General features: G+C 46.7%; 4 protein-coding genes across 6 annotated transcripts; 3 read left to right on the top strand and 1 right to left on the bottom strand.

Moving 5' to 3' along the window:
• The first annotated feature begins 55704 nt into the window (after positions 1-55704).
• STUM (stum, mechanosensory transduction mediator homolog) lies at positions 55705-103795 on the top strand. 3 transcript variants are annotated; one of them, XM_030945404.1, is made up of 5 exons: positions 55705-55926; positions 88797-88976; positions 98553-99327; positions 100931-101001; positions 101729-103795. In XM_030945404.1, the coding sequence occupies exons 1-3, from the start codon at positions 55737-55739 to the stop codon at positions 98591-98593; spliced, it is 411 nt and encodes a 136-aa protein (XP_030801264.1). In that variant the 5' UTR covers positions 55705-55736; the 3' UTR covers positions 98594-99327; positions 100931-101001; positions 101729-103795. The 3 variants fall into 3 exon arrangements, with proteins under 3 accessions (XP_030801264.1, XP_030801263.1, XP_030801265.1); XM_030945403.1 differs by lacking the exon at positions 100931-101001; XM_030945405.1 differs by lacking the exon at positions 100931-101001 and having other exon boundaries at positions 98381-99327.
• An 8388-nt stretch (positions 103796-112183) lies between these two features.
• On the bottom strand, positions 112184-178370 carry ITPKB (inositol-trisphosphate 3-kinase B). The gene is made up of 8 exons (XM_030945119.1): positions 178188-178370; positions 175740-176808; positions 127468-127567; positions 126688-126901; positions 123575-123779; positions 118638-118739; positions 117175-117246; positions 112184-114567 (listed from the first exon to the last, which is right to left on the bottom strand). The coding sequence occupies exons 2-8, from the start codon at positions 176649-176651 to the stop codon at positions 114352-114354; spliced, it is 1821 nt and encodes a 606-aa protein (XP_030800979.1). The 5' UTR covers positions 176652-176808; positions 178188-178370; the 3' UTR covers positions 112184-114351.
• A 23310-nt stretch (positions 178371-201680) lies between these two features.
• Positions 201681-203086, top strand: LOC115902814 (acetyl-coenzyme A synthetase 2-like, mitochondrial). Its single transcript, XM_030946632.1, has 2 exons — positions 201681-201906; positions 202840-203086. Exons 1-2 carry the CDS (start codon positions 201681-201683, stop codon positions 203064-203066), a joined length of 453 nt encoding a protein of 150 aa, XP_030802492.1. The 3' UTR covers positions 203067-203086.
• Positions 203087-210333: 7247 nt separating this feature from the next.
• On the top strand, positions 210334-228163 carry PSEN2 (presenilin 2). Its single transcript, XM_030946090.1, has 11 exons — positions 210334-210378; positions 214685-214879; positions 215940-216169; positions 216984-217125; positions 217966-218033; positions 218570-218790; positions 219588-219686; positions 221442-221519; positions 223121-223237; positions 223752-223870; positions 225717-228163. The coding sequence occupies exons 2-11, from the start codon at positions 214736-214738 to the stop codon at positions 225870-225872; spliced, it is 1374 nt and encodes a 457-aa protein (XP_030801950.1). The 5' UTR covers positions 210334-210378; positions 214685-214735; the 3' UTR covers positions 225873-228163.
• Positions 228164-235026: the final 6863 nt, after the last annotated feature.

The raw sequence follows: 235026 nt of genomic DNA, 5'->3' as shown, positions 1-235026 counted from the left end.
ACCCCGACATGAGGAAGAGCTGCTTCACATGAGGGTGGCAGAGCGCTGGGACAGCTGCGCAGGGAGGTCGTGGGGTCCCTCTCTGGGGACAGCCTCTCCTGTGTCACCTGCGCCAGGTGACCCCGCCTGGGCAGGGGTTGGACTGGCGATCTCCAAAGGTCCCTTCCAACCTCGACAATTCTGTCATTGTGCGTCCTCCAGCCCCTGGGGCTGCTGACAAAATCAAAGAAGAGGGATTAGATAAATTAAATCTGGATATTATCTTTCCTACTCACAGTAGATAATTATCCTCTGCTATCAGCAGAGGGCATTGGCTCTGCAGCTTCCCTGGGAAAAGGAAGAGGAGAGCACTGAAGTTACTCCAAGTATTTGTCATTAATTTTATAGAGATTCTGCAATTAGGGGTCAGCTAAGGCAGGATGTGCAGCCCCGGGTGGGCTGGAGGCAGCTCGCGGTGTCACTCGGAGATGCACAGCAGCATCTCACCAAACCCGAGATGCTGACATCTCACCAAACCCGAGATGCTGCCACATCTTTTATCCTGTGCTGCCCTTCTCCAGGCTGTCACACGTGCGCTGGGCAGGCTTTGCCTTCACAGCCAGCCCCACGCCAGCTTGGGACTACAGGCGTGCCCGGGAGGACAGGAGGGGTCCCCATCCCTGAGGATTTGGGGAAGGAGGAGGAAAAGAAATCTCTGCGAGGCACTAGATGGTGCTGCGAGCACACAGACACACAGCGGAATCCTTGCTCCTGGCTGATCGCCCCTTGCAGGAGCTCCTGGCCCAGCGGTTCAGAGGCAGAGCAGCGCGTTTGGTCCCACCCTGGGGAAAAATTGGGGAGAAAACCCCATTCTGCGGCATTCACATTCTCTGAACAGAGACATAATTCTCCCTCTCCCAGGATTTTTCCTGGAGAAGCACAGAGCGAAGAAGAGAAAACAGTTCTTATCTCTGTTCGCTGTTCCTGTTGTTTGGCACCTGTGGAATGGGTTATGGAGATTGTTTACCCAAAGTGGTTTGTTAACTGGACACGGGTGAAAGTTGTTTTGAGTGATTAGCCAGTCACTCGAAGCTGTGTCCTGGCTGTCCCAAACAATCACGGGTTTTTCTTTAGTATAGTTATCTCTTTAGTATGTAATTTAGTATAGTATTAGTGTAATATAACAGCTTAATAAAGCAATTTTTCAGCCTTCTGAAATCATGGAGTCAGAGCCCATTATTCCCAGTGCCTGCTTCTACTACACCATTCATCTGGAGAGCTCATCTGCATGACCTGGTGGGTGACCCCTCACTCTGCCTGGCACCTTTGCCAAGGGGTTTGCCCCGTTTGCAGGTCACCAGCAGGGAGGTGTGGGGTGGTATCCACCCCGTTCTGCAGAACTGCAAGGGCATCCAGGAGGAAAGCAAATAAACAATTAAAGGTTATGAATAATAAGGGTAAAATAATAAATAAATAATAAAAAATAATAATAAGTATTAAGGACAATAAAAAATTAAGGGTTGACGGGGAAGTGTTATCCTAAGTGAAGTCAAGGGACTGTTTAACCCTGATCCTGCCTCTGTGAGGAGCTGACATAAGAAAGGCCAAACAACCACTGCTTGATCTTCCAGATATTTCCCAGCCTCCTGAGATTTGTGGCTCAGGGATTTCCTGCGTGCCATTACCCTGGGGGGAATTTTTCTTCCAAGGACTTGTCCAGTTTCTCTGGAAAAACTCTTTTGTTTATATGTTATTTATTTATAGTGTTTGAGCAAAAGAGCAATGACTGCTTGTTGGTGTTTCCTCTGGCTGGGGCCCACTTTCCCTCCTAAGAAAGGCAGCCCAAACACCAAAATGCTGCTCTGCATCTTGCAGCCTAGACACTTTCCAGAGGGTCTGTAAGATGTCATGGAGAGCTGTGCACAGACATTCACAGGCTTGGAAGCATGGAAACAAGCAAAGAAAGGGACTGCAACAAATGGCTGTTCTAAGCTTAACCTTTTTTTCCCCCAGTGTGATTTCCTCTGTAGGCTAAGTGTCATCCTGATTTGTGGTGTCAAGGGTTGCCAAATCATGTTAGTTCCTTCCATAAATGTATTGATCTCAACAGAGCTGCTTTGCTCTCTGTCTTCCCAAGTGTGACACCACGTGGATCACAGCACATCCCTTCCTCTGTCCCAGTGCTAACACAAACAGAAACCAAGTTTTGCTACAGAGCAGGGAATGCTTTGGCAGCAGCTGAGAGAAGGGGCATCTGCAAGGCCACTTTTCTGGGGAATCATCATCCCTTTCAGTAAATCCAGTTCTTCCAGAGCCCTCACATTTAGCTGCTGGGTTTTACCAGAGCCTGCATGCAGCAAGAGCAAGGGCAGTTAAAGAGAGAAAGATCTTTGTGATCCCTCACTTCCCTTTCTAACAATATTCCCATCTCTGGGAATGGCCTGATGACTGCTGGGATCCTGCTGGATGACGAGTGCTGCACCAAGGTGTGAGACCGATGGTTTGTTTGTCCTCTCTGTTACCCAAGCAGAACTCGTGGTTATCTATGGTATTTGCAGGGAATGCCCCAACAAAGCAGGAATGATGAATCTGACTCCATGCTCTCAGAAGGCTAATTTATTACTTTATAATACTATATTATATTAAATAATACTGTACTAAACTATACTAAAGAATACAGAAAATATACTTATTCGATGTTTAAAAGACAATAATAAAAACTTGTGACTCTTTCCAGAGTCCCAACACAGCTTGGCCCCAATTGGCCAAAGAGTGAAAACAACTCACACCAGATCCAATGAAACAATCACCTGTGGGTAAACAATCTCCAAACACATTCCAAATGTGAGCAGAACACAGGAGAAGCAAATGAGATAAGAATTGTTTTCCTTTTCTCTGAGGCTTCTCAGCTTCCCAGGAGAAAAATCCTGGGCAAAGGGATTTTTTTCAGAGAATGTGAATGCCACAGCTATCCTCAGAGGTGTTTTGACTACCTCCATAAACTGACACTGAGATGCCAGACTGGCTGCTGGTGCTTACAGAGCAGCACTTCCCAGGAACACCAACCCACATCTCACACATGGGCTCCCACAGCTCACTGTGCTATGGACAGGAGGGTAGGTGAGGAAGGGGGTGTAACCACAAGGTCTGCTTTGCAGGCTTCATCATAAATGTCAGGATATTTGGAATTTTCTTACAGCCTCTGTTTCTGCAATCTCACCTCTAGGATGCCCCCAGCAATTTCTGTTCGCCAGAGGCAAACTGCACAGAAATGGTAAAGCAGAAAAGAATGGCCCAAGAAACCCCATCTCTGGCAGTTCTGAGTGTCTCAGACTGTGAAATTCAGTGCCAAGCATTCAGGTGCCTGGCTTGTGACTTCAGGGCACCACAAAGAATTACATTTTATTTTCTGGGCCATTTTCCATTAGATTCCTCTGAAAGGCAGAGGGAAGTAGGTCAAACTCCTGGTACCAGGAAGACATAAGTTATCTCTTCAGTGTCACAGGACCAAATGCTCCCCCTCAGATTGTGCTGACAGAGCCCTGAGCACTAAATCTTCCAGACTGTCTTGCTTTGGGCTCCATTTCTGACACACGCTTGAGATGTCTCCCTGCAAGATTTCCACCCTGCTAAGTGTCTCAGAAAGGATGAGAAATGTTGGACACACACAGGGAACACGATTGCTTACAGCCTGTGGGGGAGTCAGAGCTGTTCTTGCTCAAGCCTGGATTTGCTGCTGCAGGAGACTTTATATTATCTGGTCTTTGATATCTGATAGCTCGAGAGTTTTGTAACAAAACCCCCTTCAGGGCTAGGTTATCCTGTCTGTATTGATGGCCCACTTTTCAATGCCACTGCACATCACCAGTGTGGCTGGGATGACCCTGTTTGCATCCAGGCAGGAGGCTGCAGGCAGCCTCTGCTGTGCTCAGCTGTGCCTCCTTGCTTGTGCAAGTGATCATCCCATTGGCATCCCTGACACTACCCCAGTGGGAAAGGGATGTGGGATCCTGTACCCCCCATCTAACTGAGCATTCTGCTGCCTTTTCTCTCCATGGAATAGATCAGAGGGTTCTCTGTCCTGTCTGGGGAGTTCTAAAATATCTTTTGAATAGCTTAATAGCTCCCCCTGGTTCCTCTCTCCTGGATGATCATTAACATGTGCAATCTCTTCGGCTGAATTTGGAGTGTTCCTCCTGCAGGGCAGAGGTGCCCAGAGCTGGCCTCCTTCTCAGTCCCCCTAAATAATTTTGCATTGCAGACCAGCACAAAGGTCTGTGTGAAGCAGCTCTGATGGTTCCTCTCTCTTTAGGAAGGTCCCTTAAATAAACCTGCTTTTTCAGCTTTCCAGATGCCCAGGAAAGTAGCTGTAGGAAGAGGAGGGGTTGAGAGAGGAGAAACAGCATTTCAGATTGCCTGGGAACATGACTGAGTAGCTCTCTCTCAGAAAAATCAGTGGTGTGACTACATATCCTGAGTCTGGGGAAGATAATATTCCAAACCATTGGCAGAGCCAAGTGCAGCCACAGCACTTGCCACAGTTAATACCTGGGTGCTTGCCAGGCTTTGAGGTTATTCACCCTGACATTATCCCTGTTTTACTGTCCCCATGTGGCAACTGAGACACAAATCACTATGCAATGCAATTAGAGAGTAGGAAATTAAAAAAGGGTAAAAGGAGATTTGTTCTCGTGGCAAGTTAATTAAACTAGAGCCTACAGCCAAAGGCAGATGTTGTGGCAAAGTAATGCTGAAAGGAATTGCTTAGAGTTCTCCTAATTGCAAATGTTAAAAGGGACATAAAACAGTGAGCTTTGGAGATAAAGTCCCTACCTAATTTATGATGACAGTGAGGAGTCATAACTTGGGGAAGAGATGATCTTCAGCCTCACCGTGGCTCCTTCCCTTGAAATGCTCACCCCAGTGAGCTGGAGACAGAGGAGCACTTGCTGCATGGGCAGCTGTAGTCCATTCTTGATTTCTGCTACCTGCCAACAAGAATAAGAAATCACACCCAAGGAAAAAAGCAGAGTCTCCAAAACCCTGAGCCAATCCCCCAGCCATTCAGTCAGCCTCGGGCAGAGCTTGTGAGAAATGATGGCAAACTCCCTCTTGGGCTACCTGGCTACCTTTTTGTGTGGATGCTGCCCCTTAGCTTGCTCTCCCACCTGTGTTCCCAAGCACCATCTTTCCCTTTTGTGGTGCAGTGGGGCTGTTTATCCTCCTGCCTATGTGCCTGCCACTTGCAAAAGGCTCTGCTGCCAAAGGAGGGAGGCACCAGCTGCAGCACTGAAAGTGTTCAAGAGCAGAAACAAGGAGAGAGATTTGGAAAGTTCATGCTCAGAGATCTGTGTGTGCCAATCCCAAGCTGCAGCCTTATGGAGGAGTTTAATTAAGGATGGCAGCTTCCCCTGCTGAAGCTGTAATCCCAAACACATGTTGTCTCCACATAGGCTCAAAGCCAGGCTGTGACTCCTGCCTAGAGCACCCCAGGGCAGATGGCCACATCCCTGGGGTGGCAGATCCCTGCCCTACCTGTGCCATCAGTCTGGGTGTCCTCTGGCCCAGAAGAGCTGCCAAAATACATCTTGGGCAGCACAAGATACCACCTGGAGGGTCTGTGTGTGGTTCCCAGTTTGGGTCCTTGAAAATGAATAAAGAAAAGCAAAACAGAAAAGCCAGAGGGCTAAAAGGGACAGAGTAGCCAATGAAAGACTCAGTAGCATTGTGCTATTGGGGTAAAGAAGAAAATGAGATTTCTGCAGTCCTATGGGTGCTCTGTGGTAGATTGAGGCTGCACAGGCTCTTTGCAGAGATACCACAGCCTCTGAAACAAATCCACCTTTGCAATGGGGATTTCTTACAGCATTCTGTTAAAGAGCAGTGAAACTGCTCAGGGAATTAAAACATGTCCAATTAGTGACCCACCAGTCCCCATAATTTATCCAAAATCTAAATCCCATCTGTTTTTGATGGAGACAGACAGCTGAGACTTGGCTTTCCCAGTGCAGCTGAAAACAGACTTGACTTTGCTTGTACCCACACTGGCTCCTTTTGTCAGGCAAAAGCCCTGAGGCATTTGTTTGGGTCCTCTGCAGCTCTGCCCAGGTGAGCAGCAGGATGTTTTTTCTGGTCTTTGAGCATCCATTATGTGACTGATTCCAGTCATTCATTAAGTGCAACAAATGAGTGGTGACAGTGGAGGTTACACTACCCCATAATTCATCTCCCTTGCCTCTTGCTGGGAAGGTTTCCTGTTACACCAGGCAGAGCTGTCATCATCACTCTCCTTACAGGCTCTCTCTCATTCTCAGCTGCCTTCAGACAGAAATGTGTGCAGTCCCAGAAGCTGTGAATGCCCTCTTTCCTCAATTGCCAAAAATCTGCATGGTACTACCTGCCTGTAGACCCCTGGGTTTAGCTAAGAGCTCAGCAGTGGTTACAATATTTGGAAGTGCTAAATATTTCTACTTGAGCCATAACTTGCAAGAAAGTCAATCTAGCTCCTCTCCAACCCACTGCTTTCAGAAAACTCTGAACTGCTTGTAAATGACACAATAAGGAGCACTGACCACTCACCTAATAAAATTTGCTTTCTGAAGTATTTCTCAGCTCTATTACAATAACACAGCTTCATGTCAAGAAGTATCTCTGAGTGTGGATTTAATATTGGCAGTCTTCTTTTGAATTGTATATTCATGATGGGGAATCTTAGTTCTCCTTTGTGACTAATTACTGCTAGGGGATATCCTGATTAAATGATAGTTGGTTTCTTTGTCCTAATAAAAATACACTTTCTAAGTGCATCTGATGCATTCACAAATATGCAAAATACTCAGTCCCCAATCCAGGTAGCTCTCATTTATTCAGGTTTCTAATTCTGAAGAGAAATGGATGGCACAGAGAGGGATGGCACAGAGAGGGAAGGCTGGCAGCAGAGCCCAGGAGCCCTGAGTCTGCTCTCCTCACCCTGGAGAACAATTTCAACACTGAGGAACCAGTGTTGCTCTAATTAGAGCAAACAAGCTACAATCAGATGAATTTTATTTGCACTATGCAAATAAAACTATGCCTAAAACACACCGCAGAGCAAAAGCACACAGGGCACTGGTAATAGATGGCATCAAATAAAGCAAGCAATGATAAAAGCTGTTTGATAAACACATCAGCCTGGCCAAAGGCAATACATTTCAGAGGAAGATGTTTGTTTTCAGCAAAGCTGCAGCAATCTCTCCAGCCACCGAGTGAACTTTACAGAGGATTAGCAGTGCTGGAAAACTGAGGCCTCTTTTCACCCAGAGAAAAGCTGCACAAGGGCAGTACAAGGCCAGTATTCCACTGATACATCTTATTTCTGGGCACACAGACTTTTTGCTGGGGGTTAGGAGGGGATGCACCTCTTTGCTGAGGTCCCAGGCAGGCAGAGCTGGGGGTGCTGAGAGGGGGAATGTCCCTGCCTGTGGGAGAGCTGAGCCCGGGCACCCACCTGGGGAGGGCCTGGCACACATTCAGCTGCTGGCAGCTCATTTTAGGTACAATCAACTTTCAATCACCTACAGGGAGCTTAGATGTCCCTGACTTCCCCCAGCACTGCTGGCCATGGTCCAGTGCTGTGGAGGGCGATGCAGGGGACGAGCAGCTCTTGCCCTCCTTGATGTGCTGGCTGCTGCAGAGAAATCACCTTTGGCGTTTCCCAAAGTTTGCTCAGCAGGTCTTGCCTACAGGTACAGTCTCATCCCTGCTTTAGCTCTGCCTGCATATGGGAGTGATTCTCACCTGCCCCAGGGTCAGCTTTGGCAGAGGCCTCGTTGCTATTCTCAGCCTCCTCTGCTGATGCCACGCTCTACAGTTACACTTCACAAACTGCCTTTGGAAAGAGCTGCCCTCCTTCACAGTGCCAGCTAACTGCAGGGACCAGCAATCATCAATTTCACTGAAGAACCAGCAAATCAATGGCCTCTGGGAGAGATCCTGGGGTCCTGTGCTCTTCCTTCTATCGAGGCTGCAAGCGTGGCTGCTAATTTGTTGTTCTGTGCATGCCTATCCCAGCGGCTGCTCATTAAGTAAGACCCACCATCTTTACTGCTGATGGCAGGAAATGCTCAGACCCCCCACTGAACTGAGAGTCTCTAGGAATAAATGGAATATGATAATTTTCATTATCTCCTTTTCAAACAACAAGAATTCAGTGACCAAAACCAGCAGGGAATGTGGATCAAGGAACTTGCATTTCCTAGCCAAGGGAAAGCATCAAAATCAATTAACTAGGGCATGAAATAATTGTGGCTCTCCCAAAGGAAAATACTGTTTAGCTTAATTGTTCTGCAACTAGTGTTAATGAGTTATCATGAATCATATTTCTATTTACATCCCTAGGAATCAAAATAGGCCAGAGTGTGCCACTGTATGCTTCTCAGGACAAAGCAGGAAAAAGGAAAATAAACGTACAGGAGCACTTTGGTTTCTACCAGCTTTCATGTGGCACAGCTTTCATACTGCTTCTCCATTTTTGGCCTCCTGACACCTCAGAGGTCAGAGCTTCTGAGGTGTCAGGAAAGCTCTGACTGAACTTTCAGCTGCTGAAACAGGCCCTGATGCAGCAATGGTTCTGAGCTTGCTCAAGTGCACGAGTCTGACTCTGTCTGGAGTCAAACATCCACTTAAAGTCTGTTGGCTCCTTAAACCTGGCACCCAGCACATATTTCCTTCCCAGCTGTTCATCACACACTATTTATCCAGGTAACTCCAGCACCCAAAAGTGTGAGAGCACCAGCAGGAGAACAGACTGGCTGCAGCTCTCAGATATTGGAGAGTACAATTCCCAAGAGACCCCTTACTCACAGCTCCTTAAGGATTCCTCTTTCATGGACATCACTCTCATGACCCCACATTGCTGCCACTGCCATCAGGTGACCAAAGCAGGCAGCCAAATCCAGAGCTGCCCTTGAGGGCTGGGCACAGTGACAGGATTGCAGCCTTTATTCTGGATCTGGCTTTGATTTATCACACATGCCAGTCCTAAAGGGGATCTGCATGCCTCAGGGGATCAGCACTTAACATCAGATATCAAATCCACCGGGAAGGACAAAGGGACACCTCAGTCATGATCACCACAAAGTGTTGGGGCACTCACAGGGTTTTTCAAAAGGAATTTGGACAATTGGTTTGGAAACCTGTCTGGAGAGGTTTCCCTTTGGCTCCTCCCAGTGACAAACCTGGTCTGAATTCATTGATCTGTGCAAAGCTGTGAGCCATGTTTGACTCTCAGATCAAACAGGATTTTTGTACATTTTTGATCCTCAGTGAACCAATGATTTGAGCCAGTAGCTCAGACTTACTCAGCTGGAGTCACAATATCTGAAGTCTCAGTCTGGATATGCATCCTGCAACCCTGCCCATCTTTTTTTCTTCATGTGACACAAACTCTGTTAATTGTGAATGTTTAGAGAAGATGGAGCCAGACCCTTTGGAGAAGTGTACAGCAGAAGAATGAATGGTGATAGATTTGAAACAAAAAAGAGGTTGTGGTTTTGATAGGAGGAAAAAAGGATTATCATGAGTGTGACGAAGTAATTGAACAGAGAGGCTGTGGGAACTCCATCCTTGGAGATAACTGAAAATTCAGCTGAATGAGGCCCTAAGCATCCTGCTGTTGCTGGACTAGATTTGAGCAGAGTCCAGCAGTGGTCCCTTTCCATTCACCCCAGCCTGTGACTCTGTTATGAAGACTCTTAGCAGCGCATGGGAAAAAATGTAACAATTTCCACTTTTTTTTTTTTTTAATGGAGCAGCAGCAATTCTTGTGTTCCTGGTGAAGAACTGAGGGGCTAATATGGCATTTGATATGCCACCAAGGAGAAAGAGACATAAACCACATATAAGCCTAGAGGATCAAATCCTATCAGTAGCTGAGCACATGCATTGAGCTTAATGGAATTTGAGGCTGTCCATCACTTTGTAATACCAGTTTTCAAGAAAGAGAACCAACAAGAGGTCCTCTTCACACTAATGTGCATGGCAAAATGTCCAGCAGGCTCAGTGAATGCAAGCAGGGGTGGATGCTCAATTTTCAAGCTCAGCACATGCATTGTGGTGGAACCTGACAAAGATGTGTACAAAGTGCTTCACCCCATCTCTTTTTGTAGCTAAAACCAGAAAGCCCAAAGGTGCACAAAGGTGGCATTTCCTGAAGGGAAGCTGAAATTGCATCCATTTCCCTTCACTTCCCTCCCTGGCGGCCTCAGCTGTTCTGGGTGGCTTTCTGACTTCCAGTGACTTTTGCAGCAAAACCTATTCTCACTCTGGGCTTCAAAACCTGCTCAAACCTTTCTTCTTCATGGGGAAAGACACAAACACCAGCTTGTCTCTCTTCTGTCAAGGAACATGCAGTGCCAGACATGAAGCATCAGATTCTTTATTCTCAACTGCAGCTAATTAGAAAAGAAAATCCACTGAGTATTTGAAACAGAAATTGCATGAACTCAGAACCAGAGCAGCATTCCATGAAGAAACTGGACTGCCTGATACAACCCCAGAAGTTCCCAAATGCTTCTTTGGACATTTCATTTTTGGGTGAGGAGGAGAGCCCATTGAAAGCAGCTTCTTCAGCTTGCTTTACAAACAGCAGAACTTTAAACTTTTAAAGAACTTACAAAAAAAACACAAAAACCACACTTGCAGAAAGCATGGTTCTGCTCTTCTGAGCCTGACACCTGCCCTGATGCTCTTGTGAAAAACGCCAATCACTTGTTTTAAAATTTTAAAAAGTTTAACAGTAATAAAATGGTTATAAAAATAGTAATATAATTAGAGCAATAAGAATTTGGACCATCAGAGTTAGGACAATAAAAAAGGAAAGAGTTACAAACGTTTGGATGCTTTCCTCTTGAAAGCATGGCTCACTAACAAAGAATTAACTCTTAAAGCAAAGGCCTGTTGCATATTCAAGTATCTCATACATGATTCAAAAATTCTTTTCAAACAAAGGGTGTTTTCTGCTTATTGTCAGATTTCCCCCCTCCATCTTGTAAATCATGGTCAGACTCCATGGAGTCTGCAAGGAGACTGGGTCTTCCCAATAAGGAGGCAATAATTCTTCTCTTTGGGATCTCAGTGTCTTGTTGCTGTTATCTCTGTGTAAAGAATTTCTTGACTATCTCATCTCCTTCTTGGGCTAGTTAAAAAGTATCTTACATAGCACAGTTTCTATTTTAACATTATGTTATAACCTAAAACTGTATTTAGCACACTGCTGGAGAAAATTAATACAGCATAACTTTCTAACATAACACATATAATATTAATTTTAATATTTGCAAAAAGCCAATCATATAATACACATTTTTTTCGCACTCTACCTATGGATGCTGTGCTCTGTGGGTAATCAAAGCACCACTGGTTGCACCAAAACAAGAGCTCCTACTTCTCCAGCTGGTGAATCTTCTCCACAAAACTGAGTTCCAGTACAGCATTCCTCCTATGGCAGATGCAATGCTTTTGGGAGTAAGAAATTATCGCCTCTGGCTTTTAGAAGCAGAGGTCTTGGTGTTGGTCATATGAAGAGCAAGATGCTGCAGAGAAACATAGCAGCAGATAAGGAAGAGGATAAATAGGAGGAGGGTGAAAAGGAACAGAAGAGAAACACAGAAAAAAGAGAACTAGGAAGGACAATGTAAGATCCAGAGCTGGGCTGCAGAGCAGCACTTCCCCACATCCTAGACATAAATTTGAGTCTGGAGCTCAGGCTCTAGTACTTCCATGAGTTCTGAGAGATCCTCAGGATCTGAGACCTACATTTATGGCTGGTGCCTGGTTTTACAGCAGGCCAAAAGAAGCTCCACATCTCACTGCAGCTTGACTGTGGAGAAAGATGCCTTTAAGACCAGTGTCCTGGGTTGCCAAGCAAATTGTATTCTGTTTGCCATCTTATTGAGTGTCACTGCCTGACTGATAAGAACTACAGCATCCCACTGGGAGATGCTCTGCCCAGAGGGAGGAGCCAAGCATTCCTACCTGGATATAATCTGGAGATTCTGGAACACCAGCACGGCTTTTCCACTGGATTTCCCAGAGGAACAGCTGCCTCTTCCACTGGATCTTCAGAGGAGGAATATACCTTTTCTACAGGATCCCTGTTCCAGCAGAACCACCCCTGACACTGCAGGAGGGCTGCAGCCACAATTCCAATGGGACTGCTACCAACAACCTGACCCACAGGGTGTCAGGTCATATTCTGACTCTGTCAGCGTTGGTTTACTTTACTGCATTGTTTATTTTATCTTTTTATTTTCTTCCCTAATAAAGAGCTGTGATTCCTTCTCCCATATTTTTGCCTGAGAGCCCCTTAATTTCAAATTTATAACAATTCAGAGGGAGGGGGTTTACATTTTCCATTTTAGGGGAGGTTCCTGCCTTCCTTAGCAGACACCTGTCTTTCCAAACCAAGACACCCAGACAGAAAGCTTTTGGCCAGGACACAATTCTTCTCTTCTACTCTCAGATATTCTTTTTTTTTTTTTTTTTTGTGACGTGAAGCTAAATTCCCTTGCTTAATGGTAAAGATCAAATGGATTTGTACTGAACAGAAGGGAGAGGTATTGCATAAGGACTTGTTCCTGTGTTCTTTGATTAGCCTGCCTATTAGCCTTTATCTCAGACTCTTGGAAACACCAGCTTTCTATCAAAAGGAAATGTCACTACTTTAACTAATATACATTTTTATTTCCTTTGCAAGAAGCTCTAATTAACTTTTCTTTTTTCTCAGTTCAGCACAGCTTTAAAAAGAATATTTAATGTCAGGCATTAAAGTTTCCATATTGGCTTGCAAAAGGAAATCTTGACTCACAGAGATTCTCATCAGGAGAAATAAAATGCAGACTATGCTTCCCTTTCCTGCTCTGCAGAAGAAAGGATTTGAACCTATTCCATAGGTGATTTTATAACTGAAAGGAGCTTTTTCCATCCAGTCCTTCCTGAAAAACTCCAAGCGATGGGAGAGCTGTCTCCAGCACCCACAACTTCCAGCATCCTCATGCTCCACTCAAAGAAATGCTGAATCTGTCAGGCCTGTGGCTCTCCCCTGTCCAAAGTCAGGGAAAGCTGCCAAATTCATGCAATCAATGTTTTACATCTTTCCCCAGCTAAATAATTCTCCAGATTTACAGATCAAGCAAGAGGCATTAAAATTGCATTGCAGTACTGAATGCCAGGCCCTCTGAAACACAGGGCTTAAAATTGTAACAAATCTGTTGAACACTTGTTTAATTTTGTGTCTCTGCTTAAACTCCTCGACTGCAGACTTCAAGTGTAAGCATATGCTTTGAGAAAAAGCAACTCCAGTACTTGCAGAATCAGGGCCATCTGAGGCACTGCTCCTGTTCCATAACAGTCCATGTAATCTCCAGATCTGAGCCATCTCCTGCCACCCCATGGCAGCCTGATGGCTGATGCAAGACCTGTTTGAGAAGCATTCTTCTTAACCACTATTAGGGTTATTATTAACATCACAGTACAGTTTATAGGAAGGCACAGACTGCCACATGCCAGGAAACTCAAAAGGATTTTTTTGAGGACCACATTCAACAGCAAGAGTTTGCCAGATGGGAATAGATCCCACTCACCTACTGATTATCCTGTCCACCTCCACCTTATTGAGGGAAAGGTCTGAGGTTGAGAGCTGAAAGAAGCTGTAGTAATGCAGAGCACTACCAGAAGTCAGGCAGCATAGCTGAATAGTCACTTTTTTCTCAGAATGGGGGCACACAAAAGTTAACAGGAATCCCCAAGGTCATATCCCTTTCCCAACCCTGCCTCAGTGTGAACTGGTACTCTGAAGTGTGAAGATTTCCATCTGAGTTAACATTTTTTTTTAACACAGCAAACACTGCTTCTATCTAGGGGAATATCTGGTAATCTACTAAACCATTTTACTGCCTGTGCAGATCGTGGAAGGAACATTTGAATACAGCTAATTGCTAAAAATAGCCCCATTTTCAGCAGCAGAGGAGCTGGCAGTTCTTTCAAGCCACTTTTAAAAATACTGCCTGAGTGTGACTTCAGCAGACATGCTACTGCTGCCTGTGCTGCTGCCAGAGTGAGTGGGACTGCCTTGTCCCTGCTTGGGATTTCCTCCAACACATGACACAGCTCCTGGGTCCCAGGGTGAGCTACGAGGTCTAAAAACGTGACTGCAGTGGCAGCCGTGTACCTCATCCTGCCTGTGGCTTCCTCTGTGCAGATCTGCATGTTTCCCACTTTCAGGATGTGGGAAAACGCCTATTTTATGATTGGCTTTTTGCAAATATTAAAATGAATATTATATGTGTTGTGTTAGAATCAGTGCCAGGCTGTGCTGGGACTCTAGAAGGGGTCACGAGTTTTCATTAGTATCTTGTTAAGCCTTCTGTCTGTATCCTTTCTCTATTCTTTAGTATAGTATAATACAATGTAATATAATTAATATAACAATAAATTAGCCTTCTAAGAACATGGAGTCAGATTCATCATTCCTTCCTGTCACAGAGAACCCTGGAAATACCACACCAGGGACCAAAGCCTCCCCTCTGACCCTGCACAAAGGCTGAGCTCCAGCGTTGCAGGCACATCACACCAGGAAGATAAGCCTGGCCTAGCAGCACTATCTGCTTATTTAAATAGTCTTGAAATATTCCTATTCCTTGCATTGTTCCCAGAAAATCCAATAGAGTTTGCCTGGTAAATTTTCTCACATTAGTTGAAATGACATATTGATCACTAATTAAACCTAATGATGGTTGTTGCTGCTAGCTGAATGCAGCAGCTGCCCAGCCTGGGTGCTGCAGGAACACAGACAGCCCCTGCTCCTGCCTCAAGGACTGCTCCTGATTTAATACACAAAAATACCAGGATTGAAATATTAAAGCTCAGCAGACTAATTCAGTGGTGTTACACAGAGACTGTAGAGCAGGCAAAAATCACCTCTGCCTGCCCATTGTGGCACAGTGACTGCTCACACTCTCTCCCTCCACACTCTGGCAGGGCAGCAGCCTTTCCTTTTCTGGTCATATCCCAGACACATGGCAGTGGTGCCAGGAATGTGACATTCCCATTGCTGCCACATGGATGCAAAATGTTTTGTAAGTGGGTTTGGGCTGACCAACTCCCTTAGCCCCCTTGAGCCAAGAGTACAGGCACATCTGGGACTGAATAAAACTCTCCCAACTCAGCTCGGGGCTGGCAGAGCTCAGGAGCACGGCCAAGTGCTTTAGGGGACAGGCAGATGAGCTTTTCTCCCAAAATAACACACGTGCATCACGCATGCACACGTTGAGCAGCTCTCAGTGTTTCCCCTCAGCTGAGATTTGTTTTGTCCGTGTTGCCAAAATTCCTTCTCCCTAAAAATGCCCACCCTTTCCAAGCCCATCCCACGTGCTGCAGGCTCCTGGGTGCCAGGGCAGCCTGGCAGGGCGCAGCACCCTGCAGGACCCCAGCATTGCCTCTCTGCACACATCTGGGGAGGCTGCCTGAGGGTCCAGGGTTCTGCTTGCTGAACTCCACGCTGCGCCCTCACAAAGCATTTTCCTTAGTTAACGCAAAGAAATGTGATGATTAGAGAAGATTCCATTAATAAATTAGCACATTCCATCAAAGGATCTCAAAGCATTTCTGTCAACACACGCTTCATCCCCCGTCAGCTGAGCGAGGCAGAAACCAGCAGGATCTCCTTTGCAAAGAGGGAAACTGGAGCCAAGAGCCCACTGCATGCCAGGGACAGAAGTCAGGACCCCCCAAGCCTCTGTCCCTTGCTCCAGCTCCTGGCTGAGCTTCCTCCTGGTGACAAATCAGCTGCACCCGTGCTACGGGAGATGACAAAGTTATGTAAGTAGGAAGGAGCAGGATTCTGGGTGTGGGGGAGAAAGATCTCCTGGGGAGAGGGGACATTTTGCATCAATCACTCCCTCCCCCACAGCCACCCACCAGCTGCAGGGATTTTTCAAAGCACTAAAGATGATACTGTTTGGTACATTTTAATCAGTTTCTTGCCCCGTGGAATTATGGTAGAAACGTTGGTTAAAAAAAAATAAATAAAATGTAGACACACAGCAATCTGGGGCTTTGTAACCTGCAAAGGAGCAACACTTGTGTGCAGCCTGGCCACTTCAGACACCTGGTGCTACCTGATACCTTGCTGGTATCTCACTCTGCTGGACAACAGCTGAGTCAAGCACTGGGGCTGCACTTAAAGAGTGCAAAGTAAAGCAGAAAAGCCTGGGAAAGAGCCCTGGCCAGGGGAGATGGGGTGCTGAGATACACACTTTGGTAAAAGAAGGAAGGAAAACCAAGCTCTGCCCAAGGAGGAAGAGAGCCTGCTGGAAATGGGCAATAGGAACGGTGCTCTGGTCCCAGTTTGCCACTCTAGAAAAACCCTTGGTGCTAGAAGTCAATTTGTCTCCTTTAAAAGAACACTGGAGATCTTTGTCCCTGCCCTAATTTCCCCCTCAAACCTTCAAATATTTGTTCTGAGCCACAACTATGGAGAGAAGGAAGGGAAGGTGCTGAGGCAGCTCTCTGGGCCAGAAGGGAGCAGCAGCCAGGGCCTGCTGTTGTCACAGTGGCCATGGTCAATTCTGCCCAAAACAGCAGCCTTTGGGCTACTGCTTCTCTTTGTCTGTGTTGGATTTGTGCTTGAAAAGCCCTGTCCCCAGAGGGGACAACACCAAGGGAGTAGAAGAGGACTAGAGAAGCTGAAATCAGAGAGGGAAGTCTGGCCTGCTGCAGCAATCCCTTCTGGGCCATACATCTATCATCTCTAATTTTAACAAAATGTCTGAATCTGACAGGCATGAAACACAACGTCATCCAGGCTAGCTGTGGAACCACAAAAATATACTTAATTTCTCACGTTCCTTGGACAACCATAAGAATAAAAGAAATACCCAAACAGGCATCCAGCCCCTCCACCCTGCCTCAGATCACCTGAGCCTGGACATTTTGCTGCAGCCTCCTCAACTCCCTGCTCAGTCCATCAGGGTGCAGAGTTGTTTTTTAGGGAGGCTAAACATCTAAAAAAATCTGCAGAAGTTGTAAATCTGCAGAAGCTCACTCCTCACTGTCTGGAGAAGAGGTGCACATTATTCTCTAAGAAATTCATCCCCTAGCAGGTGCCTTGTGAAGGGCACCTTAGCTCAGTACTGTGTCACAGACATCTTTTATGAAAAATCCTTTCCTTAGGATTTTTCCTCCTGAGAAGCTGAGAGGCCTCAGGAACAAAATGTAAACATTGATTATCTGCTGCTGTGGAATGCAGCAGGTGGATCTGTGATTGGCCCATGTTGGATGTTTCTAATTAATGGCCAATCACAGTGAGCTGGCTCGGACACAGAACCCAAGCCACAAACCTTTGTTATCATTCTTTGCTATTCTATTCTTAGCTGGCCTTCTGATGAAACCTTTTCTTCTATTCTTTTAGTATAGTTTTAATGTAATATATATCATAAAATAATAAATCAAGCCTTCTGAAACATGGAGTCAGATCCTCACCTCTTCCCTCATCCTGGGACCCCTTTGAACACCATCACAACGTGGGACCACCTCAGGGTACCTCAAAGTTCTGCTTGCGCACCTGAGCTGCTGTAGCACGGCTGGTTGATGCCCATAACCCCTGTGGGCAGTGGTGTGAGCAAGAGAGGAGGGATCTCCCCCCGACAAACACCTCCCTGGCAGCCAGAACCAGATCTGTGTAGCTCTGCAGGCTCTCATGCTGTGCCTCAGTGGGGCCCATGGGGCTGAGCCCACCCTGCACACTCAGCTGCGGAGCTGCAGCAAGCACCAACCTGATGCCAGGCTCTGGCCCCAGCACAAGCCCAAGCTTCCAGCATCTCCTCCCCTTTGCCAAATATGCTGAGAGGGAAGGAAGCAGACTCAGCAACTGGCTCAGCCCATCTGCTCCTTGTGCTTTGGTGCTGCAAAACTAGGAAAACATCCTCCCAGCCCCTGCCAGCAGCACAGAGCAAAGGGGAGGCAGTGAGGGATGGGACACGTGGGTGCCAGCCCTGCTAATGCAGAGGGGAGGCTTCCTGACCCATGGAAGAGAGAAGGAGTCAGCCTGGAGCAACACCAGAAAGTCTTCTCGGATTCCTCTGACAACACAAACACCAGGGCAAGAGCCAGGCACAGGCCTCATGACTCTGTGACAGAATCTGTGGCTTGAGAGCAGCAGCTGACTGAAGGGAGTGGGAGCTGCAAGGCAGGGGCTGGTCCCTGCCTGTTGTGCCAGGACACAGGGATACAGAGGAGCTTCTCTTCCTGCCATTCCCAGACAGAAATGTGCCATCAATAGGTCAGGAAACCTCTCCCAAGGAGCCCTCAGCTTCAACATGTACCTCTCCTCCTGGCACAGGCACCGATTGATCCCCCAGGCAGGTGGGGGGAGAGAAGCAAAGGTCCAAGTGCCCTGTTTCTCAGAGAGGCAGCAAAGAGAACATAAAAACTGTGCAGGGAAATGTCCCAGCCCATGCCAAGGCAGAGTGAGAAGCCAGGGCAGCAAGGAGGCAGCAGCTCTGTGCAGGAGAGGGGCTCATGGGGCAGCTCCCTGCTGGCATTCCTGGGGCTGGACACGTCCCAGGGCTGATTTCATCCTCCTCCAGTGGCTGCTGAGGTTTGCCAGTGTGGAAGCTTGGACTGCTCTGCCCTCTCAGCCATCACAGAGCAGCACAGCACTCCTCCCAGCAGCTCAGCTCTTCTGCCTTTACCCCCACATCTGCTCTGCTCCCCCACCCTGCCAGGGACTGAGCTGTTATTAGTGGACTTGAAAATCCGCCAAGAAAATCTCCCAGCCCAGATTTTGCCTGCCCTTTGCCCTTTTTGCTGATTAACTCCAAAAAGCCTTCTGAGAAACCTGCAGCTGCTGAAATGCACATCTTGCACAGCAAGATGAAATCTGTCCTTCCTTTTTTTCTTCTTTTTTTTTTAGCAGCAATTGCTTGCTTTTAGTAAATGGAAGACTAATCTAGAAAATGCTTGACTATTAGGCCCACTCTTCTTTAGCAGATCAGTTTACACTACACAGAAAGCTGTTATTAACTGCTAATAATTCAGTTAATATCAAGCGCTTGAGATCTTGCAGTACAGTTGCCAGCAAATGGGCAAAAGCAAGTCTAATTTATCCATCTGGTGTAGGGAGCATAAAAGGGAAAGTTGCCTTTGCTACAAGACAGAAGAGGCTGCAAGCCAGACAGAAGAAAGAAAGAAAAACTATCCTGACACTTTTGTCCAGCTGGAGAGACTTTTGTGCTTGGGCTGGCAAGAAAATGGCTGAAAAGAACACATAACTTGGGAATGGATACTTAAAGATCAAATAAAACTTTGCCTAAAAAAAAAAATCTTGAACCTTAAATCAGATTCTGATTAGCACTGGCTGAAGGCTGACATGAAGTTCTGACACGTGAGGATTCTCAAATGCCCATGGCTCACCACCACTCCTGCACCAATCAATCTCTCCTTGATATGAAGCCAAGGCCAGGCCACTGGATATTTGATATTCTGTTCCAAAGCATCCCCTGGATCAGAAGGAAGCCCTGGAGGCCCTTCAATTGCCCTGCAAGTGCTGTGTGTTCTGTTTTATGGGCAGGCCTCACCTCCCTGCTCTGCCTGCACTTGGATTTTATTTCCTTTCCCCTTCCAGGCTTGTGGGACCACAGAGTCTATAACACAGAGCTGTTCTGCTCCTGGCCAAAGCCAGCAGCACAGAAAGCAGCTGTAGGCTGCTCTGTGTTTAGGCTGTATTGATTAAGCTACAATCTGTGTAGGAAGGGGAAAATTCCATTTGGTGAAAGCACCTGAAGGGCTCCTGGAAGGCTCTGATGGGGTCAGGGCTCGAGCACTGCAGGGAAAAGCTGGAGCAGTGCCACCCTTCACTCTCTACAGGGTAAGTTGAGCCTTTCAAGTGACAAGAGGAGGAACCTGGTGATGTCAGTCTTCACCTGAAATACCTCAGTTGGATGTCTTGGATGGGATGAATCCCCATGGAGACCCTTACAGCAAGCATGTGTTTTCCAGAGCACCTTTCCCTGGCAGTGCTTTCCATGGTGAGCACCCTGCAAGTGCTTGGTTTGCCCTCCCCACAGCATCCTTGCTCACAAGGTTTGTCAGACCCCACAGTGTTCACTCTGCTGCTTAAGGAGTGTGTCCTCCAGCAGTGACATGTCAGCCTGGTGCCCAGATGATGAGCCCCCCACATCAGGAGGCTGCTGGGGTAAAACAGGGGGGTACAGGGTGAGGCAGTGGGGAAGACAGACAGACAGCAGCACCAGCTCTCCTCATCCTAGTCCTCATGTGTCCTGGATGCAAGGCAATGTGTATTCTATTTGCCATCTCTTAGAGGTGGGGCTGTTATCTTCCGTTAATTGGGCAGTTTTCCTTATCTCTTCCATAAACCAATCCTCTCTCCAGGGAGATATCTGCTGTTGAAGGGCCTGAGTGTCCCTGCACGGCTGATAAAATTCCATCATCCCACTGTGAGAATCTCCACCCAGGGGGAGGAGCCAAGCGTTCCTACCCGGATATAATCTGGAGATTCTGGAATATCAGCACAGCTTCTCCACTGGATTTCCCAGAGGAACAGCAGCTGCCTCTTCCACTGGATCTTCAGAGGAATACTACACCCTTTTCTACAGGATCCCTGCTCCAGCAGAACCACACTTGACACTTCAGGAGGGCTGCAGCCACAATTCCAATTGGACTGCTACCAACACCCTGACCCACAGGGTGTCAGGTTGGGTTCTGACTCTGTCAGTGTTGCTTTGATTTACTGCATTGTTTATTTTTCTTTTTAATTTTCTTCCCTAATGAAGAACTGTGATTCCTGCTCCCATATTTTTGCCTGAGAGCCCCTTAATTTCAAATTTATAGCAATTTAGAGGGAGAAGGTTTACATTTCCCATTTCAGGGGAGGTTCCTGCCTTCCTTAGCAGACACCTGTCTTTCCAAACCAAGACATCATGCTGTGAAGGTGCTCTTACACAACAAATGTTTTGCATTCACTGCCTCTCTATGCCTCACTCACTTTTTCTTTCAATTTCCAGCAACCCTGACTGATGTTCTACCACAGAATGACTCCCTTTACCCCCACTAGAGAACAAATTTAGTGCATATTTCTTAAAACAGGAGACCTCCACTGAGGGCTGTCTGCTCAGCCCTGGCTGTGCTGGCCCCATCCCCACCCCTCAGGCACCTCCAGTGCTTGCTCCCCAGTGGTGGCTTTGAGGGTACCTCATCAAAGCCACCACTGCCACTTACCACGGCCCAAGTGCCACTCCATTGCCTCAGATCCGCCCAGATATCCATCTAAATTCTCTGGGAAGGAGTCCATGTGAGATTCATCAGAGATTTTGCCATTAAAAATCAACAATAGACGAACACAAACAAAACAAACAAAACCTTCAGTCTCCCATTTGTCCTTTTTTAGGGTCCCTGGCAGTGCAGCATGGGGCTGGAGCTTTGTCAGCCTGTTTCCTTTCACCAGCTGACAAAATGCCCCAAACCTCCCTGTACCTGAAAAGACCTGCCCTTGTAAGTTATTTCCCACCACTTGTCAATAGATAGTGACAAATCTTCCTTCCCCCGGGGCTTCTCTCACAGCTGCCATCTGCTCTTTTTCCTGGCTGAACACTGAATTTACCCACTTAGGTGCTGCTGTTCACAGGTGTGACAGGAATTCATCAAGTCCCACCAGGGCTGAAGGAGCCTCTGGGAATTCAGCTCCTGTTTCTCACCTCTTCCCTCTCTCTCATCCCTATTAAGGAAAGCTTTCTTTGGCAGTGGCATGGAGAACATAACGTTAAATCTGAGCCCAAGGGGGATGAGGTAGGCAAGAGGAAAATGGGGTCCAGAACTGACTTTGCTGGGGCCTGAGGCTCAAAGGTGGCACCACAGGAGAACTGCTAATAGAAGGGTCTGGACACAGGGATTTTAGGCTAATGCTGCAATCGAGGTTAGCATTCAATAATTTACCACAAGGGAAAGGAAAAGCCCTTTGAGGCTTCAGTTTCTGTCCCCTCCACCTCTGTGTTTCCCAGGAGAATCAGTATTTGTGGGTTTTTGTTGCTCATTGCACCGGCCCTGTCTCCTTTTGCAGTGAGCTGGGAAGGTTTTCCTAGCTCCTTGCAGGTGGGGATGGTCATTTGTGGAGGGTGAAAAGATGTTTATAGTCTTTGATAAGGGATAAACCCCCTCCCCTAGGCAGCAGTAACAGCACTCTCCTAATTGTTAAAGCAGCCATCTGATACCAGCTGGCTTTCCCAGGCACAAAGCAGCCACCCCCTGCAAATGAGTGAGCAAATAAAACAGTTTCATATGGTTGGTCCCCAGAGAGTGACAAATGTGCCCCTTTGTGCCATCACACAGCAGGAGGAGCTGCCAGCTCCAAACATGTGGGTGGTTTCCACCCATGCCAGGAGAGAAGGGGAAATGCCAGTCTGCCCCTGGAGTGATTAATCCTGCCAATGAACCAGCATTTGCTTCAAACAGGGATGAGGGGATGAGTTTTCTTTAATTAACAATGCTTTCCATTAAAGCTGATGGCTCAGATTAAATCTGAGAGCTCATTCACCAGCTCCCCTGTCTCCGTGGAAGGGACCAGGTGGAATGTTTGTGCCACTCTGAAGGGGCTTCAAAGGTCTGCAAAGGGATGGCATACGGAATAAGGGCTGCATAAATAGTTTCTGCACAGAATTTTAGGTGCTTACCTGACTAAAATCTTCCTGTGAACCTCACAGCATCATCCCAGGCAGCTGAGCTTTGAGAATCACAAAGCTGTCGAGCTTTTTTCAGTCTGGATCCAGCTCAGTGTTCTTGTAGTGCCCTCTCACATCACTGATGCAGGTGTGACAAAACACATCTGGCTCAAGGGAAGTGCTGTCATCATTCTTTGGTCCCAAATCCTGTAACTGCTCTTGGATCCCAGGGGCCACACCAAGAGCAGCCATAAAACACAGAAATTAATCAGAAGTGATTGGAATTGTAGAGGAATTGAGGGGATGGAAGGAGGTGTGTATGCATGGGGGGAAAAAAGCAGTAGGAATTGCAATAGGTAAAGAAAGACCCACCTTTGATCAGCAGGCACACTCCCAGGGAAGTGACTGGGAATGAATCTGGGCCACATCTTCAGCCTTGAGCTTGCAAAAGAGAAGGAGAATGAAGTTTGAATTGAAAGGAAAAAAAAAGCCCCTACAAAAAACCCTACAGCAGCATTTGATCACACTTTGGATGCTTGGTGAAAATGTTTCCTTCTGAATTATCAAAACAAGAGCACAGAGCAGCAAGAAATGATCCCAAAATGAAATGAGACTGAAGATTAGAGTGGTGTCTCTGGGAGACAACATTATCTTGTTGTCATGATAATGCCAAACCATTATCAGTGGCTTGGCATGATATCATGATAATGTCATGATATCATGCCAAGCCACTGAAGTCCAGCTCACAGTGACAGAGTTTAACCAAGAGAAAGCCTGGTCAGGGTAGAACATCTTGTTTTGTTAGAAAATGTGATCTTTACAAAGTATGAGGAAAAGAAAGCACGAGATTTGAGGTGGAGTTTCAGGTGTCTCAGCTTACAGAACACTGGGCACAGTGACAGGCTCCATCTCTGCTCTAGCATGTGCTCATGGGGACAGATATCTTTGGGGCAGTAAATTGCTCTGACATCTTCCTGGACGTCTGTTTGTCACAGACATCTTTTATGAAAAATCCTTTCCTTAGGGTTTTTCCTCCTGAGAAGCTGAGAGGCCTCAGGAACAAAATGCAAACATTGATTATCTGCTGCTGTGGAATGCAACAGGTGCATCTGTGATTGGTCTCATGTGGTTGTTTTAATTAATGGCCAATCACAGTCCAGCTGTCTCGGACAGAGAGCCAAGCCACAAACCTTTGTTATCATTCCTTCTTATTCTATTCTTAGCTAGCCTTCTGATGAAATCTTTTCTTCTATTCTTTTAGTATAGTTTTAATGTAATATATATCATAAAATAATAAATCAGCCTTCTGAAACATGGAGTGAGATCTCTTCCCTCATCCTCAGACCCCAGCCAACACGGTCACATCTGTTTACTGCAGCATGTCTAGCAAACCAATATCTGAATGAAAAAGCATTGGATTCAACATGGAAGGAAATCAGCAGGAATTAATGGGAGAAAGTATTTCTCTCCAAATAACACACACACACAAAAAAAAAAGGATCAAACTTTAACTTCAGCAGCCTGTTGCTGTGGTAGCTTTTCTGTCCCTTTCTACTGACAAATTATATTCCAGTGTAACACACAGAAGAGTAAAGTTCTTTCAAATGCTTCGTGTAATTCCCTTACCATCACAACTTCTCAGTGAGGGCAGACTGTGCTGCTCTCCCTTCCATGGGCCCTCAAGGAGCAAGGGGCTCTTGGCATTTCCCATTCTGATTCTCACCAGGTTAAAGTCATGACAAAGTAGTAGTCAAAACTCTAAAAAAAACCAAAAAAAACCCCAAAACCCCAAAAAACCCAAACCAACAAGCAAGAATCTCTTCATCTCTGTAAGGCAACAGGGTCCACTCTGCATTCTACTGTAATAGCTCAGTGCTGAGCTCCCCTGCTCTCCAAGTCAGTGACTTTATGCTGGCTTGCTTAACCAAGCCAGGTCCAAGGTCAGGGTCATGTGTGAATCCAAATACAGAATTTCAGGCCTGCTTTGGTTCCTTTGAACTGGCTGATCTATTTCAGTGTTTCAGAAAAGAGCTGGCCCTCTCAGTTCTGGCAGGAAAGGAAATAGTTTCCAAAAGTTCCTTCCCTTTATGTAAATAAGCTGCAGCTGCAGCAGCTGATGGAAGCAGCATGATTGAAACTCTATTTAATTTCAGCACATGTAATACATGTCCCTGTTGGTTATTCAGAGTATACATAGTGCTCTATGCACCTGGCAGAGTAAAAGCAGAATCTGTGATTATTAGTCCCCAGATATGTGCTTGGTTCAGTCATTTGCCCAATTCTATTACCTGGGTATTTGCTTGAATGAGGAGGTGAATAGCTTTGGCTTTGTTCATTCATTCTTCATTCACTTCTTGGTGTTCAAGCAAATTAAATACTTGGTATATGCTTGCACAGGCACAGTAGGTTTTAAATTAACTCATCCAAGTGAATCAGACCCAGGCCAAATACATGAATTTCATAATCAACAAAAATGGAGCAGAACTACCCCAGTGTTCAGAGCTGGTGAGGCCACACCAGAATACCGGGCTCAGTTTTGGACCCTTCACTACAAGAAAGCCATTGAGACACTGGAGCACGTCCAGAGAAGAGCAACAAAGCTGATGAGAGAGAACAAGTCTCAAGAGGAGTGTCTGAGGGAGCTGAGGGTGTTCAGCCTGGAGAAAAGGAGGCTCAGGGGAGACCCTGTCACTCTCCACAGCCGCCTGGAAGGAGCTGTAGCCAGGTGGGGTCAGTCTCTTCTCTCAGGAAACAAGTGACAGGATGACTGGACATGGCCTCAAATTGTGCCAGGGGAGGTTTAGATTGGATATTAAGGAAAAATTGTTCACAGGAGGCATTGAAAGAGGCTACCCAGAGAAGCAGTGGAGGTCACCATGTTCACCACCAAACCATTTTCCCAAGTGCCAAAGAAGTGTTCAAAAAACATGTGGCTATGGCACTTGAGAAAATGGTTTGGTGGTGAACATGATGGTGGTGCTGGGTTAACAGCTGGGACTTGATGATCCTAGAGGTCTTTTCCAACCTTTACAATTCTATGTTTCTGCCCTTGGACCACCATGTTCTGTTAATTCTGGCCCTCTGAAATTCAGAGCTGACAAATCACCTGGTGATCATGAATCATACTGGGAGAATATTCACACATATAATATATACAAATAATAAAGAAACTAATAAAATCAATCAACCATAGGCAGGAAGAAAAAGCTAGTCTTATGCAGAAGGTGAGATTTGCCTGAAGAAACCAATTGTATAATGACACCAAACCACATAAAGAAATCTTTCCTGGTTTGTACAGCTTTTACCTAAACTTCCCAGAAGTTAATAACTCTTTCCAGAAATATGTGTTTGCTTGCATCCAAGTGCAGTTTGCATTATTTATTTTAATTATATATCCATATAAAAAAAATAAATTAATGCCTCATTTCACTTGCCCACAGAGCACCTATGAAGAGGGTGAACATTTCCATATTTATGTCTCCATTTTCTCCAGTCAGCAAGAGAACTCAAGCCCCATTCCCAGTCACACATAACAGTTGCTTTAATTAGTTTCTCCCCTATTGGAATAATACCCCTTTCCCTAAGAATTGTCCAGCTCATCCAGAAAAGGCCATTTTTGTTTGTGATAACCTCATGCAAACAATCTCAGCTTCCACAGCTGACATCATTTCTCCCTCACTCCTGGGAAAAGGTCAGGGTAGGAAATATAACAGGAAAACTGTTCCCAGCACATTCCCACTGAGTTTCATAGTCCATGCTCACTGACTTCTCCTGTGCTGAGTAATTGTTTGGAGATGTCACTGCAACCATGATCCACACTTAAGGCATGGCTTGCTGCAGACATGATTTATTCTTTCAGAATCACCTTGTTATTATTGCAATTAAATTGTTCCTTCCCCACAAACACAGTGGTAGTTGAAGATTTTCTTTGAGCGTTTCTGCAGGCAATCATAGCACGACAAAAGGACATTCATTCTAGAGCTGCGTGTTTCCATCAGACTTTAATCTCCTGAAAACAAATATTCCAAGCATATTTCCAGCAGAGCTCTCTTTAACCAGGGAGTTGCTAGGGGAAATAAAAGGCCTTCACAGGTAAGTCAGGAGTTACTCACAGGACCTGACATTCACTTCTGTTACAGCAAAGAGTTTGACTCTCTGACTCACATAAAATATTTTTGATTAGAAAAAGAAATTAAAGGGGAAAAAAACACCTCAAAACAACAACAAACTCCAAAAGCAAAATAAAGTAAAATCCAAAGAGAATCCCATGGGGATACTGAAATCACAGTCTCTCTCACAACTGGTCTCAGCTCAGAGCTAGCCTTGCTCCATTCCTTTTCCCAGCCTGTTGCCACTGCAAATCAGTGAAAAATCTCTCCCTCCTCTTCCATGGTGCTGGTCTCTGCCAGCTCTGCTACCTGAACTCCATTTCTCTGTGGCCAAATAAATGCCAGAGCCAGTAAAGGAAAGCCACAGAACCATGCAGGGGTTGAGGGGAGAACATTCCCTTCCCTACCTGGCAGCTGGTAGATCATTGATGGGAAACTGCTCTCCAAAGTGCCCTCCACTTGTTCCCAACCTTCTCTCTCTCTCTCCAGGGCCCTACTCAATTCCCTTAGCCAGGAACTGGGCTCAGCTGACTCCAAGCAGCTCCCCAGCTGAAAAAACCAGTTACCTGCAGAGGTCTTTAATGGTGCTCTTCCAACTCCATCTCCCTGTGCTCCTCACATGCTCAGCCCTAATTGTGAATTTATGCCCTTGTACCTCATGACCTTTTCTTTTTGCTAATATTAAAAGGCCACTTGATCATGGGTATTTCCTCACACGATGATGGCCACATTCCAGTGCCTGAAAGAAACAATGCAGTGTTTCCACAGCAAGTTCTTCTGCAGGAGCAGCCAACACCCTGAGCTACCTGCCAGGCTCCTCACCCAGAGGCCAGGCACCCATCCCTCGTTTCAGGGACACCTTCACAGGCAGGGAACAGCCACAGCCTGCCAGGGACTGCGCTGCCTGGCTCCTCTGTGGAAACCCAGGGCACTGGGAATATTTCTCTGTCTGCTCTGGGGTGCCCTGACCCCCAGGGCAGCACTGACTGTGACCCTCGCTCATGGAGAAAGTTTCCCAGACTTCAAGATAGACTGCAATCCACAAAAGTGTGAAATAGATTATAGAGAGTAGTGTAGGTGTATGACATGGGTGAGAAATTTAGGTTTTGGGGTTTTTAGCATGTTGTGGATGGAAGCAAGATGGAGGGCACAGGGCGTCATCCTGCGTTTCTTCTTCATGCTGCTTCTTCATGGGTTTGGGTGATGTTTTGTAATTGGACAGAAAAGTCCACACTGTGGGCCTCCAGGGATCAGTTATTGGGTTAAAAGGGAACATAATATGGGTGTCCTTTCTTAATTGGATAGTTTAGTCTTAAAAGACCTTGTAACCAGAGATTGTTGGCCATTCTGTGCCTTGCTACTGAAAAGCTGCTGAACTCATGGTTGTGAGACTGTTTTACTGATAATAAATAATAAACACCTGAGTCAGAACATGAAATACCATCTCAAGTGCCTTCAATGCAGACCCAGAGGAACCCACAACTGGTACCCCCACAGTGCTCCTTTTCTTGGGAAAAAGGAATTTCCCAGCAATGCCTCTTGGTTCTCTGTGATGGTTATGGGATGTAGCTGGATTAAGAACCACTCTGGTTGCAGAGTTGCTCTGACAGGGACCTTTCTATGTGATCTCCCTGCTTGAGTAAATGGAGTAACAAAGGAGTCCTAACCTTTTCCAGCAGGACAAAGGGTCACCAAGGCTCCGGGGTCACAGCCAGCTCTTTGCTGCTTTCTGAATGTATGAGCTCTTCCTTGGAAGTCTGACACAGCCCTACAAAACAGAGGAATTGGTGCTATACTGTGGTATTTTCTGGGAGGAAAGATGATTCTGACTCCACGTCCTTAGAAGGCTAATTTATTATTTTATGTTACTATATTATATTAAAGAATACTATACTGAACTATACTAAAGAACACAGAAAGGATACAGACAGAAGGCTAAAGAGATAATAATGAAAACTCGTGACTCTTTCCAGAGTCCTGACACAGCCTGACCATGATTGGTCATTCATTTAAGACAATTCTCATGTTGGATAAACAATTTCCAACCACACTCCAAAGCAGCAAAACACGGGAGAAGCAAATGAGATAAGAATTGTTTTCCTTTTTCTCTGAGGCTTCTCAGCTTCCCAGGAGAAGAATTCTGGGCAAAGAGGATTTTTCAGAAAATATGACAGTGACACTATACTTCCATAGCACAAGAGGATAACTAATGTTTACAAGGTGCTTTGAGACTCAACATGATATATATGTAAATTTTGTTATTTTAATAGACCTTCCCATAGTACTTCACATTGCTATTTACTGGCATTATTTTTCCTCGGCTATTTTCAGCAGCATTTCCCATATGTAACTTGAATTTATTCTCCCTTTGCCTATTTAAATTATTCCTACAGAAAAGGCTGAGAGCTTAATAAGAAATTTGAATGGTACCTGTGTGTATTTTATCTCAGGTGGCAGATCTGACACCTCTGAATTAGTGCAGTGCTTTGTATGACATTCTGCTAGTGAGGGCTGTGAGGTCTTGTCAGAGCTCATAAACCAAACAAGGTGGATCCTTGAATGGAAACCTCAGAAGAACACCCACATGCCACGTGAAGTCAGATTTCACCTTCTGAATCATCAGTTTTGCCCCTGAGTCATTTCTACAGCAGGAGTTCAGCTAGGTGGCTGAGGTTCTTTGCTGAGAAGAGTTATTATAGTTATTATATATATATTTTTTAGAGTTTTATGTTTTATATCTTTTTTAGAGTTTTGTTTTTCTATATATTTTTAAAGAGTTATTATAGTTACTACCATTCAAAATGCATTCAGAGGGAGTCCTTACCATCTGTGGTTATTAAAGAGCTCAGAATTATTACCCACAAAACTATGTACATAGGTATTTTTCACAGGTAGCAGGCAGCACTTCATCTTAGAACATCCTGCCAGCAATTTCACTTGGATTCAGTAATTTTGTCCTTTTGTCTGCCTGCAGCAATGCCAAATCCACTAGGTTTTATTTTTTCCCAGGCACTTGGGAATAACCACTATTACAGGAGAACCAAATGCTGCCCCATCCAGCATCCTCCTGGAATTTCTGGAGAATGTGGAAGGGAGCTGCAGGTGCTAGGCCCCACAGGAGTGTGAGCTCTGGAAGCAGCTGAGCACTGCAGCACACTCTGAGCTCCTTCTGCCCCTCTGAGAGCAATTAAAACCAGGAGAATGAGCCTCCAGAAAGAAACCCACACTTGCACACCCAAAGGGGTGCTGATGCATCCAGTGCTCAGTCTGTGCACACACTCCTGCCATCTCCAGGGTTCGAAGAGGTGATGCATTCTGAAAATGGGCTGACTCCCTGCTCTCAGCACAGAGGTGTGCTTGAGCTGCCAAATTCCAGCATGCACAACTTCATGTCTCGGGTCTCAAAAACGCCCACGTGACACCCTTTAGCACCTGGAATCTGGGTTTAAGCATCATCTCTATTTTTTCACAGTATTAGCTCAAATCCTAGTTGCCTAGCCCTAGTTGCCTTTGTTGCTCTGCAAAATCAATGCAAAATTCAGCCATAAATATTGATTTTTACTGCTTTAGAACAAAAAATGGCTGCCTTCTCCAAGTGTTTCTATAGGCCCTAAGAGACACGTTCTCCCTGGTCCATTCAATGGGAAGAATTATATTTTCCTGTACAGAGCCATTCATAATTTATTTTTAATTTGCAAGTATGGCACAGTTTTGTCTAGAGATCTTGCTACTGCAGCTCATGTGATTTAATATTTCAGGAAGATCAGGATAAAAAATGGCTTGTAGAAACTCTATGACAGCTTCATTACTTAGCTCTCTTCCTAACCATGAAAGTTAACCCAGGCTTCTTGTTTCCCTCCCATAGGCACAATGGCTTTTCTGTTTTGGTCTGGTTTTGATTCCATTAGGGATCTTCCCTTATTGACTTGTGACTTCCCTCAGTGACAGCTACGTGACCTTTTTGACATATGAGAATGCATCAGCCTGGATGTAAAACATAAAATATTTCTTCAGATAAAACTGGTGATCAAAACCAAGCTGGGAACAGTGACTGCTTATTTATCACATTTCCCCTGAAGAGCCTCAAAAGTGTTATCAGTGAAAAGCCTGAGAAAGCTGTGTTGTCAAAAAACTTGTGAGACTGAGAAAACATAATTGCTTTGTTATGTAAGAGAGCTTTGTTGTAGCTCCTGTTGCCTTGCTGTCTAACAGAGACAATGCTCGTGGTTTCAGCTTCTCAGCTCAGCTTTGGCACTAAGGATTGTTCACCAAAATATTTTTATTTACTTTTGTACCCATCTGACTTGAATGGTGTTGTCAGATGAATGCTTGGTGTCACACTAAAGGGTTTAAAAGTAACCCAGCCTGATGAAGTGCTGCTGCAAACAGAGACCAGCTGCAGGCACACACAAGCATGACAGAAAATGGGAACAACCAAGACACTTCCAGCAGGTCAGGAGTACAAAAATCAGGAGTCTGTCATGAGCAGTTATTGCCAGAAGAAGCTGGGAGCAGGGATAGCAGCCTTTCATCCACATGATCACACCCAAACAACACCCCTTACAGCAAAACATGGGATTGGCATAAAGGAAATTCAGGTATAACTTGCAGGTTTATGCCAAAATTAGATCCATACTGGCCTGAACTGTTTGGGAACTGTTACTAACCTGCATCAAATCTATGTACTGAGAATGAGGCACCCAAATCTCAATGGCTCCCTAGAGATTAATAGGATAATAATAATGTTTTGACTTCTAAAGATCTGTTGGTCCCAAGCTGAGAAAAAGAAATTGCCAGCTCACATCTCTCCATGAGTCTGGAACAGAAAAACAGCAAGGATGATGGCTCACCATCTGTTCAGCAAGTGATATGGAGAGGTTGGAGGATCTGAGCCCAGCTCTTAGCAGCTGTCCATGGGCAGCATCCCTGCCCACTGAGGGGGTGCTCACCCCTGTGCACACAGCTGTGAGGAGAAGCAGCACAACACCAGCCCTGCCTACACATTCACATCCAAGATCCTCTTTGGAGGGGCAAATTCCATTTCAGACTGCCTGAACCCCCCTGTGCTGCTGCCACAAGGAAGAGCATTGCAGTGGTTTGGATCAAACTGCACCCAGCAGATTGCTCCAGGCTCCCACTGATGTGTGTCCCACCCCTTCAACTATCCCCATGACAAGACACTAACAGGGAAAGCTCTCTAATACATTATTCCCACTCTAACAAACTATTAACACCACAGCTGAGAGTTTTCCTGCTGGATGCATTCTCTCCCTCCAGTTCCACATTCCTTTGCTGCATCTGTAAGCTGTATCAACTTTTGAAACGTTTCAATTTCACTTTAGAAAGTGCACCTGCAAACCTTACTTCACACAGGGGTCTGCATTCAGAGCTTCACCAGTCTGCTGTCTACAGCAAATTGGAAAAAAGGCTGTTAATTTAAAACTGCACCGCCGGATACGCCTTCCAGATGAGTTACTTCATATTTGAATGAGCACTTGCTTGCCTCACCTACAAGGTTTTGATTGCCACCAGTCTTGCTGGATGTAGAGTCCTGGATCAAACTTCAGCACAGACTTTGTGCAGTCAGAAAGGCTTTACAGGAAAGCTGTGTGCTCACAAACACAGATACTTTGCCCTGGACTAATTAAATGGGCAGATGAAGCTCCCAGCTTCAGTCTTCCAAACTTGCAGAGAAGTTTCGCTGGGGAATCTACTCCTGTTCTGGCTGGAAATACTGGGATGGGAGCTGGCTTTGCCCTCCCTTGTCACATATTACAGCCAGCCCAGAGGTGTGTGCAGTGGGGAAATGGCTCATCTTTGCATGATGAGCCAACAGGGGAGAACCAAGGGATGGGGAGGGAAAAATAGAAAAATACTACATTAATCTATACTATATTACGCTGGATCTAAACTGAAACTGAGCAAGAACTCAACAAAATCTCTTGACTGTCCCCTGACCCACCACCAGGACACAGCTGGCAGAGACTGGTCAAGAAAACAAAACACACACACCAGAATCCAATCACCAAACCCCTTCAGGTAAACAATCTCCAGAACACATTCCACTTGTGCACAAACACAGGAGCAGCAAATGAGATGAGAATTGTTTGGATCATTCTCTTCCCTGCTTCTCTCAGGTTCAGAGAATGGGAATCCCACAAGCCATCCCCTTGCCAAGCAGGGAATTCTGAGTCTGTTCTGAACTTGGGTATTGGCCTTGTGAGGTACCTGTCATTCATTACTGATTTCCTTTCAAAGCAATAATGGAGATGTAACTTTGGATGTTTTTCCTCAAAAAAAAGTAACTTAAAAAATACACAAAAATCTTGCAAAAGTTGTCATCAAGATTGAAACTACCAGTGTTCAAGTGGCAGCTTTTTAATTGTACAGCACTATTCTAGGAAAAAAAGGATCTACCAATATTGTTCAACCATTGCAGACACATTCCTCTGGGGTTTGATACCCTCATGCAGTTCTCAGAGGAAGACAAACTCTCCATGTTCCTGTTTCTGAACAGAGAGACAGTTCCTATATGCCCAGGAAACTGTGGCAAGAGATAAGATGGAGAATGAATGGGCACCACTGCTGAGTTACCCTGACTGGCTGGGGAACACAGGCAGCTCCTCTTCTTTGAGCACCCCATGGGCATCACTAACAGCAGACACATCTCAGGATCTACAAAAATCTACCTTTTCTTTCCCTCAGGTACAACATTGGATTCTGTTAGTCTTGGAAAATGCACTGAGAAAAGCTGGAAGTTCACTGGCAGCTCATGGTTGGAGACACATCCTGAAGAATCACTATTGATTCTCTGTGCTCTCATGCTCACCCCCAGGCATCATTTCTTGGCCACTCCCCAGGGACAGGATGCTGAGCCAGATGGACATTTACTCTGAGCAAATGTGGCCTTTCTGATGTTCCCATGTAAAGTATGACAAACTGGTACTTACAAAAAGCAGTAAAATTTTTAATTTACTGCTGACAAAACCAGCAGTTTTATATCCATTATTTCCACCCTTAAAAATCCTGGTACATGCTTCTTGTTTTGTAATGAAAACCATACTCAATAAAAGCAAAAATACTCAGGCTATTCACTAGCTCCTTCATCAGATGTTGCTTCTACATTTTCTGATTCTCTCAAGTTTTGACATTAAAACCACAAGGAAAGGTAGACTGATATTGCAATGAAGAGCCACCAGAAGAACAATTCCTGCAAATCTCTGAAAAGTTTGGAGAACAGCCTGGTCTGTTGGGAAGGATGAAAGTTTGACAAGAAAGTCTCACAGATGTGTGTGCTTAGCAGAAAGATTTTTAAATGTAGAGTCTGATGAAGGAATAGAGATGGAAGCAAATTTTGATATAGAAGAAAAGAATTGCTGAGCCAGTCTTACTGGATAACCAAGGAGGCAAAGGGTGTGTTAGTTAGAAGGGGTTTTTATGACTTAGAGCAAAGGATAAACCCACCTCAAATGACGATTTTACCAAGCAGAAAGATAGCACAGGCAAACAAGTCAGCAAATGTTGCAAGTAGAAAAAAGGTCTCAGAATTTTCTACTGCAAGAAAACTGAAAAACAACTTCTAGCTTAAACTGTAATGTACTAACTTTGAGTGATTGGAGAACAGTAACATGAATATGGTAATTACAGTAGTTATGACAGGCTATAGATAAAAGTTAAGGTATAGATTGGTTCCACTGTATTAAGGTGCTCAGCAAAGGAAAGTCTATAATGCATTGTAACCTAAACTCAGGGTCTCCAGGCCTGCCTGCAGCTGGAGCTGACAGCTGTAGGCACAGCTCTGTCACCCACCTCCCTGGGCTGCTGTAACCTCTTGGATGGAATAAACTGCATTTTGGAGAGCCCCTGGAGTCCCACATCCCTCATTCAGGCTCTTACACTGGTCAGTTGCTTTACTTGCACATTTTACAATCTTATTGGGAACATGGAGAGTTTGTCTTCCTCTGAGAACTGCATGAGGGTATCAAACCCCAGAGGAATGTGTCTGCAATGGTTGAACAATATTGGTAGATCCTTTTTTTCCTAGAATAGTCCTGTACAATTAAAAAGCTGCCACTTGAACGCTGGTAGTTTCAATCTTGATGACAACTTTTGCAAGATTTTTGTGGATTTTTTAAGTTACTTTTTTTTGAGGAGAAAACATCCAAAGTTACATCTCCATTATTGCTTTGAAAGGAAATCAGTAATGAATGACAGGTACCTCACAAGGCCAATACCCAAGTTCAGAACAGACTCAGAACTCCCTGCTTGGCAAGGGGATGGCTTGTGGGATTCCCATTCTCTGAACCTGAGAGAAGCAGGGAAGAGAATGATCCAAACAATTCTCATCTCATTTGCTGCTCCTGTGTTTGTGCACAAGTGGAATGTGTTCTGGAGATTGTTTACCTGAAGGGGTTTGGTGGTTGGATTCTGGTGTGTGTGTTTTGTTTTCTTGACCAGTCTCTGCCAGCTGTGTCCTGTTGGTGGGTCAGGGGACAGTCAGGAGATTTTGTTGAGTTCTTGCTCAGTTTCAGTTTAGATCCAGTGTAAAACAGTATAGGATAATATAGTACAATAAAGTAATTAATTAGCCTTCTGAATCAATGGAGTCAGATGCATCATTCTTCCCAGACATTGGGGTTGCCTGCTTTTCCAAGAATGGCTCACAGCACAGGATGATACAGGGCAGACAGCAGCCTGTCCACTTTTAGGAACACTAAAATTCTGTCCTCCCTCTCATCTCTGGGTTCATTGATTTCATGAGCAGGTGGGACAACGTTAAATTACAGCTCCAGCACTGACACTTGCTAGAAGTGAGCACAAAGGCTGTGGGGCACTGAGCTCCCACTGGTGGCTGTGACCAAATGGATCTTCTGTGGTGACACTGAGAACAAGCCCAGAAGGAAGTTTGCTGTGCAAGTCACAGCAGTGATTATTGGGTGTCAGCAGTGATTATTGGGTGTCAAAGCCTTGGGGCTGGCACCCAGCTCCATGCAATGCACCATGCTCTGCCCTTTCAGCTGAAAATGCATCACTGAAATCACATTTCTTGCAGTGAATGATTCAATAGCTGCTGGTCCCTTGGCCTCAGATCAGCTGGTGAGAAATCCAGGCTGGAGCTCCCTGAGTGAGCTGCTGGAGCTGTGTGCTGGGAGTGCTCAGAGAACACCTCATCTGAGGGATAAATGACTAATTTGTTGGTGTTTATGGATATAGCTCCTTCAAGGAGAACTGGTTGCATGACCTTTGATTGAAATATCTCCTTACATTTGATATTTTGCAACTTGGGCATTATCAGTGACATGGACCCATCCTTCCTGTGTTGGCCAAGTTTGGATTAGTTTTGAAGGCTCATCCAAAATGGAAGGCTATTAAAAATATACATATTTAGCCCAAATTACTGGACCTTTCTTTTGCCTCTGAAAAGTTCTTGCACATGCCTGGGACCTCTTAAAAAGAATACTGGATTTACTGCAGTAGGAGCAAACCCATCATTAGCTCCAAAGAGAATAACATTTCATTGTCCAAATAACAGGTGCTGTTTTGTAATATTGCAGTTTTGTTTTCCTTAACAAAGATGCAGGTACTAAGTTATTGAATTCAGTTCTGCTTTTTTCATCTAAACACAGATACCCCTCAAGTATTTCCTCGGGACTGTGCAGTAGAGTTAATTAATGAAAAACAAAATGTAAAGCTTTTTACAGGGTTGCAACTTGGAGGAAGCTTTTGTAAAGATACTTTTAGAAAAGCATTTGATTTTCTAACTCCAAAATATAAGCTAATAATGATCATTTTTAAAATTAAAACCCAGATGATAATGTTAAAAATTAACCATTCCCACAATTTTCCAAAACAAGTCTTGATAACATGAAAATGCCACAAGGCAGTTTTCATTTTGAAGCTGCTCCATTTCTTCTTTGCTTTAAAGACACTGACTCATTTTTAAGTTTTATTCTGCTTCTGTGTAAGGTCCTCCCCACAGAAAGCCACAGCATTTCCCAAGTTTACCCAGATGAAGTTTTAAAAAGCAGAGCTTTTTTTTCCCCTTCCATTAGGAGAGCAAACCTGATCCTGCAAAAGCAAGCATAATCCTCTCTGCATTACTACAAACTGCACTTTAGAGTACTTGTAAAAACACATTCTCCTAGCCAGGCAGTCACATTAGAAATAGCTATGGGTCATGCCAAGTACTGCCAGAGAGATAAATTAATCTTCTCTTGTAAAATTTCTCAGAAGACAATCACAACCCCCAACTGAAAAAAAAAAATAGCACTTTTGGTTTTGGGGTCTGAGCCAATTAATATTTAAAAAGCAGATGGGTCTCAGCTTGGTCCTTTTACTGTAACTTGGATGTACTCTGTTGAGCAAATGCCTAATTACTTTGGGGGTGTTTGCTTAGAAATGGCATTTAGTTTAAGCACTGCTTCAGTATCTGTACTTCTAAGGGTCAAGTGGAGCTGCTGAATTTGAAAGAGAAGCCAATTCAAGTTCTTCAGTTGGTCATTTAGAAAAGGAGCTTTGAGTAAGGCTAGAGCAGTAAATAAAACTCAGGGATGTGTGCACCGCTGCAAACAAAGAGGCACCTGATGTGCAAAGGATTGCTCACATTCCTGAGTCACGGTTAGAATGGGTCCTGCTGGCTCCTGAGATGTCTGTAAGGACAAGGTGAAGAGCATTTCACAGAATCAGTAGGGTTGGAAAAATCCCTGAGGCTGAGTCCAGCCTATGACCAAACACCTCCTGGTCAGCTAGACCGTGGCCCCGAGTCCCTTTGTTAAAGGCTCCAGGGACAGTGGCTGCACCCCCTGTGCTGCTGGGGAGATCCTCTCCTGAACTGTCACCCTGTGAAGTTCACTTTGTGCCATTAATTACTGAATGAATTCATTAAATAATGAATCTGCCCTAGAGGAGGCTCCTGGATGGAGAGGTCACTCTCAGCTTCAGCCTTTAGGTGCACATAGCCATGATCCAGAGTTCCAGCTCAATCTCAAATCTAGTTTAGATCACAGTGGGCAAAACCCTTCAATTGTTTCAGAGCATCCAAGTGAGAAACCCCTGAGAGTGAAGCAGCTCTGCTCACTCAGAAGTGGTCAATACACAGAGGCCTCACACACAGCCCCTGGTGTTCCTTACAGTGAGCCTCCTTTTCACTGTCCAGGCATTTCTGCCTGAGTCCAGGTTTCACAACACCACTTTATGTGAAAAGAAATGGCAGGATCATTTCCATCCTGGTACAAACACCAGCTGCAAGTCAGTTTTCACCCTCCCTTAGACCAACATCACTGAGGGATTCAGTGATGATGCTGCAGCTCCCCTTTGCTCATGGCAAAGCTGTGGAAATCTCTGGCCTCACCTTCTCCACACTGAGCAATACAACAAACACAAAATGTTTTGACAGCATCTCCTCTGGACTCAGGAAACAGAGTTTGCTGGAAACACCTTAAAAAGCAAATGGGAATTCTGAGTTTACAGAAGGGATTCTTACTCAGTTTATCTGTTCCAGGTGCTTTTGTAAATCTTATCTTTACTAATGAAGCAGCAAGCACAGGGGAACGAGCTGGGTTTTGTCCTGTCTCTGGCACTAGCAGCAGAACTGTCAGCTCAGCACTATCTGTAGCTTTTCTCCTGCTTGGCTGAAGTGAGAGACAGAACACATTTCTCAGGCAGAGGATGAGTCTGTGGGTCAGAGTCTCTGCTGCAATGCAGACTCAGGGATTTCAAAGCCAATGTCATGGCACAGCCATGCTTCAAAAGTAATGCTGAGCTTCTATAGTCTTCCTACTCAATGTTTTTCAGAGTAAGTCCTCAATTTTTCAATCTTAAAAGACAAATGCCAGGGCTATGGAGCCAAATTTCTCTAATTTTTCAACTACTAATGTAGTTTGAAGCAGCATCAGTTTATGTATACTACAGCAGATCAATCTCTTTTTAAAGAGTTCTGCTGATTTTTAGCTATTATTTTCTTTTAGGCTTCTTACAGAATTATTTTTAGTTAGCATTTAAACAGAATTTCCTGCTCTCTGGAGGAAACCCCAGCCTGACAAAAGGCTGTCAGGATCCTACCTAGCACCTTTCAGTCTGGGAATCAAGCTGGCTGCATTTTGGAAGCAGTTACTGATTTTATTAAAGAAGCTTATGGAGCCCTAGCAGGTCTGCCAGTTGACTGCATGCTTTCAGACATTTTTGACAAATACAGTTTGATTTTTAGTTCCTTTACCAGCTATTTCCATTATCTCCCTTGACACAACAGCTTCTCACCACTCACAGATCACTACTGATCACAGATGAGGAGCTTTTCTTTTGCAGGTTCATACCCATACATCCCTTCTCTCCTCTCCAGTACATTCATTTTTGTTAATTTCTCCTTGTAGCCCTGATGGGCAAATGGCACCAGCTCTGTTTTTGCTCTCTCTCACTGCCTGATTCACAGCACACTCAGACACGGCAGCAGTGCAACACAGGACAATTTACATCCAATATTGGAACAGGCGCTGCAGCGACTTACAGCACAAGGAGAGCTGTGAAAGACCTCTCACCTGTAGCTATTACACAGATCCATTTACACAGGAACACAGCCTGAAGCCAAGCACAGGACAGCCTAAATTAGAGATGCCAAGGGTCAGGTGCCAGTTCAGTGCACCCTCAGTTCCATCTAGAATCAGTGGTTGTCGCAGACATCTCTTATGGAAAACCCTTTCCTTAGTATTTTTTCTCCTGAGAAGCTGAGAGGCCTCAGGAACAAAATGCAAACATTGATTATCTGCTGCTGTGGAATGCAACAGGTGCATCTGTGACTGGCCCATGTTGGATGTTTCTGGTTAATGGCCAATCACAGTCCAGCTGGCTCGGACAGAGAGTCCAAGACAGCTGCCTTTGTTATCATTCCTTCTTATTCTATTCTTAGCTGGCCTTCTGAGGAAATCTTTTCTTCTATTCTTTTAGTATAGTTTTAATGTAATATATATCATAAAATAATAAATCAGCCTTCTGAAACATGGAGTCAGACCCTCGTCTCTTCCCTCATCCTGGGACCCCTGTGAACACGGTCACAAGTGGTAGCTGCAGATATGCTGTCTCCAGTCTCCCTCAAGAGAAATCAGATGTGGAAGACAGTCTCAGGCTGCCAGCAATGAAGAATTTCCCCTTACAAAACAATATCAGTCACCTTAAAAACTTACATTTTGGGGATATTTTGGAAGGAGAGTGAAGGCAGATGCACCTACCTTCTGCAGTCATATGTAAATGTCAACATGTTGAACAGGAGAGCTGAGGTTTGTCCCAGTGCTCAGAGCTGATTCTGGATCAGTTTTGAAGAGAATTCAGGGTCTGTATTTGCAGAGAAGCTGAGGCTGAGCTATAACAGCCAGTGCCAGGATAAACAGCTGAGACTACAACTCTGACTTCCAGTTCTGATTTTGCCTTATGGAATACTTTGCATGTCATCGTTCCCACTGCCATTAACAGCCACAAAGAGAGCGTTTACAGCAAAAGAGAGAATCCTTTTTCCTTTTCTGTTTTAGGTGTTAATGTGGCATTAAAAAAGCAAAGAAAAAAAAACAACAAGGAAAGATATAAAGGTAAGAATGGCATTATTGTTTCTTTCTGATGACACTTTAACTCAGCACCAAACCTGTCAGCTATGAAAAAGAGGGTCTCTGGAAGCTGCCATTATGCTGCCACCACCACCTATAGTGTTTCATAATGGATTTTACACAATGCCTCTCCAGGTATAAAGAGGCAAACTGCACCATTCCTGACAAAAAAAAAAAAAAAAGCATTGATATTTTTTTCAGACGGCTAAGCAGAACATTGGTATTCATGTCCCATTCTCCTTTCCTCATCTCTCCCTTCCCATGATGACTTAGGGTATTTTATATACAAAAAGCCCACTGTTTACATTAAGGAGAAAAAAACACAGCCTACCTGCTAAGATAGCAAACATACCCCATGTTTCAGAAGAGCAATAATGTGGGAAATGACTGATCATGTGTGATTCAGTCTTGTGCTCCAATATGCATATTGGCATCACCACAGTCATCACTGCAGTGAGCACAGCACAGAGGATCACAGATTTAGCTGCAAAACATAGTGCTGCACACTGAACTCCCCAGGCCCAAGAAATACCCTGGGACAGACCCTCAGAACCCAGCTCTGCAAGAGTTTATAATGGAAATGGAAAATCTGAGTGGCAGATGCACCAAAGCTCAGCCCTGGCCTGGGCTCCTGCAATCTCCCAAGCTCTGGTGCAGCAGCAGGATGGGCTGGGGAGGAGCTGCTGGGGTCACCCTGCTGAGCTGCAGGCACATTCTGGGGGCAGGCAAAGGCAGCACAGGTGTGAAAAGTGCATATTGTATGGCTCTACGCAGATATTTATTCAATTTATTTTGTTGTATTGATTAGTAGTGCTGTATTAACATTTTAATAGTATGGTAAATGTAGGCTTGTAGTTAAAAAGTAACGTTTGCAGTTAAAATAGGAACTATGTCTGTGAGATACTTTTAAGGAAAGGAATGAGGTACTTGCACCAGATAGCAGCCACAGGACACCTAATCTTTCAGAGAAAAAGAATTTATTGTTCGCTTATCAGGAGAAACTGACTTCTTCCTGCCTAAGGACTGAAGGCACCTTAGGATTCAGAGGAAGAAGCTGACACTGACCAGACAGAATCCTTTGTTTGAATGGAATTTATGCATCATTTATGAGGTGTATGAATATGCAACAGGCTGTTGCTTTTAAGGGTTAACCCTCTGTTAACGTGGGTCCTTTTTCGGGCTTATTTTGCCCAGAAAGAGGCACACGGACTGTCTGTAACTCTTTGTTTTTATTGTCCCGTATTGTCCTAAATCCAAATTGTCCAAATTTTTATTACTCTAATTATATTTTTATTCTTATAACCATTTTATTACTATTAAACTTTAAAAATTATAAAAACAAGCGATTGGTGTTTTTCCCAACAGGGAAGCCAGGCATGCTCTGGGGACAGGCAAAGGCAGCAGGAGAGCTGCCCAGCTCAGCTGTCACTGCCACATTTTCTGAAAAATCCTCTTTGCCCAGGATTCTTCTCCCAGGAAGCTGAGAAGCCTCAGAGAAAAATGAAAACAATAATTATCTCATTTGCTTCTCCTGTGTTGTGCTGCTTTGGAATGTGGTTTGGAGATTGTTTATCCAACATGTGAATTGTTTTTACTTAATGACCAAGCACAGCCAGCTGTGTTGGGACTCTGGAAGAGAGAGTCACAGGTTTTTAAGTAGTATCTTGTTAAGCCTTCTGTAAGTATCCTTTCTCTATTCTTTAGTGCAGTTTTAGTACAGCATTCTATCATATCATATCATAATAAAATAAAATAATAAAATAAAATTGATTTTATTATATTTTATCTTATTGTCATATAATAAAATAAAATGTAATAAACAATTAAAAATTAAAAAATAAAATCAAAAAATAAAATAAAATAAAATAAAATTTAAAAAAGAAAATAGAAATAATAAAAAATAAAATTAAAAAATAACTTACAAAAATAAAATAAAAATAATAAGAATGAAAAAATAAAAAAATAAACTAAAATAAAATTTAAAAAATAAAATTAATTTGTAAAAAAGAATAAAAATAATTAAAAATTTAAAAAAAATTTTAAAAATTTAAAAATTAAAATAGTAAAAATAAAATAAAACACAACACAGCACAATATAATATAATAATAAATTAGCCTTCTAAGAACATGGAGTCAGATTCCCAATTCCTCCTTCATCCCGGGGACCCAGCAAATACCACACTCAGCCTTTCAGTAATGACACCTGCCCATGCCAAAAGCCCCTGTGGGGAGCATTAAGGGGAAGGGATAGAAATGAAGCCCAAGGCTGCACACACCATGCTTTGGGAGAGCCTGGGACACCTTTTCCCCACTGCCATCCCATGGGTGCTATAAGGACAAACTGCTCACTGATAGCTGGGTACCAGGTAAGCTGCCTTTCATCGTTTCTCCCCCAGGGTGATACAGTTCACGCTCTTACTTCCTCCCCTCCTTTCCCCGTCCCCTGAAGTGCTGAAGTTCTGCTCCTCTCCTCTGCCAGAGGGGACTGCACACCCCCAGCAAGCAGTGCCATACCCTGCTGGGCCTGCTGTTGCTAAAAGACAGAGATCCTACCCGCTCAAATTCCACTACAAATCCCAATATTCCTCCTGTTGAGTCTCTCCAGCCCTACTGAGATACCATTGGTGCAACCTTGCTATCCAACAGACCTGTATGGGTTTTATGGGATGCTCCCTGCCACTGACTGAGAAAGTCCCAAAATATGATATTACAGTAGATAACATGGAATTAGCACAGATGCAGATGAAATCTACTCTTGTGGAAAATCACTGAGGTCAGAGATCTTGCCTGGATCTGAAAGATCTTGTCTAGATCTTGTAGATCAAGACAGGTTCACAAAAATATCCTTGGAAAGCTGAGCTAAAAGTGGGCCATTAGAGGTCACAGCACAGCACTGGGCTGCTCTGCTGCATAAAGTCCCTCCAAATGCTACTAATTATGATTTTATTTCAGCGTTCATATTGATTTTCCCCCTGCCCCCGAGAATGCAAGGGAGTTTACTCTGACAACACTTCTGGCAGGAGTCTCCCTCAGGCTCACAGAAAGGCTGGCAAACACCAAATAACAACAAATCTTATTGACAAGGGAGAAACATGGAGTAAGTTTTTAAAACTCTCCTGAAGTATTGTTGTGTTGCTAGGCTGACAGAATTATCAAATCACTGACAGCAGTGACAGACTTCTGCAGACTCACAGCAGTTCACAATTTCAAGGGCTGTTTGCTGCCTGTGTCTGTCAGGCACACCACCTGCAACCTGCTGGGTTCTTAATTCTCCTTTAAATGGGAGACACTGCTGGGTATGCATGGGGAGAGTTCAACCATCACACCAAAACCATGGAAATGTGCCAGTGGGTGATGCCATGATACCTTTGTACATAAATCACTTAGGCTGGAAAGCTTCCCCAGCTGAACAGGAGGCATAAGGACAACAGATTATGGAGACAGAGAGAAGACTATCTCAACACCTCAAAAAAAAAAAAAATTCACGGTTATGAACTGGCCAAAGAGCTCCAGATTAATTTTACAGAGTAGAGCTTGGGGTACAGCAGCAAATAACTTCAGAACTACCCATAGGAATGATGTTAATTAATAAAAGGGGAGCAAAGAGATTTGGGACAGACAGACATCAAACAGGTCCCCCCAAAAAATATGTTTAGATGGCAAACTAGCCATCTGCTTGAGTCTTTATAATCAGGCCTTACCTACTCTCAGATCACCTCCCTTCATACAGGTATTTATGCAAAATGATCAAATATTCTGTTGATCTTCCCATGGAGGAATATTTTCCACACTGAGATAATTTGAAAGCAGCTTTAAGGATTTCTGGTATTAAATACATTTGTTTTGGAAATGAAAATAACGCCTCAAAGTTTACATGAGGGTCTTAGTTGTCGGTTTCCCTGGGTCTGGACTGAAGGCACAGGAGAGAGTAATTTGTGTTCAGACTCAAGTGTTTATTATTTCTTATCAGTAAAACAGTCTCACTGCTGTGAGTTTGGCAGCTTTTAATTAGAAGACACAAAATGGCTAACTATCTCTTGTTACAAGGTCTTTTAAGACTAAACTGTCCAATTAAGAGTTGACACCTGGATTATTTTCCCTTTTAACCCAATAACTGATCCCTGGAGGCCCACAATGAGGACTTTTCTGCCCAATTACAAAACATCACCAAAACCCATGAAGAAGAAAGAACAAGAATCAGGAAGAAGAATCATGAAGAAGAAACTCAGGACAGCACCCTGTGTCCTCCATCTTGCTTCCATCCACAACATACCAAAAATCCCAAAACCTAAATTTCTCACCAACTGATACCCCTACACTACTCTCTATAATCTATTTCACACTTTTGTGGATTGCAGTCTATCTTGAAGTCTAGGAAACTTTCTCCATGAGTGAGGGTCAAAGTCAGTGCTGCCCTGGGGGTCAGGGCACCCCAGAGCAGACAGAGAAATATTCCCAGTGCCCCGGGTTTCCACAGTTTACAATAACAAGTATTCCTTTCCTGTTTTTCCATTCCTTGCTGCAAGGCAGTTTGGGATCAAAATCCCATGCAGAAAGCTTCAAAGAGAGACAAAAATCAGAAGTGTACAGGAAGCTGATGGGCAAAGTGGAGGCTGACAGAACTGCTGCTCCCTCTGACAAGGAAGAATTACAGATAGCTGAGAATGTGGCATGTTTGAGGGGACAGCTCTTCTGCAGAGTGGAAAGGTAAATTACACACAGAAGAAGCAGACATGGATAAAACAAGTTTTCTGTGCAATGTTTATAAGGAATGGGGAACGTGGAGAAGATGCCAAGAACAGCCATACATTTTTGGGAAGAAAGCAGAAATAGTCAGAAAATGAGATAATGCCAGAAATAGTTATAAAATTTTTTAGAATGTCACAAGGCTGACAAAACATCAGGGCCAGATGGGATCTGTCTCAGAAAAAAATCAAGCCATTAACCAAAAAAAAAAAAAAAAAAGGGGGAAAAGTAAACCAAAAATACAAAAAATCACAGCAGCATAGGAATCAAAGGAGTGAGGTCCATCACACTTCACCCCTGCCACTTTCACATGGACAGCTGAGTGAAGCAAGCCTTGCCTGAGCTCAGTAAAAGCTGTGCTGAATGTGCCACAGGAAGGCTGGAATCCAGAAGATACAGCATCTCACAGGGAAAAATTCCAGAGTTGCAGCCCTTGGCAGGGTGTCCATCTCAGAAGGCAGCAAACACCTTTGGGGAAAGCTGCTGTCCACAGCACTTGGTGTTGCTGCTGAGTACCAGGGATGTGAGAACTCTTTTTGGGGGTGAGAGTGTTAAAAAAATCAACCAGAGAGACCAGAAGTGACCAGGACCTGGTGGGCTGGGGAGGTGCTGGTGCACATTGAGGTCTGTGAGGGATCCAAAAACCAGGAAAAACCCCACAGCTTCACCTGGGGGTGGACACAGAGGTGTTCATTAAGGACACACAGGAACGACTCAGGAAATTCTGACTTCACCAACAATAAAGACTAAATGGAGAGCCATACTTTAACCTGTGGAGCATGGATTTTCCAGTTTTGTTGGACATTTGAAATGCTCTTTTTGAAATCTAACAGAGAAGTCTGTTCAATGCAGAAGCACACTGGGGCAAAGGTTCCCAAGAAACCAGAGTGAGGGTTTCACAGGAGGAATGTGCACTGACCTTGCAGAGAAGGCACCAGACTGCCTCGGGTGGGATCCTGTAATTGAATCTCTCAGTCTCTGACATGGCTGGACACTTCCCTACAGCCATATCAATAATAAGTATTCCAGCTGCCTCAGCCAGCATTCCTATAGAGCCCAGGAGAACCAGACAGGGAAGTTTTTTGCCAGCTATTTGTGACACAGAGCCCAGTGCAGATTTCCTCAGCCAAGAGCCCTAGGCCTCCTCTAGCACAGAAAATCACTTTGGGGTGGAAAGCACCACTGAAAACCGCAATCTCCCTGAAATAAGGTGGTTCAGATTTGAATTAGGCACTTTCATTCAAAGGTAGAAAACTGCATTCTGTCCTCAAGCCTTTGAAAACCAAAAGCAGTCATGGTAGTCCTCCCCTGAGCTCACCACAGTCCTCTATCCAGCATCTGTCTAGCTGCTACCCCTTTTTGCCTAAGAAATCCAGAAACAGAATAATTTCCACCATAACCACCCCTTTCAGGGTTTTGGCAATGCTTCCTGCCCAGTCCCCATTGCACTTGACTCATCTCTTTAAATCAATGTACCAGGTACAGGCTTCCTGTGGGAGAGAATAACTCAAGATCTGCAAATGCAACATTAATCCCATTCTAGCGCTGGCAGGAGAAATAAAAAAAAGTAGATGGACCACAGGAAGAAAATAAATATAGCTTAGCAGGCAGTGGTTTAGACTGATAGCGCCAGAAGTCTTTTGCAGGTGGATGAATTGCTAAAACAAATAATCCAGCCTTCCTTCCCATGTGTCCTTGCTTGAGTCCATTTAAAACAGGACTTTCAGCCCCCATGCACACTGCTAGTGTCAGCTCCCAGTGCCTGGCAGCAGCTTCTGTCATCACTGCCTTCCTGGTTATGACAACCTTCACTTCTGCACTCGCAGCTCTTGCCAACATCAGTCGGGTGCATTAAGCTTTGAGTGAAGATTTGCAATTTCTCCTTTTGCTGAACAAGCTTAAAAATACCATTTTTCTCCTATTTTAATTCCTAATAGCTGCAGAACACTGCTACAATCTGTTGTATGTCAGTGCAGCATTTGCAAAACAAGCGAGCACAGTCTCAGAAAATTAAGTCCCCTACTTGCTCATAAGGGAAGAGAAAGAATTGGCAGCAGAGAGAGCTCATGTTGCAGTGAATGCTTGACAGTGCATAACTAAAACTTCTCCCACTTGAACATAACAAGAGGCCTCCCCTTTGGATCACAGGATGCCCTCTCACTGAGTCCCATCCCCACTGCAAAGCTTGGAGTCCAGTGGGTGATACCATAAACCCCCCTGAAATTCTTACATATCACTGACCATCAGTGATCTCAAGAAAGCACTCCTCAGGTGTGGAAACCCAGGGCACTGGGAATATTTCTCTGTCTGCTCTGGGGTGCCCTGACCCCCAGGGCAGCACTGACTTTGACCCTCACTCATGGAGAAAGTTTCCTAGACTTCAAGATAGACTGCAATCCACCAAAGTGTGAAATAGATTATAGAGAGTAGTGTAGGTGTATCACTTGGTGAGAAATTGAGGTTTTGGGATTTTTGGTATGTTGTGGATGGAAGCAAGATGGAGGGCACAGGGTGTTGTCCTGAGTTTCTTCTTCATGCTTCTTCTTCCTTCTTCTTCATGGGTTTGGGTGATGTTTTGTAATTGGGCAGAAAAGTCCTCGTTGCGGGCTTCCAGGGATCAGTTATTGGGTTAAAAGGGAAAATAATCTAGGTGTCAGTTCTTAATTGGATAGTTTAGTCTTAAAAAACCTTGTAACCAGAGATTGTTGGCCATTTTGTGCCTTGCTACTGAAAAGCTGCTGAACTCATGGTTGTGAGACTGTTTTACTGATGAGAAATAATAAACACCTGAGTCAGAACATGAACTACCATCTCCAGTGCCCTCAATGCAGACCCAGAGAAACCAATACTCAGGCAAAACCCTTTATGTGTTCTCAGCAAGTCTGCTTGAAACCATTAAACTCCTGCTGAGGGTATCTACACCTTGGAACAGGCCAGAGATCTGCTGCTGTCCCACCAAGGGCTGGACAACACCTCCATGGAGCAGAGCCCAGGCAGCCATGCTCAAGAGAACACAAAACATCTCCTATTCCATGTCTAACATTCCCCATCCTGCTGGAAACCCCTGGGCTATCCAGCAGTGCTTATGGCTCTCACCTCATCTGATGTGACCTGTGGCACAAGAGCTGCTGATTTCCAGCCAGCTGAGGCTGTAAAGTTGTGGGCAACTGCAGCAGAAAGACAAAGGCTGAATGAGTCACTCTTTGGACCTGTAACTAATTTTTATTATTGGTCCCTCCAGATAAGAGGTAGAACACTACAAGAGAACTCTTTTTCTGCTGTTCCTGTGTTGGTAAATTTGATTCCTCACAGCTGTCAAATGGATGGGTACCTTTCTCCAGGACCAAAATTTATGTGTGCTGGTAAACCAGCCTCTGTCACCACCACAATCCAAGCAGATCCCAAAAAAGGGGAGCAGCATATGCTTTTCTGTTTCTCAGCTTTCTGAAAGGGCTGCCTTCACAATACATAACATTTATGAACCTGCCTGAACCAGCTTTTATTGAGAAGTAAAAAGTACTATGTAAGAGGCAAAAAATTTGATCTAAGGAGCAATTTCATTTAAGGCAGAGCATGACAGCTTTGCAGTAGCTCACCTGATAGACTGCTGTGCTTCCCAAGCCACAGAACATCATTTGCCTCCCTCAGACTTGAGAGAGAAACAGACTGTGTGCAATAAGCTCCCATCTCATCTCGTACTCCTACTAAAAACGTGCCAAGAATGACCTTAAAGGGGGCCAATCCAAGTGTAAAATGAAGGGAATCTCATCCGTCCAAACACTGCCTTAAGTTGTAACTCAGACATCCCAGAGCCACTAAATCCACTCAGACATCCATTCCCACTTTACCTTTCAGCATTGTTTAATCTTTCGGGCGCCTGAATTTAAAGGTGCTTCATTGCACAGACAAATTATTTCCCTGTCACATAATTTCAGTTGCCTCCTGCTGCTCATTAGGGCTCCTCTATGAATAGTGGTATTTATCACCTGCAGCTCTGCTGTGATTTACTTCAGGCTTTTGGATCCCTCCTATGTCCTTCAGAGTATCCCTGACCAGAGCATGATGGTAACAGCACTCAGCTTATAAATTATAGTCCCTGGCAAAATATACTCACTCAGAAACCAAACACACAGATGCTTGGTTCTGCTTTGCACAAAGTGTTCTAAACCATTAGATGCTTGTCCTCCAAAGAGGGAAAAGCAGGAAGGATGCCAAAGGGATGGAAATACCTAATTTTCCCTACAGATTTCACCTAAATTTAACCATAGAAACAAATGCTCAACTTAAGCAGACTTGATCATTCCTGGAAGATTGAAGAATCTGCCTCTCCACCAGCTGCAAGACAGAACTTCCACAGTTGTGTAAGGAAACCGGATTATTTTGGGTGAGGCCAAAAGTTCTTGAAGGAACAGGGCCTCCTCTTGGCCTTCAGCAGCAATTTAGAATGTTGGAATAAGGCTGGTACCAGAAGGACAAGGCTGAAAGGGGAAAATGGATCAGCATGTGGAGACACTGAGTTTGGGAAGGAGATTCCCCTCAGTAGAAAAGGAGTGGGGGAACAAGGAGACTGTATTTTGTGAGGTGTAGGAATAAATGTGGGGAACACAAACCTCTTAAGCCAGAAAGCCTTGGGCATTTCCAAGCACTTGATCTACTGAGCCATGGTATGAAAGGACTGAGTAATCCAAAGTACTAAATGTCACAAGAGCTGACACCTAGAAACTTTGTACTGCCCACACTTACAAAGAGCGAGTGCCCAGGAGCATCCCATAATCTCAGATCAATAATTAGCTCATGCTGGGGAGGATTGCCGTAATCAAAGAGCAGGATGGAAGTGCACAGAATGCTAAATCAGTACCAAAGTGTTATGCTATGTTGCAAGGTAGAAAGATTCACAGAGAAAGGTGCTGTACAAGGGGGTAATGAGGTTACATCGAGAAACAGAAGGGAACTTGTAAATAGCATAAGAGCGTGTCCATAAGCTCAAAAGGGGATAGAGACATTATTAAAAAATAATCTGCAGAACAACAAATAGCCAGTGCCACAAGATCAGCCCCTGTGACACTGGCAGCTGGTGTTTATAGTGTTCCTGATGTGGTTATAGCCTTACTGATGTTCCCCATAATTGTATTTGCTGGGACCCTCATGGCACAGAGGAATCTGACTCCATGCTCTCAGAAGGCTAATTTATTACTTTATGATATTATATTATATTAAAGAATACTAAACTAAAGTATACTAAAGAATACAGAAAGGATACTTACAGAAGGCTAAAAAGATAATAATGAAAACTTGTGACTCTTTCTGCAGTGTCCTGACACAGCTTGGCCCCAATTGGCCAATGAGTGAAAACAACCCACAGCAGAATCCAATGAAACAATCATCTGTGGGTAAACAATCTCCAAACACATTCCACATGTGAGCACAACACAGGAGAAGCAAATCAGATAATTATTGTTTTCCTTTGAGGTTTCTCAGTTTCCCAGGAGAAAAGTCCTGGGCAAAGGGATTTTTTCAGAGAATGTGAATGCCAGACTCCATAAGTATGTTTGTTCCAATGACAGAAGGGAAACGAGGGGACAAAATAGGAGTAGCATAGAATTAATAGAGCAAGGGCCTCCTTTTCTTTCTTATAGATTTTTGTGAGTGTTTGAAAATAAAGATCTGCCTCTAAGTGTTGCAATTTTTGTCCATCCCCACCCAAAAGACTTAATGACAGGGAAGAACAAACAAAAGATTAAGACAAAGAACATTGTTTCAGTGGCAGAAAATTATCAACAGGGTACAATTCAGAGCAAAGGACTCCCATCGGACAAGCAGTTGGTGCCAGTGGACAAGCAGGGTAGAAACTAATTCTAGATTCTTTATTTTACATGATGCAGCTGCCCGACACTATTGATGGTTTCAGTAAAGGTTAACATCTGTGTTAACCTGTAACAGTCACAGGTAAATCCCAGAATAAATCTCTGAACCTCTAGAGATCATTCTAGAGGTGCTGCCAAATCATCTGCACCAATGAAGACTGACATTAAACTTAAGTCATAAGAGTTTAAAACAGCAACCCACAGATGAACTGCAGGCAGACCCAAATCCAAAGCTGTGGTGCAATAATCAATAGATTGAGCTCCAGATTTTTGTTCACCTCTCACGTTTCCTGGAAAACTCTGAATGCAGGAAGACAAACCAGGGACTGGGGTGTCTGCTCTATTATCAGGGTGAGCATGAAGGGCTCACAAGGAGGCAAGGGAATGTTTGTGCTTGCAGAATTTCTTTCAGCCTGTCCACAATGTTTCTCTAGTGCCTCTAGTTCCTCTCTCCTCACCTACCTTGTCATTGGTGTGATAAGTACACATTTTCCAGACTATTTTCCCAGTTTCTCTGTTGGGGGAAATTTACTTACTGGGGATTTTCTCTCTCTCTGACCACCACAGCTCACACTGGGTGAATTTAGGGGACGTTACAGAGCCTGGCACAGACACAGGGGGCAACATGGAACAGTCCAAAGCTGCTTGGAGGAAGAACAACTGCATGAGCACTGAGCTGAGAAGAAAGAAAAGCAGCTACAGGCATAAAAACATGAAGAATTTTGTAACAAGATTCTCATGTCTCCCAGATATTACTGCAATTCATTTTGCACAGGCTGTAAGGATGAAGGGATGCTTTAACTGAAGCCTGGAAAGGAAGGCAGGAGCCAGGGGATTTGTCCAGATTTGTCCTGGAATCCTAAGCATTTCTTGGTGATATTGGTACCATCACATGTTTTCAACACATAGCAGGACACATTTACAAAATGCCAATATTAAAAGTCTTAAGCGAATAGAAATTTATGGAAATTAAAATTTCCTGGTTTTTTGATGGCCATGGAACAGAAGAACAATTAATAAATATGAATCTACTATTGTTCCCAGTGGAATCAATGCAGGATTTCCACCAGATTGGACACAAAGAATCCTTTTTTTTTTTTTAACTAGTGGCAAGTCTTGTGTGTGCAGGATATACCCATGTACTATGCCAGCAACAAGTGTAGCTCTCATTTGCACCAGGAAAAGCTCACTGAGTCACAAACCCAGCCTCATGTGACTGTGACATTTGTCAGATGGAAGCAATTTATGAGGTCTCAGGTTCATGACAGTCTCAAGACTCTGCTCTGACACGGGCCACAAGTGGCACTTGGATAAGTCACTCTTCAGCTCAGAGCTGCATTTGTCTCTGTGAGGACACAGGGCTGTGCCAGCCCCAATTTCAGCTGCTACAATGGATTTTCTAGTGGCAGACAACTCAAACCTCCCGCACTCGAATGAAATTAATTGATCTTTTCTGCTAGGAGGGTGCTGTGCTCCTTGAGCCAAGCTCTGCTTTAAGTCACAGCGTGTGGAGCCGTGCTGGATTTACTCTGGTGCTCTGGAGCGCAGACTGCAGGGCTCCTCCTGTCCCCCAGGGACTGTGAGTGAGCAGCAGCTCTGCTTGGCTCCTTGTTGTCTTTGTTAATAACACTTCTAATGATTTGTGTTTGCATCTATTTTTGTATCTCTTAACATACTTGTAAGGTGCTCAAGGCTGCCTTGGAAAGCGCCCAAGCTCAGGGTTGGGGGGTGTATTTAAAACAGATGAACCCCTGGTTGCTTTAGGTATGTCATTGCTGTTCATTCAGCTTGCAGGAGGTTTTTTTTTCTCCCTTTCCAAAAAGTCAGAGGCAGCCTGTGGTGTGCCCAGCCCTCAGAGCACTGTGACAGAGCAGCACCATCCCCTCCTTTTGCAGGATCTCCAATTCTCCACTGAGCAACCTGTTCTCCCCAAGAGCATCACCAGTACCAGGGCAAGCAGGGAGAGAAGAACAGGTCATTCTACAGCTGCAGGGTAAACTAAAACAACTCTCTGATCTTAAGTTCCCTTTAGCCTGACAACACTTCCCTCATTGTTCAGTGTACAGCTCAAAATGTCCATACCTGCAAAATGTTTGAGATATAGCTTTTTTTTAACAATTTTTTTGCCTCAACTGCAGAAAAATAATGTTATATGTATAAATCCATAGCCGTTCTGCGAGCTGTTTTCATGCTGAGAAGCAAAATGAACATTTTAAAAGATCAGATCTGAGGAAATCTGAGTATTCTTAGCACGCACAAATATCACCGCTTTTTATAAACCGTAACCTTATTTTCATTTAAAAAATTTTTAAAAATCAGCCTTGGGCCACATTAGGTCCCAGCACACCTTTCCATGGATTCCTGCCTTCCCTGGTTGAAGCTCTGCAGCACAGCCCTGTCTCCTGGGCCAGAGGGAAGCCCTAAAATGTAACAGCACACAGCTCGAGGGTGCTCAGCACGGGATGCTCTGCCTGGCTGCCACCCTGCACTCGGGGAGCCTCAGCAGAGCAATGCTGCCACCAACTCCCTTGTTTAGAAAAGCTTGGGAATGTCACAACTTGTTACATCCTTAAAACCCTCGGGAGGCAGTCATAACTTCTGCCTGAGGCACCTGAGGGCTTCCAGGAGCACGGAATTAATGCTGCAGCTCAGTCTGAGAGCGGTGGCATTTGAACAGGGGGTAGAGGAAACCTCACATGCTGGCAGCTGATCTTGGAGAACTAAATGAACTAGCTCACATTTGTCACAGGCTCTGAGATATTCCAAGGCAATGTTCCATAAAAGCCAACTTCTGACAAAATATTGTTTTAATTAATCCCTGCCTTTGATTTTCTATTTGGGCTGCTCTCACAGTGGCCCTTTGCTGCCTTTCACTGTAGGTAATGTGGGCTCACACCCACACACAATTCCCAGGACCTATGGAGAATTATGTCACTGCAAGTTATTGATTGTGTTCCAGCTTGGATTCTGCTTTCTACAGGCTCTAATTAATCCATATTCATACCACGAGGATTTCTCATCCGACTGTGGTTTGATCAACCAGCAGAGAAACGCAGAGTCCATATCAGTTACATTGCATCTTCCCAAGAAAAAGTGCAGCTCTCCTACAGCTTTGTGTCTAGGCAATACAGAGTCTAGGCTGTCATAAACCACTCAGATGGAAATAAACATCACCATTAAAAAAAAAACAACCAAACAAAACAAAAATCCAAACCAAACAGCAACAACAAAAACCCAACAAACCCTAAAAAACCCTCCCCCAAAAAGCCAGATTAGCTAATATATTTCAGAAACATGTCTAAACTTTGTGCCTAATCAAAAAACAAGATTTTTTAATGAAATGCACTCAGAAGACAAACCAAAAAGATAAGCAAAGAAAATAAAGTGATAAGAAGATAAGCAAAGAAAATCTGTTGTTAAAGATGAGATAATTTACATGGCTTGTCTATGTTTTTGTGGTTTCAAGCCCAGTTAGAAAAATAAAATGATGTAACCTAGGAAGAAGAGTTTGCATTTCCCTCATTTAGTTTACCCCACCTTTTAGTTGTGCTAATTTGTACTTTAATCAATTAAACTGTCGAAAAAGGCATTTGTCAGGTGGTATTCAAGTGACATAAATAAAATAGTTCAAGGTTTCTCTTGGAATCTAAACTCCTAGCAGGAATTTTTTGGGCAAAACCACAGCTTTAAAATACCCACTAAAACACAGACTATCCTCTATCTCATGGAAAGACCCTGTGTATGTGTCACACTTACATTTCATATCAGGATTAATGCCTTTAATATTTTCCCCGTTTTCTCTGCTGAATCCCATCTACAGGGACAATTACTGTGGGTTTTTTTGGTTGTTATTAACCTAGAATCGCTCAAGTTTTGTTCCCATTTCACCCACTGAATTCTGTGCTGAACAACAATCACCAGCCCTACAAAGCCATGTTTCATCTCTTGGCTCCGAGGAACGAAGCCACATTTCCACGCCAAGCTGCCATTAGCTCCCCAAGGCCACAGTTTTTCTTTGCCCTCCAATTCTCGTGGCTCCTCTCCCTCTTCCTCCTCACCGCAGCGATTTTCAAACACTACAAGCGCGTGGGTTTAATTTACATCTTTCCTTACACCTTCTCTCTTTAAGGGCGCGCAGGGTACGCTCTTCCTGCGCTCCCGCATATGGAGTTCTTTCCCTTATCCCGGGGAAAGAACGGGACAGCGCCTCGCCCTCTCCGGCTGCCCAGGCGGGACGGGGCGAGGGGCGCACGGCTCCGGGCCGGGCTGGGGAAGCGCTCTGGGATCCGGGGAAGCGATCCGGGCAGCGACTGCCCAGGGGCCCGGGATGAACCGGGATGCGGGCGGGATGCAGGGAAGCGCTCCGGGCAGCGGCTCGGAATAAGGCGGGATCCAGGGAAGTGGCTTCCGAGGAGCTCGGGATAAACCGGGATCCACGGAAGCGCTCCGGGCAGCGGCGCGGCTGCCGAGGGGCTATAAAGAATAAACCGGGATCCACGGAAGCGCTCCGGGCAGCGGCTGCCCAGGGGCTCGGAATAAGGCGGGATGCAGGGAAGCGCTCCGGGCAGCGGCGCGGCTGCCGAGGGGCTGTAAGGAATAAACCGGGATAAGGCGGGATGCGGCGCCGCGAGGGGCGGGCGGAGGGCGGGGAGGGGTCGGCGCGGGGGGCGCGCCTGGCGGCGGGAGCGCGCTCGGCGGCGGCGGGAGCTGCGATCCCATCGGGGCACGGCCGCGCCGGCCATGGAGCCCTCGCCCAAAGACGGCGAGAGCGCGGCGGCCGCCGAGCCCGGCCGGGGCGGCACGGCCCCGTCCAGCGGCGTGGTGGTGCAGGTCCGGGAGAAGAAGGGCCCCCTGCGCGCCGCCATCCCCTACATGCCCTTCCCCGTGGCCGTCATCTGCCTCTTCCTCAACACCTTCGTGCCGGGGCTGGGTAAGGATGTGCGGGAGGCACCGAGGGAGGGCGGCCGGGCTCGGGGTCTCTCTCTGCCCACCTGCGGCTGCTTCGCCCCGGCGGGGCCACTCCGGCTGCCGGAGGTGCCCGCGGCCACAACTTTCCCTTTTCCCGACGGCACCGCGGGCAGGGATGGAGGGATGGAGGAACGCAGGGAGGCAGGAGCCCCTGCGCCAAGTTTCCTGTCGGGGGCCGGGGCAGCGCCCTGCGGGATCCCCAGGGATGCCAGCGGGCAAATCGCGTTTCCCTCGGCGGGCAGCGGGGCTGGGACAGCTGAGCCGGCCCCGGGACGGATCGGACACATTCGCCGAGCCTGCCGCTCTTGCCGGGCGGCGGGGAAGGGATTCAGCTGATCGGGCTCTCGTGAACTGGGATTGCGGTCAGACAACCAAAGCTCAAAGTGAGCACATCGCTCGCCAGCTGGAGAAGAGCTTTCAGAGCCCACCGTGCCGGGTTTCCTAAGGAGAGCCCTGGAAAAACGTTAGAACCACTGTCCAGAGAAACTGGGGGTTCACGGTTTCTCAGCGTAAAGTCTCTAGTGTGGTCAGGTCCCTGAGATGTGGCTGCATCCTTTCTGTATTTCCTTTTCCTATACTCGAATTAGGAATTGCTTACTGCAACAGGAGCTTAGAGCTTGAACACTACAAAAGCCCCTGGAACACAAGGCTAAACACAAACATTCGAGCTGAAAGCACAATAACCACAATAATAAAAAAAAACAAAACCAAACCAAATAATCCACAACTCATTAACCCATACCTCGAGTCTCTCATGGTCCATTTCTGACTGCTGATTCTGCTACTGTGGCCACCACAGAAGCCTTCCTTGTGATATGGGAGTATCCTCCGCCTAGCCCTGCTTTTAAAGAGCTACTGCCTGCCTTTAATTGCTTCATGGGCTTCAGGTGGCTTCATTCTTTAGCAAATCTGAAACTCTTAAAGTTCTGATTAAAAAGCTACTGCCTGCCTTTAATGGCTCCATGTGTTCAGGTGGCTTCATTCTTTAACAAATCTGAAACTCTTAAAGTTCTGATTAAAGTACTACCCATGTGTGGGTGGGATAGTGTGTGCCACACGTAGAAGCCATTGCTACTCTAGCGTGCTTGCTCTGAAACCTGTGGATGTATTCCAGAGGAAAGCTTGCATCTTTTGCAACACCTCTGAGTTTTCCTGTGGAAGGTGTGTGTGCTTCCAGATGCAATCCACTGCACTCAGGTGTGTTGTTTGCACAGCCCTTGTGTGCAGCCGCCTGAAGAACCTCGAGTGATGAATCAAAGACAATCTCTGGAGCTGAGCTCTCTCATGGGGCTTTTTTCCCGCTTTGGAGAGACAAGTTCAAAACCAGAGTTTTCAAAGCGAGTGTTGTTTTCTGTTGGCATTGAAGACACCACATCTTCACTGTGGACATACAGAAAAAAAAAGCCTGACTTAACCACCCCTGTTTCCTTATCCTAATTATCTGACACTTCACAAAGCACGCTAGAAAACCCTCTGCCCTTCATCCCAAAGGACAGATCCCCACGAGACATCCTTATGTTGAAATTGGCTTGAAGTGTGGCTGGAGTTCTCCTCTGGGTAGCTGGGGGGATAGCCAGTGTTGTGCCTTCCCTCATGCAGAAGGTGTTTAGGAAGGAAGGAAGGAAGGAAGGAAGGAAGGAGAGCAGATACCTTCAGGAAGGGAGGGCTGAGTGTTCAGGGCTCGCAGTCTGTGCTGGTTAAAAGCTTGGGAGTTGAATCTGGACTGTGCAGGTTTGTTGGTTGTGTAACCGCTAACAGGCTGGACCAGCACGAAATGGTTTTTAATTTTATTTTTATTTCTATTTTTTTTAAAACTCCTCCTTTTTGGTGGAGCTTTTTAAGATTTGTTTGCCCTTTGCTGCAGTGATTTCGGCGGTACGGTTTGCCGCTGTTTCTCCTGGTACCCTGTTGCAAAAGTAGCAAACCAAACAAGCTACAGATGAAAAGGAATCCTTCCCTGTGGCATCCCCACAGCCTGGTGAAATGCAGTGTTTTGGAGATGCATCCCAAGCTCAGTATGCAAAGCATGGCATTTCGTTTGTACATAAATGAACGGTTCTGTTAATGAAGCTGCTAATACCACGTGCATTTTGAGGGAAAACTCAGTCTGAGATGACACACCTGACTAGAATGCAGCTATTTGCAATCTCAGCCAAATTCTGTCATGTATCACATAGCCCACACAGGAGGGGAAACAGGAGGATCACGAATCTACTGGAAGGAATGTTCAAGGTAAAAAGAGATTTTCTGTCATTGTTGTGCTTCAGCCATCTCAATGAGCTGAGCAAGGCTTGTAAAACAGGTAAGATTTGCAGTGGTGTGAAGCGTTCACATCAAGGATATGAGCCTGTTCCCTGCAAAGTAAATGGCAAAATTCCCATCAGTTCTTGTGGTCCAGATTTATAAGATGTTAAAGTGATGTTTCACAGGCTCACCGTGTATTTCTGCCTGCTTAGCTGGAGAGTGTGACTGTGTTTAGGTGTCAATGGAAGTCCTCTATTTCTCAGTCCCTAAATTCATCTCTCATCTTACTGCATGTAGTTGTCATTTGAGTGTAGACTCTGCAGTGCAATTGCAGAGAAGGGTCAGAGACCATCAGAGTAGACAGAAAAATGGGTAACATTGAATAAATCAAGATTTCCACTGCTTGGAGACTGGTGCATCTGAGGGTTTCATTAGTGCCCTGTGCCTCAGAGCAGTGATATCTAAATAGAAATTGTACTCTGATGCAGGCTTCCAAATCTTTGGGCAGTCTCTCACCATCTGAAAGCCCCTTTTTTTTTAGTTAAATTACCTTCCCTCTGTTATGGAAGTCCCCTTTGAGGGTGACATCTGAAAATTTTTAATATCTGGTTTATTTTTCCTTTGTGCTATTTATGTTTTGCAGTACTACTCTATTTGGACAGTAGAAGTAACACTTTTTCTTTGTTTACAGTCAGTTTATTATCTTCACTTGGTTAATTTTCAGAGTTTTATGTAATAACCCAGAACTGCAGGTTTTAAGGTGCATTGTAAACTGGGTTTGAAATACTCATTCCACACATGCTACAAAAGATGTCGTTCACAGGAATTTTTTCTTACATAGGGGATATGTTGACTTTTCTCTTGCCAAAACTTAAAATTCAGACCAAATACAGTGTAAAAAAATCTTGATTAGCTCATCTTGTAATCCATCTTGCTGAATAGCCTTGAAATCACACATTCCTTCCAGTTGCTGTGATGGGCCACTTGGAAATGTTCTGGATCAGTTTCCTATTGTATTTGCAGGGAATGCCCTGACGAAGGCAGGAATGATGCTTCTGACTCCATGTTCTCAGAAGGCTAATTTATTACTTTATAATATTATATTAAAGAATACTATACTATACTAAAGAATACAGAAAAGACACTTACTGAATGCTAAAGAGATAATAATGAAAACTCACGACTCTTTCCAGAGCCCCAACACAGCCTGGCATTGATTGGCCAAAGAGTGAAAACAACTCACAGCAGAATCCAATGAAACAATCACCTGTGGGTAAACAATCTCCAAACACATTCCGCATGTGAGCACAACACAGGAGAAGCAAATGAGATAAGAATTGTTTTCCTTTTTCTCTGAGGCCTCTCAGCTTCCCAGGAGAAAAACCCTGGGCAAAGGGATTTTTTCAGAGAACGTGAATGCCACAGGAAATGTTCTGGATCAGTTTCCCATGGCCCAGTGCAGTCTTTCTCATCTGTGACTAACAGGGCTGTAGGGCTGAGCTGCAATGAAGGTGTCCCAAGTTCAGGCTCATAAAAAGAGTGGGTAGGGAGAAGAGGAGGAGTGAGCAGGTGGCAAAAGCCATCGTGCCTTGGCTGCAGCCCTGCCACAGGCATTGCAACCTCTGCTCTGGCTTTGGGTTTCTGGAGCAGGCTCTGGGGCATCAAAGCACGCAGTGATGAGCTCTGGAGGACGGGAGATGCAGCTCTCAGCAGAGCTGAGGGTGCCCAGTGGTGCCATTCCCGCAGGTTTGGGCGCTGTGTCCCTGCAGCCGTCCGTGCCATCCCACAGATGGCAAACGGGAGAAGGGCTGGCCGTGCCCTTTAGCTGGCAGACTGTGTTCTCCTGGAGCTGAGTGTGCCAGTCAGCGTGGGAGGAGATCTGGCTCCTTGTCATCATTCCCAGAGCTGATCCATGGGAATCTTGCCCTCCTTCCTCTCTGCTCTTCCTTCTCTCGACATCACGTGTGTGGGAGGGGGTAAACGAAGGGGGGGAACTTGAGGGAAATGTGAGAAGTCAGGGAAACGATCTGAAAGTCTGAGGTATTCTCCAAGATTAATCCCTCCTGTCAGGAAGGGGGTGGACTTTTGGATCCCAGCCTGTGTGATACGTGAATAACTATTTTTATGCAGGGAGTAATTGAAATACGCAGCATAAAATGATGTTGGTGCAGGATAGGAGAGCAGCCACCCATGTGCCATGAAGTAGCCCGTGGAGGAGTTCAGGAGTGCCAGCCTCTCACAGCAGCCACAGAAAGAAGGGGTGATTCCCAGCCCACTCAGCTTTTTGCTTCCAGGGCTCCACAGTGCAGCTCTCCTGTTCCTGGGTGTGTCAGCTCCATATCACGAGTCTTCTGCCATCTGTTTATTCACTCTTGACAGAGTTCAAGCACTGCACCTTCAGCTGTGGTTTTACTACTGGATTCATGGAAGTTAACCATCTCATCAGAAACCAAGGCTCTCCTGAGCAGAATGAGCTCTCCAAAGAGCTGAACAGAAGTACACAGCACAACACTCGAGAAAGGTGATGGGATAAGATCTGCATAAAATTACCAGTACTCATTTTATTTTTGTGGTTGGAATGGTAAATAGATGCCTCAAGCAAACATCCATTGCCTTCATTATTGAAAGAAAGAATTTCAAGGAAAATCCACATTTTCTTATCCACGGTAGAGCAAACAGTGCAATAAAGAAATTTGGGGCTTTCAGACATATAAAATCTCAAACTCCCTTTGGTATTTATGATCCTTTAATTTTTTTTTTCTTTTAAACATACAAACCAAAGTGTCTGTGTGATTTACAAGCTCATTTGTGGAAAACAAAGGTTTTCTCCAGTGTTTGTGTGAATTTGTGTTTGTGAACTTTACTGCTGCAGTTTTTTAGCTAACATTGCCTTTCAGCCTGAGATGCTGGTAGTGTGCAGAAACAAGCTGCTTGTTCATGGGAGCATAATTAAACAAAGCAAACCTATTGCCAGTAGAATTCACTCTGTCAGGTTTTGTATTTTGCACTGAAAAGGCCAAGAAGTTCTTTATGGTGATTTGTGCTTGTGCAAGGTGGGAAATGAGACCTGCAATAAAATGTGTGCACCCAGGTTTTACTGCTCCATTACTGGTACCAGTGGTATCAGCTGTAGATTATCCTTACAGTGAGGTAAAGTTGGGCACAAGAACAGCTGAATCTGAGGTTTCTGCACCTGCAGGTCTTTGTTCTTTTCAGTATCTAGAAGGCCATTAAATTCCTATTTTATTTTATTTTATTTTATTTTTTACTTCAGAGGTTTAAGTGAGAAATATAACTGTATCATATAACTTACCTGGCAGATGGTATTGAACAGTCATTCCACAATCTTACCACCACTGGATAGTCTGGAATATTTTTGTTCCATTAAGTGTCTGGACCACCTAGAATGACAATCAATCCTGGAAAACTCAGAGAGGTTCACAGGTAATTAGTGATATGAAGAAATGCCAAAGTGTTTCAACTTTGTAGCTGCTTGATTGAGACAGCTCCACCTAGTGTAACTGATCAGAAAAAAAGGGGAAAAAAAGGTATTTTATCTGCTGAAGGACCTGATGTGGCCACTCAGTTTAATCCAGTGTTGAACAGCACACCTTGCTGTAGTTTAAGCAGAAAGCTGCAGTGCCTTGTTCATAACCACAGCCTCAAGTCACACTCCAAATATTTAGAATTGTTTCTATCCTTTGGTTAGTTTTTGCTCTTCCCTTGCTGCAGTTGGTAGAAGCCAGCTCTTGAGCTGCACTTGCATTTAAAATGACTTTTTGGTTCATTTTGCTGTCAGGCTGTGCACTCACCCAGTGCTGCAGCCTTGGAATTGCTTGGTCCGTGGCAGACCAGCTAAAATGCCAACAAGTTTCTCTGCTTCCCTCATGCCTTCTGTTTCCACCAAAATAGAAGACAAAAGAAATGGCCAGGGACGTTTTTGTTCAGAGATTTTTGTCCAGTCCTGTTGTTGAAGCAGCTCTGTGGAGAAATTAATTTCCTAATGAACACATAAGGAGACAGGGTTTGCTCAGCATCTTGTAATCTTGTTTGTCATTTAATGCAGTTTGGACAGATGTACTTGAAGATTAAGAGTGAAGGTGGGAGCAGACAGCAGAGAAGAGCTGTTAAATGGCCAAGTTAAAGCAGCTGAATTTTAAGGGGGATTCAAGGCTGTTCCAAACAAAGGGTATGATGTGGAGAGAAACAGAGAATCCAGTCCAGAAGGAGAAAAGTACATGTGCAGAGGTTCAGTGAGAAGGCAAAAGAACTGAAACTTCTTGCAGCAAGGGAGAAAATGAGTGAAAGGATTTGAAGATAAAAGTAACTTGGATGAGGAGAGTGCTTTTGATAGGTGAATTTTTCCTAGTCTGGATAGCAGGAAGGAAGTGAATTTTCTCCTGCTCTGAAACAGTGGGTGTTGGAGAGATTTACAAAGCCTGATAAAGCACCATTGCCTGCAGCAGCTCACTGCCATTTAATCTCTCCACCCTGAAAAGAACTTTGAGAGCTTCTGAACTGTTCAGGATCACAAAGAGAGGAGCAGGAAGCAGAAACCAGGCTCTTCAGGCTCTTTCTTACCCATGAAACTGCGCGCAGGAGCCTGCACACAAATGTACCGGCAGCGTCTGGCACAAAAGTGAATTTTAGCACCTGTGCCCAGTTTTGAATTTTCTGGAGAAAGAAGTGATTGGATGGTAAAGGAATTAATTCTAAGATTGTGCTAAGGTTTGTAATGAGATAAAGTCAGTCTGACATATGACATCCTTTCTCCTGTCTTAGGACTTGTCTTCATTGCAGAGCTTTAAAGTGACACAGTGGCAGCCCCACAGTGGGTGAGCACAAACTTGGTTGTGGCACTGTGCAAAGATGCTGCAAAGACAAAACAGAATAGATTATTTCATTTGGAATGAAATAATTATGATTAATAATTGTTATTAATGTTATTAATAACAATTATCACCTTGTCCAGCTGCCTGCCCAGGTCAGGGCTGATTAACATTACATTAACCTCAATATTAATAGTGATATTAACATTAATATTATTAAGGCCATTGTTCAAATGGCTTTTAAACACTGATGGGCTTAGGGCCCAGCCTCACACCAAAAAGAAAAGTTCCCATCATTGACCTTGCTTTAGAAACTGCAGGAAGGTGAAACCTGAGTTTTCCTGGTTCTGCTGAAGATAAGGAGTTTTTTTTCATTAAGGGAAGAAGTTAATCCCTGTTCCCCTTCCCAGGGTTTTTGAGCATTTATGTTATCTAGTGAAGCCCAAAGTGAAAATACTGTAAGAACTTGAGAAAAAAAAATCACATGCCATTCAATCTAGTTATATTTCATTTGTTGATTTCTGATATTATAAACCTAGGTTTCATTCTGTGGAGAGTCATGGAAAAAATAAATGGAACTCAAATATTTGATTTAAAAAACTCATTTCTGCAGTTTGTTCTCTCTCCATCTCACCACTTAGAAGCTGCTCTCAACCCTCTTTCCTTCAGCAATGCAGACCTTGTAATAAAGGCAGTTCAAACTCAGTGTTTCCATTCCAAAGGAGTTACAGACCAAACAATTTCTCTCTAACTACTTGACAGCTCCTCAAAAGGCCCAGCAATGCAACCCCAACTCACACAATATTTGGTGTTTCCTTAGAACCTATTTTCCCCTGAGGCTCTTGATTAGATGAGAATCTTTGCTTTCAGAAAAAGAAAAAAATGTAACTCTTATGGCTGTGGAACGGGATTTGAAGATAATGATCCTGTCTCAAAAGAAAAAACAAAAGGAGATTGTGGGAAGAAAGAATGAATTGCCTTTTTTTTTTTTTCAATTCTCAGTTTTGGAGAATCTGAGTCATGATTTTTCAGCACTGGAAAATGGCAATATTACTGAGCTTTTAAATTTTAAAAAGAGGATACATTACTAACTAATTTACAGTTCTGCCATATTAGACAAAACCATGGACATCCATGTCTGAGCACAGCATCATGAAATATAAATCCTTCAATATAAATTAGGTAGCTGATGAAAACTCATGGGCAATACACCAACTCAAATTAAAAATCCCAGTATAAACATACCCAAAGGATATGCCTGGAGTGGATCATGGTCAAATCTTGTTAGAGGAAATGATGACTACAATCAATAGAGGAACTCTTGGAAGCATAATCACATTCTCTGCAGGGGTTCATCCTGTACTACATTTCCAACTTCAGAAATAATGTTTATAATACATGTGTAATGCTTGTACCAGGAATTGTGCAGGGGACCAAGGGCATCTTTGGGAATGTGAATGTAAACATGACAGATCATTAGATCATTATCCAGCCTCTCACCAGGTTGTTGTTTGTCTGGGCTGAACTCTCAGCTGGCCACAAGCATTGGTGAATATCCACACAGAACTTAAAAATGCTTTGAAATTGGGGGTAATAATTTCGTTTCAGTTAAAACACAAACAAGTTTGTAAAGAATGCAAAAGGGCTAAATGGTCAAATTAATCTCATGATTGTGTTGGGGGAAAAAATTCAATTGGACCAAATAAGAATGCTGCTTTAAAAAAGTGTTTGTACATTTTTACTAAGTGTTAGTGTTAATAAGCCTTTGAAGAACTGAGATTTATTGTAGACTAAGGAATAGATTATAATGAGCCACAAGTTCATTATGTTAAAAAGTTCAGTAATTTCACGAAGTATGAATCATGATTTTTTGGTGAAAATATTTTACCTGAAATAAGCTAAATGATCACATTAGTAGGACACTGCCCATCAAAAATAGCTTTGCTGGTTTAAGTTTAAAATATGTATTTATTTGCATGCATATCTATTACATATGCCACTATGGTGAAATGAGATCATGGCATTAAAGGAAAGTCTCCTGCAGGCAGAAAACCATTTGTTGCATCTCTTTAAGAGCATTCATGAAAGAATGGATTTTAGACTTCATAAATTGGTTTTGTTAATCTGCTATTTTTAAAATACTTGCAAGACCTCTTCTGTTGCCATGACAATTTGATTTCCATAAACATGATATTTTGGATGTGACTGTCCAAGAGTGTGTTTGCTGTGCTGTGTGGGGAAGGGAGATGGCAACTTGGCACCACAGAAATTACAATGCACAGAGGCCCACAGGGTCAGACCTGTCACTGAGAGTGGTCAGGACAAGTTCATTATAGTAAGAAAACATATCAAGTTATTAAAAAATATCAAGCATATATTTATCAAGTTAAAATATCAAGGATCAAGTTATATGCATTTATATTCCCTGTAAATTAGATTTTTTTTTTCGTATCTTCTTATGAACACTGTTTTGGAGTGAGGAAACTTCAAGTTTCCACTGAAAATTGGTTCTAAGAATGTGAAGACTAAATTCTGGCTAAAAGTATGGCTGGACCTTTTTGGGTCTACACAGACAAAGCAGCTGTAAGGACACACAGCTCTCATTGGCCTGCAACACACTCTGGAATTGCTGTCTAAGTGGAAGGGGTTCCCAAAGGATTTAGGATGGTGAGAAAGGAATGAATGGTCATCATTTCAGACATTTGTGAGGTGTAGCCAGAGGAAAATCCCTCCTGGCTGAGGGATCAGCATGGTTTCCCCATACTCTCCTTCTGTCTTTTTGAAATTATTGCAACAAATCAGACCCCTTTCAAAACTCATTTGCAGCAGATGAGTTACTCAGTAATCCACTGAAAGACCTGGAACGTTTTTTCCAGGGTAGTTAGCCAATTTGATGAGTGTGGATTCTCTGGATTGGGCCATTGAATTACCTCTCTTGATCTGTTTAATTGTCAAAAGCATTGCCAAATCTTCCTGTCTGTAGTGCAAATCTGATAATGCTTTTTCTGCTGCATGTCTTTCTGCTTTGGCTCTGCATCCAACAAACTGATCAATGCCAGGGAAGGTTTAGCGAGTTTTTTTACAGAACAAGAACTAAACTTTTTTTAAAAACAATATTTTAGAATCAGCATCACGGGATATTTCTTTTTCCCTCCTACTGAAATTTCATTGTGGCTGCAGAGAGCTGGTGGGAAATTTTATTGTGGCTGCAGGGAGCATGGTTTTACATGAAACAAGCTGGTTTCTTGTCTCGTGTAAAAGAACAAAAAGACCACAGGGACTACAATCATTGTCAGAGGAGAGTGTAAAAACCATCTCTTGTTTTCTCTTTTACAAGTCAGAATGTAATTTTATACATTGACTTGCATCTGAGTACTCATTTCACTCAGTCCCCCACACATCCCACGGAAACAATGTGGAAGGGGAGTGTCCTGACACCCCTTTGGAGCTGAGCTGACTCCCTGAGGTGATCTAGCTTGGTTCTTGTTTTTTTGGTCAGAAAGAAAATGTGGGGAGCAGATTTGAGTGCCTGGAGAGCTGACCCCTTCCACGGCGCATCCCGCGGAGCATCCGTGCGTCTTTCCACCCCTGCTGCAGAGCTGGGGACAGCTGCACACACCCAAGGCAGAGCTTGAACCAAGCCAAGGGTGGGGAGAGCAGCAGGGGGACACTCTGAGCTCAGCCAGTCCGTGGCAGCAGCCCATCCTGACCCAAATAAATGCCCAGCCCATCCCGACCCAAATAACACAACAACGAGCGAACGCTCATTGCCGCCAGAGCTAAGCCTCAGCATTTCCACTCTGGATGGGAAATTCAAGGCAGTGCAGTTAAAAGTAGGATCTGTCTCCTTGTGCAGTGTGCAGCTGACACTTAGAAGAAGCCTGTGGTGGAGCTGGGGATGGATTTTAGACTGAGCATATGTTCCTGGGAACCACTCTTGCTCAGCGATTACACAAGGAGCCCTTCTTCTCCCGAGGCTGTGGTGATTAAATGGTAATGGTCCACCCTTAGCTGTACTGACACAAAGAATAAAAGATTTCTGTTCTGTGTATTAACTAAAACATGGTATTTTTGCTACAATACGTGTGTGTCTGTGTTCTGGTCTCATATCAGTGCTTTTAATCCCCCAGATGTTCTTTCAGTGCTCATTTATTCATTTGGTGCCAAGGCAGAACTGCACAGAGAGGGTGTCCCCTCCCCAGGTGCTCTGTGGATTCCAGGTCACACTGCTTGGAACACCAGCCCACCACATGAACCAGTGCAGAACAGGTACAAAATGTTCCCACTGCAAGCTCAACTCCTTTGTCAGAGCTGAGAACCCACAACTTACAGAGCAACGTGGTGTGGAGCCTTAGAAATATTTTGTCTCGCCCCTGCTCGCCTCTTTGGCTCTAGTAACATTGAGCTAGAGACTGCTCATGAGGTTGCTCCTGTGAATAAGTATTATTTGCTATAAAGAAGCATTGCAGAGCTGAGCTCTTTGTCCTCTCAGCCAGGGAAGACTCTTCCCAAGTTGTAGTACCAAGCTGGACACTCACTAAGAATTGTATTTCCCAAATTAGGCAGCAGCCAAAGCCAAAAATCTGGTTTATGCTGCATCATAAAACCTAATCTGCTTTCTCCCTTACAAATGTGGGTTTGTTTTAAATATTTATGACAATCCATCACACACTAGTAAATGTTCTTCAGTACATTTTGTAAAAGGAATGATGCCTAAATGACATGATAGCTTACTCCAGTGACTGTGATTTAAGGCTTTCCTGAGAAGTTCACTATTTACTGGTGTGAGAAGTGCCAAGCAGCTAGTCAAGCAGTGTTTTCACAAAATCATAGCATCATTTAGGCTGAAAAAGACCTTTAAGATCATCAAGTCCAATCATCAACTCATCACAGCCAGCCCTAAACAACATCCCCAAGTGCCACATACACACAGCATCATTATTTCAGCAGCACTGTGAGGTGCAGACTACACTCAAGCCCTATAATGATCCAGAAGGGAATGTTATGATATGAAGGAAAAGTGTATTTCATGCACTTAATAATATCTGTAATCTGAGTGTTGAATTCAGGGGAAATATCCAGATTGTCCAGGAAATTGGTGGCAAAACTGCTGAGAGAATTTACACAAATTTCTTTCAATTCAGCACCTCAAACAGTGCAGCCACACTTTAGTTCCATTAATCTCTTTCAGGAAAACTGTTATTAATGAACTACTTCCATCCCTCTTGGACTTGGTGTTCATTGAGAAGAGGGGTGTCTGTGCTGAATGAAAACAGGGTGGACAAAGCAGTTTTTAGTTTGGATGGGCTGGTTACTCCCTCACATGTTTCTATGATCTGCTTTATGCCTGTGAGAGCCACAAACTCTTCTGCACACACATGAGGGGCTTCACCATGTTTTAGTCAGTATATGGCAAAAGAAAACCCACACCAAAATCCAAAGCCAGGCAAGCACACATGAGCACAAGTGCTCTTGCAAGAGCACTGATTTATACTCTGCTTTGTAGTTTAGTATTAACCAATATTTGCAGTAAGTAGGCTCTGTATTCCTTCCACAATTGTGCACAAATTGGGGCCTTACTGTGATACTTTAAGTGATACTATTTTAAAATATATTATTTATGCAGCTATGTAGGTGACCATGGCACTGTACAGACAATGGAAAAAGAAAAGGTCCTCTCCCAGAAGACTGTGTGATAGGAATGTAACCTCAAGAGTCAGATCCAAGTTAAAAGAAGTCCTAATAAAAACACACAACACAGTGTAATGAAAAGAAAAAACATTTTCTTGAGTTGTATGTTTAAAGACAGAGTTTTAAAGGCACAGTTGGGACTTGTTTCTTAGCAACAGGGCTCATCTGAGCCCTGCAAACACTGTCATGTTGGAAAAAGATACCCTCCAGAAGAAAAGCAATATGAAAAAAGCTAGAAACATCAAATTTAGATGTCTTCCTGCTGTTGCAAGAGCATTTAATCAGCATTGCAAAGCCTTCAGGCAACAACAAGGTCAATTTGATAAACTGTAATGATCAGAACAAAGAACTCCTCTTTACTTCTCTTCATCAACAGGGATGAGCAGTAAAAATATTATTTAAAAATAGGTGCATTGGTATTACCATAAAGCAGAGTTTAGGTTCTGCCATCCTCCTGTAGCCATAGTAACAGGGCTGTTTTCTGCACTGAGGGCACAGGAGTGCTGCAGAACAAACTCCTGGCCCTGTTGTGCCTCACTCTGTCAGCACCAGAAGTTTCAGAGGAAGATCTGTAGTGCACAGCGTAAAATCCTACTGGCCTGTAGGAAGAGCTCCTCCTAAAGGTGCTGATTAGCTGGCTGACACACCAGAGCAGGAGAATTTTTATTAGTAAAATTTAATCAAAACAGATTAATGGCAAAGGTATTTATTGGGCAGATGAGATGGGGTTCATGTAACCTGTGCACCTGAGTTGGTTGCCTTTATAAAGTGAGAGGAGGAATGAGGCACTATCAGCATGTGACTCATCTCTTTAAACTAGGTTAAGTCAATCACACCCTCTGGGGGCCTCCATCTCTTTTTATTTATTTAATTTTTTTGCCTCCAGAGGGTAAGTGGCTCAGATCAAGACACCTCCCTTGCAGATATCAGAAGTCAGGTCAGATAAAAGCTACCCATTATCTGGTTTGCAAAATCAGGCATTTGCTTCAATAGATTCAGACCGCTTCAGGCATTGCCCACACATCTTTCTGGATCTCATCTTGTCCTTACAAGAACTGAAGTAGTTCTGACCTCAGTGCTGTCTCCTAATGCATACACATCTGCTGTATCTCATGGTATCTGTGCATTTTTGAAACTCAGACCTCCTCTCTTTCTTATGGTACTCAACACAAACCCCTGTAATTTCTCTAATTTCCATCATGACAGAGTGCAGCTCTTAGGTAGCTCTTTCCCAAAGTGTGTGCTATTGAGAGGGAGGGGGACACATCTGTGAGAACATCCCAGAGGGATGTGCATGGAGAATCCATGCTGGAACAGGAACTCCTGGCAGGAGTGGAGCTTGTAGAGAGCTCCTGCTAGGCCAGATTTCCCCCAAAGTTTGTGCTAGGGCACAATTTCTCCCAATTGTGGAACAACTGGCTGAACCAGAACAGGGGAAAAGCATCAAAAGGAAAGAGTGGCAGAGGGGAACTTTATGAACTGACCACAAATCCTGTCTCTCCCCCATCCATCCTGCACTGTTCAGAGTGGGGCAGAGGAAGAGAAATCAGGAATGAAAGAGTGAAGTGAAAGGTGAAGAAGAACTCCACCTGGGAGTGGAGAGAAAATTAAGGGGCAAGGGTCATGTTTTGTTTCTCACTACCCAGACTTATTTTAATTGGCAATAAATTGGTTTTCCCTGAGTGCAGTCTGTTTCACCTTTGACAGTAATTGGTGAGTGATCCTGCTGTTCTTTATCTTGACCCACAAACGTTTTTAGTCTTATTTTCCCCCTCTGCCCTTTGGAAGGGAAGGGGAGTGAGTGGCTGGGTGAGTGTGTGGCAGCCAGCCACGGGCAGCTCACCACAGCACATCACCAGTTTCTGTCCTGCTCTGTCACCATCATATTTTCTAGAAAAATCCCTTCGCCAGGATTCTTCTCCTGGGAAGCTGAGAGGCCTCAGAGAAAAATGAAAACAGTAATTATCTGATTTGCTTCTCCTGGGTGTTGCTGCTTTGGAATGTGGTTTGGACATTGTTTACCAGCCAGTGATTGTTTCATTGGTTTCTGCTGTGAATTGTTTTGACTTATTGGCCAGTTGGGGCCAAGCTGTGTCGGACTCTGGAGAGAGTCACGAGTTTTCATTGTTATCTTTTAGCCTTCTGTAAGTATCCTTTCTGTATTCTTTAGTATAGTTTTAGTATAGCATTCTTTAATATCATAAAATAATAAATTCGCCTTCTAAGAACATGGAGTCAGATTCATCATTCTTTCTTTCCAATGATGGGGGTCTCAGAAAATCCCACACTGGTCTCCTTGGCATCCCTCCTTAGCCCAGCCTGCAAATCCTGAGGGCTTTGCTGACCCTGGAGCACCTTGAACATGTTTTCTCTCAGCTCAGCTCATGGTGATGTTTAGATCCCTTCCTTGGGGGATGCGCTGGGTGCTCACAATGTTTCTTTCTTTCTTGCATTATCTAAGGGATGGAAAACATGAGAGAGATCCTTGCATGCTCTATATCAGTAGCACTGAGAGCTGCTCTCTTTACCAGTGGGGCTGACAGGTGATCCCAGGGGACTCTTGAGAATTGGCTACTGCCTCTCCTCACTTCACCCCAGCCAGCCAGGATGGTGCCTGGCTCTAATCCCTGGGTGGGATGACTGATGTAGAAACATTCCCTTCTCACTCTTCTGACTCCTGGGACACTGACATATCCATCAGAGACTTGATTGTGGCAATTCTACCAACAGCGTTTGTCCCTTCATCTTGGCTGGAGATGACAGCACCTCACATCAAGAAAAAGAGAAAACCATCTACCAAAAACTCGGTGCAAAGCCAAGGTTAAAGCCAAGTTTAAGGACAGCTCTGGAAGGACTTTGCACTGAACCTGCTGTGACACAGAGAAGTGTTTCCTTCTGCTGACTCTGATACAGGTTTATTGCCTATCCTAAGAAGAGATTAATTGCCTGGCCACTGTTCCTCTTCAGCCTATGAAATTCTAATAGAGCTGCACAGCATAAACACTTGATAGGACACTACCAGATCAGTTCTGCTCTCCTCAAGTCATAAAAATCCTCATGAGATGTCACTAGCATTGCTAAAGCAGGAAGAAATATGACAGCATGGGAAAGACATCTCAGGTGAACATTGCTTAACATCCTGTAACACTTATTTTCTGCTCCATACTTGTAATCCTAATCTATATATTTCATTATAGCCAAAACCCAGGAGGAGGTTTTGGCTATAATGGGCAGCAAGGCTTAACTAGGAAAGCCAGAATTTGATTGAGCAAACTGATGGCTCTTTCACTATGGCCTGAGGCATGATTTAGCCTAGAATTCCTTGATTTCAGGAGGAATTTGGTGCCAAAGTGTTTTCAAAGGTCCATGCTCTGGACCTTTCTCTGCTTTCCTTCTATCATTCTTCAACAGAAGGAAGAGAACATTGTCATGTGTAATTACACAGACATACACTGGGGTATCATTGGTACTTATGAGATGCTAAAATAAAGGGAACTAGGTGAGGTGCTGCTCTTGGTCAGTATGGACGTTATGAGAGAAGAGACAGTATGTTTAAAACAGAATAAGTAGAAAAATAGATGCAGTTACTTGCATATGTTAAAAAACATTTTTGAAGGATTATAAATAGTTTAGGGCCAGACGTTTGAGAAGGGTAAGAATTATGTTTGTGTTCTCTCCCTGCTGAACAGTTTGGCTCAGCTGTTAATTTCCACTAACAGGAAAATAAAAAGCACTTTTCTGATAGACTTGTATTGCCATAATGCCAGATCCTGAAATGGGATGTTTCCCATGGATCCCAGTGATTGCGCACTCTGTGCCTGCCTTGTATGATTTGTCACTTGTCTGGAAATGATGAGGCTGAACTTCCACACAGATCCACACAGGTTCTGCCTTGTGCAGCCAACCAACATGTCAACAAGTGCACCTGCACCTTCTCCAGGTACTCCTTTCTTCCTCAGGGTAGTCTAAAATTCAGGGAATTATCGTAAATGCAGGGCCACCAACAAAGGAAGGAATGATGAGGAGGACTCCACCTTATCAGAAGGCTAATTTATCACTTTATAATACTATATTATATTAAAGAATACTATACTAAAACTATACTAAAGATTACAGAAAAAATACTTACACAATGCTAAAGAGATAACAATGAAAACTCGTGACTCTTTCCAGAGTCCCAACACAGCTTGGCCCCAGTTGGCCAAAGAGTCAAAACAACTCCCAGCAGAATCCAATGAAACAATCACCTGTGGGTAAACAATCTCCAAACACATTCTGCATGTGAGCACAGCACAGTGAAGCAAATGAGACAAGAATTGTTTTCCTTTTTCTCTGAGGCTTTTCAGCTTCCCAGGAGAAAAATCCCGGGCAAAGGGATTTTTTCAGAGAATGTGAAAGCCACAGGGAATTTCCTACCCCCACCAGTGGTACTTGCAGCTCTGTATTGTTCTTTTCTTTGATCTTTCTTCTGTGTTTTTATCAATATTAGTTCAAAGAGTACCAAGGGGAATTAATCACAATTTTCACTCCATCCAGTCCTCTTCCCACCCCAAAGCTGGTTGTGCTTTCTGTGAGATGCCATGGCTGAGAAGAGTACAGAGCTAATTGCAAAGGTGAATGCAAAGATTTCTAAAAAGTCCTTTAGTTCTAAAAAGAACTAAAAAGTTCTAGTTTCTTGCAGGGGAGCACAGGAGGAGCTTCCAGGGGAGCACTGCAGCCTTGAGCTCCCCGTGGTTTCATGAATGACACATTTAGGCTGATCTGCTCCACCTGCACCCCAGGCCCACCAATGACCACAATTTTGCCCAATAAAAGCACCCAGTGCTTTTACCATGCGCTGAAGTTCCTTTTCTACATGAGGAGCATTTTCTGGGTGAGAGCTAATGGTCTGCATAGCCCTTAGCAACTTCTCATTCAGGAGTCTGATCCGTGCATTTTGAACTTCAGCTTCCCTTCTCCCCTGCTGTCCTGTGAACCAGCTTGTCGCAGATTTCCCTACAAGGAGCTGCTGTAGGGCGGCGGTTCCATTTGTAGTGCACAGCGTAAGGATCACTAAGGATGTGAGATCCTACAGGAAACCCTTCTGCTCAGTGTGTTGCAGTGTGTTAATCCCTTCCCTGTGTCTGGGATGGAGAGGTGTGGTTTGCTGCGCATGACTGATGTCCCAGAGTGCTGCTGCTGCTGCTCCAATCCACCTCCAAGAAAGGGAGTAAGATGCAGCTGCTCTGTGATGTGGTCTTAGTGCAACAGTGTCTTTGGATTTTTTTCATGGGACAGACACTTTTCTCTGAAAAATACTAATCGTAAAATTTAAGATAATTTTTCACGAGCGCGTCTGGTTGAACAAATGCACCTTTGAATGGCAATAACAGGCCTCTGCTATCAGATTGTTCCGTGTTGAACAGCTAAAAATACATGCTTTTATTTTCAGTGCAGACAAGGCACAATAAAAGATGGCAGAATAGCTCTGATATGTCAGATTGCTGCTTTTCTACACTACTGTACTAGAAATCTCATTTTGTAAAATGTGAGAGAAGAAAAAGTGCTACACCCCTTTAATCACTAAAATTAAAAGAAAAATGAATTATTTTAGCTAGAAGCATGAGGTAATTTAATGCTTAAGTGTGGGAAGTCATAATGACTGTAGAAATACAGTTCAATCACCTGTAGGGATTAGCAGAGAAGAATAAGGAATCCCTAAGTAGGAGGAGAACATCAAGGTGTGTAGCAGCATATCAGTGTCCACGCTTTCAGAGCACACAGGAGCCCATGCTTTGAGGAATGGTGTGGGAAGGAGCACTATGACTGAATTTTGGGCAGGAGAAAGTTTTGCTGCCTCTCTTTTTGGTGATCAGAACTGCAGGTACCTACATGTGCAAGAAAAGCATATATATGTAAATAAAAATAAAATGACACAGCAATGGTTTAACTGATGCAGCCTTTCTAGATTCCTAATATGGACTGGGACATGGGTTAACTACAGAAATAAATTGTTACAGAAGTTACCTTGTGTCACACAGGACCTAGGACAAATCCCTAATTCAAGGTAGGGCATTTGTGTTGCAGGATGTCTGTAAATGAAAACAGTGACTGGTTTTCACCAGGTCTGAAAGCCAAGCCTTAGAGGGAAAAGCATTTGATGTGGCATGTGAAAGGGAACTCTGGCTGGAGAGTAGGTGAATATAAGGAAGGGGAAAAAAATGAATTTTATGAGAGAGGGGAAAATGAAATAGAAGTTGGAGCAACCTGACTGCATGGGGAAAGGAGAAAGAGGAATTAAAAACATAATTATCCTCCTTTTCTACTTCCTTGCAAGCCAGTCTGTTGGAAAGGTGGTTGGTGGTGTCATCAGTAAGAAACATTCACTGTGCAAAGAAATTGAGTTTGACTTTGCCATCTTCATTAAGAAGTGAGGATGTCCAATCAGAGACTGTGGTGTTTGTGAGGGTCCCTAGGACGAGGGGAGAGATGAGAATCTGACTCCAAGCTCTCAGAAGGCTGATTTATTATTATATTATAGAATGCTATACTAAAACTATACTATAGAAAGAGAAAGGATACAGACAGAAGGCTTAAAAAGAATGATAATGAAACCTCATGACTGACTCAGTCTGACGCAGCTGGCTGTGATTGGTCATTAATTAAAAACAATTCACAGGGAACCAAACATTCACCTGTTGGTAAACAATGTCCAAGCCACATTCCAAAGCAGCAAACACAGGAGCAGCAATCAGATAATTATTGTTTTCATTCCTCTCTGAGGCTTCTCAGCTCCCCAGGAGAAAATCCTGGGCAAAGAGGATTTTTCAGAAAATATCACGGTGACAAGAGACCACAAGGAGTGGGCAGGATATGGGAGAAGTGTTCTAAAGAAATGCAAGAGTTCACTGGCAAAGAAATGGAGATGGCACACAAAGGCTTGTGTGCAGGTGAAGTTTAAAGGGGGCAGGATATGGAGGGAGCAGAGAATGGGGAAGGGAATTGCAGAGGCTGAGTCAGTGCCCCTGTGAAACAGGAAGAGAAGGATGGCAGCAGAGAGTGAGAGATGCTGAGGACATGGCTGGAGACAGAAGGGAGGCAGAAGGCAAGATGCCAGAGAGCCCTGGTGCAGGCCAGAGGTAGGAACAGAAACGTGGAGCACAGGTTCTGACCCTCCTCCACACTCTCTGCAGACCTTGGTGAGAACTGTTCCAGCAGAGAGGACAGAAACCTCATTTGTGAGAGAAGGAAATTTAGGAAATGTTGCACAATGTCCAAGATAAAGCAAGGGAGGAAGGAAGTCAGTATGGGGAGCTGGAGTGACCAGTGAAGCTGCATGACTGACACAACTCTGCTGAGGTAGGAGACTTGTAAGAAACCTTTTTCTACAGTGGGGTAGAGTGCAGACCTCCCCTTAGCTTCAGCTGTGCAGTGCCATAAACTGAATTGATGTTGTAGTGTGAATGCTGATACAGTGAGTCCAGGTGGGATAATGAGCTGAAACCACAGTTGCCATTGCAGCTGGACAGTCCCAGGAGCTGGATAAGGAATCTCACAGCTGTACAGCTGCTGGGCACAAGGCAAGCCCAAAGAACCTGCCATGATCACCAGGAGCCAGCTGGGGAGCAAGGAGAGCAACACCATCTGCTGAGCAGAGCCTCCTCCTCACACAGCTCAACAGACTGGCTAAAAAGTTAGGAAAGAACACGTATGCACAAAGAATCCATTTTCTGCAATATCTAATTCTGCTTAAGGATGTATCCATGCTATCCATGTTAGCCATGCTTGAATTTATCAACCTCACACCGAGCAGCAGGTGGATGCTGTTTGCCATGGCCTGTGACTATTATTTAAAAGTTCTGTCTTTCTGCAGTTTGCACTTCAGAATTGCTGCCAAGATCAGGTTAGGCCCCGTGAGCCAAATTAATCCCTGGTGTAACTCTGGCAGTCAGTGGATTTGTGTCAGGGATGAATCTGGGTCCAATACAGAAGTATTTTTTGGCAGAAGGAAAAGTAAAACAACAGAGGAATGAATAAAGCTTAGATGGATGGTCCCTCAGCTGTGCCTGGCCTTCTTGAAAGTGTTTTCTTTCTATGCCCACTCCTTCTTTCCAAGGAAATGCCATCCTCTGGTTCAGAGGCCTGACCTGGGGGAGCCGTGCAAGGTGCAAAAGGCAGTCCTTGGTGACTGGGAGGTGATGAAGCTTTTTGAGCTGCTGCAGGGAGCCACAGGACCCAGTTCCCAAGAAAATATGGAAGGAGGAGCTTTGGGGATAGTCAGGAACTGCAGAAAGAGCTCTTTGGCCCAGGGAGAGTCCTGTGGGGTGCAAACACTGCTTACCACTTGAAGCCTGGCCCTGGCTGGCACTCAAGTGGCAAATGTGAATTCCCTTTCCTCAGCAGGACTGGTACCCCCCAAAAATCAGCCTTGCTCGGAAAACACAATGGAAAATTGACCCGAGTGAATTCCAGTTAGCCAAACTGGGGGATGTACAGAAGCAGAGAAACAACATCTTTGTTCAGATTGAGAAGTCTTGCATTGCAATGCCAGTGTCAGGTGTTGTGGTTGGAATGCTGCCCCCAGTGTGACTTCTGGAAAGGACATTTAAAAGTCTTTTGACAGTGAGAGAAGTGCTTCCAGCAGTCCTGCATAGGAGTGTTGAACCATGTTACCATTGTGCCCAACCTCATTGTAACCTGTTTCAGGTCAGAATTAAAATAAAAAAAAAAAAAAAAAAAAAGAAGAGGTGGGATGTAACCACATTAATTTCAAGTTTCTCTGTATAACCTTTTTTCCTGGTACATCTCACTCCATGTAAATCTCCTCTAGCCTCCAGCAAATGAGGTCCTTGAGTCATTGTACATAGAGGTATTACTTTTTGTGTTTTACTCAAAATCATTCTGTGCTCTCTTGTGATGTTGGGAGCTCAGTTCTTTGTGACATCTAAAAAAAAAAATACACATTCATTTTTACCTAGTGCTGACCAGCAGCTAGTTGGCAGATATTGGAAAGTATTTGGGAAAAGTCAGTCCTTGGACACAAATAGGTGTAAATCAAGTGCTATTTGCTGCAAACTGGGAACACAAGAACTCCAAGTGATGGGAGGAACAAGGAATTCAGGTGAAAAGACCACATATAAAAACCTCACAAGCACATTTGCAGGGCTGTGCCTCTGCAGGCCTTGCTGGACACATCCAGATGGCCAAGAAGCATTAAGTGTTTGTGGATAACCTGAACATTTGAACACAAGTACTCAGCTATGCTCGGGACCTGCTCAGCTCAGCTCTAGCATTTCCTTTAGCTTTGCTCTCACATAGAAGAGGACTAGTCCCTGCAGAAATGATGATTTTATCCAAGTACATATTTCTCCTCAAGAAGGACAGCACTTCTGCAGGAAGCAGTATTTGCATCTCCCCACAGAGGCTGCCTGAGCTGTGTGACAGGAGCATGCACATCTTGAGGTTCACCTGTTTTGGTGTGATCAGCAACTCACAAGCAAGCTTTCTGATTGCTCTGAGAGTAATTGCACTTGACATTTTAGAACCAGAGCAGCTTTTCAAAAATAAATTGAGAAATCAAGAGGAGGCCTGTGTTCAAGGGCTGTCAGACAAGTGGTGGCAGAAGGACACAGCTCTGGGGAAAGGAAACCAGAGAGATCAGCCAGGCTTTGTGTGGAGTAGTTAAAGTTACTGAAATACCATGGAATAGCTGCGACTGGAAGAGGCTTCTGGGGGTCACTTAGTCCTTCCTTAAAGTGGGTTAAAGCAGAGCAGGTTGCTCAGGTCCTCCTCCACAGCATCACAGGACACCTGCTGCTGCTGACACATGCACCAGCCTCCATAATATCCACATTTCCTCCATCCTAATCAGAAATCTTCCTTTTAGAAAACTGTTCTATCTGGGCTAGATTCATTTGTCTTGGCTGGTGCTCATATCCACAGAATCTGTGGAGTCAGGGGTCACTCCAGCTTGCACTATTTCTGGAGCCTGGGCTGGGGTGATGTCAGGCACAGGGTACCAACAGCTCATTTCCATGCTGCCAGAAGAGATTTGCTTTTGTTGGCCTGCATAGGGCCTTTCCAAGGGGAGCCAAAATGGCTGTGGAAGACTCCAGAGCTTGTCCACAGGGGAATTACAGCACCCTCACCATGGAGGCTGTGGGTTGCTGCAGCTCTGCTCTGAATGGATCTTTGTCCTCCTCACCCCACATTGCTCTTCTGCAGATCCCATCATGTTCAGTCAGGGGTGATCATTGCCATCATGCTGGTCAGGGATGGTAATGTGGGAAATTCCAGTTAAAAGGGATAGAAAAGCTGCAGGTATTGTTGAAAATGCTCCCTAATGGTTTTGCTGAAGAGGACAAAACATCTTGATATTCTCAGCCAAGTAAACGACCGTGAAATGAGATTTTTGTTTGTAAAGTGTCTGAATCACCTGAAGGTACCAAAGCCAAACTTAGAGTGTATAGCACCATCTCCTAAATATATTGGATGTTATGTACATCAGCAAAACAGCAATGGCTTTAGTAGGTGAATTGCTTTACCTTTCCTCTAAGAGTAGTGGTTTTACGAAAAGTGTCCTTTAAAAGCAAGACTTGGTCACTATTTGACTAATGGCAGCACTGAACAGAACAACAAGGATATATCCCCATCAGGCTAGACAGTAAATTTCCTGATAGACTCTCTAAATTAACACCTTAATAATGTTACTTTGGCATTATAAGAATCAAGTTACAGCATCAGAATTACTTAGCAAGCAGCTGTAAATCCAGGATGGAGTCCTGGTCTCACAAATCATATTCCAGACTCCTGGGTACAGCACCACACCACTTAGCTACAGAGTGCAATTCTCTTATGTCCTGTTTGCCCCTGCTTGAGACACTTTGGCTCATAAAAATGTGTGCACTGAGTTTTCTGGATTAAGAAAAAAAGATCAAAGGATGTTTTTGTTACCTCCTGCACACTTATCACTGCAAATCTCTGAACATTTATGTCAGTTTTGTTTTACATTCCTCTAGTCCTTAAAAGATAGCTTGTACTGTGAGGTGATTTTGGAGGCTGATGCAATTTATTACACTGCCATTTCAGCTGCCTTGCTCAGTAGAATAACCCCTAATTGCTCTGCATCCCCATCTAAGTTTCTAATAAGATTAATTCTGTCTTGTGCCTTGCTAGTCCCTAATTAACATGATTTGTCTTCACAGTTAAGGGCTCCAGGGTATCACAGCAAGCTCAGAGTCACTGCTCAGTGAATCTTGCAAGTAGTTAATCCATCCTTCCACGAGCAGAGCAGATCCTCCTAGGGAGCTTCAAAGGGCTAAATTCATCTCGAGGCATTGATGAGAGGGACAGAGGAGGCAGAGCAGCTGCAGAGCTCACCTGGAGCTGCAGGGCTGGATCAGCCAGCGGGGCTGGGGGCAGAGAGCCTGCACTGCCCCTGGCCTGCTGCTGTCCCTCTGCTCCATGAGAGCTCCCTGAGATGGTGCTGATGGCACTTGATGAACCTGAGGAGGGCAGGGGCAGGGAGAGGAGTGAGCCTTTGGTGTGGCTTCACCCAGCAGCCTTAAACTCATGTGGGAGCTGGAGCATCCTCTGCCTGCCCTCCTCCTGCTCTGTGCCTGACAAGAAAGAGCTTCCCATGGCACAGACAATTAAGAATAAATTTCAGTTCATCACTGTATAATTGGCAAGAGCCTGTGTGAAAGCTCATAAGAATCCAGAGGCTTTTCCTCATTATCCTTCTGCTGTTACACAGTGTGGTATTTGCTGGGTCCCCAGGATGAAGGAGGAGTTGAGAATCTGACTCCATGTTCTTAGAAGGCTAATTTATTATTTTATGGTATTATATTATATTAAATAATGCTATACTAAAGAATACTAAACTATACTAAAGAACAGAGAAAGGATACAGACAGAAGGTTACAAAGAATGATCATGAAAACTCGTGACTGCTTCCAGAGTCCCAACACAGCTGGACAGGTATTGGTCATTAAGTCAAAACAATTCACATGAAACCAACCAAACAACCACCTGCTGGATAAACAATCTCCAGACCACATTCCAAAGCAGCAAAACACAGGAGAAGCAATCAGATAATTATTGTCTTCATTTCTCTCTGAGGTTTCTCAGTTTCCCAGGAGAAGAAATCCTGGCAAAGGGATTTTTCAGAAAATCTGACAGTGACAACACAGCTTTTACTTCCAGCATACTTTAGAAACTGGAGGGATCAGAAAACTTTTCTTACAGGAGGTTTCAAGTTTGGGTGAAAAGCCAGATTCAAATTATTTCTGTATCAACAGCACAAAACAGAATGGCTTGAGGTTTGTTTCTGGATGTACACCAAGGAAACAGAAAATTAATTTCTGTGAACAGGAGCAGAGTCTTAAAGAGAGTCTTAAAAATAAGAGATGGTTTAGTGGATGATTATTTCTGGCTCCTTGGGTCCTCTCTCTTGTAAATCCCAGGCTCCTGCAGTGGGTGGGTGCAGAGCAGCCTGGGACTAGGAGAGCCATGGCAGAGCATCCACACTGCTGTTCCCAGCAGGAGAAGGGGACACAAGGTGGGATAAGTACCTGGTTTAATTGTAGAAAATATAAATACAGAAAGTTCTGCATGGCAGCAGACAGAGAGAAACCAGCAGCAGAGCTGATTCCGTAAAAAAAAAAAAAAAGAGCTTTTAAATTGCTGATAAAGTTATAGAGCAGCAGGAATGATTCCACTTGGGTCAGATGAGCTCTCAGCAAACCTCCCTGTGCTGTAAACAGCAGTCGAGCCTTTTGTTCTCCTTTATGTTTGTTATAATTGGAAGCCAGTTGCATTATTTCACTGAATGCTGGCATACTTAATAAGGATGTAAATTAATTAAAAATCTTCCCTCCATTCCATTAGTAAAGAAAAAAAGCAAGCACTGAGCAGGAGCGAGGCTGCAGTGCCTCAGCTGTTTTCACAACGTGAAACCAGTGGCAGCTCTTTCAGCCTCCCTGGCTCTTCATTCCCTGTCTGACACGCAGATGAGCTGTCATCCACTTCTGAGGGACTTTGATGAGCTTATCTCCAGCAATTCCTATTCCATGGCTGTAGGTGGTAGGTATTACTCTTTACAGCTTTCCCATTCCCTATGTTTCTTTCCTGTCCATGTAGCAACGCTTCCCCCCACTTCTGGGACGCCACATGTTCTCTACAGTGGCTCACACTGTTGTAAAACATGATGCAGAATGCCATTGGTGGTTCTGGGACCACATCATTTATCCAGAAGGAGAAAAAAAAATTAAAAATCTGGGAATCAAGCAGGTGCAACATGCAAAGATAATTCAGCAAGTCCTGGCAGAATTCTGAGGTTTGCTCCACCACCATGGATCATTTGGGGCCTTGCATTTGCTGCTGAGCAGAAATTCTCCAGTCTCAAATACTTCAAGCACGCCCTTAATTTTATGCATCAAGTCAACAGAATTAAACCATAGGACTGGACTGGAAAACTTCACCCAAGGATTGTGGAATGTCTGGCAGTGGAACAAGCTGCACTTCAATCTCACTATTTATGGGTGGCTGCTTTTAAGTGTTCAAAACATTGCAGTGCTGCAGAGTAAAAATAATTTGGATGGGTCCATGTATAATTAAAGCTTTAGTAAGTCACTTCACCTTTATGCAGCCCCCCTCCATGTAATTTAAGATTTTGCTGTGTATTTTTAGCCTTGGAAATCTGTGAAAGCTTGTTGCAGTCAAGTTTTGAAGTTTTAGTTTAAAAACTCCTGCATTTTGGAAGAGTTAACTTTTCCTAGAGCATTAAATACGAGAAAAATCTCATTTTTGATGCAAAGGCACTGCTGTCTTACTTGCACGTGGGCTGCCTTCTGTAGAAGCTACACAAACACTGTCAAGTGTGCTCTGACCACATGACACAAAGCTCCTGATAACAAACAGATGCAGAGCTCAGTGCTGGAGCTACAGCCTGGTGCTGGGAAAGCTGGGATCAGTCATGGACACACAGTGCTTTGAGATGTGCTGGTCATTTTCTACATGGGTAGGGAAAGCAGAGAGCTCGTGCCATACACAGCCTGCCTTCTGCAGGCTCAGAACTTGGAACAAACCCTGTGGAGACAAGGATTACCAGCTCTCCCTTGTCACTGTATATTTTTGTCCACAGCGAGGCCAAAGGGAATGGAGGGAGCCAAAAATTCCCTCTGGATGTCCTTCAGCTATGGAAGGGGAAAATAAAAACAATGTGCTGGCAGAAGCTAAACAAAACATTTTTAATAGCAGGCCATGGAAGAAAAATTCATGAGCTGCTCTCCATGGCAACATCTAGGTTCTGTCACGTTTGCTGCCTCCACTCTCTCCTCCTTCCCGTTCTCCTCTCCCTCTCCTACCCTTGAGATCCTGCTGTCCCTGCCCACACAGCTGTCCAGGGGACCTGGCATTTGCACCAAGGTATCATCCATGTCCCCTCCTGGCAGATTTCAATCTGTGGGATTCAGGTTGTTAATTCTGAGGGACCAAGTGTGGCATTCACATTCTCTGAAAAATCCCTTCGCCCAGGATTTTCTCCTGGGAAGCTGAGAAGCCTCAGAGAAAAGGAAAAATAATTCTTATCTCATTTGCTTCTCCTGTGTTGTGCTCATGTGGAATGTGTTTGGAGATTGTTTACCCACAGGTGATTGTTTCATTGGATTCTGCTGGGAGTTGTTTTGACTCTTTGGCCAACTGGGGCCAAGCTGTGTTGGGACTCTGGAAAGAGTCATGAGTTTTCATTATTATCTTTTTAGCGTTGTGTAAGTATTTTTTCTGTATTCTTTAGTATAGTATTCTTTAATATAATACAGTATTATAAAGTAATAAATTAGCCTTCTGAGAACATGGAGTCAGATGCATCATTCTCTCCCCTCGCTGGGGTTGCCTGCATTTACAATAAGCCTCCACTCCCAAAATTACTCTTTTCAGCTCTAACTAGAGTATAAAAACAAGTTCATGACACTGGGGGCCAAGAATGCCTTGGCCAATAGATACCATATTCACTGTTATACCAAGGCAAGGAGTGCAGTCCTTATAACCATTCCTGCACAGCTTCCTCTGACTCACACCAGCAAGAGCCGGCACATCTCATGAATTTTCAGCACATCCACAACATCTGCCTCACAAACCTGCCAGCACTGTTTAATGACAGCTAATAATCATTTTACTTAAGAAAACTGAAAGGCGCGCAGCAGACGTGTCCCCACACAGAGCGCTCCCCTGACACAATACAGGCACAGCTCATCCCCACAAAGCACACACTCATTAATTACATCTCCCTGTGATGATCCAACAGCCCTGCTCCCACAGACACCTCCAGTTTTGTTCCCAACTTTGCCTGTACTTACCTCCAGCTGTGTGCTTCCTGCAGCTTTGCTCCTGAGTCGTGACGTGGCCCTGGTTTTCCTCTCTGGGAGCAGGAAAGGAGGCACCAAAACACTGCCTTATTTACTCCCAGCACTACAGGGGAATGTCTTCAATAATCTTGAGGAAAAAATACTCCCACCCCCCTCCCTGGCTCCCAGGCTTTTGTAGGGTAGGGGGGGATCATCATCAAATCACCATCATCATCTCCACCTGCAGCCCCTGATTGCAGTAATTTGGGTTTCTGCTGTTCCTCCACCTGTACCAGCTCATCAGATGTGATTTCCTTGCATCAGAGATGTTTTGTTCTGGGAAGTCTCTTCCTGGCAGTCAGTGGGAAGCCCACTAAGCTGTCTGCATGCTCAAGTTACTTGCACTTCCACTGTGGTCATCAGTGTCCCATCTTCCTCTGGCTCCAACCAGGCTCCCACTTCTGATGTTCCTGAGAAGGTGCCATCACAGCTGGTGCTCCACATGAAATGTGCCAAACTCTGTCTGACTAAAGCCCTTGCAGGAGTGCCCAGGATAGGCTTTCTTGTAAAAACAGGAGAGGAAAAACTTCTCTCCTGCAGCTTAAGGCATTCCATAACACATTCCCTTCTGCACTCAGGGATAACACAGAGGAGACTGCTCAGGACAGGCCATGGTCTTGACCTCATGCCTTTCTCCACCCTGGATGAATGACTCAAACAGCAGGAAACCAGGGGATCCCTTTCCAGGGTGTGAGGTTTTGCTCTAAAAGAGAAAAGCCCAAACTATCCCTCTCATACTATTTTTCTGTAGGCTGTGAGGCCAGGAACCAGCAGGTGATGCTCTTGGGAAGGCTGTGGCTGCCAAGATACCAGCAGACTTCAGAGAGGGGACTTTATCCTGCATGACAATGGACCAGAGAGGAGAGAAAGGGCAAAACTCCCTCCTTTGCCCCTTCATTGAATTGTGTTGTTCTGCAGATAACACATCCCTTTCGTGTTCATTGGGTTAAACTGCTGGAAACAAGCAGCAGGCTGGTGTAGTCTAAAAATACCCCAATTGTGCTGACAGCCAAAGCAAGCAGAGGCTCCCAGGGGCTCTTCTTCTATCCCAGCACCATGTGGGTGCCCCAGCTGGCTGACACTGCCCCAAGTGAGATGAGTTTGAAGAGCAGGATCAGTGTCACAGCCTCTCACAGCCTTGCTGCACATGGTGCCTTCACCCTCTGCCTTCCAGCTGCTCCAGAAGAGCAATCCCCAGCTCCCCCCCAGCCCTCTGCCCCTGGTCCTTGCTGCCTTCAGGTGAACAGTTCAGCCAGGTGATTGCAAGGGGCTGAACAAACAAACTCATTAAAAACAGGCCAGGACATCTCCATCACCTCCCCTGTGTCCCCAAAGAGGCTGTATTAATTCATGATCTGAATAATCCCAGATTTCATTGCACCATCACCTCCCCTGCGTCCCCAAAGAGGCTGTATTAATTCATGATTTAGAATAATCCCAGATCTCATTGCAGTTTGGGTGTTTTTTCCATTGGGAAGATGGAAGAAATGCTTGCTATAATTTACTTATGTTATGCTGGCATAACTGCATGGGTGTTCAGTTTGCATCTGCTTGTGGAGTTACTGGTTTGTGATTGCTGGCTGCACTCACAAACCTCAGACCATTTTGGACTTCTGATTTATTTGGCCAATATCACCCCAGCAGCTGGCATTCCAGGTTTAGGATTTCCAGGCTGTAGGGATTCAAGTGTTTGAATGGTCAGGGAGGGAAATGGTTCAGTGCCCCAGCTCTGAGGCAGATAGAGCTTGCTTGCCTTCCTCCTCCTCCTCTCCACCTCTCCCTTTCCAGATGCAAATAATTCCATATCTGGCAGTGTATAACCACTAAGGGGAAAACATCTGCTTTGGCAAAAGCATTTAAGACTCTTACTCCTGCTTCACATTCTCAACCATGTGTGGAGTAGGGGGAAAATGCTTCCATCCTATGCCTGCTGGCACAGCCGAAAGTCTTGTGTTCAAAAATGCCAGCAAGCTCCCAAAGATTGGCTCATCATAAGTAATAAAGAAAATGCACTGACATTGGAAAAATGAATTGGCTCCTGTGAGTAGGAAAGTGGCCTGGAGAGGAATCAGAAGTCAAGGTTCAGGAGATTTTAATCCCAGTTTCTGTATCTATTCCCAGTCCAGAGGAGGACACTTAAATGCTTTGTTAGCTTTATTCCTTTCTGAGTGGGACTAGACTTTAGCTTAGTCACTGTGGTATTTAGGGCATTAATTGGCTAATTCAGCACCTTGCTCTAAATATCTTAAAAGCTTCACTGGAAGGATTTGAAGCTGGAGTTTAAGAATTATTGCTCATTTTTGACCTTTCTTTGTAACACATCTTGGAAGAGTTAAAGGTTAGGCAAGAGGGGAAGATTTTCATTTTAAAAGAGACAGGCATTTCCATTTGGCAAGATTTTGCATCCTGATGGGAAAACATAAACACCCAGCCTCTGATCTTGCCTCAATCCATATTTAATCTCAGAGAGTGCTGTGGTGTAATTTTGAAGACAACACTTGTAGGAAGCAGGAGGGAAATATTCCAGGCTTCCTTCTGCTTTGATAAACTATAAAGGAAAAAAAAAGGTGGGTGAAGCAGGGCAGAGATGTCACATAATCCCACACAGGGGACACAAGAGACATGGAAGACAATGCCACAGAGCATAAGACAGTTATTGGGAGACTCACACAACATCCTTTGGGATTATAATGACTTTCCTCTCTGCAGAGCCTTCTGTTTTTGTGGATTTGGGGATGAAACCCTGCTGGAGGAAGCCCGGGGTGGTTCTCATGCTGCCCTTGTCCCTGGCAGTGATGCTGTGCTGCAGGGCTGTGTTCCCCCTGCCCCAGCAGCATCCCTCACTCCCCTCCATGCCTGCTCCATGCCCAGCTCTGGCAGAGGCTACAAGGAGGAGGTGAAATAAGAAATCAGATCCAGCCAGCGGCATGAAGACAAGCAGGGTTTTAGGAACTGGTGGAGTGTTAGGAAAACACTGGAATTGAAGGTTGCAGAGGATGGCAGGATTAAAAATAGGCTGTAGCCAGCCTTCCCCAGCATTTTGGCATCTCAGCTGCCTGTTATCCTTGTGACCCACTAAGGAAGAGGCAGCAAAGAAAGAGATTCTCTCTTCCACCTCCCTGGCAGTGCAGGACAAAATGGTATTTTGCTTCTAACCAGATGGTTCTGCTCTCTTGGTCTGATAAGATTTACTACAAGGGCATAAACTGAGTGTTTTGTCCCTGTTTTCAGTCCAACCAAGGGACTCCCACCTTCCCTGAGTTCAACAAGGCACTCATGAGCACTGAAATGTGCTCATTCATTCACATCTTACAGGCTGTTTGCAGGCTTCTATCCTTTAAGTGGGGAAAAAGGCAGTTTTGTAGAAACCATCATTTTAATTCAAGATACTCATGAAAGAAGGCACTTCACAGAACTGTGTTATCCAGTACAATCAACATTGCACCTTGGTACTCACTTTAGCAATGCTGTATTTATTTTGGAAAAACGCAGAGACAATTCATAATGCTAAGAGGTGTTGAAATCCATAATTAGAAAAGGTGCCTGAACCTCCTGGCCAACAGCTCATATTTTAGAGGAGCCAGGAACTGCTTCTTCTACTCCTTACCCATAGTGTGTATTTCTTCATGTTTGCTGTTGGACAGACTAGGCTTCCCTGAGCTGTGAGTGTCAGCCAACCATGAGCAGCACAACATAGCAGCTAAAAGTAAAAAATCTGCCTTGTCCAAGAGTATAAATTTAGGAAGAATCTTTGTGAAAGGCTGCTGAGGTGTAGGTTTTTGGGTTTTTTCTTCAGCTTTAATTTTCATACATCAAGAAGATCCTTCATCTGAAACATTTTGGGAAATTTGGAGATTTGTAAGCTGGTCTCAAGCAGAGCCAAGGGCTGCCACACCAGGACCCCTGGCTCCAGCACTTTAAGAAGTTTAGCTACTTCTGCTTGGTTAAAACATGCCCTCAGGTACCAGCCTGTGACTGGGTGTGCAAAAATTGTTCAAAAATGCAATGCCACTCCTTTTGTGTGTGTGTGTGTGTGTGTGTGTGTGTGTCTGCTGGAGCCAGCCTGAGCAGGGCTGAAGGGGATGAAGGGTTCCTGCTGCCCACATCTGCTCTCTGGGTGGTTCTAGGGGTGAGAGGCTGGGGGAACACGTCTCTCCTCCCTGTGCCATTGCAGGGTTGGAGCTCCCCGGCAGCCCCAGCCCCTGGGGACAGCTTTCCCACTCTCATTTGAGTCTGCATTTTGTTCACTTCCCTGCCCTTTAAAAAAACAAATTTGTTCTTTGTTATTGTGAAGTGTAAAAATGAAACATTTAGAAACCCCTGGGAAATGGGAGAAGTGGGCAGGGCCCTGCTGGTAGCGTCCACTGGTTTGGTTTGTCTTTTGCTGTATTCATTTCAGTATTTGCGAAAAGCCAACCATAAAACACCCATTTTTCACACAAAGCCTTGCAGTCAGACATCAACAATTTCCCTTTGTCGGGGGAGATGATGATTTTTGCTGTGCCCAAGGAGTGCTTTTCCCACCCTGCTCTCCGAGAGCGGGAAGCGAGGCGCTCTGAGGGGAGGACGGAGATGTGAGGGCAGGAGGTGCACCTGGCTCTCTCTCAGGGGTTCTGCCTGGCTCTCAGGGGTGCTGCCTCTGCCTGGCTCTCTCTCAGGGCTGCTGTGCTGCTGTGTGTCCCCAGGCACGTTCGTGTCGGCCTTCACCGTGCTCTGCGGGGCCCGCACCGACCTCCCCGACCGGCACCGGTGCTGCGTCTTCTGGCTCAACATCGCCGCCGCCCTCATCCAGATCCTCACGGCCATCGTCATGGTGGGCTGGATCATGAGCATATTCTGGGGCATGGACATGGTCATCCTGGCAAGTAAGTGCAGTGGACTCGCCCTCCTGAGCGCTCCTCTCTGTGGCAATGGTGCTGTGTCCCAGATAATGGCCCTGCAAGCCACCAGGCTGCACTGCAGGGAGGAAGAGCCATGGGATGGGCTCTGCAAGTCCATGAGAAATGCAGTAGGCAGAGAAGTTGCTGGGAGGTAGTGGGAATGGGCCCTGTGACATAACTAGGAGAGTCTCCCATCCCACCACATGGGTCAGGAAGTTCCCTGTATGAAATTAAATGTGCAGGAAGGGGGAGCGCTGTGAACTCTGCTGTCTGGAGCCCCTTCTGCCCTGGTCACAGCCATTTGAACAAGAAATCTCTTTCTCTCTTGTGACTCTGGTTGCAAATCTGTGGTTAGTGAGCCCTTGCTAGGCCAGTTCTGTTCCCAGGGCCAGCTGTCACAGAAAAGCTCTGGTGACTCTCACCTTCCTCTTCCTCCCCAGGATACATTTACCCATTGTTTTGGAGTATTTTTTCATGTTTCAGACCAAGTTCTTAGGCTGAGCCAGAAGTGTTTTGCTGCTCCTAGAACGACATCCCATACGCCCTTTGAGTTGACTAAAACATTAGTTTAAGGAAAGAAGAATCCTTTTTCAAATGTTCATAATTGAAGCCACCAGTTAGTAGATACTACCAATCCAGAAGACAGGCTCTGTAACTCTCATCTGGTAGAGGTTTTCACTGGTGTGAAACTTGTGTCATTTCTCCTGTATCCTGGTGCAGAGGATGGAGGTGACAGCCTCATCTCACCTCCAAAGCCAGAAGCGGCACAGAGCTCAGGGTGCTGGTGGCATCTGCAAGACCCCACTCCCATTCCAGAGGCTGATGGGCAAGCCCTCAAACCAAACAGGTCTGAGACGTTTCAGGCTGACAGGACTGGCAGTTCCCAAAGCAAGCCCTTCTCCCAGAGACCATCTTATCAGCAGCTTTTGTGTTTTGCTTTGAAGAGGCTCCACTTTGTCATCTCTTCTGATGACATCTGTGGCTGCATGACAGAGGCAGAGAGAGGATCCTGGGAAGTTGCCAGAAACCTTCCCAAAGACAAAATGGATGAAATTGGAATTTAAAAAAAAAAGGCAGAAAACCAGTGCACATTTTCAGTTGCCAAACCCAGGGGTTAAAGCCTCTCACCAAACCACCTGCTAATTTCTGAGCCAGCTTCAGTTAAGGCAGTCCCCATGTAGAGCAAATTATGGATACTAAAAACCTGAACATGTGCAAAGCAAAAGCTTTCCTCAGGATGAAGGCAGTACTACTCTTTGTTTTACCCTGCAAACCACCTGCCACGTTTCCTCCCAGATGTACCTGCAGAGCAGGTAATTTCTGAGGCTAAATGGTGAATTGGTGTACGTGTGATGTGTCTTCAAGAATCTGCCAGATTTGTGTGTAGTGCCATAAGTTCATAACCATCAACTCGTGTGTTCTTCCTCTGTGGGGCAGCCCCTGTTCTGTCTGGCAGGACTCCACTCTGCAGGTGTGGAGAGAGCCAGGAAAACATCTGTCCTGACAAAGAACCACCACTGAAACTGTGCCTTGCTTTACTCCAAAGCCCTGCTCTCCAGCTAGAGGGGTTGGTGCTTAGGAGGGTCTTACTGGGAGAGTCTTCCCCAGTTTCACTGTTGGGGAAAACCAAACAGCTTGGAAGTATCTCCAAAGCACTCCTCCCCACACCTGGCTGGATTCCACCAGTTTGGGAGGCAGAGGATGGATGAGCAACTTGTGGTGGCTCAGGTCATTGCAACTTGTGGTGGCAATGCTCAGGACAAGAGGTGCCCAAGCACAGCAGCAGTATTTCATCCCTCTGGTGCCAGTAGAGAATGGCAAGAGGAGTCAACATGTCTTTTGTTTTACCAGCAGCAGCCCTTGGCAGTTTCTTGCCATCTCATTAAATAGCTGCTTTTAAGTTTACTTGCCATGCAGAGAAAGTAGTGGCTAAATGCAGCAGCTCTGGGTTGATGGAGAAGAGAAGAAAAGAAAAACCTTAATTGAAACAAAGAATGAAGTGACTGGTTGCTCTTACCTGTATCAAACAGTCCTGTCAGACCCAAAGTGGTTGGTTCTTGTTATCATATTTGAAAGAAAAAATAATAACTTAGGAAGGAAACCATGTTTCTAATGCAAGGAATAAGACATTTCATTTAAGAACACTGCCAGTTTGCTTTGGTTGGGTTTTGTTTGCATGCAAACCATTGGATGCACTGAACAGAAACTATACACCACTGCAACTTGAATCTGGGTGCAGATGGGAAATAGTTAAAAAGGTGTGAAACCACTGCCCACCTCAAGTCCCCTTGCCTTGAAATTATTGATCCCATGTGTCCCTGTGAGGGTGCCAGGATATTTGGGTGGGCTAGAGGCAGGACACAGCAGGTCCTGTCTAAGCTGGTGAGGGTTAGCAGCAGGGAGGAGGGTGGGAAGCAGCTGAGGGCCAGGAACTCTGCTCAGGCTTTCCCTAAGGGATAATCACCTTGCTCCCTGTCCCTGGGCCTGCCTCTCTGTTAGCTGGTAGAGACTTGGGAGGGAGTTAGAACCACAGAACCATGAAATCACTGAGGTTGGAAAAAACCTCCAAAATCATTGAGTCCAAGTCTTAAGCCATCACCATTGTGTCCACCACTGAGCCATGTTCCCCAAATGCCACATCCACCTGCCTTTTGAACAGCTCCTTCCAGCTTTTCATCTTCTAGTGCTATTTCCCAGGCATGGAAAGGGGGAGTCTGCTCTGAGGATAATGGCATACTGTCCTTAATGAGGGAAAAAGGAGAAGAATTGCAGTCCAATCAGGTATGCTTCAGTTCCTGGAAGAAGTAATCAAGTAAGTGACTCGCAGGCATTTAGAAAATAAAAATCACCCCCACAAAGTCACCGTGGGTCTGTCCAGAGCGAGCTGTGTCAGACTGGCTGGATTCCCTTGGATGGCAGAGGAATTAATTTTGTGTGAGGTGGCAGCAGTCAGCCATCCTTCCTAACCTTCAGCTGCTGACCCTGTCTCACACAGTGTTCCTACCAGCGAGCCAGGGGGACGTGGCTGGCGTGAAAATGCACTTGAGGACTTTCCTCTAAATGGATTTTCCTGACCTGGGAAGAGATACAGAGAGTTGTGTTGAAAGGTCCTTCCTGAATGCAGCTCTCCTCAGCATTTCCATTTGTGGCTTGAGGATGGGCTGGAGAAGAGGCTCCCCAGCCACACCTGGCAGGCACAGCGAGGGCAGTGCCCCAATCCAGGCCAACCAAAGAAATGGTCTGGAAACAGAGAGTGCAACTCAGTGGGGACAAGCCCAGGACTCTTCAGAAGGACTAATCAACTGCATAAATACACACTAGGGAACAACTTGTTTTTCAGGGAAGGACGTGGTGGCTGCAGTGAGTCACCAGCAGCACATTGCTGTAGAAGGAATGAACACCACACAGGCAGGGGGGAGCAGGGCTTGTAGGGCTTTCACTGATCCCATCACCTTTCTCTGCATGCATTAAGCTGTGGTGAGGCTTGTGGCCAGCTTTGGAGGCTGTACTTCAAGTGGAAAACCTGGAGAGTCCAGTAAGACAGGAGGCATGCTGATGATGGTGTTCAGTGGGCTAGTAAATGTGAGAGGGCAGCAGTTCAGCCCAAGACAGACTTGAATAACACCAGGAAGGATCTGTGTGGAAATTAGAGCACGTTTTTCCTCCAGTAAGGTCAAAATGCTGCAGAGGTGGCATGGCAGAGTCTGCTCTCTCTGTCCCTGTAAGACTCCAAGAGTGGGTAGACCCACGTCTGTCAGGGACAGGGTGGGACACAGCAAGAGACTGACTGACCTGGGGGTCCTGTCCAACCCTCATCTCCTCTAGGATGCCCTTTATCAGGATAATATCCCAGAATGAAGATAAACTGAATGCAGTTTTGCTGTCACACTTAATTACTTTTGGCAGCACCACAGCACAGGGCACTTTCTCTGCTAATTTAAATGAACTGCCAGCTGGCCCCGCTGGACACCAGAGATATCTTCTTTAGGCAGCCAGATGGCTTTGGGAGCTGTCCTCTGCTGTACCTGCTCTCTGAAGGCAAAGGTAGAACTAGGGAGCACTTAATTCTTCTGCCAGAAAAGGGCTGGGCAGCGCTGCTGCAGCGTGCTCTCCTGGAGCCCCTCGCCAGCTCTGCGGGGACGGTGCACAGAGCTGAGGCAAACCACAGCTAATGAGCTGGCCAAAGCCAACTGCAAAACAACCTCCTAAGGCTTTCCAGGCACAGCTCCCTTGGCTACAGGCACACCTTGTCCCCAGCCCACACCTTCATCAGCCCACTGTGCAGAATGAACTTTCCAGGAAGTCCCTGCCTGCTCAGAGCTGGTATAAAAGGCTGTGTGCCATTTCTTGACAGAAACGCCAGAGAAATAACATGGTAATGTCACACCGACATGGCACAGGGGACACAAGTCAGGGATTGTTTGTCCAGGCATTGTTTTGCCTCTGCTGGATGCAGCTAAGAAGTCAAGGCTGGTTTCTGAAGGAAGCCCTGGTTTCTGAAGGGAGCCCTGGTTTCTGAAGGGAGCCCTCCCTCAGCTCTCAGCTCTGAATGAATGATGTGCTTGGCCGCACCATCGCTCCAGGTTCACTGGATGGAGACTTCGGCTGACTCTCGGGGCTGATTGCCAGCCAGCACTGAGAACTCACCTGTAATCATGCTATCCTCATCACTCCTTTGCTAATGACTCTGTTCAGGCCCTGCCAGAAGCAGCAGCAGATGATTGCACAGTCGCTGTATACTCAGGCTCCAAGGGAAAGCATCACTGAGCCTCTCTGCTCTGCAGGGCCCCTGCTGGGGCAGGTAGCACTGCTCTCCTGGCAAGGAAACGGGAACAGGAGGCCCAAACCAAACAGTAACCCTTCATGAGATGAAGAAAATCCAAGGACATGTTGCCTGCTTGGACTTACTACGCTTAAAAAAAAAAATCTAAAAAGAGCTGTCCCCCAAACTAGGCCTGAGGGGAGTAGTTAAAATACCTTTTTTGCAGTTTCTTACCAAATGCAGTGGTGGGGGAAGTTCTTAAAACATTGTAGGAATGTTAAATAGCCCCAGTGTTTGCAGCACCCAGACAGGCTGAGGCATGCTGTGGTTGTGAGCTACCTGTGGGCACAAGAAAACTGAGCAGGGAAGCTGCCAAAAACTCTTCAGATGTAGTTTTCCCAACTCTGGGACTGTGAATGGTATGCCATGAACCTTTTGGTACACTGTGATGTCTTGTTTGATGCCTTCCTTCAGTGGCTCCCCTTCAGTCAAACCCATGAAATGCCAATGGCACAGAGGAGAGAGTTTCTGGGAGCATTGCTCAGAGGTGTTAGCCCATCCAGCCTGTTCTGCCTGGGGCTGGAAAAGCAGATGAGGATTCCTCTGTCTTCTTTAAACAAGAGTCCCAAATGAAATGATCCACTTCAAGTACAAGGATTAAAAGAAATGTTTAGCCCTGGTGTGAATGTCTGAGGGTAGAGCAGCTGTTCTCTGTTTACTCTGCAGCCTCAGTTTGTTCATTCTCTTCTGGTTCTCCATGTGTTTCAGATATCTCGTCTACAGTTACATTTCTCCCTCTCTCTTTCTTTCATGTTCCTTTGCCTCCTTTTGTTCACCATCAAAGTCTCACAAGGTAAGTTTGTTTCTGTTCTTCCTCCTCCTCCTCCTCACGCTCTGAGGCAGTTTCCCATGGAGAGCAGCGAGCATTGGTCGGGGCAGGACACCTGGAATTCACTTTGGCCAGTGCTGCCCACTCCCAGCCCAAGTGCAGCCATGTGCCTTTACATGTGTGTGTCCACTGTGTCTGTGTCTGTCCTGTGGCTGGGCAGCCCCAGGGATGCTGGAAATCCTCACACAGCATTGAACTGCCCCTGGGGATGCCCCAAGAGTGCCCTTGGAGCAGAGCAGGAACCAGTTTCAGTATGGAGAGCACCCTGAAGGCACCCTCTGCATGAACCCAGTCCCAGAAGGACAGCCTGTGCACAGACTGGGTTCCTTTTGCCTCAATCTTACATGCAGTGCTTTACAGGAGAAGTGCAATTTCAAGTAAACTTGATTAAATCAGTGACTTTGTGCACAGGCCCACTTAATCCTGAACCCAGAGCTGTCTGTTCTACAGAATTGCACCTCAGTTTTTGTGCAGGCACATTAATGTAAAGCTGCTTCATACAGAACAGCTAGTCCTATGCAAGAAATGCAATAACTATTTTCACATATAAACTATTTGATAAGTTAAGGCTGAAGTATTGTAATAAACAAGTTTAGCATAGGACAGGTCATTTTTTTTGGCTTATGGTCATGTAAAGAGACAGGCTTGGCCACTGTCACTTCCTTCCACCCAGTTTCAACAGTGACAGCCAGACTGAAAGGATTTCTCAATCTTAATTTCCTTATATCTCAATAAAAGGCATGGCTGTACAAGTAAGTTACTCTTACTTTAGCTAAAGATTTAAGGCAGGCCCCACCTTTCTGGCCATAGGGTTGGTTGTTTGGTTTTTTTAACTCTGCTCCCTAAACAAATTAAACCAATGCCACAGACAAGCCCAAATGACAAATTTCCAGCCAGCTCACCTTGCCTTCAGAGCTGACTCACACTTAAAACATGAATGCATGTGAAATCATCACTTTCACATGCCCCCTAGAAAAAGCTGTTTGAAAGAGATGAGAGTCTTTCTGTTCAGCTGCACACAATAGGCAGAAATCCAGTTAAGTGTCATTATTCTGTCCCTTGTGCTTGTTTAGCATCAGGAGGTCCAGGCTGTCAAACCTGGGCGAATGTGTGGGTTTTTTCCAAAGTACAGCAAAGTTCATTCCCTGGAGTCAATTCTTAGTTCAGCAAAAAGTCCTTTAAAGATAGGGGTTCTGGCACCTGCTGGTATTTTATGTTCAGTTTTTGTAAGGGACTTATAAAAGCCTAATGTAAGGGTTAGAAAGAATATTACAAAGCACAAATGGAAAAGTGTTTGAAAAGTTAAGCATTCTTCTGAGATATAAAATTTCAGACTACTTTGAAATTCAAAATATAAAAATGACAGGCTACTTACGTTCCTTAAGCTAAGGAAAAAAAACCCTCCAGATTTAAAAAAGTTTTTTAGTTGAAAGGTGCTCACTGTGGCAGGTACTGCAAGTAAGGGCAGTTGGCTTCTTTAATCAGATTTTTTGCATTGATAAAGTCAGAATAACAAGCTTCTCTTGAAAGGAAAGTGGGGAAAGCTTCTGGTGCAGTCATTGCAACTGTTTAGGAAAGCATTAAAAAATCCAGTGTTTTTCTCCTCATCCTGTACCAGCACAGGAGCTGCAGGTGCTCTCCTATTGCCCTTCCCTGCCCTAGCCCTGCCAGGGGATGAAGCTGTCTCCTGTGGGATTTGCAGCCTGCCTGCAACAACTGTGTGCAGGACAGTGAATAATCAGGGGCCCCAGGAGCCCAAGGAGCTGTGACAAGCAGCAGGACAGGCTGCTTGAGCCCTTGGAACATCCCTGTGGCTGTCACACAAGGTGTTTGCTGTCTTGGTTGGGAAGTGCATCAAACCTCATGGCCACAGGAAGAGGAAAGGGCATGAAGGAACAGGGATCCTGGCAGTTTCCTTGGTTTTGCTGCTGAAAAGATCAGTTTCCTCCAGGCACACTGGATGGCTGCTGTGCCCTAAGAAAAGCACCTGTAATTCTGCTGGGCTGGAGCAAAGCAAGTACAGAACCAGGCAGTGAGGAAATCATTAGAGGCATCCCAAGATCTGTGTTTGACACTTCAGCCTGTGAGTCAAGGCACTGCCCTCTTCCAAGAGGTGTTTGCTCCCCTGTGCAAACTGCAGCACACATTGGTTGCTGTTGGGAAGTGCTGTCAGCAAAAGCCAGCAGAGGAACACAAAGATGGATAGAGGAACGTTGGGAAGGATGAAAGTTTGACAAGAAAGTCTCACAGATATGTATGCTTGGCAGAAAGATTTTTGAATGTAGAATCTGAAGAAGGAATAGAGATGGAAGCAAGTTTTGATATAGAAGAAAAGAATTGCTGAGCCAGTCTTACTGGATAACCAAGGAGGCAAAGGGTGTGTTAGTTGGAAGGGGTTTTTATGGCTTACAGCAAAGGATAAACCCACCTCCAAAAAGAAGATGTTTTTACCAAGCAGAAAGAGAGCACAGGCAAACAAGTCAGCAAATGTTGCAAGTAGAAAAAAGGTCTCAGAATTTTCCACTGCAAGAAAACTGAAAAACAACTTCTAGCTTAAACTGTAATGTACTAACTTTGAGTGATTGGAGAACAGTAACATGAATATGGTAATTACAGTAGTTATGATAGGCTATAGATAAAAGTTAAGGTATAGATTGGTTCTACTGTATTAAGGTGCTCAGCAAAGGAAAGTCTATAATGCACTGTAACCTAAACTCAGGGTCTCCAGGCCTGCAGCTGGAGCTGACAGCTGTGGGCACAGCTCTGTCACCCACCTCCCTGGGCTGCTGTAACCTCTTGGATGGAATAAACTGCATTTTGGAGAGCCCCTGGAGCCCCACATCCCTCATTCAGGCTCTTACAGAGGAAACCAACCTCCTCCTACCCGCCAGTGCTCTGGGAGGATGAGGTTCAAACTCAAGTAGATCCCAAGGAGAGATGTGTGTAGGATGCATGACCTACCAGGGCAGTGCTTGGGAACAGCTGTGTCTCCGGAGCAGGATACAAGGACATCCATTTCCCCTGCACCGCAGGAAAACACACTCCATAAAAACTTCAGGTTGTTGGGCTGGAATTGGTGACCACTGTTACCTGCTGTGCTCTTACAATCCCTTCAAGCAGAGGTGCCTGTGCCAGGCTGGTGGCAGGCAGGTGCCAGAGCAGCAGGGCTGGCTGCCAGCACCCACATGGCTGTGCCCAGGGAGGAGCAGCACCAGGCAGCTCTTGGCTAAAGCAGGGCAGGGGGCTGCCCTGGGCAGCCTGGCCACGAGGGACAATGTGGCCCCCTGTTCTCCCACGTGGTTTTTGCTACTCCTGGTAAACCAGGCTCACCCAGGGTCCTCGTTTGGAAATAACTCCTGTTATTATCAAGCGCAACACGGCGCAAAGAACCAACACTCCATCAGAAAGGTGTAAAAGAGAGATTCATTATAGCAACATGTTGCTTTTATAGTTTTTCAAGATATTTACATTTACTTAACATTCACTGCCCACTGGTCATAAGAAACAAAGTTCTCAATAGGTGAACAAGGAACCACGTCATTCTGTGGGCCAGCTAAAGTCCGTATCTTTTAACTTTCTCTCCTTCATCACGTTGTCTTGGGGATAGCCTTGGTGTCTTCCTCGAGAGAGATACAGGGCTTTCCTTATCTTTAGGAAGCCTTTGCTGGCTCACAAGAACAGCACAAAATGCCTTTCCTACAAACTCTAATCATGTTCCCTTCCCCTCCCTCCTCACAGGCTACAAGGAGCAGGGGATCCCACAGCAGCTCTAGTGGCTGGGACAAGTGTGGTCAGAGAACGCGGCAAGAGATTTCCTTTGGCAGCCGTGGGCCATGGACCTTTTCATTACCCTTTGTCTCTCTTCTTGTCCCTTTGTTTTGTCTCCCTGTGTCTGCCCGTGCCCGTCCAGCGGAGCGGAGATGCAGAGCAGCCGGCGCAGACTTGCACTGACGCCCCCGAGCAGCCGAGATGAGGCGAGCACGGCTTGGCTTGGACTGGTCCCGGCCCACCAGGAGGACGAGGGTGCCAGGACAAGGACACGCCCTTGGCAAAGGTGGCACCTGGACGGGCAGCTGAACCAAGGGAGGGAGAGATCCTGCCTTCCTTCTGCTCCCAGGGGGAGGTTGCTGAAGATGTTTTGCCTCCTTTTTGTGCTTGCTGGTTGTGAACATCAAATGCCAAGGAGCTGTTCATAGATACACGTACAGAATGTAAAAACAAACCAGTGGTACCTTCCTTCCTGCCCCAAGAGTCCCTCCGTGACTGCTTTGCAGCAGTGGAGGGTCCAACCCAGCCCTCTCTGCTGCCTGTGTATGTAAGATGTTCACTGAAGCTCTGTCCCTGCAGATGTCTTGAGAAATGTGCTTGCTGTAAATCCTATTGTACCGCTGACATGACCGGGGCCATCCCCTGCTTCCACCTGCTGCCACCATGCAAGGACCAGAGCTCCCACCAGCCCAGGGGACACTTTTCCCAGCACAGGACTGGCGTCCTGCAGCACCTCGCCTCTAGGGCAGCAAGTACTGCCAAAAGCCTCTCGTATAAAACAATACTGGGGGAGCCAAAGAACCTTTCCTGCCCCTGGAAGGGACTCGCTGGCAGTGTCTCCATGCTTTGGAAATGGATCCCCTCAGAGCACAACAAGTGCTCCTGGCTGAAGCAGCATCCCAGCTCTGCTTGCCCAGGTAAGTATCCAAAACTCCAGGATCTCCACCTGGTACTAGACAGGTGCTTGGGAACTGTTGTGGTTGGAAGGCCTGTGGCCAAAGGGGGTGGGGCTCTGATTTCATGGTTTCATTTCTCAGCTGGAGAAAACCAACCAAGCAGGTCAGTGGTGAAAAGCCAAGAGCCATTTGGGACCTGCACTAAAGCCAGGGGATGAGCTTCTCAAGAGTAGCACTGCCACAGCGATGGCCAAAAGGATTTCTGCTCACAACATTCAACAATTTCAAGTGTCTTTGTCCATTTCTACCAAAGGGACTGGTTCAGGGAGTGGCCTGTGCTGTGCATCTGCAGCTCTGTGGCTTGCTGGGCTGTATAGGTGTTACAGAACTGAGCTTCAGCATCTCCTGTGAGACAGACCATCTCTGCTCCTCCATTTGCCACCTGGGAAAAAAAGGAGTAAATTGGATCCTAACCAGCAGCAAATGGGGAATCTGTAGCACATCTGGAAAACACCTTCACAAGCTCCTGCTGTCATCAGTGACAACTCTTTTTTTGAGGTCTATAACTGGCCCTGAAGCCACCCAAGCCACTTGCCTGCTCAGCTGCAGCATGTGCAATGACACAGAGCAATGGTTACCCCTCACCTTTGCCAAACCAGAATGGCTGGGTCAAGTGCAAACACCAAACACTGCCTAAGCATCAAGTTAGCCATGCTGTGGTGTCAGGATGGGTGTGCAGGAGCCCTGCAGACATGGATAACAGGCCATGGATAAAAGGAACCAGGCAAAGCCTTTGGAATAGGAGCAGCAAGTGTGGCTTAAGAACAACTTCTTCTGGTGCCTGTGAAGTTGGGTTCACTTTTAGAAGGTGGATTTAAATGTGTAGTGGACAGGCAGCACAAGAAGCCTCAGGCTGGGGAGGAATAAACAAGCTGGTATTTTCACTGGGCCTAAAGTGCCAAAAGTCACATCTCCTGTGGCATCAGATGTCAGTCAGATCAGCAGCAGATGCCCCATCCCAGAGAACCAGCACCTGCACAAAAGGTCCCCTGGGAACAAAAAGGGACAGAATAAGCTCCTCATCAGCATCACCAGGGTTTTGCTGACCTTCTGGGCCACACTTGGTGCTGTCTGTCTCTGCTCTAGTGAGGATGAGAGAATTGTATTGGCTGGGAAAGGACTGAATGGAAATGCTGCCCTCCCTGGGATGGCTGCAGGTCTCTGAGAGCATCACTTTGGTTAGGTCTGGGTGCTGCCTGCATTTATTGCATGAAGGAGTCTGAGCAATGCAGAGATGAGGTGTGGGATTTATAATTTACTTTCAGGTTTTGCTCTTTAAAATTTCTTATCTTTCACCTTCTTACTGAATTGTTGAAGCCAAGAAAACACTCAATGCACCACTTCAGAGGTGCTGAAATCTGTCAAATGTCACCCAGGACAAAAAGCCTTTTTTTTGCCTATTGTGGTGATTTGCTTAATTGATTTTAATTAGAAGCAGACAGTTTCCCACTCTCAGCTTTATAAATTGGCCTTGCTACCAGGCAGCAAGCATCAAATTGCATTTTCCCCAAGGCTGTCCTGTGGTAGTAATAAAAATGATAAATCCCTCTGCTTTTTCCAATAGCCCTGAATAAAACTGGCACTGCCAAGCTCCCCCCAGCCCGGGTGTGAGCAGCAGCCTGCTCTCAGGCAATGGTGAGTATTGTATTTGCAGGGAATGCCCTGATGAAGGAAGGAATGATGCATCTGACTCCATGCTCTCAGAAGGCAAATTTATCACTTTATGATACTACATTATATTAAAGAATACTATACTAAAAAATATAGAAAAGATACTTACTGAATGCTAAAGAGATAATAATGAAAACTCGTGACTCTTTCCAGAGTCCTGACACAGCTTGGCCCCAGTTGGCCAAAGAGTCAAAACAACTCCCAGCAGAATCCAATGAAACAATCACCTGTGGGTAAACAATCTCCAAACACATTCCACATGAGCACAACACAGGAGAAGCAAATGAGATAAGAATTATTTTCCTTTTTTCTGAGGCTTCTCAGCTTCCCAGGAGAAAAATCCAGGGCGAAGGGGTTTTTTTCAGAGAACGTGAATGCCCCAGGTGAGCCCCTCACCGTGGCTTCAGGTCTCCCCATGGCAAGCAGTGGGAGCTCAGAGACTGAGCCCAGGGCAGGGCTGTGCTCACCAGGCGGTTCTGTTCTCCCCATCTTTAGTACCACATCCTCCACTTGGTTTTCCTCCTCTCACAAGAGGTCAGTTCTGTGGACAGCTGGCAGCATCTGGAGGGGCCTGTCTGGTGCCCACAATCCAGGCACTGACAAGAAAAGCCACGCTGTGAAGACACAGCTACAAGTGAAAATCTGGAGCTTTCCCCTATCAACAATTACTTCTTTTTTTTTTTCTCTTTAGGGTAAAATTAACAACCCGGCGTTTTCACACCTCCTTCCGAAGCACTGCAGAGGGGACAACACCTCCACCTCCTGTGGGAGCTGTGACCAGCTGCAAACCAGCACAGCCAGAGGGCACAGCCCAAGCCCCTCCTCTGGTCCGATGTGCATGGCCCCCAGCTATCCCAGCACCATCAGCTGCTTTGTAAATGTAGATGTTTGACATGCGAGTTTTACAGCTAAAGAGTGATCGTGGGTAATGAAGAATAAATGCAGTTGCTCCACCCCCATCTGCCAGCAACACGGAATTTTTCTGCTGCTCCTTTCTGATTGTGAAAAAACAGGTTTTTCAAAAAAAAAAACCCCAAACAACAACCAAAACAAAAAAAGGGCTTTAATGAAATATCTTCTTGGTACTTGAACCCAGCTGGGCTGAACGACTGATTTACTACTCATTGGAAAGCAATTCCAGGGAGGAACCAACCCAGTGAGAAAACAGCTTCATCCTGGGTCAGCCCAGCCACTGCACTGCAAGGCACAGTACCATTTTCCCAAGGTCACTGGTGTTGCCAAATCCATATTTACCATGGAAAAGGCGCTTTGGGAGGTGACCCCCCACCCTCCCAGCCTTTTGCCTGGTTGGCCATCCTTGCTGCAGGGGCTTGGGGTTGCTCACAGCTGGGAAGGTCAGTGGGGCTTTGTGCTGGGAGCAGTTCTGGCACACACAGCCATGGGTCAGGAGAGTCAGATGTGAGAGGGGACTCCCTCTGTGCCACACCCTGTGCTGCCCAAGACACAAAGCTGCCTGTCCCTCCCTGTGTGCATTGACTGGCACACATTTTATTAAAGACCTTCCAGTGGTGCTGGAAATTGCCCTTTAACTCTTGCTGTGAGTGTTGTGCTGAGCTCTGTGGGTAGGAAGCTGAAGCTCACAGTCCCAGTATTCTCCAGAGGGCTGTTTTATTCCTTGCCTCCTGCTTCTTCTGGGCTGACCCTGCAGTTCACACACATGTATACACTCTAGCCAGGATGCCTTTTATTGCTACCCAGCCCAAACTGCATCCACTGCAAGACACCACCAAGAGTTCCTTGACATCCAAACCCCAGGTACAAGTCGATCCTGGCTAGATCTGACATTGCTCCCCAGGTAAAAGCAATGTCTTCTCCCACATGCTTGCCAACCATGGTGTGGCAACACAGCCCTGTACTTTCCAGCTGGCTTTGCTTCATGCTCACACATACAATGCACTTTGAAGCAGTGCTGCAATTTATTTCCCAAACTGGCACTCAGCATTCCCATCCCCCTGTGGGAGCAGCATGGTGTAAAACCCCAGGACACAGTGGCACCATCTGAAGCAGGGTTCATTACAGTGAATCCCACCAGAGCACATGCTAGCCACAACCCATCCTTCCTCGTCTTGTCATCTGTATAAATACCTAAGCCAGGCTAAAAGTCAAGTCCTACTTCTCTTGCACCCACCCAAGCGGCCAGAGGGAAGCAACAACATCCTGTTCCCACTGCTGGAATGGTGCAGTGGGAAGTGAAGGTTTTGTTCAGGCTGTAAGAATGGCAAAGGCCAGAGCAGCTCAATCCATCTTCCAGCTCTGAGAATGCTTTCAACAGGCAGGTGGGAGGGAATGGCACATTTTGGCTTGCGATCAAAAGAGGGGCTCCCCTGTGCCAGCACTGCTGGAGGTGATGCAGTGCACCCCCAGACACCCAGCAGGTGATCCCACCCTGGCCCACACCCCTCCTCCACCCACCACACCCCGGCACAGGCACTGCTCCCAAGGCTGGCAGGGGGATAGCTGGCTCAGGTCTGTGTGCTCTGTGGTTTTGGCCATGCATGTGTAGCTCAGATTTTCCACCTTAGGAAGGAGGGAGCAGGGGCCTGCCCATCTGTGCCGTTTGCACATCGCTGGTGAGCCCACCTTTCCTTTTGGTACTGGAGGCCAAACTGAGGGATTGCAGAGGACCATTTGTATGCCTGTTTATATCACTGAGTGTTGGATTGTGACTTCTTGTGTTTTGATACTGTGGATATTTTTTTTTTAAAGTTAAATATATTCTATTGCTGGACAGCTGGAATGAAATGCAGAGTCTTTTTGTGTCACCTGGAGAAACCCCATCACCCCTGATTCCAAATGGGTTCTCTTCTCCTCCCACCAGTGAGGTGATGGAGAGCATCCAGCAGACACCAGCCCGCACCCACATCCCCTGAGGAGAGGAGGCAGGGGGCAGGACATGGCTTCCTCAAGGAATTCACAACCAGAACCTTCCAGAGGAGTAGAAGGCTGGTGAGGAGCCTCACCTGAACCTCTGGAACAGAGACAAGGGAGGGGGAAAAGCCACCCTGTGTTGCCCTGTGCACATGCCTACCAGCAATTTTTCTTGACGGGGTTTTGTTCACAATTTGAACATTTTAATATGACTCCAGGTGCATTATCCCTGCTCCCCATGAGACAACAGCCCACGTGCTGCCAGGGGCTTGGCCACAGACACCTGAGCAGAGCTGAGCAGGTGGCAGAGCCTTCCCATGAGAGGCAGCTTGTCAGAACACCTGCACAGCCATCCATCCACACTCCATGCTCCTCCTGTGATATACAATGCCACAAAACACGACTGCTCTGCTCCCTCCCCAAAGCCACTGTGGGTAGGGAAACACATGGGACATCCCAGCTGGATCAGGGGGCCAAACTCAGAGTTGGTGCAAGACCAGCAAAAGGGGTCTTCTCACATCCCATGGCTCTGAGGGCTCTGGAGGTGAGGCAGGAGCTCCTTTCACTTTCTGTGTGCTTCTATCCAGCCCTCAGCAGGGGAAGCACTTTGGGATGAACACTGACATAAGAGTAGTGTGATACTATTAATACACCCATGCAGACACACCAGCACGTGGCAAACACACTGGAGAGAGCTGGGATAATTATCTCAGAGAGATTTCTTTAGCACCCTGCTAATGGAACCATTTCAGAAGGGGAGGAGGAAGATCAGCAATAAACCACATGAAAGCAAAGCCAAAAACTGGAGCTTGATGGAGACAGATGAGACGCAGGGAAAACCTCCACGCCACATTCCTGGGCACCCACCTCTTCCCAAGGGAGGCCCACAGCCAGCACACAGCTCACCCTGACTTCAGGGCTGAGCTGGCTCACACCCCAACACAAGAGCAGAGCCAGCCCAGGTGCCCTCAGAGCCCAGCCCTTGCTCTGTGCAGCACACAGTGGTGGCTCCAAGGAAAGTCCCTTTCCAGCAACCACCACACAACAGGGACCATTCCCTCCCTCTCCACTTGCAGCCTCCCCAGACCAGCTCACCTCCTTACAGCTGCCCTACATCTCTGGGATGCATCCAGTCCTGCAGCAGCTCTTGCTGGGAGCCCATAGGGCTGCAGCCACAGCACCAACACCACTCCCAGGGGGATGGGGAGCAGCTGTGACCTCCTGCAGGATCCAGAGCAATCAGTGTATGCAGGTGGGCTTTGCATGAGGCCATCTGGGAGAGTCTGGGCTATTGGAGCTGTTACACTGGTGGGGCAAAGGCAGCTTGTGCAGCAGGGCTGGGGTCAGTTCTGCCTTGCAGCTCACCCCAAAAGGGAGCCAGGGTTTGCCCACCAGCAGCTCTCACTGCAGAGACATAGAAATACATCACCTGGATATTGGATCATTTAGAGATACACATTTAGAAAAGCATAATTTCAACTGTATTCTTCTCAAACTAGCCTGAGCAACCATTAAAAAAAAAAAAAAATGTCTGTGCAGAGGAGGGTTATTGCAAGGTATGCATGTACTATCTCTAAACCTCAAAGTCATGCAGTACAAATACACATTCAGATCCACATGCAGCTATGAGAAGATAGCACCTGATCCTAGGAAGTAATATTATAATTACAGGCTATTTCAGAGCTTGTTTCCACAGGAAAACTGCAGCCCTGTGGAAGAGGATGTAAGCTGCAAGGCTGGCAGGAGTGTATGCTCATGTCTGGGGCACACCAAGGATTGCACTGCCAGAGATGTGAAGGGAAGTTGTGCGTTTTAAGAGACAGGCCTTGGCTTCAGGCCAGCCAGATGAATGCCAAATTCCAGCCTTAAATTCTGCTTATTCAAAGGCCCACATGCTGCTGGGTGGGCAGCACAGGGATTAGGAGCCACTGTCCCTTGCAGAGACTGCGTGGGAGTGCCCGGGCACTCTCAGAATGCTGCAACCTGCCCTGCTGGAACCTCTGCCCACCAGAGCAGCCACTGTCACTGCCTGTCCCACTCGTGCCAAAGGATACAATGGGTTCAAAGGATAGGATGGCACCAACCTGCCCTGGGGATGCTCCCCGGACAGCAGCACTGAGGCTCACAAGTGCTCAAGAGACATCCTCTGATCCTTAATGATTCCCCTGTGTGAAAAACGCTAATCACTTGTTTTTAATTTTTTTAAAGTTTAATAGTAATAAAATGGTTATAAAAATAGTAATATAATTACAGTAATAATAATTTGGACAATTTGGATTTAGGACAATACGAGACAATAAAAACAAAGAGTTATGGACAGTCCAGGTACCTCTTTCTGGGCAAAATAAGCCCAAAAAGGACCCACCTTAACAGAGGATTAACCCTTAAAAGCAACAGCTTGTTGCATATTCATACACCTCATCCATGATGCATAAATTCCATTCAAACAAAGGATTCTGTCTGGTCATCCTCAACTTCTTCCTCCTAATCCTAAGGTGCCTTCGATCCTTAGCCAGGCAGGAAGAAGTCAGTTTCTTCTGATAATGGAGCAATAAATTCTTTTTCTCTGAAAGATTTAGGTGTCCTGTGGCTGCTATCTGGTGCAAGTACCTCATTCCCTTCTTTAAAAAATATCCCACTTACATAGTTCCGATTTTAACTACAAAAGTTACCTTTTAACTACATTTATCATATTATTAAAATGTTAATGCAGCACTACTAACCAATACAACAAAATACATAGAGTAAATATCTGCGTAGAGCCATACAATATGCACTTTTCACACCCTGTAACCCAGAGGGCCTGTGAGCCTTCCTGCAGAGCCATTTCCCACAGGGAAAAGCAGCTGGGCACGTGCAGAGCGTGGCAGTTGCATCAGGGCATGTTTGCAGCGCCTGCCTGGGGCTGGTGAGTGGTGGGAGGCAGCACGTGGCACCCCTCAGAGCCCACCCACGGGTCCTGCCATCTCCCCTCGCTGTTCTGGAGGCATAAAAAAAGATGAAACATGAATTTAGCACCAGAAAAAGATACCACGCTGCCAGTGGGAAATGTTTTTTTTTTAGCCACAGATCTTTTGCAAAGGGGGAAATATATCTGTAGCACCTCATCTTGCTACTACAGACTCCTGCTGATTTTTCTTCTCGCATTCCCTTCTCTGAGCCAACCCCACTGCTACAAGAGAAGCAGATCTGTGTGTGTGTGTGTGTCCCTGCAGAAGTCCTGGGGTTCCTGCCATGGAAAGCAGCATGTACACCATCTTGGAGCAAAAGCCCCTTCTGGCACAGAGGTCAGTCACTAGAAATGAAAGTATTTGATTTTGTTTCCTGGCTCTGGTCAGGTGTTTGAGTAAATAATTTTGTGCCTCTATTTCTTTTCGTGCTCCTTCATCCTGGTGGTTTAAAATCTTAGCTTTCTACACTAGGGAAGGTGTGTTTGAACACCCTGGCACCAGGCAACGTGGATGGGGGGAGCTGGCCCCAGGTCTTGCAGGTCTGACATTGTTAACACACACCAAATGAATGGTAGGAGGCACAAAGTCCCAACAAACCAGCCCCAAGCAGGCAGTGCAACAATGCCAGAAGTGGGATGAGTTGCTGGGGTCCCAAAATGTCTGTTTCTTCCAGAGCAGCTCAGATTGGAATCACTCAGCAGCCTCCTCCATGGGCTTTCTCTTCTAAGTGGCACCAGCAGCAGCTCTCCTGTGCTCTCTGGCTGTTCCAGGGTGGAAGCACAGTTCCATCCTGCAGAGCAGCAGGAACTGCTGAGACAGCTGGACAGAGAATACCTGACTGTAAAAAAACAACAGTCCCCAGAGCAGTAAATCCCTGTGGCAATGTCCCACACACGGGGCACCAGTGTGGCGGTGTTCGCAGGGGTCCCAGGACGAGGGAAGAGATGATAATCTTGACTCCATGTTTCAGAAGGCTGATTTACTGGTTTATTATATATATTATGTTAAAACTATACTAAAAGAATAGAAGAAAGGATTTCCTCAGAAGGCTTGAAAGGAAAGGAATGGAATGATAATAAAATCTTGTGACTGACCAGAGAGTCCAAGACAGCTGGGCTGTGATTGGCCATTAATTAAAAACAACCACATAAGACCAATCAAAGATGCACCTGTTGCATTCCACAGCAGCAGATAATTATTGTTTACATTTCATTTCTGAGGCCTCTCAGCTTCTCAGGAGAAAAGAGCCTAAGGTAAGGATTTTTCATAAAATATGTCCGTGACAAATCCCCATATAAAGCCTTCCTTGCTGGAGGAATCACTCGTGGTGGTTCAGGCACTGGGGGTGCAGGATGTGGCAGAGCTGTGTCCACAGCCCCACTCTGGGGGTCAAGTGTGGGCCTGGGCATGGCAGGTCATCCCTGGGACCCCAGGACTGCAGGAGCACAGTGTGACTGCTTCCGTGGACTTCAAACTTTTGCGTGGCAAAAGACAAACCAAACCAGCGGACGCTATAGCAGGGCCCTGCCCACTTCTCCCATTCCCCAGGGGTTTCTAAATGTTTCATTTTTACACTTCACAATAACAAAGAGCAAATTTGTATTTTTTTTAAGGGCAGGGAAGCCAACAAAATGCAGACTCAAATGAGAGTGGGAGTGGGAAAGCTGTCCCCAGGGGCTGGGGCTGCTGGGGGGCTCCAACCCTGAGGAGAGACGTGTTCCCCCAGCCTCTCACCCCTAGAACCACCCAGAGAGGAGATGTGGGCAGCAGGAACCCTTCACCCCCTTCAGCCCTGCTCAGGCTGGCTCCGGGATGGAGCCTGTGAAGAATGCGTATTTTATGATTGGCTTTTCACAAATATTGAAATTAATATTATATGCATTATGTTAGAAAATTATGCTGTATTAATTTGCTTAAGTAGTGTGTTAAATATAGTTTTAGAGTTATAGCATAATGTTAAAATAGAAACTATGCTATGTAAGATACTCTCTTTAAAGGGAGGACTCGCACTGAGATAGCAGCCACAGGACACCTAAATCTTTCAGAGGAAAAGAATTACCAGAAGAATAATTCTCTCTTATCAGAAGAAACCAACTTCTTCCCATTAGGATTCAGAGGAAGAAGCTGACACTGATCAGACAGAATCCTTTGTTTGAATGGAATTTATGCATCATGGATGAGGTGTATGAATATGCAACAGGCTGTTGCTTTTAAGGGTTAATCCTCTGTTAACGTGGGTCCTTTTTTGGGCTTATTTTGCCCAGAAAGAGGTGCCTGGACTGTCCATAACTCTTTGTTTTTATTGTCCCGTATTGTCCTAATCTGAATTGTCCAAATTATTATTACTGTAATTATATTACTATTTTTATAACCATTTTATTACTATTAAACTTTAAAAATTTTAAAAACAAGTGATTGGCGTTTTCCACACTCACCCCTAGAACCACCCACAAAGGAGATGCGGGCAACGCGAACCCTTCACCCCTTGCCCTGCTCAGGCTGGCTCCGGAATGGAGCCGCTGCTAGAAAGGGCAGGGTTTATTAATTTTAACCACCTCCCCAGCTCGTAATGCGAAACCCAAACCCCAAAAGCGGCGGGGGGTGGAGAAAAAGCCTCAAAGCAGCGGCGCTTGGGGCGCATCCCACGGGGAACATCCCGTGAGGCGCGGGGCCCTGCCCGCCGCGAGGCGAGGCCTGCCCGCCGCCGGGGGCACAGCGCCGCCTCCCGGCCCGCGGGGGAAGCGCCATGAGGAGCGCGCCCGGCCCCTGGAGCCCGTGTCCGCCCCACACGGGACGGGGAGGTCGGGTCTGGTTTTTAAGGGACGGCAGAAAGGGGGGGCACAGCCCTAGTGCGGCTGAGATCGAACCCCACTGAAGGCTGGAGGGTACCCCGGCAGCATGGCCCCCAAAACATCTCCAAGGCAGCAGGACTCTGGAGGTGCCAGGCACAACCTCACGGCAAAGTGGGTGAGGGGAAAAGCATCCCCAGGCTGATCAGCATCCTCCACACCTCAGGTGCTGCTTAGCCACGCTGTCACCGCTGCCGTGGTGTCCCCATGCTGCCCCGGCCATGCATCCCCCGCAGCAGCACAGAGGCAGGAGATTTTCCACTCCGCACTCCTGCTTCCCCCCAGCCACACCGGGCAGGAGAACACGGCAGCCCTGGGGCTGTTGCCAGGCTTCAGGCTGGGGGATGAAGGATTTTACCCCATGGCAGGGGTAAAATCCCTCCTGAGACCCCCCAAAACCTCAGCAGCTTGTGTCGGGAACAAGGCTGAGAGCACTGTTTGATCCCTGTCTACCATCACACCAAGTCCTGCATTTTCAGAGGCTGGAGTGCCCAGCTGGCCCCCAGCACCCCCTGATTTACGGGAGGCTCATTCTGCCAAGTAGTGCCCCGTCAGACAAGGCTGAAGGAGCTGCCCCTCCCTACCTACAGCCTGAGCAGATGACCTTGCACCCACTGGCAGTGCTGGAGGTGCTGCCAGGCTCTGTTCTGGTAGGGTAGAGACCTCAGCAAGGTGTAAAGCTTTCTTTCTTGCACTAATGTAAGTCCTGGCCCCTCTTCTCTATATTAAGTTTATGAATCAATTAGTTTATTAATGCATAAGGTGGCAGGGAGCTGTGGGGTTGCTTTGGGGGTGCAGAAAAGCCAGGCAGGGAGGCCAAGCCAGGCTCTTGCTGTGCCATGTGCCATGCCCCATCCCAACCCTCTGATAAACCCTAGGGTCAGCAGCACTCAGCCACAAGGGGTTTCTTCTCCTGACTTACTCCCTTCTCCTTTGAAAGGAATAGGATGAATGTGTCTTTACAGACCATGTAAATCTGCTTGTAGATAGGGCCAGGGACTTCTAGATAGGGAAGGAATGGGAGAAACTAGAAAATGTTACCAATTGACACAGACTGCTGCTCAGCCAAGGCCGTGTTAAATTCCTGAACTTAGAGAAGAAGAACAAAGATTGAACAGAATTATGAATATTGCTTTGTTATAGATACAAAAAAGTAGGGATGGGCATATTAGAGGGGGACATGCTGTAGGCCTATTGGAAAGTCTGTACCTTCCAAGCACCTAAGCCAACTGGGAAAGGAAAAGGGTGTTGTGACCAGGAAATTAGGATAAGAAGGAGGCTGCATCCTCCAATAGTTTGATAGACCCTAGGGGAAATGCCCCATGGCCATTCCCTTTACTCAAATGAAGTTACAGGACTCCTTTGTCTCCTTTCTGGACATAAGCCTCTGGCACTGTGAATTTTTCTGCACACTCTCCACAACGTCATGGCGTTTCCTCAACTCTCAAGAGAGGTTTTCACAGAACAGGGCTCTTCACTCTCTGTTTTTGCATTTCAGGGTGCAGCTCGGTAAGTTTTGGAGTCTTTTGTTTTCCTCCAAAGCTAGGAAGAGGAGTCACAGACCAGAGAGACCCCAAAAACTGGACCTATAAGTCAATCAGGGGCTGTCAGTTCTGCTGGAGTGAGCTCAGCAGCCAGACAGGAAACGTGTTTGCTTTCCCACAGCCCAGGAGAGACCGCTGGTGCACAGGCAGCAGCTTCACATCCAGCGTCCTGCCAGCCCTGCCTCAGACCAAGAGGTTTCTAGTCTCCACATTCCACACTGCAGGGTTTCTCCTGCAGTTTCTTTTAGAGGATCCGTGGTGAGCCAGGTCTGGTTCCCAGGCTGGGCTGCTCCTGAGGGTCTGGGCACTAAATCTGGCTTTAGTTTCATCTGTGCCAGAACAGCTCCTGCTGTCCTGTGCTTGCACAACCAGCCAGGAGGGAACGAAGCCGCCTTCAGGCTCTACAGCCTGATTCCTCTTTCACTGCAGAAACAACCTGGGGGTTTTTTGTGGTCCAAACCCTCTGGCCCTGCCCACAGTGCAGCTGAGAAGGAGAGGAGCTGGGGGAGTGTTTGGCTGTGCCAAGCAGCTCTGATTCTCCTGGGTGCTTTGGTATTCTCCAGGGCAGGAATCACAGGGTGGCACTCAGAAACCACTCAGTGGGAGCCAAACACATTCCAAAAAAAATTGGAGCTGCCTTCAGTGGCCTTCCCTGCAGAAGGGGGAATGGAGAAATTCAAGCCTCTCTGGGAAGCAGCTCCCACTGAGCCTGGGCCTCCCACAGCCCCAGTTCTGCTCTCTCCCTGCCCTGCTCCCTGCAGAGCCAGTTCCTGTTTGTCAGGATCTGTTCCCAGCACAGGGTCCTTCCCTACTCTTGCTTTTATACAGCACTGCTGGAGCCCGATTCCCCCCCAGCCATGGACATGAAAGGCTGTTCCAAGGCTGCCACAAGCTGCACAGGGCAGACACTGACTGCACACCAGGGGAATGCTTCCCATATGCCTTTATTTGCAATGTTACAGGACTTTTTTACAGGCACTGTGCGTTGGTGTTCCAGACCGGTTTGGATTTTTTTTTCTGTATTACCCAATGACCAAGAGGTGTGGTGGGAGCAGGGAAAATCCCTCACAGCAACCATTCCAGCCTCCAGGAAAGCATAAGACATCTGAGAGCAACAATCTGCTCCTTCTGAAGCCGCAAAGCGAGGGATCTGGTTTATAAACAGGCTTAAAAAATAACGTACATATATAAGAGCAGCTCGAAGCTAAAGTACAGCAGTAAGTGGTACATAGCTACATAGCATATCTGTTCACACCCTTTCTCCAAAGCTGGAAAAGGCATGGCTTAAAAACTAAAAAAAAACACAGTTAAAAAAAATATTCCATGCATTAAATTTTAGTGTTTTGTGCAATTAAAATGGGATGAAAATAAATATAACTTAAAAAAAAAAACAACCCAACCTTTTCCATGACACTAATGGAACAGAGGCAAAGTCTATAAGGCACTTCTACATGGGCTAATCTAGAAAGCCTGGCAAGGAGCTAAAACAGTGCATCCATTTACAATGGCATCTGATAAGCACAAGACACCTGTCTGGTGAGCTATGAACTGAGAAAAACCTTAGGAAACTTCAGTCCTTGGGGAAGAGGCTTGGCTGCAGATGGCTTGGTGGCCAACTCCTCCTTATTGCTGCAAGGGAGGTCTCCTCCTTGGGTGCTGGACCCATCAAACCAGGGCAGAGGGGCTCTGGAGCCCTGCTCCTGGGGAATGAGACAGGACAGTGGGTTTGGGGATGGATGGATGGATGGATGGATGGATGGAGCAGGTGAGGGATCCATGGCTGCCAAGCTCCTGCACCACCCCGTGTGCTGCAGGTTCCTCGAGGCGGGGGCTGCTGCAGCTTCCCCTCCCCGCCAGCCTCTCCAGGGATGACCTTTGGCGCAGCAGCCCTGCCACTGCTCGCTTCAAATGTTCCAGGAAGTTAAAAAATAGCCTCCACCCTAAACAGGGAACTGGGTGTTTTCACAGGAGTAGGAGCATGGGGCCCTCACACGGCCCCAGCAGGCAGCTCTGTGGAAAAAGGGGGAGGCACAGGGATGTCTGACCCCAGCTTTGCTTTGCCAAAGGTGTCTGAGCTGGGTGCTGCCTTGTGCTGTGAGCCTTCACCTGATGCAGATGGAAATTATGGACAAGCTCCAGGCAGGAGGGTTGCCCTGGGCAAGGTGTGAGCATTGGTGGCGCTACACATGTGCTCAGCTGCTGACAAAAAAGACTGATCAACCTGGATGGCTACTTTAGGTCTCATAGTAGTCCTTTATGAGCTATTTTTCCCAGTTAGGGAGGATTGGAGACCCCAGCTAAGGTAGGCTGGAAGCAGCTCCTAGCAGGGGAGCTGAGGCTGTAGAGAGGAGCCCATTTTGCTCACCAGGGCACTCAGCATGGGGAATGTGGGGGGGAAGCACCTGGCCATGGCAAATATCTGTGCCTGACTACGTGGCTCTGCAGCAGGAGGGAAGCCCTGGCCCTCCAGTGCCACTCAAAAATAACAGCAACCTCTACAAGATGTCTTGAGCACAAATTAAACCCCAGATCTGCCCTTCTAGCAGCTCTCTGAAGGTCTTGGCACAGCCAGCTCCCTGGTCTGAAAGGTGCTGGCAGAGACAACCAAAGGGCTTCCACTACAGTGTCCTTCACCATCTCCACACCTTGCTCACACTCTCTGACTGCCAGAGGGTCCTGGGCACGGTCACCGAGTGTTTTCAGGATGATCCTGGTGCAGGAAGAGGCTCCTTCCTCCGCCAGCCCTCTAAACATCAGGCTGAGCAAGAGACAAAAGCACGACAGGCGAAGCATGCCCTTGCCCTGGGCCACCTGCTCCCACTGACTCTGCAAAGCCAAGGTTTCAAGTTCAGCTTTTGTTCTGGCAAGTTAGCTCTCTATTTACAAGGAGGGGTGGTGGGAGCGGGGGGCGGGGGGGAACAACCAAGACAACCTAAAAAAAGACCACAACAAAAACACATTAAATAGGGAGAGTATAGCTTTCAAATGGGGAGGGCGAGGGCTGGAAAGTGTCTTGTAGTGCAGTTCAGAAGAGTCAGTCAGGGGCAGGCTGGGGGTAGTGGCAGAGTCGGATGCGCGGCTTTAATTCAAGTCTTCGCTCTGGGACAACTCTGTCAGGATCTGAATGAGGTTGTCCAGCCCCCAGAGGTAGCCATCCTCTCTGTTCCCTTCCACCCAGGGCACGTTGTGCTGGAGAACTTGTCCCTCTGGCAGTGGGGTGGTTTTCCCAAAGTCAATCATCCAGACTTTGGCTTGTTCCTGCTTGTCGTGAATGAAGAGGAGAGAGCTCCCAATTACCTGTGGAGAGGTGAGACCAATTAGTGGTGCACCTGTTGCTCATTTTCAGCCTTCTTTGGGGCTTTCAGACACCTTGTCTCAGTCAGGCTGCATTTCCAAGAGATGATGCTGCAATTTTGCATGAGGAGAAGCAAGCTCTGTGTGCCACTGGTTGTGTTTGCACATGCAAATGGGGCATTTGGACAAGCTGATTTACTCATACAAATCCCAGGTCTTGGCAGAAGGAGAGGATCAGAAAAACATGGGCTTGAAAGATAAAGATGTCACTTTGGAAAATGAGCTAAGGTCCCTTGGAAAGGAATGAGATAAACTGTCTCAACCTTCAGATGGGGTTTTTTTTCAAGGCTGGTTCTTTGTGGTCAGCCCGTGCTCTTCACACTCACCAATCCTGCAGACACTGCTGCAGGGATGGGGACACTCTAAGTACAAGTAACTTGCAACCTGCTGTCTCCTGCTTCAAACATCATTGAATTACACCCAGACTGCCCCTAGAATATCCTCCTGGCACTCACAGCACTCTGGGGATGCAAAGTATAGAGCTGCATGGATTTCCTTTTGTCTGAGTTCACTTGGCTGCATCTGCTTTGAAGGGCTCCTTCATATCCATCCTGAACAGCTTTTGGGAAAATCCTGCAGCAAGCAGTGGCCTGGGCAAGACCAGGGAAGCCAAGAGGTGCATTTGGGCTCTGACAGCAAAAGTCTCAAGGCCTGTTGCAGTGGGATGAGACCCCACAAGCCCAATGGTCACCACACACAAAGCAGAGAGATGCTCAGCAGTTCAGCATCCTGACCCACCCTGGCTCACAGTCCTAGCTAGGCTGACAGCCAGCAGCAGCTCTGCTGTGGCTTCCTGGTGCTTAGGAAATGTGTATCAGTATCAAGCCAGTCACCATCATGCTCTTCTGCTTAATCTCTTCTTCCAGTCAGAAGATTTCAGCAGGGGCTTCTACAGAAAAGCACCAATGGGTGCATTTCAGAGCTGTTCCAAATGAAAACTGCTTTCCAAATTCTGATATAAGTGAATTGGTGAATTATAAACTCACTTTCCCCTATGTCACAAATAGGGACCTTGGTGGCCAGAGTGCAAGGGCTGTAGCAGAGGTGATGCAGAGCACTGAGAGCCAGGAGTGCCCCTTATGATGTGGAGGTACATGGAAGAGAATCCAGCTGGTGTCAGCCCTCCAGAACAGCAGCACTAAATGTTACTGGGGACTCCCACATCCCTGCTATCAGCAGGGCTTAGCCTGAGGTTTGCCTTTAGACAAGGGTTTTGAACAGGATGCATGTACTGTTTGCAAAAGCTGTTATGAATTTACATTTTTCAGGAGACTTTTTCCTCCAGTGTGTTGGGAAAACGTCCAAGGTCCAGAGATGCGTATTATTTCCAAGAAATGCTTATCTTTAGCTCTCCTCCTGCTAACCTCTGTCTTGGCCAGGACAGAGCATTCTAAATTTAAGGAGAAGCCTTTTGCTGACATTCCTCATTTGTGTGTCCTGGACTGCCCAATTCCCCCGCAGCTCCTTGGAGGAGCCCTGCTCAGCAAGGGCCCCATGGAGGGACACAGAGCTTGGCAGACCTTCTGCTGTGCTTCATCTCAAAGTGGGATGGAAAGTCAAAGCTGCTGCTTTTTAATTTTTAAGGAGTAGAAACTCCTTTCAAACCCTCTTTGAAAGGCTGCTTTGTTTCTGTGTTTTCAAATGAAACCCTGGCACTCTGTTTCAGGGAGAATTTTGTTTCCTGTGCTGAACTGCCCTGAAATCCTCAGTTTTGACATTTCCCTTCCAACTGCTTTCCAGGCACTGCCACCAGGAGGCATGGCCCCATCTGCCTTTGGCTCCTGCCAGGACTCTCAGCGTCTGGCTGGGGCTGAGGTGGCTCTGGATGAGGGACAGTGGGCTCTTGGAGCTGTGGCTCCTGAGCCCTGGGACTCGAAAGATTCCTATGAAGCTCTTTATTCCTACACCACACACGACAAGGACACGCACTCTCATGTTTTGTTAAGTAAATGTAACAGCAAAATTATTGCATTAAATTGTGGAGCATTTCAGTTCCTGAAATGGCCAGAAAAGATAGTGTTCCCTCCTTGTTTTGCCATCAGCACTGAGTCTTCACTATAGAAAATGTTGGCATCATTGGACACTCATTTCTGTATGAAATTCCTTTGAAAGGCAGAGTTCATACTGTGGTGCCCCAACCAGCTCAGGAAAGGCATGTTTGGGGTATCTGCAATTTATGGCTGTGTTGAAGCCTTGTCTGATCATGTGGAGCAACTGTCAGCCAAATGATACCTGACATGCATTCAAATAGACATTTCTCCCGAGAAAACCCCTGTGCTTTTACACTAGGGAATTTTCCCTGTCATAAACAGCCAGTTCCTCCTAGATCACTTTTAATCTGTTTGAACATTGGCTTTCAGTGGATTTGAGCCCATGTCAGATGCACAAACATTGCATGCTATCATCTATATTTGCACGTAAGTATTACATACACACATGAAAATACAGATATAGGAATAAACCAGTCCCTGACTTTGACTAGTCTCCTTGGACAAGCTGGGATTAAACAGTTTGCCTCTCCAGGCAGATCTATATAAACAGCAGAATTACCTCATGGCACTTGAAGAACGGGGATGTCTCCAGGGTAGCGCGGATACCCTTCAACCGGTTAAGGTAACTGTTCTGGAATTACAAAAAAACCCCAAATCCAAGGCATTAGTGTTGCAGGAAACCTACATAAAAACCACTGCATTGAGGCAGACAGGAAAGTCACCCCCATGCCCAGCATCCTCCCACAGACCTTTCCCTCTGGAGAGTTTTTTATGATCCACTTTTCCTTTTGGCTTCTACATCACCCTGAGCTCCTGTGGCTTTCACAACTTAGTGAAAGCATCTGCTTTTGCTGAACTGGTGCTTTCTGCAGAGTGCCCTTGCTGCCTCCATGGTGGGAACACCTAGTTCAGCAGCTGCTACTTCTTCCTCTCCCCTGCACTCCCTTCATAGATCAACTCTTCACTTCATCTGTCTTTTTAGCACTCAGTCAGTCACACATCATGAGACACTTCTGCAGCTCTGTTATCAGCACTTTTGCAAAGCTGGTCCTGTAGGCAGAAGGGCTTTCACCATGGCCAGCACACAGATCAAGAACCACAAGCCTTTTGAGCATCCCTGCAAATTGCTGGAAGGCACTAAACATTCTCAGGGGCCTCCACTGATTTTGGGGGTTTATATAGAAGAATTAAGCACAGGAACACACACACAGCAAGTATCTGGGCACTGTAAAACACTTGCAAGGCAAGAGGTGGGATTGCTGTATAAAAATGCACTGGCCATGGAGCCCCACCCAGAGGCATGGCATGATGTGTGCTCCAAGTTCTCTGGGGTTAAAATGCAGCCAGGCAACTTCATCTTCAGATCCAGGAAAATCCCTGGGTAACTCTTGTGAAAGCAAGCATGCCAGTTTGAAGGAGACAGAGCCAAGGGCCACTCCAGCTGGAGCCTTGCACTTGGAGACTTTATACAGCGCAGCTTAAAATGGGAGTGCTTTGTCAAATAGGTTATTTGACACAGTTGGTGTAAATTGTTTACAGCCAGATCTCTTATTCTCTTGGCAACTTAGGGAAGCTTGGAAAATGCTGCCTGTGGCTTGCCCATGTGAAGTGTGCCCGGCACAGGATCACCCTGCTGCGAGAAGGGCACAGGCAGCCCCCCATGCAGGATGGGAGCCCCCAGCACTCACACTGGGGTACAGAGAGGGCTGGGGGTGACCACCAGCCCAGGGGTGAGGGACAGAGCATGACTGTGACTCCTCAGTGGGTTTTGGGAGCCAATCCTGGAGATCCTCAGCAGACTCAGACTTGGGTCAAGCAGTGCTGCTACAGCCAAGTCCCCTCCTAGCTCTCCACTGCTTCCCCCTCAGCCTGTGCCAGGATAGTGTTTCTCTTCAACATTTCTCCTGCTTTTTAAGAGACATTTGTCAGGCTTCAGCCCTGCAGACCAGGGACCTGATGAGCTGAGGCCAGGCTCCGTGGAAATGCCGTCTCCAGGCAGTGCCCCCAACATCCCCCACTCACCAAAACATTCCTGTTTCCTCTGGTGAACTCGCTGAAGGCCTCCATGACTTGTTCCTTTGTCCGTGTCTTCTTGAAGTCCCGGTTCACAGTGCCGTCCTCTTTCTTCAAAAGAAGGGACAGGGGTGAGTTGGATGGGGAGGGAGTTGGGGCAGGAGCAGTGTTTCTGCAACCATGCATGTTGCCAAGCAGGATGTGACCGGCGTTTTTGGCAGCTGAAGGATCTGTCGGTGGAGCAGGGGTGAGCAGAGGCAGCAGGTCTCTGCTTGCACATCCCAAGTTACCCCACAGCCCCAGTGCATTGATCTCTAACGCAAACAGAACTCCTCATCAGCAAATACTTGCCAAGGTCACTGGCAATGTGGACAAACTCTCCTCACAGACCAGGTGCTTGCTGCTAACAGAGGCTGGGGACCACCTGTTTCTGGTGTTTCTGGTGCCCAAATGGCTTCCCATGGCTGCTGTGGCTGAGAATGGCACTGACACCAGCCCTGGACTGTCTCCCTGGCTTGGGGAGGACAGCAGAGCATGATCACAATGGGACAAAACTGAGCGTGGATGGGAAAAACATCTCAGGAGCAGGAACAAAACTGCTCTGTGAGAAATCCTCCAGGGAGCAAGCCCATGGCTACCTGGCCTCACTGGTCCTCTGACAGTCCATGGATCACAAACCCTTCAAGGCAGCAGCCTGGCACTGAGATGCAGTGAGCAGCCTTGTGCTCTCCTCTGCCTTTTCCCAAGGCACATCCATCCTTGACCTGCCAAGGCATGGCTTGTCCACTGCAGGGACAACACTCAGCCCTGGCCCAGAGGTTCCTTTCTGAATCTCTGGGCAGCTTTGTAGGTCTCTCCCCATTTCCCTGGTCCTTCTGGGGCTCTGATTTTTACATCAACTCATTTCATTGCCTAGAGGGGCCGTGGGACAGGCAGGCAGATCTCACTTCCTGGATACAGGGGCTATTTTAAACCACACTTGCTCGTGCTCACAGCTCCATTGCAGGGCTCCATCCCGCTGCTCCAGACAGCTCGTTTGCACACAATACAGCAAAGGCACAGGGGCCAAAAGACATCCTGTGGGCTGGGGAAGATGAAGAAGCAGAGCAGAGGCTGGGGGAGGAAGAAGGCACAATGAAATCACCTGCCCTGGAGGTCAGAGATCCATCCAGGGAAGTGCCCCAGCACAGGGCAATGTGCATCCCCCTGGAGAGGTGGCTTGCTGTAGGCATGGTGGCCAGTCCAACCTGGGGGAAGGTCAAGTGCCCAAGGTGAGCCTGCCACCAAATCAGCACCTGAAGTGCACTTTGGGATGAATCACACAGCACCCTTCAGCTTCCAGCTTGTGTAACCATTAACAAAGTTGGTAACAAAAGCAACACACAAAAGAGAAACTCCAGGAAAAACTTTGTTTGCACCAATTGCACCGACTGCACCCAGCTTGAAATCATCCTGGGCTCAGCCTGACCATTGTGCTGCTACAGGGTCCAAAAGCAATGCTCAGGGCTGGCAGAGTGTGTGTTGGCAGGGGTCAGGGACAACCTTTTCACTAAAGACTCTGTGCTGCAGAGCTGGGATCTCTGCTCTCAGCTGTGACCTTGCTGAGGATGCTCTGGTGTGTGATGCACAGGGGAAGGGCACTTTGCTGCTGTATGTCCCTCCTGTGAGCCCTGATGTGGCAGCTCAGAAATGAACCCACCCTCTCCCAGAGGGATGATCAATATCAACCTGGAGAAGGGCCACAGCACTAATTTCACGTGTAAAGAGCACAACTTTCCACAAAGCATCCAAGAAAGGAGATGGACTTCTAAGTGCTCCTAAAAATAAATGCAAGTCACAGATGGCCTTTCCGATAAGGCAATCTCAGCTCCAGGAAGGCCAAGCAGCCTATCCCTAGTGCTGCTCCCGCCTCCTGCAGCTTCCTTGCCCAGCCAGAGGTTGCTGCCACCAGGCTGACAGCTGCCATGACATTCACAGGTGTGTGAGCCCCGAGGGGGCTGCCTTCCACGCAGGAGAAATGTGAGGGGGGCTGATAAGGGCTATCACAACCTCCAGCCCAGCAGCAATTCCAGCTCGCGCTGGCGTCACTGGGGCAGGGCTCAGGTCAGCCAGATCTCTGCCTCTGGCCTTGCATGGGGCTTCTGAGCTGCCTGGCTTGGCACAGTGTTAGGTGGAGGCTTTCCTGGCTGGTTTAGGGACCCTGCAAACGTTCCAGCCCTGTGGAATGCCATCCCACCGTGGCCTTGCTGCAGGCAGTGGTGAGTGAGGCTCAGAGCAGGGCAGCAGCTCGGGAGTGTCACTTCTTTCAACTGGGCCACCAGGGATCACTTGTGTTACTTTCAGCATGGAAATTTTATTAATAGCTACTGTTTCCAACAGGTTCAAGCTATTCCAGAAAGTCAGATGAATGTCATTATCTCCTTTTGCAAAGGAAAATTTCTATTTTAAAGAGGAAGAACTGGATCTTCAAGGCCACCTGGGAAAGGGAGAGCTCAGTCAGAAAAGGGTTGCTATCCTCATGCCCAACCCCTGAGCTGCCTGTTTGCCTTACCTGACTGTGCTATCCAAAAAGCTTCCACTGCTCCTCTCCTTCCTTCCTATGACCCCTTCCCACATGTCTAGGGTCAACTCCTGTCCTTCCCTTGCACTTCTCAGAGCTCTCCTCTGGCAGCCCCCACCCATGAGCGAGGGACAGGGCAGATTCACCACTGCTCTCCCCAGGGAGGCATCCGCAGCAAGAAATAAAACAAGGGAAGACAGCCAGGGCACCTTCCCCAACACAGAAACTCAATCCCAGAAATAGGGAGAACAACACGGATACAGCACAGCATGACCAGCCCTGTTGGAAAAAAAGCCAGCTGTGAAACAGCATGAACTGCTAATGCTTTAGCTTAGGGGAAAATAACCCAGAAGCTGAGGGATTTAAGGAGAATTACAGTAATTAGAGCCTTGATCAAATTAGTCAGCCCCCTAGCAGCAGCAGGAATACTGCTGGAGGCCAGAACTTCTCAACATTTTTCAATTAAAGGGCTGCTTCACCTCTTTGAAAAAAAATCCACTGCTCAGATCAGGCAGCAACTCGTTTATGGTCGGCTAAACAGAGGTACAAATCTCATAACTCCTTTATGGCTTTTATTTCCCTTCACAGGATTTTTTGGCCTCCCTGGGGATATGATTTGTTTGGGGTTTGTTTTGGTTTTTTTTACATTTTTAATTTCAAGTGCTTCATATATAGCCTGCCCCCTAAACATGCCCAGACTGAGAAGCACCACTGGAGGCCAAGGATATATCATGCTGGACTATAAACAGATATTTCTGATTACACCAAGAAAGCAGGGGAAGAAGCAGTGCATGGGAGCTTTAGTCCCAACTGGAAATGCTACCAGGGAAGTCTAAAAAATCTGGTGTGAGGGCTTTATTGGGGACCAGCTTCATTTGTTTTAATTCTATCATTTTGACACTGCTATCTTCAGGCAGGAGGTTTGGCTACAGAGACCCAGACAGGCACTCTGGGAGAATTCTGCCCAACTCAGAGGGAGAAAAATAATCTGTGATCAAGAGACAGAAACTCCTCCAATCAAGACACATGCAGATATGAGCCACTGTTTCCACTAAGAGCAAGTGGCTGCTCTGAGCTACTGCCTGCGCCCTCAGCAGCTACCAAAGCCTGAATTAGTGCAAACACAACTTGACAGAGCTCCCTGTGGCTGCCAAGCCAACACCATGCCCAGGCATGCAATGAAATCCTTGGCTCAAGTGTGATATTACCTTTAATTCACACTGGCTGGCTAGCAAAAGGCATAGGCCACTGCTGGTGCTCATGCAAGCAGTATCACTAATACTCTGTGGCTACAGACCTAACTGTTCAAGTGCCATCCCAGACATCTTTCTCACCTCCCTGGAGAAAATCTCCTGGGCTGGCTCATCTGCTGGGGACACAGAAGCATCACCCAGAAATGTGAGTGCTGCTCTGAGCAGGGGCAGTCAGCAGGTTACACATGCATGCAGGTGCTGGCAGAAAGTGCAGCTCTGTGTGCTTGTCCCATTTCATTGGGGCTCAGCTGCTGAATCTTCCTGGACAGGCTGGTAAACACACCCTCCTGACTGACTGTGGCTAAGCTCACAGCTCCAACCACAGATGGGCACACGTTCAAGCTGGGATTTGGATTAATGGCTCAGCCCAGTGGCAGAGCAGAATTGAAAGCAAACAACTAATTTGAGCCTTCAAGTTGGAGGATGGCACTTTGTATTTTGCAGGGAGGGAGAAATCAACCAAGCAGCTGATGTAATGAGATTATGTCTAAAACCATCCTCAGGATGATGTCCTGAGCTCAAGCTGCATTCTCAGAGGAGCAGCAGTGCCTTGGGTGAGGTGCTTTGGCTGCAGGGGCCAGGGATGTCCAGATGTGAGCTGCTCTCACATGTATGAGACTGCGTGTATGTATGCATGATAAGACTCTGTGTATGTAGAGAAAGACATCCCAGTGCCCTGAAACAACTTCCCTTCCTGCTCCCCTTGAAACTCTCCCTGAATTCTCTACTACAGCTGTTTTCCTATTTTGATCAAACCTCAAATTTACCGCTGTTTACCTTGTCCTTTTGGATCATTAAAAAGATAAAGCACCTAAATGTCTTTATTTTTAATATAATTTCTGGGTAATAGCTGTAAACTTTGCCATGATCCCAAGTGAAGAACTTAGCCCAAATTCAAAGAGCAGTAGGAGCCTTGACCCAGATTCAGGAAAGCATGTGGTTAAGCACATCCTTACACTCAGGAAAGCACTTCATGATGGGAATAAAGGCAGCCAACGGTTCATGCTCATTTACACCTTTCTTGAACCAATTTCTTTTAATTTATTCATGTATTTAATTTGCTGTGTGTGTACCTCTGTGAGTTTGGTTAGTGAGCACCCCGTTTCCCTGCTGTGCACACTGCTCAGGCTCACCTTGATGCCCTCGATCCTGAAGCCCAGCGTGGCGGTGGAGCTGATGGTCTCCCTCCACTGCATGTAGCGGGGCTTGGTCACGGCGCGCAGCACGTTCTCCTCCTCAGTGGGGGCGTCAGGGTCCACCTCAATCATCTTCTGGTACATGTCCTTCCTCAGGCTCGGCTTCTTCCGGGCCTTTATCAGCTCCTCCTCCAGGTACGTTCTGCAGGGAGCGAGGGGCTGTGTGAGCAGGGCACCACATGAGGTGCCACACACCCACAGACAGCCCTCAGCCCAGAAATCAGGCTGATCCAGGATAGCTGATCCCTAAGGAGTAGTGCAGGATAGGAAACAATAGAGCAAGCCTCATTGTGGCTGAATTGATCCTGATTTAATTACCACTCCATCATCCAGACCTGATATCTTTTCAGTTCATCAAGGAACCACAACCAGTCTGGCAATAACAAGGGAAGTCATCTCTCACAGGTTCTCATGGCCTTGCTGCTGCCACCCCAGCAGCCTCCTCGTGCCATCCCTTGTCCTGAGCTTACCCCAAAGTTCAGGAAACCTGAGCTAAACATGGGTTTCAAGATAAGCCCAGGAAACTGTGCACATGCTGTGGGAGCCAGCTGAATTGAAGACAAGAAGGACATTACGGTGTCCCATCCTTCAGCATCAGCTGCTGCTCCCTTTGAGGATCAGCCAAAGCTGCTCCTGTGCCTCTCCTGTGCTCCTTCCCTCACTCTGTGCACCACGAGGGCTCTGCCTCACCAGATGCTAAATTGGGTGGTTTTTTGGGGATGATTTTGCCCAGTATAGGTCTGCTTCAAGTGGACTTCCTAGCAAAAGCTTTCTCTTCAAGATGAAGCACAGGAAGGGATGCAACCTTGGCCAGGTGCTTAGCACCACCCCAGGTCCACAGGGTGCAGCCAGGATGGGGGAATGGGAGAAGGAGGATGGAAGGTGCAGAGGAGTGCTCAAAGACCTTGGTTTTATCCATGCTTCAGAGGAGCACCCCTCTGTGCCAGAGCACAGTGGTGGAAAAGTTCTGCACTCTGGCAGATGCATAAAACCATTATCCACAAAGTAATACTTCCTGCAGCAATAATAAACCACCACAGAATTCCTTTCACAGCTCCCAAATTAACCCTGGCTCAGCCTGGAAAGTGTCCAGGCCCTCCTCAAACAGCCCACCAAGTTGGCTGAGATGTCCCAGCAAAACAACACAGGAATGACCCTATCTGTCACTGTTCTACACCTCCCACTAGCCATGCTCAGCTCTGCAGAGGGACAGTGCCCTCTGCCCATCTCCCTTGTGCCAAAATCCCAGCACGGAGCGTGTGATTCACCTCCAGAACCAAGCAAAACAAGCTGGGAGGGTGCTGAGTGGATTATGTGGGACAGTGTTCCCGTGTCCCACAAGGCAAACTGGTGCCTTCGCTTAGGGCAGACATCCCTAGGCCATCAGCCCCCTTGAAAAATACTGCAGGTAAAAGCAATGAAAGTCCTTGGCTGAGATAATCAAATTCTTGATTTTGGTGCAGATGGAATAAAACAGCAGAATAAAGCAGCAGCATGCTAGAAGTGCTGCTCACACTGCTCAGAGGGCTAGAATTTCTTCTTTTGAGAATGACAGATCATCAATGTCCGTGGCCTGGTCCTCCCCATCGCCTCAGGCTTGTGCCATCACCAAGGCTTAAGAAAGACAAAGTTTTGTTTAGGAGCGACTGGAATAAGCTGCCACATCCCAAAGCCAGGTTGGCATGAAAAAAACAAACCTTTATCTGCCTGGCAGCAAGCTGCTGGCTCAGAGGACAGGTTTAATACCCCTGAGGTTTAGATTATTTGCTCAGCCATGGGGATGCCCCATTCCACAGCATTAACTCCATTCATCCTCTCTCACCAGCTCCTCCCACAGCACCATCTTATTTCAGGATAATGATGCCCAGCACATTTGCCCCCTTGCCTGAGCTCCAAAACCCCAGGTGCATAAATCACCTGACATGTGATCTGTGCATGGCAAGCTTTCTCCCTCCCTTGGACAGCCACAGGAGCACCTGGGCAGCACGTCCAGCAGCTCTTCTCCTGGTGCTGCTGTCTGGGTCCAGAGTGAGTCCTGTTTCCTTCCCAGAGCAGCGTGTGTGTGCCAGCCGGGGCCACATGGCTGCGCCGGGCCCTCTGCCCTTCCCTCCACCCCTCCGGTGGAAAGTATTCCCCGCCTCTTCCCTGCCGACAGCCCGGCACGCCAGTTCGAGTTTCACATTGGGATTCAGGAGGGGAAAAAAAGATTCCTCCCTCCCACAGAAACCATCAGCTTTTCCAGCAGCGCGTCTCCACCATGTCTGGGCTGCGCCTTTGCCAGCGAGGGGGGTCTCAGCCCTTCCTGCCACCAGCCTGCAGCACACCCAGGGCCAAGGGGTGGCCTGAGGCTGTCCCAAAACTGGCAGCCACCTGGGGCCACCAGCCCTGCTCATATCTGCTCTGGGACACCCTTGTCATCTGTGGCACGGCACACTCAACAACTGCTGCTGGCCAAGTGGCTGTAGCCTGGGATCCTGGTGGATCTGGAGAGATGGTTCTCAAGGATGACATGGGTAATGTTGCTCATCTGTTAGGAAATATTTCAGGAGCTTTGCGTGAAAGGCACCGAGCTACTCAGCACACGCATTTTATCCCTGCAGTGCGCATCGGAGCAAAGGCTGAGCAGAGGGGAAATTTCTCGCTCACTGAAATTGTGCCTTTCAGGAGTCTTTACTTCATCCCTCTGGCACCCTGGGCAGGATCTCCTACACCCCATCCCTCGGCTGTGTCCTCATGTGGCAGAGAGAACCTCCCAACAGCTACTGTGCCATTCCTGTGTACCCAAACCCAAGCAGAGTGCTGTCCCCTCCACCACACCAAACCTTTCCCAGCATGCAGGACAGTCAACAAGCAGAGAAGGAAGAAGCCTGGTGTATCCTTTCCATACCCAGCTTTCCCCATGGCTCTGTCATGGTACTGGCTGAGCTTTACCTGAAGACAAGTGAGCTTGGTATTCTTAAGTGTGCATTTCAGGCAGTTTTACCTAGGAGATGCATTTACTTTTGACTATCCCATCTTAAAACTCAGAAAACCTCCCCCGTGCCACTCACCTGACCCCCATTTTGCAGTCCATAACACAGGGGGAGTCAAACTCAGCCAGCAGATCTTCCATCTGGTTGTATCTCTCCCCATCCTTGACCACATCTCCGTGGTAGGCAGGGACATAGGGCTTCAGGACATCGTTCATGAGGCGGTCGAGGCACCGCTGCTCTGATTCACAGTGCTTCTTCAGGATCCTGCCATTGGCCGCCGCCTTGAAACTGCCTGAGGGGCACAAGGGACAATGTGGCACTTGCTTTGCGTGGCAGGAAGGGCAGCCCAACGCCTTGGGAGCAGCTCCATTTACACCTGCACCCAAGGAGTCCCTGCAGGCAAGGACTGAAAAGCTCAGGTTGCCAGAGGTTTATGAGCAGCACTGTCACACCCCAAGAAGGCAGAGACCCATCCTGCAGCACCCACCACGTTTGCTTCACATCCTCTGTGCATTCCCTCTAGGCTCACATCTTTGTGTCTATGCTCACATGTGGGGCACCTTTGTGCTGGGCAGCATCACCTGCTTGGCAGTGGGTCAGGAGCTGGGCCTGGCTCTCACCCAAAGCACCCAGGAGAAAGCAGCAATAATTCCTGCTGGCCCTGGAGACTGAAAGCCCAGAGCACCTTCACACCACCCTCACTAGCATTTAGATTGAGTCACTCTCCTGGGCTAGAGACTGGGAGCTGCAAGCTGTGACACTCATGCAGCAGCCTGAAGCAACTGAGACCAGCAAAGCTCATTAAGCTGGGATAATGAAGGGCCCTGCCCCCATTCTGTGCCTCCCCATGCTCTGTACCTGCGTGTCCCGCTAGCTGGATCCAAGGGTACTTCTTCTTGAAAGACATCACAAACGGGGACCAGTGCACCATATTCTTGATCTTCCTCCATGACTTGCTCTAAGGGGAAAAAAAATCATGAAGGTGAATGCAATGTTTTAAGCTTTTACTGTCTGTAAAGTCACTTCAGGCAGCAGGCAGCTGTTCTGGACAGGGAAAGAGGCACCACAGCCAGCGCAGGATGGAAGCAAACAGAAAATCTGCTCTTTTCCCATTGTGCTGTGCCAAGCCACTGGGCCTCAACTCCACATTCAAAAATCACGAGTAACTTCACTGAAGTGGATGGTGTTACAGCGTTGTTCCAGTTGGCTGCTGCTGCTGCTGCAGAGCGCCCAGCCATCCACACTGCCTGTCCCTGCTGCTCCCTGCATCCCTCCGTGGGAGCAGCAGGGATATTAACCCATCCCTGGGCACTGCAGGGACATTAACCCATTAATTGGCACCACAGGGACATTACCCCATCCCTGGGCACCACAGGGACATTACCCCATCCCTGGGCACTGCATTAGATTGCAGCAGATGGGGAGGGAAGGCAACCCAGGACTGCCATCCAGCCACAAAACCGAGCTGCAGGTCCTGAGGGGAACAAGAGCACAGGCACACAGAGGCTCCCTGCCTGGCTTTTGTTCCCCCTGAAAGGCAGCTGCTGTGTCCATTAAGCTGGCAGCCCACGTGTGCTGATCCGCCTGCTCTGGCCCATCCCTAACTACAGTTCAGAGAACAAATCCCTGCTGACACGTTGTGTTTCTCACCAGATAGATTGCTCAAAACTATTTACATGACTCTAACGAAGGCTGCACTGGACGGCACACAGCCTCCCTCAATGTCTCCTTCCTGCGAGTTTTTCCCTGGATTGTTCTAGGGAACACACCATCAGTAAAAAGCAGGGGATGACCTCTTATCTTGGCCCCAGAAGGTGACGGCACAAACAAATTATGAGAACGATATACAAGGGCAACAATGGAAAAATGCCTTGTTGCAGGAGCTGGGACAAACAGTGTAGTCCTTGGCTGCTCCAAGCTCCTGGGTTCAGCTGGAAGCCAGCAGATAAATTATCCTCATTTGCTCCGCTGTGAAGGCATGGGAGGGAGCCTTCCAGAAAGCCCAAGTAATCTCTTCCTCATGTTTGGAGAACTGGCCCCTGTTCCAGTAATGCTTCACAGACAGGCAGGGAAGAGCCAGCAGCCCCAACTTGCAGTTTGGATGCTTGCTGGGGGTGAACTCACAGCACAGGAATCCGTGCTGGGAACTGCTGACATGTTTAAATGGCGAGCAGCAAGAAGCCAGACAGAGGTGTTCGTGTCTAAAGCGTGGAAATTACACCAGGGTTATCCCGTGCGCCAGTCTGCTGGGGAGCAGGGAGATGCAGGGTGGTGGGCAGCACAGGAGTGGGAGAGGGGAACAATCGAGGTCTTTCCCCACTTTGCAGGCTGTGAGGAGCAGGGCAGCCCTTCCCTGGAAGGCTGCCCGTGGCCGGGAGCGTCCCGGCGCAGCCTGGCACTGGGACAGCATTGCAGGAGTTTGGCAGGAGCTGCCCAAGCACGGGGTGACACCGGGCATCCCCTTCTCCAGGGCTCCTCCACGCCGAGGGCTTGCTTGCTTTGGCAGGGGGGTCAGGCAGTTCCCTACCTGACATGAGAATGAAGGTTTTTATTTCCACACAGAGTGCCAGAACTTGTGTGTTTTAGCTGTTCTTTGTTCTCCTTCTGGCAGAGAGCGAAGGGGAAGCGGGGGGGTGTCCCCTCCTTTTGTTTTTAAAATAGTAACATCAAGTCCTGGCTGATGTCATCAAAAAAGGGGGAAGAGAAAGTCTCTGGGGGAGTTTGGACTCTAAAGGAGTGTGATCCACCTCCTCTAAAAGAAGGAGTCCTCCGCTCATTTGCAGCACAGCATCGTAAGTCACTCGGTCCCAGGAAACATGCCAAGGCAATGTGCCTTCCCAAGCCAAGATTTTGGTTCATGGTGGTTAGAGCTTTATAGTTAAAACCTTGAGGTACTTCAAGGTACAGGCAGAGTGGAGGCAAACAGTCCCTAAAGCAGGGCAAGCCACCCTGGCTTCCCCCTGCCAGGGCTTTCCCAGGAGTGATCCTGTCCATTCCAGCACTGCTCCCAGGGTAGGATAATGACCCTGAGTCCCCTGGAGACACAAAACTCAACAAATCAACCCTTCTGCTGATCTGAACAGGTCAGAGAGCCAGTCACTCAGCACAGCCACCCGAGGAACAGGTAGCACATCCTCACCCCCTCTATGCCAGAGGGAAATGTTTTCACTCAGGCCTCACCCAGTTTCAGGCACACCTTTAGTCAGGTATTTCCAACCCAAGTTTTAAGGACATGTGTAATGACTTCTTTTATGGTGAAGCTTGAGGCAAGCTTCATCCATTTCAAGCCACTCCCAACCTGCTGGAAATCGACTGCAAGGTCAGTAGTCACTGCTGCAGGGGTGACCCACAATTCTGATTCACAGAGCCCCTTTATCCCTGCTTCTCACAGGGGTAACCACTGGACACTAACAGGGGAGAAGAGGGACTGTTGTCCCTCTGATTCCTTCAGGAGCCGCTGGATTTTTGTTTAACACCTGAGCCCCCTCCCAATGTAATAAGGAGAAGTTTTCTTCACCAAAAGAATGTTGCTGTGTTGTGGCAGTGCTCAAAAGGCTGAGTTTTGCAAGGCACAGCTCCCCTACTAAACCAGCAGCTGCACAACCCCCATCTGATCTCTGGTACAGGCAGCAGAGGGGATCCCAGAGGAGCAACACTGGCCAATGCCCCCAGGGATCCTGCCACTCCCTTTGCCTGAAGATAGCAAAATTCTCCCTAGGTAGAGTCTTGCTCCAGAAAGTCAACCTTTGTACTTTCCCTTGAGCCCCAAGAGAGATGGGAAGTGGCTTTTAACCATCTGCAGGGTCCTTCACCCTGGCAAGAGGTCTCTGTTTATTCAGACACTGATGTGCAATCAGAGATCTCAAAGCCCAGGGGTTTGGGATCCCGGCCATGCCAACCTCTCATGCCAGGCTCTGCAGCCAGCCATGGAAAACCAGAGCCACAAGGCTCACAGCACTCCAGTCTCACTCCACAGCCACATGCAGCAATCAGCCCCTCCACTGCCTCCTGCCCTGCCTGGTGCTATTAATAGACAAATTGAGTATTAAGGCTATTTACAGTAAAGAAATCTTCTTTAACACTGTGTCAGCCTGTGGGGAACCATAAGGTTGCTGTCTCTGGGCTCTGCAGTAGTCTGTAACTTTTGGTTTATATTTCAAGGAGTTGTTTGCTCACACATCCAGGAGCACAGGCACAGCTGTAGGTGCATGGAGGTGTGGTAACTCCCTGGACTCAAAGGATTTTTCACCACACTGAAAGGTGGCATTACCAAGTGATGCAGCCGAAGGGCAGATCCGTGCTCTTCTCATTTGCCTGCAAGGAGGTGAACCTGCAGGTGGTCATTTCAAAAGGGCAGCACATTTCCAAGCCTTTTGCATGATCAAAGCCTGCACCTGATGTGGCACCCTGGCTCCCAGCTCTTCCCCCAAACCCAGCCCTTTCCCTCCCAGAAAACTCAGGAAGCTGTGTGGACTGACTGCACTTCTGCACAGGCAGCAAGAGCATGGAGCCTGTATAAGCAGGGAATATGCACGAGGTGTCTGATGCAATTCGACACTTTTTATTTAAAACCTGGTTCAGCATCAGCAAATGCCAACTGATTAGCTGTTAAGTAAATTATTTAGTGACTCTGGAAATACATTTAGCAAGGAATGGCACCGTTTTCCCTAACAGTCTGCCACATGGAAAAGAGGCTCAGCAAGTGAAGAACCAACTCTAAAAAAGAACTTCTCAGGGTTTCTGCAGCACTCTGCTTCTGCCTCTGCCCTCTTACAGCTTTTGCTTACTGCACAGAGCAGTATCCCAAGCCAGGAGTGGGATACAGGCCAGAGGAGTTAATCCCTCCCAGTGAGCACCCACAATTGGTCAGGGGGAGAGGAGTGCTGGCAAAACAATTTTATCGGCTGTATGTTTAACTTTAGTTATCTGAAGCTTAAAGCAAACTCTAGGCTTTCCCCATCTGTCAATAGAGGTTCATATGGAAAGAACAACACAGGAGAATTTAGTGCCAGTGCAGAAGGTCAGAGGATATATCGTGTTTAATTAGATTAAACAAAAAGTGACTGATGAGCTCAGTGCTCGCTGTACATTTTCTCTGCTGCATATTTATTCCTTTAATGTCTGCTCAAAGGAGATGTGCCTTTCTCAGACTGCCTGTTGCCTCCCTTTCCCAGCATGGACACTGGTGGAATTTGACTGGTGTTATTCCCCATGCATGGAGCCAGCAGGGTGCTCTTCCCTTTCCATGCATTCAGCCAGAGAGATAGGCAGTAACTGATTTAATTTGCTGAAATTATGCTTTCCTATGGTTTTATGGGACCAAATGTTCCTGGAAATAGTAGAAGCTGAACCTGTATTTTAGTGCTTTTTATTAACATGGTTAGAGGCAAGATTACACAGCTGGGCCAGGGGATGGAAAAGAGTGGGAGCAGCATTAAATTAATGATTTTCCCAATTGTGAAAAAAACTTCAGCTCCTTTCTCCCAGGGAAATCATGAAATATCCTAGGATCAGAAGAGGTGGAGGAACACTACGAGGAGACAGTAGTGTCACCAATGCCCACTGCTTCCCCAGGCTTCACTGGAATTGCTGCAGCCCAGGGACTTGCATAAGTGACACCCTGGCTTTCCCTTCCCTTTGGAGAAAGGGCTGCTCCTGGGTGCTTCAATTCCAGCTTTTCTAGGGCAGGACATGAAGCTGTGCTGTTGCAGGCTCCAAGATGTTTCATTCACAAGCAGGAGGGTCGACTGGCCCAGAGCCTTTCTGATTTAAAAAAACCAAGGCAGCAAGGGCTGAGAAGGGCAAACTTTGCTCCACAGAGCCCTCCTCTTTAATAACTAAATGAGTGGAGGGAACTTTTGCCTTCAGAGTTCCCTCCGTGCCAGCCCGCTCCATGGCCATGCACATCCAGCCAAGGAAAAAGAGGCCATTTAGTTTTCCATGTTTAAAAGAATGAATGTGTTTTCTTTTGCTCTTTAGAAAGTAGTTAAGGTTTCCCTAGTGATGATTGTTTCCCTTGACTGGGAAAAACCTTGTCACTGCAGCCTTGGTGGGGAGGCCAGCTTTGTTCATTGTGCTGGACGCTGGGCGCGCAGGGCAGAGCTGGCAGGTACCACGGAATGAATGCCTCCTCCTCCTGCTGTGTCCTGCCTGGGGGTGACCAAAATGCACCATACACAGTGAAAAACCTGGCATGTGATGGTGCAGGGCTGGGGTTCTGCTTGGCTTTGCCATCTCTCAGCCCCTGGCTGCCTCTGTCCTTCAGGCTGTGACCACTTACCCTGATGCTGGAAGCAATGACAGCCCATATTCTGAATTGTCTTCCTCCTACACAAATCCTTCTCATCCTTGCTGATGCTTCTGTACTGCACAGCACATAAATAGCCTTGTTTTGGCCAGAGGAGCAGCTAGCAATGGAGGAGAGGGGCTTTGGATCAGTGGGCATTTCTTGATTTAGTCACAAAAGGCATAATACAAAAGTTTCAGCAGCTCCCCAAAACCTGGCAGAAGCAATGCCAGTTCCACATCCCACAGATACCACTGAGCAAATATAAAGTGAAGCCCAATATCAGGCTTCACTGAAGTTAATACAAGGAAATACAGTGTGATGACTGGCAGGCATTTCTGGTTGCCTAGAAATTCTAGTGTAAACCCTTATTAGATAAATTATTTTGATGACTGTGGTATAGATGCTCCTGTTGGGGTGTAGTTACTTCTGTTGAGGTGTAGCAGCTTCTGCTACTCTCCAAAGTCTCCATCTAATTTGGAGTGAGAAAAAATCCTAACACATGCACTCTTTTACTTCAACCATTTTGTTTTTCAGAACGGTCTTGTTTTAGCCAGGAAGGGTTTTGCCTTTCACAAGAGAGAAACCCCTCCCCTCTGGTTTTGTGAGGAATGCCCTTTTCTCCAGTGGGATCAGGGAGTTGTCCCACCAAGACCAAAGATCTGGGGTAGAGGGTCATAGAGATAAAAGCTACTGCTTCTCTGCTGTCTGCAGAGATCAGCATGTGTGATAGAGGAGCCTCAGTAAAAAACGCGTGAAAGCCAGGAACATCTGCTCAGATCATGGAAAAAAATATTCCAGTGTATTGGAAAAACACAGGAGCTTGTTGCAGGCTCCCTCTTCCTGCTTGTGATGAAGGCAAGGAGAATCAGAAAGAGCAGAGGCAGACGAGTGAGCAGCAGCCCTCCAGCCTGACCTCCCTGCTGACAATGGAAGGAAGCAGAGCGGCTGGGAGCCGGCAGCACAGCCGTCCCCCACCGCCTGGAAGGACATTTGGAACCTCCTCACCACCCACAAAGTGTGAGCAGAGTGGAGCAGGAGCCACGTCAGCACCACACTCAGGGGAAATGGCTACAGAGAGGACAGTGCTGTTAGACCTCTCTGGCCAGTTTGGCAAAGAAGGGAAGAAGACAAAAAAGCCTAAGTGAGAGCGAAGGCAAAGCCTGCATTGGAGCCTCAGAGCTACTGTTGTCTCCATGAGGCATTTCTTCTGGTGGAGAGCCTTTACTGAAGCAAAGCTGAACACCTCCTAATGCAGATCAGCCACAACTGACCCTCCCATAAAGCCAGTGGAATTATTAATTGCCAGCATCAGATACGTTCAGCCTGCTTTCCTGAGTGGGAACTGCTCCAGATCTCTGCAAATGTATTTGTTACTCATTATGTACACACCAGTAAGATTTGTTAAGCAATTTTCAGCTTGGAAAAGGTGAGTGATTCAGAAACAGCTAATCAAATTTGGTGGACTGCTACTTAAGCTGTACAGTGCTTCTTCCCCAGAAAGCAGCTAGCCTTTAAAAGTCAGCAGACTATAAAAATCCTTGCTGGTAGCCAAAAGTGGGCCTTGGTGAAGTGATTTGTGAGAAGAGCCCCAGAGCAGTGCAGCTCATTGGTGCACAGAGCTGCAAGCAGCCAGATCAGGCGTCCAGCTGAGAAACGGGATGTGCTGCCCAGAGATCTGACCCTGCACCCCTCTATCAGGGAACTTGTCATCAGCTTTGATGGAAGCTGCTCTGTTTCCATCTGGAGACTTGTGTTTGATCCCTTTCCCAGTTCCAGGGTATTCACCACCATCTTTCTGGTTCCAAACATCGTTTCAGCTCCTCAGCTCCTGCAGCAGCACAGCACACACTGGGGACATGGGCTCCTGTGCCTGTGCTGGCTCTAGCACTTCTCACTCTCATGCTGCCGGCAGGGAAGGATCCCTGCAGCCTTCCCAACCCTGCCACTGTGAATCCCAAACTGCTTCTAGCTGCTTGGGTCAGAGACACCAAACACAGGAGTAACCTCAATGACTGGAACAAAGCAACACTTTGTTCTTAATACCTGGGGTTTTTTTGAGACTGATTTCTATCAGCTCCAAGAATGACTGAAATGCCCAAGCTCATGTCCCCAGAGAAGGGGGATGGACAGGGATCTCCTCCCTGCACAAGGCTCAGAGCGCGCACACGCAATGGTGTGATGATATCACATCACTCATCATTTCATTCTGGCACTACCTAGCAGGGTGGACACGGGCCAGACAGGGCTGCCACTGACTCCCAGTGCTGCTGTGGCCATGTGAAGCATTTCCTCTGGCACAGCACAGAGGGCATTGATACGGATGCTGTACATGCAACACCCTGGCAGCAGAATGCCCACAAGCACTGATGATAAACAAGCAAGGTTAGCCAAGCCAAGTCATGCCATGCCAATGAAGCAATCTGCAGGAGAAGCTGGGTGAGAAAGGTCTGGCTTGTACACTTGAGTTTTGCTGTTGCTGAAACCCCCAGACTGGTTCACACTGGTTTTGGACACAGAAAACGTTTCATTTTGTTGCTCCCTGGCCCTGTCCACTCATGGAGTTAGATCCCTGCTCTTCTGCTGTTTCACATAACTGCACTTTACTTTGTGGAGCGTGTGCATGAGAAATGCATCTCTCCCATGAGCACTTCCAAGGGAAATATTCAGATACTTTTGGAGTGCCTTCTGTGAAGTGGGAAGGCAGAGCTGGAAGGGAAGAAAAGAAAGGACCAAGCTTTGGCTGCGGAAATTTGTTTAGAATAGAGAATTTTTAAAATTAGTCATTAGTGCTGAACATGCTCACATTTACTGGGTATAGGAAGTGTAAAAAGGTGATTTAGAAGAGCAGTTATAAGTTTCACAAACATGACTAAACTCTAAAGCTAAATGTTCAACAGGCGTGACCTTTTAATTCCCCTTTAAATCAGTTTAGCACTTTCATTTGTGTTTGGAGTCCCTCATGTTTGGATAGCACTTTGGTGATTTAAAGTACTATTTAGGAGTTTTATTGTTTCTCCTGCTTTGGAGCTGGGACCACGAATCCTCTGCTAAGTGGCTGGAGGAGTTTCTGCTTGCACAGGAGCTGCTGGGAGCACCAGCCTGCCTCGGCCATGGCTCCCCAGCATTCCCAACCCATCACCATGGCATGGTCCCCTTCTCCTAGGCAGCTCCTAAACATAATCAGCAACCAGCAGAAGCTCCTCCAGGAATGGGAGCGCAGTCTGAGCCTCCTTGGTCTCAGATCCTTACAGAAGGAGCACAGTAGAAACACGACAGCTTTGGGAAACCTCTTTGCCCAGAGAGAGGCATTGCCAGCAGCCAGGAAGCCACAGGCACACGCCACCCAGCACCCTCCTCACAGCTGCAGACCTGCTGTGTATGCCCCACACAGTGCCCAAAGCATCTTCCCAGGAGACTCAGCACAGCATCTCAGAGGGTTTGGTCTCTAAAGAGCTCTAAGAGCTATTAAAAAAGTGGCCTAAACCTGAAGGCAAAGCGAGATTTGTTACAGGCACTGAGCACCCACAGAGCAGTCTCCCTGCATGCTGCAGGTAAGGGCAGCTCAGCTCAGCTTTTCAGCTCTGCATTACTCCTGGAGCCAGGGCTTGTGGGCATACACGAGACTTCTCTCCCTCAGAATGAGAGAGACACAAGCTCGTTCACCATGGTGAACTTTGCTTCTGAGCCCACCTTGTGGGTGCCCTGAGACTTCTCCTCCACCAGCTTTCCAGCCACACTGCCCTGATGGATATGGGAAGCAGAAACCACGCACTTTAGGAGCAGCTGCTTGTGGGAACTCCTTCCTCACTGCACACATCAACCACAGGCTCTGCTGGAGCCAGAGGCTCCCAGGAGCATGGCAAGACCAAGCTAATTACAGGGCTTCAAACATGGACCATCTCATCAGCTGCTCATTCCCAATTCCCCACACAGCAGAGTCGGGCTGAGAACAGCGACTCTATCCACATGTACTTCAGCTAGATTACCCCATTCCCTATGCACACAGATCCAGCCCCAGCTGCACTCATCTCTGCCAGGCAGGGAGCTCCTCACTGCCACACCCAGGAGCAGGCTCACCCAGCCTGGCGGGGACACAGGGTGGCACCGGCTCGGCAGAGCCAGGGCACCGGCTGTGAGCAGCCATGTGGGACCCTGGAGACCAGGACAGAGGGAGGAATTCTTATTAACAGCGCACCTCAGCTGCCCCCCAGCCCACTGCAGCAGAAGGGCTGGCAGTGAGCAGACCTCACACACAACCACCAGTAATTTTATCCTCAGCTTCATTTTCGGAGTCAGAGCCTTACACGCACCCCTTCACCATTTTAGTTATGAGTCATGGAAAAATGTCAGCTGCAGCTCCACAGCTCCACTCCTGCAGGGCCAGGTACCTACCTCTGCTCCCAAAGCCCACGTCCTGGCACGCCTGCCTGCTGGGAGGGCATCCGAGGGGCCGGCTGGGCAGCGCTGTGCCAGGGGAAGGCCGGCACGGCGCTGGGGGACAAAGCTGTCACGGCAGCAGGCAAGGAGGTTTCATCCTCCACCGCTCCCTCCACGCTGCCTCTGAGGCTTGTGAGCAGAGCTGGCGAGCCCTGCTGCACCCTGGCACTCCCCTGAGCCCTTAGGGAAGGGAATGGGATCCTCAGACACACAGAGGGTTACCCAACCCTACATCCTGGTGCGGCACGCAGCGCTGGATCTTCCAACCCAACCGTGCGCTGACACGCAGGGGTGGGGCGGGGGAAGAAAAAAGAGGATTTCAGCTGTTAACTTCTAAGAAATTGAGGAAAAGCTTATCACTCCTGTGTGACTGGCCTCAATCTCCTCAGAGCTGGTACATGTCATGCTGCAGAGGTGTCAGCTGGGGGAACACCGAGTTTTGGTGGGAAGAGGACTGCAGGGGCCAGCAAAGAAATTTGCTGCTTTAGTGCACGTTCGCAGCCTTACACAGGGTGCTGGGGAGGAAAAGGTTTCTCTAACTCAAAAGGGAAATGCTCATCTGAAACAGGAAAATGGAACCTTCTTTTGAGCATTAATAGCAGAAAATCACCTCTGCAATGGCTGTGAATCCCTGGGTGTGCAGGACGGAGAGGATGCTGGGGAAAAACACCCCATCCCTGCCAAGTCAGCTCACTCAGGACCCCAGGAAAGCCCTGGGGGCTGCTGCTGGCCCAGGCACAAACGGGGACACGCTGAGGTTTTGGGGGGAAACACTGCTCAGTCAGGGTAATAGCAGAGTTGGTGAGTGCCCTGCGTGGGAGTCCCGGATGTGGGAAGAGAGGGTCTAAGTTCTACAGCAATGCTGACAACACACTGACCACAAACAGCATCACCCAAGGATCACCCAGGCAATTCAGGTTTGTAAAGGCAGATCCAGAGATCTTATTGCTTTTTTTTTGGGACAAAAAAAGTGAAATTGTTTCTAAACTAAATATTTCTCTTGAAAGAGGCTATTTTAAGGCGGGTGGAATGACACAGTGTGACATCCTTTAAAGAGGTAGAGATCATGGTTTCATATTAAAACTCAGATAGTCTTTCTTAGAACAGCATGTTATGGTTGAAGAGAATTCTAGTGAATTTTCTGGTCCAAAAAAGGAGACAAAGATGAAGGGTAGTTATCTCCAGCCCTAAAATAGTGAGGGCACTTGCAATACAATGAACAGAGGCAATACAATGAACACATTATAAACATGGGTGTAGCACAGGCAGAGTTTAGCTCATTGTGTCCTAGAGTTTCTAAATATATTTTAGCTTGAGGGAAGAGCAAGGGAGAAGAGAAATGAACATAGGGAAGACGCCCAGTCTTCTGAACAACTGGGTTTTCCATCAAGGCACAAGCCCACGATCTCTGAGGCTGCATCTGTGGGTAGCAGCCGACTGCTGAACTCCTCCTGCTGCAGGCAACTATGTTTAGCTTCTCTTAGAAGGTGAAGGAAGCAGAATAGGAGGAAAAAGAACTTAGTCATCTTCTCCCCTCAGACATTTTGCTGTTCATTTACTTCAGCAGCACATGAAGCACTTAGTCACTCTGTCTCCGACAGGCTTTTTTCTATTTTTATTTTTCCAAATCAAAATAAAAGAGAGAAAAGGAGGTTCCTTCCCAAAGAAGCAGCTGGTGGAGGAGGCTGGGGGTGTGAGCAGCGAGTGACCAGGACTTCACCCCACAGCTCAGTGGCTGCTGCAGACACCCAGGCGAGTGTTTGCATGCAGGAGGAGAGAGGGCAGGAGCTGCCACTTCCTCTCGCTCAGTGACAGCTCGATGAGCTGCTCCAGCAAGCCAAGGTGCCAAGCATCCTCTGGAGCTGAGATCTGCTTCGTGTACAGGCACTTGGCACCTGCCCTCACAGTAAATTCAGTGTTCTAACACACCACTCATGCTCCAGGTGTTTTCCAGCAGCAAGGACTATCTTAGGAACTAAGCCACACATCCAGCTTGGGTGTCCTCCATTCTCCAACTCAGAAAGACAGTGTCAGAGCAGCACTTCCTTTGGGATTGCTTTTAGTAAGCCAGCCACCACAGCTCCTGCATTACAGTCCTGAAGGACAGAAACTTTTGTCAAAACTGGCTTTGTCCAACAGTGTTGTAGAACACCGGAAAACTGCTGCTCTTCCTGACTCCTCTCATCCTCAGGAGAGCCCTTGACATTGTCCCTTCCCCAGTGAGCCTTTTGACTGTGAAATGCAGGCACCAACACCAAGGTGCACACTGGTGCTGAGATGCAGCCTCAGAAGGGAGAGTTTGAACAAAAAAAAAGGGGAGAGCAAGGAACAAAGTGTCTCTGAATGCAAGCACAATCTAGAGCTGGGCATTTGGTTTCTCTCCTGTGCACAGTACCCTGAAGGGTCCGAGGACAGGGAGGCAGCCCCCAAAACTCCCATCATTTCTCCCCCATCAGAAGCAAACCCACTGGCATGGCAGTGACCCAGTGCTTTACTACTGACTCAGGATGGGTTTTTTGGAGGGCTCAGAAGGCACCCAGATGGCTCATGGCTTCCTGTTGCTTCAGCTTTACAATAAAGCAACATAAATAGATCTTCATTCTTTGTTGACATTTGATGCTGTACAGCAAAACAGGCATTGTTAACCTAAAAATAGGAAACGCTGTGGCAGCTTTGAAGAAATTCAGCGTTTTTCCTGTACTGATGCAAAGGCGGTGGCCGAGTGCCAGATGCCTCTGTCCTGCTTTGAAGCACGATGGAATTCTTCGCGGCGCTCGTAAATCAGCGCTTTGTTAGCACCGGGCAAGCTCCAGTGACACCAGCAAACCCTGGTATTTCCTCCTCCTGCCTCGTAAGGGAGGGGGGGATGCCTGATGCTGCATTTCATCCCCGCTGGAGATGGACAGCCCTGCGCGCCTATTGCCGAGCGCGGCGCAGGCGGAGGTTGCCACGGCAGCCGCTGACGCACAGCCGGGCCCCACTTCTACATTTTTCCATTACACGGTGTTGAAGCTTGCAGAGCAGGAGGTAGTGAGTGAGCCACTTTCCTGAGTGAGGCACTGAGAGACCAGCGAGGTGGCAGGGCTCTGCAGGGCAAGCCCTGTGCTACTTACAGCGCGCTTAAAAGGAGGAGAGCGCAATGTGGCCAAAAGCTGCCCTGTTCGGAACAAATGAGTGCACGTTTTTCAGAGCTGGCTTGAAAAAAGGGCACACCTAGCACTACACCTCTCAGAGTGTGGGTATAGAGAAGTCAAGGCTCCAAGCAGAGCGGGGTGTGGGTGGAGAACCAAAAATTCCTGGTGGCTTTCCTTGTGGAGTACAGGGGAAGGATGGGCTGACACAGTCCTCACTCCTGGGCGTGCTGGGACCAGGGCAGCGTGGCTGTACCAGCCCCTTCACTGGGTCCCACCCACAGGGATGCCCCTTTCACTGCTGTGCCACCATCCCCAAAGTGATTTAAGGGGGCTGAGCCAGCCCTGCTCACGCTTGGGAAGGGGCTCTGCCTTACAGCACGGATGGGGAGCAGCAGCACAGCCTACCCAGCCACAAGAGCAGCTCTTGCCGTACACATGGTCTCTCTCAGCTCCATGCTTTGGTGGCTCTCAGGGCCAGGTCTCTCCAGATGTTCCTCTTAGTTCATGGACTGATTTTAACCCTCCTTTCCCACTGCTGGGTGCCAACAACCACAGGGATGGTCTTTCAATCAGCAGTTCAGGGCAGCAGGCTGCCCAGCTTCTGCACAAAGCCAGAGCTGTGCAGCATCTCTGGTCAAAGCTTATCTACCTCCCACGCAGCTGCAAGCTGCAGGCCAGGCTTGTGAGGTATTAAATGCCACCAAACACAACTTATGCAGTTTTTAACCACCTCAGAGCCTCAGAGATAGGCAAATGGTGAACATCAAGCCATTTTTGGGCATACCTATTTCAAGTACAACTCAAACGTTTTGGGGGATGGAGTACACTTGCTGGAAGTTCAGCTAACTGTTATGGTGTAATTTCATCATGACAATTCAGGATCAGCATTTAAGGGTCACTCTTTCCTCTTTGGTTCAGTTATTCTCCTGTGCTCACAAATCTCTTTGTCCTTCCCTGGTGTGGGCAGAAGGAGCAATCTCTGCATTCCTTGCAGGGATCTCCTGCCCTGCAGGGTTAGTTCCCCCAACCACTCTGGGGCACTGTGCAAGTACTGGGAGGCTGCAGCTGCCTCACAAATCCACCTCTTAGCAGTGTGCTGGCTCACAGTGTGGCAATCCCACCTGTGGAGTCAGGAATAAGCAGAAATGTGTAAAACTAAAGTATTAGTTCAGTGGTACTGAATCTTGGCATGGGAAACATCCCCTGTCCAAAGGAAAAAAAAAAAGAAGGGAAAATGCCCTGTGTGTTTCCAAGCTCTTGAACTGCTCCTGTTGTTGATTAGGGATAGAAGGAAGCTACAGACAGGCAGTCTCACCTACAGGGTGATCACTAGAAATTCCCCATATCTCCCTTGTAGATTTTCTAGATGAAAAACAAGTCCAGCTCTCTACAGAGAAGCACTGAGACCTTCACAGTCTCGGAACAAAGGGTACCATGATCAACTCAAAATCAGAAGTTACCTTTTGGAGCTTGCTGCTTTTTGGTGACCTTACTGAGCTCCACTGCTTGGCTCCACTGTTTGGAGCCACTGTTTGGCCTGTGGAGAACAAAACCTTATTTTTTACTGCTAAGTGACAACTCTGTGCAACAGCCTGTACCTGCCAGGGCCTCTCAGGGGTGTAACTGGCATTACAGGATCCCTGGCCTTACATGGAATGAGGAGAGAGATTTGCAGAAAATGAGCTGTACTGCTTTGCAAATGTACTATCCCTGGCACATGGCAATCTACTAATAAAAGCAGTATTTGCATTTTTTGCATAAAACCAATTTGGATTCACTGTTCCTTCACCTGCACAGCACCAAGACTCCCTGCATGAAAAACAAGTCAGGAAGCTACTGATGAAAAAGTGGCATTTGCAATGCTAGCACTTCAGGAACTACTGAAAATGTTTCATGTGCTCCCTCTGAGAGCAGACAAAGTGTTTCAAACCATGGCCACCACAAGACATTTGAGTCCCACTTGTCACTGGGGGAGGCTCACACCTCCTCACCAGTGTACACTGGTGCTGAGGCCTAGGGTGGCACAGCTACCTAGGGACATGTCCCAGGACACCACCAGGGAGAAGGATCCATTTCTCCAGAGCTGGCATCTGTGAAATGCCCAAGGAAACTGCTGCCAGCACTCTTCCTGCACACAGGCCCTGGGCCAAGGGCAGGATTGCCACCCTGGGGTTCTGCATCGACCCCGTGCCAGCACTTTCACAGCTCTGCACAGGAGCTATGCAAATGTTGTGGCCAAATCCTCTCCATTCCTCATCACAAATGTAATTGTCTATGCAAAGCTGGTGCACCCAGGGAGTGACTGCCTGGGCCCCCTGCCTCAGCCTGCTCACCCCTGCATGAGGGCAAGGCACGGACCCCCAACACCCATGCTCCAGCTCATGAGGCTAGATGTAAAAATCTCACAAGACCTAAATCTGTCAGTGCTGCTGTCCAAGCAGCAGTACTGTGGATGCAGAAGAAGAATAAAAAAAAATCCATAAATAAAAGTATTTAATCTTGGCTAAGACTTGCCTGTGGAAGCAGCAGCACAGGTCTGTCCCTGTTATGTAGTCCCCAGCACAAGTAGAGGGAAGGTGTCCCATTTTACTTAGATTATAAACAGCTGTGAGCTTTTTAGGGCATTACAGTTAGTGGTTCTGTCATGGAAAAGTTTATATGCTGGAAACAGTGTCTTGTTAATGAGCTAAGGTATTTATAGTATTTTTAATAACCAGAGGGTGTTTGAGATATTAACAAAAAACGTGTTGATGAGGTGACTATTTGTGACACCCACTGATGTGCCAGACAAGAACAAAGTATTCTCAAGTCAGTGACTGGCACATCCCAGAGAGTGGCTAGATGAGAGGAGGGTAGAAGAGAAGATTTTTGTTTTCTGTATAGAGAGGTAGTTAAAAAAAGGATCATTGAAGGCATTTGGAAAGTTTTAGCCGTGGCAAGCAACTAACAGAGACTCTTTTGGAAGATGCAGGTCCCATTAAGTAGTAGTTAATTTGAGTTTAAGCAGCTCCAAAGGAAAGGAGCAGAAACACTCACAGAACTGAGGATCTGGACAAAATCAGGAGGGGAGCTGCAGCTGTGTTTCAGCTGCACAGCAGTGAGTGCTGGGATCTGGGACTGGCAGCAGAGCTCACTGTGAGGGCTCTTGGTTTCAGTGGAAAGTTTCAGGTGCAGGGGGATGGGTAATGCTCATGTGGGGTACCATCCTTCACCCCACAGCACCGCTGCTTCCTTGGATGAGAAAGGGGACAACATAAAAAATTACCCACTCCAAGAGTCTGGTCTCAAGAGCTGGAGTTTGTGAGTCAGTCCCAGTCTTGTTGAGCCTCCCAGTCCCACTGGAAACTATGAAAAAACCCACCCTCTCTTCAGACAAGCCTGCCCTTTGTGCACTGGAGATCCTGTTCCATGGGGCCCTTGGCCACTCCTGTGCTGCTCTGGGCCACAATGGGAAGGCTGTGATTTGGGGGAACCACCCTGCCCTAGCTGGGCACAGGAGAGCAGCTCCTGAATCGAAGGCATGTGGTAAATTCACCCTGGGTGAGTTTCCCTTTACAGAGCCTTGTTTGAGCAACTTTCCGGAGCCAACTTTTAAAGCCTGCAACTTTTTAAAGCACCCATGAGCATTGCCTGGCTGTAATTTAACCTTGGGATAATTTCAACCCATGCAAATGAAAGGCATAGGGGGGCAACTAGTGCCTTTCAGCCCTGTGAGAGAGCAGCCATGACATCCAAGCACTTCATGTCAGCTGAGCATCCCATGTCAGCTGAGCCACTAACACCTGAGTCAGGGCAAGGAGGACAGAAAGAAATGGAATATAAAGCCTGAACTCAGGGCTGGAGCTTTGCCCCTTGGGTAGCTGCATGCTTTGAGAAAGCTGAGAGCTGTACACAGAGATTGAGTTGATACCAGAGCTGTGATTACTCTAATTAAGATGGCACTTCAAACCCGTGCACCATGCACGATGCTGCATCATCTGGGCATATGTGGCCAAAGATATTTTCCTTCCTGACCCATTCCCATCCCACATACACAGTGCTTGCTTCTCCCCCTCCTCATTTTCTGCTGAACAGACAAAAGAAACTCGACCAGCACCTCACTGTGGCCATCTCTTGCCATGGAGAGAGCCAAGGAAGAGCCAGATGCTCCTGGAGCCCCATGTCCCAGGGCAGCCCTACACAGCCAGCGTGGGATGCTGATGCTGTGCCTGGCAGCCAGCTCCATCCCTGGCCCACCAGCAGCCAGAATTTGCTGTACTATCACTTTGGCACACTCCTTCCTTCCTTGGCAAGACAGGCCAGGACTGAACTTTTCCATTGAGACGGATAAACAAAGACTTTGCTTTTCCCCCCCATAACAAAGTTTAGCCCAGGAAGTCACATGAGTGCAGCTGCATCCAGCATGTGTATCGAAAATGGCTCGAGCTGCTGGCAGGGTATGGATGTACAAAACCTGATACAGGACAAAGCTCTGCCCTGGAAATGCCCTTCCACCAATGTGTGGAATTGCAGCAGAAACATCCTGTCCTTCCGCACGAAGGCCAAATCTGACCCTTGGCCAGAGTGGATTCCCCTGCCTCACACCATGTGTCAGGGAGGACACACTGTCACTGAGACTGTCAGAGCCAGCTCTGTGTCCTGGCTCTCCCCCTAACTCCCCACAGCTCCCAAAGCCTCCCCCTGAATTGCTGTCATGTGTTGTTCCAGGGCACAAAAGGCACCCTTGGCAGGACACTGAAATGGAGGTACAGGAATTCTGCTGCTGGAGGAGCCTGGCTGCCCCAGCCAGCCTGGGGACAGAGGCTGGAAAACTACCCTGCAAAATATCTGTGCTCTGGAGTATGGAGAAACTATGAGCAGTTTGCCTTAGGGGCAGCAAAAACACAGGGATTTGCTGATGGTCATTTTCTGCTATTAGAGCAATAAATCCATTCAACTGTCAGCCAAAACACCAGAGAAAAAGAATGTGAGCTTAGGGAAAACAGGAAAAAAAAATGTGTTATGAGTTGAAAATATTTTCCTGCAACTTTTAGAGGCAGTTCTGAGCCCAGCACCTATCAGTCAGAAAACCTGCTACCCCTGAACCCGAGCCAGGCCACCCCTGTGGCTATTGTGCTTCCCCTGGACTCCCTCACCCTGCACAGAGGTTCACAAACTCCAAAACACTGGGAATTTCATCTGAAGCCCTTGCAGAAGATAGCAGATGCACACTGTGCCCTTTCCCCTTCCCAGGGAGGAAGGCAGGCTAGGAGGCTCAAGGGCAGTGTTGACAGTCTGAGGAATTGGAGTTGTCCCAAGCCTGCATTTTTCTTGCTGAAAAATCATTTCCATTGATGCCATTTTACTGCATCCCCCCCTTGTTCCCCTCCTCTTACCTCTCTTCCTTCTTTGGTGAGCTTTTCTGGATGTTTTCTGACGGAGGACATTGTCCTAGCAACCTCAAACTGACTGGTGGGCAAAATGCAAGGCAAGCGGGCCAGGTGAGCAGATGTGTGGTGGCTCAGCTTCTCTTAAAGCTGAATCCCTGCTGCTGCCTCCAAAGGTGCCTTCAGCATGGGCTGCTGACAACAGACAGGATCCAACACCTTGTGATCCTTTTGCTGCTCAGCTGGACATTCCCAGCCCCTACACTGGGGCTGCCCATCTGCAGGCAAGAAGCTGTCCCTGGGTTGTTCCCAGTAAAAGCACAGACACGGAGGTGTTTGGCTGGAAAATTGTTAGTAACCCCATTTCCCAGGAATCTGGGGGCTGTTGCCTCAGTTGGAATCCCCCACCTCGTGTTGCAATATGCCATGGCTGCCTGGTGGGAGCCAGTGACAGCCAATTCCAGCATTCCCACTCAGTGGCTTGCTCCCTACGGAAATGAGCTGTCAGGCCTGCACAACGGGGGTGACAGCTTCCAGTTGTGCTGTGCTCTCAGCTTGCAGCCCATTCCCAGTGGATGGGCAGGATCCTCAGCCCAGGTACTTTGCCCTGCTGTGTTCTGCTCCCTCCAGCTGATTTTGGCAGCTGTGAATGGAGCAGGTCACTCAGTGGGTCAGTGCTTGCTCTCAGTGGCCGGGAAAGATGGATCAACACAGAGCAGGGCTATCCAACTGCTCCTTCATGCCAAGCACTCCCAGCTCATGCTCAGAGACACAGAGGTGCCACGCTGGAGTGCTGCCAGACCAGCAGAGTATCACTAGAAGGGCAGTGGCCCCTCTCCCTGTGGATGAGAGCAGCTTTCCAGGAGCAGCAGGATGTGCCTGGCTGGGGCTGAGCAGAAGCTCAGTTGCAGCAGTGAGGCTGAGAGGCAGGAGGAGGGCAGGAGCAGGGGCCCTGGCACTGATGCCCAGAACATGGGGTTGCAGTGGGACAGACAGTCTCACAGCAACAGGACAGTTCCTGGAGCACAGGGCTCACCCCAGGGCTCACCTTCAAGAAGATGATGTGGAGCCAAATGTTTTGCCGGACAGACCAATGATGAGTTTCTTGGCATGGGACTGGGTTGGACCACCACGATCCATCACCACTTTCTGAATTCAAGGCCAGGCTGTGCTATCTGACCACATTCATACGGGGGCAGGGTGGAAACTGAAAGCCATGGTGATGACCCAGCTGAGGGGGAAGGAGGAATCAGCTCGACGTGCTGCGATTTCCGCTCAGCCCTGTTGATTCCTGCACTCGCTGAAGTGGCACTGCTTGTTGATGTAACAGGGACTGACTCAGTGGGAATAAGCCCCGAGGGAAAGGTCCTTCCGAAATATTTGTTCCTATTATTTATTCTGTGGCTTAATCAGACATCTCTACAGAGAAATCAGCAATAACCTCGCCTTGTAATTTACTGAAAATGAGGTCACTGGCCCTGATTCACTTACAAGGGGCTTCCTAAGAACAAAAATGCTACCACAGAAGAAAGTGAGCCCACATCTTCCACATCCCAGGACTGCTACCACCTAAAGCACATGTTTTGAACGCCTGAGTCTGAAAACACCTTTGTTTTCTTGTCCTGGGATACACCTTCCCCAGCTGTGTATGGCAAACAGGGAGATATGAGAACATGCATTTTTGCTACAGCTGCATGAAAAGCCAGGTGGTGATGAATTGCATATCCATGTTCTGTCAAACACAAAGCTCTGACAAGGAAATGAAAAGATTTGGCTTCATCCTTCCATTTTGATGCAAAGCTTCATTTGAACTTCAAGCTTATCTTTGCAATGTTGAGCACGAACATCTGCAATTTCTATGGGATCTAGAGGAAACCTCACAAGAGAAATCTAGCAGACAGCCATTTAGCATAACCACATTTCTAAACTGCAGGGCAACCATATTAAATTAGGTTCCTTTCAACACACACAGAGAAGAAGAACAGGAAAGGCAGAGGCCCCAACAGCTCCAGTCTGAGACTCATGTTTCATGCAAGTGACATTTTTCCAAAACATAAGCAGTAGGTAAAAAGCCTACCCCTAGATTGATTCAGCTCTACCATTACTATAAAAAAGCAGTACAAACTAACCCACCCTCAAATTGGTCATGAGCCAGTAGAAGGTCACTGGCTTGCTTGGAAAGTCCTTGTCTGGCACTCCCAGTACCTCAGTGCCACCCAGCCAGTTACTGACTGCAGGCTTGTAGTGCCCAGGGTCTGGCAATAAAGAATGTTCTCAAGGGAAGTGGTTGGGCTGGCAGCTGAGATACTAGCAGATAAATGCACGGAAAAGAAAGTTACAGCTTCCCAGAGGAGCAGCTCTTTATGCCATTTCCACCTGATGATCTTCCCCTATTACGCAGCTTCCTTGAGGTTTGTCTTGGATTTTTTGATAAGTGTGTGTAACTTTTGATAAGTGTGTAAACTGGGAGTTTGCACACTGAGGAACTGTCATCCTCGAGAAGAGCAGCACACGAGCATTAAAGACTTTGAATCTGCTTTTTCAGATGCACACAAGTACTTCTCTCCACAGTTCCTTGCACAAAGTGAGTAGCTCCACAAGTTTAGGCATCTACACAGTGCCTTCATGCTGCTACAATGGCACTGTGTACATTCCTAAACTCACTGAGTGCCCACTGCCTCACAAACAAGGCTGTGGGGACCTATGGGAACCCCAACCTCCTCCCCTGCCCCTAGGTGTAGGGGAGGGGCACAGGCATGAGACGGTGAGCCTGCCACAAGTGCTGCAGCCCATGGGGAAGGAGGCAATCCTGATTTGTCAGGTGCCTGCTGATCTCTGCCACCTCCCTCTGCCCCATTTTGCCCTGGCAGGATTCCTTCAGAGCTGAGACAGCTGCTCCAGCTGGCACAGACACTCGGGACCTAAGGGGTAGAGATGTGCAGGGCCACTCATCACACGAAACCCAGAGGTGGATTTTCCATCTGTGTTTCTGGGTGGTGCCCCACAAGAAACAGGGAAGGTGTTGCAAAGTCATTTTAATCTGGTAAGCCTTGCCCCTACCTGATCTCATTAATCAATTCCTCTCAGAGAGAGGCAGTAATTTCAATGGTATGCAGCCAAACTCCCTCCTCCTCCACTCCTGGAGTGATCCAAAGGTGCTTTACATACCACAGCACCTGTGCCCAGATCAACAGGCAGAGCACCTGCCTTCTGCTCTCCTCTCCTCCACCAGTAAATCCTGTATTTCACACCCTGCACACTCACACTTGCAGGTCCAAGCAGAAAACTTTTCCGTTTTAGCTTGATCCATCCTTTCTGCATCATTTCTCCCCAGACTTGCCCATTAAAGCTGAGGCCCCTTGTGCAACAGGACACAGAGCTGCATCTCCAGCAGCAGCCTCTCCATTTCACAGCCTGTGGCAGCTGTCCCTCCCAGCAAGTTACTAATGTTTTCCTAAGAAATGTGGCAAGCACTAATCCCTTTGTTTTCCTATTACTTCTGAAGATTGCACCGAGCATTTGTCACCCCCAGATCTCCCTGATCTCCATTTCTTCATCCCCATGGGACGCAGTTCCATGGATCCTGGAGGGGTGGGCAGGGAGAACACAGCCCTTCCCAGAGAGCAGTGGCATCAGCTTGTGAAACCTGCCAGGGTGTTTCTGATGGGCTGCCCTGCACAGCAGACACCGAGAGCTTGGGAATTAAGCGGTGACTGAGACAAGGCAAATTCCCCTTGTCACTGCCAGGGCTTGTGGGGGTGGCCATGGCATGCCAAACAGGTACCAGGAAGGCACAAGCAACAAAGAGCCTGTGTGCTCCAGCACAGAGTGGTGGGGGATGAGGGAAAAGAGTGGGATGTGAGGAAGAGGAAGAGGGAAAGCAGAGTAGCCCTTGCCTGCTGGGCTGAAGAGCTGAGCACTGCCCTGCTTCTTCCCCACTGCTTAACCCCAAAAATCCTTGCACTGCCAAAACAGCTTCTTACAACATTGCTTCAGTGAATCTCAGCTGGCCTTGAGAACAAAAAATCTCTGCAGCTCAAGCCAGTAAAATCTAAGTTGTGGGGTGGTGGGGCTGTGGGACACCATTCTGAAGATGCAAATGGGTTAGGCAAAAAGAATCCCAAATCGAAAGTCTAGCAGCATTTCACAGAGACACCACAGCTGGCATTCAGAAACTGCTCATGTATTCCCTGTTGTGATGGAAGGCTTTTTATCGTAAGTCAAATCAAGTAAATGACTTTTCCTCCTTACTCATTGAAACATTCTCTGCACCACCTATAGCCAGGGGCCTGACACAAAACACTGCACTGCCACAGGAATAAGCATCCTCAAGTCCCTCATTTCCAGAGACTGTAGGCACCAAACCTCTGTCCTCCCCCATCACCCTGCTACACAGCCACTTCATCCACACCAACCTCCCCCATTCCCATCGCTCTGCCACAGAAAATCAAACTTCCCAAGCACCTGTCCCTCCTCCCTGTGTGCCCCCAGCACCCTACCTGGGCCAGGAATTCCCACAGCAGCCCATCATCACCGCCTTGCCGCGGGCAGCCCTGCATGGCAATCCCGCGGGAAAGGCTCCTCCACGCACACTGAGAGCTCCGGGAGAGGAGTGCCCAAAGCACTAAGTGCTCTCCTGCCTCATGTTTCACTCCTCAGGCTCTGACGACAGGTCTGTGCTGCACCCAGGAGCCTTTATAATTCCCACATGGTGATTCCTTGAGCAAAAGGTACTTTTCCCAGAGGTTTCCCGGATCTCCTGTGCAAGGCTGTTGCTATAAATCAGTTGGATTGCTTAGTCACCCCTGTTTGTCCAGTCGGTGCCAAGGCAGACCTGCTCTTTCACAGCATGTACTGTACTGCAAGGAGCCAGTTCCTGTAAATTAGATGCACCACTGCAAACTGAATCGCATATTGTTTTCTGCTGGCCTGGAAGAAACATACTTTACAGCCATAAATAAGAGAGAGAACAAAAAAGAGTCACAGAGTCATGTTAAGGGCTGCCTGACAGAGGGCCATGTGTGCCTGGGAGACTGTGGTGTGACTCCAAGGGCTGAGCAGTGAGGAAAGGGGAGCTCTGAGAAGTGCTCTGTGCTCCAGCATGAGAGGAACAGCAGATTTGTCTTTACAAATAAGCTTTGGGTCTGCTGGTAGATAAAACTAGCACTAGGAGATAAAGGAAACAATGGGAAGGATTCCACTGATTGATGAATGGAAAAAGATATTTGCTTTTACAAATAAACTTTAGGTTTGCTGATAAATGAAATTAGACATTGGAAGATGAAAGAAACAATGGGGAAGAAAAAACCCTAAATTCCGTAAGAATTAAAAATTAAAAGGGAGGGTTATACTTTAGAGGGAAATCTTTGGTATCAGGTGTTCTGGGAAGTCTGCACCTCTCAAGGACCTCAGAAATGGGGAAAGGGAGAAGGGAAATGTGGCCGGGAAATTGGGATAAAAAGGGAGGCTGTGTCCTCCAAAAATCCTGAGAGACCCCAGGGGAATGGCCTATGGCCTCTCCCTTTATTCAAAAAAAGTAAAAGAACTCCTCTGTCTCCTTTCTGGACATAAACCTCTGGTGTTTGTGGATTAATTTTCCTGACAAGCAGGCACTGGATGTGCTCACTGAAGCCAGAGTTTTTCCCTGGGGGCCACTGAAGTGTGGAGGGCCAGGAGCCTTCCTGCAGTGTTCATGAGCATGAAGCACTGTCTGAACCCAAAGCTGCACTTCAGCTTCAGCCTTGCCAGCCTCAGAATGGGCTACAAACCAGGGGTACCCAGGTAAGTGGGTGCTTAAGGCTGCCCTCTCTGCCAGGCCTTCCTCATTTCCAAAATGGAGCACTCAGGGATGCCTGTGACACGATTATTCCCACACAGATGTGAGCCCTGGAAGCAAGACAGCATTTGCTGTCCCCAGCCAGGGGTGCTGCACCCCACAACTCCCAACAAAGAGCTCCCATGCCTGCCCCTGGCACAGCCACAGATGTGCTCACAAAGCCAAGGGCAGAGAGCCTGGTGGGTGACATTTCAACAAAAGTACAGAGAGGCTCAAATCAGCTGGCAGAAGCTGCTGGAAAGCTCTGCTTTCATTGCCCCTCACTCTGCTCCTCCACAGGAAAATGAGGAGGAGAGCTTCTCCAGTCACTGTGGGGCCATACCCATCTCTTCACTTATTTGGAAAAAAAAACCTGTGTCCTGCTTTTTTCTGTTGGAAAGGCTTGTATTTCAGTTCTCCTTACCATATTGATTATAAAATCCAACTTTTGACTTGTGTGGTGTATTAAATACAAAATATTTAAAAATCTGGAAAGGCTGTGGCAGAGGAGGAGATATAATCAGGAAAGCCTGTGTACTAATGCTGAGATAATGCTTAAAGTAAACAGGAATCAGGGCCTATTTGTGGTACATCCTGTGCAATAAAAGAGATGAAAAGATGATGCACGTTCCTACCAAGACCTTATAGTATAATGTGCAACTTCTAATAAAACTTTCTGCATTTCAGAGGCAGATTGTCTAAATCCTGACAGAGGCAAGTCACTGCTGATGGCTGCAGGCAGAAGTGACTGACAAAAGCAGCCAAATTGCTTCCACCAAAGGAGTTGCATAAAAAGGTTGCAGAGTCCTCAGGAGCCTGCCCAGAAAGTCAGTGCTGCCAGTCTCCCTCTGAATTTGGTGCCTGGATCTAATGGCATTCACTTGCCAGGAAAATAGGGCAATGAGAGTAATTAAGGAAAAACAGAGAAGGGAAAAGCACAACAAGAATTAGTACAATGCTCAGGAAAAAAAATCCAGATCCAGGGAAGAAATGTTTGGTCCCTGGTAGTAGCAACCACACTCAGCAGCCAAGACGCAGCACATCTGTCCCTGGGGTAATTTATTTTTTTCTTTGGCATCCTGATGGAGTAGGGGCACTGGGAGGCTGCATGCCCACCCCTCCTGGTGACAGGGCAGCAGGTGAAGCTGGGCCAGATCAGATTCATGCTGTGGTTCTGCTTAGCAGAGCCCCAGCAGGGCCCAAAGGTCACAGCCAGGCTGCCACAGGAGCAGGGACAAGGTTTTGGAAGTTCAGACCTGCCATATCCTCCAAAGGGCGAAGCTGTTCCCAGCCCAGGCTGTTCCCACCTCAATGCACAGCACATTTGTAGACACCTGGCTTCTCCTTCCCAGATGCTTGATGAAAACTTGATGAAAACCTCATCAGGTTGTAATGCCAGCTTTGGGAACAAAGTGTCCAGAAAACCTAGGCAGAGTGTTCTTGCTGATAACAGAGAAAGCCAAGGGCAGATGCTCACAGCGCAGGATGTCCCTTGCTAAGGGAGGTGCTGTAGGTCCAACCTAGCAGCCTGAACTTCCCCAGAGAGATTCCTGCAACAGAGCATCCCTGTGGGCCCAGCATGCCATCCCTACCCAGGCTGTGGTGGGACATGAAGCAGGAGTGGGCAGCGGTGTGAAGTGAGGTGACAGCGCAGGACACACTACCTCACTCCAGGGTTTGTAACAAATGCCACTCAGGCCTCTGTTGTGACCACCCCTCTTAATGAGCAGGCTCTTTGGGACAGGTTTTATTGGTGAGAGTCACAGAGGGGCCTTGGTTTTAAAGATTCACCAGCTCTTTCTCATTCCCCACGTAAACAGCATGTTTCTGACTTCTATTATTACAGCAACTAGGGATGTTAGTGATTTCTGTGGAACTTAAAGTAAAAGCTACCTTCATATTGGACAAAATCATGAAGGACTTCTTTTTAACAGTCCTTTTTATTGAAAAAAACTCCAATAAAATTTCACTGAGAGCATTGCTTTCCAGTAAGAATGGAGGCAAAATTGAAAGAAGTTCTGGAGTTGGTCCACAGGGTGTAACTACGACTGAGGCACTTGTCAATGCATGGGTGGAGCACTCACACGCCAGAGCAGGAGCGGAGACGGAGGATGTCACTGCTGGTCAGTGAGATCCAAAAGCTCCTGTCCCCATCCACACCCTGCACCACAGCACAAAGGTCATGCAAACCCCTCCTCAAATCATGTTCTTGTCCCCAGACAAAAAGCTCACATCTGTAGCTCTGAAGGTCCAAGCACTGGCAGTGACAGTGGCCGCTCCACGTGCAGATGTGCTGCCTGTGTGTGCATGTGTGCTGTGGCATCTGTGTTGGCAAGTTATTCCTGCCACCCGTGTGACTAGAGCACACTGAGCAGGTGTATGGCAGAAGCCACACCATGCCAAGAAAACACCATAAGAGAACAGGAGGTCTCTGGGTGTGCATCCCCGGGTTCTGGGTGTGTGTCCCTGGGAGCCCCTGCTCCTCCTCAAGCCACTCACAAGCACCCTCCCAAGGTCTCTTCCACGTGCATGTCACTTACTGCACCTCAGGCAGCTGAAAGGGCTTGCAAGAGAAGTGCAAATCTAAAGAGGAAACCCATAGGCCCACGTTTGAGGGTAGAAAAGAGAGATGTTTTTATCAGTGCTAACCTGCTCACCTTGGCAACCTGCCACCAGCAGAAGGAAACACACTGCTTCTCTCTTCTTTTAGGAGAGGTTAAGGGCTCCCCTCAGCATGAGGCTGTGTACATCTCTGTGGTCATGCACCCCTGTGGCATCTGCTTTTATGTTTGACCTCACCTGTCTGCCCCTCCAGCAGTTACTTTGGGAGGTGGCCTGTGACAAAGACCCACACTAACCAAATTGTGGATTATTAACATTCAGAGAGCTAATCATTGAAAGGAGTTGTTGACAGAAAGGGATGAAACTCCCACAGGATTAGATATGCTGCTGCTTTGCAGGGCAGAGCCTGGGGGTGCCTAACCCAGCAGCAAAGAGCCAGGCATTGGAGACAATCCCTGTTGTGCTGTGCTGGTTGTGTGCAGGCACTGGAGCCTGGCTGGGAGCTGGCAGAGCTCCCAGCCTGATGGCGTGGTAAAAAGAGCGAGTCCCAGCACTTGGAGGAGAAAAACCCAGTGCAGGAGGAGTGGGGAATTCCTGTGCAAATTCTGCCACAGGCTGAAACTGCAAGGCTGTCAGTTGGCAGAGTCAGAGGGTCTGCCTGTAGGAACATGTTTTGCTGGACCAAGGAAGAAAAAGACAACCACTTTCCTGAGCAGAGGAGAGGCAGAGAAGAGCCCAAGAACTGCAAGAGCATCCCTTCCCATGGGGCCATGTCACACAGCACACTGCAGCATCCAACAGAACTGCCTGGACTACCCAAATCCACAAAACAAGGTAAGGAACAGCAGTGAGCACAGAGGAAGCAGGTGCTGCAGTCCCAGTAAAGCCTTCCCCTGATAAATAAAGATGCATGTTGGTCCCCCAGATGCCTTGGGACTGCAAGCTGGCTGTTCCCTCCAGCCCATCAGCTCCCTGTTGTGGTGCTGCTGCATCAGTTTCTCCTTTTACAGTGTCTCATGCACCAAACACCCAGCTGTACCTGCAAAACCTGCTTTTTCCAGGCCCACCACACAAACCCACAGGCTGTGGATGGGAAGCTGGGGAACAGCTCCAACTCTTCAACTGCACAGCTCCTGCATGAGGGAATATGATGGACCAGCTACTGCCTGGAAGCCCTGCTGATGTGCCTCAAATCCCAAACAACATCCTTTCCTCAGTCCTGAGACCTTCCTGGCAGTCAGGTCCAGCTGAATTTCATAAGGACACCCAGCAATCCCTGGGTCTGCTGCTGATGCTCCAGCAGAGTTTCCCTCCTGGCACAGAGCAGGATTGAATTCCCTGTGCTGAAAGGGCAAACAGAGCCATACACAAACCCCTTGTGGGCCAGAGCTGCTCACTCTCTAAGCAGAAACTTGGGGGAGCCCTATGGTCCTAAACACTTCGCTCCTTGCTTAAACAAATATAACCTAAAACCACCTACTGAAGAAAGGGTACCTTCTTCCCCTCCCTACATAAAAAATTCAGCAGCATGCCTTAACCCAAGTATCTTACTCCTCATTTTTCCACATTTCTCTTCATTTTCTGTCACAATAAGGCATCTCAAGCAGCACTACCCCTCAGACTAAAGCTGCAGGAAAAGGGTGGGGCACTGTAACAGAGTTCAAACTGTGTGTAACCTTTTGAGGCGGCAGCCAGATCCTCAGCTGGTGTAAAAGTGAGAGCTGGGCTGAAGCTGAGGCAGCTTGGAGGCTCCACAGCAGGGGAAGATGTTGCCTACCAAGTCCATCAGTGCCAGATGCTCAGAGACACCCTGCTGATGTCACCCCTCCAAGGAACAGCCACTTGGGATCACTGCAAGCTTTGCATGGCATATGCTGGGAGTTCACACCAACTCTGGGGAAAAAACCACACCCTTTTGGGTCCTGCTCCTGAGGTGCCTGAGACTGACACTGGGCTAGTGCAATTCTGTCTGATGGACCTGGGGCTCCTCATTTGTGATGTGAAGTCTAAGGAGCTACAAAACCTAAGGCTTTCACTGCCTCAGGTGCTGCATTTAATAGGAAACTGGGCAAATGCTGTTATTTAGAGTTCCAGCTATGAGGGCAGCAGAGCCTCCATGGGGAACTATGCAGAGCCACCCTGCATAGTTCCACTAATTTATTCTCCAAGTCTGTGTGCATATCCTCACAATATGGAGGATATTAGTGGAGCCACCCCTCCACTAATTTCTTCTCCAAGTCTGTGTGCACATCCTCACAATTCCATCTCACAAAGTGTATGTTGATTTACCAGGCAGGGTAGAGTAGAAAGCAATGAATGGAAGAGTTTTTGCAATGATCTTAGATATTTCACCTGAAACCCATTAGTTTGCATGCTAAATAAATAATTCCATATATAAACTTTGTTGATCTCCTTACTCGGTTTTCTTCACCAAGGCCTTCCCACTTTCAGCCTGAGGGGTGACAGAGGAAGGCAAGAAGTAATGTTTCACAAAGGCTTCTAAACAAAATAATCTGGAAATTATTACAGTAATGTGAAACTGGCTTATTGGGTTTCTACTGATCCCCTCTGAACAGGTTTAAAGAATTCCTGGGGTGAGACAACATGTTTCAACAGCTAACATGAATGTGGAAATAGAAATGTGCTGCTCCTCTGGGCATTACCAGCAAGTGATCTCAAGGCACACACCTACCCTTAGAAACCTTTGTGTTCTGACACCCCAGGACACAAAAGAAAATGAAAGCATGGAGACGGGGGGAGGGAGCTTTTACAAAATTAACTGCACAAAAATAAGACTTTCTAACCCACCTGCTGCCTAGGAGTGAACTCTGCACCTCGCTAGAACTGGTTCTAACAAATATGTGTCTTTTCTTGACTTGGTAGATTAAGAGCTTCCCTGGAAAACCACTCAGGGGGCATAAATATTGAGAATATGTGACCTGGGGATCCAAGCTGCTCTAAGTGCTTTTGCAGGCAGAGGAAATGCGCAGCATGAGAACGAGCAGCCTCCAGTAAAGGGCTAAGGGAAGGAGGAGCCCAATTACGACTAATCAGACCCAAGCACTAAAAGCATTTGCCCAACATCATTAAATTAAAACTCTCTTCTCTTCCACAGTGGAGACTGTTAAATGAGCTCAGGTCATAGCAAAGACTCACGGCCTCCATGAGCATGCTGCCACTTCTTGGTGCACAGAGAGACATTCTCAGCTTTTCCTACAAACAACCTTGAGCTACTCAGTCAAACCGTGCCATCCTCCTGTTGCCCATCCTTTGGGGACATTTTCTGCCATTTTCTGCACGTTAATTGCACTGAGAGTTTTAAAGATGAGCCAGGGGACCTGCAGACCTAATTTTGGAGATGAGGACACGCACAGGGACTGGAACAAGGAAGGAGAGCAGGGCTGCAGGGAGCTGGCTGGGGCAGCCAGAGGATGCCTCCAACACAGACAGGCTCCAGATCCATTCCTGAGGGATCCCATTAAATGACTGCATCTGCCTGGGCCTCTCTTGGCACATCCCATGAGTGTTCACACAGAGATGTGGTTGTTCTTTTCCAGCCAGTCCTCTCACCAGGGGAAAGCCGTTGTCTCTCCTTCAGAACAGCTGGCAAGGTGGCACGGGGCAAATGGCACCACTGGGGACGGGGACTGTTCTTCCCTGTCACACTGGTGCCTCCCTGTGTGAGTTAAAGCAAAGTAACCCCCCACACCTCTGGCAGAGGCAGCCAGGAGAGCCCAGACACAACCAGGCAGTCCCACAGTGAAGCTGAGAGCACTGGAGTCAGCAGCAGCACTCCCTGAAAATGCAGCACATCTCCCTGCTCTTCCTTGAGGCTCTCAGGAATGATTTGCAATAAAAACTGCAGACACCTGAGGAACTACAGCCTGCTCCAGCATCACAGCTCCATTTTTCAGCGTTTGAGGTGCAGAGGACTTTTGCACAGAAGATGTGAGACACGAACACTGCAGCCAGGTTTGTGCTGGTGCCCACACGTGCACAAGCCCTGAAACTGGGCACACACCTCCAGCATGCACATGCATGGAGGAGACATGAAGGAACCCAGCTAGATACCATGAGATTGTTTGTACTCATTTACTGTAACATTTTGTCCTCTGGACTGAAATTCATCTCACCTATTTTTAGACATGTTCAATGTAGATGACTGCATCTATCCGAGTTAACTCCTTTTACAGTCACAGGGCTGCCCAGCCTCAGCTCCTCTCATGCTGGGCAGGCAGGTCACATACACTGTGTTCTGCAGGGGCCTGTTTCTCCCCACACAGGGAGGCTGGCTCAGATCTAGCTATTTGCCACAAATCCCATCCCATCCATCCATCGTTAAGTACTTTTAAAGTCATGTTATCCAAGCTCTCCTCTCTTCCCTCTGCCTTTCCATGTCAGCCTTGCACAATGCTTGCATGCTTTCTTCCACTACTTTTTCACAATGCAACTTTTCACATTATTTCCCCCTCCACTTTGCTCCTTTTCCATCTCCTGATGAGATTCTGCACTCAGTTTCTCCCAAACTTCCCATTCTACCTCCACCCTATAGCATCCACCTCTCCTCCTGCTCTTTGGCCATCACCCGGCACCCGACACAGCTGGACACAACTCCAAATAAAAGCGGCTCCATCGACGTCTGCCCTCATCCTCATGGGACACTGCTCCACAATAATCCACACTCCATCCTCACCTCTACTTAAAGGCAGCCCTCATCACCCCCAAAACTCAGTATTTTTTGCTGGGGCAAAGCAAGTAACTCTATTTCAAGTTAACCTTAGTGTTGTTAAGAAGAGCAGCGAGTGGCAATAGGCAGGCAAGTCCTTGCAGAGCCGTGTCACCTCTGCCATGTCATCCTTGCATGATGCTTGCATGCTTTCTTCCACTACTTTTTCACAATGCAACTTTTCACATTATTTCCCCCTCCACTTTGCTCCTTTTCCATCTCCTGATGAGATTCTGCACTCAGTTTCTCCCAAACTTCCCATTCTGCCTCCATCCCATACCACCGTCCTCTCCTCCTGCTCTTTGGCCATCACCCAGCACCCGACACAGTTGGACACAACTCCAAATAAAAGCAGCTCCATCGATCTCTGCCTTCATCCTCATGGGACACTGCTCCACAATAATCCACACTCCATCATCACCTGCAGTTAAAGGCAGCCCTCATCACCCCCAAAACTCAGTATTTTTTGCTGGGGCAAAGCAAGTAGCTCTATTTCAAGTTAACCTTAGTGTTGTTAAGAAGAGCAGCGAGTGGCAATAGGCAGGCAAGTCCCTGTAGAGCCGGGTCACCTCTGCCACCCCTGCACCCCACCTTGGAGCACCCACACACTTCCCCTCGCCCCCACGGCCACCACCACATGTCCCCACGTGTCCCCACTCACCCCAGGGCTCACCCCACACAGCTCCACGCCGCCATCCCAGCCGTGCCCAGCTCCGCTCTGCGCGCACTGCGACGCCCCAAGGACACGTGGGATTTACACGTGCCTAGAGCAGATTCCCAGATGGCTTCACAGCTTCCCTTGTATTCTCTTTAGTCTTCCTGGCCCCCATGGTCATTTCCCTTTTCCACCTGCCTTTCCCCTTCCTGCCTGCCTTATCTCTCTCTCTCCTGGCCCTGCTCTCCCACGCCGCATATTCCCGCCCCATCCCGCTGGGCGCCCCTTGCTCCTGCACTCACGGCATGGTCTCCACTCTGCAGCTCACCCCGGCCTCTGCCCGGCTGCCACGGGAGTGTTGCAAGAGGAGGACAGCTGAAAAGACAATCAGCGAAAAAGCAGGGAGAGTCTGAGGCTCAGCTTGACAGAATGCTGGAGAAAATAGTGTCAGAAAGGAATCGTGCTCTACTTCCAGCTGGAGCATGTGATGGGACCGAAAACCCTTTGTATGCCTCTGTGAGATCAACTAAAGGTAAAAAAAAAAGTGATGTGATGGCAGAGGAGAGGTGAAATGTAGGACTAAGGGGAAGAAAGAGAAAAAAAGAAAAAAGTAAACAGGAAAAAACAGGTAGATTCTTAGAGCCATTTCACATGGGTTTTTTTTGAAAGTTGCACTTCCTTTGAATTATCTGTGCTGGAGATATTTTCAACCCAGCTCCACTTCCCTTGAAAGATTCATTTGGCATGCATTCAGTTCTCAGATGAACTTGCAAAACATGAAAGAAGCTGCAAGTGTCACTAAAATGTAGGATCAGCCTCAATTCTGAGACTGACAACTGTACATCTTCTCCTTGACAGCAAAATGTTGTCTCTTAACCTCTCCCTTGCTCCTCACCTACTCTGACCTCTGCATGCCCAACTCCCAATAAATGCAAGTTTACTCTTCCTCCAAACAGCATGGTAGACATCTCAAAATTACGTAGGATCTTGATCAAATTATCTCCTAACTCATCTGGAATCTGATCCAAGGACACCAAGGGAAAGCTTTCTGCTTCACCCCTGGGTGCACATTATGTACATCATCAAAATGAAATGTTCTGTTTGCTTACAGAAAGAGCTGTAGTAACTTAAGTTCCCTCGTCATGAACAAGAGCCCTGACCTAGGAAGAGAAGCTGCAGTAATTTCAAAATTGTTGACTGCACTTTCACAGAGTGTACTCAAACCGCTTTTTCCATTGATCTGACGACCCTGGTTACTCAAACAGCTCCTCAGCCTACTTCCTGTTCTGCTGGAGAGCTCAGCAGCCCTGCTAAGAAACGGGGGGAAGAAACTCCAAAATCTAACTTTATTCTTAGGTCATCAGAAATAGCTGTGGTGGATGGTTCCTATTTTTGCTCCAAAAATGTATTTATAACTTTACTGCCATCAGAGGCCACAGCAATGCGACCTCTCCTGCTCCCTGGGATGCCCGCTCAGCACACTTGGTGAGCTGAGCCCATGCACCACTGCCAACAGGTCCACATCTCTGAGCATAGGGGAAACTCGGTCTTTGTGCCACATTTTGTTGCTGGTCTCCCCTTGCTGTGATTTCAGATGGCCTGAAGGAGCCAGATGGGAGGGGGATTTTGCAATTTGGGCAGCTCTCCATGGTCTAGCCATGAATACAAACAATACACTTAACACAGCCATCTGTGGTTGGTGTTTTTCTTGCTCTGGATCACATTTATCCATTGTGCAAGCCCACCAAACTCAATAGAGATACAACAGAATTGATTTGTCTCAATCTGATTCCAGTCTTGCAGCTAAACTGTAGTTCTGGAGTGCTGAACCTTCTCCATAAATGTGACAGGGAAGTGTAGCTCAAGTTTGCTGACCCTGGTTCCTGCAGTAGCAAAAGAAGACAGCAAGGGACCGCAGACAGCAGCAAATAAACTCTTTCCAGTGAGATCAGCTGGAGCTGCCACTGCAAAATCTGCCACTGAGCCTGCACCTGGAGTCTCCCGTGCTTTTCCAAAAACCACAGGGTATTTTTTAGATTAGTGGTGAAATCTGTGGCTTATCATCACCCAATACGAAAATTAAATTGTCTTAGGGGTTTTAAAGGGATTAGCATGTATTTTCTAAAGTATTCTGTCTTTGGAGAATTTATTCCCCAAAGTTCTTACACTCTCTGAGACATTAAGTGCCATCACATTGTTAGTGTTTCCCGTGCCAGAGCTTGTTTCTCAAATCCCCACTAGCTTCAATAAACACTGACACCAAGCAATAACATTCAGCATGTGTGTTGCAATGTGTGCTACGTTACAGCTGGCCACGCTGTCTAAAACTGACTTGCAATTTAATTCCCGAGCAGGGAACTTCATTGCGCAGCGTATGGAAAATGTTGCTGTTATGCAAACCTCTGTTTTCTGACAATAGCCAGTAAAGCCACTTCCCTCCCTCAACTTTATATCCTGGAAATATTCTAATTCTGTTTGTTACGCCATCAGGAGTCCTAGCTGGCCTTCCAAAGGCATCTGCTCTCCAGAAGAGCAGCTGCAGGTTGTATGCAACCTTCAGAACTGCCCTCCTGGTGTGATTTCACTGCAGTGCTCCCTGCAGATGGAGCACCTGGGAACAGCCCACCAGCTGGAATGCCACACACACAACCATATTTCAGTTCAAATAAACAAACTAAAAGCTTTCCATTGGTGTCCTGGCCTTTGCTCTGAGGACTCATTCCCTTCAAACTCTATAATAGCTCTAAGGGCATGCTGAAAAGAAGAATATACTTGCTTTCCTCCCCGTGGGGGGAGCAAGGACACATTCCTGTCAGCTGGAAAGCGGAAAAATGAACACTGCAGCATCTTAATTCAAGAGGCAAACTGGGGCACATGTCAGCGTATCTGATGAGAGTAAACTGAAATCCAAACACCATTAGAGCTGCTAGAGAATGCCTGGCATCACTTCACACAGCACTCTCTGCACCATTCAATGACAAGGTGGTTTGGGATGGTTCAGCAACCCTGTCTGGGATTTTCTGGGACCCATCACAGCCTAATATTCCTTGCTGAAAGGTGTATACAACCTTCCTCAGACTGTCCAAATGCAGTTGCTCACTCCGAAAGTCGCTGCCTCCTCACTTTAACATAATCAAAGCTGTACTCCCATCTCCTGGCAGCTGCTTGTGTCAAAAGACCTGTGAATCACTCCTACAAGTAGAAAAAGTAATTAGTTCTCAAATTATGTTTTATATAAACTATCAACAGGGAAGGAGTGTGGGCCCTCTTGTGCAGTTTGTACAATCCTTGCTCTTCAGTGACCGCCCATATCTCCTCCTGCACCCTGCCTCTGCATTCAACTGGGAGGGAGAGGACTTTGGGTTTTGGTGGGGATGCAGGAGTCAAACACCACCTGCCCTCCCAGGCCTCATGACAGGCATACAAACAGGAAGGCAGACTTTGCTTTAGTTGTGTATGAGCTTTTTGTTTCAGCTGGGGCGGGGAGGGAGAGCTGGCGTTCTCCGATTGTTCCAGGCAGGCAGAATCGGCTTACACGCTCTGCCCTCCTGGCCTTTCTTTCCATTCAGCCCTACTCCCAACCCAGAGAAGCAGCTCTTTCAGCAGGCCCTTTGCCCACTCCTGCAGCTCTGACATGAGCTCTGCCTTGTTCTCACAGCCCCCAGCTCGGGCATCATCAGGTAGCTGAGACTCTTGAGTTTTCATTTTTTTTAAAAAGTACATTTCTCAGCTTCTGCTTCACAGAGAACAGATTGAAAAATTGTCCTGAGTGTGACTTAATAGGCATGGAAATCAGGAAAACAATCAAATGAGCCCAGCACTTCAAAAAACCTTGAAACTTTTGGTAGTTTTTAAGGCAATCCTCATTGTTTTCTGGGAGAGCTTGAGTTGGCAGTGTTTGAACAGTAAATGCATGATCGAGGGAATTGCATCGCTGATGCACTGATTGGCCTTGACTCCTCATCCTGCTACAGGCACTGATCCCTGCCCTCTCCACTGCTGGGGGACCCTGAGCCACCACAGAAAGTATCAGAGCTATCCCAGCAGGGAGCACAGCCTGCCCTGATGCTCAGCCACTGCCAGCCCCTCTCCTCTACCATAAAAATATCCACATTATGAGATCCATCTTCCAGTAACACTCAAATTACAGCAGGGCAGAAAAATTCTTACAAATCTGCCCGTTTCAGGTGAAACCCAGGATTCTCCCATGAATGGAAAAGATCTTTCCTATAGCCCCTGCCCCAAAGGGGCTGATGTTAAGAAGTTTGCCATCCCACACTGTAGCATCTGTGCTCTCCCTCTTTTGTGCCCAAACCCTCCCAAGGCATGGAGAAGAGGGGCTCAGGAGACAATGCAGGTAAATCTCAGCAAAGGAGTCCCCACTCAGTCACCAAGGGGTGAGGAAATGGCACAATGTGTCTCAGCCAGGCAGAAAACTCAGCTATGGCTCATGGTACAGCAAACACGTGTGTTCCTTCCCCTCTGCCTGGGGAAACTCTGTGGCACAGCACGTTTTGGCTACAGCAAAGTGATTACCAGCTATTTGCTCATTTTCCTTTAATGAATCACTTGAGTGAGACCAGTGTGAGTGTCAGGGGAGTGAAAGTCTGTCATTCAGCTCTCTGCAAACTCTGGCTTCTCTGAAGATTTCTAGATCAGATCTCAGGGCCTCAGGAGTTTGGGTTATTTTTCTACATGAGGTTCGACACTGCATCTTCTGGGGAAGATGCCAGTTATCTACAAAACCTACAGCTCTTATTAATTTGATACCACAGGTTTCAGTCTGAATCACAGCAATGTGTGGTTGACCTCAGAATAAACTAAAGTGCTTGCTCCATGGCATTAGACTTAAGGATTGGCCAGCGTGGGAGCTGGATTTATTTTTTAACACCAGAGCTCAATCAAAAAAATAGGGGAGAGGAAATGTTCAGGTTGGGCTGGACACAGCTAAGATCATGGGGCTGTGAAAGGAAAACTCCACAATGTCTCATCTGGAGCCAAAGCAAAAGGAGGTGTTTCATTTTGGGTTATGAAAGTCCTAAAAAACCTTTTCTCTTCTCTTCTTTCAATGTGTTTTAGTGGTGAGGTCAACTTTTAAGTGAAAAATGCCCTTTTGAATCAAATCTACATTTCAAATACTTGCAAAACATAAACAAACCATCCCCAAAATGAAACAGTTCATTCTGAAAGTGTCAGAATGACATGCACTGCTATTTTTAACATCCCTCCTTCTTCCCCCACCTCTGTATTTTTTTTTCCTAGGCCAGAACTATTCAGAAAATGTGTTTGAATTTGTGAATCATTTTGACTCCCCCTCTCCCCTGACATTTGCTGGAAAATCTATCCTCTGCCAAAAAACTGTTCTTCCAGATCCAGCCAGCTCCTACAATCTCCTGTCCTGCCAGGGTTTGTCTGGCTCTGAGGCTCTGACTGCCCTGGGGACACAGAAGAGGAAGAGGAGGCCAGGAGGGCAAACCCCAGCCTCTGTCCAGGCAGTGATGGGCTCTGAAAAAGCTCTGAGCCACCCTCTCTTGAGGCTGAACAGGGAGCTGGGCTCCAACAGAGGCCACCACACAGAGGGAGTTCCTCATCAGGCTTGCCTTCCAGCCACAAGGGGAGTGCTTGGAGTTTTGGTTCTCTTGGAAAAATCTTGCATTCAAAGCCAGGGCCCTGAAGGTGAAGTGGATGTACCATAGAGGCTTGGAGCAGTCTCCTATCAAGGTGACAGAAAATTTAGATTTGGATTCAGTCAAGACATGAAAGCTCTGAAGCTTCCAATGCAATGTAGAGGTTTGATTCTTCGTAGCCTGGCGATTCACAGAGCAATTTTTGCCTTTGCAGTGCAAGTGTAAATGTTACTGCTCCCATTTGTGCAACTTTTGCTACTACCCTGAAACTTTTAGTAAGTGGAAAACTTGGATCTCTTTCAGTCTTCACACCCAACCTATCTGTAGGTCTTACAGATTTTTTTTCAGGATAGCATCCCTAAAAGAGTCTTTCCACCCAAACAAAATTCACTTTTTGGGCTCATCACATCATATCCCCATTTCTCATCTCAACAGCCTTTGCTCTGCAAAGATCCATCAAGCTCACTGCTGAAAGATTGCTTTTTGAATCTGTCATTTGGCCCTTCTGTGGCTCTCAGCCTCCCTACCTTGATTCCTTCTCCTGAGGAGCATCTCTAAGCTCCTTGGCTTTTCTTTCGAGACTGTGATTTATTCTATTCCCATCACTTCTTATTTCAGCACTGAAAGGTCAACTCCTGCGTATGCTCAAGCATGAGATCAGCCTATATTAAACAGGCTCCTCTGAGCTTTCTCCCTTCTGGGAAGGGTTCCCATCCACAGGAACAAACCTGGAATCTGGAACTGCCTCCTGAGCCGCCCAAATGCTCAAAAACCAAATACCAGAGTTGGTTGGGATGTACAACACAGAGAAGACAATAACAGACTAGGTGGCATCGTGCTACCTCTGCATTTCCCTCTCATTACCAGCCCAGCCTCTGGTCAATGTTTTGGTCACTTGTGACCACCTGGATTCCCCTGCTGCTTTCCTTGGCTCAGAAAAGCCAATCCAGCAACACAGGGCAACATGAGGAAACAGAGACCTGAGGAGAGAAGCCAAGTCTTTTCTCCTCAAGATGAGACATAGATGAGGGGCTTCCATGAGATCCAGACAACACCAACTGCTCCCTCCCCTGAGAGTCTGGCTCAGTTTGGAGCTGCTTTTCTAAAAGCTCATCTTGAATATGAACTTTACACAATTTTTCTGTCGGTGATTGTACATCTTGCTCAAAAGCTGTGACACGCACTGTTTGTGTGTGAAGGTGGGAATGTGACATCCAGCTTCTGTTTGCTTTGCAAAAAGATCAAGGTTAGTTCCCACTCCACTAAAAGCACGGAAGGGAAACACAGGATTTGTCAAGCAGAGATAAACTGAATTGAAAACATTTTATACACAAATTCCTAGGAGAAGGTTAAAACAATGGAGCTGGGAGAGTACACTTGTCAAGGCTTTTTCCAACAATCCTTTTTCCCATATTCTTTTAAAATACAGCAGTAATTCAGGTGGATAGAGATAAGCCACCGTTCTAAAATCTCTTTCCTTTGTTTCCTTTCTGGCAGCCCTGGTCTCCACCCCAGCAAGACATTCCTCCCAGGAACCCCAGGGTGGAGGGCTGTCAGCTCTAAGTAAATATGGCTCCAAGGAGAGATAATAATTTACACCCTCTTTCTGAAGCTGCTTTGGCAATTACAGTTCCAAGTGCCTCCTACTCCTGTGACCACATGCCTTGCTTCCAAGGTCTATCTATAAATGGCAGCCCAAGACTATTTACAGTTTAGGGGTCCCTGGCAAGGGCACAATGAGATGGTGGGACTGAAAGGCCAATGCAGGAACGCTCATCTCTCCTCCTCCCACTTGGAGGCACTGCCCATCCCTTCTTCGCACACTAGCTGTTATCCCACACTCCATCTGCAACAGCACCCAGAGGTGGGAATACCACCCTGGGATTGCTCATGGTCATTTTGTGTGGGTACCCAGGGCAGTACAAGGTACGAGATGATGCTGAACTGGCCTCAGTGCAGCTAAGATGATGCTGTACAGACATGGACTTAAAAAAAAAATTGGCTCCATTTCACAGTTCAAAGAAATATTTGAGCCTATGGGCACTGATTCAGGCTCATCTCTAATTATGTCCCAAGTTCAGCCTTTAAAACCAGTTCTTTAGTCCTCAGTAAGGTTCACTTAGCAGTTGTTATTACAGTTTCTTGCCAATCTGTTGTTGGATTTTCCACTTGACATTATTAAGGGATTAAGTTGTTTGTCTCATCATCTTTTATCTGTCCTGTTCAGTTTCCTAAAAACAGACTTCAGCCAGACCAGAAAAGATAGGAGGGGAAAAAAAAGCCCAGCATTTTCAAGACATAACCATGGGTTTGGATTTGCCATTATTATTGTTTAAATTTATTACTTTGGATATGTAAACTTTGCTGACTCCTTTAATCTGGAATGTATTAAAGAAAGCATTAGGCATTACAACAAATCATTGGATTACACTGCACCGATTCAGCTACAGCTGGGGAAGAAATATATAACAGGAGATCCCGTGGAGTTATACATTTCAGACTGAGCTCATCAATTGCCATAGAGAAGACAAAAACAAATGTAGCTGAGCCTGGAAAGAATGTTGCTAAAACTGGAGAAGCATTTAATGCGAGTAGCCTAGGGGTGCAATAACTTTGCCTGTAATTTAACAAAACCCACCCACATAAAACATACCAAGAGAGATTACAGATTGGACTCTCTGATCTGCAGTCTGCCAAGAAAGCAAACCTGACTTTTTTCCCCTTCCTGCAGATGCAGGTTTAAACGGTCTCTGCAGAGCGTTAAATATATATTACCCATAATAGCAACCATACTACATTTGGACACGTTGCTAATTCTCCAACTGGCTGCTCTGTACCTTGCCTGCAGTGGGAGGATACCCCTGGATAACTAATGGAGCTTGCAGCTGCCAGCAAAGCAAGTCCTCTGGTCCACATGGTGAGAAGGAGCCTGCTCACCTCCTCCTCACTCCCACCCCTTCTTGGAGCCCTGGTGTCCTCTCTTTTGAGAGGTGCCCCTGGGCTTGTACTTAAGTCCCCCTTTAATGAAAATGTTTTGAATGCGTTTAGCTCAATGGGGTAAAAACTGTTCCTACGCCTTCCCAAAATGCAGGTCTGCAACCAACAAGGCTCAGTGGTGAGCTGAAGGCCAACCTTGGCTCCTGCCCTTCTCCCGAGTAGCAGGGATCAGAAATTGTTGAGCAAGAAACGAGAGAAAAATACCCAACTCTAAAATGCACCTTCCAAAAAGCCTCCCTGCAGAACTTTCCATTTATAAACCTCCTGCCTCCAAAGGCTCTGAGGCACTGTACCTGTGAACCCCCTCCAAAAAGGGACTGCACCTCTGGTTCATTAATTCAGCTTAAGGCTGGATTTACCACAAGATGTAACTGGATACATGCAGGAGTGAGCACAAACGATCAAGGGCTAAACCTGCAGCATGCTCCTGCTGGCTTCAGCGGAGCTACAACAGCTTTTATCAGCATTTTATCGGACCCTAACAAAAGGAGCAAATTGTTTAGCAAAGGAAGAGGGCTCTTCGATTCTATCTCGCTGCAGATGAATTGCCCAAGCAAGGGCAAAGGGACAGGAAGCGAAGGGGGAGGAGAAGGAGCTGATGCTGAAGGTAGGTGCTGCCATTGCTTAGCCCTTGCTAAACAGCCCCTTCTGCAAATGCTGATGGGGTGGGAGGAAAGAGTTGTGTCATCTCCTCGCCACAGCCATTCGACCAAAATGTTGTGCTGGTCACTCCTGGTGTAGATATACTGGTCCTCATTCTGGCTGCAGGGAGCTTTGTCACAGCAAAGACTGCAGGCCCCATGAGACCTCCCTCTAGGTCTTTGCATAGTACAGGAACCCTGTTGTCCAAAATCCCAAGTACAGGACTGAAAGTCAAGGAGGAAACCCTGGGAAAAACTCACATCAGTTCAGCAAGGTCCACACCACAGCAACCCCAGGTGCCAACATCTCTGCAAATGAAGTGTGTGAAGCAAACAGTGAAGAGGCAACCTGATTCTGTCCTTTGAATCTAACTCATTAAAATGTCTGCAGGCATGTCCCTCCTGAGCACATCTCTGTCTTTCACAGAGACGAGGGATGCTTTACTATTACTTAAAACCACAACAGTGCAGAATGCTAATGAAGTTCCTGTTGTGTAGCACTGATCAGATACTACACTGTACTGCTTACAAGAAGTAGTTGTAAGTGCTAAGCACTTGTTTTACCCCCTAGTTTCTCCTTCCAAAAGCAATCCTTGTGTTTTGACCAGCAATAAATCTTACATCTAAAACACGAATTGAATTCCTTCTACTGGCTTGTCCCTTTTCCCATGTCCTTAATGAAAAGAACTTTCTTTACTACAAAAAAAAAAAGCCTGCATTTTCCAAAGGCTTCCACCAATTCCCAGTGCACCCAGACTGAAACTTGCAGCTGGAGACTCCAAACTTCTGAATGTACCTGCACCAATTCATGCTGAAAGGCAGTGCTGGATGAACATCCTGTTAGAGAGCAAGTTGAATTTTGCTGCCTAAACACTGATTTAAAAGCCAATCACAGGCACTTGTTTTTGAGGCTGGTAGACCTCAGACTGAATCATCTTTCTCAACTACTTGGAGCTGTTGTGCAGGCTATGCATGACCTGGGTTTTTATGTGTAGGGAAAAAAAATGAAATTCCAATAAGTTTTACAGAAGACATTCAGAAACAGATTCCTCTGTCTTACAGCAAACTCTTGGGCTGGTTGTCAAAATCCCATTAGAGTAAGAGAGAAGAAAGCTACATTAGGAGAACCTTACGATGCCTGAGGAGACACCCAGCAAGGCTAAGCAAGATGAATGCCATAAAAGGGCCATTTCAAGTGACACAGCAAGTGTGGGAGCCAGCAATCCCCAAAAAGTCACATTTAAGAAACGGGATTAGCTACAAAGTTACTCAGTGATTTGAAAATGTTAACATTTAGTTTTCACTGTCTGTGAAATATTAACATATCTTTCTTAGAAAGCTTGGCTGGGCTTCATTGGAAGAAAGCAGGTCAAATTTACTGCACAAATTTACCTACTGGTATAAACAAAATAATCTCTAACCATCACAGAAGACTAATCTTAGCTGAAGCAACATTTAGTGTCATCCATAGATGCCATTATTTCTGTAGTGAGCTAGAACAGAATTACATGTAAAGAAAACATTAGCTCAGCAGTGGCTTTCAGCCATCGCATGGCACGTGAGAACTCAGTGCTGCAATAATGTTTTCTTCACATGCAAATCTGTCCTAACACATTATAGAAATCATATGGAAAACATGAGACAGGTGCTGACTACAGTTTGGGTTTTGTCATTGCAAGCCTCTAAAAAGGCGAAGACAAAACTCTGAAGTTTCCACTGATCCATGAAATTCGCTCTGCGGACGTTCAGTTTTCCATCCAAAGGATCCAAACAGGCAAGCTCCTGACATCCTGCAATTCCCACCAGAAGAGGAGGAAATCTGGCTCTTTCCAGAGCTGGGGACCCTAAGGATAATGGGCCTAATGTTTGTTCTTCCTGCACCTCAGAATTACGGCAGGAGGTTTATTTTGCTACTTTCATGGATGCTTTCAGCATGAAATTTTTTTGAGAAACAAAATATGCAAGAGACAACAGCTGTGCTAGCAAGTGAGTCCCTCTATGAAAACGATCTGCTATGTGCCATGTAATTCCTGCCCTGTCAATCATGGAGAATGTGCACAGAGAAGAAACCCTTCCCAATGAGCCTAAAAGCGCTGATGAAAACAAACTTGAAGCAGCACCATATGTCTCTCATTGGGTTATGGCAGCATCTTCACTTGGCCTCCGTGGGTGGGAGCCCATAAAAAAGCTGCTTATTCCCTGAGCAGGTCCCGTGAGTAGGCAGAGGATTAGCTATGGAATAGGGAGTGGTGCTTTGTGAAGTCTGTGGAGGGCACAGCCTCCATCCGCAAAGAGCCTGAAGCTCTGCCCAGCCCTGTGAGCGCCGGGGTGTCCCCATCGCATCCCGGCAGGCAGAACACGCCGTGCTGCCAGGCCTGCTGAGCCTGCTGCTCTGAAAGGGGAAACACACAGGTGCCCACCTCATTCCCCTCTCCCCCCTGGTCTTCCTGCAGCAGGGAGACTCCATCCCTTACCAGGTGTGCTGAGCATCTTCCCTTTCAATGATGTGCATTGCTAAAGGAACAGTCGCTCTTCTGAGTAAGCCAGCAGGGCACTAATACACCAGGCGTTGTATTGATACTAAATCAGAGATACCACTCACAAGCTCATAAGCTTAGGAACTTTTAGGACAAACACAGTGGGAGTAAGGAGTGAAACACATAAACACACTTGGCATAAAGATATATATTCACAGGGCTTGCATGTATCACCACAGCCATGTGGTCATGGTTTCTGTTACAGGGAGACTTCCTGATCACAGCGACAGCTTGGAAAGGGAATGAAAGCACATTTAATTTGATTGATTTTTATAGGAACAAATCAGGACTCCTGTTGTCAGCTTATGCCTGGGAACATCTCAAAGAGAAATAAGCAAAGGTCCCAGAGGCCCTTGGCTGACACTGGCCCTATCTAAACTTGGCTCCTTTCAGGACTGCATTAACAGCCATTGTGAGTCAAACAAATAAATCAATTAAAAGAATGCCTGTCATCAGCACTGCCGTTAGCTTTTTCCAAAAGTCCTTGCCATTTTGCACAGGTTGATGGAAGTCTCTTATTCTGAGAAATCTACTCAGCCTGCTGAAAGGAGCAGAAGTTTCACAGAGCACCAAGTCTCTTGATTACTATTCTGCTGTACATCCTTGTGTTTCCACGGCAGCTGTGGGAAAGCCAGGAAGAGGAACACTGCAGTGTCTTGCACTGTTTTTCCAGGAAGGGGTTCCTTTCCCCCTCAACATGTCATTTTTCTATAGTACGTGCTTGCTTGCACAGTTCCTGCCTTTCTCCCCACTTGTCTGTTGCTTTGTCTCCAGTTTTGGAGAAGCTGACAAACTAGGGAATTTAGGTCAATGACAAGGACTCACTAATGACCAGCTTTGGAGTATCTTTTGCTGAAGGGGCACAGCCAGTTTCCAAGAGTGGGACAAGTCTCCTGCTGCAGAGTACATCCTGGTTATCAGCTCTTCCTTGGGAAGAGCCAACAGAGCCCCCAGAATGGCAAAACTTGTACTCTGCTATTTTTCCAGTCGAGAAGTCAGTGGGAGTCACAGCTAGAAGGTATCTTGTTTTAGGTGCAATATCTCCTCAGGAGACTGGGCTGCCATTTCAGGCTACCTGTGCCACTCAGAACCCGGGACAAAGGAGCACCTTCTCCCTTCCCTACACACCCAACCTGTGTGATCAGCCAGGAGGGGAGAAATTCTCCCCCTCAGCATGAGACAGCGATGGAGGCAAGTGCCTTCCAGCAGTCTCTGCACCCTCCTGCCTCAGGTGGTTGGTGAGCAGAGGCCTCAGGTCAGCTCCTTCCCCAAACTGCCCGTGCTGGTCACAGGAGTGTGCACAGCGTGCTCCCCTGTGGCATTTCCAAACCACAATGTCCCCATCCCAAGGTGCTGCCCGGACAGCCCGTCCCTCCCACACAGCCCCAGAGGTGCAATCGCTCGAGTGTCTCTGAAACCATCAACAAACAAGCATGGGGTTTCTCCGGCAGCAGCCCACAGCCCGGGGAAAGCCACAGCGGCAGAAGCCCTTACGTGGAAGTTTACTCAGACCTTAAGTAGATTTGCAATTAAACAGCAAAACGTCACGTTGCTCTTACTGCACTTCACAAGTCTGCAACCAGCGTGGCAGGGCACTGAGCAAAACTGTTTCAATGAACAGACATAGAGCCCGTTTCACTCACAGAGCTGCTCCGGGTCACGGCGTCCAAAATTGTGGCCACAATACCTCCTTCCCTTGCACTTGGCAACATGATTTTCTCACTGGCCAATTTTCAGGCCTGAACACAAACAAAGTTTCCTACCTGCAGCACAAATGGAGGACGAGTCCATGCCAGCCGGAGGGATGTGCCTGTTTCCCCGGGATGTCGGGAGGAACTACAATAGGCCGCCGGACATCCCTAACAGATTTGCTAAACCAGACAGCCTCCAAAAAGGAAGGGCAGGAGCAGGCCTGCTGTTTATCAAATCTGTAAACATGCTATGTGAGATGTGCAGCACAGACTGTATCTGCAGCAGGAACTGCTTTCCTGCTGCTCCTCATTACCTCTCCTGCAGGTACAAGAGCCTCCCCTGTGCCAGCAGTGCCCAGTGCAGACAGGCAGGGCTCTCTGCCTGCCCTGTGTTCATCTACTCAACCCACAGGCACCCAGAGGCACCTTGGTTTCTCTGGGCTGAGATCTCCCAGGATTTGACTAAAAGCACGAGTTGTGGAGAGAGCTTCTCACACATTCTCCCTCATTACACAACTCATTTCCAGACCGTGTGCGTTGTTGAAAGGAAACAGTGAGTTCATGAAAACAAATGAGTGTGCAACCTGACACTGCTTCAGTAGCTGCCTTCTGCTGTCGTGATGGATTTACAAGATATTGCCAACCAGTACACAAAGCTGGGTGTTATTTATATGAAATCAATTTTGAATTACTGGGCATTTGCACATGATCCTGCTGAGAAGTTGACTATAACCTGCCAGAGTCAGTGATCAGCCCTGCATGGGACCTGTGGAGCCCAGTGGAAAGTATCATTGTAAATTAGCCTTGCTGCCCCTGCTGAGACTCCAGCACTGAAACACAAAATCAAGTGCACCTCCTTAGGCTGCCTGACACATTTTGGACCACATCTTCATCTCTTTTAGCCTGAGCAGTCCCATGGAGCCCAGCAGTTACTCTGATCTTAGACCTGATCTGAGCTCGCTCCCATCCAGAGCTTTTAGCAATACAAATGAGCCTTGCCTGTTCACTGCTGAGCCACTGCCGGCCTGGCTGAGCTCATGGAGGCCACGGGAGGTTGTGCAGAGTCAGCCTGAGGCTCCAGGAAGCTTTCCACAGGAGCATCAGGCATGCTTCTGCCCATCAATGAACTGCTTTCAGCAGCAAATCAGTGGGATCTGGCACTAGGAACAGTCATTAGCGCAGAGAATGGAGCAGAGATTACTACAGCTCATGCACATAAAACCAGCAGAATTTAATCAGCAGAGGGATTGTAGCAGCTCCCAAAGGGAACAAGCTGATTCATCAGCTGAGAGCCCCAAAATACAGAACTGTCTGCAAACACGATGAACTACAGACTCATAACTTTGTTAACTGCTTTTAGTCAGCTGCTGCTCCATCCTGAGCAGAACCAAGCCTGGATTCTTGGAATAGGACAAAAGGAGTACAAAAGAAAAGATACTTATTTCAGCCTGCTGAGTGTCTTACAAACCACAGTCTCAGTTCTTCCAAGTCTGATGCCTTCACTTAGATGTTCCCCTGCACTAGTTTTCCTTGTGTCATTGTGTTTAGCGGGAGTTTCACCACCATGTGTCTACAGGAAATTAAATATAGTGAAATACATCATTGAAAGTTCATGAGCCTTGGTTAAATTCTTTAAACTAAGGAGCCACTGGGTTGTCCAGTATGTTTCAAGGTTTGTCAGTGGGATGCTCCAGTGCCGGGCTCAAATCAATGGAATGTCTCAGAGCTGGATGAGAGCAGAGACCATGTGCTGGCTGGAGAGCCTCGTGATGGGTGCCCTGCCCTGGGTTAAAGTGGTTCAAAGCCCTCTGGACAACTGGTGTGACAGCTCAGAGCAAAGCAGGCTCTGTGTGATGCACTCACACATGCAATGAACTCCCCTAGTGACACAACAAATCCCATGACTGTCTCATGCCTTCGGAGAATGCCTCAGAGCTCTCCTCTCTGAGGAGACCTTTCTTCTCTAAGGGTAACACAAATCAACTAAGGCGATGTTTTCTCTCGCCTTAAGCCTCACAACCAGCTTCACAACAAAGATCCTGAAACAAATGAACTTAATATAAATACCTAATAAAAATACGCTTACCTAAAATATAAGATGCCCCACAACCAAGAAGTATTATTCAAAAGGGGAATTACCAGAAATTCTAGAACATTTTGCTTCTGTGTGAAAGACACAGAGACACTGTGGTGATGGGCATCACTGTAAACCTGAACAGACAGTTGGCCCACACAGTTTCAACTCCAGGGAGGAAATAAATTCTCCCTCAGGCTCATGTGAACCATGGGAAACCTCCAGCACCCAGGGAAGCTGTGCTGAGGAAAAACTGAGGCTCGTAACCACATGTCAGCAGAAGGCTGCAGTCCATGGATGTATTTTAAGCAGCTCTGCAGCACCAGGGAAGCTCTGCAAGGACTCTGCACAATGAAACAGGTACCACTACTCTCTCGTGAGAGGATTTTCCAGCTAGGAACCCTTCTTCCAAATCTGAAAGCTTTTCATGTGAGGGAAGGCAAGCAGCACTGAGCAAGTGTAAAGTTTCTCTGCAGAACTCTGCTGCAGCAGACCTGTGCCCTGCTGCTGCAGCCGTGCCTTGGAGCAGGGACGCCGCCACCCTTCACCCCACCTCCCCAGGGCGGCTGCAGGACTCACCACTCGGGGCTTCTGCTGGTCCAGGGTCTGCAGGAAGGCGGGGGTCTGGTCCAGGGTGCGCTCGGGGTCACTGGAGATGTCCTCCTCAGACTCCTCCCAGGACGAGGAGAAGCCAGTGGAAGACGCAGAGGACGATGAGAGCTTCCGGACGGGCAGGCTGCCAGGGGGCACGGCGCCCGCCTCCTCCTCCGGGCCCCCCAGGTCTGTGACAATGACAGCAGGGATGCTCCCACCGATGGCTGGGTGCTGGCCCTTCAGTCCTGTGGGAACCACCACCACCTCCTCCTGCCGTGCTGCCGGCCCGGACTGCTCCAGGGGGCTGCTGCTCTCTGCCAGCTCCACCGCCATCCTCGGCCTCCTGGCGGGCTCTGCAGCGCTCAGACAAAGCTGTCCCCCACCAGCATCGGGGGCCTCGCTCTCTCCGAGGGCTCGGGGCCGGGGTGCAGTCCCGAGTGCCACCGCCGGCGCCGTGGTGGGGCTGGCCGGACGGGGCCGGGCCAGCCGGGGGCTGCGGGGCGGCTGGGCAGCGGAGCTGTGCGCCTGGATGTGTGCCTCGAAGAGCCCCACTTTCTGGTTCACCTGCACGTTGTGCAGCTCCCGCTGGAGCTGCCGTGCCATGGGCGGCCCTGGCTGTCCCTCCTCGCCCCGGCTGCCCCGCCGCCCCACGGGGCCGCCCGGCTGCCTCAGGGGCTCGTCAGGCAGGGGGAACAGGAAAGCGGGCCCACAGCGCGGGGAGCGGGGCGGCACCGGGGCCTGGCTGAAGACGGGGAGCGAGCGGCAGCTGCCGGGCGTCTCCGGACCCCTGGGCAGCACTTGTCCGGGAGGAGGCGGCGTCTTGCTCCCGCCGCTTGTCACCTCGCTGTTGCTATTCATCATCACCAAGCTATTGAGCGCATAGCAGTACACGGCCATAGTAGTCAGCCGGGGAGCACAGGGGGGCCGTCGCCACTGCCGCCTCGGCGCTCAGGCTCTGCGGGGCTCTCTGCACGACGGGAGCAGCAGCATGGCCAGCAGGAGAACGGGGAGCTGGGCTGGCCCTGCTGGCCCGCAGCTCCATAAAACGGCACGGCTGAGAAGAGAAAAGCAGTGAGAGTAGTTCTGTGCCCTCCCTCAGCTCACCATGCAGCTGGGCACACGGCGTGCCAGACTCTTCCCTTCCCTCCCACCTGCATGCACGCCCAGTGTGCCACCCGTGGGGACACGGGCCAGCCACCAGAAGGATCTGAGGGGAAAGGGAAGTCAGGTTTGCGGCTGTTTCCCCTCTTCCCTGCCTTCCCTGCCCGCTCTCTAGGTTGCCTGTCGACACGGCTGCAGCAGCAGTGTCCAAGAGGACACACAGCCAGCACCCATTCCCACAACAGAATAAGAGAATTACAGCGAACTGGTGTGAACTGAAAGTTGGCAGCTTTCAAGTGCTCGCCCCAAAACCTGGCATTTTCTAAAGGAAGATAAAAAACTCCAAACAACTTAAATTTGCCACCCTTCAGTCTGTCACCTATAGCAAGACCAAGTCTCAGGAATGGATTTATGTTATATGATACATGGGACGTCTCCCTGCTTGCACTGTTTTGTATGGTACAGGGTCACTTCTCCAATTAGTCCCGTAAGTTACCATGTACAACAAGAGGACTTTGCACATCTCCATGAACGCCCTGGCTAAATGTGCCTTCCCTGTGCATATCTGCTGTGCGGGACATTGCAGCCTGCAAATGCCTCCAAGTCACAGCCTGGAAGCCCACAAGCAGAGATGTGCAGTGCTGTTTGTTGTGGCGAGTGTGTGACTGCGTACACACGTGAGAGAGGCTCTGCTTTCGGAAGTGGCTCTCTGTGCCCCTGTGCATGTCAGTGTGCTTTCCATCATCTCCTGTTTGCTCCATGTGCCCTGGAGCTGCAGTCCCCATCCCATGCCGGGGCATGGGCGCTCCTGAGATCTGCACAAACACACTGCCCACATGAGAGTACAAACTTGTTTACACACAGTGCGCTAACTCTGGCTATGGGTGTACACGCCTCTGGAAGCACTCGTGTGCGATGCTATCAGCGGTATCCCTGGGAGGCTCCTGGCAGGTAAATGTCCTCAAGTCCAAGCGCAGCCCCAGCTGATGGTGTGACCAAAGGGCTTCCCATCCCTCCAGGCACTGCTTGCAGGCAGTGCGAGGCTCAGCAGAGCCCGGGCAGCGCGGACAGCCACTCTTTGCAGGAATCCCCGGCACAGCTCCCAGCACTCCGGCTCGACTGCCAAAGCGAGCACCGGCACAAGGTGCTCGGCCACGCTTCGGGTGCGGGACAGCCCGGGGCAGCACTCTGCCCCTGTGCCCGCCCCCAGCTCGCCCCTTCCTCCCCGCGGGGCCCGGCTGGCCCCCGCACCGCCCCCGCCGCTGCTGCCGGACATCTCCCGGCGGAGGGGCGGCCGCGACCCCCCCGCCTTTCCCCCTCTCCGCTGCTTACCTGGGCTCGGGATCCGCGCCCGCCCTCAGTGCGCGCCGCCCGGCAGCGCCCGCCGGCGGCCGCGGGGCGCTGCCGAAACCATCGCCGTGGGGCTGCCGGGACTCCCGCTCCCTCCGCGGCCCCGAGCGCCTCTCCTCGCCCCGGGGCGGGCCGGCCGCGCCGGGCTCTGCCCCTCGCGCCGCGGGGGCCGAGGCTGCGCGGGCGCCGCGCTCCGGGCGGCTCCGGGCAGCTCCGCGCCGCGGCCCCGGCGCCCGCTCCCGGTGCGGCTGGAAAGGCGGAGAGAGCAGGAGCAGGAGGAGGAGGAGGAGGAGAGGGAGAGGAGCGGCGAGGAGGAGGAGAGCGGAGGGAGGGGGGTAGGAGAGCAGGAAGGAAGTTGTGAGTCTGTCTGGGGTTGAACTCAGCGGAACAAGTTTGTTTTTTTTTTTTCTCTTCTCGCTCGGCTCAGGCTGGAGGGAAATACTGAAAAAAAAAAGTTTCCATTGTTAACTAAGAAAAAAAAAAAAAAAAACAACACCGTCGCCGTGCTTTGGTGGCTGGGCTGTGGGTTCAAGGCACACAAGGCATTTTCCACCCGCGGCCGCGGCGTGCGGTGCGGGCCCGGCAGAGCGCCCGGTCAGCCCCGGCACCGGGGGGGCATCCCCGGCTCGCCTCCGCATCCCGGCCCCAGCGCTGCCGGCCACCAGAGCCCTCCCCGGGCACAGCGGTCAAGGCAACGGGTGGCGCCGGCAGCGCCAGCAGCGCGCAGCCTGGGGCCGCCCACCTCCCCACGCAGCCGGCTCGAAGGCACGGACTGACACAGCCATTTCCCCCGGCATCCCCTTCCCCAGGCTCCACGGCTCGGTCCTGCTTCTTCTCCGCGTGTTGGTCATCTCACTCACACGAGCCCGAGGCTGGCACAAAGCCCTCCCTGCCAGGTTGCGTGGCTGTGGGTGAGCACATCCCAAGGGAAGTGATGACCCCCACATGTCTCTAGAGAGACTTTGACTTGCTGTGATGTTGCCCCAGGTTTTGGCAGGGCTGCAGTGTCCTCGTTCAGGACACTGCCCGTCCTTTTTGATTCGCAGCACTTTCTCATCCCCTGCAGCCCCCAGGCTCGGGTCCTGCTTGGCAGGAGAAGCAGGCTCTTGGCTGTGATACAGCCTGAGTTCTGTATCAAGATAACCCATTGGAAATAGTTGTCTGTACGTCAGCACTTTAGGAGAGAGAGCAGGCTCTCCGATTCACTCTCAAAGCAGTAGTCAAGGTCAAACCGAGATGGCAGTTTTGGGGTTGATCTGGACTGGCCAAAGGAAAAAAAAAAAAAAAAAGAGAAAAAGAAAAAAGAACAGCAATTTGCCTCTGCTAGGATTTCACAGCTAGGAATTTCCCCTAGAGAGGGAAATTGATGTCACAGCAGATCAGCTTTTCTGTAATTAAGACATAACCTCTAGAGCATAAACGGGGGCAGAGAGGTCTCCGAATTGGCAGAAGGTGTGGACTACCAATCCCACAGGCAGGCAGACAGAGACACCCAAAATGAGCCTATGTTTGTTTTTCCAGTAAGAGAAACGCTATTTTGAATTCAGTGCAGGAAAAGAAATTTATAGACTCTTTCCACTCCAGTTAGTTTCCTCGCAGTCTGTGCTTAGTCGGGAACCAGTCTTTGTGAAATAAAGTATGAGATCAATCTCTGAGAAAAGTGACCCTGCTCAGTATAATGGCACTATTCATGGCATAAGCTTACCCCTGTGTGCAAATATCTGCAGATTCTGATCATCTGTTGCTCACATTCCCTCGTGTCTGCATACACACATCAAAAAGTAGGAACTTTTGAAAGAAAGAATAAATCCAGGAATACAGGCCGATAAACAGGTAAGTTCCTTTTTAAAACAGCTGCATTATGCTATGCTGATAGCATCTGCAAATACTTGGAGGCATTACTGCACATCTGTGTGTGGATGTTTTGGCCATTCTTTGGGATTGTTGAAGAATATTTACACCACTGTAACCACAATGTGTGCCTGAAGTCCCACCCTTTCTTTAAGTCCCACAAATTCAAACATCATCAAAAATTCATCCTCTCAGAAGAGACAAAGGAATGGTGAATTCACTATGGCACGTTTACAGATACAAAATTCTCTCAAGGGAGACCTGGCCTTAAAACATGGCAGCAATTTTGTCAAGTCACAGAGCTGGAGCTGTTCTGTGAGCATTACACACAATGACAAGTTCTGTTTATAAAGGAAGGGGCAAATAAAAGTGCAAAAAGGAAAAGAATGTCTAGGGATAAGTCTTTGAGTGTTCAGAAGCAGTAGGTACATGAGGGAAATAATTGTTTCCAGACAGGAGCCAGGCAGCAGTCCACATTGTGTAGTGAAGAAAGAGCAGACAGCTTTCAGCACACTTGTTTCCAATCAAGGGGAAACCAAGTGTTTGAGGTCAGCCTAAATGGAAAACACAACCGATACAGGTTGCTAGTCCAATCCAGGGACAAGGATGGAAGCAAGAGAAGAGAAAAGTTGCTTTCACAGACACAGACCCTGGGCACTAGTACTGCTGTAGTTACTTGATGTTGCTGAGGAGCCTCCTCTGTGGCTTTGGCAGCGCTGCCTTAGGTGCCGTACAAAGAGAACAAAAAGATCGTTCCACTCTGACTCTCTCAGTGCACATTCTTCAAGTAAAACTCCAGTGCTGGGTGTTAAAAGATCTTGCTTCTCCTTAAGCTATGTTCTTAATTTAAATTTATGCTTCCTGCTTCCAAAGAAAATCATTACAGTGCTTAAGGATACTGAAACAGGCTGGGTTAGGGCAAACAGTTGATCCAGCCAACTTTTGTCTTGTCCTTATTCAAGGCAGTGGAGCCATTAAAATGAACAGGATCTTCCACTTGGGAGGGGCACATACGCACTGCAGAATATATTTAGCCTGAAATAAAGTGAGGACAGACACTTAGGGAAGGGCATGGAGCTGTCCTAACAGTGTAACATCTCCCACTGACACACTGGCTAAGAGGCATTCAGGGAAAGAAATTCCACAGCTGTCAAAGTTAGTGGCCTCCAGCACCTCTGTGTACTCGAAGGGAGACACGTTAATTACCATGTTTCATGGAAAATTAGTTGTCCTGAATGTGTCCCATGAGCAGCAAGGGTGGCTCAGCTGTGCTGGGGCTGCTGATCACTGCAGGGGGGAGGCTTTTTGTAGGAGTGATGGGGCAGCCCTGCCAAGTGGCATCCAGTGGGAGGAGCAGGGGATCAGTTCAGTGCTGGTGACCCTCTCAAGCACAGCTAGAGCTGCCATTTGCTATTTTATGCACTCTCTTCCCATGGAGTTGAGGTCCTGGTCAGCATGTACTGAAGAAGAACCTCTTCCCCAGTCCAAACTAAAATAACAGAAAAAAAACCAAACCCGAAACACCTACTGAAACAAGATCCTGTACTGCAGAAATACCTCCTTCTGTGGAGAGGGGGAAAATACTTGCATGGTCATTGTAATCACTTGAATCCTTGAAGACACATAATTAATATGGTGTAGGCTGCATTATAAAGCTAGATGGACCACAATCAATCCAGTTGTAAAAACAAAACAGAAAAAAAATCATAAAAACTTAGTTAAAAAACAACTACAATCCTCAAGTACCCTCCTCAATCCATTCTTTCTTTACTACAAGATTCATTTTAAAAATTATTAATCTCTGTCATGTTTTGGACTGGTTGGGCAAGACAGCCTTCCCTGTGTTTCAAAGATGAGTTGTCTAGACTGTCACTGTTCATCCCATCCAGCATCAGGACCATCAGCCCCCTTGCAGTGGAAGTCAGTGTCTGACAGCATTTCCTCACCAGTGAGTTGAATCTTAGGCTTATGCAAAATATAGAAATTAATGGATAAATGCAGAGTAATTCTACAGTCAACAGATTGACTTTGTGTTCATGCCAGCATGACAGAGAATAAATCTGGCTAACATTTTACAAGAAAAAGACCCACAGAAGACACAAGTGAAAACAGAACACTGAATTGTGTGCTGAGAATTGTCTCTGTTCAGGCAGGTGGCTGTCACAGGCATGGCACACATCTGCCCTGTCTGGGCTGGCAGAGGAGACAGTGAATGTCACTGAGAAAAGGCCTCTGGATGCTGATCTTGCACCTTTTGCCTTCCTTCAGTGGTGAAACAGGTCAGAAAGAAGCTGGTTCTCCCAGCTCCCAGTGCCCTCTGAGCTGGGTTATCCAGTCATCTCCTCCCTTCCCGCTATCCCACAAGAACACACGTAATGGCAGAATTAACTGGTTAATATTCCCTGTGCCAGCTCCTGTTCAGGGAACAAGAACACAGGGCTCTGCAAAGACACCTGTAGCAAGTCACTGTGATTTAGGGCACTCTGTACTGCACCTACATCTGCCTGAGCTTGCACGTCCTCCCAGAGCACAAAGGAACCAGTTTTGTTCCCTGGGAGCCTCCTCCACGCATTCCTGGCTGAGCCTCGCCCTGTGCTGCAGCAAGACTGAGACTACAGCTCAGCACAGCCAGGAAAGGCAGCCAAAGATCCCAAAGATCCCAGGCTCTGCCCCTGCTGTGCCCTGGGGCTGAGCAATGAGGGCACTGCCCACCTGCAGAGCAGGCAGGATGGACTGGGACACCCTGTGTCCCTTCTGGGGACTCGGTGTCTGTGACCTGCCTGAAGGCTAATGCACATCTGGGGGCCTTGAGGGAAGGGATGTGTACATACCACGTGTCCATGCCTGTGGAAAATGCGTATTTTATGATGGGCTTTTCACAGATATTGAAATGAATATTATATGTGTTGTGTTAGAAAGTAATGGTGTATTAATTCTCTTAAGTGGTGTGTTAAATACAGTTTAGGGTTATAACATAATGTTAAAATAGAAATTATGCTATGTAAGATACTTTTCTAAAGAAAGGACTTGTACTGAGATAGCAGCCACAGGACACCTAAATCTTTCAGAGAAAGGAAATTTATTGCTCCATTATCAGGAGAACCGAACTTCTTCCTGCCTCGCTCAGGCAGGACAATGCTGTTAGGATTCAGAGGAAGAAGTTGACACTGACCAGACAGAATCCTGTGTTTGAATCGAATTTATGCATCATGGATGAGGTGTATGAATATGCAACAGGCTGTTGCTTTTAATGGTTAATCCTTTGTTAACTTTTTCGGGCTTGTGCTGCCCAGAAAAAGGTACCTGGACTGTCTGTAACTCTTTGTTTCTATTGCCTCATATTGTCCTAATCCAAATTGTCCAAATTATTATTACTCTAATTGTATTACTATTTTTATAACCATTTTATTACTATTAAACTTTAAAAATTTTAAAAACAAGTGATTGGCGTTTTTCACAATGCCCAGCACGCATATGCAGAGCTGTAGTGCTGAGCCACGAACATCAGTTTGCCTCACAGGCTTCAGGATTTGCAGCTGTACTTCAGAGAACTGTTACAGAGCTCAAGACATTGAGATGTATGTATGGAAAATGTTATGCATCGTGCATTAGTCTAACAAGGAGTTATGTACACACAGTATAGGCAAGAATGTTTAGGAACTCTTGAACAAGCACAGGATATGACATTTCCTCTTGATGCAATGCACATATGGCTGTGGTACCTTTCCCTCAGCTGGTAAACTCCCCAGGGTGAGGATGTGAAGGGCTGATGTGAAAGCTTGGGTTTTATGTCTGGGTATGGCCAGCAGTTTCAGTGCCACCCTTCCTGTTTTCTCTGGATTCCAGGGAAGAGCCCAGCTTTGCAGCTGGTGTGTGCCACAGCTGTGGTCCTCTGGGCTCTGTACAGGCACTTTGGCTCACAGATTGCTATTTGCAGATAATAGGAATACAAACATGTGCAAGTTTGGGGGCTAACTCATGATACGGAATAAATGTGTGAAAAACGCATGTATTTTATGATTGGCTTTTCGCAAACATTAAAATGAATATTACATGTGTTGTGTTAGAAAGTAATGCTGTGTTAATTCTCTTAAGTACTGAGTTAAATAGAGTTTTAGGTTATAAAAAATGTTAAAATAGAAACTATGCTATGTAGGAGACTTCTTTTAAAGAGAGGATTCGCAGTGAGATAGCAGCCACAGGACACCTAAAACTTTCAGAGAAAAAGAATTTATTGCTCCATTATCAGAAGAAACAAACTTCTTCCTGCCTTGAAGGCACTGTTAGGATTCAGAGGAAGAAGCTGACGATGACCAGACAGAATCCTGTGTTTGAATGGAATTTATGCATCATGTATGAGGTGTATGAATATGCAGCAGGCCATTGCTTTTAAGGATTAATCCTCTGTTTATGTGTGTCTTTTTTTGGGCTTGTGCTGCCCAGAAAAAGGTACCTGGACTGTCCTTAACTCTTTGTTTCTATTGTCTCATATTGTCCTAATCCAAATTGTCTGAATTTTATTACTCTAATTGTATTACTATTTTTATAACCGTTTTATTACCATTAAACTTTTAAAATTTTAAAACCAAATGATTGGTGTTTTTCACAAATGTTTTCTCTTTTTTTGCACAGACCCAACTGCAGGCAGTAGAAGCACATCAAATAGGTATTGTTGAGTTTTACTGACATTCACTAAAACCATAAAGGAGAATCCTTCCCTGTTGGGGCTTGAGGCTACTAAAAGTTGTACCCAGGTCTGTTGCTGAGGGAATAAAACAATTAGAACTCAAATACTGCTTTGTTATCTGAAGAAGATTTTTCTATTCATGGGTCACAGTTATTCCACTAGACTGTGACCACACAGCCATAATTGTGCAGCTTTTCATTTATTTGAGATAGCTACAATCCCAGCAGGGAAAAGACAGGCTGTTTTCCAAGTGAGCAGTGTGTGTCACATAGACTTTTTTGGAATTAGTAGTATATGAAGGGGCTGTGAGATTCCACTGCACCTTTTAGGGATGAGATGAGCATGGAATCACAAGAAATGCTGTCCAAGTTTCCACTCTGTAATGAGTGATAGCTGTGTTTTGAAGAACTGGGAGAGAGAAGGCACTGAAGAAGACATGATTAATAATTTTAAAGTTCATACTGAGCTGTAGCCATTTAATTTTAAATAATTTGTTTTTCTCCAGGAATCTATTTTTGCTTGCAGTATAATTATTTTAAGGATTTACCATAATATTGCTATGATGGACAGATGTTTATCTTTGTTCCTATGCCTTTGAAAGGAAAAAAAGCTGAACTTTGAACAAGTGCAGCACAGTTAAATAAACCAGCAGGTCTGGGTCGATTCTTCCTAACTTTAAATATCTAAAGCAGTAGAGTTATGAAAATATTCCTAAAGGATGTTGCCAGACAGAAGAGTATTATCTGTGCTGTTTTCTGTATGCAGCACTGTTCATTGCTATGCAACAAATCACAGAGGTCAGCAGCCCCTGACCCTGCAAAGCAGCTGTGTTATAGCAGCCACTGGAAAACACCAGCCCTTGCACATAAAATTGCTTCAAGCAAGAAGATCTTTCCCTGAAAGACTGAGATCTGCAGGCTGGATCACGCTTTTCCTCTGAACAGCTAGAGGTAAGTAAAGCCCTTATGGAAAGAACAGCATCCATGTCCACCTAGGATATTTTCAGAACTGTCACAAGTCACAAGTTCACAAGTTCCTCCTCCCTCAGGTGTTTCCAGGTTGCTCCTGGATCTGCAGAGTTATTTAGTGCTGAGAGGGCACTTGTCTGAGATTTTTAAGTCACCACTGCAGAGTTTCAGGTCATTGGCATTTCCCACTCCACTGCCATGAGCTCTCTAATACCAGGCAACACTACAGCTTGAGTTTTTACCTCTGTGTGACTAAACTGAAGAATTTAAACCCTCAGGAATGTTTAGATGCCTGAGTTTGAACACAGATGTCAAGAACTGGGATGCTCCCTCACACCACCATGAAGTTTGCCACTCTTCTCAACTCTCTGTGCTCCAAGGGAGAGGTTCCCAATCCTTCTTTTCCTTTGCAAAAGGTGAAAGATATTTCATGGTCTGGCTGCTTGAAATGAGGACACTAAAGACACACCACAGCTGGGGAAGATGAAGGACTGGCCCAGAGGGGAGATATTAACCATCCATTTCCTATCTTGCTGAATGGGGGCTGATGAGCTAGACCACAGCATTAATGGTTCCTAAATGTTATGTATTTTCTCCCCACTTCCTGCTGGATGGGGACTGATACCGCAGAGCTCCAGCTGGCTGCTCTTTTCTTCCCAGGAGAATTCATGCATTTGCTTAAGTAACTTAATGAGATGCAAAAGCAAGTGGAGAAGAGGAGAGATGTGGGGCCTGCAGGTCCTCAGCAGAAATGTAAGTAAACACTTACTTCCCACTTGTTCTTCACTCCTTTTGCACCCTCTGCTCTCCTCCTTTCTGGGCACACCTATAGGGACTTTAGCCTTTGATGTCTGAACCAGATTCTCCCATAGTCCTTGAGAGCAGCATTCCAGACTGAATTAGGTAGGACTCCAGGCTGGCCTGAGCCAGGCAGAGCTGGCAGAAGATGGAGCTGCAGAGGGGCATGGCAGAGAGGCTCAACTCCTCCCTGCTGGGGAGCTCCCACAGCTCCCTCCAGCTGGGGCTGCACCCACACTCTGCCCACCCTGCTGGTTAGAACAGCAGGACTTGTCTGGTGAGTGGGACAGAGAGAGCAGGACTTGTCTGGTGAGTGGGACAGAGAGAGCATGGAAATGGGAGAACCAGGAGGGCTGGTGAGGCCCTGCTGGCTCCAGTGCCAGCTTTGCCCTCAGAGATGGTGGCTCCTTTGATGTCTCTTCCCCCTCTGTGGACACAGCCTGCACCCCCAGCTGGAGGCACTGGAAAAGCTGGCAGCTGTCCTGGTCTCCACTGGGAACAGACTGAAACTGTTTTTCTTCACGGCTGTTTTATGAGGGGTGGGAAGAGAGCACCCGGACAGAGCACCAGGATTAACTTTACAAATGTGTCTCCCTTTGACAAAATGTTTGAGCTTTGCCAGTTCCTTTACGTTCTCTCCCACTGGCTGAGGGCAGCCTTGTCCTGAATAGGAAAAGGGGAACAGTGCAAGAGCACAGATGTCTGACATCTTCCTGTCTTCTGGCTCAGAGCGAGGGAGATTAATAAAAGCTGCCAGAGAAATGCCTTGGAATAACCCTTTCTGGTTGGAGACACAGTATCCTGGAAACACCCATCATTTGGCAGAGACACTCACTTCATTCCTTAGCTACACAAGCAAATTTCCGTAACTCTTCTCAAGATCATTTCTGGACTGGATTGCAAGTGTTTTCTGTTAAAACAAAAACAAACAAACAAACAAAAATGCAACAAAAAAAACCCCAACCAGTTTGTTTCTTTCTGTTTTACATGCGTGGCATTTCCTAAAAGGAACAAAATGTTGAAACAATGAGATATTTTTCTTTTTTACAGCCCTATCTTTCATTAAGAGACAGTTTTCCTAACATCTCTTCTTCCCTGTTAAGATGATAGATGGGGCTGAACAAGACTTAGAGGATCCACTGGGGTGCCATTTGCGTCACCAGCAAGAGTGGCCATCAGGGAATGATCTACCATCTCAATTGCTTCAAGGAGAGATGGAGAGGAAAATGGAGCAGGCTAAGATTATTTATTGCAGTGGATGGAACAGACTTTGAAGTCAGACAAATGGAAATTTGGATTTATTTGCAGGAACTGAGCCTATGTGAGGCTGTTGAGTTAGGCAAGGCTCCGGTTTTGGAGGAAACATCACATGAATGTACTCAGACTTGAAAGCTCCAAGAAGGACAGCTGGAGGCTGCCTTAGCAATCTAGAAAGTGGTGCATCAGTGATGAACCAGAGAATGGAGTGCATCACCACTGCCCTGCTCAACAAGCTCTCCCCTGGATGTCATTCCATGAGAGTTGCTGGGGGGACACTGAAAGGGACTTCAGAATAACCAGGTGAAACTCTGGTCTTCTACAAATCAGCTTCCATTTTGCTGCAGAAAGCTTTCCTTTGCACACTCGAGACCACCAGAGAGGAGGAGGTGAACTCTAGCAACTAACAAAAAGCCAGCCATCAGAGTTCCTGCCTAAACAGTGATCTCACCCGCAGAGGTTGTTACATCGCCTCTTACACTTCCCTGCTCCTAACCTGAAAGCCCTGAAGTACCTGCACTGTCACATTTCTATTTCCCCCCAGGGAAATCAACCTGGATGGAAAGTGGCAAGTATACACAAGTTCTGTGAACTCTTAGGAACACTTCTGGAAGCTGAGCTAAGGAGGGTGAGAGACAAAATGCCCATGCTACTGGAAGTGGTAAGCGCCCTAGGAAGCCTCCCTGAAATTCTTGACACACACCAGCAACTCCTTCTCTGCTCATCCTCACTGAAACTTCTCAATTGTCAGTGTTTTAATGTTCCCTCCATGCCATTTTCTCATCTCCAGTCCATCAAGCTCATGGACAGTTCTGCTTATGGAGAAACCTGTAGCAATTCTATGGAAGTAAAAGGACTGAATCTGATAGGAGTGCAATCAGACCATGAGGATTTAGTAGCAAATTTTACAGGGAAAGAGAGAATTGGGGGTTAGGGCTGTTCTGAAATAAATTGTTTGACCAAACACTTGGTAAGTTCTTTCCTCCTCGTTCCTTTCTGAACGCAGTTATTTGTCCCAGATTCACACTCCTTCATGTCCAAGCTAATTTCTTTCACAAGATTAATCAGCAGCTGGAGGCAGGTGATATCATAGACTTTGACATTAGATTGTCAACAAGTATTACATTTATCTCTCTTTTTTTTTAACTAAACAGCTGCAGTGATGGCTGTGCTGGCTGGTGGCCAGCTGAGTCTCTTCACAGAAATGTAACACTCCATGCCTCAGTTTTCCCATATTCCCTGCTTGTTTGCTCTCTGATGGAAATTTGGCTTCCATGGCAAGACACTTAGCAGCACCTCCAGTTGCAATGTATCCTAGAAAAATATACTGCAAGGACCAAGGGAATCCTTATAGCTCTGACAAAACAAGGGTTCATCCCTTTTCCTTTGGAGGGAAAATAGTGCTGGGGCAGCTTCTGTGTCCTAAGGTAATTGAACAAATAGATTTTCATTTCAAATGGAAGATGGATGGAAGCAGGTTGGAGTCCCTCAGATGCAAGCTGTCAATATGAACACACATTTCAATTGCATTTACAAGGAAATAAAATGTGTCTCAGCTTTTGGACATCCAGACAAAAACATGATGATCCTTACAGGACAATTTTCTGTTGATAAAATTTGCCTGGCACTTGTTAAGAGATGTCATCTACCAGCTTTACCAGAGACAGATAATGCCTGAAGTCAGTACTGCACTTCATTCTCTGTTAAAAATCTGATTAATTAAAAGACTACTCATCTTTTTCTCCCTCAAAATATATAGATATACTCTTAATGCTTAAATGGTTCTCTGATTCTTTTTTTCCTCAAGCTTGGGGTGAATGGTACCATTTGCCTGGTACAATAAGTTGTAAAAAGGGAAGGTTGGGCCTTGAGTTTTCTAAAAACTTCAGGGGCTTTGTCAAGTTCTGTCTCAAACAAAGTACTGGTTTAAAAAGCCCACACCTGGTCTAACCCGCCCTCAGTGATAAATTCTGTCTTTGGGAAGGTAGTCTTTGAAGTAATTTTCATTTTCAAAGTGTGCATAACACACTTGTGAGCCCAAATATTGATGAGTTTTGGTTGATTTAGTTTAATTGAGACATTAGCTGTATTGCAGGTAAATGGATCTGGAATAGCTGCTAGAGCACTCAGTTTTCCAAATCATTACAGAAGGATGAGATTACAGTCAAATATTTTATGTTAATATGCTTAAGTACTGAAAATTATGGAAGCTTTTTCATCAATAAATGCACAATTATTGCAACAATTCTGAGTATCAGCAGGGTTTGAAAGCCTTTAATTAATTTTGCTTACATTTGAAATAATCAGAATTATTTCAGAATAATAAACTAGATCAGTCCCTGGGAAGACTCACATAGAAGGGATTACATCCCACCTGAAATAAGTTTTGGCTCTGTCACTTAGATAATCCATTAAAAATCCCCAAAAGGCTAACAATTGTAACTGGAAATACAAATTATAGTCTGCATATATTACTCTGTTGTGTCCAGAAGAAAAATACCTGCTGATTTGAATCAGGCTACAGATCAGGTCTTATACTGTACACCTAAATTAGAAATTCATCTGTCTCTGGGACAGAAACTTATCAAGTTCTCTCTTCCAGAACTCAGTTCAAAATCCCTTCTGTTTCTGAGGAAGTAATGTTTTCCACATTTCCTATTTTCACTTGCACTATTCAAAGATCGAAAGCAAGGATTTACATACAAGGTGCTAAATAATCTGCTGAATTCAAATCAGTTTCCACTGGGTAGACATAATTTTTTCCATCCACATTTAAGTTAAGCACACTGGACCAGCCTCTCTTTTAACATCTGATGCAGTGTAAACAGGATGAATGGACAGGTAACTCCCTGCAGATGGAAGAGCTCTGGGCATTTGGCAGTGAGCATTTTGGCAAGTCAGAAAACAGAGGGCAACAGCAGTGACAGTGATGTCCAGCACAGTGCAGGGAAGCAGCAGCAGAGAAAGCAACAAGGGCCAAGCCAGGGCCACCCTGGGCTCTCAGCACTGCATGGATGGCCTTGGCTCTTGTATTTAGAGAGAAGGACAGAGGCAAATAGCTAAAAATAGCTAAAGCCTTTTTCCTCATTCCTGTTTTCTCATGGTTATGTTTGCATGATGAACTTCAGTGAAGCCCACACACCGGGCAGGTTATTTGTACTTGTCCTGTTCTTTGACACAGTCACTGTCTGAGCTCTTGCTGTGGTAATTCATCTGCAGCTGCCTCAGCTCAGCTTGGCCCTGCCAGTTTCTCAGCCTGCATGGAGAGCCTTTGTTGTCCATCATATCCTCTCCTGTAGGACCTGAATGAGGGATGCAGGACTCCAGGGGCTCTCCAAAATGCAGTTTATTCCATCCAAGAGGTTACAGCAGCCCAGGGAGGTGGGTGACAGAGCTGTGCCTACAGCTGTCAGCTCCAGCTGCAGGCAGGCCTGGAGACCCCGAGTTTAGGTTACAATGCATTATAGACTTTCCTTTGCTGAGCACCTTAATACAGTAGAACCAATCTATACCTTAACTTTTATCTATAGCCTGTCATAACCACTATAATTACCATATTCATGTTACTGTTCTCCAATCACTAAAAGTTAGTACATTACAGTTTAAGCTAGAAGTTGTTTTTCAGTTTTCTTGCAATGGAAAATTCTGAGACCTTTTTTCTACTTGCAACATTTGCTGACTTGTTTGCCTGTGCTCTCTTTCTGCTTGGTAAAAACATCTTGTTTGAGGTGGGTTTATCCTTTGCTCTAAGTCATAAAAACCCCTTCTAACCAACACATCCTTTGCCTCCTTGGTTAGCCAGTAAGACTGGCTCAGCAATTCTTTTCTTCTATATCAAAACTTGCTTTCATTTCCATTCCTTCTTCAGATTCTACATTCAAAAATCTTTCTGCCAAGCACACACAATGTGCTCTGTGTGTCTGTCTGGGCAGGCTTTCCATGGTGCTCAGGCAGCTCAAGGAGACCAATCTCACTCTACCTAAACTTCCATTAGTCCCAGCTTCTATCAGCTCTGCCCATAATATTCCAGGGCTCACATTCATTGTCCTCACACTGCTGTTAGTGTTTCATAAAACTCATGGAGTCAGACCCAAATGCTGAAGGGAAGAGAATCACTGACTCCTACAGGCATTGAATCAAATTCTTCCTTTAATGAAAGACATGCAGTCTTGCAGAGAGGGTTGAATCTAAAAGCTCGGTGGAGCATCATTGGTTTTGCTGTTTGGGTTCCTGAAGGGTAAATATCAAATACAAAGCATATTAAAACTAACCTGAGAAAGGGCTGGAATGAGTAGCTCGTGTCTATTTCATTTTGAAAATGTACCTAAGCCACCTTTTATGGCTATGGAGCAGCCACTGAGACACTGCTGAAAGTTAAGAGCATCAGCTCAGTACCTGAAGCAGTGCTAATGAAACCACAGAGCTGGGTTATTCTGCAGAAGAAACGGAGAGACAGAGAAGACATATTTCTGTTTTCTTTTAGCATTTCTTTTAGCTGGAGAACTCACAGGTGAACAGAGGAGGCCAGAAGGTGTCACATGAAGAAGGGGAAGCCATGCCTAGAGGAGAAGCAGCCCCACAATCTCAGCAGTGGGGCAGTGACTGCAGCCCCAGCCCTGCTGCTCAAAGCTCTGCCTGGCCAGTGAAGCAGGAGCTTCACCTCAAGAACAACAAGTGTACAAACACTTCTGCATAGGTGAAAGGTGCCCAGATGAAAAGGTTCAAGTTTGGGGCACTGCTACTCCTAACACTTTCCCTCTTCCCCCTGGGAGACCAACTCCCAGGGGCAATTGGATGCAGCACTGACCTTTCAGGAGTTATGAAATGCAAACACAGCTTTATTTACTTCCTGACCCTTGGCTCAAAAACATCTGCAGCTTTATAAATGAAAAGCAACCACTGTGATTTAGCAACTTCTTCTGCCTCTGCTTCATTTTGCCAAGAGACGGAGGCCACGGTGTGATCTGAGCACGGCTGTTGTGGTGACATTTGAGAATGAGCAGCTGGGCTCCCCAGGCAGTTGGCACCACCGCTTTTCATTCTGCATCTTGTCCTGCAGGACAAAGCCTGGCTGCTCAGGTAAAGGGCCACAACTGGAGATTTTAGTCAAATCAAGAAAACACATTGAAAATGAAGCCTTCTTCCTCAGAAACATCTCGAGTTTCTGTTCCAGACAAGACAGTTGAGTTAGCAGTCTGAACTTCTCTTGTCCCTCCAGTACGCGGCAGAAAAGCTGCTGCTGCTTCTCTTGCACCTCTGCTAGAAGAAAAAGCTGATCAAATTTTGCCAGATCAGCCCCGGGCCATGAGCAGAGGTGAGCTCAATTTTTTTGAGGAGAACTCTTGTCAAAGCTTTTCATCCCTCTTCTTCCCGAAGAAACTCTGGAAATTTGTTGGAAGCAATTGGTTCCAGTCAATTCGGTGGGGTGATGCTGGAAACTGCATAGTGGTTGCTGCAGGGTTCTTCAAAAAAAAAAAAAAAAGACTTCAGCAAATATTTGAAACTGAGTCCATGCAAATTTCATTTGTCAACCTAATCTTCATGGATTCAGCAAAATGGAAAGGGATTCTCCAGTATCTGCCTCATGTGACGAACCTCAAGCACTAGCAGCAGCAGGTTGTACTTTTGGCAAGGTAAATCAGTTCCTTTGCACATGAAAGAACTCTCTGGATGCCTGGTATATATACATATACAGGTACATATACAGCAAACCTTTAAAAGGTAGCAGATGAGGATGGTAGGGAATGTCCTGATTTTGTTTCTTAGGATATTCTCAGAAAATCTTGACAGAGTATTTCTTAGCAGCAGAAATACTGAAAAAAAAATAGGTTCTGATTACTTTAAGCCCAGGAAGTGGAAAGATAGTGTCATGATATTGTGCTTTTTTTGTACTTGATCCATATCTTACTGTACCAAAAATTTATATTTCTTGTGGCGTCTGCTGAATGCTGACTAGATAGATGGTAGCATCATGTTAGTACCTACAAATTCATTCCAAATTGAAGTGGCTGAAAACAACTAATATTTGGGTTTCTACATCAATTTTGATGCTTTGGAAAATTCTATACTTCTCCCAAATGACAGAAGCATAAGGAGGGTTATGACTTAACAGAACTGGGTTGTAACATTTTATTCAGCCCCAACTTTAGATTCAAAATGCCCCTATGAGGCCTTTTCAATCTCCACCTTTGTCTTTTTTGAAATCAAATTCTTAGTTATCATAGCTTTGTCTTTCTTGGTTTGGAAATGATGACAACTAACTTTTCTCCTCTGCTTTATTTTGGTACTCTTCTATAACGACCCCTATTTCAAGAGAGATGCCATCACCTGCCATGAACCTGTAAGTTGTGTAAAAAACAGCACCTGATGCGCTCTCACCAGACCTAGGTTTGAGGGAAGCTGCCTGAGGAGAAGTCCAGACATGCAGCCTGTGGTAGGAACAGCTTCTGCAGAGAAGAATGATCCCTCATCACCATGACTCCACAGACAGACTCTGGTTGGTGTCCAACTCCATCTGATACTTCACCACCCCACAATGATTCTTTTCCTGCTGGCTTGTCCTGTCTCTGCAGTCTCTGTACCCCAAGGGGCTGCTTTCAGGGAGATGAACTGGTTTGTCCCAGCCCAGGGAAGGAAGCCAAAGGTGCCAGGCAGAAGTGGCATGCTCAGCAAAACCCAGCAAAAGGGCAGCATGTGGCCAGTGCAGAAGCTGCAGCAGCAGCAAAGGCCATTCTCATAACATACATCACTTCTATTTCCTGGTGAGTCAGCCCTCCTTCCTCCCCTCAGGTCTCACTAAGGGAGAGTGCCAGGAACAGGTTTGGGGTTTTCCTGTCCATCCTGCATTCCGTGGGGATGTAATGACAGCACTGCAGCTGGCAAAGCTGCACAGCTGTCCTGCAGGAGTCACACACCGTCCTTCCTGTCCCTGTGGTGAGGGGATGTGCTTTTATGGCACACTGGAAATGACACAGTCAGTGCTCAGTGACTGCTGAATGCTCCACAATGGCATCAGTCAGGGACTCTGGGATTTGCCAGAACAAGGGCTGCTCAGGAAGCAATTCCCTTTCCACTCCTTCCCTCCCTTTGTTCCCCTTAACCCTTCTTCTTGCTTTTCTCCCCACCTTTCCTTCTCTCCTGTCCCTCCTCTTTCTCTCCCTCCTTCTGGAGAACAGCTCAAACTATTGTTTATCCCCACATAGCATTGCTGGCCATGAGGAACCTTTGGAACCCAAGGAAAACAGAGACCTTGTGACAAAACTCAAGGGAACAATGGCTTCAAGGGCACTCAGCCCTTGGCAGCACCAGCCCCACGCTGAGCTCAGCATCTGGCAGGATGGACCCTGGATTAGGATGACAAGATGAAGCACAGAAGAGCATTAGGAAAGATGAAGAAAGATGCATTGCTTCTGGAATGAGATGGGCAATGCAACCCTGCAGGTATTTGTTTAGAATTCTATGTTGCACCATGACCCATATGCAAAAGTTTGATGTGTTTTCTGGAATAAACTGGACTGCAGACTTTTGAAAAAGTCTTAGTTTTGAAGGCAGCAGAATTAAAAGTTTCTGTGTTGTTGAGTCTCTGTCCTATCTGCTATTCTTTCTTTTCTTTCTTCTCTCTCTCTCTTTCTCTTTCTTTCTTTCTTTCTTTCTTTCTTTCTTTCTTTCTTTCTTTCTTTCTTTCTTTCTTTCTTTCTTTCTTTCTTTCTTTCTTTCTTTCTTTCTTTCTTTCTTTCTTTCTTTCTTTCTTTCTTTCTTTCTTTCTTTCTTTCTTTCTTTCTTTCTCTCTTTCTCTCTTTCTCTCTTTCTCTCTTTCTCTTCTTTCTTTCTCTCTTTCTCTCTTTCTCTCTTTCTCTCTTTCTCTCTTTCTCTCTTTTCTTTCTTTCTTTCTTTCTTTCTTTCTTTCTTTCTTTCTTTCTTTCTTTCTTTCTTTCTTTCTTTCTTTCTTTCTTTCTTTCTTTCTTTCTTTCTTTCTTTCTTTCTTTCTCTCTTTCTTTCTTTCTTTCTCTCTTTCTTTCTTTCTTTCTTTTCTTTCTTTCTTTCTTTCTTTCTCTCTCTCTTTCTTTCTTTCTCTCTTTCTCTCTTTCTCTCTTTCTCTCTTTCTCTCTTTCTCTCTTTCTCTCTCTCTTTCTTTCTTTCTCTCTTTCTCTTTCTCTCTTTCTCTTTCTTTCTTTCTCTCTTTCTTTCTCTCTTTCTTTCTTTCTTTCTTTCTTTCTTTCTTTCTTTCTTTCTTTCTTTCTTTCTTTCTTTCTTTCTTTCTTTCTTTCTTTCTTTCTTTCTTTCTTTCTTTCTTTCTTTCTTTCTTTCTTTCTCTCTTTCTCTCTTTCTTTCTTTCTCTCTTTCTTTCTCTCCTTTCTCTCTTTCTTTCTCTCTTTCTCTCTTTCTTTCTCTCTTTCTCTCTTCTCTCTTTCTTTCTTTCTTTCTCTTTTTAGCTCTTCCCTGTCTGGCAGTGAGGATTGTTCAGCTCACACAGTGGTTAGAGTCAATTGGCCATTTGCAGACACTAATGGAGGTGTTTGTGTTCATTGCTGTGTATGTTTGAGTAGCTGTTCTTTATGATTCAATTTTTCTTCCATGAGTCAACTTATGCTTGTTTCAGACTTCACAAGAGCTATTTCACAGCAAAAAGCCTCCCATCACTCTAAGTCCTTCTATAAAGGTGCACAGGAGGCTGCTATCATTTGCTTGCTGTTTCCACTCTTTAGAGGTTTCAATGGGAGAGTATATCCTATTTATAGAAATCAATTGAATAGTTCAAACAAACCACAAACAGTCATATGAGATGCTGACACCTGAGGCACATGTTTTGAGTGATTAGCTGTCCGCCAATTTTGCAGTATAGGTGGGCTGAACCAAAAATTATGTTGTTAACATAGAAAAGAACTATTTCAGCATGTCAGAAGTGTATTGACTTTACAACATTAGACAGAGTTCCTCTCTTTGACTAAATCTGGTGGATGTAAAACAGCTTTGAGAAGATGCTTCTGTGAGAAATGAGAGATGTGGGTCACATCCTTTCAGATGTGGGTTTTACACTGCCTACATGATGGCTTGTGTTTGCAGAAGAGGTGGCCACCACCACCAGCTACTTCATAATGTTAATCTACTATTTAACTTTTCTTTTTTTCACTGTAAGAGGGAAGGATTTCATTTTGGGTTGAGTAAAGTATGTTCCACAAACCAGAGCAACTTTCTACAGTTTTTCTTGTGAATGCAAATACAACCCATATATCTCTACAATGGATCAGTTCAAACCAATTTCAGCCCAACTGATTTATTTGGCTCAGCTACCCAACTCAAAATTTATTCAAATTAGCCTATGAGTCAGAACCTCATAAACATAAGTGAAAAGAACGTGTCTATAACATGCAGGAATCTCTCTGCCCAAGAGTTTACTCTCCAAGTCAGGTGTCAGAAAGGTTCTTATCTCCATGAATATTTAGTAAGTCTGTGTAGGAATTGGGAAGCCAGCCTGGACTATGAGTATTCTAAATCAGGGCCCAAGCCAGAAGCTGTTCTTTCCTTGCTGCTCAAATTTCCAGCTTACACTTCCTTTCTACAGTGAAGGTACTCTCGTTCTGGTGGTTCAAGGCTCTCAGAAGGGCCAATTCCCTCAGTGTGCACAAGGCAGTTCTTCAGAAGTCATTAGACATATTAGCTCAGCACTGGGGTTAGAGTCAAACAGAGGTTCTGTGTTCAGACAGAGCCTCTACAGCAGGAATAATTCATCTTTTCAAGGTCTGGGAGCTCTCCTCTGCCATCACCTACCCAGTGCCTCTGCTGTGGCGCTGGCTGTTTTAACTGCAGCTTGGGATCTGAGGGCTAGACTTGATTCAGCACTCACAAGGAATCTTCCCTGAATAAGCAGAGTAGGTGTTGAGTTTATAAGAAGTGTCACAGTGGCTGCCTGAGACAAGAAATTACTTTGAGAGGTGAAGTGTTTTAACGGGTTTCTAATATAGCTGCGCTGGGCAGAAAAAGTAAATGAACGTGAAGTTGTTATGGAACCTCCTGTGTACATGTTGCAATAAACAGGGGTGTGAAAAGCTCTGAGAAAGACACAGGAGACAGAAATGCAGATGAGGGAGGAAAGCAGAGGTGGGTGAGAAATGATCTAAGCATTGGCATTGTGTGCAGTACAGTGGGCATTGCTCAGCTCCATGCACAGCACAGCGCCTTGCTGCCCCTTCCCTCCGTGCCTGGAGAGGCTCCCTCGAGGCACTTCTCACTGGGGGGATTCTCCTCTCTTCCATGCAAGGGGAGGGTCAAGACCAACATTTTAAAAACTGGTTTTCTGTGGCTTGATTTCTGCCTGTCCAAAAGGAAACCAGTCTTGTTTCCTTAATGAAAGCCATGACCTTCATGAACCTCATGACTTGCACCAGTGTGGACTATTGTCTGCTCAGCACATATCAAATCAAGGTCCAAGGAGTCTCAGATTCAGCAGTTGAGATCAGTGCATGGGACACGTTGGTCTCTTAAATGCTACTGTAGCTCATGCAGAAAGTTACCACAATTCATTTCCTTTTCTAATATAGTGAAGGAATCTTCTTTTTAAATAATATATCTGGTTTGGATGCTACTTACCACAGCTTTTGTATTCACATTGTAATACAAGCTGTCCACAAATAACATGGAGGTATCTACGGAGTTGCATTTGCTTTTTCCTGACATTTGTATGAGTAAACTCATCTGACTTCATAGGGTAAATGAGGAAACTGCATCTTCCCTACATGCCACGAAGAAGTGTAATTTTTTCCTTTTGGATAGGGGTATTGCAGCTCCCCTGACAGCACTACACCCACCCTCTGTCTTGCTGAGTTTGACACTGCCTTCAGTGACAGCACAGACGCTGGAGTTGAGCTGCTTGGTGACTGTCAGGCAACGTGGCCACAGACTGGTGGCATTCTTTTAGCAAGGATTTCCAGCACGGAAAAGCTCCTGACTGAACTAAGAGGAAACCAAGCTGACTGCTTGACGCAAGTCTAGATTTTCTCAGGGCTACTTTGCAGTTGGAAATGTCAGGGAATTCAGACTGCATCAGTGAGCACCAATCCAAATTCTGGTGCCACACCTCCCCTTGCTCAGGCGCTCACTTTGCCTCAACCTCAGTGCATTCTCTTTTCTGCTGTTTTCCCAGCTCCCATATATTAGGCCCACACTGTTTCTATTTGTGCAAGTATCCAGGTCCTCATATGGCTTTAGGACAAAACCAGTACACCTCCCCAGATACCACAGACATTTTGGAAAACCTGTAGCTTGCATTCAAATGAATCTTTGTTATTTTTTATTTATTTGCAATGTCCTCTCCTCTGTAAGTATCTATTCAATAATGAGTTTTGGACAGGCTAACTTCACCTTGACAATGTCAGATCTCTGTGATGTTCTTTCATTTATCTCTCCTTGACTATTCTACGTAATTCTGTGAGCTGTTAAACAGCAGCTGTACATATACATACATATAATGATCTCCAGGCTCTACACAAGCTTTAGGAGACAAACACAGACAGGAGCAGATAAAAGAGTTTATCCCACCCCAACAATCAGCTCTGGCTGTTTGTGAAAGCTGCAGCATGACTGTGTTTCATGAAGACAGTTTTTGAGCAAGGATGAGTGCCTCCCATACTGCCTGCAAAGTTTTGTTGCCCTGGAAACAGGCATTATTGTTATGTGGAAACATCTGTGAGATGTATGGGAACACCAAGGTGATTTGGATGAAATATGGCAGTGGAATGGCAATAAAGGTGTGCTTAACTGTGCTCACAAAAAGTTACAGGTGAGAAGTATTATTCATCAGCAAAGTACAATACCGTGCAGAATTTGAAAATAATTCACTTCTGAAGTTCTTCTTTAAGCAAATTGATGCTTGTCAGATGTAGAAAAGAGGAGGGAAGTTATAAAGATGAGGAGGTACTAGTTACTGTTATTTCCTTAATTTGAGATCTATGCTTGAATGCCTTTGATATATAAAACAAATACTTTTTTCTTCAATTTACAGTTTCATCGTACAAGAAGGAAAAAAAATGCCTCAAGGTTTTGAAAAGCCACAGTTTAACTGTGGTTTAGCTGTAGATTTGCCTTTAACCTGCTTCATTTGATCAGTAGAAAATCCCTGTATAAACTCTCTTATTTAATTTATCTTAATATGTTATAACCTCTTCAGTTACTGAATAATTGAGAATCAAACCAGCTTGATCCAGTTTAACAAGGCCCATTCAAAACCTAATTTAGGGCTTGATTAAATGGTGCTAATGTAAAGTTAAATAAACTAAGTGCCAGTAAAAGCTATTTTAGGAATTGCCACTCCTGCTGAAGGGTAAGGAGTTTAAAACAAACTCATTTAATTTACTTTAAAAGTTACTAAGATAAACTATTCTAAGTGCTTCTGTGCAGAAAAACCTTGCACAGCTATGACAATGGACTCTGGAAAACTGCTGCTTAGTACGAGTAATGAGTGAAGCACAGAAACAGAAAGCAACTAAACCTTGCACCTTTTATAAACAAAAATCAAAATACCACACTTTCCCCTTAGGGGAGTTAGAAATGAAAATTCTGCCCGCATTTTCTCCGTTTTCTTGCCATTGCTGCCACAGCTGTGCAGTGGGAACACTGGTCCTGATAGAGCTGTGCCAGCAGGAGCAAGCTGGGCTCAGAGTCCTGACGAGCGAGGGGGAATCCAGCAAATAACGCGGCTTCAAATCCATCCTTCCTGTAGCGTCAGGAGTTTCGCAGCACAGATACATTCTCCACGGAGGGCTACATGAGCAGAGAATGTATTTTATTACACTCAAAATTCCCTGAAAGGCTCATTATCCCGGAGAGTGCCGGGGCTGGAGCTCATGGCACTGCCGAGGGGAGGGATGGATGTGCGCGGCAGAGCTCTGGCCCCTAGCGGGGACAGCGACAGGTTCCTTCCAGGGAAACAGGGAAGGATTTATTTGAGTGTGAGTGTGTAACTCACATTCCTCACTCGTGTCCCACTCACTTCGGGGGGGGACGACATGAGTGTGAAAAACGCCAATCACTTTTTAAAAAAAAATTAAAAGTTTAATAGTGATAAAATGGTTATAAAAATAGTAATACAATTAGAGTAATAATAATTTGGACAAAACAGAATTAGAACAATACGAGACAATAGAAACAAAGAGTTACAGACGTCCGGATACCTTTTTCTGGGCAGCATGAGCCCGAAAATGGACCCACGTTAACAGAGGATTAACCCTTAAAAGCAACAGCCTGTTGCATATTCATACATCTCATACATGATGCATAAATTCCATTCAAACACAGGATTCTGTCTGGTCATCTTCAACTTCTTCCTCTGAATCCTGACAGCGCCTTCGAGGCGGGAAGAAGTTCATTTCTTCTGCTAAGAGGGCAATAAATTCTTTTTCTCTGAAAGATTTAGGTGTCCTGTGGCTGCTATCTCGCTGCAAGTCCTTTCTTTAAAAAAAGTATCCTACATAGCATAGTTTCTATTTTAACATTTTTTATAACCTAAAACTCTATTTAACACAGTACTTAAGAGAATTAATACAGCATTACTTTCTAACACAACACATATAATATTAATTTTAATATTTGTGAAAAGCCAATCATAAAATGCATGCATTTTTCACATGGAGGCAGCGTGACAGCACCTGGCTTGCTGCCTGCTGTGGCCACATTACAGCCCGGCAGCTCTGCACAGTGCCTGCAGCTCTCTCTCCTGTCCTTCTGCAGCAAACACCACTCTGCCCTTTCTTCTCCTCTCCACAGTGGCAGGAGCAGCCTGGCCACCAGCCTGCCCCAGGCCACCCTTCTTTAAGATGCCCTGTGCTGCTGAGATGAGGTGCAGAGGTGACCACGAAGCCTCACTCTGCCCCAGTTCCTCTTTTCCTTGCTCGCCCCGTGTCAATCAGGCTGTGCAGCCGCATGACAGCGTTCCTTCTGTGCCACAGGGAACTTCAGGATCTGACTTGCCGCCTTGCCAACACCCTGAAGAAATACGGGATCCAGAAAGGGGACAGGGTGGCCATCTATATGTCTGTGTCCCCCCTGTCAGTGGCTGCCATGCTGGCCTGTGCCAGGATCGGTGCTGTTCACACCGTGGTCTTCGCTGGATTCAGCGCCGAGTCCTTGGCTGGGAGAATCATGGACTGTGAGTAGATGCAGCCTGGGCAACAAACACTCTGTCTCAGTGCTCCAAGGCACGTCCCAGCCCTGTGCTTTCTTGGCAGAAGGAGTTTCCTTGGTTCATTCTCGCCTGGCAGGGCAGTTCACCCTCCCCTGCAGAGTGCAGTGAGGAGCCTTGTCCTGAGCGACACGTGCAGTGTCCTCTGGCCTTAGAATACTTAATAAACTCTTAACATTCAGTGTACTCTGGGTTATTGCTTGACAGCAGTGAAACTGGCAGGAGAACCAGAGCTTAGGGATAGGGCCTGATTTGTTGTTTTGCAGTATAATTGCAGTGTTTCTTTGATACTCTTGGACAGAACTAATTCTGCATTCTCAACTGGGATCCTGTGATTTATGTACAGTGCTGGAAGTGTTGGCAGCCTGCCCCTGCTCTGTGAGCCCTTCTACCAGCAGACTGAGCTGTTCTCAGCCCCAAAGTACTTGTAGATTGTGATGAGGTAAAAAGTGATGCTAAAAATAGCAACAGAGGAGGGAAATAGCCAGTGGCTCACATCCTAGCAGTCACATCAGTTTCTTCGTGGCTAGTGTGAGGGAATGGGCTTTACAGAAATTGTCATGTTCTTTTCTTCTTTCCAGTGGAGTTGATCTGCAGAGAGCAAGTGCATGTTTTAGTTATCCCTCACCCAGGGAGCTGGGAAGAAGCTGTTCTGCACGCCAGCTTTGCAAGGCAGGGATGGATGGTTTAAACTGCACTGAGGCTGGATGTTGGGAAATCTCTGTGTGTCTCAGGTTTTAAAGTGCTTTCATCAGTGACACTGACTGGTTGTGACTGACAGCAGTTCTGAGTGTTTGTCACACGTGCTGTCCTATACACCACCCCCAAAGCATTGCAAGTTGGGTGTGCATACAGCCTGGAGGACAGGCTGGCATGTCTGCTAACCCCTTCTCTTTTTAGCTGGATGCAAAGCAGTTATCACATACAACCAGGGAGTCAGGGGAGGCCGAACCATAGAGCTGAAGGCAACTGTGGATGAAGCTGTGAAGAACTGTCCAAGCATCAAACATGTGTTTGTGGCTCAGAGGACAGATAACAAAGTCCACATGGGCGACCGAGATATTCCCCTTGAAGAGGTATGTTCTTGTTGGATAACTCCTTTTAGGTCTGAGTGCTGGCCAGGATAATCTTTCTCTCCATAAGTGCTTCTGGGACCTGAGTTCTGCTCCTTACAGCATCTGGATCTTCATCCTCAAATGGACTGCCTGTATTTACAGTCTGCTAGGATTGTGAGTCCAAGCAGCTCAATCTATGTCTGGTTTATCTCAGCAGGGAACAGGCCTGACTTTACCAGGCCACAGCTGTAAGGAATGAGAAGAAAAGTGCTCTAAAAGAGTGGGGTGGCTGGGTGAGGAGGGACCTGGGGTCACTTGGCTGCTTTGTGAAGAAGAAAGAGTCAGTGCTCTGAGGAGATGCCCACGACAAACACCAGGAAAGTGCGAAACTGTTGTGATAAGGAGACAGCAGTGTGGAACTCCTGCAATGAGATGACAGCACAGGTGAGGTTCGGCTTTGGAGCTCCTCCTGGGGCAGCTCAGGGAATGACTCAGATGGATTCAGGTGCAGAGCAAGCAGGGTTGATGGCAGCTTGCCTGTTGCTGGACCATTTCCTTGGCAGAGTAGGCAGATAAGATGTCCAAAAAAAGTAACAATTGGCTCAGCTGGCACCGTGAGGACTGAGAGCTTTGGCTGTCCTGCTCTCCCTGCCCCACTGCTGCTGTGTGGGCTCCTTGCTGCTCCTTCCCCCAGGCCCTTGGGAGGGAGGGACAGCTGAGGTTGCTGGATGGGTCACATGTCTTTGCTGGTGTTTTTATTTAATTTTTTTTTTTCTTTTCTTTTCTTTTATAAATTTCTTTAGGGTTTCTTTACGGTTTTTTCTTATTTCACGCGTCTCACGGCGCTTGCGCAGGGCTACGGCGCTGGGTACGCCGCTGGCTAGGGCGCATGCGCAGGGCTACGCCGTTTGCGCAGGACTACGCCGCTGGCTACGCCGTTTGCGCAGGGCTACGCCGCTGGCTGGGGCGCTTGCGCAGGGCTACGCCGCTGGCTGGGGCGCTTGCGCAGGGATACGGCGCAGGGCTACGCCATTTGCGCAGCACTACGCCGCTGGCTACGCCGTTTGCGCAGGGCTACGCCGCTAGCTAGGGGGCTTGCCCAGGGCTACGCCGCTGGGTGCGGCACTGGCTGCGCCGTTGGCGCAGGGCTACGCCGCTGGCTAGGGCGCTTGCGCAGGGCTACGCCGCTGGCTGCGGCGCTGGCTGCGCCGTTTGGCGCAGGGCTACGCCGTTTGCGCAGCGCTACGCCGTTTGCGCAGGGCTACGCCGCTCGCTAGGGCGCTTGCGCAGATCTACGCCGCTGGCTACGCCGTTTGCGCAGGGCTACGCCGCTGGCTAGGGTGCTTGCGCAGGGCTACGCCGTTTGCGCAGGGCTACGCCGCTGGCTAGGGCCTTTGCGCAGGGCTACGCCGCTGGCTACGCCGTTTGCGCAGGGCTACGCCAGTTGCGCAGGGCTACGTGAGGGAGCTGGAGCTGCTCAGCCTGGAGAAGAGAAGGAACCAGGGAGCAGAACCCCTGTTCTAACTTGGAACACCTTCCAGCACCTAAAGGGGTACGGAAGAGCTGGAGAGGGACTTTTTACAGGCACATGCAGTTGTAGGACAAGGAGGAATGACTTGAAACTGACAAAGGAACGTTTGAAATTGGATATTAGGGAGAAATTCTTCACTGTGAGGGTGGTGAGGCTCTGGAAGATGTTGCTCAGAGAAGTCTGACCTTGGTCCCTGGTGTTCTTGCCTTCTTCTGGCCATTCAGTGGTGGCTGGGAGCTGGGATTAACTTCTTAAAATAAAACTTCTTATCTTAACTTCTTAAAATAACTTGAATCTATGAATTTGATGCATATTGAATATTGGTCTTTAAATCCTACCTTTTTTTTTTTTTAATATCAATATGTAGAGCCTCTTTGTCTGGTATTGACTTCCATACTTCCATTCCTGGGACATCCACCCCACAGGAGGTGACCCTTTGTCAAAGACCTGGCATTTTAGGGTCAGGTGTTCTTAGGAGTGTAAGATCAGACTATATTCACTGCAGACTGTTCAGACCTTGCTGGGAGGTGGCAAGAGATCAGACAGGAGCATCAGAATGATCTCCTCTGGCCTATTTGTCTTTCTGTCCCAGCAGTGATTATCTTCTCTCTAAGCCCCTCTTGGGTTTAGGTGGGGTTTAAAAAACCATAAATCTCCCAAACAACACAGTTAATGACATTAATAATGTATTTAAGAAGTAGAATTACTTGACATAGGGTCAAGTGAGACGGTGTGGCACGTCCTGGTGGGTGGGCAGGGAGGGAGGGAGGCAGTGGGGATGCTCTGACACCCCTGCCCAGGCAGTGCCCAGCCACAAAAACTGCTCCAGCGTTTCTGAAAGGCCCTCAAGTGTGCCCTGGACACAGCTCATGGCCTCCCTGCCCCATTAACCACAAGGTCCGAGGTTGTGTGGGGATGAGCTGCAGGTCTGAGCTGTGCCCATTTCTGTTTGGTTTCCATCAGTTCAGTCACTTTGGTTTTGTACGTGTCGGAGGAAGCGATTTAGGTGCAGCAGGGCTCTCTGGCTGGGCTGAAATGCACAAGGAGAGGCCAGCAGGGGCAGGGAGTCCCTGAGGCCATTGCTCAGGGGTGCCTATTTACCCACATTGAAAATAAACCTGCTGCTGGGAGGAGGGGGAAAACCTTTTTCCAGGTTTAACCAGAGAGGAAGAGGAATGCACATTGCTAAAAGACTGAAATGATTCCATAATGGACACAAAGCTGAGTCTAGAAGACCTTGATTTTTGGAAACACATTGAACTGCTCCTCTAAAGACTTAGTTTTAGGTACTATCAGCACCCACAGTGAGGTGGTTTATTTTTATTATTAAAGAGCTTAATCCCAACTGTGTCCCAAAAGTCTCTGGTCAGCATTTGGGAAATTAATTGAAGTCCATTCGAAGAGGTTTTTTAACTCCTGTTTCGGTAACTGACTTGGCATGGAGCTTAACGAATGCTTGAGTTGCTTATAGAGATCTCTGTCGTGGGCAGAGTGAGTTTGTCCCATTATCACACCAGCGTGTTACCAACCTCGATATTGCAGCAGCAGTGTCCTCAACCAGAGCTTTACGGCACCTTTTACGACAGTCACGCTTTACCACTGGCTTCACGGCAGTTGCGCTTTACGACACTTTTACGACAGTCGCGCTTTACAGCACTTTTACGACAGTTGCGATTTACGACCGCTTTTACGACAGTCATGCGTTACGGCCGGTTTTTACGACAGTCGCGCTTTATGGCACCCTTTACGACAGTCGCGCTTTACGGCAGTTCTACGACACTTGCTCTTTGCGGCAGTTTTACGACAGTCGCGCTTTACGGCCGCTTTTACGACAGTCGTGCTTTACGGCACTTTTTACGACACTTTACGACAGTAACGGTTTACGGCAGTTATGCTTTTACGGCACCTTTTACGACAGTCGCACTTTATGGCAGTTTTACGACAGTCGCGCTTTATGGCAGCTGCGCTTTACGGCAGTTTTACGACAGAGCTGTACAGAGCTTGTACATAAAGAGGCAGGAGAAGCTGTCTGAGAAGAACCGTGGCCCAGAGGATGCCGAGGCAGCAGGAGCTCTGCTCCCAGGCAGGCACAGGGCACTCCCACTGGGCTCCTGCTGGATGGCACCTGTGCCTAAAAGCCAGATTTTGGTGGCATTCCATTGACTTGGGCGCACCTCTGGCTGCTTTGTGACTGCACACCACCAGATTTAACTCCTGTTCCCTTCCCAACACTTTGTCCCTGTCTGTTTTGAGAGAATCTCATATTTAGCTCAACGCCCTTCAGAAAGAAGCCATCTACGCAGCTCCTGTGGTGCTGTAGACCTGGAAGGAATGGAGCACGAGGTGATCTCAGGTCTGCGCAACACCACGGGGGATTTGTACTGACTGAACGTTCCTGACACATCTTATGCTCTCCCCTTAGCACAAAGCTGAGCTTCCAAGGCTCAGCCCTACAGGCAGCCTACAGTCTAGGGCACTTTGGCTCTGTGCCTAGCTCTGCTTCAGACAGAAGGACACACCACACTCTGAACTGTCTGCTCACATCGCAGGCATCAGGGATACACCAGTGTGGGAACACTCTTTAAAACCCACACGGGAGAGTGATGCCAATACACGATTCCTGCCCACAGGTGGCGCTCAGTCATGAGCCCTGGCTGCTTGCTAAGCCCTCTCATGAATGAGATCTCCTTCAGTTACCAGAAAAATGTTAGCTTTGGTCCTCAGCAATGACCTTGCCTTGAGGGACTGCAGATCTGGGGAGTGGAATAAACTGAGCAAGACTCCTGGAAAGTACTGTCTGTTCCAGAACAAAACTCCAGTGTGCTGGGCCTGACCCTATTCATATCTTCTGTGCAAGCACAGGAGGTTTTAATGTTATTTTGACAGATGGTGTCATCTCTGTTTGGATTTGTGTCAGTAGTCCTGTTTCCGGGTATTATTTACAACTCCTGAAATAAAACAGTCACAATTCCTTGGATATATTTGAAGGACTGCAACAGTTTATGACAAAACCTCCCTGAGATTTCCCTACCATAAACATCTCAGTACCAAAATGGAACACATTGGGGCAATCCCAGAGAATGTCCCCGTGTACTTCAGAACAACCTCCCAAGTCATGAAGCTGTGATGCAGCTGGGCATGTGATTTCCCTGGCAATGAGCACAAATCTGCATTATCTGGGAAAGATCCTTTAAGGAAATGACTGCACAGATCTGTTGAAAAAAAAAAAAAAAAAAAAAAAAAATATTTTTGATGTCCATAACATACAGAACAAGGCTTTGCTCAAAGAGCCTGTTAACTTGCTCCCAGGTCAGATGCTTCTCATGTGATGCAGCTAGGAAAAAACATGTGAAAAGGCATTCTGACTGAAAGCAGCATGGAAGTAACACTCATGGATGGAGAGACCAAAACAATTTGTCTTCCTATCACCCACTTCAGGCTACAGAAGAGGAACACTGAGCTGAGATAGATTTTTGCCTTATGCTACAAAGGAGGCAGGCAGGATGTGCATTCTGAGAAAGACAGCTGGGTTTTACATCCCCATGTTCTTGTGCTTCCATGAAGGTTGCAGCACATGATTTTTTTTCATAAAACCCTTTCCTAGGTTGCACAAGACCTACACCTCTTTGCATTTGTCCGTCAGGGTGAGAGCAAAAAGGGGGGATTTAATGAGAATGTGGAAAGAAGCAAGGAACTTGTTTGTCTCTAAATTTTAGTCCAGAGTAGGCACCTGTGAGCCCTTCAAACAGCAGAGCAGCACTTTTGAGATACAAAAAGCTGCAAGTTTTGCTTCTAAAGCTGCTGATAAAGGGCAACGGGGCTTGTAAAACCAGTTCCCATCCCTTCAGCCCCTAGAAGAAGGAGCCTAAGAACAATTTCCCTATCTCCTGCACAGATCTATGGCTCAGCTGCACTGACAGCTGCCGGGGAGGTGAAGAGCAGCACAGTTCAGACTGTCAACACTTTACCTTTGAAGTTGTAAAATGTTTAGAACAGATAAATATTTTTATTATTGTCCCAAATTTGTGTCAGATACTTTTGCTCCACGTAAAAGTACAGGGGAGTAAAATCGTTGTCAGTTGTGGAAAATCTGAGTGCAGCCACAATTATTCCTTCCCCTAATGTTAAACTTAACAAAGCAGCATCCTTCACATGTGTGAAGGATTCAATCCATCAGAAAGATTCCCATTAAAAAAATCTTTCGGTTGGTTCAAGTGTCCAGTGAAAAGGAACTCAAGAGTTCAGCACAAAGACCAAAGGTGGACACAGCCTTTGAGGGAAACCTGCTGGAAAGAGCTCTGATAGTGAAGAGCTCTTGGCTGGTGAAGAACACAGCCAAACACAGAATTTATCAATTTTCCCAGACTGACTTTGCCGTGGCAAAGGTAAAAAATAAATAGGCAGCTCTCTGGGGGCTCTGAAGAATTTTCCATGTAATTTAGTTCTGTGTGCAGTGTTCAAAATAAGAATTATGGATACAATGATGTCACTGATGTTGTGCAGGGACTTTGGGGAAAAGAATGTGACGGCCAACTTAAGATCTGGGATCTGCAGAAGATTCCATTTTATCCAGTGATTTATACTGGGGTAGTTCATGTGTTTGTACCTCGTCTCTCCTTCATTGCCATCTTACTCTTCATTCCTTCTGTATACAGAATCATCTTGGGTGGCATGGAGCAAAGAGGAGTGTGAATTTCCCTGTGTCTGTGCCTGAGGTTCTTCCTGAAATGACAACAGCAGCAGAGGGAAATTGCCGTGACTCCAGCTCGTGTCTCTGCCCCCACAGACGATGAGCAAGTGCTACAGAGCTGCCAGAATCTTAATTTCACTTGGCTGCTGCTTGATGAAGCAATGGGAACAGAGGCAGGAGTGGTTTTCTTCTGACTGAAGAAGCAATTTCATCTATCTACTGGATTATCCTGCTTACTAGCATGCCTTTTTTTCTTCTTTTAATTTTTAATTTGAAACAAAAACGCTTACAGTCCGAAAGGACAAACTTCCCACACCCATTGCAAACAGGGCAAAATTGTAATTTTCCTTATTCGCCCCTCTGATCTCTATACTGATCAGGGTCAGACAATTCCAGCAGAACTATTCTTTGGCCATTTCCTCTGGTTTCTCTGTTTACTCCTTCACACTTCTCTCTCATTATTTATTACTCCTTTTATTTCCATCAGGATCTGCGTGCTTGCATATCATTTTATTTACTGAAGGGATAAGTTGATGTGCATTTAAGCCTTCCAACACCTGAAAGGGGACTACAAGACCAACAGAGATGGACTTTTACAAGGGCATTTAGTGACAAGACAAGGGGAGGATGGATTCAGACTGTAAGAGAGTAGGTTTCGATAATAAATTAGATATTAGGAGCAAGTTCCCTACTCTGAGGGTGGTGAGGCGCTGGCACAGGCTGCCCAGAGCAGCTGTGGATGCCCCATCCCTGAAGTGTTCAGGGACATGCTGGACAGGGCCTCGAGCAACATGGTCTGGTGAGGAGGCTCCAAGCCATGCAAGGGGTTGGCGCTGGATGACCTTCACGGCCCCTTCCAGCTCCAGCCATTCCCGGACTCCGCCTGCCCCGCGGCTGGGGCGCGTCCCACACCCGCCCCGCCATGGCGGCGCCGCCGCCTCACAGGCCGCCACCGAGCCCCGGGCGGGCGGTGACAACCGCCTTCCTATTGGCCGAGCCTCTTCCTGTTCTTCTCTCCTATTGGAGAAGAGTGGCCCGTAGGCGGGGACAGCCGCTGAGCGACGGCTGCGGCGGCGAATGGGCGGGTGCGGCCGTCCCTCCCGGCCGGCGCTGGGGCGGGAGCCAATGGGAGCGGCGGGGGGCGCGCGCGGCGCCGGGAGCAGGTAAACAGCGGGGCCGGCCGGGGCGCGGGGCCGGGACCGGGGATGCGGGATTGGGATCGGAATCGGGACGGGCATCGGGATGGGCATCGGGAACCTGCGGGCTGTGCATGGGATGGGATGGGATGGGACGGGACGGGACGGGCCGGGCCCGGCGTTCCTGCGGGGTCTCGGGGTCGCCGCGCTCCTGAAGCTGCCTGTGTCTCCGTGTGTGCGTATATACGTATAAATGCGTGTTCTCGTATAGGTGCATATTTTATGTAAAAAATTACATATTTCCACGTGAGTTTGTGTACGTACGTGTGTTAAGATACCTGTACGCCTATTTCTCCTGGGCGGTGGCGGCGTATCCCGGCTTTCATTTGGAAGCGCCCTGAGGCGGAGATGGACAGAGAACTCCGCGCAGAGTTCTTCAGTTCAAGCGTTCGGAAGGGCAGCCGGGCAGCGAGAACACCTGCATGGGAGCAGGAGCCCCTCTGGCCTCCTGCAAAGCCTCTGCCTGCTGGGCTGGGGCTTCTCTTGCAGCTTGTTTGGTTTTTGGTTTTATTTTTCTTTTCAATTTTCTTTAATGCTGTCGGTGTCGCTGGCCGTGCACCTCGGATGCGCAGGGAAGCAGCGCAGCGCCGCTGTGTGCCTCTGTGGGCACAGGGGAAAGCAGCCACTCGGGCAGGACACAGGAACTCGGGTGCCCTTGGGTGTCCCCGCAGTGTCACCTCCAGCCCTGCTGGCTCTGATGCCCTCGGCAGTAGCGGCACCGATGGGAGCTGCTGCTCCCGCATGGGAAGTGTGAGCTTCGGGGTTTGCCTTGTGCGGGGCTCTGGTGCCTCCATGCTGTGACAGGGAGCGTTCGGGCTCCGTGCTGGCAGAATAACCCTGCTGACCCTCCTGGGCAGGGTCTGATTGCAGCTCTGCCAGCAGAATCGCCCTGTGGGAGCTACACCTTGTGCCTTTCTTGTGGGACCATAGAAAGCAGTGCTGGTTCAGCCACAGTGTGGAAAGAAAGCTACAAATCTTTACTGCTTCCCGTAGCATCTTGTGATTTATTTTTTGTGTTCTGGGGCGGAAAGTGAGTGGTGTTTGCACTCTGAGATGGTGTGTTCCACGTCCCCTGGCATTTTAGCAGCATGCCCATTCTGACTATATGTATTAGCAAGAGCATGGAAATCTTTCCTCCTAATTTTGGCCCCACCACTTCTGATTTCTTAAGTTTATTTCCTTCTCTTCATATTTATGAACAGCAGTGGTTGCTGCAGCCAAAACTTAGGAGAACATCAGGCTGTCAGTACCATCTCAAAGCTTTCTCTTGATCTAAATATAGCAAAGAAAATACATTTTTCCTAATCTAATTGCCATCAAAGAGAACAATATGGATAAGAAGGAATTTTAACTCTCAGGTGGATAATTAAGTATTCTGCCAGGCTATAGCAGCTATTCTGTGCTGTATGTTGTAGAGGTGTTATTTGTGATGGATGGAATGCAAAGCAAAGGGTTTAGATTGTTTGCAGCATGAAAATGAAAGGCAAACTGAGGCTGGATCTTAATGTTAGTGAACTGGCCCAGTCTAATCAAAACCCACGAAAGCTGGCTTTTTGCAGCTGAGGAAAGAGGTCTTTTGCATGAAGGACATCTGGAAAAGAATTGGTGACTCCTGCTTCCCTTCAGGATTCACAAGACTGCTGGAAAGCAGGAGTAATTGTATTCCCACCTCAGCTCTTGTAAGAAGCACTTACTACTGGCCTACTTTTTGTCCTCCTTCATTTTTTCCATAGAGTTTTGAGAGTTGGGTCATTTTGCTCTTATGCATTGTATGATTTTTTTGAATGGGACCTGATGGTTTGAGGGGCAGAGAGGAGAACCTTGCCTGATATAACTTAGTGCTTCGCTTTGATAATGGCCTGGGATTTTGTTTAATGTCTTTGGTAGATCATGCTCTCAAGCTTTCTGTGAATACAGATACAGCTTGTATTTATCTCCATGTTTTCCATTCCTGAGCTGTCCTTCTCCCTTTTTCAGCTCAGCCTAGAAAAACAGTCAGTATGCACAGGCATGTTTGCTGTCGTGAGCATGAGTAGGAAAGAAGCTCCCTTGCTTTCCATTGTGGTGCATGCAGCATCCTTTTGGCAGCCAGAAATCATTTCCACAAGGCCCTTTTCCTTAGTTTTAGTAGTGAAATGAGACCAGAAAACAGTGTGGCTTTGTGACAGCCCTGTCTTAGCTGCCTGGTGCTCCCTTTTTGTTTGCCAAGCGAGTCCCTGGCTTTCTGTTCTTTCCCTCTGCTCAGCCCAAGGGTGCTCATGTGTGTGAGGGTGACCAGGCTGGTCCTTCCTCCCCTGGAGAACACATTTCTTAAATCATGTGAGAAAAAGTTCTTCAGTATTTTGATTGGGTTGTTGAAACCTAAATATTGGTCCCAAACTATCAGGGAATAAAGCTTTATTTATTTCCACCCTGGTGTCTGGCATGAGCAGGAGGTTTTGAGAGTTATTTAAATCCTGTAGGTCACAGATCCTGTGGCATGAATAACTTATCCTGTTCCTCATCCAGAAGTATGTCATGATTGAATGACTGTGGATGTGACTTCTTTAAAGACCTAAATCCTAGAACTGGAGCAGAGTCTGGTGTCCCAGCTGTACATTGTGAGCCCTCGGGTGCTCAGTCAAAAGAGTGAGCAAATCATTTATAAATAATAAATTTATTGATGAAATAATTATTTAAATAATATAATAATATTTGAATAGAACTTATTAATGAAAAAAGTATTTAAAGACAAAATAATTAAATAAAGTGTGTTAAGCATCCGGAGAGGAGATCTTGGTCTCTGTAAGAAAGAAGCACACAAGTGTTAAGCAGCTCAGTCAGTAAGAACAGGATTACTGTGAAGCTGACAGGCCTGGTGTGAGGGTTAGCCCTGCTTCTGTTTCCCATAATGTACCACTTTTATCACCAAAGGAGAAAACAAAATGATAGGAAAAAGCAAGAGAAGCCAGGGGGGGAGCAGATGTCTGAAAAATGTTTCACTTGGGTGGATTGAGTTGATGTTCTAAAATTTCTTGAAGGTGCAGATGTGTTGAGGAGGCTGTGAAAGAAAGGAGAGATCTCCTACACCTCCCTCTTTCCTTCCTCCAAAGTGAATTTCAGTTCCTTTGGTGAGAAGCAAGAATATCTCACAGATCTTCAAAGGAAATACTCTGATGTCAGGGTGTGCTGGTGGGGCTGTGAATGTGTGATTCAGATTTAAGTGACTGTGTCCAAATCACGTGGCTTCTTCAGCTTCCTCTTCTATTTCCTGAGACACAGGAACTCGGGTAAGGTTCTGTAGAGGAGAGTTCTGGTAGGTATAACTGCTGACAGTGCAACAGAGCTATGGTTTTGCTTGTGGACAAGTGGCTGGGGATCAGAAAAGTGATTAATTACTTGCTTTGTTAAGCTGACTTAATAAATGCTAAAAAGAATTCTCCTATTAGTTGCATTTATAACTTCTGATTTTCAGGCTGTTCTGCCATAGTTAGGGCAGTGCACCTTCTCCCTCTGGTGTCTAGAAAGAAGAGCTGTTCCTTTCCTTTCTGCACTCTCTCGCTGCTTTGCCTGCTTTTCTGCATAGCAGAAGGTGAAAAGAGGCCAAGCATTTCTAGCCCCCACATTTACTCTCTGTGTTTTTGCCCATTCGAGTAATTTTGCTTTTAATCACAAGACAACATAAGGAAAACCCCACAAGTGGCTCTCCTAAAAGGAGACAGGTGTTTCCCTTGCCATGCAAACCTCTTCATCAGCAAAGAGAAGCACTGCTAATGAATTTCATCTGGTTAATAAACAGTCATAAGACAGCATGTAGCTCCTGATTAGTGCCTTATGTAAAGCTGAGGCTCCAGGTTACTAAGAAACTTGTGCTCCTTGCTGATGCTCCTGGGAGTGTTGTGTAAGAGCTGAGCTTTCTGACAGGCAGGCAGGCAGGGTGTGAGGTGAATCTGTGTGTGGCCCCTGCCAAACAAACGCTGAGCACTGAGCAATCTCCTTTGTGGAAGGTAAGGTGTACTGGTGGGAGAGGGGAAATAGAGGCAGCAAGTGTGGAAGCTGTGGTCAAGGAAAAGCAAGTTTCTTTAGTGCTGCACTGTGCTGATAGCCGTGCCTGCAGCAGTCCCAGTGCCTTGAACTGAAGGGATTGTCATGGCTGGGGGAGGGCAGGATAAACCTGCTGTTGGGAGGAGATGGAGCCTCCCTGCTCTGAAATCTGTGAATCCTCCTCAGACGTTCAGTCCTTTGCAGTGTGGTGTTCACTGTTTCTTCCCCCCTGCTCTGCTTGTCCCCACAGGCTTGGGCGGTGCCTGGCTGTGCCCTCCTGAGCGCTCCTTGGGAAGCGGCCATGATCGCGTTCATGAACGACTCGGACAGCGAGGAGGAGCCCTGCAATGAGAGAACATCCCTGATGTCTGCAGAGAGCCCTCCTGTGCCCTCCTACCAGGATGGCCTGCCAGCCTCAGAAGCAGGGGAAGCACAGGCACACAGGGTAGGTGTGTGGTGATAGAATCCCTCAATCCCTCCTTCCAGGCTGGATTCTGGGATTGGCTTTGCTGTTGTTTCACCGGCGTCGCACTCAGCCAGCAGCAGCACTGCCTGGTGCCATTTCCTCCACTCTTTTTCCCCATATATACTCCTCCCTTTTCCTTCCTTTTGATAAAGATACCAAATCAGGCTTTTAATCAGGACCTGATGCACATATGACTGTTGCAGGCCATCCTTTTTAGCCTTCTTGTCTGCTCTGGTCAGATGCAGCTAATGTTAGAAGAGAATCTAGTCCAGCTGCCAGCAAAGCAGCAGGATAAAGCAAGCACAGCATTGCTGAGAGAGGAGGAACATGTCAAGCTTTTGTCACCTCAGATGACATTTTTTTCTGTCTAGTTCTGGGCATCTTGCCCTTCATGTTCATGTGTCTATCTATATATGTGTGTTTGAAGAGTGTAGTGGTGTTCACAGGGGTCCCAGCACGAGGGAAGAGACAAGAATCTTGACTCCATGTTTCAGAAGGCTGATTTATTATTTTATGATATATATTATATTAAAACTATACTAAAAGAATAGAAGAAAGGATTTCATCAGAAGGCTAGCAAGGAATAGAAAAGAATGGAATGATAATAAAATCTTGTGACTGACCAGAGAGTCCAAGCCAGCTGGGCTGTGATTGGCCATTAATTAAAAACAACCACATGAGACCAATCAAAGATGCACCTGTTGCATTCCACAGCAGCAGATAATTATTGTTTAAATTTCATTTCTGAGGCATCTCAGCTTCTCGGGAGAAAAGATCCTAACGAAAAGATTTTTCATAAAATATGTCTTGTGACAGAAGAGGTCTTTAGGTATTCATGGAATTGGTTTAAAAACGATTGCAACCTGTTTGCAATGGAATTGAATGGAATTTCTAATTGTATTGTTCAGTTGGTACCTTTCTATTAGGACTCAGCTGGTCTGCTGTGGTGGCCTGCAGCAGCCTCGTGAGGTATGATGGAATCAAGCTTTGAACACAAAGAAAAGCAGCACCTTACACATTTGCAAATATTTCTTTTCAGAAGAGGCGAGCAGGCAGCAGCCGTGGCCCAAACAATATCGCCGGTGGAGAAATGTCTGGCTCGGGTGTTCCAGTGAGAGAAAGCATCCTGGAAAATGAAGAGGAGGAGCTGACTCTGAAATATGGAGCAAAGCATGTAATCATGCTCTTTGTGCCTGTCACCCTTTGTATGATTGTTGTCGTCGCCACCATAAAGTCAGTGCGCTTCTATACGGAGAAAAACGGGCAGCTGTAAGTGGGCTCTGGAACAGCCTCACTGTGTGGGACCCCTGCCCCACACACACGCTCTGTGCATGCAGAGTGCCTCCCTGGCAGGCTGGGAGAACCTTTACACAGGTGCAGGTGGCTGTGGGAACATACACAGAGCTTACTGAAGTACTGTGCTCACCTGTGTAAGCTTTTCCCATAGCTGCATTGTACTGATGCCTTTGCACTGTCATTTAGGGTGCCCTCAGTGAGGCCTGTGAGCTGTGTAATAATGAAACTGCTTCGTTCTGCAGCAGAAAAGGCCCAGGCTGAGCTCCTAGACTGTTCACTCACTAGCTGGCAGCAATGAGGGAATAGCATGTTCATTTGGATGAGTGTCTCATTTCCTGGTGATATTTCTGGTTCCTAAAGACTCGTGGTGTGGATACGTAATTCCAGCTCCTGCTGGCAGTGCCTGGCTCCTGAGGCTGCAACTGCTTCAGATATGGGATAGAGAAAGAGAGACTGTGGTCCCTTGAACTGAATTGAAGGAATCAAAATAAGGTGGTGAGAAGGGGTAAAAGAGTTCAAGACTCTCCTACCAAGTGTGGAAAGAAAGGGTGTCCCCCATTTCAGAACAGCACCTGGGAACCCCGCTGCTCTGGAAGAACATGCTTTTGATGGAGACCACTAATCTTTAGTTGATGATTAACTTGAGCTCAGCGTACATCTCATGTTTGCTGTCCTTGGCAGCTCTACCTCCCTTTCTTTCCCACATGCAGAGAGGTCTGGTTTTATCTGGGACAGATAGTTAGAAGAGAATATCTGTACTTTATATGGCTTTTGCTTTATCCTGCAGGATCTACACCCCTTTCAGTGAGGACACCCCATCTGTGGGCCAGCGTCTCTTGAACTCGGTGTTGAACACCATTGTAATGATCAGTGTCATCATTGTCATGACTGTGTTCCTGGTGCTGCTCTATAAATATCGCTGCTACAAGGTAAAGCATCCCTGCCAGAGCCTTTTCCATCTCTGTGCTGTGAGCCTGGGATCAAATGGGCCTTGCATGGCAGTGAGAGACACAGGCACTGCACTGGCTCATCCTCAGCCTGGGCATAGCAAGAATCATACAGTGCACAAGTCTTTGTCAGTGGTGATGGAGCTGTGGCTCTGAATAGGCTTTGCTATTATTTTGTCACTAATGGCAGGCCCTTAAAAACAAGGTCTGCTACTTTGTGTTAGTCAGGTCTGAGTCTTCTGCATCTGATCCAAATATTTTGCCATTTGTACTTGTACCACTTACTGTGGATGCTTCTATTAAGACATTTCACACAAGCTTTGTGGGAACTGGTATTATTTCTGCCTTCTGGAAGTTCTGGTGGAAGAGCACAAGGCTTGGAGAGAAAGGCACATTCAGGTTCTATGGTGCTCAGGGAGTTCTTATATGTGCTACCAGCCCAGCATTTGAGCTCTGTCCATTCCTACTTTTTAAACTTGTCCCAAAGACAGAGTTTATTTTACAGCCTTGGGAAAACCAGGCTCCTTACGGCCTCCTCCTTCCTAGCAAACAGAATGAATGTGCTCACCTGTGTGAGCTAGCAGAAAATGCTTAGGCCAGAAATAAATGAAATAAACCCAAATCAGCTAAAATGCTAAGGGACAGAATACAAAATGAAAATGGGAGAACTGGGAGGGACTGGCTGTCCCTCCTCCTTCACTGACCATAGGGAAGGCAGGGTCTCTGGACATTGGGAGTGCAGAAGGAGACTATTGGGGCAGTTCTGTGACCTGAGCAGGGGTAACAGCCCCTACAGTCACTGTCTCTTCTTGCCCTTGATAGTTCATCCATGGCTGGCTGATCCTGTCCTCCCTGATGCTGCTCTTCCTCTTTACCTACATTTACCTCGGGTAAGTGGGAATGGTGCAGGTAACCTGGCAGTTCAGGGCTCCTCCTTCACCTCTTTGCTGAGAATTCCCATTTTGAACAAGAAAAGGAATGTCTCCCCTTTTCCAAATGGACTTTTAAGTGTTGTTAGAAGAAGATAGCTTTCTTTTTTAGAAACTGTAAAAGAAGATCTTTAATAGTCAATGCTCAATTTTATAGAAATTGCTGGGCAGTGATACTGTGAGCATGAAATGAACAGGCTGAATCCTGTGGTACAGAGGCCCTGGATTATACATTGAGAAGCACCTGGAAAGGTACTTCATGTGCCAAGTTACTTTCCTGATTTGTCTTTTTTCTTAGACAACATTGTTTCAAGCTCATTCCCTTAGCTCCCAGCTCAGGTGAAAGGAAACTTTTAACTTGTGGGTGAGAGTTGCTCTGTTCTGCTCCCTCCTGGTGTAGCTGGGGGCTTTTTCATTTAACTACAGCCTTACCTTTTGTTTAACTTTGCAGGTCACTTGCTTTCACTGCTTAGCTAAATTTTCTTGTGGTATTCCAGGGAAGTATTGAAGACTTACAACGTGGCCATGGATTATCCCACTTTGTTCATAGTCATCTGGAATTTTGGAGCTGTTGGAATGATTTGCATCCACTGGAAAGGTCCCTTGCAGCTCCAGCAAGCTTATCTCATTATGATCAGTGCTCTAATGGCATTGGTGTTCATTAAATATCTACCTGAGTGGTCAGCATGGGTGATTCTAGGTGCAATCTCCATCTATGGTAAGTGTGGGTTGTCACTCTCAGGGTGTGGCTCCTGGAGAGGTTACTCTGTGGCAATCTCAGGACTCTGTATGTCCTTCAAAAAAACCAACTTTATGGTGCTAAAAGCTTTAGAAAGTGCCAGATGGGCTATTAATTTGACTCCCTGTCTTGTCTCTTGCTAATTGTTCGTGTAGGTAGTGTACCTCAGCCAGGTCTTTCAAAGTGGATCACCAAGTCAGGGAAGGACTGAACCTCACCTCACTGCATGGTAGGGGTGGCTGGATTTTTATCAGTAGCAGACCTGACAGTCTTGCAGGTTTTGTTTATTGTTGTCAAGAGATCATGGATTTTGGTATGAGTTCTAAGTTTCAATAGAACCTGCAGAACAAGAGGGAGGAGATGTGATGGAACTGGACTGAAGGCCTTCCTGCATGTGAAACCAGAGCCAGTGTATGTAGTGATGGAGTGTGGAATGTGAACAAAGCACCCCCACTCCTCCTCTAATTAAATTTAACATCTCAGTGAAATGCTGCCATCAGCTTTCAAAGAGCTCATGTGGTATTCTCAAGGGGCTTTTTATAGGATTAACACAGTGAAAACTCTTATTATTACATTAAGGCTTGGAGGTGGTATTTTAAGTGAACGCTTCCAGGGACTTAAAACAGCTAGAGTTATGCAAAGTGGTGGAAAGTGCCATTCAGGAATCATCTGGTTTATATGGATAGATGTAAATTTAAGGGGAGAACATCTTAAAGATAAAGAATGTAAAATATGCATGACAGTTCAAGATGAGATTGGTCCTTTTCTTTCTGCAGATCTGATGGCTGTTCTCTGTCCCAAGGGGCCACTGAGAATGTTGGTAGAAACTGCACAGGAGAGAAATGAGCCCATTTTCCCTGCATTAATATATTCCTGTGAGTAAGATTACAATGTTAATGTTTTTAGCTAGATGAAACCCTTTGTCTGTGTCAAAGCAAAGAGCGCTGTCTTAGCTACTTTCTTGCCTTAAGAATGGTGCCCAGTTATGTTCTGGAATTTGTACAAGGCCTTGTTTACCAGTTACAATGTTGCTAACTGTAATTAACCAAAGGGAGCCCACATTTACCTTGTGAAGCTGGATGTTCAGAAACAGACTAATCCTTTCATGAATACAGTGCAGAATATGCCTCTTTTTTTCTGCACACAAAACCCCGTGTGAGGTGGGCAGCAGTGTTTGCCAAGTTCTGTGATGAGGTGATGCTCACTCAATACATTTATTCATTGTGTGTGTGCTTTACAGACACACTTTAAACATGTGATGAGGCTCCATGCTTCCTGCAGCCCCCTCTGTACTGTACAGGTGCCAGTGCTTAGAATATATTTGCTTTATTGTTCATTGTTTGGCTCCTCACTTTGCAAAGGGCTGCATTCAAGTATTGCTCTGCAAACAGAATCAGTCATCTCTCTCTCTGCCCTGACTTTCTTGGGCTCTTTGACTACCACAGTGTCTGGTGCCCTTATCAGAGGTATCCACATGCCTAAGATAAGATTGTTGGAAGGCAGAAGACTCAACACTCATGGGACCTGAACTTGAGTGCTTCATGGATTTCAGTGACTTTTTCATTACATCACCTGGAAGATGAAGGGTTATTCCCAAATGTTTGGTCCTAAGCTGAGGATGCCTACAACCTGACTGATTTTTTTTCTTCAAGCATTTAATATTACATAAATGCTTTTATGTGTTCCAGGCAGAGTCTCAGCTCACCTCAGCTGCCTTCCCTTTTACAGGAGATTCTGTTACCCTGACCTGAGACAATCTAGATAAAGTCTTTCCCATGCTTTAGTTAACAAACAAGAGCTTCCCTAAAGGAGAATGCAGTTCAGCAAATAATAAATACTGAACAAAAAGTTCTTGTGCAGAATGTCAGTGTCTCCATTGCAAGGCTACATTCTGTGGCTCCCTCTGGATGCAAGAACATCACCTTGGCTGAGCTCATCATGGAAAAGCAGGCACTGGGTTTGCCTTGGCTTATTTTGTTTAGCTTAGCTTCTATTAAATATTTAAGTGATGCACACTTAAATAAAAAGCTGATTTCAGGTCCCTTCTGCTGATTTTGGAAGGGTTTGTATTCCTTTTCAATTTAAGGATCCCAAGAATAAACCACCAACCATCAGTTGCTATTAGAGCCAAAACAGAAATATGCAATATTTTGACAGGATGGAACCACAACAGGCAGAGAGAAAACTTGCATTCTGACAGCTCCTGCAATCCCTCCCTTGTGTGCTGTACCTTTAGCAGAACATGAGCAAGCTGTGTTAGTTAACCTCTGGTTACCTTTTGTATTACCATCATTCCCTGGGAAATAGTTTTCTTTGAAGAGAAGAGCCAGAAATCAGGAAGAAACCAAAGGAGTTGAGGACCCTAGTTCTGGAATTTTGCTTTCTTTAATCCACAGAAAAGATTATGTTGACTCTTAGCTACTTGTGCCCTGGAACTTCCTTAAAAACTGAATGGATGCATTGCCTTGGCCTTCTCCCACCTTGCTGTCTCAGTTCCTAGGGAAACCAACTGAGTGTTTTAGAAGCATTTACAGGGGCAAGGGTTTGTATTTTTAGGGACAGCTAAATACTTATTCCTCTGACATATAGTGGCCAATGTTTTATGCAGCTGATTACTTTCTTTCTTCCAGCTGCTATGATGTGGACAGTTGGAATGGCAAAGCCAGACACAGCAGCAAGAGGAGCAAGTCAGCAGACATGGGATGCAGGTTTGTTTGCATGTTCCTCTCCCATACAGAGCACTGTCCTACAGAAATAATGAGTATGTTTGAGACTGAATGTAAACATAAGCCCCCAAGTCCTGATGGATGCATTTTTTTTCAGTGTTGTTACTTGCAGAACTCAGTGATGTTCATAAACCTGCTGTTAGGACTGGCAGCAAAGATGAGCAGACAGTGTAGGAAGCTTCAGTATTCAGGCCACTTTTATTTAAAAAAAACCCAAACAAACAACAAATCAAGCAGAAGTGCTGTTTAAGTCCCTCCTGTAGTGTACTGAAGTCAAAGCTGAAAGTGAGCTAGTGGGGAGTTACATGTTTCCATACTGGGGATGGTAAATTACAACATAGGCTCCTAAATATCATACTGATGAGCTGGTGAAATTCAATGCTGCATTCAGACCAGTGCCATGGTGCACCTCTCTGTAAGTGCTCTATGGCTCACCCTGCTGAAGAAAATAAATGTCTTTACCCTTGGGTAAAGCCTTGTGTTAAGGCAGTTACCCACCAGCAGCTTTTGTGATTCAAGTTTACATTGTAGCTGGTTCTGCAGTAATTTGGGTGCCTTTGCTTTTATCTTCTTGAGATGCAAATTGAGCTGCATTAAACTCAGTTTTAAAGTGACTGAATCAAATCTTACATGTAGTTTTGGGAGGATTTCCCATCTAGTCCTGTTGCACTTCAGAGATGACAGTACTTTTGAATGTTAAGGCAATAAATGTGTGCAAAGGTTTGATAACTGAACATGCTGCTTATTTCAGGATGAAGCAGCTGACATACCAAGGGAATGGCAGGGACACAATCCTGCTGGGAAATGGGTCACAGACTACAGGCTGAGGGGTACAGAATGCTCTGTGGAAGCTTTTGTCCCAGATCTGCTTGCACCTGCAGCAGCAGCAACCTGTCAAACTGACATGGACTGAAGAGTTTGTAGGAGCTTCTGAAAAATAGAAGTTGTCAGATAAAGTCATATATCACAGACTGGCTGCTTCCAAAAATACTGCCAAAGGCTCTGTCAGATGTGCTTAACAGAGGGGGTGAAAAAAGTGAAATTTGTGGACAAAGAAATGTGTCTTGCTTTCTAGATGTGAACAGTCAGCTCCAAGAATGTCAGTGTGACTCAGGACTTCTCTCACAAATGGCAGTCCTCTTAGTCATCCATTTTGGTTATATGACTGGTTAGGGAACACCTGAGCACCTCCACCCCAGAGGTATAATAACACTGTGGGAATGCACATGAACTTTGCTGGGTTTGCCTTGTCACTGTGGCCTGTGCCGAGCAATGTTATGTCTGTGTACCTGCTCCCTTGTCAAAGCCATTGAGCTCCTGGGTGGCTGCCAGGGAACACCCACACTTCCAGCTGTTCCAAACAATAACACACACATTTCCCTCAAAGCCACCAAATGTCTCTGCTCCAACTGGTCCTGATGGTCACAGCTCCAGGAGACAAAGGGCTCACCCACTGCAGGGCAGCTTCACAGGAGTGTGGATTTCATGGGCTAAAACATGTTACAAATGTAGCTGTCTCTTGTGTTTCTTTTTTTTTTTTTTTTTGGGTAATGAACTCTTGGCCTGTTTGTTGTGGAACCAAGCTGAGGATGGCAGAGAACAGCTCAGGAGCCCTTCTCATGCAGAGTCTCAGATGTCAGAGACGAGGGGTCCTGTTCCAACCCGCCCCGTCACTTTAGAGGAGCTCGAGGAGGAGGAAAGTAAGGGAAGCTTTATACCTTGTTTTCAGTGTAATTAGAGCCTGACATTTTTACTCTTTGTGCTTAACACTCTGTTCCCTAGTTTGGTCTAATCATAGTTAATCTGAATAGCTGTGCTTGCTGAGCAATGAAGAACTTGACTCTGACTGTGTATTACCTCTTGCTGCTGCAGGATCTGTTCTGGGATTGTGGTTCCAGTGACATCTGTTGGCTACGTGTACAATTTAAAACAGTTCCTTCTTCCCCCTGACTCCTGTCCCTCTCTGTCCTTGTGCTTCCTCAGCTGGTTCATTTGGAAGGCAGCCCAGGGAAGCACCTCAGGGAATGAGAGAGAACAAAGCAATTAGTGGGAAGAGGGGCTGGAAGCCTCAGCCTCCTCAGGAATGTGTGGGTCCAGGTTGGTAGCCAGGACTAGGAACCTTTACCTGCTCCCCAGGGGACAAGAATTTGTTCAGGAGGAAGCAAAACAGGAGGCTGAGAATTAACACTTCTTTTCTTTTTCCACTTCTTTCAGGGGGTGTGAAGCTGGGCCTTGGAGACTTCATATTTTACAGCGTGCTTGTTGGGAAAGCAGCTGCCACAGCTAGTGGGGACTGGAATACCACACTGGCCTGCTTTGTAGCCATTCTCATAGTAAGTGAGCAGCTTCTAAAAGCTCTGTCACAGCCTGTTCAGCACAGAATTGTTGCCAGGAGTACCAGCAGCTGAGCACTGCTGAATCAGTCCAGGTAACCTGCTAGGTATTTAGGAATACTCTGTCTCTAGACAGGCACTGCAGCAGAATGGTCCAGTGTGGATGTAGTGGGGCTGAAACAGCCCCAGGGAACTGCTGGTGTGTTTGCTTCAGCCACAGGAGTCAATATTTGGAACTCCACACTGATTAGCAAGTGTAGTTGAAAAGGTTAACTCTGTTATGCTAGGGGGAGCTGATAGATAAGAGGGTAAGGACCTATCTTATTCTACTATTTGAACTGGGAAAAAATGAGAAGGAAGGAGACTTAGATCCATGGAAATTATCAGTAAGGGCACATGACTAACATACTGTGGCTGCTGAAGAGTTGGTCCTGCCAGGTCTAATGAAGACACACTGTTAAGCTTCCATCTGAGTGGAAAATAATTACTATGCACTTGCTGTTTACCTCAACATCCTCATGGAAACTAACCAGAAAGACAACAGCAGGATTTTTAGAATGTAAAAGAAAATTGATTACTGTGTCCTTCTTGGACCTCTCTTTTCCTACTTAGATCCCAAGGACAGTGCCAGTGACTGTCACTTGTGAAGACTGTGCATCAGAGAGCATGCAAACTAGAAATGAGCTGCCTTCACTGGAGTCTGTTCAGTGTAGCTTTCTGACCCCACAGCTCAGAGAAACCCATGGGATCACCAAACTCCCTTTGCTGAAGTCCAGCACGGGGGGATCCCTTTGCTGGGGGAAATATTCTTGCTCATCTATCTTGTGAGGCCAAATGACCCATTTTGTGTCTTTTATGGTATTGTTAAAACTTGTTCCATCTCCTTTTGCAGTTTCATAATCTTGCTGCTGTGTGGCTTTGTGGTTCCCAAAAATGTCCCCTCAGTTTCCCAGCAGTAAGCACATCTCAAAAAGGAGATGAGATTTAAGAGCAGGTGTAGGCCAGATATGGTCCATGAGAGAATAAGAACAGAACTACAGGCCCAGGTAGATTTTGAACAAGTTTGCAGTCCAGAAATACTGATTAAAAAAAAAATTTAAAAAATCCCGTCTGCTGATCTTTAGCTAGTGGATATTTTTGGAGCCTAGAGTCTTTGAAGTTTTGTCATCATGGAAGAATTAAAAAGGGCTCTGATGAGAGAAGGAATCTAGAGGTACTTAGCCACAGTATCTACTCAATATACAATAGCTTCCTCACATGCTCCAAAAAGCAGATCTTGGCCTGCTATCCAGGTAAAACCAGAATTCACCCATTGTAATAAGCAATCCAGCCAAAAAAAAAACCAGTGGATTTTTGATTTCATTTTGGGTTTGGGTTTTTTTTGGGTTTTTTTTCTTTCTTTTTTACCCTAAGGGACTTGGTAAAGTGGGAATGTGTTATAGGTATTAGAAACCTTCAGTGGAACTCCTATCTGTGCAGTTCACCAGGATTTAAGTGCTTTTGTCTGCTGGATCAGTACTTCATTCATAATGGCACAGAACAAGGAGTAAAATAATGTGTAAAAAATTAACCTCTTGGGGTCAGCTGTACCTCTGCATTTGCTGTTCATACCACTTTCTCAGCAGAGATTTCTGTGCTCAGGATTGCTGAGGGAAAAACCTGGCCAACTTGTGTGAAAGATGAAGCTGTGGGCACATAGATATTCTGCTGCTGGTAGCTCAGGCAGTCTGCAGTGCTCTACAGTGCATTTGGATAATTATCTGTATGTTGGCTTGTTGGCGACGGATGAATTTCTGGTTGTCTTACTATTACCTCCTTGTGATTTTCATTCTGTTCTCTCTGACAGGGTTTATGCCTAACACTTTTACTACTGGCTGTTTTTAAGAAAGCACTGCCTGCTCTCCCCATCTCCATCACCTTTGGCTTGATCTTCTACTTCTCGACAGACAACCTCGTGCGACCGTTCATGGACACCCTGGCCTCCCACCAGCTGTATATTTAGAAGAAGTGAGAGTTAGAGGATTCTTTTTCAAGCTTTTGCTGTGAAGTATGGTACAATGTTTGGAATAGGTCATAAAGTTTTTACACTTAGTGCCATATATTTGTAAGGAAAACACTAATTCCTTGATATGCCGTGTACTAAAAATCTAATAGTTACATGTTGAACTGAGATTTTCACAGGACTCTTGGTGAAAAGCCTGGCTCCTTGCTGATGTCAGAGTGTTACTTTTATTTTATTTGATGTGCACAGTGGCTGTTGTGAGCACAGAAACCTGTATGTGGCATGAAACACTGGAGAGGTGAGGGGTCTGATCTTCCAGGAGCTAAGTAAGGTGTTTTAGGCCGGGAACTCCAGTCTTCTTTTACTATAATCTAGAATTTCTAAGTTTTCACTTAGAACTTCTAAGTCTACGCTTCTGAAGTGTTGTGCAAACACGAGGTGCAAGTGATTGGAAGAACACAGCTGGCAGCATGCACAGAGCAGTGTGTGAGCCATTAGAGGAGTGAGGCTGAGCTTCCTACGCTGGCTGCTGGGCACACAGCATCTGCTGAAATTGCCCCAAAGGTCCATTTATTCTGATCTCAGTTAGACACGGTGAGCCAGGAGGGATTGAGACAGGATGTCAGTGGTGGGATGGTGGAACATCAGGCTCCTGGCTCTGAGCACATCCACCAGTGCAAGCAGCTGATGGAGGCAGGGCTGTCCCTTGCAGCACATCAGATCCTCAGCGTGCAGAAACAGATTCTGTTCTCTCCTCCCAACATTTTATTTTTTAGGAAATATTTTTCTGGGTCATTACTACAATCCTGAAGTGACCCTAAGGTGGAAATGACTAAACAACTCCAGTAAATCAGACCTGTAACTTACTTGCTGTGTTTCTGGTGTCATTTCTGTGCATTGTTGTAACTACTCCAAAGGAGGATTCACCTTCCCTTTATTAAGAGGTCCTCTCTTACACTGACTGAGACTTGGTTAACCTAAGTTTTTGTACTGTTTAAAGATTATTTTTTTAATTACAAATTTTAAAATAGCTATTTAGTGTCAAAGGAACTCTTTTGGAAATATCCAGTCATAGTTTGTATCAAAATATTGGGGTGCAAACTTCAATCTGTTGTTACATTACTTTTAGGAATAGCTATACACCCTCAAGTGAGTTCATTAAGAAAATCACAGTGCTTGATGTCAGTAAAAAATACATAAGACAGACTGAACCTTTATGTTTTGTTCACCTTTGAAAATAATTTTGTTTCTACTCTTTGAGTCAGTTTTTCAATAGCTGCCAAAGTTCTGTGATTTTATTTTTTCTTTTTTTTCTTACCTGTGTCTGTTACTCAAACAAGCTCAGTTCTCTTTGACAGCTGATCAGTGTCAGTAAATGTAACATTATGTGAGAATTCATGAATAATGCAATGTCTTTGAGAGACTCAGAATTTAATTTCTGGAAATACTTCTTAGCAAAGGCTTTGAATTACACAATTTTATGTAGTGCTTTTTCCAGTAGACCTGTTCAAGCTCATCTGCTTTGATAATTAACAAGGATATCACACAGGTGGTTCAGACTAATTTTTAAAAAGTGCATAAGTGTTTTTACAAGGGGTGTGTGTGTGTCTCAGTCTAGACAAGTCAGTAACTCTTGCTCTTTGTTAGTTTTCCGTCCTCATTTCTCACATTTGCAATGTTTGGATTTAACAACTGCAGAGTTAACTATTACTAAAAGGTATTTCCTTTGGAAATGTAAATCAGTAGAGCTTTGTTTGCTGATTTTTAAGGTTTATGTGAGAGTTGCTTTTTCTATTTGTTTGTTAGTGTTTGTTCTTTTTAATGAAAACAGTTATGGGGCCAAATCAGACTAGAATCACTGGGAAACGTGATTTTACTTTTTGCATTGCATGGTCTAGAGAGGATATGAATTATTTGTATATACTGAAAGAAAAATCCTGCTTGGCTTATCAGGGTTGTACTTCTATGAAAGCAGAGTTAATACTTGAAGGAAACTGGTAGGGGACCCTTCACATATTGAAGGATCACCACTGGTTTTCTGCAGATACCTGCTTGCCAAAGACTGGCCTTCCACTGACCAATTCTGCAGAACTTACAAGAATTTTAATTGAAAAGGTAACTGAGCAAGAGATTCTGGCAGTGCAACAGAATGTATTGTCCTGGTGAGTGAAAGGAGTATATCATGAATATACTGGAGTGGTTATAATTGTATAAAAGTTAATATGTATTTACTACAAATATATATTTGTGTTTGTGTGTCCATACACACAGACATGCAAATTTTAAAATTACTTGGAGTGATTTCTCATCTCTTTGGATGTTTTCACCTGTGCATGAAGTGAAGTTTTGTTTGTGATGTTAACATTGTGCAGCACGGCCTAAGATGTGAAATGCAGAGGGCAGGATTTACCCTACTCACAGCTGGCTGCTACATGAGATTCTGACTCAGTGACCTGGCACCTTGAATCAGCAAAGCATTTGTCTGCCTAATGTGTTCCTTCACTGGTGTCAGCTTGCTGCATGCTCTGAGCCAGCACAGCTGCCAGCTACACTGAGGTGACACCTTTCTTGGTGCTGGTGTCACTCAGCACCTGAAGTCCTCTAGGAGGTGCCATGTGTTGGCATTTTCCTGTGTCATCCCGCTCACACTCACCCCTCCTCTCCGGTCTGAAATGAGTGTTTCATTGCTTCTACTCTCAAATGTAGCTTGGGCATACATCAGTCCTGAAGATCTAAGACTGAAGCCAAGTCCACGAACAAAAATATAGTGGTGAGCCTGCCTAATGCAACCCCCCAGTGAAACTTCTGGTGGGAGGTCTGGGGTTGTTTTGCTGAAGTGTCTGCTGTGTCTCAAAGAGTGGAAATAAGCCCTGTCCTCAGAGGATGCACAAGAAGCATCACAGTCATAATGAAAAACCAGAAACAGTATAGTCCTTTCAGAAGCACACAGTTTTCATTTGATACTCATGGTCTGATTCAACAAACCTGACTTCAAGCTCTTTGTTCTTGCCTTCAGAGGTACTTCCAGCTAATCCCACTGTGTTTGCTTTCCTCTTCCTTGTAACTCAAACTGGGGTTTGGTTTAAATTGAATATAGAGTTATTTTTCTTTATTGTTTCCCTCAGTCCCTGATCTCAGTTTCTGCTTTAGAAATGCTCCTTGGCAGCCACGGGAGGGCAGTAGGTCCATGTGGAGAAGTACCAGCCATTTTAAATACTCTGCCCCGTGCCCCTTGTTTTTCAGAGAGGCTGAAGGCCCTGCAGTCTCCTTTGTGGGAAGATAAAAAAGAAAGGCAGGCACCCCACACCCCAGCACAGCTGTAGTTTTGGCCCAGCATGGGAGAGACTTTCAGTGAGTACAAGCTCAAGCTGAACCAGAATTCATTTAAAACCAGCTGCTTTCAGTGTGATGCAATGTTCAGCACTGCAGTCCTGGGTGAGATGCTGCTGTTTCACTCCATTTTGTTTGGGTTCTCTCCCCCCTTTCTTTTTTTAAGAAATCATCCAGTCCTAGTTTCATTCCTCAAAGCCCCATGCATAAGTCAGGGGCTCCCCCAGGCATTGCTAAATTCAGTTTTTTACATAAAGATTTCTTCTGAGAGTCTTCAAGAAGGAAAGGAATAATTATACTTACTGATTTGTCACTCTTCCTCTCACTTCCAGTCTCTTATCCCAGTAGGTCTTGCTAATCTGGAGAAAAGAGCACACAGCTTGTCCTTCCAGCTCTTAGCACTGAGAAATCTAGGGACAAGCTAGATAGCACTGAGAAATCCAGGGACAAGCTAGATAATGTTGGATGGGCTTTGAGCAACGTGGTCTAATGGAAAGTGACCCTGCCCATGGCAGGGGGGTTGGTACTGCATGGTTTTTAAGGCCCCTTCCAACCCAAACCATTCTATGATTCTCTGTTGTTAGTGCCTCAGGAGGACCAGGGGGTATCTTACTTTCTTGAACTTGGTTGTTTTCTAAGAAAGCAGTCTGGACAGATGTGGTATCTTTGCCAGAAATTCTCCTACAACACTGTTTGTATTCCCCAAACACACATTGTATTCCTCATTGAATTTATCCTTTCTTCCTCAGTCAGGTGAAGTGATGTGAGCTGTTCTCATTCTACAAGTGGGAAACAAAGCAAGACAGTAAATCATGGAATCACAGAATGGTTTGGGTGGGAAGGGACATTAAAATCATCTAGTTCCAATCCCCTCATATGGGTAGGGACACCTTCTATTAGACCAGGTTGCTTCATCCAGCCTGGCCTTGAACACTTCCAGAGATGGGCAGCCACAACTTCTCTGGGCAACCTGTGCCAGTGTCTCACCACTATCACAGTAAAGAATTTTAACAATCTAATAACTAATCTAAACTTACTGTCTTTCAGTTTGAAGCAATTCCCCCTTGTCCTATCACTACATGCCCTTGTAAAAAGTACCTCTCCCTGGAAGGCCACATGACCATGCTGGGTTTGAGCTTGGAAACATAAGGAAGATCTTGGATACATAAGCAAAATCCACATCAGATCATGGCATCAAACACCATCACACAAATTACTGTTACTTCTTTTTTACATACTGAACTGTTATCTTTGTGCAACACATTTGACAGGTACCCAAGAGCACAATTTGGGAGGTGTCAGTGCTCAGCACTATTTGTGGCTCACTATTAAAAAGATCTAAATAAACAGAGACTTTGAAGTGGAGCTACCTAAACTCCTTGATACAGAAACCTGAGACAGGTACAGGGCCAAGTGGATGGAGGAGAAGTTTTCCAAAACTGGGAACTGTTGGAGCCCTATCAAATGCAGCCTGAGGTAAGTGACAGCTCCCACACCCAACTCTGGATTAGATCTGTGCTGAAATAAATGCCAGGAAGCCTGGCACTCCTGAACCTGCCTTGCAGAATTGGGTGGAGTAGGAAAAGCATTAGGTCTGTTTTCTCCTGGATCACTGGTTTCTTTTATTTCAAGGAGACCTTGCTCACCCTGGTATAAAATATGAGTAACTCCACAGCTAACTTTCATTCAAGCAGATCAGGAACAATGCATAAAGTGGAAGTGTGGAAAACTTGATCCAGCCTATTTAACTTATGCCATGCCATCTTCAACCTTCACAAAGCTTAAGCTACAAGGATTTAAAATTCTCCCTGACTTCACTGAGCTGCATTTGTGTATAAAAGAATATGAGCCTTCCTTCAAAACTGGTGTAAGACAAGCAAGATCCCTGGAGCTGAAGGTAGGATTCAGGATTATTTTAAAAGCTACCTATCCTGTGTCCCAACAGTTAGTAGCAATAAAATGCCAGTAGCATTAACAGAACTGTTCTAAACAGGAACATCATCCCTTCATCAAGCCAGAAAAGACATGCCCTCTCTTTAAGCACCTACCAAATACAGTCTTTGTGATATTCTGGGAAGTTCAGATTTGAGCTATTTTTGTTCTCCAGCTATTGTGCTAATAGTCTTCTTGAGTGTGCTGTGAGTTTCAAGGGGCATGACAACTGTTTAACTTTCTTCTTTAGAAGAAGAGAAGAAAAGAATTGCCCTGATTTCTGTCCCTGTGTGATCTGCGTGGGCAAGCAAGAATCAAATGGCAAGAGAACTTAAACGGGATGGGAAATGAGGGCATTTAGCATGTAAAGGGTTAAGGTACCTTCTCTGCCACTCTTGTGTGCACATGCTATGTACCACTGTCATGAAACAGGAGCACTGCTGCAGAACAGTGAGAACATCTGTATGTCAGGAAAGGAGTAACATTTCCTGTGCTGGGAAAGCAGAGCAGCAGCTCAACTGCAGCCAAAGTTGCTGCAGTGCACCGAGTGGATGGTGCAGGGTGTAGTCTCTGTCCAGGCTGCATCCTCAGATGCTGTGTCTGGTGGGACTGCTGAAGGAAAAGGACATCTTTGTGCTCACACCTTGGGCTCCTGCAGGCTAGAAATCTCACAAGTGTCTGCAGAGAGTGAACCTGCAGTGCTGGTTCTCAGCACAGCTGTGCCTGAAGGCAAACCCTTTTTCCTGCACACTAGCACAGAGCAGGTTGAAATTCCTCCTGCTGTGCTTCCACTGAGGCTTTCCAAACACTTCTTTAGGCATTAGGAGCACGACAGAGCAGAAGAATGCCATTAACCCTATTTTACAGATAGGAGTTGAATAATTTGCTCGGGGTCAAATGAAGGGCTTAACCTGGATGTCTGGAGCATCTCTCAATCAGTCACTCCTACCAGAGGCTTGTTAATTGCTGGTGTCTCCCTCTTAGTTGCACTTGCTACGTGTCAGTCAGGATGTTCTGCCCCCAGCTGGTCTCCCTGTGTCCAGGTATGCAGACACAGATGTAGACAGCACAGGTTAGATTATGCAGTCCTGCTCAATTGGCCTCTGGAATTGGATTGATAGCCACAGCAAAGCAGGAAAAGAGTCAGCATCCAAAGGTAGCAACAATCCTGCTTTCTCATACTGGTTTTGGCTTTTGGCTTTTGGTTTTTGAAGCCACAACATCCCTGCAGACTGACTGCTAGAAGTAAATTGTCATGACTACCTGTGAATCATCATCTGGCAAGTGGATGGAGGTTGTGAGTTTGTCCATTTGCCACACAGGCACTCAGAAACACCCTGCAGCTTTCCATGTCTCCATCCCACACCTTGCTGTGTTTGGAACAGCGAGGCAGGAAGCCAGGAAGCCAAAACAAGTACTGGCTTTCAGGGCAGTGAAAGAAAACAAGGCGTCTTGGGGATGATTCCAGGCTAGGACAAGGTGGCTCACTGCTCTCCAGCTCTGTGAGACATGGCAATGCTGTGCCAAAAGCTGGGGCAGTGGCCGAGATTGGCAGCACACTTTGCCATTAACCAGCAGAACTCTGATGACTAGTGTTAATTCTTAGTTCCAGTAAAGTGTTCAGAAATAACTCTGTTTCTCCCATGCTCTCTGGCTCCAGCCTGTCGTCCCATTTAGAACAACTCTGCCCAAATTGTTCAGATAACCCTTCTGTCCTTGGCAAAAGGCTTTTCAGAGTGGCTAAATGCAGGCAAAGAACTTGTTCCTGTTTGCCTAGCTTTAAAATTAATTTGCCATGTTTGCCCAGGGGGTGAATGGCTTTGCCAGTTATCATCTGTAAAGTGAATCCTGGCTGGAAGCTACAAAGAACTGAGCCTTCCCACCTTGTCCATGCAGGATGGGTTGAGGTACATGTAAACAATCAGGTGCCAAGGGGAGAGAGCAAAACACCAAACTCTGCAAGCAAATGCAATTTACAACGAGCAGAAACAACTGATCTGTCTAGTCCAGACAAAGAAGAATTACAGACTGAATAATGTTTAACTGAGTCCAGCAGAGAAACAGAAATGCCACGTTCTTGAGGCACACAGCTGCAAATCAGGCTACTGCACTCTTCATCTCATTCAAAATGGCTTTGCTCAACACCCATAAAAAGCACTGTTGTGCAACAGGATTTGAACTGGCAAGGCTAACATTGTGAATGTTTCACTGTATAAATTGCTAAGGTGGCAGGGTGCCTGTCCTTGCCCTGCACTGTCCCACACACTAACCTAAAAACAAGGACAGGTATCCCTTTCTTCCACTTAGTGCTTGCATGTGCACCTCTTCCCCTGGCACTGTCCTTCTCTTACTGTGCTCCACTCCCATGGGCTTGTGTCCCATTTCCAAAGCACCCAGGACCCCCTTGGCAGCCACATGAAGTCTGGGGGAGAGCTGGGTGGCTGAGGCACAGCCATGCCTGGCCTGGTGGTGTTCCCATGGTGCTGCACAGCCCCTCCTGGCAGCCTCCTGTCACTGAGGAACACGGCCTGGCTCTGGCTTGTCACCACCTCACCCTGACAGCAGCACCTAGATTTGTTTTCTTTCATCATCCTCCCTTCCCCAAAGCAGCTCCTTTCTGGGTGATATGGAAAGGAGGGAGGTGTGAGCAGGGGCACAGAGAGGCAAGGCAAAACACAGGGGGAAAAGGGAAGGGTTTTGTGTCTTCTTCACCTTCCCTTTTTCCAGTTAGGGGACAAGACAGCCCTTCAGCAGTCCCCTCTCCTCCACAGAACCTGGCAGCCACCTCTGCTCACCTCCTGCCAGCCCCACTGGCATTCCCTGCCCTCTTCAGCTCTGCAGAGCAAGGCTGCTCACTGAAAGCTCCAGAAGGAAAACAGGGGTGAGAATCATGAAATTTCTCTGTGGTGACCAGTGACATGACCTGAGGGAATGGCATAAAGCCATGTTGGGGAGGGTTAGGTGGGATATTAGGAAAAGGTTCTTTAGGCAGAGGGTGGTTAGGGATTGGAACAGGCTCCCCAGGGAAGGGGTAACAGCATCAAACCTGACATAATCCAAGAGGTGTTTGTCAATACAGTCAGGCATTTGGTGTGAATCTTGTGGTGTCCTGTGCAGAAGTTGGAGTTAATGATCCTTGTGGGTCTCTTCCAACTCAGCATATTCTGTCATTCAAGGAAATATCTGTCCTTGTCCCTGCACTATCTCTTCCTCTTGGACAGAAAATATTCATCTTGAGAACTCCCACACCACCCCCTTCCGACAGCACTAAATCATCTTACAATTAAAGTGCTAACTGAAATGGCATCTTGTCTCTGTCCCTTTGCAGTGAGTGGAGAGAGAAAAAGGAAGGGCAAGTGCAATGAATGCCAGAATGCTTTGGGATGAAAATACACAGTTCAGAAACCAGAGCAGTACTAAGCTTAACAAAAATAGCTCATCATTTGGATCCTGTGATGATACTGGATGTGCATCTACCATTGACTGAGTCAGTGAGATGCCATTTCTCTGAGAGCTCTTGCTCCCATTCTTGGCCATAAAAAAAGCCATATAAATAACATATGGTACAAACAGCATCACTGACACCTGCCAAAGTTTTGAAATACCTCCAAGCTAACTACTAAAACCAAGCCACCTGTCCAGTGACTTCCACTTGAGTTGTTCCACTTCATCATCCCTGTATTATTATGTTGATGGGACGCCATAAATCTACAGAGTCAGAGAAGACATTCCATCTGCCCTGAAAAAATTACCCTCTAGAGATGATGAGTGAACTCAAGGCAAAACCCCTCAAGAGGCAGCTCATCTGAGCCTCAGAAGTTGCTTGAAGGAGGAGGACTGAGGGAAACACTTCCAGAGCAGCTTTTGCTTTGTGGTTAGCTGTGTGAACACG

This window comes from Camarhynchus parvulus, chromosome 3, assembly GCF_901933205.1.
Source record: "Camarhynchus parvulus chromosome 3, STF_HiC, whole genome shotgun sequence".
Taxonomy (NCBI): Eukaryota; Metazoa; Chordata; class Aves; order Passeriformes; family Thraupidae; genus Camarhynchus; species Camarhynchus parvulus.
Note: the sequence above shows the minus strand (reverse complement) of the source record. Positions and strands in the feature narration are given on the sequence as shown.

What these genes read in the sequence shown, in the direction of transcription:
- STUM (XM_030945403.1), top strand. Translation starts at nt 55,737, where the DNA reads ATGGAGCCCTCGCCCAAAGACGGCGAGAGCGCGGCGGCCGCCGAGCCC. An exon ending in CACCTTCGTGCCGGGGCTGG is followed by an intron (nt 55,927 to 88,796) that starts GTAAGGATGTGC and finishes GTGTGTCCCCAG; the next exon opens with GCACGTTCGTGTCGGCCTTC. An exon ending in GGACATGGTCATCCTGGCAA is followed by an intron (nt 88,977 to 98,552) that starts GTAAGTGCAGTG and finishes GTGCCCGTCCAG; the next exon opens with CGGAGCGGAGATGCAGAGCA.
- ITPKB (XM_030945119.1), bottom strand. Translation starts at nt 176,651, where the DNA reads ATGGCCGTGTACTGCTATGCGCTCAATAGCTTGGTGATGATGAATAGC. An exon ending in GACTGCAAAATGGGGGTCAG is followed by an intron (nt 123,780 to 126,687) that starts GTGAGTGGCACG and finishes CGCTCCCTGCAG; the next exon opens with AACGTACCTGGAGGAGGAGC. An exon ending in TCAGGATCGAGGGCATCAAG is followed by an intron (nt 118,740 to 123,574) that starts GTGAGCCTGAGC and finishes CTTCTTTTGAAG; the next exon opens with AAAGAGGACGGCACTGTGAA.
- LOC115902814 (XM_030946632.1), top strand. Translation starts at nt 201,681, where the DNA reads ATGACAGCGTTCCTTCTGTGCCACAGGGAACTTCAGGATCTGACTTGC. An exon ending in GGCTGGGAGAATCATGGACT is followed by an intron (nt 201,907 to 202,839) that starts GTGAGTAGATGC and finishes TTCTCTTTTTAG; the next exon opens with CTGGATGCAAAGCAGTTATC.
- PSEN2 (XM_030946090.1), top strand. Translation starts at nt 214,736, where the DNA reads ATGATCGCGTTCATGAACGACTCGGACAGCGAGGAGGAGCCCTGCAAT. An exon ending in AGGTGCAATCTCCATCTATG is followed by an intron (nt 218,791 to 219,587) that starts GTAAGTGTGGGT and finishes TTCTTTCTGCAG; the next exon opens with ATCTGATGGCTGTTCTCTGT. An exon ending in TCAGCAGACATGGGATGCAG is followed by an intron (nt 221,520 to 223,120) that starts GTTTGTTTGCAT and finishes TGTGGAACCAAG; the next exon opens with CTGAGGATGGCAGAGAACAG.